Raw genomic sequence first — 281,356 nt, forward strand, 5'->3', positions numbered from 1 at the left:
GTCGTTAAGAAAGATGGAAAGAATGTCACAGTTCCTTATCCAGAGGACACATACAGACTACTCACAAAGTGTGATGCTGGCATTGGCTTTGGACCACTTCTCCTCTTTCTCAAAGCCCATATTCCAATACAACTGCCCAAATCAGAAGGAACAAGCTTGGTCTCTTGAATGCATTCACTAAATCACTGACTCATTCTTTAATTTATCAATTTAATTAATATGTATTGCACATCTTCTCTATGCCAGTCATAAGGAAAACAGTGGTGAACAAAGTAGACACGATCCCTAACTTCACAGAGCATCCAGTCCCAAATTAAATTTTTTTAAAAAGTAAAACAGGGCAATGTATGTCAGATTCCATATAGACAATATGATTCAGTTTTTAAGCGTGAATATCCTTCTCTTGTGGAAATAAAAAATGGATCATTCTCCTCTATGCTGCTGACAGTTTATTTTTATAAAGTAAAGTGGCCTTAAGCAACTCAACCTCCAGCAGACTAACACGGAAACCAAGGTCCAGTGTGTAAAGGCCAATATTAAATAATAGAGACCAATGCGTTTAGCTGCTTGGAATATTGTTAGTTCATCAAACCGGGCTGGCTTAGCAGGATACAGTCATTCCAGGCAACAGACCATGGGATGAACTTGCTAAGGGCAGGAAGGGCTGTGCCTTAGGCCCCTCTACATGCCCAAGTCAACTCAGCGACTGAGTCATGGCAAGTACCTAGTGCAGCAAATACACTTGCCGATCTGAACTCAGAGTTAGACCTTCCTCCACAAGGATGATAGGAACCACACAGAAATTCTTTAAGGTCAGCTGGTAATACCTGACCTTCACATTTTATGGGACAAACATTATTTCTGTGCTATATGCTAAAGTTTCCCAACCAATATGCCAAGGCACACTGACACACTCGCTGTGGGCGTGTGAGAGACGTGTGAGACAGGAAACCCCGTAGCCCTGGGCAGCACGGCCTCTCACCTCAGCGGGCCACACAGGTGCTGCCGTGTCTGCGTGGCAGGCGGTGGGAGAGGTTTGGTGGCTGTGCTCTCTGGCACGGCACTCCAGGGTCTCCATTTAGCCTTCACACAAACCTGAACCAAGATAACTTCCGGGGGCATAAGTGCTCTTTCTGCCCGGCCCTGTGGAGCCTTCTGACGGGGGAATCACACTGAGTCGTGCTCCACGATCCTTTGTGGAACGAGACAGGACGGACATGCACAAGTATCCGGCTTTTACGTTTTCCTAACCACGCGAGCACGGCCGCCAGACCGTCTGGAACATCAAGGCTGTCTTTTCCACCAGCGGCACAGAAGACACGAACTCGAGATGCCCCTCAGAGCCCCTTCCTGAGCCAAGAGCTGTCCGAGTCCTGTTGACGGACGGGTGAGAGGAGTGTGGCATTTGTGGCACTTGAGGAGGACTGACTGGGGGGTGTCAGACACCTTTCATCTCAGCTCCCAAAGTTCTGTTCTTCCTCTGCATTAGACTAGGGAGCAGTGTCCTGGCCTAGCTCCCCACAGGAACACCACACGGAACCACCATCCAAGACCGACTTCTTTTAAGAGTTGATTTTTTTTTTTTAAGGCACGTAAAAAACTATTCCGAATCTTCTGTGGATGCCTGAATTAGACTGGCAGGTACTTGGGAGCAGGGACTGTCTTACGTTTTGCAGCTCTAGCGCCAAACGCAGCGGGTGCTGTGAGCATGAAAAAATTCTATACACATAGATGTTGAATATAAGAAACAAAGTATCCAAGCAAAGTAGAACAATGTGTAGCGAGTTATAAAGATTTTAGGTGAACGGTTTCACCAGGTGTGAATAACTTCAAAACAGACTTCAAATATGTCGTCTGAACAGGCTTTGGCATCAGGTTATTTTAAATCAAGTTTGCATAATTCAAAAACATCTGAAAATTGTTTTAGTGAAGAAATGAATGGCCTTTCGAAAACCAGGTCCGGAAGGCTACTGAAATCAGGATGGGCAAACTCATGTAGATGAGGGTGCTCAAAACGTTCCCTCTGTAAAAGCCACAACGAAAGTTACCGTGCTCAGGACAGCTGAGAATCAAAACCACAGGTCCGAGTGGTGATGGTGTCAACTCTGAGCCTGGAGCTGCCAGGCTGGCGGTCAGGGCAGAGCAGCTCCCGCCACTTCCTGAAAGGGGGTCCAGCTGCCAAACCAGGAGAAGGGGAAGCACAGGAGGCTCTGGGAAAACTGGCACCGCAGCACACACAGTTTCAAGGCACTGAGAGCTGTATTTGAAAAACCATTTTGAGGTGACTGCCAAGATTACAGTGGATTTGAATCAGCGTAAGAAATGATTAAGGACATTTTAAAATCCTGGATGCAAAACAATTCTAGAGAAACAAACTGTAAAGGACACCAAGTACCTACTTGCTACCCCAAAATCTACCCCACGTGGAACTAGAAAGGACAACAGGGTTTGTCGCTAACTACAGGACGGTCCCATTACAAGGGCTGACTCTGCAGATACAGGGACGTATAAAGGTCACACCCTGGCCCTGCAAGGGTAACACTGTTGCCACATCCAGAAACAGCCTCTGGTACAGGGAGAACTCAGCGGTGGCCATCCAGTCCCGCAGCCCCAGGACCCCTCGCGGGGCGGGACCTTTGGGCACTGAGGCGGGTCAGACCGCAGCGCAGACACCAAGAGGCAGACCTTTCGGGTTCCCTCCAGCTCTCTTCGCCCCATTGCTTTGCAGCAGATTCGCAGGGGCCTCCGCCCGTGGCAGAAACTTGGATTTGGGGAAGGGAGTCCCGGGGGGGGGGGGGGGGAGAAGGGCGAGGGGAACGGTCCGGTCCGGGAGGACACACGCCCCTCCACGGTCCCCTCCGGGGTCGGCTCAGCTGCCCGCGCAGAGCCCCTAGCCCTGACTCGGACCTCGGGCTGCGCAGCGCCCCCGCCGCCCGGTCCCGGGACACGCCTCCGGGCAGGGCAGGTGCCCGCCCCGCGCCCGGAGCCCCGCCCAGGCCCAGCCCGCGCCGCGGTCCCCGGAAGTGGCGGCGGGAGCGCAGCGGCGCGGGGGGCGCGCACGAGCCGGCCATGGCCGCCGCCGCCGCCGGCTTTGTGTGCCGCGCGCGGGCCGCGGTCGCCCGCGCCTCGCCCGGGCTGCGGGGCCGCCGCTGACCCGCCCGGCTCCGAGCGCCGCGCCCGCCCGGCCGGCCCCGCCTCCGCGCCCGCCCCCGCTCGCCGGCCCGCGCCGCGTGCCCTCCGCGCTCCGGGCCAGCCAGGGCCGGCGGGCGCAGCCGCCCCGATGCCCGAGCCAGGCCCCAGGATGAACGGCTTCTCGCTGGGCGAGCTGTGCTGGCTCTTCTGCTGCCCGCCCTGCCCGAGCCGCATCGCCGCCAAGCTGGCCTTCCTGCCGCCCGAGCCCACCTACACCGTGCTGGCGCCCGAGCAGCGCGGCCCCGGCGCGCCCGCCCCGGCCCCGGCCCCGGCCGCCGCCGCCGCCGCCTCCGCGGCCCAGCCGGCGCCGCAGCAGCCCGAGGAGGGCGCGGGCGCGGGCCCCGGCGCGTGCAGCCTGCACCTGAGCGAGCGCGCCGACTGGCAGTACTCGCAGCGCGAGCTGGACGCCGTCGAGGTCTTCTTCTCGCGCACGGCCCGCGACAACCGGCTGGGCTGCATGTTCGTGCGCTGCGCGCCCTCCAGCCGCTACACGCTGCTCTTCTCGCACGGCAACGCCGTGGACCTGGGCCAGATGTGCAGCTTCTACATCGGCCTGGGCTCGCGCATCAACTGCAACATCTTCTCCTACGACTACTCGGGCTACGGCGTCAGCTCGGGCAAGCCCTCCGAGAAGAACCTCTACGCCGACATCGACGCCGCGTGGCAGGCGCTGCGCACCCGGTGAGCGGGCGGGGGTCGCGGGCCTGGCGCGCAGGTGTGGGGTGGCGGAGGGGGCCTCGGGGGCCTCTGGGGCGGCCTGCGGGCATGGGGGCTCCTCCTCCGGGGCTGTGGGCGAGCGGAGAGCTCCCGGGCCTGCTTCCACACTCTCCGAAAACCCGCCCGTCCTCAGGTTGGTTCTTGGAGAGCTCAGACTGGATTGGCACGCCTGGGTGCCACTGGCCCACCGGCTGGGCTTCTGTGGTTACCGCAAGTGGCAGCGTGTGGGTGCCTCAGTACCGGGCAGAGAGCAACAACTTGGTTGTCCTTCGTTTGTGTGAGCTGACCCAGAGACTGCAGGTCCTCAGGCAGTCGTGACCTTGGCGAGGCACAGGAGTCTCGAGACCTCTAGACCCCTGTACGGTCAGTGGGTGTCACAGGGTACCCCTAGCAGACTTTTCGGTTGTAAAGTGCCCACAGGCCACGTCTGGGCCACCTTGGAGGCAGCTGGAGTGGGGGATGGTCCAGGAGTTTGCCTCCTGGGGGGTGTAGAGTAGCTGGCCGGCGGCTGCTGGTCTCAGCGACAGCCCAGGGTAAGTTTGAATCCTACGGGGCTCAGGGGAATCTCTTGACCTTGAATTTGCATTCAGAGGACTGCAGAGTACGTACCGAGGGCCGTTTACATTCCAGGCACAAACTGGGGGCATGGTTTAGGGGTCAGACCTGGGGAAACAAGCCAACGAAAAAACTCGGGTTTCATTCCTGGGTAGACAAAGGTCTGGGAAGTGGGCAAGTCCGGTCACCTGTTCGTGCTCCAGTTTGGGTGTCTGTGACCTTTCCCACCTCCCTCGTAGCAGTGATGGTGGAAACCCCTGGGGTCATGTCTATAACGGGATGTGATTTCTTCAGATGATACAGTCCCCGTAGTAAGTACAACAGGCGTTATTGTCACTGGAGACCCTTATATAGTTTTTACCTATAACCTATTTGGTTTCACGCACAGAGCCAGCATGAATGATTTTTCCATTCATGTTTATATATGTATGCTCAATGTTTATAAATTACTGCTTGCCTGTCTGGGAAAATGGCTCGTGTGACAGGGAAGTACTTAGTGTTTAATATACCTTGCATGTTTATGTTCTCCTACAGTCCGAAGGGGTGCCCTCATGCGGGTTACAGCTTTTCGAAAGTGGCTGAGGCAGATGAGAATGTATCATATGCAGGTGTATTGGGCCAGAATTCCCAAGCAGTTAAAAGCCACCTGTTCCTGTAAAGGGTTTCAGAAGTATGTGTCATACACAATCAATAGATTGCTAGAGTTTGCTCTTGGTAAAGGTATTAAAAATAAGGTTGGCGTTAGAGCTTTTAAAAGGGAAACATGAAAATCCTACCTTGAGTAGATTTTATTTAAAAATTTTTGTAGAATGTTGCTCCTCTGTGTGCATGTCTGCGTTAAAATAAAAGCCCGTCACGGGGTCATTTCTCTGCCCTGAACATGCAGGTGTGGCTGTGTTATGACATAGGAGAGGCGTGGTTACTTCCTGGAGACTTTTTTATCATATTGAGTTGAATTAAAGGGCATTGTTTCGGATAATGTTAAATTTTATATTACCTGATGGTATATCTAAGCCCATGGTTTGTTTAATATTATGTCAGAACTCCTATCGAAATTGATTTATTCACCTGTAAAATAGATTAGAATTTAAAAGCTAAATGAGAATCTTAGAATATGAAGAAACTTAAAAAACCTCTTGTCCTATGCTTTTCAAACTATTTTGACCGTGACCCCACAGTAAGAAATACATTTTAGGCCGGACGCGGTGGCTCACGCCTGTAATCCCAGCACTCTGGGAGGCCGAGGCAGGAGGATCACTTGAGGTAAGGAGTTTGAGACCAGCCTCAGCAACAATGAGACCCCATCTCTACTAAAACTAGAAAAATTAGCTGGGAGTGCTGGCGCCCACCTGTAGTCCCAGCTACTTGGGAGGCTGAGGCAGGAGGATCGCTTGAGCCCAGGAGTTTGAGGTTGCTGTGAGCTAGGCTGATGCCACTGCACTCTAGCCAGGGCAACAGAGGGAGAATCTGTCTCAAAAAAGAAAAAAAAAAAAAAAAAGAAACACATTTTACATCTTGATCAAGCACACACATATACATTTGTATCTATATATTGGAAACAAATGTTTCACAAAACAGTATTTATTCTGTGGGCAATGCACTTAGCAGAACACATTCTGCTTTATTTCACTGTAAAAATTAAAAACTAAAAGGCTGTTGTGAACTGCTAAATCCATACTTGTGGACACTGCTCATGTTCGGCCACCTCGCCTGAGATCTCACGGGGAACCGGCAGTCGGTCTTGTGACTCTAGGTTAGTGCTGTTCCCTGCACCACACAGTCCTTGTTACCAGGTTTCTCAAGAGGCGCATTTGTTATTCTACTGAAGAGGAGTTACCCGACTGCTGATCGCTGCCTTAACCGCCTTCCTTCAGGCTGTCCCCTGGGGCTCTGTGTGGTTCTGCTCTGATCTTGCCAGGAATGGACCTGTGCTCTGCCCAGTTGCAGCTCCTTTCACTGCACGGCAGGAGCGCCTTCTGCCCAGGCCTGCATTCTTCTGTGACTGGGTCGGACCCTCTTCTGTACCCCCAACCCCCACATCTTCTTTGGGGATCTCTCTCTTTTCTGACCTGGTCAGCCACACTGCTCGGGACACTGGTGGGAGAGGCTTGTCCTGAGTCATCCCCGTCCCTGTACTCAGATGATTCCCCCGGGAGGGCTGCGAGGTACCTGTGGCAAGTGCCCTGCGAGGTACGTGTGGCAAGTGCCCTGCAGCCCGAGCACCAGGCCTGGACCGCCCCGCCTCGGACCGCCCCGGACCTTCCCGTCCGGCCTTTTGTGCGTGCCCTTCTGCTGTGTGGAAACACCGGATCCTGCCTGGACCCCAGCTGGATCGGGGACCCTTTGTGTTCCCTGTGCCCTGGTGCCGGCTCCTCTGCCTGCGGTCATCACAGTGTCGCTGTGTGTGCTGTTCAACTGTGTCCCCACTAAATTGCAAGATCCCTGAGGACAAGGACTCTGTGTCTTCTCTGTTGCCACCAGTTGCTGGCAAAATGTCTTAAAATAATAGGCACTCATGACATGTTTGTTTAATGAGTTGCACACGTGGGCACCCCATAAATAAATGGGATAAATTCAATGTTTCCTCAGTTCAGTTCTTACAAAGACTCGGGTCTGATTTTACCTTCAGGGTTCAGTGTCCGTGGGTACAGCCGCAGACACACAGGGGTTCAGATGTGCTGACTTGGGGTCTGATCCACGTTGTGTCCATTATGCTGGTGTTGCTGTGATATTGAAATATCCGTCTCGGACAGAAGAGTAATAATAATCCTTCCTTAGTATTTGCCTTTTCTCCGTTCCCTGGGCCAGCTCCTGTGGTGCCCAGCCCCGCACAGGGCACTGCAGACACGAGTGCCCATTCGTGTGCAGACCCCACGCGTGGAAAGGCCACAAGGCCCCTCAAATGAGTATGAAAGTGGAAAAGTCATCTCGAATAAGGGTTTCAGGAGGAAGCACGTTTAGAGGTGAAAAGCCTAGGATTTCTGCCTGAGTCTGATCAGGGAAAAGAGAAACAGAACATGTGAATAGTTTGACATACGATGAAAGCACAGTGATGTTTCTAGAAAGGCAGTAGAGTGTTGGCTTGCAGCTGAGGGCGGGCACTGTGCGAGCGTCCCGTTAGGAGGAATGGGACTCTTGGGGACAGACTTGTGGAAGCTGAAGGAGGCCGAGTGTCTTTTGGGGTCACTCAGAGCCCTCCTCCTCCGCAGACCTCCTCCCTCCCTCCAAGTGCTCTCCTGCCCTGCGGCCCTGCAGGCTGTGCCCTCCCGTGCCCTCCTGTGCCCTCCTGTGCCCTCCTGTGCCTCAGGCTGCTTTGCTCCCTGGCGGGACCAGAATCTGCCTGTCACCTGCATCCCACCAACACTTACTTCTCTGTGGTTCTTTTCTGCGGGCCTTGCTTTTCTCTGGTAATACAGTTGCAAAAGATCTGACAAACTATTTCATCCTCTGTGTTAATGGGCAGTAACTCTGTAATGTATTCTCTTCTGAGCATGTTTGTTTTATCGAGGGTACTCTAGGAGGCTCAGTCTTAACTGAAGTTCAGCCTTAAAACTCTAGTGGTGCCATGGCGTATTAGTGGAAGAAGCAGTTAAGTGATGTAAGTCACTTAAATCATACTGTCCTGGGGTTACTTAGAGCTTACTTTTAAGGTCACCCCCTACCTTCTATTACTGCTTCTATCCTCACTCTCCCAATTTAGTAACTTCTCCGCTCTATTCAGTATTGATAATCCCACTTAAGACGCAGAGATCTGGCTTTAGGAATTGCAGTGTTCATTTGGTAGCAGCTTTACTCTCTGCTCGGGATTTCGCTTAGGCTTCTGCTGAAACCATAAATCTGCTTCACTTGGAGAAGCCTATGTACTGGAATCCAAAACATAAACACACGTGCACTTAGTAGATCATTATTTGGATAACAGGATCTTTTTTGTAGGATTGTTTTAAATAACAGGCTTCCTAATTTTGTCTGAAAGATGTGATTTACCAAAGTCAGACTAACACAAAACCTTTTAGACTAGGAAAATTAGTTCCAACTCCCGCACTCCCACTGACTCACTATGTCACTATCTTAGTCAGTTTTGTGCTGCTCCAACAAAATAGCTGAGACTGGGATATTTATAAGGAAAAGAGGTTTCTTTCCCACGGTTCTGGAGGCTGGGAAGTCCAAGAGCAGGGTGCTTGGCAGGCTTGGTGTCTGGGGAGGGCCCAGTCTCCACTTCCAGGACGGAGCCTTGAAGCTTCCTCCAGAGAAGAGCAAGATGGTCCCCAAATAGCAGAAAAGCCAGAGGGGCAGAAGGAGAGGGAGGGAAGAGAAGAGAGAAAGGAAGGGAGGGAGGGAAGAGGAGGGGAGAGAGACGTGCAACTTGCCCGGTTATGAAGAGCCCACTCTGAGCTAAGGCATTAGTGCCTGCATGAGAACGGAGCCCTCGTGGCCTAGTCACTTCTTAATATGGTCACATCGGCAGTTACATTTCAACATGAGTTTTGGAGGGGACAGACATTCAAACCATAGCAGTCACCTTGAACAAGGCACTCCACACTGTTGGGCTTCACATTCCGTCGTTTTACAACCTAGAACAATGGAATGTCACCCAACTGCATGGCTTCTGACGTGGTAAGTCTGCGTTTTGTGATTTTTTTCAGGGAAAGTACCTAGTGTTTTTAATTTACTTTTCTTGACTGCACTGGGAAGATCAGTGGCTTCAGTCTGGTACAGTGGATCTCAGCCCTAGCTGTACTTTGGAATTTCCTAGGTTGATATTTTTTAAAAGGTCTGTGATCTATACATATGAGTGTGTGCGTGTATGAGTGTGTGTGTGTGCACAGCCACAGTTGACATACATTAGCCTAGAAACATCTAAAAGCCAGTGTACCAAGATTGGCCTCAATTGTCATTAAGAGTTAAAGAAAACGGAAGGTTAGAGAAGACGCTGTTCCACGCCTCTGTATACAGTGGTCCCCTTTATCCTTGTGGATGTGTTCCAAGCCCCCAGATGCCTGAAGCCACAGATGGTGGCAAACCCTACATACACTATGTATTTTCCCATCCACACCTACCCATGGTGAGGTTTAATTTATAAGTTAGGCACAGTGAGAGACTGACAATAGCTAATAGTGAAACGGAACAGTGGTAACAATTAGTGCAGTACAAGTCACGTGACTGTGGCCTCTCTCTCTCCCAGCATCCAATCGCTCTGCACCTGGGGTAACAAACACAGATGTGTCCACGGGGAGGGGGACTGCTGTAGGTGGTGTTGGTCCCAGACCTTTGGAGCCCAGGAAACCATGAGAATAAGCCACATGAGGGGCAGCAGTTGAAGAGAAATCACCACATTCGTTTTTGCGAGACCCCCGGAGCCTCGCTGAGGCCGCAGCCTGGAACTTGGACGCTGTCGGGACCATTGGCCCTGTCCAGGCTGTCCCAGTGCTCTTTCCACAGACGAGCCTTTTCCCGCATTCGTGGTCCTTGTGCGTCACCGCGCCCCTCATGCCACTTTGCTCTGACTTGGCTGCCCCGAGCGGCCTCCTTGCTCGGGGCCTCCTGCTCGGGCCTCCTTGCTCGGGGGCTGTTCTCGCTTCGCCCGTTTGCTCCGGGGTGAGCGACGCTGGTGCAAAGGCGAGTGGAGAAACCTGGCCGCCACTCTGGGGGCCGCAGGAGGTCCTGGGAGAAGGGGGAGGTGGCCGGGGCGGGCATGTCCAGACAGCTCCAGTGCCAGGGTGACGCCTCTGCGCCAGGCTCTTGCCCCTCACTAGCGGTGGCTGGAGGGTCACGTGGGACGTCTCCACTCTCCACTCGGCCTCCCGTGTGTGACCTAAGTTCACTCTGACGGAGCATCGGCCTTGCGGGACAGACCACAGTTAATGCCATAAGCCAGGTCAGTGGAGCGGGGACGTCATTGCCCTTTGTGACCGAGGCACGGGCGTCCCTTGTGACCTGGAGTGGAAGGCTGTGGAGAAACAGGTCCCTTCCCTTTGCTGCCTCCCCTGTCTCCTGCCCCAGCGGACGTGCGCTGTCACCGTGGGGCCGCGGGGGAAAAGGGGGCTGCGGCGTGGACGTGGTCGGGACAGCCGTGGGCCAGGGAGGGTGGGACGGCGGCAGAGGGAGGACGGCAGGGGGAGGACGGCAGAGGGAGGGAGGACGGCAGAGGGAGGGTGGCCGAGGGAGGACAGCGGCAGAGGGAGGACGGCAGAGGGAGGGAGGACGGCAGAGGGAGGGCGGCGGAAGCTCCCCCACGCCTTGCGGCTCGGGTCAGAGGTCCCTGGCGTGAACTGGTTTAATGACTTATTTCTTCATTTAGGTGATTTACAGCCGGAACTGGTTTCCGGCCCTTATGTCAGAGCAACACAGGCAAGGTTGCCTCAAGGGTAACCTGGGGAGGAATGTTCCCCACAGTTCTGAGCTTCCTGGGATGTTTTTTTGGTTGGTTGGTTGCTTTTTGTGTGTGTGTGTGTGTTTAAGAGCATAAATTTTAAACTCAAACAGACCTGGTTTTAGGTCCTGCCTGTGTTTAGCTACTTGACCTCAGGCAAGTTTTCTAACCTTTCCTAGCTTCAGTTAAAATAATAATAATAACAATAGCCAGAGCCGCCTTGTGCCGGTGCTGACACCGGCCTCCCCGCACAGTGGGAGCGCACAGTGGGAGCGCAGCTGCAGGGGTGGCCTTGCTGTTTCGGATTGTGGATAAAATTGTCGGAGCTGTGATGGCCACATCCTCAGGTCGTGCAGAGAACCAGAGGCTTAGATCAGGAGTGTTGAAGAAATTGCTTCTTTTCTCACTCTCTGTGCACGGGAATGCCCAGGTCGAGCCTGCCCTGGTGGGTGTGGATGTCGGGACAGCAAAGGTTGCAGTTTTGTTTGCAGCTGAGGGGAAGGAGGCTCTGGGGGGGTGTTGCTGGTGGCCTGGAGAGCTCCGGGGAGTGGCGTGTGGGGAGTGGTGTGTGTTAGCATGGGAGATCTGATAGAAGATCTGATGGCGTTTCCTCTACCTAGGCGTTTATATCCCCAAAGGAGAGCTTCAAAGGAGAGGAAACCCTACCTGTCACCCAGCACCTGCGATTCCTGGTTGCCCCTTCCCTGGGCGGTTTCCAGGCTTAGCTCTTGGGAGCCGGGCGGGAACCAGACTCTGAGCACAGAGGCGGCTCCGCTCAGCACGTTCAGCTGCTCTTTCCGCAGAGGTGACCTTCAGCAGGTCGTGTTATCCTCCCCTGCTCCCGAGTCGGCCCAGGGACCCCGTCTCTGGCTTCCTTTTAAAATATGAATGTTCCCGTCATGCCCTGGACCTCAGAGTCCCGCGGCGGTTCCGGGGCTCTGTAATGGAGCTCATTGATAACCTCCTCGTTATCGATCCACTCGAGCGTGTTAAAGGACCATGGCACCGCGGTGAAATTGGAAACCTGCTTCCAGGAAGCCCCGTCACTGAGATTCAGTGCTCAGACTGAGCCACCCGCTGGGTGTCAGTTCCTTGCCAAAGCTCCCAGAAGAGCCCGACCTCGAGGTGGTTTGTCACCAGGGCACTGCTGAGATTTTCAAAGGAAAAGGGGTACAGAGAACCCCAGTTCTGGTTATTATTTTGCTCCTTCACTTTACGTTTTTATAAATGGTTACACTGAAATCTGAGCAATTACTTTGGGGGAAAAATGTACATGTTATGGACCAGAGCAAGAAAGTCAACCAGGAAAGACTGAAATTTAGTGAGTCTTTATTGGCTGGCCAGCGGCACGCTCTCTGGCAGGGAATCCCACCAAGCTTGGAGTGCAGCCCTGAGCACGGCTTTTGTGACAACTTATATACCCTCCACCATTGCACCACGTGGAACATCAAACATACACACCTTTGGGACATCTTAGGCAACAATTCCAGCTTCAAGGTTATGAGATCATCGAAAGACCTTCCGGTCCTATCTGAGTAACTATTTTAAACAGTCGAGTAAAAAGCAAGCAGGTTCGCAGAAGCAGATAGCATCAGTCCGAACAAAGTACAATTTCTGACAACCTGAATAAGCATTGTCAAATTTAACTTCATATAGCTGGGCAGTATTTGCTAAATCGACTCCCCCTTCCCTTGGACCTAGGACCTGCCTTAGGTCACTTTGATTATTCACTCATTGTACTAGCAGATAATCATCAGCACAGTCAATAATCCCGAGACCTTCTTTCTTTTCTCTGCATCTGGGGTGGACTGTGGCCTTCCGCCTAACTGGAGAGACCAGAATTTACGTCTGCTTATCACATAAAGAAGCCCATATTCAGAATATATCCACAAAAAGTGAGTTTGCAGACGTTAAGTATAGCCCTGCCAGCCCCAGCCGCTGTTACTCTGGTAATCAGAGTCTACCTTACCCCAAGCTGTTCTTAGTGATTGTCATGGACGTAAGTAAACCCTGTGCGATGATAATTATATCGACTGCAAAGGTCTGTGAGACCAGAGCAAGATGTTTGCATTCTGGTGTGACGTAGAGGCCCTGGGGCGGGGTGTGGGTGCTGGCCTCAGAGAGCCTCAAGATGCCAGGGTGGCTGGAGGGGCAGAGGGCAGGGGAGCCGTAGGGGACGATGCCCGAGAGAAACTGTGCGGGGCGGGGCGAGGGTCCGTCATCCAGGGCCTTGCAGACTCGCTCAAGAACTTGGGCTTTTAGAGCGTGAAAAAGGGAGTCACTGAGGGCTTTGGGCAGAGAGGTGAGGTGACCTGGCCTAGGTTTCAGAAGGATCACTCTGGATGTCTGGGTGACAAACTGGAGGGGCCGGCGTGTCGGGGGAACAGGAGGGAGACCAGTTAGGGTCCGGCTGTGGGATTTTAGGGGAGAGGGGCTGGTGGCTTAGCGAGAGCGGCAGGGCAGAGGTGCCGAGAAGTGCCCAGACTCAGGGTGTGTAGTAGAGGCAGAACCACCCGGCTTCGCTGATGCGGTGGGGGGAGGGGAGGCAGTGCCCAGGACACCTGGGCTGCCATTCATTGTGGGCGCTGGGAGTGGCCCGGGGGTGGGAGGGGCAGGTGTAGACCCGGTGCGAGGCTTTGGGTTTGCTGAGTGTGACGTGCCCGTCACGCCTCGGGTGGGAGAGCAGAGTAAGTCTGGAGCTCAGGCCTTAGGCCTGGCCTGGCCATAAATTTGGGAATTGTCCCTTCAAAGAAGGAAAGGCAGTCAGGCCAAGACAGACCGGAAGACCTGCAGTCTCGCCCGGACCGGGCTTGCCTCTGCCCCCACCTGCTCCAAAGTCGCCCTGTAAGAGCTCGATCCAGTCGGTTCTCCTGGCTCCGTGGCGTCTTCCATCCGTGTTTGCACCAAGCCTCTCAGGGAACCCGGTGCCGGAGGCTCGGAGGCTCACGTGACTCTCGGGAAGGGCCTGGTCTCCAGGGGTGAGGGCGGTGGTATCCGGTCGTGCGTGTCCTGTCTGTCTGGGCTGTGGCCCTGCGGTCACGCTCTGTGCCTGGACAGCGATCACCGGTTCCCCCTCGATTCCTCTGAGCACCCAGGAGGGCGGCAGGAGAGGGGCGATGTCCCCAGTGGGCGCTGGCAGCTCTGCCGGGGGTCTTTCGTTGCCGCCTGCTTCCTGGCTTCCGCTAGATGATTGAAAAAAACCCTCACACCGACTCAGTGTGGTCTCCTGTTTCTTGATGTGTAAAATGTGAGAGGACCGTAATTACTTTTGTGGGGTTAAGTATGTGGAAGATTACAGTTTTAATTTGCATAACGCCTCCTGCCTGTGTGTTTCTCTGTCTTTGCTCCTCGCACTGAAAATGGGACAAGACTTTCTTGGGGACTTCTGCAGGCATCTGGACCTCCCGAAACCCGTTCTCTTATTGTTTCTGAGTTATCCGCTTATCTTTACATTTGCTGAGGAACTGCAGAGTTAATTAATTACCGCCCCAAACAATTGGAGTCCAAACCTCTTAGGAGTTGTCCCTCCAGTTGCAACTCTTTTCTGAAAACAATAAAAGTTGCTGCCTGTATATTTATGAAAGAAAGAAAATGAGGGGCTTTTCTGTGCTCTGTACTCGAATGCCCTTCTCCAGCCGCACCTCTCCCCCGCACAGCCTGCCGGCCCGGTGGCTCCCTGCCCTGCGCCGTGCTCCATGATGGGGCCTCGGTTAGCTGTGGCCATATCTGCCTCTTCTGTAGGATGTGACCTCCTTGAGGACAGACACCGTCTGACTCTTTTTCAGCTCACCAGAGCCCCGTGCAGTCGTCCTGGCACCGAGGGCCCCGCCGTCCTCCGGCGTAGGTGGCTGAGGGGCAGTGTTTGCATTGAGGGCTTCCCGGGTTCAGACTCGGGTCGTCATCTCTTTTCATTCTGGGAATGGAGACCTGGATCTTCCTGCCGAGGTCCCGCTCCAGGCTCAGGTGTGACTGTGACCCGAGAGGGGAGGCGGACGAGGGGAGGCGGACGGGCGACAAGGACCCAGGAACTAAGATCCCAGCCTCAGCCAGACGTGGCATCCTTCAAGTGCCTGCCCTTCCGTGCAGAAGAGCAGCCTCACTGTGGGGGAGGCCCAGGAAGGGCGGTGGGAGCCCTGAGAAGAGAAGGGGGATGTTGGTCTTTCTTGTCGAGGGTGTGCATGCCTGTGTGTGTGCATGTGTGTATGTGCGTACATGTGTGTATGCATCTATGTGTGCATGCGCGTGTCTGTGTGTATGTGTGCACGTGTGTGGGTGTGCATCTATGTGTGCATGTGCGTGTCTGTGGGCGTGTGTGTAGTGTGTACAAGTCCATCGGCTACCGGTGTGAGACCCACAGTCCTCAGCTCGTGGGTCGAGGGTCATCTCATTCTAACATGTTTTTATAACACTTGGACAAAGTGGCTGTGGTTGTTACTGAGAAACAGGCGGATATTTCAAGAGTCAGTTGACAGGGAAACGAATGCAGAATTCAGACAAGAATTTCCTCTCTGGCTTCACTGTCTGTCGGCCTCATCTCCCCGGACCCAGGAGACCTGTGTGTTCACTGTCTTTCTCATTCCCCCTGGGATGCTGTTTATTAAAAACAAAACACAGCAAAACTTTATTACGGAAAATCTCAAGTTATACACAAATTGAAGAAAATATCAAGATGAACCCCGTGGCTGTCATCCACCTTCAACAGCTGTTAACATCCTGCCGTTCTAGTAGCTTCCACAGCTCCTGTCACGCTCCATCCCCGGTCTATCGTTACTGCTTTGTGTAGGTCTTTTTTTTTGAAGGAAAAATGTACGAGTGTTAAAATGCACAAATCATTCAAAAGCAGGTAGTTCTAAAAAAATGCACAAATCCTAGCTGCTGATTTCCCAGCGGTATCTTGCCGGCTTCCCCCGGCGTGCCGCGGCGACAGTGGCGTGCGGTGACTGGGGTGTGGGTGTGGGTTGCAACGTGAGAACGGAGGTTAAGGGAGTAGTGAATAAATTTAATACCAAATAGTCGCCCAAGGGAAGGCGTTGGGGTCTTGGCCACTTTTTTCAGCATCAGTCTTAGGAAGACAGAAAAGATCAGGGAGCTCAGGGTGCGCCCCATTATCCAGAACTAGGGGAACGCAGTGAGCAGAGCACCTGTCTGGAGCTGGGAGGCCAGCGGCTCCCAGTCGGGCCTTGAGACACACACCGCGTGGCCGGGGAGTCTCGTGATGGCTTGGGGCCCCATCGTCTCCATTACGCAGTAGGAGGTTTGCAGTAGGAGGTTTGCCTTAGATGCCAGTTCTGGTGCAGCCGGAGACCACTGGATGTCTGCTTTGTGCTGAGCACACTTCACACGTTGCACACTTTTAATCATCACCATGTCTATGAGGCGGGGACTGTCCGTTTCACAGAAGCAAACACTGAGCACAAGGCAAGATGAGCGACTTGCCCCCGGTCATACCACGGGGAAAGGTGAGCCCGGATTTAAACCAGGCAGCCTGACCCGGGGCCTGTGTTCTGACGTCAGAACAGACCCGCTGTGTCGGTGGTCTCCCAGCCCGGTGGGCGAGCGTCCGGAAGGAGCTCAGGGCAGTGTGCTGGGCACGGAAAGAAAACACCAGAGTTTACATTTCTCCTCGTTATTTACCATTTTTTATTGTTGATTTTTTTGTTTTCAATACCTGTAGATTTTATGTAGTGTTTCAAAACACATACACACCCTCATTTTTATGAAAAAAGGATGCATGCTTAAAAGTTTAGACACTAGTGCTCTCAATATTGTCACTAAATATATTTTTGGATTTCTTTTCTTAGAGTTATAGTATCTGAGCACGATAATAAAATGTTTAGAAATTTCAATCTTCCACAAATCGATGTATGCCAGGTGCTGTGCTAAATGCTAAGTACGATACTCTACAGCACAAAAAAATTCAATTTGCATTTTAAAAGATGACTTTGAACACCCTTGGAGAGACTTCCCCTCGTGGGATGCTGTGCTGTTATCTAACTGTATTCTGAGGACAGAAAATGTCTCCTGAATCTTTGAAAATCAATTGAAAGGAAGAAAAGAATTGAAATGGCCGCTTGGACGGGTGATTCTAACTGCTTTGCTGCGGTATCATGAGCTCTGATGGGATGAAGTTGGTCGGCTGAGGATTAGTGAACAGACACCTTGGTAACTTGCGAGCCTCATGTTGCAGAGGTTGGTAGTTAGAACAGCAAAGCCAGACCACTCGGGTTTGAATCCTGCTTGTTTAATCTGTGCCTCAGTTTGCTCTTCTGTGAAGTGGGGAAATGAGAGTCGTGTGTGTGTGTGTGTGTGTGTGTGTGTGTATAGTGGGGTTGTTATTCATAGTAAATGAGTGTTTGCAAAGCGCATACATGTAAGTTGGAGAAAATAAATTTCTAAAATTGCTACATAATATTTTATGTATTTATGGGATACATGTAGTATTTTGTTATATGCATATAATGTGTAATGATATATTCAGGGTGCTAGGTAGCCATCACCTGGAGTATTTATCATTTCTATGTGTTAGAAACATTTCAAGTGTTTTTTTCTAGCTACTTTGAAGTATACAGTACATTGTTGCTAACCACAGTCACCCTACTCTGCTATCGGACATTAGAACTTACACCTTTGCCTAAGTGCACGTTTGTGCCCACCGACCAGCCTCTACCCCCACACCCTTCCCAGCCCCCGGTGTCTGTCAGTCTCTTCTCTACCTGCAGGAGATCAAAGTTTTTAGCTCCCACATATATAAGACTCTTCCTTCAAGTTCCTCCCCACCAGCAAACTATTGCTAAATTAGGCCTCTAAACCAACAGAAACAATTATGATAAAAAGCAAATGCCACCCTCTGCCGCTTTACTCCTGGTACCCGGAGCCGCGTGGGGACAGTGACGTGTGGACTTTCTGCAGAAACACGAGGGCTTTCTGGTTGTCCAGTGTGCTGACTTCCCCTTGCTGCTTTCAGCGTTCGATAGTTATGTCTGGTTCTGTGTTGCCAATGCTTTTTATTTTGCTTTATTTCTTGTTCCATCCCCTTTCGTGAGCGTCTGACTCTGTCCACCTCCCCCGTCCCCAACTCCCCAACTCCCGGCGCCGGCGCCGTGGCTTAGCCTTCACTGCTTCCGTGTCCCGGTGGCGAACATCGCACTCTCTGGTAATCACAGCGACTTTTCTGCGGAGTTTCTATCATTTCAATGTGTACGTTTTAAACATCAGTAAATACCCTTGCTGTTGGAGCTCGTCATGTGCTAGAGCAGCACTTTCATGTCCAAAGAGACAATTCCAGACCACTCAGAGATCACGATTTCTAGGTCTTTCTGGATCAGTGCAACTGTGTGCTCCAACAGTGGCTTAAAAACTATATATTAAAAAGTTATATATTTAGCTTCGCCTTTGAATCATGATTTCGTTGTACTGCATTTTGCTTTTCCTGGATTTTGTGATCGCTTTTCTCTTTCTTGTTTAGAAAAGGATTAGGGCTTTCACCATACATCTTTGTGAAGCCTCTTTTGCATAACGCGCTCTTTCTTTCTCTTCTGGAGCTGCTCACTCCGTTGCGGATACCTGCTTCCCTGCCGTGACTCGCCCGGGACTCGCGCTCACCTGGGGCCTTTCCCTCATTGCCCTTCTTGGACGGACCCACCATTTTCTGGATTCGACGTGTTCTTCCTTAGTTTTCTTTCTAGTTTTGCTGGAGTTAAGTTCTTCATATCTTCAAAGGAATGGAGTGTAGGAGATAGACGTTCTAGAATCCACTGTGTGTGTTCATTTCTGGGTTGCAGATCAGCCGGCCTGAGGGTGTAGACGGCTTGTCCTGTACATTTGGGGCTCCCAGCACCTCAAATGCAGAGCCTGGTGCCGGACTGATTCTGGTTTCTTTGCGGTTGTCTTTTTTTCTTCTAAGGAAGCATTTAGGACTTTTTCTTTATTCTTGGTGTTCTGAAGTGTTACAAAAATATTCCAAGGGAGAGTCTTTTTAAAATTATTATGAATTTGTTGTGTTGAACACTTGGTAGGGGCCCTTACCAACTGAAGAGTTGGATCTTTTGGTCTGAGAGATGTTCTTTAATATTTCTTTCAAGATTTCTTTGCCTCCATTTCATGATTCTCTTTCTTATTATGACTTCTATTATGCTGACCTAGACTTTTCTTGTCTCTCATATTCTCCCTCTAGTCTAGTTTGTTTCGTATCCTGGGAGGTCTCTTCAACTTTATTTTCTGGCTTCTTGTGTTAAATTTTGTATTTTAGCCATCATTTTTCATCTCTTTTTTTTTACTCTTCAACTTCCCTCTTTCATAGCATCATGTTCTTGTTTTACAAATATATTTCAAATATATTTGAGTATACTCAAATCCATGAGTATACTTCTTTTTTTAAAGTCCTAAATGCTGGTCCCTTACTTGTCTGGGTCCTCTGTGGAGGGTCTTTGGGTCTTCCCTGCTGACAGCTTTCCTTATATGTTGGTCCTTCAGCTTGGTCATCAAGAGTTCAGTCACTGGCTCAGATTCAGGCTGAATCTTGGCTTTGCTGTTTGCTAACTGTAAAACAGTTTAATAATAACGGTATTTACCTGCCAGGGGTGTTGCGGATTGGATGGTTTAGTACATGTAAAGGTTTTAGAATTCTGCCAGGCAAATAGCAAATGCGTAGTAGGCGCTGACTGTCATCATCATCATCATCATCATCATTATCGTCATCATCGTCGTCATCATTTTCGGTTGTCAGGTCACACTGAAGAAGGAAAGATTGGGTGACAGGTTTGGCTTTCTCTGGGTGGTGTCAGCAAGTGTTCCTTGCCAGGCCTGTGCTGTGAGGGGAGAGTCAGACAGGGGCTCCCACACGTGGGCAGGCGTGTCGCCTGGCGGGCTTTGCCCCTGGGGGCAGGAGGCCCCAACGCCAGAATGAGGTGACTTTCCTTGGGAGCCCCAGTGAGAGTCTCGGCTCCCCAGAGGGCTTTGCGTTCCGTGTTGGGAGCGGGGTCAGACATGCATGATTTCCTGTCCAGACTTCCCATGACCTGTCTGTCCTTAGTGTGGTGCCAGTGTTGAGCCAGAGGCTCTCTGGGATCAGGTGGCTCCCACCTCCCCTGCAGCCTCTGGTGGCCCCTCTGGACAACTGTCCCCACCCTGTCTATCCATTAGTACATTCCGTGTACCTTCTGTCGCCGAGAAATGTGTTGAAATTTCTTCTGATTTTGCCCAATCTTCCTCTTCTCTCTGCTGCTGTCAGTTTCTTTTTGGACATTTATGCTTCTTTTTCAGTGGGGTTTGGGTTGGTTGGTAAGTGAACAGATGGGCTTGGGTCATCATTTTGAACTAGAACCCAAGGGAATCTTTTTTTACAAAGTGTTTTCCTGAGATGTGATTGACAGACAGAAAGCTGTAGATACTTGATGTATACAGCTCGATGCGTTTGAAGTTTACACCTGTGAAGGCTTCAAGCTGTCATCACCGTGAATGCCACAGACTTACCCGTCACTCCGAAAGCGTCCTCCCACCCACAGCCCTGGCTTTCCCTTTTGTGATAAGAGCACTTTGTATAAGATCTTCCCTCGCAGGAACTTTTTAAGTATATGATGCAGTATCGTTAATCACGGGCTCTGTGCTGCATGTAGATCTCAAGGTATTATTTACTCTGTGTAACTAAAACTTCGCACCCTTTGATCAGCATCTCCCCATTGCTCCCCCCGACCCCTGGCGAGCACAGAGCTGCTCCCCACGTCCGTGTGTTTGCCCGTGTTACGCTCGACATGTACGAGAGATCATGCCGTATTTTTCTTTCTGTGTCTGGCTTATTTCACTTGGTGTCCTGCCCTCCGGGGCCATCTCTGTCACCAGCGACGGGGTGTCCTTTCCGCAGGCCGAGTGGTACGGTCGGCCCCCTGTGTCCTCAGAGTGAACCAGCCTCACTTCCAAACTATAATATTCCAGGGGTGCAGAACTCATGGATTTGGAGGACCAGCTGTTCATATCCGAGGGGGGTCCTGGGACCCCCGAGAATACCGCGGGACGACTGCATTCCTTTGTGTGTGTGTGCCAGGTATCTTTATCCGTTTGTCCGTGAATGGGCATGGGCATCTTTTAAACTGCTAATCCCATTTCATAAGCCCATGTTTTCATTGTCTGCTGCCAAGGCTGCCACACCTGCTGGCGATCAGGGCTCCCCGTCACCATGACCCCAGGGGTCACGCTGACTCCCCAGCCTGTGTGAAGGGCACCCCCAGAGTGGCCCTGAGCACGGCCCTGAGCAGGCGAACATGAGTCTCTCTGTAATTAACGCTGACGGCCAGCTCTGTGTCACTGGTGTCCACTAGGGAAGGAGCTGACTAGGTCAGGCTGTCGGGCCTGTGCTTGTTCCTTCTTGAGTGACGCCACAGTCCAACGGGGAGCATGAGCGATTCCAAAACTCCATCTCCGTCTTGCAGAGTTGATCAGGCTCAGCTAGCACGTGCTAGATGACTCTTTAGAGATGTTTTATTAATTTACAATGAGAAATATTAGGTAAAGCAGATGTTTGAATTGTTATAAACACATTGTCTCTGTACAGACAAAATCCACAGAAAGCCAAATTACCAAAGGCTTGTTGGGCAGGTGGCGTCAGCGCAGGCGGAGTGGCCGCCGCTTGTCCCGGTCCCCGCCCCGGGGGGCGTCGTCCTCCCCCGCGAGGTGGACAGGAGTTTGCGTTCCCCTGTCCGTGTGGCCTGTCCCCGTGACGGTGTTAGGGCCTTTGAGCAAAATGAATTTAAAGCGAGGCTCAAAATAAAATGCTAGAAAATATTCTGTGCATTATGCTCTAAATGTGTGCACATGACAAAAGGCAACGGCTTGGAATGGCTGGTCCCTGTAACTGAGCAACTGAGCATGCGCAGAGGGAGCGTGGGGGCGTGGGGACGCGGGGTGGGCGGGGCGTGTGTGGGGGACTCACCTGAGCTCGGGCTCCGGGAGGCAGCGACTTCCCTTCCGTTGGGGCCTCAGACCCTCGGCTCTCCGAGGCTGGGGTCGGAGCTCCGTCGCGGGAGGAGAAGAGGCCGGGGCGTCCCCACTGTCGTGCGCGGCGCACGTGCCCACGTCGGGCTGCACCTCGGCCTTCCTGGCTCCCGAGGCTTTGCCACGACAGCCACTGCTGTCGCCAGGACGTGCCTTTGCAGGAGGCGGGTGCAGGAGCCAGCGGTGGGCTCCACTGTGGGGACCCTTGGACACCGCCGTGGGCTGCGTCCCTTCTGCGGGGACAGCGCCGTGCGTGAGCCTCCCGTGCTCCGCTGGACTCTGGGGACAGGCGCTTGGTCCTGGCCGACGAGGAGGGGACGCCGGCAGCTGACGGGAAAGGTGGCCCAGACCACGTGGACTCAGATGGGGGTTGGAAGGCAGAGAGGGACAGTGACCCTTCACCCCAGCCAGCGTCCCCCGCCAGCTGTTGCCCAGCAGGTGCGGAATGGAGCTTCCCAGCCAGACAGACGTTTTGGGTAAGTTTGACTGTTGCCCTAGCTGCGTCATGCTATTTACATGGGGTTACAGTTTCCATGTTCTGGGACTCCGGGGCTTCCACTCACTCGGGAGGCATGTGAGGCGCCCACCTGGGGCCTGGCGCTGGGAGGGGAGGGACCCGCCACGGCCAAGTCCCGTGGGCTGCTGGATGGCGGAGTCTCAGAGCAGCCCGGTGTGCGTCCTCCTGGCCCCAGCACTCCAGCAGTTTGTGATGACAGAGGCCTCAGACACCCTGTGGACGTCTTCTCCACCCTAAGCAGAAAATCGGCGGCATAATCATTTATTAACCACTCAGGTCGTCATCATAGAAATTGGGTGTTGCACGGTGCAGTGATTTTTGATTGATGATTGATTTATATCTGGTCTAGAATGGCGTATAAAATATAAAAAGAGATAGATTACAGTAAGGGAAAAACATAAACAGGGTTGGAAACATAAAATGGAGTTACAAATGAGGTTTAAAAACGCCTCCCGTGGTGAGCCTTTGTCTGTACCGGGCGGCCCGCCGTGGGCCTGAGGGTGATGGATGTCCCCACAGGTAGGTGCCCTAGGACAGCGGTCCCCAACCTTTTTGGCACCAGGGACCATTTTCTATGGACTAGGGGTGGAGGGGATAGTTTGGGGATGATTCAGGGACCATTTTCATAGAAGACAATTTTTCTACGGTCTGGGGGTGGGGGGGTGGTTTTGGGATGATGCAAGGGCATTGCATTTCTTGTGCATTTTGTTTCTGTTACTGCTCTGTAATATATAATGAAATAACTATGCCACTCACCATAGGTTGGGGACCCCTGCTCTAGACTGCTTTTTTCTCCACCTCTTCCTCTTTCTCTTTCTCTTCTTCTTTCTCCTATTCCTCCTCCTCCCTGTCCTTGGTTTTGCCAGGGGTGGAGTTTTCTGCTCTGGTTCTTTTGTAGAATCCTTTCATTGGAGGTGGGTTTCAGGGGGGGGAAATAGAGTCACATAATTTTCGTTTGCCAGTTTTATTACTGATGCATCAAAGGTCCTTCCAAACCTACACCAGGTAGTTATCTTAGCTATATAACTACTGTCACTGTGTTTTTATCCTCCGGGTCCCCGCAGAGTGACCTGAGTGAAACGGTCAAAAGATTGCGGGGAGAAGGCGCACGGCGCCGAGGGGGTTGCCTGGCCAACCCCACGCGGCGCGAGGCCTCGTTCACCCAGGGGTGCGGGTGCCGGCCGGGCATCCATGCTTGTCTCAGGGGGGAGGCAGAAACGAATGCAGCCTAACTGGCCATACTCGCCCCGAACACTTAACCCATAAAAGCAGGAAATTTTCTCTGCCATTTCTGAGCTAACAGACCCTTGGAAAAGAGATTATCTAGAGTCTTTTCTTCTCAGACGTTCTCTGAGAACAAGGGGGAGTGTATCTTCTTTTTTTTTTTTGGCCAGTGCTCTTTCCACACTGCTGTGCTTTCTCCATGTGCACTTGGGAGCCACTACAGTGCTTTCTCAGCAGTTCCTTTCATAGGTATTTATTTGTCTGTCTGTCTGTCTGTTTATTCAGATAGACACTCCCTTAGAGCAGCTCAGTAGTTCAGTGCATTTAAATAGAGATTTGGGGTCTTGCTTTGTTGCCCAGGCTGGATTCAAACTCCTGGGCCCAAGTGATCCTTCTGCCTCCGCCTCCTGAGTAGCTGGGACTGTAAGCACAAGCCACTGTGCCTAGCTTGTATGTTTTTCCCCCCATTTTCAAGGATCTTCCCCTCCTCTCCTGGTTAATTATTTTATTATTGTTATTTTATTTTATTTTTTTTTTGAGACAGAGTCTCACTCTGTTGCCCAGGCTAGAGTGCTGTGGCATCAAGCTCACAGCAACCTCAAACTCCTAGGCTCAAGCAATCCTACTGCCTCAGCCTCCCAAGTAGCTGGGACTACAGGCATGCACCACCATGCCCAGCTAATTTTTTTCTGTATATATTTTTAGCTATCCAGATCATTTCTTTCTATTTTTTTAGTAGAGACGGGGTCTCGCTCTTGCTCAGGTTGTGGTTAATTACTTCTTTTTCTGTTGTTTTTGTTATTTGCCTTGTGGTCAGAGAATGTGTCATAGCTTCCATTTACTTTGATTTTAAGATTGGTTCCTTTTTAAACTTCGTAGACCCTTTTCACGTGTCTCGTGATTTCTCCCCGATTGTTCCTTCAACGCGTCTATAATTGCCTGGTTCTGAGAGTGGAAATAAGTTTTGTCAGAGGTCATGTATAGCTCTGTTCAAATCTTGTAGTTTAAGACAGGGGGAGAAAGAAATGTTTAATTTAAAGTGCAAAAACAAAACACGATTAGCTTGTTTGAAAGTGTGCTAGCAAGTGTGATGAATCCTTCTTAGGGAGACCTGGCCTTGCTGGCTTTTCCAGGTCCCCAAACAGCTGAACTGTAAACCCTTTCTTTCCCCTCATGCTGAGCGACCCGAATCCCTTACAGTGGCTCAGCAGTTCAGGGTGTTTCAGTAGAGATTTTGGGCAATCAGCCGGTGGAGAGGGCAGGGTACAGTGTCTGGTTGCTTGAGAAACTTAACGTGAGAAATTCAAACTATTCGGTTGTTTGGCAGGTGGCACCTCATAGCTCTGCTGCGAGTCTGATAAGAATGTTCTCCAGGTCTTGGCCAGCCCTGCTGTCCTAGAAGGTCCGAATAGTCCGGATTCTTTGGAGCCACTCTTGATCCCTCGACTAACAATCAATGTCATAGCAAAGGGTTCTTTTAAAATTAGAGTATAGTCAGTGCCCAAAAATACAGACAGTTTCCCTGAGACAACTGGGAACGTATTGGGTGAGAGAAAGGGGGAGGGAGAGAGTGCACACGAGGGGACGGTCCCAGCGTGGTGTTTGCAGAACCAGGTGCAGGAGGACCCGTGAGTGCCCCCGAGGTCTAGTGTGTGCTGTCCTTTGCCCTGACTGCTGCCTACTGTCCTACACCCCGAGTCCGGGGCTTTCCTAGGAAGGTTCTGGTGCCCCATCATTTAAAAACGTGCGTGTGGCAGAGGGAGAAGGCTGGGGTCACATCCTGAAGCAGCTGGCAGCCCCTCACTCCTGACTTCACCCCCCTACCCACGGCGCGGCGTCGCTGCGGCCATCCTTGGTGGCTCCGTGGGGACGTGGCTCGGAGCAGAGGGACCTAGCTTTGGAGGCAGGCATCTGAGCTGGGCCCACACAGTCAAATTAATTATTTAAAAGCACAGATTTTCCAGTCTGTGTTCGTCTGAAGAGTTAACAAGGCGTGAGCCTCAGCCACGTGGAACAAACTGGCAGGACTTTAACCTCAGGCCCCTACTCAGAGCCCGGCCGGCATCCACGGTCCGGTCATTAGACCGTGAGCCCCGTGAGGACAAACCAAATCTTCCATGTTCATCATCGTACCCTCACTCTGTGGCATCGGGGCACATGCGGGTGCTTGGTAACCATTCGGGAAATAGATTCTTCCTTCCCTCTGTCTGGTTGCCGGGGGGGCCTCCCTGAGACCCCAGCCAGCGTGTAGGCAGGGAACAGTAGCGCGAAAGCTCACTCGAGGTATCTACCAATATTATGTAATATTCGATTCAGCTGTGCATTTGGTGCACACGTGTAACTGCTGTGTGCCAAAGAAGTGTGAATATGAGAACGTAACAAAATCTTAATATTTTCATAACTCTTTTGGCCCTACTGTTTCATGTTTTTTCAGTCCGAGGTACCCTAATATGTTGCAGGAGAGGGTGAAAATATGCTTCTTTTTCACAATAAAAATGCATACAAATAGAGCTATATTGTGGAAAGCAGTTGTTAATACTTCATAGAAAATATTATATCATTCCGATTTCTTTCAAATTTGGGGTTAAAAAAACAATTCTTGACTACGTTTTATTATTATAGTAAAAACTCTCCTTCTCCATATATATTACTTTAGTTGATGAGAACTCAAAAACCAGGGTAAATTATCAACAAGGAGTCAGATATATTAGAAAGAATAATGCAGGAACATTCCAGGGCTGAGGAAAGGAATTTGGACATTTAATGTGTTGAAGTGCCCGGTGACATCCTGGACGGAGTTTTAGAGAGACGGGATTTGTCTGGGGTCCAGTAGGTCTAGAAAGAGGAGAGAACCCAGCTGGGAAAGCGGACGGGCGGTGAAGCCACTGTCGGAATTGTGTTACAAGCTGGGACAAGAGAGGCTTAACGTGGGCACCTAGGAGCAGACGAAAGGAGGTTAGAGATAAGCCTCGCTCAAGGAATGGGACCGATTTCGTATGCTCAGAACAAAGGACCTTGGATCCCACAGCAGATTCCCAGGAGCGCTGCCTGAATCGGGGGTCCCCTGTTACCGAAAACTCTGCACTTGTCCCCGAGGTCGCATCAGAAGAACGAGGACAAGTGTTTGAGGAGAAGGAAGAGAAGTTTATTACTTTGCCGGCAAAGGAGGGAAAATGGTAGACCTTCTCGTGACAAAATCCAAATTTCCTGCACATTATCAGAAATGCAGCACTTTTAAAAAGGGGGCCCTGGTTCTAAGCTATTGTGCCTAACTATTCTATCCTCCCATCTGTGCCAAAGACAAAGCCCGTGACCTCCCCCGGCGGCCCTCCTGGGGCTGGCTCACCTGGGATGGCTGCCTCATCTGTTTAACAAAGGGCTTAACCTGCCTCCCGGATGCAGGCCTGGCTGCAGCTCCCAGAGTGGGGGACGTTTTAAAGAGACAGAAAAGCTTGCGGGTCCTTCCTCCAGAGCCTGCGGCACGACAGGCTGGTGTCGCCCAGGGAAGGGGCCGAACCTGCTGTTCGTGTTGCTGCTTCTCCGATGACCTCGGTTCCCCGAGAAGGCCGGGCCGGGAGGAGGTCGTGGCTGGTTCTGGTCGGCTGAGTGTAGTGTGGCTGGGTGGAGTGTGGCGGCTGGGTGTTCTGAATTATTAATGTCCCAGCACGTGATGTTTTTAGTGGTCACTAAAGGCTTCCTGTTTATGACAAGTAAGGAGGTAGGATTGGCTTTGTTGTGTTTATAGGCTACATAGCATTTTAATTAGAATACAATGTTGAAGTTAGCCCCAGGCCTTACTTCAGACTGGCCGGAAAAAGGAGGTGGCCGGCCCGTGGTGGGCCCGAGCCACGTGGTGCCAGCCTGCATGTGAGGCTGCGGAGGTTGGGTCTGGCGCCATAATCCCCAGCCCCATGTCCTCGACACACGGGTGGGTGAGATCGACTTTAGAACGCCGAGACGAGTGTTCAAATATAGAAACCGGAGTTCTGTTACCGCCTCATGCAAATGAAAGACGCTGCCAAGGAGACATTTCTGTCTGAGCTTCCGCGCGGCGCTGGTTCCTCCTGTGGCCTCCCTGACGGACCCCTCATCCGCAGAGGAGGAGAAGGCGGCAGAGCTGTTGTGCTTGGCCAAGGGCTGCTTGTCCTTCGTTGTGCTCTTCTAAAATCCCAGCGAGGAGGGGAGGTAGGGGAAGGGCTTCGTGACGGGCGGGCCAGCATCACGTGTAAGTAACGCAGAGATCTTGTGAGACCCGGCCGGTCATCACCGCTCGTCCCTGCACCCCCCACCTCCCTCCTGAGGGGACCATGCGTGGAACAGATGAGTGCCAGGACACGGTGTCGGGGGCACGCGTGTGTTTATCAGCTTTTTCGTTTATGTTTTAATGCCCTTGGATTTTAGAGATCTTATAATAAAAGCCAGATGTTACAGTTTATTATTGTTTTATTTGCTGCTTATTGTTTTACTTCGACAGGAAAGTCCCTTAGAGTTCAGGAGAGCTGGAAATTTCCTTTGGATCATTTAATAAGAAAGTGATGAGTATGCGTCAGATTGAAGATGAATGCTCACTTTTTTATTGTGCTAAAATTTACCTTTTTTTTTTTTACTTTTTTTTTTTTTTTGCCAGGATATTATGGGGATACAAATGTTTAGGTTACATATGTTGCCTTTGCCCCACCCGAGTCAGAGCTTCAAGCGTGTCCATCCCCCAGACGGTGCACACCGCACCCATTAGGTGTGAATATTCCCGTCCCCTCCTCCCCTCCACCTGCCCCACACCCTGTGAATGTTACTACTGCATGTGCACGTAAGTGTTGATCAGTTACTTCCAATTTGATGGTGAAACAACTTACCATTTTAACCGTTTGTGAACGCATAGTTCTGCGGCTTGAGCACATTCCCATATTGTGCAACCACGGCCGCCACCCTCTCCAGGGCTTTGTCTTCCCACGCTGAGATTCCGTACCCGCTCTCTGAAAGCGTCGGTTGCACCTGACATGCTCAGGTGGGTGCTCCGGACGTGCTCCTTCCAAGTTGCTTTACCCGTGAGTTAGAGGAGGGCGTGATGCTGACGTTGCTGGGCGGCTATACACCAGCTGTCAGGTGGGAGCCGCCTTTACACACGGGGGAAATAACCCAGGGCAGGCCTGGAAGTCGTGCCCGCGCCTGCCGGCAGCAGAGGCAGGACTCAGACGGGAGCCGTGCTCACCTCCGTCCGCGGTGCTCACGCCGCTGGGCTGTCGTTCACGGGCGTCACGGTCCCTCTCCCAGCGTGGCCCACGGTGCAGACACGGCTCTGACGTGCTCAGAGCAGCTGGACGATTCTGAGTTAAGCCAGTGGCCACTCTCAGAGCGTCACTCTCCTCGTCTGTAGAATAAAGTGGTCCATCTGTGCGATTCTCTAAGGGCCTTTTCGTTTCTGTCCTACATTTGATGTATTTCCATAATCGATGCTGTGAACTTTTTATGCTTTTAAAAAGGATGAGGGCAAATGGAAGGTTCTGGTGTCAGAATGAGAAGTAGGGAACACAAGGAAGAAAGAACACAAGACAGGCACGAAGAGGGGACTAGGCCCCGGGGAGCCCTGAGGATGCCACCGACTCGGGGACAAAGGGTGTCCCCACTGGTCTGCGTGGCGACTTCTGGTCTGGGCGTCTGCATGGCACACGGAAGGGAGTGGACAGGAAGAGCCGGGCTGTGCCCAGCCCAAGCGGATGCCGTTGGTGGGCTGCATTCTGCTTTCACTGTAGGTGTGGCCTTGTGTCCAGGGGCTGCGTGAAGTCCCCGCCGTGCCACGGTCTGTTTATGGAGCAGCCCGGCTGCGGGCAGGGAAGGACTGTGTGCAGGAGAGAGGGTGGCGGCCAGTGCCCTGTGCCCGGCACTGTCACCATCGTCTCACTGAACCCTCACTGCAGTCCCAGAGGCAAGACTTACTCCACCCCTGCCTGGCAGCGATGGTGGGACAGGTGCAGGGCGGAGCCCAGGTGCAGACCTTGAGTTGTCTGAGTCCAGAGCCTGCTCTTCCTTCTACGTACCCTGCAAATCTCCACCGTCCTCCCCTGTCCCCGACCCCAGGTTGCTCACAGAGCCCAGTGTTAGCCCAGTGTCGAGAGAGACAGAGAGAGAGAGAGGGAGAGAGAGCACTTTAAGCTCACGTGACTAGTTGCAGAGCTCAGACCTCCCTCGCTCTCTCAGCTGGTCCTCCTTGGAGTCATGCTCAAGGAGACTCTTTCCGTGTGGTGACAAACTCATGTGGCCTCAGGCTCAGCAGAAGAGGTGCAGACACCCTGGGGAGGACTGGTGTGGACCAGGCGACGTCCTGTGCTTGTCCTGAAGCCGTTGTCCTCGCTGGCCAGGGCTGGACATGTGTGCACACCCAGAGTTCCAGCGCGGGGACAGAGAGGGATGCTCCAAAGGCTAGAGCAGGCCACACGTGTTCTCTGTCCCCAGTAAGTCGCCATCCAGGAGTTTCCCAGTGGACATCTCAGCAGTTTTGGTCAAGGACTAGAGCAGCGTGCAGTGTTGCTGTCTCAGATCCGCAGGGGAAAGCTCACCCACCGTCGGTCTGGCCTGCGGCCGTGTAAGAACTTGCCCTATGGTGTCATAAAGTGATCGGAAATGGGATGCCTGAGCTTCTAGTTCTAAGAAACAACTTTCAGCCTTGGCACTCAAATGGGTAATTAACTTCAATTGTTAAAGTTTTCCCCATTATAGAGATTTAATGAAACCTTTTAACTAGATTTCGTGGAGGTGGGACACGGGATGGTTTTTAAGGCTCTGCTTTGGTCAGGTGTCTGTCTTTATCTGTGTTTGGTGTGGACCGAAGTGATGTTTATTGAACGTCTCCTTGGTCAGATGTTCATGCTAGATGTTTCAGCCGCCTCCTGTAACCCTCTCAGAGCCCCACAGGGCGGTGGGGTTCGAGCCGTTTGACAGGTATCCGTGCAGCTGTCGGGAGCCGGCGTTCTTTGGCTTTTCCGACATGTTAGATAATCACAGATGCCGAAAGAGCAGTTAGAACAATTTCATGCACAGTTATGCTCAGGTAAGTTCAAGCAAATTATTCTATTTTAATTGTAATAGATCCAAAGAGAGTTCATTTTATATTTTTAGGACTGTAACTTTTCCTCTGAAAGATGATTTTGAAAAAATGAAGATGAAGTCATGATGTCAGGTTTTGTTTATTTTTGCTTTGACACAGAGAAAGAGTGTTGTAGGAGTAGAGAGCCGTCTTGCGTGTCATAGAGAATTAAGTTGTTCTGGAGGTAGGTTTAGACCTGACGCAGAGCCCCTCCCTGAACCACCGTTTGGCAGGAATGCCAGGCGTCTGGGGTGGACGAAACATCGCGCGCAAGGGTGGATGCCGTTTTACAGAAAATTCGATAGTGCGAGTCTTGATATGTGTTGAGATGAACCAACAGGCTTGAGAAAGACGGCACGGATGAGCCTGACCTCACCACACCAAGCCTTCGCATGCGCTGTGTCTTCTAGAATGCCCTTGTCATTCTGTGCACACCTTGTTGTCATCTCACGGGCAACCTGGACCTCTCAGTCCCTTCCGGAGCTTCTGCCCTCAGCTGTCCTCCTGCTGCTCCTGGCCAGGACAGATGCTCCCCAGGCGGTTTCTTCCTCCAGCCGCCCGGGCCCCTCCGTGCTCCGCAGGGGACGGAATGAGGACAGCTCAGGGCTGGTCTTTCCAGCATAAACATCAAGACCGTTTCAGGAAGATTTTTCTTGATGATTAACCCTGGGAGGTTGACTTTCAGATGCCCTCCTGGGAAGTTCCGCGGTTCCCTAAAACTCAGTACGTTCCCAGTCTGAGCTGATTTCCTAATGAAACAAACAAAATTCCAACCCCCCCATCTCCTTCCTGGATTCCCCAAGTGTCTCAACCTTCACCTGTAGGATCGTCTCTGAATCTCTCTCCCTTCCCCACCGCTGCCTGCTGCGTAAGCAGCTCTGTCTGCCCCCCACGGAGCACGTCTGAGGCACCCTGGCTGCCGTCCCCTTGCTGGAACTTGTCCCCTTGCCGGAACTCCCAGCCGGTCTGCATATCCTTGGGATCTTGTGTGCACATTCCCAGACCCTCCGTCCTGCACCTCCTGCTGCGCCAGGCCAGGCACGGTGCCGGCTTCGTGGGAGGCCCCCTCCCTGCTGCCGTCCTCTGTCTTGTTCTCAAGTCCCTGCCTTGGACGCTGGCTTCTAGCTCCACCTCTGCACGAAGCTTCTCCTGACTCCCCGTCCCCACTTTGATCACTCTTTGCTGTGCTTTGATGGACTTACAGACCAGAATATTCATCTTGCCGACATTTATTCTTGGTTTTAGTGTTATTTCTTGGTGCAAATCTCATTTCATTCTTTATTCCCCCAGGACGTGTAACCCAAGAGCACACGGTTTGCCCTCCTTGCATTGACGTGACTGAGGCTGTTTTAATATTGTATCTCCTATGTTTTATTTTGTATTCGGTGTCCAGAGGATACCTTGATGGTGCCCAGGTTTTTAAAACTTCCAGGGGTTACACTTACCTTGTTTATAAGAGTCCCTTTTAACCAAAGTAGGTAAAAGCTAGAAAAAAGGAAACAAATAGATGGCAGACGTCACTGGCTTTGAATTTTTGGGTCTTCTCCAACAGCAGATACTTTAAAATGTATTTTCTTTGCTTTCGCCATTGCAATTAACAGCCAATAGAAATCTGTTTGTGTTAATTAGTATAACACTGGAAAATTTTCTAAACCTGCAAAGGTGTATTTTAAGAAAGGAGAAATAAGCATGTTTTAGGTGATTGGTGCTTTTTTATTCTCTTTCTCATGATTGCAATATGGGCACTTGTTTGTTAAGCTCTGGCTACGAAAGTGAACGACTGGCTCACTGCGTATACGCTGAGGGCAACCGTCTTCCACGCGGCCGTCTGCGTTCTTTGCCAGGTGGTACATACCCACTTCCGCACGTACTCAATCCTCTTATTCCGAGACTTTGCTCCAAAGTTAACTATTTTTATTATGTGTATCTGAGGTTTGTGAGGTTACTAGCCTTTCTCACTGTCCTCAGACCTCATCCTTCAAGTACCATTTATGTTACCTTGTATATTTTTCTTAGTCCTATGTCTTAAGATAATTCCACTAGGAATTCTAGCTCTAAAATATTTAGAATGTTGACTTCAAAGGTAACGGAACTGTGCCAAGTGTGGGTCTCTGAAGATAAGTGAGAGCTCTGGACAAAGGACAAAGTCAAGGCCATTAACTTAAACAGGATGCGGGGAGTCTCAGGGGGGCCAGGCTTGCTCATTGTCGCTGAAAGGAAAGTCTTACATTAAAACAAAACAAACAGATTTTAACCTCATGAGTGTTTCCCCTGGGACACCATCTCCTTGGTGGTCTCAGCCCCCATCTCGGGGACTTCTCGCCTCCACTGTCCCTCTTGCTGCTGTGATGCCACCAAGCCCGGCTGCAGGGCGCCCAGGGGCACCTCCTATGTGCTGAGTGGAAATTGAAACCTAAATTTGCAGTGGTCGACCTGTGCTCCACGGAACGTCGCTTGTGACTGCAAAAAAAAAAAATGGTAGACATTTGGAGAGGTGAAGAACACGGCGTATAGGTAACCTCCAGGGCATTACTGAACACCTCACTGCCTGTTACGGAGTAACTATTTAGGGTCAATGCTTTCCCCTGGCAAGAATGGAAAGACTTCAATTCCTTGTGCTGTTTTTTAAGAAAATCTTACCATGCCTAAAAACTTCAGTGCTTATGTGCTTACTAAGGATTATGGTGGTCTTTGTTTTTGCTAGTTTGCCAACCAGAGATTCTGTCCCTGTCTAGACCTCCAAGAAGATGTTAAACTTCAAGTGGATTATATATCCACTGGAATGATGACTATGTCTGACGTTTAGCTTTAATGTGTTCAGAAACAGCCTTTGGCTGGAGTCACGTTCTGTTCAAAGCCGGAGGTGCCTCCAGGCTCACTGATCCCTGAGCCTGGGAGTTTTTGACCAAAAGGAGGTGCAACTTCCCTCCCCTGGGGGTACTCACAACTCCGTGCAGCGTGGGGCAGCGTGGGGCAGTGTGGGCGCTCCTGCCCACGGGGCGGTTGGTCACATGCACCCTCGTGTCACCGGCCATCCGCGGGTGGCTCAGGTTTTCCTAGACAATTCTGTGCCCTGTGTAGCCGGAGCAGGTAGGAAAAGTAACTGAAGGTCAGACTGTAGTGCGCTTGAAGGACCCCAGAGTCTCCTGGGTAATGAAGGAGAGAGAATGTTCCGGCGGAGGGGTGGAGGGGCGGAGGGGCGGAGGGCGTCAGGGCCAGTGAGCAGTCCCACCTGCGGGAGCGGAAGGGCCCCTTGGCGAGAAGAGACAGGGCTGGAGGAGCAGGCGGGGTGGGCTGTGCGGGTGGATCTGAGGACACACTTTCATCCTCAGCATGGCGATTTGCTGAAGGTTTGGTGAGCAAAGTAACGTAACAAAAGTGTTTTTCCCTAAGGACGGTATCTGATGGAACGCCGGGGACGGGCGGGAGGGGAGTGGCCTGAGCATGGCAGTTCACACAGGTGGACCGAAGGACAGCAGGTCTGGGCGAGCAGAGGGCAGGCGTGTGCGCTGACGAGGCTTGGGGGCTCCCGGGTTCTGCCTGGGGGGAAGGATAGGGCCAGGCGGCTGCTGAGCTGTCAGAGACGCTAGCGAGTCCGGGCCGGGCAGTGGACCGAGACAGGTGCGAGGTCAGGAACCAGGACACCTGCCTCCCAGTCGACGTAAAACGATACACAGACTGCGAAGGGGAGGACGGAAGGGACCGGAGTTGGAGCTGTCAGGGCCCTGAGCGGTCGCAGCGTCGTGGAGAGGGATGCAGAGGCAGCGACGGTGGAGGTTCCGGAAAGACTCTGGGCACAGACCCCAGAGCCCCGCGGTGGGTGTTCACCAGTGGGCAGACTGTGCACATTCAGGTACCAAACGCGCGGGCAGGTCCTGATCACTCGGCCACAGATGCTGCCGATGTCACCAACCACAGAGCAACAGGGGTGGTGTCAGAAAGTGAGGGGTCCGGAGAGATCGCAAAGGTGGACATGGTGGGACTCAGCGGCCGAGAGTCTGTGAGGGACCCAGGGAGGGAAGGGTGGAGCGTCCGTGCGCCTTCCCAAGCCCGTTGGGTAGAGGGTGCGGTGACTGGTAGAAATGGGGACATTCGGGAGGTGCTGGGTGCGAGGTGACGCGAGCTAAGGAAGAGATGCAACGTCAACAGAGAGCCACGGGGGCCTGAGTCAAGGCGGGATGCCGGGAGTGAGCAGACACATCTCAGCAAGCCTGGCCGCCGTGCATGCACTCAACAAACAGTGCACAACTGTGCTAAACTCGCCATCGGACAAGGTCTACAGGGAAGTCAAGCTGAAGATAAAAGATGCCAGAGCAGGGTGAGGGGAAGCGTGGAGGGAGCCCAGCTGTCTGCCGCGTGGGGCGTGAAGAGGAGTGAGCAGGGAACAACGGTGCCGAGCGAGAAGGGCGGGTCTTGCTGACGGGGTGCTGGGGGACGAGAACGTTTCCAGGGTGCCCTGGTGGTGTCGACAGCAAACGCTGAGCACCGTCCCCGATGCAGAGAGTGTGGCATTCCTCCCCGCCCCGTCACCTGTGGGCTCCGCCCGTCCCGACGGCAGGTCCCGCAGGCAGCAGCTCCAGCTGGCATGCCCCGGGCACTGCCCTCCGCTCGAGTTTTCCGTTACGTTTCTCTTTTTATCAGAGCCCACCTGTGCCTGCCCCCTTCGCTCTGTGCCAGTCAGGCGTCCTCGGAACTCACGGGCGGCTGCTGTCCGAGTTCTCCTCTAACTCAAGCCTCTTCCCTTTCAGGCACGTTCTTCTTCCTGTGTAAACCGCCGGCGCCGCATACCTGTTTCTCCAGCCGCTTTGTGTGTCCTGATCTTTGGGCAGCGCCAGCTCCCTGTCTGACCCCTACCCTGCTGCCCAGTCGGTACCTGGCATCGTTTTCGCTTGTTTTGTTTTCTCCTCCTGCCCTTCCCACACTCAAGACTTCCTGGTCCCACCACCTGACTGAGCCCCTGGTGCTGTGTTGGCTTCACTGCGCCACCTGCCCCGACCTGCAGCCCGTCCCGACCTCACTGCTTACTCTCTGCCACCTCCCTCTGCCGTCTCCCGACTACATCCTGAGTTCCCTGGAGGGAAGAGACACGTGTCCCGAGACTGGCTGGGTCCTGAGCCTTCGCTGCAGGCTCTGATCAGAGCCGTCCTGGGTTCCGTTTCCTAGGCTGCACCTGTCGCTCTGGCCACGTGGGTGCAGCTGTGGTTTGGTGGTGGGAGAGGAAGACCCCAGCAGTCTGTGGCCAGCCTCCCTGCTTCCCCTCTGCAAATCCTCTTACCTGAGCCCAGACCCAGGGCTGGGGCTGCCCAGAGGTCGGAGGATTCTGGGGGTGGTTACGCTGGGGTTGAAGGTCAGGGACCGAGCTCAGGTACAGGGACATGTGGATCACAGGGCTGGCCTTGGAGAAGTTTGAGGGAAGAGAGGTTGTGACCAAGCTGAGGAAGGGTTAGGGGAAGCGGGGAACAGACTGGAATCGAGGGGAGACGCTCAGAGATGCATCTTGGGTGTGTGGCGATGAGGTTTAGGGTGCGGTGTAGCCAGGCCCCCCACGGTTCTCTCGCAGCCCCAGAGTTCCGCCATCGGCATCGAGACTTGTCATCCCTGTTGCAGTCCCTCTGTCAGATTTCGGTGCCAGAACCTGCCCGGAACCCCAGGGCTGGCTCTCGCAGGCTGGGACCTCCCGGGGCGAGGTGCGATGGCCCCCTAACTCGGGACTCTGGTGTAATGAAATGCTACGTTCGTCTCTTTCCCTGGAGAAGAGTACGCAGAAAAGACCTACTCACACATTTAAGTCGGGGCCACAGACTTCGTGAAGAGGTCCAGGGAGAATCCTATAAAAACGCGTTTTTATCCTCACAGACCTAGGGCTGACCAGGTAAACACGGCCTTTGCCCACATAGCTTCACCCTCCGACCTGAGTCTCTCCCTTCATCTGCCGTGACACTCGCGTCCCAGTCACTCGCCTTACGTTAGGCCTGGCCTCTGCGTCCCTTCCCTGCTTTTGTGTGTGCGTCTTGACCCCCCAGCCGACTGTGAGCTCCTGAAGACCCCCAGACGTATCCCATTCATCCCTGTGTCCTCTAGAGCGGCAGTCCCCACCCCCGGGCCACGGCCCAGTGCCAGTCCGTGGCCTGTTAGGAACCGGCTGCGTGTCACCGCCTGAGCTCCGCACCCCCAACACCCCCCACCCTCAATCCGTGGGAAAACTGTCTTCCGTGAACCCAGTCCCTGGCGCCAAAAAGGTTGGGGACCGCTGCTCGAGAGGTCCCATGCCTGGTTCAGGGAGACGCTCAGCAACTGGGTTTTTTAATGTGTTAGAAAAAGACCAAGAGCCCCGGTGTCTGCAAATAACACTGAACCCTGGGAGCACAACAGAGCCAGCACGAATCTCTTTTCCTTGTTCACGGTTTCACGGACAGAGGGTTCATTTTTGCTGTAGATTCCAACAACCTCAGCAAATGATTTTCTTTTTTTCCTTGTTAAGTCAAGAACTTCCACCTTTTCACTTACAGGAAGCACTTGGGGCTTCTCTGTGCTGATCCAGTTTGCTGGCAGCTGCACTCAGGCACTTTGGGGCCATCGCTAAGTGCACTGAGAGTCCCTTGGGCACGAGCACCGCGGTGCCACCATGGCAGGCACGGCACCGTGACGGTTGGAGCAGGAAGGTGTGGGGTTTCACTGTGCCACGCAGAAGGGCACACAGTTTAAAACTTATCGATTGTTTGTTTCTGGAATTTTTCATTTTACATTTTTGGGCCACAGTTAATGAAACCTGTGAGAAGCAAACGTGCAGCCCGGGGAGACCACTGTGGAGAGACACACGAGTGAGGTTTATTGTGGGACTCAGCCATATGATCACGGGGCTACTGAGCCCACTATCTAACTCTCGCAGGCTGCAGACCAGGAAAGCCAGTGGTACAGTGGAGTCCCAGCCTGCAGGGCTGAGAGCAAGGAGCAGCCAGCGCTGTCACGCTGGGGACCTGGCGGGGGCGGGCGTGGTGCTAAGTCCCGACTCTGAAGAACCTGGAGGAAGAACCGGGAGCTCCAGCGTCCGAGGGTGGGCGGGGTGGGCATCCCAGCTCTGGAAGAGAGAGGCCGTCCTTCCTCCGCCTTTCTGTTGTGTCTGGGCCCTCCCTGGACGGGTCTTTGCCTGCTGGTTCCGATGCTCGTCTCTTCCAGAAACGCCCCCCAGACACACCCAGAAACGATGTTTTACCGGCTGTCTGGGCATCTCTCAGCCCAGTCAGGTTGACACACAAAAGCCGCCGTCACTGCCGGCGCAGAGCTGATGGTTGGAGTCATTGGGTGAAATGAAACCCTCCAGACTGGACGTCTAAGCCTGCGACAGGAAGGTGACATCCCAGAGAAGGGGACTGAGCCTGTCTGCCGCCATGAAGTCCAGGAGGAGAACCCAGGGGTGACTCGGGGTCTCCGAGGCCAAGGGGTGGGGTTTAAGAAGAAGGGCATCATTCTCAGCGTAAACTGCCGAGAAGCTGAATCGGACGAGACGTCAGAGGGAGCTGTTGGGTTTGGTGCCTCGATAGCAGTTTGCAGGAGGCTGCGGGAGCCACAGGTGGATTCCCCGCCTTGGGGTGGAGGATTTGGAAGGGAGGGTGCAGGGGAAGGGGAGGTGAGAGCTGGGGCCACCGCCCAGAGCAGGAAGCGCTGATGAAGACGTGTCCTTTTGCAGATTCAGAGACTTGGGTTCTGTAGCATCCAGAGAATAAAGATTGCAATTTGTGGGGGTGGAGGAGGAGATTCTCAAAGTCCTGGAGTGGGAACTCCGCCCTCCAGGGGAAGGTTAGTCCTGGTATGAGCACACGACACTTCTGCACATGCCAGGGGGCCGGGGACAGTGGGCAGGGGAACAGCCAGGGAGGACGTGAGGGCTGCCCCCAGGGCTTCTGGACCTGCAGCCACCCCCAGTGTGTGCCTTTGTGTCTGGGGAACAGGGACACTTGCAGACTGCTTGGGGACTGAGAACGTGGAAGAAAGGGCCGTGTAGGCCCCCGCGGTTCCTCCACCCCCACATCTCACCCACCAAGGGGCTGCTCGCTGCAAGGAATCCCGTTTAACCTTCTGCCGCTGTGACACCTCCCAAAAGAGCAAACCATAATTTAAAATTTAAAAAATCGTGCGTGAATACTAACTTCTGTTTCACCTATTTTGTTTCTGACTGCTCCGGAATCCTGTCTTGTTCCAGATCGGTAGGGTTTAACATCTGTTTTATTTTAAAATAAAGGTTTTAGACTTTGAGACTGTTGATGTTTTTGAGAAAATACTTTCCACTTGATCCTGCTGTCTTTTTTTCCCAAAAAGCTATGGTCCTAAGCTGGTCTGTGTTTCACACAAACTACTTAAGTGGGTTCCGCTCGCTGTTTTCTTTCCCCCTCCGAGTCTTTTACGTAATTTTATTTGAGAACGAGAGGGGCCTTGGGGTCGGTGCAGCCCTGCCCGGTATCCGTGTAGTCTGGGAATCTGCACACTCACTAGTCAGCTCGTGCAAATGGGCACCAGGAACCTACATTACAATGGGTAAAACACCAACTGCCCGAGAACTCAGATACTTCCGGTTTCAGAACCATCGGGAGGGAGGTCACCAGGCTTCTTCTGAGATGAGGAAAAACCCGAGTGGTGCAAAGCACACGTCACTTACCTGTGCGAAAGGAGGTGTCGGGACAGAGGCCTCTCACGGTCCTACTGCAGGTCTCGGGACCTTCACGGAACTCCGCCTCCCACTCCTCATTTGTCATCAGCGCGGAGAGACAGGAAAGCAGTGGAAAAGTCCTTAACGCGTCACCAACAAACGTGCGCATTTGGCTAGCGCTCTGTAGTTTTCTAAGCCCTTTCGAGAATATCTAAACGCTGGCGGTTAGCGGCAAGCTTACTTCTCCGTGCAGAAAGCCAAGAGGACCAGCAATATTGCCGCTTCTCCCCCTCGCCACAGATCCCTACCTGATAATCAAAGGAAATTAGGAATGAAAATTTGAAAGAAGAAAAACTGCTCAGTCTCACCAGCTGAAGATCACATTATTGCCATTTCATGTATAGCTTTCACGTGTCTTTTCCATGCATGGGTTTTTTGCAAGAACAATAACTGTGACCCTGTTTTCTAGGCTGCTTTTTACTGAACATTTTAACGTGACTTTTCCCCCATTTCAACTGTTTATGAAACATAATTTCTTATGGCTTCATGTTTCCTTATGAGCTTTATTTTTGGGCTTGGAATCTGCCAGGAGTCCCAACAGTGTTGTGATGGCTGTCTTCACGTCTGAAGTATCCGGTGAACTTTTAAAGAATTTGGGGTTTTTTTTTGTGAAATATAACCACCATACAGAAAAGTTCTTAAAACACACGTGTCCAACTTAATGACTTATAAAAGGAACACTTGGGACAAAACGCAGTCTGACGCCAGCATTCCACAGCCCCCCAAAGACACGCTTCTCCCCAGTGACAACCTTTCCCTTCCTGTCTGTAGTCACTGTCCTGACTTCCAGCAATTCACGTCCTTGCTTTTTGTTTATAGGTTTGCTACACAATGAAATATCCCTGATTTTGGTGGGTTAAGCTTTTTGTACGCAGTGTCCTGTAAGGTGTGTTCTGTTGTGTCTGCCTCTGTTCCTTGACAGCGTGTCTTAAGGCTCGTTGGTGCCATTCTGTGGCACGACCAAACCGCAGTTTGTTTACCCATGCTGCTGTTGATACACCTGGGGTCGTCTCTGCCTGTGTAGACGTGCACCCACAAACACTCTCGCATGCATTCCTGGTGCACTGACTTCTGTGGTGTAGACACCTTGGCATTGAATTGCCAGGTCGCTGGGTGTACATTGGTCTGTGTTCAGGTTTACTTAGTTTTGCCAAACTCTTTCCAAAGTGGTTCCATCAACTTGCACCCCCTCAGCAGTGAGTGAGCTTTCTGTCGTTCACATCCGCGATATTGTCGGACTTCTGAATATTTGTCAGTCTCGTGAGTGTGTAGAGTATCACATCATTAATTTGCATTTTCCTTTTTACTAATGAAGTCCAGTAACTCTTTTCTTTGTTCTCCCTCACCCCCTTTTCTTTTCCCATTTGATTTCTTTTATGAAATGCCCATTTGATAAAATTCTTTTTCTTGTTCAGTTGTTGCTCTTATTGATTTGCAGTAGCTCTTTACATATGCTAGATCTGAGCTCCTTGTTGGTTATGTATGTAGCAAAAATCTCTTCCCACTTGGTTGCCCTTTCACTTCCCTAATGGTGTTTTCTGATGACCGGAAGTTTTTGATTTTAATGTAGCACATTTTGCCTATTTTTACCTTCATGGCTAGTGCTTTTTGTGTTTTATCTGGAGAAGTTTTCCAGTGAAAACTTTGAACTGCAAAGAGTTGTTGCCCAGGACGCTGCTGCGTGAGTTACTTCCTCAAACTGCACCACCAAAGCTCCTCTCGATGACTGTTTAAAATAGCCTGTCGCCCGAGTGACAGGCAGACCTGCTTGGGGGACACGTTCACAGGCTTAGTTCTATTAGACGTTGTCAAGTTCCAGGGCCACACGGACACTTCGTGTTAGAAGTAGAGAGAGAGCGTTTTTTACTTTATGGTGATCTTCTGTGTCCTCTTCCCTGCGGGCGTCCTGACAGCCCCTCGCTGGCCCTCTGGCTTCCCGTGCGTGTCCTGCCCTCTCACCTCACTCCGAGGAAAGGTGGATCTTCTCAGAGAGTGGCTTTGCTGTCACTGTGCCCTTGGACACTCCGGTGGCCCTCATCTTCTCCGGGACGGGCTCTAACCTGTGAGCTTCCCACTGAAGTTCCCCCAGCCGGGTCCCTGCCCTGACCCGGGCTCCGCCGCCGCCCCCGACTCTGTCCCGGCCCTGGGCTCTCCGGCTGTGCGCCGAGCTCCTCCCCTAGCGTGGCCTCCTCTCTCCCCGTGTTCAGAGCTGTCTGCCCGTCGTGGCACAGCCCAGGTGTGGCCGCTATAGAGCAGGTCCCAGTGCTTGCCGGCCAGAAGTGGCCACTCCCGCCCCCAGTTCCTCCTTAGGGCCCCATTTTCCTGTGGGGTTTCGTGGGGCTACAGGGAAGGAGGCCGGACTGAAACCCCGCCAGCCCCCCAGCTATGGAGGGACTGTCCCCGTCACCGAGGGCCGCTGGCACAGAGCACTCCATACTGCCCCGTTAGCTGCAGCCGGTATTTATTCCGAACGGTGGAATTGTCGGCTCCCGGCTTCAGCTGTCATTACGGCCAAATTGATTTCCCAGGTGCGTGCACTAATTCACACTCCTACGGCGACGTAACAGCGTCCCACTTTTCCCCGTCCTTGCCGTCCCTTGACATTGTCTGGCTTTTCATCTTTGGCTCTTGGGTATAAAATAACAACCACGGATTTGATTTGCATCTTCACGGGCTTGTGTGTGCTGGGCGTTCGCAAGCCGTCTTCCCTGCCGCGCCTGCGCTCCTGCTGCCTGTTCTTTTCTTCCTCGTGTCCAGCCCAGCCCTTCTGCCTCCCATATCCTTTGTGGGCTGACAGCAGAGCACACGGTCTCCTGGGCTCCTGCTTCTGCCACCGGCTCTGGGGGTGCCTGGCCCGGGGGGCGCCGGGCTGCCTCCCCCAGCAGGACGGGCAGGGACCGGGAGCACAGTGTTCCCGGTGAAGCCCGACCTGACGGGGCTCGTGTCCTCCCTGCTGTGCCCCCGCCGGCACCAGGGGGGCTGGAGAACGGAGCCCGTGTTCTGTGCAGCCGTTGCCCGACTGAAAACCGGGAGGGAGTGATTTGGAGACCACCGGTGGATTGAAAGACGTGGAAAGGTGTAGCCCCGAGAAGAGGCTAAAGAAAATACAATTTCCTCCAAGTTAATTGTCTCCCAGTAAACCTTTTTCTCATAAATGTTAATATCATTCATATCATTAACACTTCACTTGAGACTTCTTAATATTACAATTTGCTAAACCTGCCTTTGTTTTTCCTTCAGAAGTGCGTGTATGATTATCAGAGAAAATAGAGAGTAATGGAAATAGATGCTCCGTAGCTACCGAGATGAAATTTATAATACATGTGTTTAGTTCATCAGCCAGAAGAAAGTCACGTTCATTGTTTTTGCAAATGTTGGGGCAGACAGAATCTCCGCCACTGAGTAGTGACGTAGCCCCTAGCGCTTCTTTTTGTCAAGTGCATCTTCGTGTTAAGCTGCCGCCGCACAAGTTGGACGATGAAGGTTCTGAGCCGGGGGCCGTGGGAGCTGTGTTGGTTTGAGACACGGTGGGCTTCCTCTCCCTGTCGCCACCCGGCAGCTGACGGCATGCACCTCTGGTCCCGCAGGTACGGCGTGAGCCCTGAGAACATTATCCTGTACGGCCAGAGCATCGGGACAGTGCCCACGGTGGACCTGGCCTCGCGGTACGAGTGCGCGGCCGTGATCCTCCACTCCCCGCTGATGTCGGGGCTGCGCGTGGCTTTTCCAGACACCAGGAAGACGTACTGCTTCGACGCTTTCCCGAGGTGAGTGCGCGTCTGCGCAAGTGGGTATGAGCCGGCCGGTGAGCGAGTTCAGACCTGACGCTGCTGTCCCCCTGGGCCACTAGTGATACTTCCCGGGGGCAGCCGCGCGTCAGAGCATGCCGGGCACTGGGGGATGTGGAAGGGCTGTGACACGCACACTGTCCACAGACGTCATCCCACTTGTGACTGTGTGAGGGCCTGGCTGTACGGAGGCCTGGGACTAACTGACTCAGCTGCGCGATGCAGCGTTTAGAAAAAAGAAAAAGCACCTCCGTATCCTAAAGGCAACAGTGCAGAATTAGTTCATGTGTCCAGGGTGACGTACATCGTCACACCACGAAGAGCCCCGTGCACCGTGTGTGGTGAGGTGGGTAGCAGTGGTCCGCACACTCCAGTCGAAACGACAAGCGCAGTTTGAGACTTCTCTCACCTTTCAGCCAGACAGTGCAGGTGAGGGGAAAGGCGCTGCTTGTTTAATCTGGTTGTAAGTAGAACGAGAAAGCTGAAGTGAGTCACCTGGAAGGCCAGGCTCTGATCTTTGTAAGTGGCCACAGGGACAGTATTATCAGGGAACAACCCCCCTGCCACCCGTCCCATCCTGCTCTGCCGCTTTGACCGGAAGCCCTCACCCCTGCAGAGGTGCCCGCACCCCAGGGGAAGCTGGGAAGGGGGAGCCCACTGCGCGCCTGGGGCCTCGCCCGCCGGCCCGTTGGAGGCGGCAGGGCAGCTGCCAGCCTGACCCCTGCGGTGCCCAGCCCCGCGAACAGAGGGAAGAAAATGTACTCTAACTGCAAAAGCAGCAAGCGCACTGGCTCCTTAAATACCTCTGTTTGAACATTTCTACTTTGTTTTTTCAACCTAAGATAAGGGAAGTGTTTGTAATAAAAAGTGTTTGCACCCAAGCTCTCCCGCAGTACGTTGCTGAAGTGGCCTAAGGCGGTTGGTTGTAGCAGGACTGGCCGGCTGGTGTTGCATTTTATGGAAAAAGGCTCAGCAGAAATGTCCAGTTTTAGGGCTTTCATTGACCTGTTAATTGCTATCATTCTGCTACTGCTGGGGGTGGCAGGGAAAGAACATCATTTGGTTACACAGATCCGTTGCCCAGACTGTCCTGTTTCACAGGAAGAAACCTGTTAGCTCCTTGGGTGAACCTCAGCGCTGTGCAGTTTCTACCAGGATTCAGGGAAATTCGGCCTCATGGGAAAGCTGCACTGCAGATGCCCAGTGGAGTGGCTGGGCATGCTAAGCAGGGCCACTGTGCATCTCAAATGTGGCCTGGTTTGTGCTGAATTGGGAATGAGAGGCCAGTCTGTTGAAAGACGGATATTCAGCATGTTTGTGGGAAGCAATGCCAGCAGTTACCCTGGCAACAAGACAAATAGGTTTTTTCCTGGCTCTTAAATTAGCATATACCTTGAAATACAGCCATGACAACTAATTGCAACTTACTAATTAATAGCAGACGAACAGCTAATCCTATGCTGAGTTTATCTGAGAGCCAGGCTGCGCATTTTATGCCCATTTTCCCCCTTAATCTTCTCTCCGGCCTGAAAAACTTGGTCCACTGACTATACTCATTTTACACATTAGGAAACTGAGGCTTAGGGAGATTAACTAATTTGTTTAATTAAGGTCGGTGATCAGAGACAGCAAAAAGAGACCATGCCTCATATTCAATACCATGCGTTATCAATGTGATAGGTTTCAAACCATTAGCGGCTGCACGGACTTTGATCAGTAACTGAGTTAGTGATCGTTTGCTGGCAGCGTCCCTGGCTACCAACGGGCAGAGTCGTCTCTGTGTCCTCCCCGTAAAGGGAGACGCCTTGACGTGCCCTCTTAGTAATAAAGAAAACAGGCCTGATCATGACTCTGTCTGTGGTTTATTTTCTTTTATTTCGGGTCAGATGACGGATCGACCCTCACTGACACACGCCAGGAGCAGATTCTCTCCAGCTGTGTGGCGCGGAGCCGTAGTCCCAGGCCCACTGCAGCCGTTGCGTAAATATCTTTTTAATGGGGTGTAATTGAACCCTCTTAAAGAAAGTCACTTTAAAATTAAATGTTAGGGGACAGTAGGGCTCCAAATAAGGTTCCTCATCTGCATAATTGGATACTGCCCCAACGGCCCTGCTCTTTGCAAATTGCGTGCTGGATGAGGTTCTGCAGCTTCCCGGGGTGGAAGTGGTCTGCAGCCTCGCGAGCTGTGGGTGAGGACTGGACGGCGGTTGTTTGCAGATGTTCGGGGTGTGCGGTCGGCCAGAGCTGCGTCATCCGCACGGCCGCCTGCGTGTTACGTAGCAGCCGCTCTCCGCCGCAGCCCCTCCCTGACAGAGCAGCCGTGCTCCTGCCTCTCCCGTGTTTCACTGGCAACTAAACAAGATTTCGTGTGTGAAGTACAAAGCACCCAGCCGTGTAAATGTTTAATAACTGTTGGCTGCTGTTTTTAACAAACAGATGCCCACAAATAATACCAGTTTGTAGCCTTTTGTCACTTTGACTGGGTTCAAGTATGGACAGAGAAGTCAGCTACAGGAGGCCCTTTGGCAGGACAGAGAGATCCGTTTCTCCGGACTTTTCCGTGGGTCACATGCCTGGTAAATCCCCATCAGAGGAGCCCCCTGCACAGCCGGCCCAGAATGCCCAGCGTCCGGTGACTTGCTCTTGGAATACGCCGTCGGCGCCTGACGCACATTCTTCTGAAGATCCCCAAATGCTCATCCTTTGCGGGTAGATCTGGTTTTTGTAGACAGAAGTCATTTGGAGCCAAACCTAGGCATGACATTAGGTTTTCAAGCTAAATAGTACAGTTTTTATTTTAAAATTTAGGCATTAGCTTTTATAAAATGGAATTTGTATCTTGTTATTCAATTTCCCAAAGAGACATTCATTCAGTTATGTTAAGTACCGGCCTGTTTACTTTAAAGAAAAAAAAAATCCTCTCAAAAATATGAATATATCAAAAATATTAATTACTGTTTTGTTAGTCTGATGCTCTTAAGAGTTCTGTTTTTAATAAAATACTTTTAAGAAAAACAAACAGCCGCATGCAGTGTGGTATCCGAGATTGGATCCTGGAACAGAAAAAGGACGTTAGTGGAAAAATGCGTGAAATCCAAATAAAGTGTGGAGCCGAGTCCGTGGTAAGGTGCCCACACTCTGGCTTCTCAGTCTGACAACGCCCCACGGTGACGCGCGACTCGGCCGCACAGGAGGTGGGTCAGGAGTGTGCAGGAACTGTCTTACCTTTGTACCTTTTCTGCACATCTAAAACTAGTCCAGAATGAAAAGTTCATTTAAGAAAAAAATGAATTAGTAGAAAAAAGTGAGAGAATAAAAGGCACAATGACCATAAGGTGTCAGTGCAGGGTCATGAGCCGTAGCGACCGTCCCACTGCGGTGGGGGTGTCGTGCGTGGGGGGCAGGGGTCCGTGGGAGCTCTCCGTGCTCCTCAGTGTTGCTGTGAACCTGAGGCTGCTCTAAAGAACCAAGTCTTTAATTAAAAAGAAAAAACCCACGGTGTTCACTTCCTCGCCGGTGGATGTTGATTCGCTTGTCGGTAGGTGTGATGTCTTATCCGAGAGCAAAACTAAAGGAGTCTCTTTCTGCCCCCCCTTCCATTTTGCAGCATCGACAAGATATCTAAAGTCACCTCCCCTGTGCTGGTCATTCACGGTACGGAGGACGAGGTCATCGATTTCTCCCACGGCCTCGCGATGTACGAGCGCTGCCCGCGCGCGGTGGAGCCCCTCTGGGTGGAAGGGGCCGGGCACAACGACATAGAGCTTTACGCACAGTACCTAGAGAGACTAAAACAGTTCATATCTCACGAACTTCCTAATTCCTGAAGACGACAACTCGATTTTACCTCATTTACTGTGAACGGAAGAGTCCTCTGGTTTGCACACGCTTTACCTGGGTAGCTGTAAGGGCTCGGTAACCACGAAGACGTTCCTGGCCTTTAGGGTGTTCTAATCAAGAGCTGATGAAATCTCCATCTTTTTTATCTAGAGATTGTTCTACTAACTCACACAACATGATAAACTGGACGGTCGAGACTCCGGCTTCGCTGCCCTGCGGGGTGGGCCGAGAGCGGGAGGTGGGGCGGGTTCCAGTGCTGTCCGGGGTGGACCCCGTCTCTCCGTCCTGCCGCCATTGCTGACTCAGTGGGCGGGACTCGCCCGTCCCCACCAGGGCTCTCGGTGTTTGCAGCTCTTTCGGCCCCTGGATTCGTGGGTTCAGTCCATTTGTGACGCTGTGATAGTGTAACTGGAAAACCATTGTGGTGAGAGTTTTTTAATTAATTTTCATTACCATGCCGATCTTTCCCCAAACACATGAGCCGAAGGGTAATTGACTGGATCTGTCATGAACAGCTTCATCAACTGTAACCACATAAATATAACTGGAATATTCTTAAACAAAAGAAAACTGGGGGCTTTTTTAAGTGTAAATTTATTACTAGCCAACAGAGTTTTAATATTTTGATTGGTTGGTTTACAGAGAGCCCAGCCGACTCACCTTCTCTCACATCTCCTCGTGGGCCTTTTTAAAGAACTGTACATATTTGCAGTCACCTTGTGCATAGGTTCCTGATGGGCAGTTTCCTTTCGTCGGCTACAACAATGAACTGCAGACTCCTTGTTTGTATGTAAATGATCGAATACATTTTGTTAATACGTTTTTATTTCTAGGTTTTGCTATTAAAAATTTTATAACATTTCCAAGACAAAAATTCCAAGTTTATGCTTTGAAGAATTTATGTAATTAAAATTTCACTGAACTAATCTTTTTAGTTTAGGAGTGATTTGGGTTTTGACACTGGAGTTGAGCCGAATGAGCATCGGAAATGTCAGATGCTTAAAAATGCTACACTACTTGTATTGGTTGGGGGTTTGGGTTTGGGGTTTCTTTGGTTTTACTTTAATTTTGTTTTCCAATTTAAAAGCCTTAAATGTACTGTAAGCCTCGATCGCTGTGCAGCTGGATGGCGGCTGGCTGCCGGTTTGTGTACCGCTGCTCGGAGGAGCAGGTGGCTGGTGACGGAATAAAGGATGCATGGATCAGAGCGTGTGGGCGAGTTCTTCCTCTCTCATCCGAGAACACGGGGAACGGGAGAACCAGTTTGGTCTTGCTTTAAGAAGAAACCCTTGGGCTCACAGACGCACTGCCTCTCACGGTGCAGGCTGTCGTTTGTGAAAGACCTCAGACTGCTGTCGGAAGAAGCCAAGGTATAAAACGCGCGGCAGTGAAGTGCAGATGGCATCTAAACAGCGTGCGACCGAGTCACAGAGCAAAGTGAGGCAGGGAGGGAGCCCAGGTCAGGTGTGTTCTGTAGTTCCTCCTGCCTGTGACTGCCTGACCGGAAAAGGGCGAGTGAGGGACGCTGGTTTCAGCTCTGAAAACGCTCTCCTGAGCGCGCAGCGAGGGGAAATGCCGGTAGCGGGGAAGCCGTGAGCAGAGGAGTGTGCACCGGTGAGTGTGTGCACGCCCGTGTACGCAGGCCACTTCCCGACCTCGAATCGGGTGAGCGCGAGGGGCTCACCAAGGCGGGAGAGAAGCACAAGCCCGTCCTGCCTCCAGGGCCAGAGAGCAGGTGTGAGGTTGCCAAAGACCTGGTTCCCATCCTGTCTGCTGCTCGCGCCATCCGTCCGTAACCCCTTCTGTTTTTCCTCCCAACCCGTTCAGTGAATTCCCTTTTGTCTGCCCCCTTCCAGCAGTGCTCACGGGAAACAGTAAGATTGACAACAACAGAAACTAAGGCGGCAAAGCCCTTTCACTGCATTGGTTTTGTAACCAGTGAGGACAGTTTATATCCCCTTGAAGAAGCGCGTGCATTCCCAAAACTGAGGAGGGCGTTGTGTTCCCCTTTTGCCAGAGTTTGGCATGGGGACAGCGTGAGGGTGGCACGTGGAGAACGTGGGCATCCCGGGGCGAGAACCTCAGGGGACTCCTGCGGGTCAGCCGTCCTGCGCTGCCGGCTCTTTGTGGGGCTGCACCCCATTCGGACCCGGGACAGAACCCCGGCGTTCGGGGGCGGGGGGTGGGGCGTCACTTACTGTTCTTTCTCCCTAGTCAAGTGGCTACTCGAAGTCCTCGAAGAGTCTAGAGAAGATACTATGTATTATTTCTAATATGGGAAGTCATGCTTTGCGCTTGTAAAAATCCCTTTATCACTGTGAGAGGCCTAGAGAGAGCATTCAGAGCGAGGTATTGTGCCCGTGTTACCACTGCCTGCTGGGTAGGCTGCTGCGTGACCCCACGGTTGAGCAGAGTGAGACACATTGGGATCAGTCATCACAAGCCCAGGAAAATCTCAGATCCTAATTTAAATCATCGCTGTTGTGTCCTTTGAAAACTGGAGAACAGAATGATTGTTACTGTGTCACAATAGAAAAAGTGTCTTCTGTTGAAAAATAAAACCTGTAAGCACGCCTGCTCAAGACGGAAATGGAAAGGTGAGACTCCGGAGGCTTGAAAGGGCAGATGGACCGTCAGGCGGCTCCTTCTGGGAATATTTCCCTGAATCCGGGTGTGGGGACGAGGAGCAGGGTCCACAGTCTGCAGACCTCTGAGCAGTCGGGAAATGGTCACAATGTGTCAAATCTGACGAGAACAGGGCAGGGTGTGTTGTCTGGATCTGGGGGAGCTTGGGCTCAAGGTGAAAGGCAAATGCCCCTTTCCCAGTGCTGCCTCTTCTGTAGGTCACCTGCCGACCTCTGCTGCTCCTGAGAACCAGGACTCAAAAGTGCAAACGTGCCAGGTATCTTTTCCAGTCCAGCTGAGCCTTTAGGGAGAGGGGCTGGGGCCATATCTGATCTGTGTCTGACCTTGTTCCTCCCTACGTTCTCTGGTCCCCTGGTATGTTTCCCTTATTTCTTCCCTCACTTAGGGAATATAAGTGTTAAATGAGACAAGGGCTGTGCAAATACTGTCCATTTCCTGCTGTAAATTGTGTTGCTGGCACAGAGCTATTATTGACCAAGGTGGAGTTCTCAAAAGACAATAGAGCAGCAACATTTGAAGAACTGGAAATTTTTAAAAAGCCAAATTATCTTCAAAAAGATACACTACACCCAGTTTTTTGACAGGTTTTTTTCAGGAAGGGATGTTGGATTTTACTGAATGCTTTTTCAGCTTCAATTGAAATGATCGTGTGGTTTTTTTGTCCTTCCTCTGTGGATACAATGTATCACATCACTTGATTGGTTTGCATATGTCGAACCATCCTTGCATCCCAGGAATGAATCCCACTTGATCACAATGAATAATCTTTTCAGTGTGTTGTGGAATTTGGTTTCCTGGTATTTTTTTGAGGATTTCTGCATCTGTGTTCATCAGAGAGATTGGTCTGTAGTTTTCTTTTTTTGTTGTTGTGTCTTTGGTTTTGGTATCAGGGTGTTACAGGCCTCTTAGAATGAGTTTGGGAGGATTCCCTCCTCCTTGATTTGTGGAATAGTTTAGGATTGGCATTTGCTGTTCTTTGAATGCTTGGTAGGGTTCAGCAGTGAAGCCATGGGGTCCTGGACTTTTCTTTGATGGGAGACTTTTTATTCCTGCTTCTATCTCGTTACTTGTTATTGGTTTATTCAGGTTTGGGATTTCTTCCTGGTTCAACCTTGGTAGGTTGTTTGCATCTAGGAATTTACCCATTTCTTGTAGGTTCTCCAATTTATTGACATATAGTTGGTCAGAGCAGTCTCTAATGATCCTTCGGATTTCTGCAGTATCAGCTGTAATGTCTCCTTTCTTATCTCTGATTTTATTTATTTGGGTCTTTTCTATTTGCTTTTCTTAGTCTGGCTAAAGGTATGTCAATTTTGTTTATCTTTTCAAAAGACAACTTTTTGTTTTGTTGATCTTTTGTATTTTTTGTTTCATTTTCATTTATTTCTGCTCTGATCTTTATTATTTCTCTTTTACTAATTTTGGGTTTGGTTTGCTCTTGTTTTTCTGGTTCTTTGAGATGCATGATTAGGTTGTTTATTTGAAGCTTTTGTACTTTTTTTTAATGTAGGCACTTATTGCTATAAACTTTCCTCTCAATACTGCTTTTGCGGTATCCCACAGGTTTTGATATGTTGTGTTTTCATTGTCATTTGTTTCAGGTAAGTTTTTAATTTCTTTCTTAATCTCCTCATTGACACACTGGTCATTCAGGAGCATATTGTTTAACTTCTGTGTGTTTGTATATTTTCCAATGTTTCTCTTGTTATTGATTTCTAGTTTTATTCCATGGTGGTCACAGAAAATACTTGGTATGATTTCAATTTTTTTTTTGAATTTTTTAAAACTTGTTTTGTTGCCTAACATATGGTCTGTCCTTGAGAATGATCCATGAGCTGAGGAGAAGAATGTGTATTCTGCAGCTGTCGGGTGAAATGTTCTGTAAATATCTATTAGGTCCATTTGGTCTGTAGTGCAGATTAAGTCCAATGTTTCTTTGTTGATTTTCTGTTTGGAAGATCTGTCCAATGCTGAGAGTGGAGTGTTGAAATCTCCAAGATTATTGTATTGGGGTCTAACTCTCTCTTTGGCCCCGATGATATTTGTTTTATATATCTGGGTGCTCCAGTGCTGGGTGCATAAATATTTAGAATTGTTATATCCTCTTGCTGAATTGACCCTTTATCATTATATAATGACCTTCTTTGTCTCTTACAGTTCTTGTGTTGAAATCGGTTTTATCTGATAGAAGTATAGCTACTCCTGCTCTTTTTTGATTTCCCTTGGCATGGAATATTTTTTTCATCCCTTTATTTTCAGTCTGTGTGTGTCTTCATAGGTGAAGTGTGTTTCTTGCAGACAACATATAGTTGAGTCCTGGTTTTTTATCCACTCAGACACTCTGTCTTTTGATTGGAGAGTTTAGTCCATTCACACTCAGTGTTGTTATCGATAGGTAAGGACTTACTCCTGCCATGTTGTTACTTGATTTCTGGTTGCTTTGTGGTCCTCTCTTTCTTTTTTATTTCCTTCCTGTCTTCTTTTGTTAAAAGTGATTTTCTCTGGTAGTGTGTTTTAATTTCTTGCTTTTTATGTTTTGTGCATCTGTTGTAGGTGTTTTGATTTGAGGTAACCGTGAAGCTTGCAAAAAACATTTTATAACTAATTATTTTAAATATATGACAACTTTGCTGGTAAACAAACATGCAAAGAGAAATCTAACAAATGCTACCCTTTAATTCCATCCCCCCAACTTGTTAACTTTTTATTGTTTCTATCCATATCTCTTTACGCTATCTATCTCTCAAAAAGCTGTTGTAGTTTTTTTTGGTAGGTTTGTCTCTTAGTCTTCCCACTGAAGATATAAGTGGTTTATATACGACAGTGATAGCAATGAGTGTTCTGTATTTGTGTGCTTATTGTTACCAGTGAGTTGTGTACCTTGATTTCTTGTTCATTGCCATCTTTTTCTCTTAGATTGAAGACCTCCCTTTAGCATCTCTTGTAGGACAGGTCTGGTGCTGATGAAATCCCTCAGCTTTTGTTTGGGTATTTCTCTTTCATGTTTGGAGGGTGTTTTTGCAGGATGTAATATTCTAAGGTTAAGGGTTTATTGCTTCAACACTTTGAATGTGTCATTCCACTCTCTCCTGTATGGTTTCCACTGAGAAGTCTGTGGCCACATGTATTGAAGCTCCTTTATATGTTGTTGTTTTCTTTTTCCTTGCTTCTCTTAGGACCTTTTCTTTATCCATGACCTTTGTGATCTTATTATAAATGCTTTGATGTAGTCTTGTTTGGATTAAATCTGCTTGGTATTCTTTGGCCTTCTTGTATCTGAATATCTATATTTTTCACTAGGTTTAGAATGTTTTCTGTTATTATTTCTTGAATAAACTTTCTATTTCAATCTCTCTCTCTGCCTCCTCTTTAAGGCCAATAACTCTTAGATGTGCCCCTTTGCAGCTGTTTTCTAGATCTTGTAGGCATGCTTCATTCTTTTTATTTTTCCCCCTTCTGACTATATTTTCAAATAGCCTGTCTTCAGGCTCACTAATTCTTTCTTCCGCTTGAGCACTTCTGCTTTTGAGAGCATGCATTTCTCGGTTTGTCAATTGAATTCTTCAACTCCAGAATTTCTGCTTGATTTTTAAAAAATTCTTTCAGTCTCTTTGTTAAATTTCTCTGTTAGGCTTCTGAATTCCTTCTCTGTGTTGTCTTGTAGTTCACTGAGCTTCTTCAGGACAGATACTTTGAATTCTTTGTCTGAAGGGTCACATATCTCCATCACTCCAGGTCGTTAGAACCTTATTTAGTTCATTTGGTGAGGTCGTGTTTTTCTGGGATGTTCTTGATGCTTGTGAATATTGGTCCATGTCTGGGCATTAGAGATTTATTTTAATGTTCACAGTCTGGGCTTGTTTGTCCTTCTTGAGGTCTTTCCAGATACTCAGAGGGAATTGAGTGTTGTGGTCTAAGTCTTTGGTCACTGCAGCCATATCAGCACTGGGGGTGCCCCAAGCCCAGTAATGCTATGGCTGTTGCAGACCCCTCGTGGTACCGCCTTGGTGGGCTTGGGTGACATACAGGAGAACTCCCTGGATTACCAGGGAGAGTCTCTCACTCTCTTCCCTCACTCTCTGTGCTGGGCTGCGGGAGTTGGTGGAGGATGATGTGGGCACCCACTCATGGCCACCGGGGCCAGGTTACAGCTGAAGCCAGTCCAGCCTCACCCGAAGCCCAGTGTGACTGCTGCCTGGCTACTGCTGAGGCTTATTCAAAGCCCAAGGGCTCTTTAGTCGGCAGGTGGTATACCACCCGCTGGTGTAAGGGTGTGGATAAAAGGGCGCTCGAAAATTACACCGCTACCTTTACACACACATAGGTACAAACTTTCTATCAAAATCTTAACAATGTTCAGTCATTTAATCTAACCATTTGGCTTCTAGGAAGTTATCCTTAGGAAATAATCAAGAATATAAAATAGACTTACATAGGAGAATCCCTGCTCTACCCTTAGTAACAGTGAAAACTTGCAGACAGTCTGCTTCCAGCCGTAGGGATTCAGTCATCATGCTATAGAGTAACACTGAGTGCCGTGGAAAGATTTTCAAGACGCTGTTTATGACAAAACTGGTCACCACATAGCTCGTGTGTGATTCCCTCCCCACCCCTGCCCCTCCTCCACCACTCAAACTTGGACAAACAGCTGGCTGGGCACCAAAATGTTAACCAGGATACATTTCTGTTGATGCTGTTTAATTGCATTTTTAATTAACCATTACAAAGAAGAAAGCCCAAGCCCATTCTTCAGGATTCATGTGAAGTAGTTATAAAACGGTAGCAGTAAGATCCCTTGTTACTGTAATTTGTTCTGGAACCACACTGGATGGCATCGTCCCACTCCCGCGGAAAATGCTCTTTCACTAGAGAGAACAAATCATTCTGGATAAGTCTAACCCCCTCGTGTGTGAGGGTTGTCAAACGGATAGATGAAGTTGACATAAATACCACATTTCATTCTGTCCAGCTCTGATGCCAACTCCTACCGAGGCTTTGCCCACCAGGATTTCACCAGGAGACGTGGTCATTCCCAAAGGAACTTGCCCAGAGCTTCCCGGCGGGTGGGGGGGGTGGTGTTCCAGAGCAGGGGCCGGCAAGGAGGCCTGGCCTGGTCCTGGCCCTGGTCCTTCTCAGCCAGGGCCCTGGCCGCTGCCTGGGCCGCAGAATCCTCATGTGTGGGGTGAGGGGTCTGTTCCACCTGCAGTTCTTCTGTGGGTGGGTCATTAAATACACATTAAAAATTTACCTTTTAAACCATTTTTAGGTGTACAGTTTAGTGGCATTTAATTACATTCACACTGTTGTGCAACCATCACCATCATCCATCTCTGGAACTATTTCATCTTCCCAAACTGAAACTCTGTACCCATTAAACAAAAACGCCCAGTCCCTCCTCACCCAGCCCCTGGCGACCACCATTCTACTCTCTGTCCCTGCAAATTTGACTACACTCGGGATCGAGTATAATGGACTCACATAGCATTTGTCCTTTTGTGTCTGGCTTATTTCACTTAGAGTAATGTCCTTAAGGTTCATTCATGTGACAGACTGCATTCCTTTTTAAGGCTGAATAATTTTCTTTCTCTCTCTCTCTCTCTTTTTTTTTCTTTTTTTTTTTTTTGGTTTTTCTTTCTTTTTTTTCCAGAATATTATGGGGGTGCAAATGTCTATGTTACATATATTTCCTTTGCCCCACCCGAGTCAGAACTACAAGCCCAAGTCAGAACTAATTCCATCCCATAGATGGTGCGCACCGCACCCATTAGGTGTGAGTGTGAATATGCCCATCCCCTCCTCCCCCTCCCACCTGCCTGACACCCGATGAATTACTACTGTATGTGCACTTAAGTGTTGATCAGTTAGTACCAATTTGATGGTGAGTCCATGTGGTGTTTGTTGTTCCATTCTTGTGATGCTTCACTTAGTAGAATGGGGTCCAGGTCCATCCAGGATGATACAAGAGATGCTAGATCACCACTGTTTTTTGTGGCTGAGTAGAACTCCATGGTATAGATATACCACATTTTATTGTATGTACATGCCATATTTTCTTTACCATTCATATATTTTGGATAAATACCCAGAAGTGGAATTGCTGGATCAGATGGTAATTCTGTGTTTAGTTTTTTGAGAAACCACCATGCTTGATCTGCACTTCTTAACCGAGCCTTGGGACCTGTGACCCTTTGCAATCGCAGGCTGTACTTCAGTACCTACGGGCATTTTTGGGGGGAGAAAGTCCACAGCTTCAACGAAGGGTATCAGTGATTCTGAAAGATTAAGGACAGAGAACTAGACGGTACTTACAGGCTCTTTGAAAACCCATACTTTTGGATTCTGAGCGCTGTGAGTGCAGACTGTGGAGGGTAAGGAGTTAGGGTTTATCCCGCAGTCAAGCCCAGGGGCCGTGAGTCTGTCGCAGCTCTGCGCACGAGGAAGGGGGTCTCTGGATACCCCAGAGCCCAGCGCAGAAGCACCTGCCGGCCCAGCAGATGAGACAGGGAGCAGTCCTGGAAGCAGAGGCAGCAGGTCTGGCTGGAGTGTTCGTGCCATGGTGACTGTGTGACCTTGAGCACATCCCTTAGCTGCGCGAGGCCTGTTCCTTATCCCTAAAACGGTTCCTTATCCCTAAACCCGCCACACAGCCAAGCAAGGATCAGATGAAGTTCTGCAGGTAGAAACATCTTGCAAGAGGAAATGGGGGCTTGGACCCGCTCATTAAATGGATGGGCAAGGTCTGGGTTTAGAACAAAACAGAAAACACTTTGAGAACTGTTGGGCAAGAGCTTGCCCTGTGGCTGCCCTCGCTACGGGGTTACTTGGGGTTACTTAATCCTCACGCTGTTGCTACATGATGAACCTCGGGGCTGGTCCCAGCTTGTTCACGCCTGGCCCTACCTGGCCGCGTCTGGGTGTGGGTGGAGACGGGCCCAGGGCCTCCAGACCCGCACGGGTGCCGTCTCCTGTCTGAATGCCCCAGGCCCGCTCTGCCACGCTGCCGAGAGCCCCAGACGGGCCTGTGAGGCCACGCAGCTCCCAGCCCACCCGGCAAGTCCCAAGGCGGGACGGGACCTGGAGTGGGCAGCGTCTCCGGAACTGCAGCAGGGCTGGAGCAGGGACCACCCAGAGCCGCGGGGACGTCCTCGGAGGTGAAAGTCACACTTAAGAAGGGGGCTCAGGGGAACTTGTGTGTGCCCTTTAAGAAACTTTTTTAAATTTCAAATTTTAATATTTCATCTCCTGAAGGAGTGGATAAAAACCATATTTTCACAGTTCAAGGGTAAAAAAGGCTAAGGGGACAATATGAAAACTTATATTCCCACTGCTGAATCTGAAATAGAATATTGCCAGGACTTTAGGGACCCACTTTCTCCCCCCTCCCCCCAATCACATTCTTTCCCCCTCATATTCCAGGGTAACCACCGTCCCGATTTCCCCTCAGTCATTCCTTTCTTCACAGCAAAACCGTGTGTAAGTGTGTGATATATGTTTGTGTATACATATATGCACGTGTGAATATAAGTTTGCTCTTTATGATTCTGTGTCATGACAACCCTGCCGCTGTAGTCTTCATCCCCTTCTTTCACTCGACGCGACCCCTGTGGACCTGCCCGTGTTGACCGCGAGGCCGCTGTTGGCACCTGTCACCGTGCGGCGTTGCAAGGCCCTCCCGGTTCATGCAGCCGGCTCTCGGTGGCATTTAGATCACATTCCCGGCTTTTGCCACTAAAGGTCGTTTTGCATGAATACGCCCCGTGAAGGAAGAGACTTCTGGTTGGTGGGTTTTTTTTTTTTTTTTTTTTTGTGAGAGTCTCGCTTTGTTTCCCAGGCTAGAGTGAGTGCCGTGGCGTCAGCCTAGCTCACTGCAACCTCAAACTCCTGGGCTCAAGCGATCCTCCTGCCTCAGCCTCCCGAGTAGCTGGGACTACAGGCATGCACCACCATGCTCGGCTAATTTTTTCTATATATATATTTTAGTTGGCCAGATAATTTCTTTCTATTTTTAGTAGAGATGGGGTCTCGCTCTTGCTCAGGCTGGTCTAGAACTCCTGAGCTGAAACAATCCACCTGCCTCGGCCTCCCAGAGTGCCAGGATTACAGGCGTGAGCCACCGCGCCCGGCCTGGTTGGTGGTTCTTGATCTTGGTCACACACCGAGAGGACCCAAGAGGCTCCTACAAATGCCGACGCCTCGGTCCAGCCTCAGAACTGCCATTTCACGAGTCCGAGGCTCAGCCTGGGCGCCTGGACCTTTAAGGACTCCACAGAGGCCACTAGTGGGCATCCCAGGGTGAGAACCTCTGCTCAGAAAGGGCATCCCCACCCCAGTGTGCACACAGTCAGCCAGGGAGACAGATTCAGCAGCTCACGATGGGACCTGAGATTCTGCATTTGTAGGAAGATCCCAGGTGACACTGGTCCCGCCCCACTCTGAGGACCGCTGAGTCACACAGGATCCGCCTGTTCAGCCGGGTGGTGCCCAGTCATTTTCCAAAGTCGGGCCCCTCTTTACCCCCCACCCACGGAGGACGGGTGTTCTGGTCTTCCACCCCTGACATGCCCTGACCTTATGCACGTTTGCCTGAGTAGTGGATGTGCAGTGTTGTGCTCCTGATTACTCATGAGCATAAGCAGCTCTTCAAAAGCATGTGGGTCATCTGTAAGTTCTGTATTGTGACATGTCTGTGCATGACTCTTACCTGTATAGATTTCTGTATCTTTCTTTTTCACAGGCATTATTTATATATTCTGGATGTTAATCTTTCATTTCTTTCTTATGCTGTAAATATATTCTCTCAATTTCTCCCTTGGATTTTATTTATGTCACTGGTGTGCCTGGGCAATGTTTTCCTCTCTGTGCCACGTGCTGTCACCTTAAAGAAGATCTTGGCGTCCTCCCATGCAAGTCTCAGGGGGGCTTTGCCTTAAAAAAAGACCATTTGTTTCGTAATTAATGGCCAATAAAAAATAAATTATAATACACATTCTTTTAATCAGATTCCAATTATCAAGCTAACTGATGCACAGAATTCACTCACTCATGCATTCAACAAATGTTTGGGACTCTGCACACTCGGTTTGGTTCTTTTGGATTCAGCAGTGAACAGAGAAGATCCTGCCCCTTGGGGCTTCTATTCCCGCAGAGGAAACAGACAATAAACAAATGAACAAATAAGAAAATCAAATTGTAATACACACTCGAAGGGAAATAAACACACTGAGAACGTGGTTAAGGGTATCCGAGCTCTAGGCCCTCAAGAGCATCAGGGCACAGTGGCTTGTCCTCCTTCTGTGGACTCCGTTTACCTGAGCTTGAATTTTAGCTCCACCAGCTACCGGCCGTGTGTTGCAGGATGCTGTTCAGCTTCTCTGTGCCTCAGTTTCCCCATCTGTAAAATAAGGATGATCTAGTACTTACCTCGTAATATGAATTTAGAATTAAATGTGCCTAGAACATACTGAGCTATCAATAAATATAAGCTGGTATCATTCAGACAAATAGAATCTTTTATTCTTCACTGGAAGGATTTTTCTACCTAAACACGTTAGTAAAAAGCCTGTTGGACATGTTGGAAAATGGCATCGTTCACTCAGTGCGTGCTGAATGTTCCTCCCAGGCCCCGAGTCCTGCGCACCAGTGGCTTCTGCGCCTAAGAGAATCCCTTGGGTCTTAAATACTTTTAGTAAGAATTTTCTTTGTAAAAATTGCTTATCTTCAGAAACCCAGAACGTGTTTTAATTTCTCTCACACACATTTACAATGCGAGGCCTCACCTCGGAGCGCGGCGGCACAAGCCCGTCAGCGCCGGCTTTTGTCTGTAGACGGCGGCGGCCCTCCGGCAAGTGGTTCCTCTTAGAAAACCCAGAGTGACCTGATGGAGAGCAGTTTTTGCTTTATTATATGGAGTGGAATTTCTTAAGTCAGTCTCTCTGTCTCTCACACACACGCACACCCCATCCAATCATACTGTACGCTCGCCTGCCTCCTGTGTTTGCAGAGGACACCGGCTCCCTGACGTGGCTCCTAACCTGACCCGAAGAGCTCTTGTGCCGAACCACAATCTGCCACAAACAGAGAATCGCAAAACTGGGAGATTCCTTGAAAATTATCTGGTCTGGCCTTCCCCAACATGGGATGGGCCACAAGTTCGGCGGAGCAAGTGGGGAAGGGGGCAGAGGGGAGAAGGGGGCAGGATGACCGCAGTAGGTCCTGAAATTCATGTTTCCCAACCGTCATCTGCAGCTGGAGTAATACCACGATACCACGTCCACCTACACACTCACCGCTATGCTCAAACGTGCAGAGATACGGCTGCGGTTAATAACCGTTCTGCAAATTCGTTTCACAGCATCTTTGGCCTCACTAGTCTCTTACTGTGTTCGATATTTTCTTAACCCACAGATAGCTAAGTACAAACCAGCATGCTGGACTGGCGGTTCTCGGGGTGCGGGCCCCAGCCGGCAGGGGCAGCGTCACCTGCAGACGCGTTGGCTGCGCGGACTCCACGCCCCCACCGCAGACTCTCTGCAGCGGGACCTCCGGGCCTGGGACCAGGCGTCTGTCTTAACAGACCTTCCCAGCAATGCGATCTGATTCATGTTACATTTAAGTAAAAAAGGAATCCTATGGAGAATTAATAGTTCTAGAAATGGTCTCTAGAAATAGTTCCTAGAAAGGAAAAGGCTAACTGTTCTTTGGTTGTAGTAACATGTGAGAACTGGTTTTATTTTTAAATTTTATTTTGTATGCGGGGTAGTTCTTTTATTCTTATTCTTATTATTATTATTTTTTTTTTTTTGAGACAGAGTCTCACTCTGTTGCCCAGGCTAGAGTGAGTGCCGTGGCGTCAGCCTAGCTCGCAGCAACCTCAAACTCCTGAGCTCGAGCGATCCTCCTGTCTCAGCCTCAGTAGCTGGGACTACAGGCATGCACCACCATGCCCGGCTAATTTTTTCTATATATATTTTTAGCTGTCCATATAATTTCTTTCTATTTTTAGTAGAGGTGGGGTCTCGCTCTTGCTCAGGCTGGTCTCGAACTCCTGAGCTCAAACAATCCGCCCACCTCGGCCTCCCAGAGTGCTAGGATTACAGGCGTGAGCCACCGCGCCCGGCCTATTCTTATTATTATTGTGGAAAAGACACATAACATAAAATTTGCCTCTTAAACCATTTTAAGGTTTTCACAGTTTAGCGGCATTAAGTATGTTCACAATGCTTCCACCCGTCCATGTGCACTCTCTAGTTCCAGAACTTTTTCATCACCCCAGTGGAAACTTTGTACCCATTTTGACCCAGCCGCAATTCTGCTCTCTGTCCTTGTGGCTTTACCTATTCCGGACATGCCATATAAATGGGATCCTACCATCGAACAGAAGGAGGCTTTGTGTCTGGCTTCTTTCACGTGGCACAATGTTGCCAAGGTTCGTCCCTGCCGGAGCGTGTGTCAGAATTTCACTTTTTTATGGCTAAGCAATACTCCGCTGTATGGCCACAGCACATTCTGTTTACCCATTCATGTTGGCCGACATGTGGGTGCTTCCACCTCTTGGCTACTGGGAACAATGCTGCTCTGAACCTTCATGTACAGGCTTTGGCTGAACACCTGCTTTCAGTTCTTTTGGGACTATGCCTAGAAGTGGAAGTTCAGGGACACATAGAAATGCCATATTTAACTTATTGAGGAACTGCTAGACCCTGCTTTCACTTTTTTTTTTTTTTTTTTTTTTTGGAGACAGAGTCCCGCTTTGTTGCCCAGGCTAGGGTGAGTGCCGTGGCATCAGCCTAGTTCACAGCAACCTCAAACTCCTGACCTTGAGCGATCCACCCGCCTCAGCCTCCCAAAGTGCTAGGATTACAGGCGTGAGCCACTGCGCCCAGCCCTTGCTTTCACTTTAAAAAAAAAAAAAGTTGTTTAATTTTTAGAGTGGGGTCTCACTATGTTGCTCAGGTTGGTCTCAGACTCCTGGCCTTGAGCAATCCTCCTGCCCTGGCCTCCCAAATCCCTGCTTCCACTTTTTCCGTCTTGTAATCTATTCTCCACATAGCAACCAAAATGATTTTTTAAAAATTCAAAACAGATCATGTTACAAACCCACTTAGAATCCTCCAATGGCTCCCTCCTCCTCTTAAAGTGACATATAATAATTGTACAAATTAATGGGGTGCACGGTGATGCTTTGGTATGTACACAGCATAGTGATCAGGGTAGTTCACACATCCATCATCTCAGACCTTTGCCATTTCTCTGTGCTGAGAACATTCCATATCCTCCTCCTAGCTATCAGAAACTATATAGCACATTAACTGTGGTCACCCTACAATGATATAGAACACTAGGACTGATTCCTTCCACGCAGCTGCAACTTTGTATCTGTAACAATCTCTCCCTGTCCCCACCCCCACCCTTCACGCCTCTAGTATCCCTTGTTCTACTTTTTACTTCTGTGAGACCACACGTGTGTGAGAACATGTGGTGTCTACACTCCCTGTTCCGGCTTGTTTTGGTGAACATCGCCTGCTCTGAGAAGTGGTTAAAGCCGCCCAGTCCCTCAGCGAGGACAGCTGCCTCCCGTCAGGGCACTTGCTTCCTAAAGGCCTCTCAGTCCTGACACCCCCACTGTCAGGAGCCTGCCAGCCCCGAGCCCATACTCCCCCAGCTCTGGCAGGCCAGCGGTGTGCTGTGCTCACGCTCCCTCGCCCAGCTCCAGGCGCGGAGTAGCGGCCTCTCTCTTCAACACCCCACGGAGAATGTGGGGTTCAGCCCGGAGGTCGCCACGCTGACACTCACAGGGGTGGGCGGGCGCCGTAAATGCAGGAGGGGGCCAGGCCTGACGCAGTGCTGAGCGGACAAGGCGGTCACATCGCAGTGACACACACCACGTGGCCGAACCAAGGTGGCAGCGGCCCTGCAATCCACGGGCCATCGGTCTACACCGTCTGAATTAGTTCAACCCCTGCTCCATTTTTCACATTTGATTCATTTTAGGCAATCCACGGCGTATGAGTCAGGGTTCTCCAGAGAGGCAGAACCAATAGACGTGTGTGTGCGTGCGTGTGTGTGTGTGTGTTTGTGTGTGTGTGCGTGTGTTTGTGTGTGTGTGTTTGTGTGTGTGTGTGTGTGCGTGCGTGTGCGCACATAGACATGCAGCTCATAACAACGTCTTAGTCAGCAGTGGACCTCAGTGCTGGTCCCCAGAGATTATAATACTCTATTTTTGCTGTACATTTTCTATGTTTAGATACACTAATATTTAGCATTGTGTTGCCATTGCTTACGGTAGAAAGGACAGTAACATACTGCACAGGTCTGTAGCCTAGGAGCGATAAGGCCTACCATACAGCCCAGGTGTGCAGGCGGCTGTCTGTTTAGGTCTGAGTAAGTCCACCCTGTGATGGCCACACAATGACAATGCCTAGCAATGCATCCTCGGAGCCCAATTCCCTCATTAAGTGATGCATGACTATATCTAGAGGTTTGAGAGGAGAAGTGTTAGGGGAACTGGCTCACACGATTATGGTGGCGGAGAAGTCCCACGACAGGCCGTCTGCAAGCCGGAGACCCTGGGGTGCGGGTGGTTGGCTCAGACCAGGTCCGGAGGCCTCAGAACCAGGGAAGCCACTGGTGTAACTCTTGGGCCGGGGCTGACGGCCTGAGAACTGGGGGCCACTGGTGTAAGTCCTGGAGTCCCCAGCCAGTTGGATGGTGCCTGTCTACACGGAGGGTGGCTCTTCCCCACTCAGTCTACGGACGCACACGCCAATCTCCTCTGGAAACACCCGCACGGACCCACCCAAAGTGACGCTTTGCTGGCTCTCCAGGAGTTGTTTCATCTGGGCAAGGTGGCACCTAAATTAACCATCGCACAGGGGAGAGGAATTGCTTGAGAGCAGAGACGGGTCTAGTGACAGTTTAAACACAGCCCATTCCCATGCTGGTGATTCTGTCTTTTGAAAAGGAGGCAAAGGTTTCATGGCATTGTAAAAAATAACAATTATGCTTATGCTATCCCTGAAACCACGAGGTCCCTGTGTTCTAGCTAAGGGTACTGGCAGACCTGCTTCTCGGTTGTCTGTGAATGGCGTGGAGCAGCGAATCAGCATTTTACTGTACATTTGACCCTTGAACAAGGCAGGTTTGAACCGCATAGGGCCACTTATACACAGTTTTTTTCAGTAAATATATTGAAAATTTTTTTGGAGATTTGTGACAATTTGAAAAAACTTGAAACTTCTTAGCCTAGAAATATCAAAAAAATTAAGAAAAAGGTATGTCACGAATGTATAAAATATATATAGATACTAATCTATTCTATCATTTACTACCATAAAATATACCCAAATGTATTATAAAAAGTTAAAGTTTATCGAAACTTACGCACACACTTACTGACCATACATGGCACCCTTTGAAGTGGAGAGAAATGTAAACAAATGTAAAGATGTGATATTAAAAGTCATAACTGCATAAAATTAACGGCAGAACACACTGAACTCCTGCAGGCACTTCACAGCCCCCTCCTGCCGTGGTTTGGTGAGCTCCGGTGCCGCAAGCATCTGCTTGAAATGCCGTGACGCTCATCGTCTCTGGGGGACGACTTGCCTGTCCAGTAAATTGCATAGCCCAGTGACAGACCTCTCTCAGGTCCTCGTGTGCTTTCCACCGTGTCTAGTGCAACGGCGCGAACCTTGACTCACACCACGGGACCCATACGGAGGGCCCCTGGTGCCGCTGGACGGCTCCCGAGAAGCAGGGAAAAGTCGTGACGTTACAGGAGAAAGCTGAATTGGTGACACGTCCCGTAGACTGTGGTTTGCAGCCGGGGCTGCCACCGTTGCAGACAGAGGCTTCATCTTGTGAGCAGACGACGTACACTTACGGCATGGATACACGCAGCACCGTAAATGTATTTTCTCTTCCTTGTGATTTTCTTAGTAACACTTTCCTTCCTCTAGCTCACCTTACTGTGCGAGTGCAGGATGTAGTACAACATACGGAATACCTGTCGGTCAGCTGTTCATGTTATCACCGAGGCCTCCAGGCAACAGTAGGCCGTTAGTAGTGAAGTTTCGGGGGCGTCAAAAGTTATACCTGGGCTTTTGACTGTGCCGGGGGTCGTCCCCCAACCCTCACATTGTTCAAGGTCAACTGTATTTTATTTTTCATGCCAGGAGTGCCTCCTTGGAAGTATTGTATGAATTATAGTGGAGAAATGTTTGCTTATTTATTTATATGTCTACCGAGCGTCTACCCAGGCCATACTGTGTTAGTCTGGGGACAGAGAGATGGGTAGGACGCACTCCTGTGTTCCAAAGCTTGCAGCTGAAGGTGGGGAGGTGGCGGGAGACACACAAGAGCATGTGCACACGCGCACACACATGCACACACATGCACACACACGTGCACACACGCACACACATGCACACACACCTGCACACACGCACGGCTTAGATTCCATAACAGAATTCCGTACCAGCTTCCATGAGAACACAGTGTCGGGGAGATCAGAAAAGGTTCCCCAGCAACGGTGACATTTGAGTTGAGTCTTAAAGGGTGGCTTCATGCTTGTCATGCTAAAGAGATGAGGAGTTCTCCTTTGAGAATTGCCCACATTTTCCAGAAATGCACACCTGGGAGTGTTCAGAATGCTGAAACCAGTGACAGGGGATCTATTATATAAATTATCTCTATATTAGGAAATGCCGTAACACTTTAAAATAATGCTGAAAGAGATTTAAGACTTGGGGAAATGTTTATGACACATTATTAAGTGGAAAAAACAGGTTTATTTATATGATATAATTTCTGGCATTTAAAATTATTTAATTTTTTTTTTTTTAGAGATAGGGTCTGGCTACGTTGCCCAGGCTGGAGTGCAGTGACTACTCAAGGGGTGATCATAGTTCACTACAGCCCCAAACTTCTGGAGTCAAGAGATCCTCCTGCCTCAGCTTCCCAAGTAGCTGGGACTACAGGTGCATGCCCCAATGCCCACCTTTAAATTTTTGACTAGGAAATAAATTCGGTTGGTTAAAAAAAAAAGTACAAAAAAAGTGCATAAGGAAAATTGACCTCCTACCCCTGTCTTCCACCTGCCTACCCACCCCTCCACCAAAACTATCAGCAGTACCAAGCAAGAAACCATGTTATTAGCATCTTGTGTATCAGTCTAGGTAATTTTTATGCATCCATAAATAAATGTGAGTCTCCTTTTCTAGTATATAGTGTTTTTCCTCCCCCCATTTTCACAAGTGGTAGTATCTTATACATATTGCTCTACCGCCCATTCCTTTTTAACAGCTGCATAGTACTCCATCGCATGCACTCACATAGCTTAACGAGCTCCACCTCTCGGCCCTTAGGCTGTTTCCTGGTTTTTGTGGGCTTTTTTTGCTTTTTGTTTTTTACTATTACAAGTAGGGCTGCAATGTGTGTAACCTGGTGCTGATCATTTCACACATCCTATTTGTAAGATAAATTCCTGGAGTAGAATTGTCAAGTCAAACATTTTGCACATTTTCGTAAATCTTGTCACACCGTCCTCACAGGTTGTACCAATGTAAGCTGTCATCAAGGATCTGTTGTCTGTTTGTTCCCCATCCTCACTGTCCCCAACAAAGGTGTTGATACCCACCAAAGGTGCTAGCAAACTTTTGGATTTTTGCCACTCTGATAGGTATTTTAGTGTATTGTTAATTTGCATCGCTTTACTGATGTGCAAAGTTGAGTATCTTTTCAAATGTTTACAAACCACTTGGGTCTCCTTTTCCATTGCAAATATGTTATTTTTGTACGAAATGCTCATTCAGGTAGGCGCTCACTCATGAAGTAAACACCTGGCACACGCTGACTCTATGTTAGACACTACAGGAGCTGCTATGGGAGGGTGGGCAGACCAGAGACGGTCCCTGCCCTCCCAGAACGCGCAGCCTGGCGGGGAGATCAATTCTGAGTTAACTACTGAACCGTCTGTGGGATACTTACATCACATTCATGTATTTGTGCCTTTGCATATAGAAACATGCTTGGCTATATGCTGGAATTAACAGAAATGAGCTTTGAGAAGAAGTGATTTTTTTTGTGTGCTTTTCTATATTTTTCAAGCATTTTGTAATGTACATACTTTATGTTTAATGTCAGGTGATTTCCTTTCTCCTTTGTTCATTTTCTAAATATTCAAGGTTTTTTTTTTGTTTTTTTTTACAGGGAACATGTATGATTTTTGCAATTAGGAAAAACAAATTAATCATGTGACAACATCAGACACACAGTTTACGTGTATTTGAGGTGTTAAAAAAGGAAGGAAAGAGGAGTTCTTTCTCTACGGTGACAATGAATTTGAAGACGAGGATGTAGAGATCCCCTTTCAGGGCTCTTGGGCTGTGACCAGTGTCCCAGCACTGGCGTCCCCACCTCCAACACACATCTCCAGTCACCAGAAGAAACAGGACTCGCCTGTCCCGGCTGGCGGCCTCTGCTGTAGCCCACAAAACAGGACCCAGCCGCAGTCCGACAGAAATCCCGCCCCAGGGCCCAGGCCTGGGGACGTCCCTGTAGTGACTCCAGCTTCAGGCCCGGCGTCCAAGGGCGACCCCTGTTGGTGGAACTTAGAGATGCTTATTATCCCTGGGCGGCTTCTCACAGGGCCGGGATGCCTGAGGTTTTACTTTTCGCAGGTGTGCTGCAAACCCAGCTGCATCCTGCTTCCCCGCCTTCCTTGCTCCCTCACCTCCCAGCTTTCCTTGCTGTTCTCCCGGGTCCGGGGGCTTGGAGCACGGAGCCACAGACGAGCCCGGCTTTTCAGACTCGCACAGGCAGCTGCTGTAGGGGCAGGGGCCCGGCTTTGCTGGTCAGCAGGTGGAGTGTGGCGACGCTTGCTTTAATCCTTCCTGCAGAGCGAAAATGCCAGGCGTTGGCAGCCGGCGGTGGCAGTGAGCAGGCAGGGCCCAGCTGAGGGGGCTGCATCCCACCAGAGGAGGTGGCCCCGAGGCAGGGCCGGCTTTCCAGGTGGTGGGTCACACCAGACAGGAGCAGCTCCCCTCTCTCCGGAGACTCTGCTGGGGGGTTCTGGCAAGAACCAGAAAACCAACAAGCTTTTCCTGATCAGCTCCCATTTCCAAGACCTTGGATTTGGGGTAGTGTGGGCGGTAAATCCGCCAGGGTGCTGTGGCTAATGTTTATCAAGAGGAATTACCCGGCACACCCGGCACCGCTGGGTGCGCGTGGAAGTGCGGAGCGGGGACGAGGCTGGAGGGCCTGGCTGGGACACGCAGGCCGCCTGTGTTCCATCAGCCTGCCCTTTCCCCTGGGGCGTGCATCTGCGAAGGAGAACACCGGATACCGGAGGAATGTGCCGGCATTTCTGTGTTGGAGAAAACATGACTAAGCATTCTCAGGGCCCACCCCGAGACAATCCCACACCACTTCATCGCTCAGACGCCTGCGGAGCCCGCCTCTCCCCGGGGCTGCGGCTCCCTCACACCCCGCAGGCCTCCAACCTCCTGCCGGTTGATGGAAAATCCTACGTGTTGCTCCAAGAAAGGCTGATTCAGGCTGACCTTTCTCCATCGGAGCCAAATGCTCAGCATTTTCTCCCTCAAGTGTTGTGGCTCTGGTGTCCGGATGCTCCCTAAGAAAGGAAGAGAACCAGGAATCACGGGATAAGAGCCAGAGAGGGGGCACCTGGGCAGGCTCCACGCTAGTTTGCTGGGGAGAGAAGGCTGGGGAGGAGGAGGGGGTCGCCGCTGGACTCAGCTTCTTGCTCCCCAAGACATCAAGGAAGGGCTGACAGTCCTGGTCACCATCTCTGGCAAGGATCAAGTCCAGCTTTCGGGCAAAGGCCTGGAGGTGGAATGCAGGGCCTCCTGGTTTAGCCAGGGGACCAAAGGTTGCTCCAGCCTGGCCGCCGTGGAACAGACTCCACAGCTTAATCTGACCACGGCCTGCCCGGAGCCCAGACCTAGGTTCCTGCAGCAGGTGCGAGCTGCAGCGTGGGGACCTTCCCCGCAGGTTCTCACAGGGCACTGGCCGGAAGGAAGACACGTATACTCTAGATTCCAGAACTAGAAGGACTCACGCTAGCCAGCAAAGAAGGCTATGTCACAAGTTCCCAAAGTGGAAGGGACAGAGAACTGCCCTCACAGGGCAATCCACTGACCTCCCGAAAACACACCCTGAGACTCAGGGGAAGTAGCTGGCTCTGGCTCACACAGCAGCTTAGTGGCAGAGTAGAGAGGACAGGCCATATGCCCGGGGAACCTTTGCTGTGGGCTCTTTCCACTGGTCGGCTGTCCGCGGGCAGGGGCCTATCTAGACAGTCCCACCTTCTTGCTTTGCTCCTTAGACCCTTGGCCCGTGCAGCTGAGGAGGCACAGAGCCCTGCGCCGTGTGGGGAGGTTCCTAACTTACTGAGCACCTACTATGTGCTTGGTTTCTACACTTTCCTGACCGCATTTAAGTTTTCCCACCAGTCCTGTGAGGCGCATCACAGAGTCCATTTTCCCGATGAGGAAACTGAGGCCGAGAGAGGTTAAGATCCTTGTCCACACCCACATCACTGGCAGGTCTGATCCCGGTTTCCAACCAAGGTCTCTGGCTGGAGACCCAGGCATTTTCCTCTCGCATGAACTGCCAGGCCAAAGGGACACCAGAGTCCCTTCCCAAGGCCACTCTTTTTCTGCCGAGTTAAAAAAAAAAAAAATACCCTGAGACTTTGCCCCGGCCCCGACCGGCGGCGACGCTGGGGAGACGCAGGCCTTCCTCCCACGGCTGCCCTGAAGCCGCCCGGGCTGCTGCCGGCGCGGGCCCTGCGAGGCCGGTCGCGCTCCCGCCGGGCGCTCGGAGCCCCGGCCTGCGGCGCCCTCACCTGGCGGCCGGGCCGTCCCCGGCTCGCTCTGCGCCTCCCAGAGCCGCCGCCAGAGCCCGCCCGGGGCCGCGTCGGCTGGCGGGGAGGGAGGCGTCCTCGGGGGGCGAGGCGGGGAGCTTCGGTGCCGCGCGGGCGGCGGGGGCTCCGGGGGAGGAGCCAGCCCGTAAAGTGGCTATAAAGGCGGCAGCTGGCGCTGGCGGCGGGGAGCGAGCGCGCAGGCCGAGCCGAGCCCAGCGCAGCGCAGCGCAGCGCAGCGGTGCAGCCCGGGAGCGCGAGCGGCGCGGGGAGTCCGCGGGCTGAGTGCGGCCGGGGGCTGAACCCGGTTCCCAGACGAGCTGCCGCCCCGCTTGCCCGCGCCCCGCGGTCAGCGACCAGACGCCCGGCACTGCGCTCCCGGCTCGCGAGGCGTGGTGCTGTCTCGGCCACCGACCCCGAGGTAAGAGGGCCAGGCTGGGGGCGTCAGGCTGAGCTGATGGCCTCGGAGGGGAGGGAAGAACCGGGGTCTCGCGCCTCCACCCGGCGTGGGGTAAGTGTTGCCCCAATCGGTTTCTGTTCGCCCGTTCACCCTGTGTTGTGCGGTTCGCCTATGTCTGTCTGTCCGCGCGTGTGATGATGGGCACATTCCCCTGTTACTGTTTTCTGAGGGATTTCTCTGATACCCTTTAACGAGCTGCAGGTGCGCGGGGGTTTTGGCGTCCCCAGAGCGCATCCAGTGGAGGGCAGAGTCCTGTTTCCGTAGATTTTCCCCCTTGTGAATGGCGCGGGGGGCTTGCGCCCTGGACAGGGTCTCGCGGAGGAGGGGTTACCCACGGGCCGGGTGTCGGAGCCAGCTCACGCTGTGCACTAGCCGCCGTGCGCCTAGCAACAGGTTTGCGCCCTGCGCTCCTCCCCGGCACGGTCTTGCTCCTGGTTCCCCGCCCTCCTCCCCGGGGCCTCCCGGCAGTGCTCGGCACCCCGGGGCGCGCTGGCGCAGGGCAGGCGGAGGCAATTGGACGTTAGATGGCCTCGAGGACCCCTGCTGATGTTTAGAGGGGGCTTCCAAACTTGGCATCGCTGGAAGAAGATTTGGGGGTCCCTGGCAAAGGACGTGGGCTTCAAGAAGGGTCGCATTAGGTTGGGAGGAAAGGCAGAGTCCTGACAGAGCGCAGGCCGGAACGGTGGCCAGTTCTCCGGCTCACAGCTCTGGAACCGAGGGCCAGTGACACTCTGGAACGGACCCCGCGGGATGCCTGTGCTCAGGAGAAAGGAGCGCTGTGCGCCCTGGGTCCTCGGCCGCAGACTCGCTCTCAGCGACCGCCGCCGTTTCCCAAGAGTCAGACGCTGCAGCCGTCCAAGGCGCGCCGCCAGCCGCCGGGTTTGAGGTCCTGAGTCTTGCTCCGCGCAGCCAGCGCTGCCCACAGGTGAGAACTCCCTTGTAAAGCCAACCTTTTGATGTGCGAGCCAGCGCCTTGGCTGCAGCCCCGTCCCGGGGATGGTGAGCCCGAGCGCGTCTCTCCATCCCCGCGGTCTGGAGAGGGAGCGCGGCGCGCCCGGGGCGGGGAGCCGGCGGCTCTGCGTGCCCAGGCGCGACGCCACCATGGACAGCTCCCAGCCACTTCCTCCACTCGGGGTCTGTGGCCCTGGGTCGCCGGGGAAGTCAGAGCTTTCTCCCGGACCCAGGGTGGTGGGGCGCGGGGAAGCAGGAGAGGGTCTGATGGTCCGCTGTGGCTGGTGACCCGGCTGGCTGAGCCTGCCGCTGACTTTGCAGAGCGCCTCTGCTGTCCCTCGGGGCTTCCCTGGTTTTCGTGACACCACGGAGACCTCTGGGAGGTGTTGGGGACGTGTGACCCCTGAGAACCCACCAAGGCAGTGAGATAAGCTCAGACACGCCCAGGCATCCCGCCCAGGCTGCTTTTCACGTGGGGCGGGTCATGCGCTCCATTTTATTAAATTACTTAGTAAATGTGGCATGGGGAGAGTATATTAGTTTCACAGTTAGTGACAGAACGGAGAAGAAACCAAATAGAACAAGTTTCTGGAGGATGTGTCTGGAAGCGTTCGGGAAAGCAATGGGGCTGTGCTCTGACCCTGACAGTGTCAGCCAAAGTGCGTGACATTCCTAAAGCCACTTCCACGGGTTTTTCCTTATCCCGGGAGATGGTCTTTCCAGTTGGTTACTCGGAGACAGGACGTGAAGACCCACAGGGGTTAACTGTGCTCCACATCAAACACCTCCCTCCTCTGGTGTGAAATGACACTGGACGGGGTCTTGTCACAGCCACACAGGAGGCTGCACCTGCTTTATTTTTAAATTACAAGAAACCAGGTTGGTTCTTCTGTCCATTTGTGGCTGATGAAGGCCCGTGGACGGTTAGAACCGTCACGCTCCTCTTTTTTTTCTTTTTTCTTTTTTGAGATAGCATCGAGACTTTGGGAAAGTCACTTAAACTGTTTGTGGCTCATCTGTTTCCTCATCTGTCAGCTGGGATGACGCAATCTACCTTTCAGGGCTTGCTATGAAAATTACAGTAATCGGCACAATATTAGGCATTTAATCCAGTGCTGAGCACAGAGAAATCTCTTCAATGGCAGCAATTATGGGTGCATTTTAAGGACAGTGTGCGTTTCTTTTGAATTGTGCTCACCATCCCTCTGCCTTCTCTCCTGACCTAGGACCTCTTTGAGAGGGACTCCATCTCCACTCCACCTTCTCCTTCGGGAACACGTGGATGGAGTTGATGAAACAGCTGAAGTTGATCACAATGCTAAAAAAAAAAAAAAAAACCAACCAAAAAATTCCTACTTAAATGGAAGGACTTTTAGGTGAGACGAATCAGTCAACTGTTCCCACCTGTACCAGCTGGAGGAAAGATAAAAGTAAGTCATTTTCAAAAGAGTCTCACTGCCCTCTGGTTCAGATGGAACTACTCTCCCTGATAGTTCTCCCACCAGAATGCAAGATCGTCTAAGGGCTGGCTCTTGCTGGGAGGGACGTGCTCGTGGGTGTTGATGGGCTACGGCTGGGGATCACTCAGGAGGCGGTGGGGGGTGGGTGGTACTTGGTCTGGAGACCACTGAGTGGTCACTGCCAGGCAGAGGCAACTCCCCGCAGGCTGGAGCCTTGCTTAGGTGTGAGACCCTGGCCAGGACACTCGCTCTGCCCAGAGCGCTGGCTGCTTATTTGGTCCCAGCTGAATTTGATGGTCCCCCATCCAGCTGTGCATCTGCGGCTTCTGTCTGGCAGAAATCACTACTGTGTGATATGCCACAGAAGTTTGCATAACGGAGTTGTAAAGTACCCAGTGTTCCAGTTAGATTTCCCCCTGGAAGTGTGTGTGTGTGTCCCTGTCGGTTCCACATTCGAGAGCTCTTGGGTCCCCCCCCCCAGCAGATCGGAAGGAATCTCACCTCTGCATCTGAAAGGACTGGGCTAAAGCACACAAGCTGCAGCTGCAAGTCTTTCTGTGATTTTCATCTGCTGGTGACATGAACAGCGGGAAGACACGGGCTCCAGCTGACCCCGAAGTCCCAGCTTTCTTCTGCGGTTCCCGTGCGCAGCACACCCAGGGCTTTCTGGTAAGAGAACTGCTGAACTGCAGGACACTGTCGGGGTGTAGGGCCACGAAGGGGGGGGACTGGCACCAGCAGTCGTAGGGAGGAGCGCTCCGTCGCCTGGTGGCATTCTGCGTGTTGAGCAGAGGCTGAGTCCCCAGGACAGAGGGGTCAAATGGCTGGAGTGGCAGTCGGTGGGGACGGCCCGTGGGACGAGCATGGTGAATTCAGTCATTCTCATCAGCTGCTTTGACGCCAGCCACTCAAGTGACCCCTTTCAGTCCCTTCTGAGGTATTGGCAGGGCACAGCCATCGGGTGGATAAATGCATTTTGCATTTGTGGTGAGAGCTAATGGAGAAACGCAAGCATGCAGGCCGGGTTCCTAAAAGGGAACAAAGCGTGTCTGTGGGCTGCGTCCACGAGACCGAGCATCTCTGGAGGGGTTGGGCCTCGCGTCTCTGTCTGCAGGGTGGCAGATACCCAGGTGTGTGATCTTATCAGAGCGAGGCGTCGGCTGTCTCCTCACTGCTCGCTTTTACCGTTGTCTGGAGGCACTTTCGGTTTCCTTTGAAGAGCAACCAGGAAAGGATCATATTCCTGCTCTCCCGTCTGCTTGGGTTGGGAGCAGGCTGGGAGTGGCGCTGGGGGACCTCTTGGTGCCGGGTTCCTTTCTACCGTTTTGCCACATGCTCAGCTGAGCCTGAGCCTCCTTTCCCCAAAGCCTGGCATGCAGGAACTTTACAAATTTGGGTAGGATGGTGGCTGTCACAGTGACTTTATTAATCTCCGCACCTCTTTCCCCAGCCACTCCCTCCCCAGCCCTTCCTTTTTCTTTGTCTGCCCTGATGCCAGGCTGTGTTCAAGCTTGGTTCTTCAGAAGGGAGGCTGCCTGCTGAGAAATGTCATCAAATATACATTTGCTGTCTGCTCGGTTCCCTGGGTGCCAGGAAACACGCATGCCCACCCAGGGGAGAGGCTCTGCCACTCCTCCCTGCCCCTGGTATTTTCCAGGGCCCGTCCCTCGGCACAGCTCGGCTCAGGCATCCAAATCCATCTGCCCTTCCCACCCCTGTGGGAGCCTTGGGGAGCACAGGCCGACGGCCTCCCCCCACACATGCCCTCCCAGAGCCAGGCTTCCTCTCTCCAGCCCCGGACAGCCTGGCTGCACGCTGGGAAATTGCTGAGACATTATCTCTGAGTCTTCTGCACGGGCAGCCGTATCGTAGGTTTAGATACAACTTGAGTTAAAGTGCGTCGACCAGACTTTGAAAACCTTTGAAGACCAGGTCTGTGTTTCTTTCTCTGAGCTGTCGGTGGCATTTCCTGTTGCAGGGCAGGCATGTGTCCATGCCAGTTGCTGTCTGCCTGTTTCTAGACATCACATGGGGGCAGGGGGGCCACAGCCTTCCCGGGAGCTCGTCACACTCTTAGGTCCTCTCTGCAGTAAGGTTCATGCTGCTGACCTGTCTGTGTGGCTGTGAGGCGTGGACCCAGCCGGTGGGGTTTCTGTGGCTCTGCCAGTCAGGAGAGGCAGGACCACTGGAGTGTCCCTTGGGGACAGGATTGAAGCTGATGGCCATTTTGAGTCCACTCCCTACTTGGACCACCTGCCGGAACTCGGCACGGTCCCTGGCTTCACTCGTCCTCTATTTCTTTCCCTGTAAAAGGAAAAGGTTTGCTTAGCCCAGTGCTTCTTAGACATGAACGGGCAAACAAACCTCACGGTATTCGTCAAGTGCGAGGTCTGATCTGGCCGGTCTGGGCCGGCGTGAGTGTCGCGTTCTAGCAAGCCCCCGGGTGCTGCTGCTGGTCCCTGCGGCTCCGTTTACGTCGTGGCGGCTACATCATTGCTGACCTTCTGCGACTCTGATTCTTACTCTCTTGGTGTAATTTTAGTCCGTTTCTGGTGTCCAAGTAGATGGAGCCCAGCTGGCCTGCGCCCTCCTAATAACCTCGTAATGACTCTTCGGATTCTTGGAGATAATTAGTGTTGCTCCTGAGCCATCGTATCAGCAGACTAAATATCGCCACCCCCTTTAAGTGTCCCCTTCTCCCTGTCATAATAAATTCTTCAAAGCTCTCTGGACCGAGTTACTTCTAAGTGGAAGACGGTTGTACGAATGGCAATTTATCTTTCGGATGTAATTTTGGTGGCATTAAGAGATCACTTGGGGAATTTCATCTAACTCTGGTTCCAGACACCGAGAATGCATGTTTACATTTAAACGACTCTTCTTGACTCTGAAGATCACAACTTTTTTTTTAACCTGCAAATGAAACTTAAAGCTCAGTGTCTCGCTCAGTGTCTCCCTCAGCCCCTCCCTGGGCCCTCCTGTGCGGATGAATTGGTCTCGCAAGCGCACCGTGCGCAGCCCAAACGCGGGTGTGCAGTGGCACCCGGCACCCGGCACCCGCCGCCCCGCTCAGAAGCAGAAAATAAATTGAGAGCAAGGTTTTGATCACCCTGGCTGAGGCAGGCCCCGAGTCAGCCCCCGGGAAGGCCGAGCTGAATGCATAGTGCCTGCCCCCGGGAGCTGCCTGTCTAGGGAAGGGACGGACTCTAAGTTGCCAGGCAGCGTGACGGGGCTGGGACAGGCGGTCAGGGACGTGCTGCGGGAGCACAGGAGGCCGTCAGCTCGGCCAGAGGGGATCCCAGGTAGCGTCACTGAGAGGCAGGTATGAGACGGGTCTGGAAGGATTGAGTGGAGTTTTCCGGTAAGGCAAAAGGGGGTGCAGAGAGTGAATTCCACGCAGAGAGAAGGGCACAGGGACAGAGCCTTAGGCGCAGACAGGCCTACATCCCTCACCTCCCGCAGCCCCTCAGGTGCACGAAGGTTCTTACCTGCCTCAGGTGCATAAGCTCCCCACCGGTGCAGACCTCGGGCTTCCCCAGGTACAAGAGAGTCCTTCTTTGCAGCCATAGGTCTTGTCTGGGTCCTTTAGTCTCCTAGACCAGTGGTTTAAAAATTACTTTAAGCATCAAATTCTTTCTTCCCATAAAATCTTAGTAAATCCAATTTAAAAACTAGATAAAACGTGTCTGTGGTTTGAGGTGGGGGCTGGATTTTTGTTTTGAGGTCCCCAAAGGGTTCCACGGAGCCCCACGGCCTCCAGGAGCACAGCTGGAAACCCCGTCCTGGATAATTTCATCTGCTCTTGGCAGTCACAGCAACCGTGTTATCTTAGCTTCATCGTGGTTTGCGTTGCTATGTCTTTTTAATGTCTTGCTGGGGTTTTTGTGCGTTAACAATTTTCAGTGGAACAAAACCAGAATCACTGTGTGTGTGACGGTCTCACCAGTGTCAGGTGCAGGGACTGCGGGGGTGGGGTGAAGGCTGTGGTGGGTGCTTTCCGGAAAACTCGTGTTGTCACCACGCATGGGAGGAGGCACATAGAGCCGTGAGCCTTTTGCAAAAATGGGTTTTTAAGTTTTCAACCTTGTCAACCTCCCAAGAATCTTCAGGTTCTATAAAAGCAAGTAAGAAAAAAAAAGAGTTTATTTCCAGGGTGTATAACTTGACAAATTCTATCTGCACCGCTTTTCGTGGGTGTGAAATAGCCAAGTGTGAATGCGAGATGTTTTGGAAGTGGAGTTTGAGCAGCCGAGGCCAACCAGATGGGGGGGGCAGCTCTGCTGGGGAGGCCCTGGGTGGGCTCAGTCCCCAGGGGCCGCATCTGTGCGCCTCCCGCAAAGCTCCTGACGGAGGAAATGGACACCCCGAACGGGACAGAACCCAAAGACAGGCCGCCCCCCACCGATGGGTGGTCCCAGTCCTCAGGGATCTGGAGAACGAGCCCCTTCCAGGCCTGGAGCCAGCTCTAAAAACATCATCGTACGAATTAGTTAAGATGAAAGCGAGGCTTGTTCAGTCTGGAGTGTGGAAAACTCTGCACCTCTGGGGGCCCTACGGGGCGTGTGAGGAGCCCAGCGAGGGGAGGCCCTGCCAGACGGTTCCGTCAGGACGGGGCGCTGCAGCTGCCGGCCAGACCTGCAGCCTGGTGCCGGCAGTGTCAGGGAGGCAGGGTGCCGCGGGTGTCAGGGAGGCCAGGTGTCGGGGAGGCCGGGTGTCAGGGAGGCCAGGTGTCAGGGAGGCAGGGTGTTGGGGTGTCGGGGAGGCCAGGTGCCGCGAGGGACCCGCAACGTGGCTCTCTGGGGGGCGTCCGACCCCAGTGCAGAGGCCTCTGTGTCAGCCCTCATGGCCACGGCCACTGGAACATGCTGAGCAGGAACCGGCTCCCAGACCACGGGGTTCAGCCTCTTCCTACTGCCTGGGTTTCCTCTGGGCTGGACACAGGTTGTCTTCTAGGTCACCTTGACCTCTTGGCACCGTGACCACAGACACCGGTTTCCCAAACTCCGTGGAACTGTCTGGGGGGCGGCCAGCGGTGAGCCTGAGCCGTCCACGTGGATTCAGTGGCTGCCGCCCGGGCTCTCACCACGCTGTTGGACCCCCCTTCCCTCCACCATCCCGGCGGGGGGGCAGTGGGGTCTGCAGGTGGCAGATGAGGACACTGATGGCCAAGGTTACAGGGATGGTACAGGCTGGCACCTTGTGCTTCTGTCCTGCTCCGAGTCCAAGGCGCCCCCTCCTGCCTTCCCTGGAGGTCTCTTGTCATGCCGTGTGCTGGGGGCACATTCTCCCAGCTTGGTCTCCCCAGTTCCCCCGGGGGCTCCCCTGGGAGCCCCCCTGAGCCTGGGGTCCCGAGCCACCCAGGCCCTCGTGGGTGTGCATGGCTGTTGTTGCGACCAGTATGAGCCACCAAGAGCAGGCGTAAACCAGCAGGTTTGGGTAAACCATTAAAAAAAATTCTTTTTAAAAGAATCTGACGGTTTATGAGAAGCCTGTTTCAAAGCTGATTGTGTGGCAGGCACTGAGTAATTCACTCACGCTAATTTTCCGAAGCTTTGGGCTCAGGAAAACCTCAAACATAGTGGCTAAGTACTTTTCCTTTCCTTTCCTTTCCTTTAAAAACCGTGTTTATTTGCAGAGGAATTTAATCCATATGTTTCAGATACATTTCCATGTTACTCAGCAAAAGGTTGTTTTCCACCGACATTGCTAAGTCGTGAGCGAGTGCCACTGGTCTCCCTGCAACGGGTCTCGCAGCTGAGCCCTGTCTGTGCTCACGGCCACCCCCCCAGCCTTGTGTCAGACACAAGGAGACGCAGCCCGCGGCAGGCAGGGGAAAAGTCAGTAGCGCTGTCTTTAGGTAGGGTTTTGATATTTGCTTCATCATGGAGTTTTTTGCATAAATTTTGATTTTTAAAATGTTGCATCCCAACATTCTTTATATTGGCGGCTGAGTCTTTTGGAACCTCTTCAATTTTGTCCCCAGAGCTCACCCTCGTCTTGACCTGCTAAACACCCTCCCGGGCTCATTCTGGTTGGCAAGTCAGGGGCCTCACAGTCGGTTCTGCTACGGCCTCCTGCGCAGAGACAGTCCCAGGGACCAGGCAAACAAGCCTTTCCGTGGCTGAAGTTCCTCTGAGCTCTGCGGATTGAGCTCAGGGTGCGGGCGAGCAGAGTGGGGTGTGAGTCCTTGGACTTGTGACCTGAGGCTGCTGTCACCCCTCCCTGCTTCTCGCAGCGGGAAGGAATCACAGAATCCACGGTAGAACGTTTTGCAGATTCTGCTGGGTGGCTGTGTCACTAGTCCGTGACTTCTTGGGCCACTAAGTTCATCCCATTTCTCAATCCAGTTCCTGGTGGTAAAAGAGAAAGCGGCTGCCGGATGTTGGCTGTGGGATTTCCATATGCGAGGCTTTCTGCTTGCTTAGAGGGTCTTGTGAAAGTAAAAAGGCATGGAAATCTCGTGGGGTGTGTCGGGCTCACAGCTTTGAAGCGGCTTGGAGACTCCTCTGACCACAGCCCTGTGGGTTGTGTGTGCGCACAGCGCTTTCCAGGTGACTGAGAAAGAGTTTAAATCTGTTTTAAATTTTAAAATCGTGGGGTGATGTTATGATGAATGGTAACACAGAACTGTACCCTGGCATCTTCTGAGAAGGACCATGTAGTGAGGTTCATTTTCACTTTAAATACCCCCATATACAGTTACTTTAAATAATAAGCTATTTTTGACATATAGAAAAGATGATGCTTCTATTGAATCTTGCTGAATAAGCATGAACTTGAGCTTCTGCTCCGCTGAGGTTGCTTGAGGACATCGCCCCTCTGAGATGCGGGGACAGTGAAGGTCAGGGTCACGACCTGAATGTGTGTGTCCTCCTCCTGCGGGGCCTTTGGTGGCCACTCTGGGAACGTGGTATGGGAGTCGGTGGTTTCCCTGAGCGTGGAGACGGCCTCCGTCCCAGCCGCGTCCCAGCACGGTGGAGAGAGCCCTTCCCTCGTCCAGGACAGAACCCTACTTGGGTCAAAGGCGGAGGCTTTCATGTTCTGTTCCCGGGGGCTGGCACACCGGAGGTCCTCAGATATTCGCTAAATGTACAGATGAATGAGTCCTGCCCCTGTCTGAGCACCAGCCCCCAGGCACATGCATTTCTCAGGGGACTCGGTTTGGTGCTGACTCTTGTACATTCTGCTCCGGGAAGTGAATGAAACTGGCGCCCACTAGTCACCGTCTCAGAGGGCTGGGCCTGCGGCTATTCCCGGCCTCGTTATTGCTACCCCGTGCGTGTTGAGCACTTACGAAGTTCAGACCCACGCACAGAACCTTCCGTGCATCACCTCGTTAAGCCTCCTGACGACTCTGAGCGAGGCAGCGTCCCGTCTGCAGAGGGAGAGGACTCGGTGAGGCCGAGTCACGAACTCGGCTCGAGGTGGACGAGTTGGAGCTCGGACCCAGCTCTGTGTGAGTCCAAAAGCCCGTGCACTTGATAATGGCTGATATTGCTCAGTTCTTGAATTTTGAACCAGCTTGTTTAGGGGACTATTGTAACTCGCAGTAAAGCAGTCTGAGGGCCGCTGCGGCCCAGATGCACTCCTTGCTGACTCCTGCTGACTCACGGCTCCTTTCTGGACACCTGGAGTTCGGAGGTGTCTCCGTTGCATCTCCCCGCAGTGGAGAAGCTCACGGTTAGTTGGGGGGACAGACAGACACTGAGCGACTTACGGTCCGTGCTGTAAGAGGGGTGTGAGCAGAGCACGTGGAAGCACCACCTAGGGGTGCTCAAGCGCCTGTGCCGGGGCAGGGGACAGGTGTCCCGGACGAGGGGGCAGAGGAGGTGGCACTTGCTTGGCCCTCAGGGCGAGTGCAGTTTGCAGGCCAGAGAGGGGAGGTTGGCAAGGAAGGAATTGCCCGAACTGAATGCAGATAATCAGGAGGTGGGTATTTAGAGAAGGTCTAGGGCTTTCCTGTGGCTGGAAGTGAGATCACAGAGGCGGAGCAGGTGCTGAGGGCTCCAATGGGGGGTGGGGGGGGCAGGAGTTGGGCTTTAACCCGAGTGACAAGCGGTAGGTGGGCGTAGCTGCTGTTCCCGGGGGCAGGTGGCCCAGGCTGGGCTTGTGTTCCTCCCTCCACGGGCGGGCGGTGAAGTCCTGTCCAGCCCCCCCTTCCCTCTGTGGCTCGTGGGGACGCAGCGGCCCAGGCTCAGCGAAGACCATCGGCAGCATGGATTGTGCACGGCGCGGGGTGAACTCCTGGTCTCGGGGTGGTGGGGTACAGAAGGCCGCAGAGAGGACACTGAGTCAGAAACATTTCGGGGATCTTAAGGCCTGAGTCACGGCCAACACACGGTCTTGTCCCTCTGCAAGTAGAGCTCAAGCCATTGAGGAAACTTTCCCGGGTTTATGACCCCAAGCCCTTGCCCCACGGTGCCCTGTCGGACTGACGCACCCCAGTTTCTGCATCCCATCCCGGGCTGCGGTGAGGAGGACTTAGCCTCTGGTTTCTGCGCGGAGTTTTTACAAACTGTGCAGAGGTTTTTACTTTTTCATAATTCTTCATGAATTCCTTCATGAATTTCTGACTGCCCTGTCTGATCTATAATATAGCAGAGGTGGTGGAAGGACAGTGGGAACAGGCACAGAATTGTCCTGTGACTGTCACCGCTGGGAAGGACGGAGTAGCCACCACGGAGGGTGCTGGCAGCTCGGATGTGGCAAAGCCCGCCTGGGTGACACGGGTCCCCTGGCTGCTGTGGGTCTGCAGGTGCCGGGGTGAGGTGATGTCCCACAGCCTCACCTCTTCTCCGCACCGTGGCTGTAACCGCACATTCGGACGATTCGGGAAACTGAAGCCACCTACAAACATGCCCTTAGTGGCCCCCCTCCACCGTGCCCAGAGCTGCTTTGTTCTAAAGGAATCCAAGTGTGCCCATCGAGTGGCCAGGGGACAGGGAAGTCACCAAGGCCCAGGCTCAGCCACTCAACAGAAACACGTTCTTTTGAGTTCAGATCACCAATATCCCCAAGATATTTCTAACCTGACAAATAGAAAAAGATAGGACGTGTTTCAGAGGGGCTCCCTTAGGTTTTGTTGGCTGCAAAACGCACTTGCCTCCGTGTTCCGTCCCCGGCAGTTTGCCGGCTCTTTGCTCACGTTGTCCCGGCCTGTGGGACGTCAAAGCTGGTGTGACGGACGGGGAGGGGCGTGAGCTTCAGAGCCCAGCAGACCTAGCTGTAAGTCTGTCTTCTGCACTGATCCACTGTGTGGCTTTGGACAAGTTGCTTCACCTCTCTGTGCCGTAGTTGCTCGTCCATCCCCTAAATTGGGGTGATTCTATGATATTCCGGGTACCACGTGAACCAATACTTGGCAAACCGCTCAGCGTTGTGGCCTGGTGCATACTAGGTGCGCAAAATGTCTCTTCCATTTGTCAACACGCCCAACTGAATTAGCAGACAGTGTGTGGAGGTGGCCACGCTGGGCCTTTGGGGGAGTTTACAAACTTAAATCTTTGCAAACTCTGGGCAGCAGCTGGTCCTGAAGCCACTAACCGGACGGCCCAGACACGTGCCCCAGAGGTCCTTGCAGAGGGAAAGACAGTGTCCCCTCAGCGTGGCGTCGGCCAGGCCCAGCACTCACGAGGCAGGAACCGGCCCAGGGCACTGCTCCGGCACCAGGGCGATGCCCAGCACACGCTCGGGGACCAGGCCCGGCCTGAAGGAGGAGCTGCTCCCCGCCATTCCCTGGCATCTCCCGTTTGCGTCCACAAGTGCTTCACGTATCCTGGCAGGAAGTAGGGAAAGGCATTCAGATCTTTCTGACTTCTGGTGGAAATGCAGTCGCGAAGTGTAGCCAGCAGCTCTGCTGGCCTGTCGGTGCTCAGAGTGTCCCCGTGGGAGGGCGAGGGTCGGAGCCGCAGGGCTGGAGAGCGGCCTGGGTGTCAGCAGGCTGGGGCCACGGAGAAGTCTGAGGGCATGAACTCCTGGCTGAGCTCGGCTGTCAGCTGGCAAGTCGGTCCACTCTCATTCAGGGCCCTTCCCCGCTCTGCTCTTGAAACAGGGGGACGTTAAGAGGCACGTGATTGGTTGGGGTGTGTACAGCTGACACCCTCGGAGTTCCGTGTCTGCGTGTCACCGTGGACAACTGCATGTGTTGTCAGCGGCCGAAAGGCTTCCGTGGTCGGTGCTCCGCTCGTGGCCAGGGTGCAGGGCAGCTGTCGTCACCGCGAGGCGTCCCACAGGCGGGATTACTCACAGGACTGGGGCAATTTATCTCTGATTATGGTTTTGAAAACTAAGCTGGATAAGCACGTGCTAAAATGCGTTTCTCAGGAGCGCCACTTTCTCAAGCTGGTACTGGGCAATCTGAGGTCAAACCCGCTGGGGCAAACTGGGCTAAACAAAGTCAACCTGATTATTACCCCAGGTCGTCTCAGCGCCCTTAGAAACCTGCGTGCACCGCGACTGTCCCGGAGGCGCGCGGCGTGCGGCTCCTCGCAGACGTGTTTGTCTAGGAGACTCCCTGCTCTCTGTCCCCGTGTGCTCTGGGCTCAATGTCGAATAGGCTGAAAAAGCACCGAGAGTAACTGGGCATCTCTGCCGAAATTCTTACCAGGTGCTCATCATGGCCCTGTGAACACGCGTGTTGTCTTTGAGCTGGAGTGGCCGGCTTCTGTCAAGGCACCTTGTGATATCACTTTGTCATCTTATTGGTGGGTCAAGTGTTGCCACCTGCAGTTTTGGGGACTTGAAGAGTGGGACAGCCTGGGGCCAGAGACCCCGCAGCGGTTCACCTTTGCTTTTCTGCTGTTTGTGACTTTTCTCTGTTTCGGCCACAAATGGCCTGGTAGCCCTTCTAGAAAAGGCCGTAGCTTGTTGAAAACATTCCCGAATCAGGAGTTTCTCCCTCACACACAGTAGGAGTGAGCTGACGGCGTGTGGCGTCCGCGTCATGTGACTGCTTTCCCTTTGCCCGCCTGACTCACCCCTCCTCATTCCTCTCACGACTTACCGAAGTCGCTCGTGACCCTGCAGAGCTGCTCTGGGGGACGCGGCGTGGCCAGCAGGGTCTGGGCCTGGGCGGTGCTGTCCACGGGCGCAAACGGGACCCCCCGTGGAGCTCTGGGTTTTCTCGCAGCCCTGTGAAAGCGAAGGAAAAGGCAGGTTAAATTAATCTTAATAATATGCTTTATGTCAACCTAATGCATCTAAGATATCGTCACTTCGACAGGCAGTCAGCATAAAGAGTATGAGATAGTTTTCATCCTAACGCCGAATCTTCCAAGTCGGGGTCTGTTTTCTGCTCACAGCAGCACCTCAGCTCGGACCGGCCGTACCTCCAGTGCTCATTAGCTGCAGGCGCTGGTGGGGCGGCCCAGGTCCAGCAGGAGCAGCCGGTGTAGACAAATAGCAACGCACGTGCATGGGTGATCTCAAACCGTGGCCGGGGTGTGAAGCAAAGTCTGCAGGTCCCAGGAGAGGAAATAGCCAAGGGACGTGGAGCAGGCGGCTGGCGGGGAAGAGGTGGGAGTCGGGGATGGAAGGTCTGGGGGGAAGCATTTCGGCAGCGCCTGGGAGGATGCTAGGTAGCAGTCAGGGAGCCCGAGAGTGAGGGCGAGAACGTCCTAGGCAGTGGGGATGTGGAGAGGCCCCGAGAGAGAAGGCCAGGTGGGCTGGGGCAGGGGCGGCAGGTGAGGAGCAGGGCGGGATGCAACGCAAGGCAGGGGTGAGGCGCAGCGGAGGGACCAGGCAGCGTCTTTCAAACCCCGCTCACCACTGCGAACGTCACCCTGGAAGCAGTGGGAAGTCATTAAGTGGCTGTAAGCGGGAGAGTTACATGGCATGAGTTTTGCTTTCAAAAGGCTCCCCTGGCTACTCTCTGTCCAGGGGCGACAGGCAGGGGTCGGCCACGCACACTCGGGAGGGCAGAGGCTGCTGCGGTGCCGGCCAGGGTGGAGGCAGGAGACAAACGGACAGAACAGGGTGGACGGCTGGACGCAGGGTGAGGAGAGGCCGCTGTCCAGGGGAACTCCCAGGTTGGGGCTTGAGCACCCAGGTGGGTGCTGGGCAGGGAGCGGGTCCCTGCTGGAGGTCACATACCAGGACACCGGTCACAGCCAAGCGAGAAAGCTTGCATCCTTTCAATAGGCGCTGTCCGTTGCTTTTTAAAAATTAATTATTTTTACATGCTGTAGAGTTTTTCGTTGCTTTCTCTAACTGAGGAAAGGGCACAAAACGGCCTCTAACTCTTTGCAATTTGCTGTTGTGGCTACACACAGTTTGTACCAAGAAACTTTTTCCATTTCCCAAAACAAACTTTAAAACCGAAATTTAAACAGAATTTAGTGAGGATCTTAAACAGAGATTTAGATTCACTTCTCTTTGTCCCTCACGCTCAGAGGTGCAGGGTGGTTCGTAATGGAGCGGCTGCCGTGAACTCCAGCGCTGCCAACGCGCCCTCCGTGGCCGGTTTCCATGACGAGAGCCTGGAACCCGGGATGCGCGCACGGGAGACCGCCAGGCAACGGACGCCAGACTGGGGTGTTCCGGTCGAAAGGCTCTCGTCACAGGACGCTTGGCGCGTGCTCTGCGTCCCACTGTGTGATGGGCCATCAGGGCCTCCATCGGCCTGACCTGTTTACTGAAAACGATCTCAGCGCTTGGCAGCTCTGAGTCGCTACCAGGTGGATCAATAAAGCCATGAATATTGCAGTGGCTTAGACCGTGTATTCGGCAAACATTTAGTAATCAGCCACTCCAGACCAGACGCGGAGGGTACAAAAGCAGTGATTTATGCCCCCATCTTACGTAGCGGGGTGGGCAGGTACGACCTGTGAACAAATGAGAGTGACAGAGTCTATGTCCACTGAGACACAGGGGCAGACAAGTGGGGGAACCCCCTTATTCCCGGGGGAGCCTTACAAAGTGCAGTGGAGTCTGTCTGTTGATCAGAGAAGGGCCGTCTGGGCCAGGGGCCATCAGAGGCTGGTCGTTGGAGGAGCTGCGGGCGGCTCGGCGTGGCCGGAGCACACGAGTGAAGCCGACTGTGGCGAGAGGTAGAGCTTTGCAGCGAGAGCAGCCCAGAGAGGTCGTATGAGGCCAGGCTTGAAAGGGCTCTGTGGCTCCTGGTGGCCCCAGCCCGAGGCGGCCGGCCAGAGAATTCCTGTGGGCAGCAGCCCGTGGTCCTCAGGAGTTGTGAAGTGGAGAGGATTGCAGATTGTTCCAGACTGTTCCAGACAGGGCACAACGAGCATTTGAATATAACCCGAGATCTCTGTGTCCCGGCTGCTGCGGACACAGCCTCCTCGCACTCAGGGCGTCCGGCGCTCCGGTGGGCAGTGCCAGTGTCAGGCGTGGGCAGCGTCCGGCGCTCCGGTGGGCAGTGCCAGTGTCAGGCGTGGGCAGCGCCGGTGCCAGGCGTGGGCAGCGCTGGTGCCAGGCGTGGGCAGCGCCGGTGCCAGGCGTGGGCAGCGTCCGGCGCTCCGGTGGGCAGTGCCAGTGCCAGGCGTGGGCAGCGTCCAGCGCTCCGGTGGGCAGTGCCAGTGTCAGGCGTGGGCAGCGCTGGTGCCAGGCGTGGGCAGCGCTGGTGTGCACACGTAGGGGGAGCCCAGGACGGGCAAAGACGCACCAGGCCCGGCTGCCCGCCAGGTGCCCACAGGCTGATGGGCTGGAGAGGTGTGACGCGTGAGACGCTAAGTGACAGTCACCGCTGTCCACCAACACCCAGGCCCTCTTTGGGCACGAGGGAGGACACGCATTCCACACTGTGGCAGTTAGTCGTGGTCAAGGGTCTGGCTCTGGTCAATGAAACGTGAGCGGAGCGTGTGTGGCAGCCCTAGAGGGAGCACATGCACGTGACCGCCTGCTTCCTTCTGTCCTCTCTCCTCGGCGGTGACTGGCCGTGGTCTCGGCGGAGGGTCAGCCCGAGGCCCTAAGTGCACACGGCAGCGCAGGGTCCTCCACCCCCACGAGGAACGGTGGACAAGGCGAGCAAGAGCCCTGCAGCGTGGGGTTCTTTGCCGCTGCAGCAGAGCTGGCCTGCAGTGGGGACGGGGCACAGCCAGGCGGTCCCCGAGTGCCGGGCCCTCCGCAGCGCGGCAGCCCTTTCATTCCTTCACTCCTTCACCCCACAGACGCCTGGGGCTGCCCTCCGGGTACCCGACTGCACCGGCTCTGAGGCTTCTGGGGGAAGAAGCGGCAGCTGGGGTCGGAGTGGCCAAGGGAGGCATTTTATTATAATAGTTTTTTTAAAAAGAAGAATATACATGGTCCTTGTGTACGTGCATGTAACATAGTTTTCCATTATGCTATAATCAATAGTTAAAGGTCATGCTGCTTACATAATGCGTAAGTAATAGAACCATATAATTATATTTCTTTATCACTTGGAAATTATAGAAAAGAAAAAGGGGAAAAGTGCCATAATCCTACCACTTAAGATAGCCACCATGAGAATTTTGGTGAATACTTTTATGGTGCTATTACTGTATTATTTTTGTATAATGTTGATAGAATTTTACCTTACAAGGATTTTTAAGTTTTTCATAAGCATTTTTAATTTTTAAAATCATCATTTTAGTTGCTATAGAAGGACATCAAATTCCTTTCTAAATTTTTACTATTAAAAATTAAAAGTGACCATTTTATATATATATATTTTTCCCAACTTTGGCTGATTTCCACAGGAAGGATTTCTGGAAGTGGAATTAAGTGGATAAAGGTTTATGGACGTTTTAATGATTTTTAAAAATCCATATGGCCTCCAGAGATTTCTTCAAATTAGCACCAACTGTGTACAACGGTGCTATTTATGTCAACATTTAATATTATTGAAATAAATCATTTTAATAAGTGAAAAATCATAGCTAATATTAAAGTTTCTATTGCTGGGAATACTGGTGAGATTGAAGACTATCCATGTATTTGTTTACTAGTTATTTTTATTTTTTTTGAAATTGTTTATTCATAACATGTACCTATTTATAAGGTAGTCGGGTTTTTCTTATCCATCTACCTGATCTCTTTACATATTTGTACGGTTCTCTCTTCCAATTCTTCCCTTTGCTTGTTTTGTAAAATACGTGAGGTGTTTCCGTGCGGTCCACTCTGTTGGTCACGTACCCCTGGGATTTCTTTTGCAGTGTGCGATCCCAGGGTCTCTGGTGGTCCTGCGGACTGGTTTAAGCTCTTTGCCCTGTTGAGTGTATTTCAGTTCACCGTGCAGGGAGAGACCCTATCTCAGCTTTCCCTTCAGCTGACTAACCTGTCACCCGGCGTGGTTTTATTGCACCGTCTCTGCTTCGTCCGCGGTTGGCGCCAGCCAAGGCGCATCTCCCGCTGCCGGCGTGGAGGACACAGGCTCGCGGTGAGGCGGGCGCGGCAGGGATTCGGCCCACCGTCTGCGCAAACTTCAGAGACCGTCCCAGCAGGCCAGGCCTGGGTGTCCCGAGGCCCCGCAGAGTCACGGCCAGGTCAGGGCTGAGGACTTAGCCCAGTGGGGGTCAGCGGTGGCACCCTGGGCCACCAGGAGCCTGGGGACACTGATCCAGGCAGCCCTGCGTGCGCTGGCCAGGGAGGAAACAGCTCTGCCCTGGGAGCCTCGTCTGCGTCTCAGCGAGTCAAGGGCTGAGAGAGACCCCGGGTCGGGCACCACGTGCGCCCAGACGGGGGGCTGGTTGGGATTCAAGTCACAATTTGGAGCATCTCACGCAGTGTCTCTTGTGAAATTGAGTTTACTCCAGGTTTATTGACAAAAAGCGTGAAGAAATTTGTTAATAACCCACATCCAAGGGGGAGCTGCAGTGGCCTCCCCATCACCTGGGCTTCCAGAGCACCTCGGTCCCTGCAGGCCACACGCAATGTTTGGGGGGCTGGTTGTGCGGCCATTCTCCCCCACCTGGGACAGCCCAGAAAGCCGGCTCACGTCCTGCTCGTCCTCAGAGCCTCTGGCCTGTTGCAGGGTCCCACGGGGTCGGGCTTGCTCCTTCCTGGAATGAATGGTCAGTGGCTGAACGCGCCTGGCTTTTCCTCCTCTTCCCCCGGCTGAGTCACTTGGTACTGCTTGAGGCGGCTCCTTTCAAACTGCTGATGTTTCCCTTTAATGAAATCCCGGAAATCCTTGACTTTCACATCATCTCATTTGGGGACTGTGACAAGTCCCCAAATTTGATGAAAAATAAACCCCAAATCCAGGCTGCTTTTTTTTTTTTTTGAGACGGAGTCTCACTCTGTTGCCCGGGCTGGAGTGCCATGGCGTCAGCCTAGCTCACAGCAACCTCAAACTCCTGGGCTCAAGCGATCCTCCTGCCTCAGCCTCCTGAGTAGCTGGGACTACAGGCATCCGCCACAATGCCCAGCTAATTTCTTATATATATATTTTTAGCTGTCCATATAATTTCTTTCTATTTTTAGTAGAGATGGGGTCTCGCTCTTGTTCAGGCTGGTCTCGAACTCCTGAGCTCAAACGATCCTCCCGCCTCGGCCTCCCAGAGTGCTGGGGTTACAGGCGTGAGCCACCGCGCCGGGCCCAGGCTTCATTTTTCATAGTCAGGCTCCTGAGGGGTCTTTCAAAAACCTTTCTTTATGTCAAAATTGGGAAAGAATTTACACTCTCGCTAGATTTGCAGGTAATTGACATTTCCACCTGGTCATATCTGAAACATCCAGTGCTTGGTGTAGAGCTTGCTCCTTCTGGTGACTTCCTGGAAACCTGTCGTCAAGTGCAGCTGTTGGCCCAGAGACTTGGGACCGCCAGGGACACAGCTGAGCCCGGTGCACAGGCCCCCGTGGCTGGGCTGTCCCTTCCTCTCCAGCTCCTTATCCTGCTGTTTCCCCCTTGCATTCTGGGCCCGGCAGCGTCCCAGGGTCGTCACGGCCCTGCTGGCCCCGTGCCGCTTTGTGCCACCGTGCTGCTGCAGATGCTGTTCCTCTGCCCAGTCGCCCGGCAAACTCTCACTCCCTCTTCCTGACCCTGCGTGGGCTTCTCCGTCTCTGTGACGGGTCTGTGCTCTCCTTCTCCAGTGTATCAGCAAGCCAGTGCTGTGTAACAAGTCACCCCCACGCCTGTGGCTAGAAATGGCCACCATGTATTATTGTCCTGTGGGTCAGCCGGCTGGTTCCACTGATCTAGGCAGGCTTGGCTGAGCCCAGCTCACTCCTGTGTCTACACCCTAGTGGCAGGACAGCTGGAGGCTGGCTAGCCTAGGCTGGCCTCACCTATGTGTCTGGAGGTGGCTGTCTGGGGGCCAGGGTGACTGGACCCCGTGTCTCTCATCAGCTCTCAGAGTGGCCCAGGGCTGCTGCTGTTCTGCGAGAGGCAGGGAAGGCACACGTGGCCTCTTGAGGCCTGGATTTGAAAGCCCGGTGGCACGCCAGTCCGTGTGCTGGAAGCTATGCCAGGAGCCAGTCCAGTTCATACCGAGGACAGGAGACTTAGACTCGGTTGATGGGAGATGTTGCAGAGTCACCATGCAAAGGACCTGGCTCTAGAGAGAGGAGAGGAGAGGAGGGGAACGGTTGACGGATACGTGTGGTCAATCCACCACACCCCCTCTGATAGAGTCGCTTACGCTGCGGTGCGGGCAGCCCTTCCGTGGCTGCGGGTTCCACGTCTGCGGATGTGACCAACAGTGAATTGAAAACACTAAAAAGAACTGTGTCTGCACTGAGCATGCACAGACGTTATCTCCTTGTCTTTATTCCCTAAACAGCACAGTCTAACGACCGTGTACACAGCATTTCTGTTGCATCGGGCTTTATTGGTCATCTAGAGAAGATCGAGAGCGATGGGAAGAGGTGCACAGGTTATGCGCAAACACTACGCTATTCTCTGTCAGGGACTTGCGCATCCCAGAGTCTGGTATCTCACGGAGGTCCCAGGAACGGTCCCCCGCGGACACGGGGAGATGATGGTATTGCCGTATGTGACATGCTCAAACGTGTCACACTGCATTGTTTTCCTGAGTCCTAATTCTGCCTCTGTGGCCTGGTACCTGCATTCGTCTCAGCTGGCATCGGAGTTGTCTGTTTCCTTGGGACGTGTCCGCTATCCGTCCTCAGAGTGCAGTGACCAGCACAGGGCTGGCACCTGGCAGTGGGAGTGCCCAGGGGACAGGGACCCTGAGGCAGGAAGGGGACACACAGAGTTTTGGCTGCATGTCCAGATGGGTGGCTTAAGCCATCAACGGCTGCAGGGCGGGGCCAGAGCCCAGAGGAAGCCCCGTCACCCCTTTGGCAGCTCCCGGTCCTCTGCCCCCAGCTGGGCGTGGGTGGCCCCGCTGGGACTCCAGCCCTCGCCCAGTGTCAGCCCTGCAGCCCCAGAGGGTCTGCTCCAGGCCCTGCCCACGCGCCCGGATGTTGACAGGGGCACAGCGCCAGCGCCAGCTCTAATGGACGGTCTCGGTGCTTTTAAAATAATGACTGTGGGGTGTGGGCTGTGGGCTGAGAGCAGTGACTTCACTTTCCTGCAATTCTGGGTCAGTTCCTGCTGCTGCTCCCTACATCTCTGCATGACTGAAATAAATCTGCTGCTTGGGTACGTGTCCTGGAAGGTTCTGACATGGTCACATACCCATGCTGGGATGTGGTCAGGAAAGCATTGGCTCTGCAGTGAGGCCGAGGTCCTGGGTTCGAGGTTCTGCCACTGGCGTGCCATGTGAATTCGGACTCACGGCTTGATTTCTCCAGACCTGCATTTTCTCGTTTGTACAGTGGTGGGAGCGACCCTTGGCTTTGTAAGAAACGGTCAGGGCAGACGGGGATCTCCTATCAGAGCCACCATCCTGGTCACCCTGGGCTGCGGTCACACAGTAGACGGGGTGGCTTACGAACAGCAGGAATCTTCCCTCGCAGCTCCAGAGGCTGCCGAGTCTGAGGTCCGGCTCCAGCGCGGTTGGGCTGTGGGGAGGGCTCTGTCCTGGGCTGCAGACAGCCACCTCCTGGTTGTCCCCTCACAGGCTGGAGAGCAGAGAGCCTGGGGTCTCCGGCAAGGGCACTGGTCCCATTGACGGCGGCTCTGACCTCCTGACCCAGCTGCCTGCCGAAGGCCCCGCCTCCTAGTCCCCTCACCTTGGTGTCAGGGGTCGAGGTTTTTGCAATGACACTGCCGGCGTGCCATGCCGTGTGCTCTCAGGCTGCCCAAGTCCCTAGAGGAGCCTTTTCTGGGTGCTCACAAGGTGCCCGTGAGGCCTCCGGTCCCAGCGGTTCCCCGTCCAGCGTGTTCCCACAGGGGCCCAGGCTCGCTGCCGTCGGGTGAAGGTTTCTCTCTGTAGAACAATTTTGGCTTTGAGTGTCACTATTTTAACAAACCTTGGAGTCCCAAATACGTAAATGGTAAGAGAGGATCATCCCTGCGTCACAGATTGGGATTATGGAGACTCCAGTTGGGCGTTTCCTTCCCGCCCACCGTGATTTTTCCTGGAGGGGACCTCACGGGTGACCAGTAGTACCTTCTCCGTGAGCAAAGGTGGCCGAGACTCTCCACCCTTCCGTGGACAGCCAGCATTCCGTGTGGTTCCGGCAGGAGGGGACGTGGGGCCAGCAGGCGGCATCCCTAGAGCAGCCCAGCTGGTCCCTGCCTTGACGCAGACCCCAGAGATGCTGAGAACACGGCCACACCGTGTGGTCTGTCCTCGTCCTCGCGGGCAGCGGGGTGGGGCGGCAAGCGGGCCGCGGCGGGGCGGGGAGCCGGCAGAGAGGGAGGCGGCTGAGCCTCTGGACTCTGGAGTCGGACCCAGGTTCACATCCTGGCCGGCCACCAACGGGGTTGTGTGGTTGTTCACAAGTGTCTTAACCTCTTGGAGCCTCAGTTTTGTGACTGTAAAGTGGGGGACAGTCACGGCCACTACCTCTTGGGTTACTGTGAGGGCAAAATGAGATGAAGCACACGCTTAGCCCTGTGGCCGGCACGAAATTAGAACTCGAGTAACGGTAGCTCTTGCTACTGTTGCAGAGAAGAAGGGGAGACCCGAGTGTGGTGCCGGCTCCACTGTGGGGGCCGTGGCCTCACCGGGCCTGGCCGGGGTGAGGGGACTAGCGGAGTCCCCTACGCAGAGGCTCTTGAAGCAAGGGGACGTGTCGAGTGTCGGCAGCTCTTTTATGGAATGAAGCCCTTTGCAAGGGCACTGGGCACAGACCTCATGCGAACGGCTCCCGAGCTCATTGTCCCCAGAGCCCCAGGGAAGAGGGTGACCTGCTCCTGTCCCCAGGGCCCCTCCTGCATCTCCTCAGGTCGGGAGGCTGGAGCTGCCGCCTGCCTCCCTGCCCAGTGCGAGGTTGGGTGGTCCGCAAAGACGGGGGTGGAACCCGGCTGTACCGACAGGTGCCCTTCTGAGCCTCCCCTGGGCCACGGCGCGGCTGCTCCTGTCCACCACACACAAGGAGGTCGCTGGGACGGCGTTCTTCCGTGGGATGAGTGTGGGTACTGCAGAAGGCCGTGGATGACACACGTGGCCGCCCAGTGACCAGGCAGGGGTGCTGCTCTCCTGCTAGAGTGTGGGAAGTATCCCGTTCAACTTTGACTCAAAGTTTTAGGCATTAGATTAGGAAATGCCAAATCAAGAAGGTTTAATTTTAGAATTTATTACAAAAAAAAACAGAGAAGAATCTTATAAGAAGCAAAATATTGTCACGGAAGGTGCCCTGGGCTGGAGATGAGGTGGTGAAGGTACAGGTGAAGGTGCAGGTGATGGTGAAGGTGATGGTGATGATGAAGGTGATGGTGAAGGTGATGATGAAGGTGATGGTGAAGGTGATGGTGAAGGTGCAGGTGAAGGTGATGGTGAAGGTGATGGTGAAGGTGATGGTGAAGGTGATGGTGAAGGTACAGGTGAAGGTGATGGTGATGGTGATGGTGAAGGAGATGGTGAAGGTGATGGTGAAGGTACAGGTGAAGGTGATGGTGAAGGTGATGGTGAAGGAGATAGTGAAGGTGATGGTGAAGGAGATGGTGAAGGAGATGGTGAAGGAGATGGTGAAGGAGATGGTGAAGGTACAGGTGAAGGTGATGGTGAAGGTGATGGTGAAGGTGATGGTGAAGGTGATGGTGAAGGAGATGGTGAAGGTGATGGTGAAGGAGATGGTGAAGGAGATGGTGAAGGTGATGGTGAAGGTACAGGTGAAGGTGATGGTGAAGGTGATGGTGAAGGAGATGGTGAAGGTGATGGTGAAGGAGATGGTGAAGGTGATGGTGAAGGTGATGGTGAAGGTGATGGTGAAGGTGATGGTGAAGGAGATGGTGAAGGTGATGGTGAAGGTGATGGTGAAGGAGATGGTGAAGGTGATGGTGAAGGAGATGGTGAAGGTGATGGTGAAGGTGATGGTGAAGGTGCAGGTGAATGTGATGATGAAGGTGATGGTGAAGGTGATGGTGAAGGTGATGGTGAAGGAGATGGTGAAGGAGATGGTGAAGGTGATGGTGAAGGAGATGGTGAAGGTGATGGTGAAGGTACAGGTGAAAGTGATGGTGAAGGTGAAGGTGATGGTGAAGGTGATGGTGAAGGTGATGGGGAAGGTGATGATGATGGTGATGATGAAGGTGCAGGTGAATGTGATGATGAAGGTGATGGTGAAGGTGATGGTGAAGGTGATGGTGAAGGTGATGGTGAAGGTGATGATGAAGGTGATGGTGAAGGTGATGGTGAAGGTGATGGTGAAGGCCATGCCGGCCAGGTGCTGTGAGGAGCGCTTGTGTTCGTTGTCCCCTTCAGGCCTCCCGCAGCTCCGTGGGGTCGGCTCTAGACCGTCTGGACGATCTGGGTGAGGAAAGGGTCCGAGAGAGGGTCAGCGACGGTCCCACAGACGCAGCTACTCCGTGGGGTGGCTGTTCGAGCTCAGGTCTCTCCTGGGCTCCAGACCCACAGTCCCCGCTCTGCCTCTGACCCGGTGCTGCCGTTGCTGGCGCTGTCTGTGAGCGGCAGTTACCCCACGTGGAGTGTAAATCAGCTGGACCCCAGATCTCTCGGCAGCTCTGAAATACTCTGACCCTTGTGACTTGCGTCTTGCTGAGGACAACGGTGCCTCTTCGGGCCCTGGTTTGCAGACGATGTTGCCGCACAGTCTGAGAGTTTGTGAGACAGCGTCTGTTTTGTTGAGGACAAAGTTGTGGTTTGGTGGGAAAAGTTCTAGACTAAGGGACAGGAGCCCTAAGTTTTGCTTTTAGCTTCGATACCAAGTGGCCGTAGGACTGGAGGCAGACCGACCCTTCTGGGCCTCAGCCTCCCCACCTGAGCAGCACTGTTTGGAGGCCCCTGGCCTGGGGCTTTGGGCGTCCAAGGGCAGGTTCCCACGCAGGACTGGACTTGCGGGAAGCACGTGTCCGTCCTGACGGACGGCTGGGATTCCTCTGCGTCAGGTGAAAATGTCAAAGCCTCTGGGAAAGGCTGCAATGTCAGAGCAGACGTATCTTCCTTTTATAATAAAACGAAGATCTTCCCGCCGTCGGTAACCAGCTGGGACAGAGCTCTTGTCATAGTACCTGAGCCAGGTGGCAAGTAGCAGGGCCACGTGGGGAAGGTTTTTGGTTGTTGCTTTCGCTGTCGTTGGAGCAAAGGCTGTGACTCATCCCCGAGGCAGGAGGCTGCCGAGCCTGAACTTCCAGAAGCGGCCAGGCTGGGAGCGGTCACGTGGCTGCACGGAGCCACCACGGCTGCCTGGACTCACGCGCTTTCCCCTGTCCGCCCGTGCAGCTCGCACGGGGACCCCGTGCCGGGCCAGCCCCTCCCCTCCCCCACTCCCACAGCTGCATGAAAGCAGCAGGGGCAGATTTATTTCTTAACAGCCCAAGGAACAAGCTCTGTGCGCTGATAAAATCAGCAGCAGCTTGGAGATCCCATCAACCCCGGAGAAACTGCCTCATTATCTGAGGAGGCAGCTGAAGGCTGTTTGCGTTTCTGTGAGCCGGGTCCAAAGCAACAGGAATACACAGAAGAGGATGATTATGGCTGTTTTTAAAACCTGCCCCTTCCTGCCCGGCCGGGACAATATTTACAAAGCAGAATCCAAACAAGCAGAGCTTCTTTTCAGGTTTAAGTCTCCTGCTGAGCCAGGCCCTTCCCGCGGCAGCCCTTGCCCGGCACCAAGGTAGGTGTTTAAAAAATGCGTTTGGCGGCGGCCGCCTTCCTTTGGTGGTTACCGTGGTTGTGAGCTTGGGCAGTGCCGCTCTTGCCCGAGCAAGACGCAGATTCTCTTTAAGGGAAAACGTTCCCAAGATGTCCCGTGTTGACCTAGATTACCATTGTTATTATGTTACCTAAGTATGTACAAACATAAAACTAGGTGTAGACGCCTTCAGCTTACCGTTCCTACACGACTACAAATGTAGAACAAATTTACGAATGAGGTGCAAACAAAACTCTCGCATGAGTAACATTCAAATTGTCAACATAAACTCGATATGCCACATCGAAATCCCTGATGTTGGGCTTAATAGGAAGAAGTTTTCTCTCTCTGGTTTATATTTCGCTTGTTAGTATCTTGATTTATTTGATTTTGTGTGTAAAGGACTATTGTTTGAGTCATCATGTGTCTTTTTAGCAATGAACTCATTTTGGGCCACTAATTCATTCTTCTAGTAAGCGGTTGTTGTAAAAGGAAATGCCCGATATCTGACACCGAAACAAATTTCACATGCAGGCTGATGGACACTCCTCATTGTGTGTTTACGTACTGCGGCTGAACAACTGAATATCAGTGGGGGTGAAGACGAGGTTTGTAAAATGCATCTGTTAGCAGCCAGAATGCTCCACGAAACACTTTATACCGGGGAGACTGGCAGGCCTCACCAACACGTGCCGGTGCCGTGTGATGACTTGGTTCTTCTACCACTTATTCTAACTCCTGTGAAAACTTTCTAGAGGGCCTCTAGACGTTATTTGACCTTGACTTTGTCCAAGGTACTCACTAATGCAAATGTGTGAAATTGTGTGCGGCGTTTCATTCATTGTCAGGTGCTCATCCAGTATCAGAGAGCCCCTAAGACTATGTCCACAGGGGTCTCTGGACCCCAGTTTTGAAAAATATTCTTTTGGAGGGAAACCCGTGCTGAGTGGACACAGAGGGAGAAGTTCTCCCTGCACGTGGGCGGGGCCGAAAGAACAACTTTCTTCCAGGAACCAGGAAAGAGGAAATGGGGAGGAGTTTGTCCATTTGATCACTTATTTTCTAAATATTTATGGAATTCCATCTTTTTCATATACCTAGCAGAGGGGATGGGGAAAGGGGAGCAGTAACGTTGAGTATAACTGCCCCTTGGACAGCTGCTTGGACAGTTTGAAAGAGTCTTGGGAATTGCTGTCTGAACCAGATTATAAGCCCCAGAAGAAAATTAATCTCTTACCTTTGGAGTTACACCTCATCTCTGGCAAAGTGTTATGCTGTTTGGTCACCTGCTTAGTTTCTGGTTTTCTTTTCAAGTGACCTCTGGCCATTTCCGGGAATTAAATCCTAAGAAGGATAAAAATTTGCCACTTTTAAGAATAGTCTTGGCTGGGCGAGGTGGCTCATGCCTGTAATCCTAGTGCTCTGGGAGGCCGAGGCGGGAGGATCGTTTGAGCTCAGGAGTTCAAGACCAGCCTGAGCAAGAGTGAGATCCCATCTCTACTAAAAATAGAAAGAAATTATATGGACAGCTAAAAATATATACAGAAAAAAAAAATTAGCTGGGCATGGTGGCGCATGCCTGTAGTCCCAGCTACTCGGGAGGCTGAGGCAGGAGGATCGCTTGAGCACAGGAGTCTGAGGTTGCTGTGAGCTAGGCTGACACCACGGCACTCTAGCCTGGGCAACAGAGTGAGACTCTGTCTCAAAAAATAAAAAAAAAAGAGTAGTCTTGAGGATGAGCTGCAGGCTTTGAAGGCCACTCCCTCCAGAACGTCATTAGAATAAGTCCCCCGTCCTCCGGAGGGTGTGTTGGGTGTGATAACCCTCTCAGGTCTAAGTTCTGGTGTGTCTGTTTAAAACAGAAGAGACTCAGTTTGCGACACAAGGCAACACAAAAATAGCACATGGGAGTCATTGGTGATCAATGCTCAACGAGCATCACAAACAGAAAGGCTGAGTTTTGATGAGAGACAAATTGTGGGCTGGACTTCCTCAGGGCAGGTTTAAAGAAGAGGTGGGACTGGGCGCAGGATGGGTGAGAAGCCGACTGCAGCCGTGGCATTGAAGGAGTAGAGAAAGAACAATACAGAAAATTGCTACAGGAAACAGAAGTAAAATTGTTGGTAGCATCTGCTTTGAACTCCCTGCAATAAAAGAAAATCAGTTCTGTGAAATAAGAGATCACAGCTTGCAATGAAATAACATATGAGAAAGCTAAAAAAATACCTGTAACAAAGTCAACAATGGACTAGGATGATTTAAAGCAGAATTAGAAGAATATTAGAGAGAACTGACTTTGCTGAAAATTGTCAGTGATTTAATTGATCAATAACATATGCCACCATCCCAAGATGCAGAGAGATACTAAGAAATGCCAGTAATCAGGGGCGAGATGATACATATGAATGCTAGAGAATGAAGATGCAAGAATAAGTTATTGGTGTTTCTTAAATTACCTACTTGTGGCCGGGTGAGGACTTTACAGTCTTGTATAATGGTAGAAGTATGAATTGTATTGAAAGCTTTAAAAATAGGCACCTATTTAAGCCAGCAATTTCACTTCTGGGACCTGATGTTAAAGACTTTATCAGAGAAGAGCACAAGAATGCATCTATAAGAATTTTTTGTAACAATGATGTTTCCAATAATGAAAAATTGGAAACCTTCCAAATGCCCCACAGTAGGGGAAAGAGTCTATCAATTATTGTGTCTGCATATAATGCCATAGTATGTAGCTATTTAAAATCTTGCAAAAGAACATTTCTTTATATGGGAAAATGTTTGTATTGTGAAGTCAGCGTTTGAATCGATCTGAGAAAGAATGTTGCTGTTAAATAGTTCCTTAATCGATTAGGAGAAAAGGCAACAATTCAATTTATATCAAGAATGAATTTCCTTTGTGGAGTTATTCTGCAGGACATTGATATATTAATTTAACTTTACTGCATAAAAAAATTGCCACAACATTAGCAGCTTAAAACAACACCCATTTATTATTGTTGCTTATTAGCTTACAGTCCTGTGGGTCAGAAGCCTGACGCAGCTGACAGGTCTGTGCTCAGGGGGTCGTGAGGCTGAGATCACGGTGTTGATCAGGCTCTGTTCTTGTCCAGAGGCTCTGAGGAAAACTCTGCTTCCAAGCCCTTCCTGTGGTTGGCTGAATGCACTTCCTTAAGGCCGTGTGACTGGAGTCCTCATTTCCTTGCATGTTGTCAGCTTGGGGCTGCTTTCAGCACCTAGAGGCCACCTGTACTTCTTGCCCTGTGGTCTCTTCCATCTTGAAGCCAACAATAGCGTACCAAATATTGATTAGTGTACCAAAGATTGATTGTGCCTTGAATATCTAAGTTCTCTTTCTGCAACCAACTGGAGAATGCTCTCTGCTTTTAAAGGGCTCATGTGATTAAGTCAGACCCACCCAAACAGTCCAGCTATCTTAAAGTCAACTGATTTGGGCCTTAATTACATCTGCAGAATCTCTATACTGCAGAACCTACATTGGTATTTGAGTAATAGGGGTAGGTATGCGTGTGCCAGGTGCTGTCTTGGTGGAGTGATAGTAGCACTCTACCTACCACACAGTTGATAAATTGATTTTTTTCTTAATGATAATAAGGTTGTACAACAATGTGACATTATTGAGATCAGTCCTACTGTCTTGTAAATCAAAAGAAGTCTTATAAACATAGCCTGAAACTATATTTCCTTTTTGATTTAAGTAAGATTAGCTTTGGAATCTCCTGAAGAACAACTTTCCATTTTCATTTTTGAGTCATCTTTGCTCTTTAAACTTGTACTTAAAATGGCTCAGTGACTTGGCTTCTTGAGAACATGTCTGCTCCTTGTCTGTCCATCTGTCCACCCACTGGTCTGTCCCTCTACCAAATCACCTATGTTATGTCCATCCATTTCATCCATCCACACATCCACTCATCCACCCATCCATCCATCCACCCATCCACACATCCATTCAACCATCTAGGCTCACATCCACCCATCTATCCCCCCACCCACCCATCCATCCACCCACCTACCCACCCATCCATCCACCCATCCACTCACCCAACCATCCATTCATCCATCCATCCACCTACCCACCCATCCATCCATCCATCCATTCAACCATCTAGGCTCACATCCACTCATCTATCCACTCACCCACCCATCCACCCACCCATCCATCCACCCATCCACCCATCCATTCAACCATCTAGGCTCACATCCACCCATCTATCCACCCACCCATCCATCCATCCATCCATCCATCCATTCATCCATCCATCCACCTACCACCCATCCTTCCATTCATCCATCCATCCATTCAACCATCTAGGCTCATATCCACTCATCTATCCACTCACCCACCCACCCACACATCCATCCACCTACCCATCCATCCACCTACCCACCCATCCATCCACCCACCCATCCATCTATTCATCCATCCATCCATTCAACCATCTAGGATCACATCCACTCATCTATCCACTCACCCACCCATCCACCCATCCACCCACCCATCCATCCACCTATCTACCCATCCACCCATCCATCCATCCACCCATCCACACATCCATTCAACCATCTAGGCTCACATCCACCCATCTATCCCCCCACCCACCCATCCATCCACCCACCTACCCACCCATCCATCCACCCATCCACTCATCCATTCAACCATCTAGGCTCACATCCACCCATCTATCCCCCCACCCACCCATCCATCCACCCACCTACCCACCCATCCATCCACCCATCCACACATCCATTCAACCATCTAGGCTCACATCCACCCATCTATCCCCCCACCCACCCATCCATCCACCCACCTACCCATCCATCCATCCACCCATCCACCCATCCATTCAACCATCTAGGCTCACATCCACCCATCTATCCACCCACCCATCCATCCATCCATCCATTCATCCATCCATCCACCTACCCACCCATCCTTCCATTCATCCATCCATCCATTCAACCATCTAGGCTCACATCCACTCATCTATCCACTCACCCACCCACCCACACATCCATCCACCCATCCATCCATCCACTCACCCATCCATCCATCCATTCAACCATCTAGGCTCACATCCACCCATCTATCCACTCACCCATCCACCTACCCATCCATCCACCTACCCATCCACCCACCCATCCATCCATCTATTCATCTATCCATCCACCCACCCATCTAGCTCTTCATCAAATAAGACATTCAGTTACATTCCCCATCCATTTGCCTACTCAACCTTCCATCCATTCATTCACCTATCTGTTCATCAGCCCAACCATCATCCAGACGTCATCTTTCTCATTGATTTGATAAACCTATTTGAACACTAACTACCTGCTAGGCCTTGTAGTGGGCACCAGGATAGTGGGATAAAGCCTCTTCCTTCAACCTGCTTATAGTCTAGTGGAGAAGTGGAGCAGAAAAGTAAACAAGTACAATTCAGCATGAGCTACTATTATAGAAGAATATATCAGGTGGTTTAGGAGCCCAAAGGGAGTAGGAAATGTCTTGGGAAATCAGGAAAGACGATGCATAAACTGCTCTTGGAGGATGAGCAGTTGTCAGTCCCTGAATGGGAACCTGCTGCGTCCGTCACAGAGACTGGAGGCTGTGAGTGTTCCCAGTCTCTGTGAGGGTGACACTTGCCCCATGTGGCTGACACACTGCAGGAACCACAGGGCACAGTCCTAGAGCACTCGATCAATGCCGTTGAGTTCACTCTGTCCTGGACACGGCCAAACGATAATGACATAGAAAACCAAGACACGCCAGAGGCCATCTTGCCAAACTGATGATGATGAGCATCTCATTTTAAATCACACTTTCTGTGAACCTGATTTAAACACGGTCCACGAACACCTGGCTTTCTCTGGCATAATCTGACCAGCAGCTTTGAGTGCCAAGAATTTACGTCATTGTACCTGGGAGTTCATAATGAGCACGCTTTTCACTTTAACTCCAGCTCCTGCTTTTGTTGTTTTGTTTTGTTTTAGAGGTGGGGTCTCGCTACATCGCCCAGGCTGCAATGCAGAAGCTAATCACAGGTGCAATCGTAGCGCACTGCAGCCTCCAACTCCTGGGCTCAAGCGAGAATCCTGCCTCAGCCTCCCGGGTAGCGGGGACTGGAGGTGCCACCACGCCCAGCTTCGTGTCCTATTTTAATCCAAGTTATTTGTAGCCACCTTTGGTGAAGCCCTCGTCAGCGTATTGTTCCACCATACCGAGATCACCTGTGGCCAGTGTCCAGGGGCCACTGAAATGCCTCTGTCTTTGTGTCCATCTGAAGCAAATTCCAATTGGAGGTTTCGATGTCATTTCCATAGACTTCTTTTACCTTCTTTTATGTGTATTACAAGCTGACATAGAAGAGTGTGGAGTTTGGAGACGGAGACTTGTATTCAAATCCGAGTTCGGCCATGAAGTGACCGCACGGCGTTGCCCGAGCCACTTACCCTCCCTGAGCCCCAGGCTTCTCGCCTGTGTGGTGCACCTAGTAATTCCTGCTCGTAGGCGTGCTGGGAGGACTATTTTGGCATTTTCTTTGCAACGCTGTTTTGCAGATACACATGCGTGTGGAGTGCCAGCACAAAGCATGATAACACGCCAAGGAAACGGGACCTGCTTTTGTCCTCGCTGTTATGATAGGTTTCCCAGGGACACTGTATGTTTTTTAAGTTGTATTGGAAGATTTGTCATATTTTTTCACAGGCAGAATTGGCTCGCTGATCAGACTAACCAGATTTATGGTTAAACATGTTTATAAAAACATGTAGTCATGCCTTTTTAATGCAACAGGAAAGCACATCATTAGGTCTAATTTATGAGGCTGAGAGAATACCGGAACGAGCATGCTGTTAGCGATCGCTAGCGCAGGCCGGCCGTACCCACAGCGCAGGTGCGGCAGCTGGAAAGGGTGGCACACCCTGGCGGAAGGGGGGGTCGGGGCCAGTGGCGGCCTCAGCTGGGCGTCGAGATCCCTGCCTGGGAGCCTGGCTGGACTGGAGGAGGGGGGACTTCCAGAGAAACCCACGTCGCACGTCACTGCCGTGTTTTCCCTTTACACACATGATTGATTTTAATTTCACTGATGCGTTTGTCTCTTGGAAATAAAAGGAGATCATGCAGGATAAAAGTGAGAGCTAATAATAGCTGTCCTCACTTGACCTTGAGCAAGGCACTCGGCGCTTGGCGAGGACTGAGCTGATGCCGACGTGCTCAGCCCGGCGGCTGCCGCGGCGGCTGTTCCTGCCTGTTCACTGCCACTGTTTGCTGTCGGGGCGGCAGGAACCTGACGCGCCATCAAGGTGAAATCATGTCCTCAGGGGCACACGGCAAACCCAACAGCCCAAATCTGAACTCATGCAGATGATTTTGGAGCCAACACTCTGAATTATGCTTTTCAAAATAATTTTGATGGTTGTACAAGTAAGAATTAAGATTTGTATCAGGCCGGGCTCACGCCTGTAATCCTGGCACTCTGGGTGGCCGAGGCAGGAGGATTGCTTGAGCCCAGGAGTTTGAGAACAGCCTGGGCAATAGCAAGGCCCTGTCCCTACCAAAAAATAAAAAAATTAGCCAGGCGTGGTGGCACGTGCATGTAGTCCCAGCTACTTGGGAGGCTGAGGCAGGAGGATGGCTGGAGCCCATCAGTTGGAGGCTGCAGTGAGCTGTGATCACACCTCTGCTCTCCAGCCTGGGGAAAGGAGCAAGACTCTGTCTCACATTAAAAAAAAAAAAAAAAAAAAAAAAAAAGATTTATATAAATTACCAAATATCTTTCTGAAAGGTCAATTTTGCTGTTTTTTCCCACAGTTAAAACCCACTAGCTTCTGGGCTTCTCAAGGGGGGAGAGCATGTTTCATTCACTGGAGTGTCCCGGTGCCTGGCAGCAGCAAGGGTTTCTAGGTCAGAGCTGAGGTCCCTCTCCCACCCCCAGCAGGGTGAACTCTCTGGCGTGACACTCAGAGCAGCCCAAGGCCCGGCCCCTCCTCTCTGTGCTCCAGCGAGGACAGCACACTGGCCATTTACTCCTTGGCTTGACTCCGGTCAAGCTCTGTGTGTCCCTGAGAATCTCCTATTCATCCTTCGGGTTCCAGCTCAATGTCCCCACCTCTTAGCGTCCTTCCGCATCTTCTCCAGTCCCCAAAGCCCAGGGCAGAACGTGTGGGTGCCTTAGAAGACGTCATCGCCCACCGAGAGTCTTTGGCTGGTCCCTGCAGGACGGGTCGGCCTCGGGCCTGAGACGGCGGGGAGGGCCCCGCGTGGCCGCACACAGACCTGGAAACGCTCGGTGCTGAGGACTCGCCACTCCGTCCACACCACTGGCTTCTCCGGTGTCAGTTGTGCTGTTCCCTCCTCCCGGGGCAGACTTAAGTGACACCGTTGCGCCCTGTTTCCTCATAACCTCCCGGGTTTCAGCGTCGACCTCGCCTGTGCCGTTGCCGTGCGGTCTCAGCGTCCGTGTCTGGGTGCGTGGAGCCCGCGCCCCGCACGCGGGCTGAGACTGTGCCTTGGGCGCCTGTTCAGCTTATTCTTGTTCCCGGCCCCTGGCGGGATCTTCATCCTCTATGTCAGCGGAGCCTTTCACTGGCTCCTTTAAATTTGGTTTGTTTTACTTTCTGTTCATTTTTAAATGATGGGAAGTTTATCAAGGCCTGGACACAGTGAGCTGTAGCCCCCTGCGGCTCTCGCCGAGCGTGGGGGGTGTCCAGTGGCTCAGCAGGTGGCACCCGGGGCGGCCTCCGCCAGGGGGACTGTCTCTCTGCCTGGCCCACTGTGATGGCCAGAGTTTGTGTGTCCTGCCCTGGGCTTTGCCCGGCCTCCTTGTTAGGTGCACCTCCGACGGCCGCCCCTTCCTTGCGGGTGCTCACGGCCTCGTGTCCATTTCCACCTGCCGTGTGGCTCCGGCGCCCGCAGTCCTTAGATTCTGAGGGGCAAATGGGGTGCGTGGCCCGTCCCTCAGTCGTGTCTCAGCCTCCTTGGCCTCCCCCGAGAGCACATGGTGGGGGTGCCTGGGACAGCCTCGTCTTCCTCCCCAGTGAGGCTGTCCTCGCTCAGGAGGGAGAATTTCCAGTCCCCCAAGTCCCCTAGCTAGCGTGTGACATCAGGAAAGTCACTTCACCACTGTACCTCAAATTCTTTGATCATGAAAGTGAGGCCGAGGATGCTTACCAGATGGCGGTGAGGATTGCATGAGGCAACACGTAGGAAATACGCAGCGTCGTGCCTGGTGCGCGGCAGGGATTCAGTGAACCTTCCTCCCTCCTTTGTTTCTTAGTTATAAAAACGACAGGTTAGAATAAATATCCTCTCATTAAAGAGTCTGAGTCTGTGCCTTTTAAAAAAAAAATAGACGATCATGTTTTATTAGTGCGATATTATTTGGAAACCTAAAGAAATAGGATTTTTTTCCAAGTGGGAGGGAAAATATCCAGCTCTTTTCCTGCTCTGGGAGCTCTGGGAGCTCAAGGCAAAATGGCAAACGTGTCAGAATGGCTTCTTTATTTCTATTTATAGTCTGCGCCATACGGCTCGGTGGACGGTGAGGTGCTTTTTCCAGCACAGGAGCTTTCCTTGGCCGAGGAGAGGCGAGGATGAATACTGCTCCTGGGATGAGTCCACGACCGGCGCCCTCTGTCCAATATTCCTCCAGACTGAAACCTAGGCTTAAAAATCCAAGCGAGTTAAGACTGTGACTTTGCAAAGCAAACCCTTGGCGAGGCTACTGCATGTGGGTTCAGTGCGAGGGTGTGTGGAGACCCTGGGAGTCACGTCTGGCCGCGACAACAGGAGGGGAAGTAGGAGCCTCTCTCGCACTCTCCCGTCTCCGTGGGAGCCCTAAGTCCGACGCTCCCCTTCTCCACGTGGCCACATGGTGGTGGTTGGGGCGAGCGGGGCTGGATGCCGCCGGCGGTGCCCAGGGAGGGGAGCCCTGAAATCCAAGCCAGAGGGCTCGAGGGGGCAGGAAGCTGCCGGTCTGGGCACTTCCTCTGACCCGTCCCCGTCCGCTCCCTGCTCTGGGGCCGCTGCAGGCAGGTGTCTACTCCACCATCAGGTCTCATCGCCTCTGTCCTCCTCACCTTGCCCCTGTCCTCCTCACCTTGCCCCTGCCCTCTTCACCTTGCCCCTGCCCTCCTCACCTTGCCCCTGCCCTCTTCACCTTGCCCCTGCCCTCCTCACCTTGCCCCTGCTGCACCTGGGCCAGTCCTCCCGCCGTCCCACAGCTGGGCCTCTGACTGCTGGTCCCGGTCAAGCTGCATCTCCTCTGAGAAGCCTTCCCTGATCACTCCGATCTCAGAATTTCCTTTCCTGGAATGCTCCAAAGCCGCCTCCGAAACTCACCCTCACCCCGCCAGCTGGATTAGAGCTCTGCTCATGCACGTCTGTGTGGGGAGGGCTGGCAGGGGCCTCGGGGCAGGACGCTGGGAGAGGAGACAGCGGTCAGATGGGTGGGGGGACGTCACGTCCTTGTGTCTGCGCAGCCCCGAGCCCAGCAACGGCACCAACTGGGTGACCGACTAACACCTGTGATCAGGAGCCTGCTGTGGGCCCTCCCCCAGGACAGTGACCACAGACGAGGCGGAACATGGTCCCCTCTGCCCGCGACTTCTTCTCAGGGATGTTATTCACACGCCTCGAGAGAGTGAAGAGAAATCTATTGTGATATTTTTATGTCTGCAATGCACACTCTGCCTGCTGCTGGAAAGAGTGGGGTTGGCTGACGTTAAGGAATTTACAATCAGGCCATTTATGTAAAAATAGAAATTGAAAGCCATGTTGGAGGAAGAAGGAGCTAAAATGATGACTCATTGGCTAATGTAATTATTGTGATTATCTATAGCCTGGAGCTGGGGACATGGGGCCGCGGGGCAGGGGCCTGGAGCACGGCGTGTCTGACATGTGAAGGAGCAGGAGCGGGGGAGCGTGGTTGCTGACAGGAGCGTAGGATCTGCACAGATAACCTGTGTGGAGAAGCGGAGGAGACCACGTTCCCATCTGGGGTGGGCTGCGGCTGGATGGGAGGGTTCCAGCCACCGTCCCAAAGACAAGCGAAACCCTGAGTGTGGGAGGCTGTGTGGCAGATGGTGGCTTTAATCTCAGATGATTGTGTTTGGTCACCTTGGAAATAATTTTTGTGCTTCTGGGTCAATTTTCAGATAATATTTGATTTTTCAGTGAGATCTATGACTTGCTTCTGCACACCACCTCTTGTAAAAATTGCATGATTAGAGCATATGAATTTCCCTTTTTGGTGAAGGTAGCCAGTCAGTTGATGCAAAAGGTTTTGCTATTCCTTAAATGTTAATCTCAACAGGCTTTAGTTGTCTTATCTGTATGCAGTGTGGATATAACATTTCTTCTCTTCCACGAGGTTGTGGAGAGGGCCCACAGAATGGTTGGCCGGAAGTGGTTTTGTGAGTCAAGACGCGCAAAGCCTCACTGCAGAAACAAACACCCCAAATACCAGCAGCTGAGTAGCAAAAAGGTTCACTTCTTACGCGTGCCCAGGTCCGACGTGGGTCAGCGAGGGCTGCTCCCTCACGGTGGCTCAGGGTGGAGGGAAAGGGACACGGCCACACCCTGGCTCCAGGCCTGCGTGTGTGGCGTGTGCACTTGTACCCACACGGCGTTGGCCAAACCCGGCCACACGGCCGTGCAGACTCACGGCTGAAAAGGGGAGAGAACCAGAGTATTTGTGGACGGCTTTGGCTTTGGCACAGTGAGGTGCTGTAGATTGGAAAGTCCTCGTTATTTGCTCCGAAAATACATGAGTGTTTTCACTTTCCGACCAGCTGTGTTTGTGTCAACGGTGCCCTGAACTCGAGGCTGCAGGGAGCGTGTCTCAGCGTCAGGGGTCTCGTTACGCCCATCCCAGGACGTAGCAAGGGTCCACACCACGTCTGCGGCCACTTGCAGGCCACTGCGGAGAGGGTGGAGTCTCGTGGCATGCCGACCCCCACTGGTGGCTGGTGGCGTCCCAAAGGCTTGTGTCAAGGATGGTCTGGGCTCGTAGGGAAAGAGAGTTGCGATTGATTGATAACATCTAATGTGGGAACAAGGAGTGGGGCGTGGCCGCGCTCACAGGGCTTGGGTAGCTGGTGGAGGGCTGTGCCCCGGAGATCCATCCCGGGGACTGGCGTCCAAACTGCTGTCCCCCCACTGTGCGCCCGAGCCCGTCCTCGGCTCCCGCAGGGTCAGACTGTGTCTGCCCCGTCCCTGGTCCCAGAGCCCGTCTCTGTCGGTGCCGCCCAGCCCGGGTCTCCTCTCCTCTCGGCTGTACCAGGGACGCATCTTCCCAGAGACGGATTTGAGGCCTTTCCCTGAGTCCCCGCAGGCCGGCCAGCAGGGCTGGTAAACGACTCACCCAGCCAGTTCTTTCCAAAAATACCCACTCCTATTTTAAAAATGGAGGATTATATAATTTTTAAACCGGCCTCTCCCATTTCCCTTCTTGCTGAGATGCCATGGCTGTCACCGTGCGGTTGGCGTCTCAGGAAGCCGCGGACGGGCACAGGGTTTGCAGCCGGCAGCCTCGGGAGACAGGAAGCAGATCCCACTCATGGGCAGGGCTGGGTCCTGTCTGGAGGGATGGTCACTTTTGGGGATGGTCCCAGATGTCTTGCTGGGTTGGCTCGTTTGTGTTTGCTGTCATTAGGAGGCCGGTGGCTGCGGTTCAGAAGTGGCTTTTCATCTGGCATCTGTGTCATGCCCATTCGTGTCTTGGTCGTGACAGGCTGTGACCCGGAGTGGGGACATTGGTACAGCTCCTCAGATGCGGCCACCAAGGCCACCGACAGCATGGCTTGTACATCCCTCTTTACTGTCTATGTCATTTGTCAGCAGAAACTAGGGACTCGCTCCTCTGAACCGATGGCTGGAGCGTTTCCCGCCTATTTTGCTGTTGCGAGGGGAGGGGCAGGACCTTCTCTCTCGGGGGGGGGGGGGGGGGGTCGGAGGAACATTTACTGGGTGCGACCGTGGATTGGGCCAGTGCCAAGTCCTTCTTGTGCGTCACCTCGTTGGTCCTCACGGCCATCCGCGAACGTAGGCCTGGATGGCCCGATGTTGTGGCTGGGGCAGCCCAGTGAAAGTGAACGACTTGGTCACTCGCCCACGTTAGCAGAGTCGGGATCCCAAAGCGACCCTGCCCGGAGGCCCCGCAGGCAGCCCGAGAGCTGAGCTGGAGACGCCTCGAACTGCCCCCCCCGCCCCCCGCGAGGGGGGAGTGACGCCCCCAGCCTGTCCCCGGCCGGCGTTGATCCTTCCTTCTGTGGTCACGGCGCCTGTGCTGGGCCTTCCTGGAGTTCTGCGGGGCTGCACAAGACACGCCACGTTTTTCTGTGTGTTTGTGTGTGCGCCTGTGTGTTTCCCTTCCCTGATTGCTTTTCCTCTGTTTAATCTGGAATTCTCCAGGCAGTGTGTTCCATGGAAGTGCTGCTACCCAGACAGTCAGAGGAAAGTGGGCAGCGTGTTCCTTATAAATACCATGAGTCACATGTCCTCCCAACTGCCAGCAACACTCAGGCAGAGCCCAGCGTCCTTTGGCTGCACGGACTTCCCGAGGACGGGTGCACAGTGCCAGCTTTATGCTCGGACGCCATGCTTTCCTGGGGGCTTCTTGTCTCGGGAACCTGGCTTTCACGGGCCAAGGTTCTTTCCTGAGCCCACCTGAACCACAGTGAGGATCTCCAGGTGCAGGGAGCAGCGGGGTCTCCAGAGCGGGACGTGGGGCCAGAAGGGCTGGCGTGGCCACTTGCTAGCCGGGCAGCCCTGAGCAACCCCCTAAACTTTCTGAGCCTCAGTTTCTTCATCTGTAAAATGGGGTCATTATAGTTGTTAAGGACACAGGTTGTAGAAGCTGATGAGTCTGGATTTAATTCTTAAAGATTTGGGGAACTAGGTAACTTTAGTTAAGTCCCTCATCCTTTTCAAATGTCAGTTTCCTCAGCTGTAGAAGGGACATTACAAGAGTACTTAACTCATCGGGATGTTGTTCACAGTAAGTGAATACAAACATGGGGACACTTAGGACAATTCCTGGCATATAATAAATGCTAAATAAATTTTGGGTATTACTATTTTATTGCCGTTGTTATTGTCTAGATTTCAAGGTTGTGGTGAGAGTCAAAAAGGCGGAGAAAGTGACAGTGTCTGATACGGAGTTTGGGACCCAGTAGGTGCTTCAGAACAGTAGAATTTGGACTTTGTCGCAAAGGTGTGAAGCCTTTGACAGGAACTGCTCAGATGCCAGGCGCCGTGCTGGGTGCTCAGAGCGTAGAGGTGAAATTCGCCGTCCCCTGGGAGCATGTTGTGTCACGGGAGCGGCCGCAGGCAGGGCCATGGGAGGCGTCCGGAGCCGTGAGGGGCGCGGGGCGTGGACGACCCTGTCCCTCGGGGTGACTGTGTTCAGAGACTTCAGTTTCTGTTTTGTCCCACTGGTGTCATCCACCAGCGCTGTCAGCGCCCAGACAGATGAGCAGAGGTCAGGTCAGGAAGGGCCATGCTAGGAGTTACGACCCCGTACAACCGAGGACAGCGGACGGAGCTTGAGCAGCGGGGGGGGGGGGGGGGGGGGGGGGTGTAAACCTCCCCCCGGGACGACGACTCGGCCAACCCCTCGGATGGGGCGGAGGGAGGTAGACGGGGCAGGGAGACCAGCGTGGAAGCTTTTTCCGTCAACCAGGTGAAAATGACAGGGGCCTAAAGCAGGGGGCAGACTGGCGAGGTGTGTAGGTGAGCAGACAGGGGTCCCCAGGAAGACAGGCTGGAGGCTGCCCTCAGCCAGGGCGTGAGGCTGAGGTCTTTGGGGGACGAGCGGGTCTTACGTGCCTTCGGTCTCCTTCCTGCCCGTGGAGTTTGCTCTGCTGGGCTACTTGGATGTGCCACAGGCCAGCGACAGACCGGGCTGGGAGGAGGGGGAGGGGCTGCACGAAGGCACAGCTCTGCTTGGCAGGCCCGGAAAGGGACTCTCAGGAAGGTCCCCAGGTGGCCTTCCTGCCTCCCCTTGGGATTAGACAACGATGCACGTCTAGAGCTCTTGTAAGCTCTCGAGCTTTCCAGAAAGTTGGGAGACTGCCGTTCGCCGTGGGGCACCTGAGCAGTGACGCAGCCGGCTCCCTGTTCCGCCTGGTTGCTGCACCTGGAGGCTCCGGTCCAACGACTGGGGGGTTTGAGCCCCGCGTGGAGAGTGAGTGGAGGTTGTGCCGACTGTCCCATCTTGCCTGGGACCTGACAGTGCTGGGAGCCACTGTGCGCCCAGGTGGCTCCGACAGGTGCTCCCGGTCGGGGCTGAAACCTTGGTGCCCCTGAGCAGAGCTCCGTGAACACGTTTCCTGTCAGCACCAGGGCCGCGCCCAGAGCCCACAGCTGCTGGCTGGAGGCGGGGGCTCCCCCCTGCCTGCCCCGGGGGCCACCACCTCAGAGACCTGCAGGAGGTGAGGGTGACTGACGTTTGCGATGACCTCAGGGTGTCTGGATGGTCTTCTCACGTGTGCAGTCCCTGCTCCGTCCTTCCCAAGCCAAACCCGGCCTGTGCCAGGCTCCCGTCTCTGAACTGGGGACCCGGCCGCCCTTGCTGGGAGCGCCCGCCGTCCGGCTCCGGGGCAGGCTCTGTTTTCACAAGCCCGGTCTGTCTCCTCCACTTTCCACGGGAGGACAGAAGAAATGGTGACCCAGTGCAGAGCAGAGAGCGCTGGCCCGGCTCGAGTGGCGTCTGTGCCACGTTGGAGGCGGCTGCCCGGCCAGGGGTGACGAGCCCTATCGGGGCTCGGCTTGCGGAACCGAGCAGCTGCTTGGCCCGCGGTTTGCTTTTATTTCCTTCCTTTCAGTTGTTTGTGGCCTCAAACGAGGATATTTCCACTTGGAGAGTTCTCCTCCCCAGCGTGGTGCCATTTGGTTCCCGCGCCTTGATCCACCTCCATCTGCTGCCGCCCAGGACACCTCACTGCTGCTGCTCAGACAGATGGCCGGGGAGGACAGCCAGCTCGGGGACAGGCCGCGAGGACACGGGGCTGGAGTCGGGGGTCAGAGTCCAGGCTGGGGTGGGCTGCCGGCTGCCTGGGTGGTCCTGAAAACGTGCTTAAGCTTTCTGGACCTCAGCTGTCTTGCGCGTTAAAACGACACAACAAACCACCCGTATGTGGAGACTGGAACGGGAGGGAGCAGGTTCCAGGGGAGAACTGGGGACGGGTTTGCTTGAATGGCCTGCTGCAGGGAGAGCTCGCCCCTGCTCACCACGCTGGGGAGCGTCGGCCTGTGCGGCTTCTACAGACGCCCCTACGGGTTAATTCCCCTCCGGCCAAGTGCAAGTTATTCCACCGTTGCCCCCGGCTTCAGACACGCCGGGACTCCCCAGAGGGCTGGCCGGAGCAAAGCGTCGAACCGGCCTTTGGAGATGTCGCCCTCGGTGATGGGGTCTGCCTGCCGTGGGGGTGGGGATGAGGGTCCTTCTGGGACTTCTCAGCCCCAGGCCCTGGAGTTGGGGCCCTTTTCTCTTCTGTGATCCTCCTGCCACGCTCGCCGCCGCTTGAGGTCACCTATCCTGAGACCAGGTGTGACGAGGCCCGTTTTCCTGTCTCAAGGCTGCTGGCGGTTCCAGCCAAGCCAGGTGTGGGTGAATCTTAACAGGTTTACTAATGTCTAGGACACAGGGGGAGGTGGTAAGGGTGTTCTGTGAGCTGTGTCATTGGGCTGAGGCCAAGACGAAGGCACCCCCAGAGGGCGGAATCGTGGGTGTAAGAAAGGCGGTGAGCCCTCCTTGATCATCTACGTGTGCGTGACCGGGAGGCCAAGTGCGGCACTCCTCACATACACCTGCGGGGTTCCCCCTCGCACAGATGGGAAACTGAGGCACAGCTGCTAAGTGGCCCCCAGTGTGCAGGTTCCAAGACTCCAGCACAGCGTAACAAAGGGGCCGGACTTGTGCGTCCCAAGCACTGGGCTGTCCCTCCTGCTGGGGCTGCAGGTCTTTCCTCCAGCCTGCAACGGCGATTAGGTTTTGTCTCACTCATCAATTCAGGCAAGAAGGACGTGAAGGCACAGTTGGGGTCCCCAGGGAAAGGAGCTGTGCCTCATTGGTGACATCTGCCAGGAGTTTGCAAAGCGGAAGTGAGGGATGTCCTCCTTCTGTCTTGCTGCTCTGCCTGAGGGGTTCGGGGCCGCCCTTTCCTCCGGAGCTTTCTCCGTTAGTGCCGCCCGCCCGCTCTTGGCCTCTGGAGGCACGTGGTCTTTTCCTGTTTGTGCCTCAGAGCCTCGTCTTTGGGGTTTCGGGGTGAAACTCCGTCAGAGTCTCGGCTGGCATCCTGGTGTCTGCCCTCAGGAATTCGCTATTGCTCCATCTGGCCTCCCAAGACCCAAGTGGGCCGTCCCCAGCGTCCTCTGCTCCAGACCGGCAGCCTCCTGCCCGCAGCGCTCTGTGTCCCCAGCTGCTGCACTGTGACTCACATCTGGAAATTCTGGCCTCTCTGTCTGAGGGCAGGAGGTCGGCACCCGACCCTGGCGGCAGTAGCTGGCCAGCAGGGAGCAGGCCCTTCGACCTCGCCTTGTTTCACTAGTTTGCATTTCAGTAGTGGTTTGAAGGATCCTTGCTAAATAGGAAGGACTCATTGCCTTTCACCTTTGACTCTTGACCTCTGTGAGCTGGGTGGGGTGGGCGCCTGTGTTTCCAGTTCCCCTGTGGCAAGAGCCCCGCTGGGCAGACTCAGGGAGCCGCCTTCCTCCAGATCAAAAGGTAGCCTCCCTGGACCTAGGGAAGAAGCAGGTTGGTCCTACCTGGAGGCTCGGCTTTTATCAATTTGGGTTGGAACATAGGACATTCTGGAACATTCTCCAACTAGCTGTTATGTGTGAGCCTGAGTGGAGTGCATCCTTTGATCACCATTGGGGTTTGCATGTATTCCCCATCAGCCAAGGAAAAAGGAGTACTTGGTCCCCCTCAAACTGCTCACGTGGCTATGGGCTGTCACAGCACACCGGTGACGTAGGTCTGAGAGGTCCTGGGATCCCCACTGCTAGGTGAAGACCGTTACTGAGCGCCCACCGTGCACCGTGTGGCTCTGTGTCACCATGGGGTGTGTGTGACTCCGTCCACTAACTCTCACCGCAAACCGATGGTGGCATTACCGTCACTTTACAAATGAGGAAACTGAGCCCCGGAGAGGTTCAATGACATATCAAAGTGCACACCGCTGGGAAACAGCTGAACCAGGGTCAGCATGTAAAATTCTTCACTCCAAGCCCAAGCCCTGTCCACCACCCTCCGTGAAGCAGGCTTTATTTTCTCCTCTTATTCTTGTAAATGTTCATAAGAGTTTCCAGGACGGGGCTGGGCTGGGCAGGCCTCTGTCTGACCTGCTCTTCAACCGCTCCAGCTGCTCAGCGCCCGCCAAGCCACAGCGTACGTGGCCATGGTTCAAACGAGTGAGCAAGGCCATCGCGCCTTCTCATTAGCGTCTGGGAGGAGAACAGGCTGAGGGAACTGAAGTCTCCACCAGCCCCTGGCTTCGCGGCTGGCCAGACCTCGAAGGTGTCATTCCGGTCACAGGAGGAGTGGCAGGACGCAGGGAGACCCCTCAGGCTTTAACAATGCTCCCCTCTCCCCAGCTCAGATCTGCAGGTGGTCCTCCCAGGAAGCCTGGCCATTGCAGGCTGCCTGAGGCCACGTTCGTGACTGTTGTTGTGCAGACAACTGAAATGTTTGCGATAAAAGAAGAGACCTTGGCAACCTGGCCTTCCTCCCTGTTATGTGAGGTACAGACTCACCCCCGGCACCTGCACAAGCCGTCACTAGGAGACGTCACTGTCCCCACGTCCTTCCTTCTGCCCAGCAATGCCTTCCAATCACGTTCACACCCTTGGTGCTGAGCACCTTCTGCATGCTTACGCTGCCTTGTGCACAGTAGGGGAACTAAAAAGACATGTGATCCCTCCTTCCAAGGCCTTATATTTTACATAATACTGATTTTCCCCAGATGCTGCAGATATTGCGTTATTTACAGAATTCATTTGCTATCGAGTTACCAGCTGGGCATTTCTGCTGTCTCCTTGGGGCTGTTGCCACACACAGCTCTTTGCTCCGGTTTCCCTGGCAGTCCCCCTGGCCCACGGCAATCTTCGTGGCCCTGGATTCTGGGACGCTTCCAGGACTTGCCTTAGGATGAGCAGAGGGCTGTTTCAGGCAGCTGGCTGAGCATCGAGAATGTCACTTAGCACCTCCTGCTGCCGTCCCCGGGGCGGATAGTAAGGATTTTCCCGGGTTCTCAGTGTGCAAAGAGTCGGAGCTTTTGCAGCAGCTTGTTGGTTGTTCAAGGTGGGGCTGACAGAGAACTCAGACCTGAACTTGAACTGTGGTCTTTGGCTTCTAAGTTATGCAGGCCTCAAATCACAGAGCCTCTGCCCTTGGCTGTCACACTTAGGGTGCAGCATGTGCCAGACTGCGGGGCAGAGGTCACAGCCGTGGGCAAGATTCGGCCCACAGAGGTGATGCATCTGGCCTTTGCTCTTGTCATTCGGACGCCTCTGAGGGTGGCCTTCAGCCTGCAGGGCCTGTGCTGGCTGCAGCCCCTCCTGCTCCCTCTTGCCTCCCACCCACCCCTCCCTCCATCCTCCCTGGCAGGTCTGGTTTCCACCTCCTGCTTGACGTGACATTCTCATTTCATCTCATTTAATGACATGATGAAGAGCATTTTATACGTGAGGAAACCGAGGCCTCCTTGGAGGTTACGTAACTTGTCCCGAACCCACAGTGAGAGGCCGGACGGAGGATGGGCTGCGTCTCTCTGACGTCACAGTCCCTGCCCTTCCACTCCACGTGCTGCTCTGCCCTGTCCCTCCGTCCATTGGCCAAAGCCCAGTCACGCGCCGTGGCGGGCCGGGTCCGGCCTGGAAATAGAATGTGGGAAGGCGCGGCCGGGTGATGACTTTGTTCCATCACCCAAATGACATGGCTGACTCAGTGAGGAGGGAGGGAGAGAGACAGCTCTGCTCTAAGGTGGTCCCCGTGGGCGCGCGTGGCAGGAAGGGAGAAGCCAGGTGGTCCCCGTGGGCGCGCGTGGTGGGAAGGGAGAAGCGGCCTGGGAGCAGACACCACGGCACAGCCGAGATATGCCATGGTTCCAGTCCGAAGCTGGTGATCTGAACAGAACATCAAACCTCCCCCCAGGAAAATCCCATGGAAACAGCCAAAGAGATTATAAAACGCGTCACTTTGCTACTGAGAACTGGGGAGAGACTTCAAGGGATTTTGGCAGGATGCCGTGCAGGGGGCTAGAGAGCAAACCCCCTCCAGGCCCTCCAAACCGCAGTCTCTAGGTTGGCAAAATTCGTGCACTGTCCGCTTGCCAGCCTGGCCTCCCTACAGTCAGCCCAGACTGCCCCCGGCGCCCCTGCCCTGCCCGCGAGGTCTGAGCAGTCTCTCGCCGCCTCTGCCGGCTCCCAGACGGGGGGCTCCGGCTGAAAGTTCTGCGTGTGAGGCGTGAGGGGAAAAGGTCTTCATCAAAGGCTTGATAGAAAAAGGATTCCTTGCAAAACAAAACGTGCCCTGTTTGCCCCAAGGCTTCCTACGGGCACCGAGTGCCCGGACAGCAGTTCCAGGGTCTCGAGGTGAGAAGTCTGGTCCGAATTTCGCATCGTCCACAGTAATAAGGCTGGAGCCACTCGAATCCTGTGCCGCTGAGCCTGACTGCAAAGACACGTTTTGAACACGGGACCCGACTCGTTACGAGCGTCCTGTGGTGAATCATTTGTAATGTGAATGTTCCTTTATACAGTGAACGTTCCTGGAGATATAAATGTCTCCTCTCCAGCTTATTTATGAAATTCACAAACGAGGTTTTCTAAAAGCAGGGCGCGGCGGAATTGAATCTTCTATGAACATAACAGTAGCTTGGAGACGAGGGGGATCGTTCTCTTCCTCTGTCCCCGTGTGTGTTGCAGCCTCCATGATTTAACACCAGCCTCGGAGCAGGTCAGACGAGCGCGGGGGTCTACACAGGGGTGGCCTGTAGGGGACTGAAACATGCCCCGGCCTCACGGTGGCTGTGGGGGGAGCAGGAGCTGGGAGGAAATCAGTGATGGGGTCTCTGCCTGGGCTCCGGACGGCTCATCTGCAACAGCCCCACACCCCCACCCCCTCCACAGACAGCGGTTTATGAAACTGGAGACCAGCCGCTGGGGGCGCACGCCGGGGGCCCCGTGGAGGCCATGTTCCGAGATTCCAGAGGGATCCTCAGGCACCTCAGGGCCGCCCCCACCCTCTGCTCACCTGGTGCCCTGCCCTGGGGAGGCCTTCAGCCCCCACCTTGAGACACACCTGTCATTGCCACACCCCTGGCCCCTCGCTCTCGCTCTCGGGTTGCAGGGCTCGGCCTCCCACCTGAGCCCTCCCCTCCACCTCCTCCCTGGGTCCCTGACACCTGAGCACCCCCGTGTGGCTCCTGATCCGCGTCCAGCTGCTGCCGTTGCTCAGCAGACACGCTTGGCAGTGAGACACCTGCACCGGCCACCTCACCTCCCTGCCACCCGGCCCTCGTCAGCTCCTGCCGTCCCACTTCTACCTTCCCTGCTCCACGGACGCTCTGCCTCCAAAAGTCACCGTGGTTTTCATCCTGCTGGCCACCCTGCCACGGAGGCACACGTTAGAGCAGTTCTCACACTGTGTTCCGTGGAACCCCAGGCTTCACAGTGTTCTCAGGTGTTTTGAGGAGAGGAGGTCGCAAGCCGGCCTCCACCCCACTGCGCCCAGAGCAGCTCTGCTCCCGGGGGTGTAGCGCTGGGGCCTGTGAAGACGGCGTTAGAGTCGGAGCTTGCGGCTCATGCTCTGGTCCCCAGGTGGAAGGACCTAGAAGGCCTGCCCTGGGATAGTGCACAGCAGAGGTGGGAATTTCCACAGGTTAACGAAACATCTCCAAGAAGTATTGGGTTTTGTAGGGGTTTGGGAAGGCTGTAAACCAGCACTTCATTCGTGCAGTTTTCCCAGACCCTATCGTGCATGAGTGTCTCTTCTCATAAGTCTCCACGGTCATCTTCTGTTAGAAGCCTCTTGGGAATTGACACACCTTGACCAGCACGGCAGAAGGGAGGGGTGTGTGTGTGTTTGTGTGCGACGCGTGCACGGCACACGTTCTTCCCGTGGGCCCAGGCCACTGCTGCAGAGGTTCTGGCCACTTCTAACCCAGTGCTCATGCTCTAAAGGGAGCTGGGGCAGCTCGACACAAAAGGCTCCTTGTCTCCGAATCTTCCTGGGCCAGGCTTCCCGGTCTGGGCTGAGGGCTGGTCACTTTCGCATCCGCCCATAAACTTTTTTTGTTCAACCCTATTAGTCATTTGCTCAAGGTTTTGTAATTTAGTTTTTATTTCATATTTATCTGTTGGCAACAAGACACAATTCAACTTTGCGCGGTACTTACTGTAATCAGCGTAGAGCACCGGCGTGTCTGCGAGCCGGGTCCTGTGCCGCCTGTACCCACAGTTCTCTGTCCCTCACCGCCTCGCCGACTCCAGCAGGGAGTCAGAGCCAGGCCCGGGTCACCCCTGAGGTGTCCTCCTTGTTCTAGAAGGGTGATTTCTCTGACCTGTCTGTTCTGCCCGGGGCTAAGGCCAGCCCTGGGGTCCTGGGGCCTCAGGGTCCGGCCTGCCTGCCCCTCCCTCCTGCCCCAGGGCAGCGTGGGCAGGAAAGGGTCCCATGGGGTTGCCTTGCAGACGATCTGATCGGGAGGTTCCCTACACTTAACTCTGCCAGCTTGTGAGTTCTTTGGAAGTCTTTGTGTTAACTGGAAACAAAATCATCTTTATTTTTAAGCTGTTTTTTAGCTTGTCCGATCAGGACCCTATGGGCTGAGTGATGTTGCTAGGCAACAAGATGCGGAGGCCGCAGGTGACCTGGTTGAGGCTGCGGTTCCGCCACCTGCTAGTTGTATGACTTCCCTGAGCCTCAGTTTCCTCATCTGCACAACGGGGGCGGCAGCGTCTGCCTTGTATTCACAAAGTCATTCAGCATTTCTGTGCGTACTAACCGTGTGCCCGGCCCGCACCGACCCCTCGTGGGGTGCCCGTGTCGGGAAGTGAAGCGAGCGGCAGTTGGCAGGCGGGGGGACTGTGCACCGTGAGCCTGAGCAGCCTGGGTCTCAGCGTCGGGCCCAGAGATCCGCACGCTGGGGATACTGGCAGGACGCTGGGGGACTCTGTGTGCTGGGGAGGGGCTGGTCTGGGGTCCAGCCGGGAGGCGGAGGGCACTTCCCGTGAAGGTGCTGAGGGTCAGCAAGGCTGTGAGTTGTAGGACAGGAGCTTGGGAAGGTTCTGGGAGAGGCTCAGAAAAGGCGTGGGGCAGCCTTCGGGGACGTCTTTCTGGCAACGTCCAAGGTGGCCTGCATGGTGGCTCCACAGGCTGCAACATTTCCCAAACTATCGACTCCTCGTGGGCAGAGGAGGCCAGTCAGGGCTCAGCTGCGGCAGCGTGTGGGGGTGTCGACTCAGGATCTCTAGGGGGAGGCAGCTGGGGCCTGGGCTCATTCTGGGACTTCCAGGGTCAACAGCCTGTCCGCAGTGGGGTCCCTGGGGAGATGGGCGCAGGGCACTGTGTGCTCCAGACAGTCCGAGCGCAGCTGCAGCCTCCGGGCTCCTGCTCTCTCTCCTTGCAGAGACCTGCACCCAGAGGTTTCGTGCTGGACAAAAACAGCCGTGGGGTCCTCCAGCCAACCAGGGTCATAGCTTGTGTCCCTCCTCTCAGAGGGCCTCTGGGTGCAGCTGCCGGAAGTGCCAAATTTCTTCTCCCCGGCCTTCCTCAGGCTGCTCCGGGTACAAATGGAGTTCCAGGGAAAGGTGGATTTAGAAAAGGAGCCTGGGGGAGGGAGAGACAGAGATAGAAAGAACCTGTTGCCCATTTCCCGGCTATTGTCATTCAGATGATCCTGTTTTAAGTATCACCTGTTCTGGCCGCAGAAGACAGGAATGTGTTCACAGAAGATTCTGAGATGCCTGGCATACACCGTGCAGGAAGCACCCTTCCAAGTCCGCCTGTTTTTGTTTTGCAAAATCAGGTTAGACAATGTTGCACTTTCCACATTTAGCAACATTCAGTGGGTGTGAACTTATATTGTTACAGTCATGGCCGCAAGTAATTCACTCTTTGATCTATGTTGCCTGCCAGTTACTGTATGAGACACCACTTCAGGTTTCTGAAGCTTTGGTTTAAAATAAACGGGGCGTGTGTGTGTGTGTGTGTGTGTGTGTGTAAGAGAGACGGACAGACAGACCCAAGGTATTGCTAGTTCCAGCTGGTGGAATTTGCTCGTGATTTGTTTGGTCCAAGAGTTGGTCAAAACTGCAGACTTCCGGATGAGCAGGGTTCCGTCACGGCTGCCACTCTGATGTTCAGATGCTCGCGTGTTCTGCGTCAGAGTCGGGGCGGAGTGAGTCTGGGGGTCCGGCCGGGGCACTCACACCTGCCGGGACTTGGCGCCTTCCAGGCTGGCGGCAGGTGCTCTCTGTCCATTCCCCAGCCCACGGGGCAGACCCGTCTGCAGTTGTTTTGTTCAGACCAAGCAGTATTTTAAAAACCTGGAAAATTCAAATTAAAATCTAGAGATTCCAGGTATCTGTTACTGCTTAACTAGCTTTTCAGAAACTTAGTGATTTTAAAGAACAGCCTTAGCAATATGTATTTTTCTCAGGAATCTGCAATGTGGGCAGGGCCGGGCGGGGTCAGCTGATCTATTCTGCACCAGCTCAGAGGCTGGCGCTGGACCGCGGAGGCCACTCACGCACAGTTTGGCAGCCGATGCTGCCCCTGCTGTGACCTCTCGGGGATATGGGGCCTTTCCAGTCGGTGCGTGGCTTCCTCGCAGCAGGGGGCCACGTTCCAAGGGCGAGAGCCCCCCACCCCCACCCCATCCCCCGACGTGGGAGGTCATCCCCTTGCTGACCGCCTCCTGGCAGTTCCGCAGCTGCTCTCTTGCTCCATTCTGGTTATGAGAATTGCGTCCCTGAAGCCGGTCCCTGCGCGTGGAGGACTCTCAAAGAACTCAGACGTGTTTTAAAGCCAACACAGCAATTTCTCACTTTTCTTGGGAATCAGATGACCTGGCGAGGCTGGGCCTGAGCAGTGGCTGCCTCTGCGGACGGCGCATAATCCCTCCAGGTGCTGGTCCCGCCACTCCCTGAGGCGTCACACCGGCCCCTCCAGGCCTCTCAGCTTGGATCCCCCTCTCCCGGCTCCCAGTGTCACAGCGTTGCAGACTCACCTTGCAGTTCCTGCATTGTGCAAGGACGTCTCATTCCGAATGTAAGAACAGATCGCAGGGCCAGGCGCGGTGGCTCACGCCTTAACCCCAGCACTCTGGGAGGCCGAGGCGGGAGGATCACTTGACCTTAGGAGTTCGAGACCAGCCTGAGCAAGAGCGAGACCCCGTCTCTACTACAGAAATAGAAAGAAATTAGCTGGACAACTAAAAATATATAGAAAAAAATTAGCCGGGCTTGGTGGCACATGCCTGTCGTCCCATCTACTTGGGAGGCTGAGGCAGGAGGATTGCTTGAGCCCAGGAGTTTGAGGTTGCTGTGAGCTAGGCTGACGCCATGGCATTCTAGCCTGGGCAACAGAGTGAGACTCTGTCTCAAAAAACAACAACAACAACAACATCAACAACAACAGATATCAGAATGTAGTAAATTATTTTTTTTCTCCAAGGAAGTCAGATTATATCCAAACACATAATTTTTCTAAGAAATAAGCAACTCCTTACTCATCCTTCCCCTGGGTGTCGGAGATGCAATTTGGAGGGCTGTGTGGGCCGTGGGCAGGGGCAGCTGAGATGGATCCCTGGTATTCGTGGTAGACACAAGTTCCTTTCTAAAGGATGGAAGGAAGGAGACTATGTATCCAAGAAAAAAAAAATCCACCTTTATGGAATGCCTTGTGTTCAGTAACTGAGATCACTGAGGAGTGAGCCTTTTAAATTCTATTTAAAAAACCTTATTAGGCAGATATAACATACATTGGAGTGCACAAATCACAAAGCACAGCCCAAAACACCATCAGGAAATGGACATCGCCAGCTCCCGGCACCCTCTCGCGGGCCTCCCAGTCACCATCCCCTTCCTGCTCTTAGATGGCACCCTGACCTTCGATGCCGTACTTGAGTTTTGCCTGTTTCTAAGCAAACTGTACTTAAATGGAGAGCTGCAGTACGACCCTGTGGGGTTGGCTTCTCTTGCTCAGTGTTATGTGCTGCGTGTTCGTACCAGATTACGCCCCCACTGGCAGCGTATGGAAATTTTAATTGTTTTGCACCTTTGTCAACACTTGTCATTGTTAGCTTTGGATTTTAACCATGCATGGGGTGTTATAGTAGGTCATGGGGTTTAATTTGTATTTTCCTATTAATTACTGATGCTCTTGACAGGACATTGAGATTTCTCTTGTGTAAATTCCCTATTCATGTCTTCTGACCATTTTTCTATCAGATTGTATGTTTTTTCCTGATTAATTTAAAGCAAGGTTTTTCAGCCTTGGCGCTGTTGATATTTTGGGCCAGATAATGTGTATGTGTATGTGTGCATGTGTGTAGGGCTGTGCGTGTGTGTATGTAGGACCCTGTGTGTGTGTGTGTGTGTGTGTGTATGTAGGGCCCTGTGTGTGTGTCTGTGTGTGTGTGGCTGTGCGTGTGTCTGTGTGTGTGTGTCTGTGTGTATAGGGCTGTGTGTCTGTGTGTGTGTGTATGTAGGGCCCTGTGTGTGTGTAGGGCTGTGTGTGTCTGTGTGTGTGTGTGTGTGTGTGTGTCTGTAGGGCTGCGTGTATGTGTGTATGTGTGTGTATGTAGGGCTGTGTGTGTGTCTGTGTGTGTCTGTGTGTGTAGGGCTGCGTGTATGTGTGTGTGTGTGTGTGTGTATGTAGGGCCCTGTGTGTGTAGGGCTGTGTGTGTGTCTGTGTGTGTGTGTCTGTGTGTGTAGGGCTGTGTGTGTGTGTGTGTGTGTGTGTAGGGCCGCATGTGTGTCTGTGTATGTAGGGCTGTGTGTCTCTGTGTGTGTATGTGTGTGTATAGGGCTGTGTGTCTCTGTGTCTGTGTGTGTGTGTCTGTGTATGTAGGGCTGTGTGTCTCTGTCTGTGTGTGTGTGTGTGTGTGTGTGTGTATAGGGCTGTGTGTCTCTGTGTGTGTGTGTATAGGGCTGTGTGTCTGTGTGTGTGTGTGTGTGTGTGTATAGGGCTGTGTGTCTCTGTGTGTGTGTATAGGGCTGTGTGTCCCTGTGTGTGTGTGTGTGTGTGTGTATAGGGCTGTGTGTGTGTGTGTGTGTGTGTATAGGGCTGTGTGTGTGTGTGTGTGTGTGTATAGGGCTGTGTGTCTCTGTGTGTGTGTATAGGGCTGTGTGTGTGTGTGTGTGTGTGTATAGGGCTGTGTGTGTGTGTGTGTGTGTGTGTGGCTGTGCGGCTGTGCGTGCCTTGCATGGTGTTTAGCGGCACTCCAATGTCCACCCACCAGACGGCAGCAATGCCCACCCACATCAGTTGTCCCCCAAAATATCTCCAGGCCTGGCCAAATGTCCCCAGGGGGAGGACAAACAGGAAAGTCGCCCCCAGTGGAGAACACTCATTCAAAGAGCTCTTCGCGTCCCGGGCAGGAGCCTTTGCAGCTACGTGTGTTGCAGGTTCCTCTCCCACCCGTGTCGTGCCTTTTCATCCGTGTTTTTGATGAACAGAAGTTCTTAATGTAGTCCAGCCTTTTTCTTTCTAGTTAGTCCTTTTTTATTCTTGTTTTAGACATTTGTGCCATCCTACGTTTTCTCCTGGAAACTTTATTGGGTTTTTTTTTTTTCACATTTAGATTTACAATCTACATTGAGATTGACTTTTTGTATGGTAAAAAGTAGAGTCAGGCTTCGTTTTAAAAATACAGCTTCGCAATTGGCTTCGCAGCCTTTATTGCAAAGGCCACTCTGCTCGCTGCCCCGGGTGCCGCCGTTGTGGGGAATCGGTGTCTGCGTGCTCAGCGGGTTTCTGTTCTCCACTCGTCTGTTTCTCTGTCCCTGCAGCAAAACACATCGTCTCAACGGCTGCACCTTACAGCATGTCCCAACACCCAGCAGATTAGGGCCTCCACTCTGTCCTTCAGAATTGTCTTTCCCGCCTTGGCCTTAGCATTTCATGCTTTTAAACCTCCTTGTCAGTTTCCATTAAGAAAAACATTATGGGGTTTTGATTGGGATTCTCTCTGTCAATTTGGAAAAAACAAATACATACAGTATTGAGTCTTCCAATTCATGAAGACAGCGTATCTCTCCATTATTTAGGTTTTTAAAATTTTTCCTCTCTCTCAAAAAAGAAAAAAAAAAAAGGTTTAAGTGGAAAGAGCATGTGTTGGCTTAAATTAATCAGGTGTTGTTATTTTTCAAAATAGGGATCTGTTTGCATTTTTAGATTATATTTCTTGGACTAAAAAATATTCTAAGTCCTCACTGCAGAGAAAGAGGGAAAGCGAGCGTACAGCAGGCTTCTCAGCCTGGCCCTGGGTGTGCCTGGCAGTCGGCCCGGCCTGCTCCCGCCTCCCCCTCCCGTCTCACCTGCCCTTTCTCCTGGCCCGGGGGGCTACTCCAGGTCCCCCGACTCACCACGCCTTTGCTCCGACTGCTTCCTCTGCCTGGAACACCCTTTGCCCCCGTGAGTCCCCGGTAAAATCCCACTTGGATTTCAAGGCTCTGATTAAGCGATTCTCGTGCGCCCCAGGCCCAGGCTGGATGAGCTGCTTCTTCCTCCGTGTCCCCTGGCCGCCTCGTCACACCCTACACCCACGTAGTTATCCCTCTGTCCAGGGGCTGGCTCTGTCCTGGGCTGGCTCCTGCAGTAGAGGGTGGGACGGCACCGCGATGACAAACATGTCGTATCCTGAGGTCCCACCAGCCACCAGTCCCTCTGCTGGGCTCCTGGTTACAGAGAAGATGAAATCATGCACCCGCCCGTGAGGGGGCTCACGACACACAGACAATCCCAGCACGTGTGGGACCCCGTGATACAGGCAGGCGTAGATGGGGGGTGTTAACACTGGGCCCAGAGCTAGGGGCTGGGGCAGATGTCACGGAGGGCTTCACGGAGAACGTGGCCCCAGCGCTGAGTCCTGAAGAACAAGTGGGGACAGAGAAGAGGGACACCCACCCCTACCAGCACCCAACCCAGGCATGAGACGGAGCAGGAACTCAATCGGTATTTGCTCACCTGTGACATTTGTCATGTCTCGAGCCTGGGTGACAGGCTGGGGGCCTGCATGGGGCAGGGGCATCCAGTCTGTGGTTTTCTGGCTCATAGGAGGGACTGGTTTGTCTTAAGCATGCGGACTCGACCGGCCTGTCTTTCGGTGGTCTGAATCCTCAGGGTGTCCCTAAAGTCTGGAAACAGACGACATTATTTCACTCTTTACGTATTGGAGATGTCTGTGGAGACACTGTGTGTTCACCTGCGTTTCCAGGATTCGTGGGCACAGGGATTTCCTGGGGGCATCCCTTCCCCAGGGACCCTGAGGGTGCTGCTGTGACCACACGCGCTTCCCCCCCACGAGCCGCTCCTCCTACCCCGAGGTTGCCGCAGGTCGTCTGGGCAGAGCAGGGCCTCGCCCCTGCTTGGACCGTGGGGTTATGAACAAACAAAACAAAACAATAAAATTTAGGTGAAAATGGAAATATCTCCATGTTTATTTTTAAGTGTCCTTTTAAAATGTGAAGTCCTGTTGTTGGTTGGGAAATATCAAAATGGGCCGTGTGTGACTGGGCTTGCTCGTAAAAAGTGGCTCATACTTGGTATGTTTAGAGAGGAGAGGGAAGTGATTTTTCGTATGAAGCTTTTCTCTATTTTTCTTTTTAAACCAAAAAGGGCTTGGAAAATTCCTCCACCCTCTCCACTGCTGGTGGATTTTCCTGGCCTCGCAATTCTGGTTCAGGCTCTGTCTCCCAAACTGCAGAGTTAAAGGCCCGAGTTTGCTACGCCGCGAGCTCTGCTTCTCCCGTGAAGAGAGAAAAGGCGTCTTTTCTGGACGGGACGGGTGCTGCTAATTGGCCGGGGAGGGCGGAGTTCTGGGGGGCAGGAAAATGCCTTCCTCTGAGAGAAATCAAGGCAGTGATTTAAAACACACTGTTTTTGCCAGCGTCTCTGGCTGTTCCTGTGGGTTTGTCTGGTTTTCGTCCACTTGCCCCAGCGCGGCCGGGACCGGCAGGCGTTTGGCCGGAGGCTGCGTGGGGAGGAGGGTCTGAGACACACGTTCCGCGCGGGCCGTGCCCTCACTGCCCTTCTCCGTGCCCTCCGACCGTCCCACGTGTTCTCCGAGCCACGGCACCTCCGGATCTCCGTGCTGCTGCTCCCTGCCTGTCACCTGTGCATGTCCCGACCCTGACCTTAGCTCCGCCCAGGTGCGCTGCCGCCGCCCCGCACTGCCCAGTGCGCTCGGTTGGACTGAAACCCCAGGCCTGCTATCTGGACCCTCCCAGGAGCCTCTTTCCTCCAGTTCCCACTGGTCCCCACCCGCCAGGACGTCCTCGCAGGCAGGAGCCCTGTGTGGTTGGTTTATCTTCGTGTTCCTGAGACCTGCCCAGGGCCCTGTGTTCCATGGTAACCCACATTCACACGGCCCCTTAAACTCCACTGAGTACGTCCACGCCGTCTCCGTGGGTGTCTGCGGGAGGCGTTGCCCCTTCGCAGAGGAGCGCGCTGAGTCCGGGCAGGGTGGGCACCTTGCTCCGGTGACTCAGCTAGGAAGGGGCAGGCGAGCGTTTGCCCGGGGCCTGTCGGCTCCAAAGTGCGCGCTCCCCACCCCCGCCCACTCCCCGGGACGGCAGCCTGCTCCGCCCACGTTTGGTGCCGCTGTATCGGGGTTCAGGCACAGGGGCTGAGGCCACTCTGAGGCGTCTTGGTTTGCAGTGAGCCCTCTGAGGGGGCAGGAAAGGGACGCAGCAGGACCCCAGCACTGGGGTTAAGGTGTCGGGGAGGAAGAGAGGAAGAGAAGCTGCTGGCGGGTGACAGCCACACTCGGTGAGGTGACGGAGCCCAAAGGCCCTTTCTCCTGTGCCAGCAGGAACCCCTGTTCAGAGCAGACCAGAGGGAGTGTCCAGGCCATATGTGTGTGCGTGTGTTCATGCATGCGTATGTGTGTACGTATGTGCATTGTATGCGCATGGGTGTGTGCACATGTGTGCGTGTGGGTGCATGTGTGTGATCATGACTATGTGTGTTTGATGTGTGGCTTCAACGGAGGCCAGACTTCAGAATGAGCTAAGGAGACAAACAAGGGCAACTTGTCCCAGGTTGCGGAGGGTCAGGTGTGAAGCTGGGAACGGAGCATCCCAGGAAGTCGGGTGCGAAGGCTTGTGCATCCCCGCCCCCCCCGTGCCCCCTGCGGGCTGCGGGCCGTGTGGGGCGACCCCCACCCGGGCGGCTGTCCCTTCTGGCTCTCTGGGTGTCCTGTGTTCCTGCAGCCTCGGTTATGCCCCAGGCACACACATGTCCCTCCTCTCTCCTACCCCCCCTCCTCCTCCTCACAGTGACTGCCCGGCAGGCACCCTTCACCCGTCCTACAGATAAGGACACTGGAATGTAAAAGGTGGAGAAGCGACAGGTCCAAGGTCACCTGCCTGGAAAAGGCGGGGTGGGGTCTTGCCGCTGGGTCTTTTTGAACCCCCTTCTAAGAGGTCCGGGGTCAGCAGGGAAGGGAACGTCATAAGCACCCGGTTCTGTAAGGGTAGAAAGCAGAGAGGGATGTCCAGAGGGACTTCTAAGGGCTCCCAGGGCGGCTCTCGGAAAACCTCAGGACAGCATTCAAGGGGCCTCGCAGGGCAGGTGGGATCTGGGGACCAGGCGGAGGGAGGGTTCCAGGCAGAGCGGAGGCGTGGCCGGCCGTGCACTGCGGGCCACGTGGTCAGCGCGGGCGGAGGGAACCACGTGCAGGTCGGACTCCGCAGCCGGGTGGCTGGAGCAGCCGGGTCTCACGGGCCAGCCCGCCTGTTGGACCCTCCTCCCAACCGGGACCCTGCTGGCCTGTTGGCTGCGCCCTTCTCCTTGGCACTGTCTCTAGCACCGTGGCCAGGCAGCCGTTCTCAAATGTTTGTTTGGGTTTTTCGGAAGCTCCTTGAAGTTGGAATGAAAAACTCTGCCCGGTGGTTCTGAGACGGGCTGCTGCGGTCAGAGGGCCTGTCTCCCACTGCACCATGGAGGAAGTAAACAGGCCCGAGCCCCCGGGCCACGCCGCCGCGATTGCCGGGCGCCGCCAGCCCAGGGTGGGAGGCCCAACAGGCCCCGGTGTTTGCCCAGGTGCCCTGAACAGGCTGGCCTGGGGCAGGGGGGCCACAGCGCCTGAGAGACAGTCCCGGGGGCCCAGCCGGGAAGCCAGAGGAGTCTCATGTTGCATCGGAAACACCAGCTTCCTGGAGTGGACGGGGCCTGGCGGTGGAGAAGCAGGCGGCTCGGCGCTGCCCGGCCCCCAGCGTGTGGCTGCCACGCTGCGACTCCGGCGGCCGACAAAGCAGTTCTCTGTCCTCTCCAGCCACAGTGGAGAAGGACACAGCTTCTGGAAACATCCAGGCTGCTCTCCCAGAACCTGTGGCCGTGGCCAGGGACAGCTTGAGCATCCCCTCCCCTCTCCTCTCGCCCTGCGGGGGAGGCTGGGCCCCAGCCCACCGGGCGGCTGCAACTTGCGCCGCTGGTCACTGCCAGGTGGTGGTTTGGACCCAGGTTGCCGGATCTCCAGATCTTCCCGCAAGGCCGGAAATCCAGATATTTGTGTGAAATTGCCCAATTAAAAGAAATTAAAAACACGATCAGGCTGAACTACACACATCTGCAGGCCAGTACGTGGCCCCTGCGCTCGGGCAGGCAGAGTCCCCAGCCACCTAGCAAAGGGCCCCGGTGGCAGTGGCGGGGGAGGGGCAGGATGTGGGAGCAGGAGCCCCAGATCCACCGGCGAGAAGCCACGGCGTGACCCTGCCCCGTGCGCCCCAAAGGGCAGGGCTGTGCTGGGCTGTGCTGGGCTCTCGTCCCCCCATGTTGGCGCAGAGGTGGGGGTGGGGAGGGGGTGTGACTTCCGGAATCTGGACCCTGATTCTCTCTCAGGCGTTTCTGGTTGCTCTGGGCCTTGTCTCTTGCGGGTTCCGCCCACCAGGTGTGTCCGCGAAGGGGCTCTTTCTGTTTCCTTCCCGTCTTTGCCCCTGGCTTCCCCCTCCCAGGTCCTTGGTGGCCACCAGAGCCCTCGTCCAGATCCAGGAGGCGTTGGCCAGTGATGGGCCGGGGAGGCTGGGGCTGGCCCTCGAGCAGCTGGCTGTCCTGCCGGGAACTGACGGGGCAGTGGGAGCTCTGGGGTCGGACAGACTCGGTCCAGCTCCCAGCCCCGCCCCTCTCTGGCCATGGGCCCTGGAGACGGCTGCCCAACCCCCTGCACCTCTGTTCCCTCAGCTGTAAATCGGGGGTGCTCGTTCCTTCCGGGCAGGGACGACGTGCAAAGACGCGCAGAAAGTGCCTTGCACGGTGCCTGGAGTGCTCTACGATAGGAGGAAACCGATCGATAGCCGTTCATCCGAGACGCCTCCTGGGTTGGGTTTCTGCGGGAAGGTGCAGTGCCAGATCCCAGCAAGCAACTTCTGAACACACTCTCGGCGAAGGGACAGGTGGGGACCCTCTGCACACGTTTTACACGTGTATTTCCTTGTCGTCTTTCACCTTATTATCTTTTAAACACAGTCGTGGTAGATTAATGAATTGCGCACAGAGCAGCTTCTTAGCCGCGTAGCCCTTCCTCCCCCTGCTGCTCCGCTCCACTCCCCCCGCGGGGCCTTCACCCCGGTCTGCCGTGTTCGTGGATGTTTATTGAGCATGAGGACTCGCTCTCTGTCCCCGAGGGGCCGATAGCCAGCGAGGGGACGAAGGGAGGACCAGGGCGAGGGCAGAGCCTGGGGCGGGAAGACATCGCTGGGCCCATCCTGAGGGGGGACAGGGTCAGGGCCGCGGGAACGCGGACGGGACAGAGTCACAGGACCTGCAGAGGGAGGCAGGAAGGACGTCGTGAGCCAGGGGGGGCCCCTCCGTGTAGAGGACTGGGTGGGCGGATGCCACCCACCGGGAGTGGGAGCAGCAGAGAAGGGACGTTGCCGGTGAGAGGTGACCTGTGGCAGGACGCCCAGGGGGAACGGCCCTGCCAGGGACAGCAGGGAACCTACTGTGCGCCAGACACATCGGAAGTGTCTTCAGGGCCACAGCTCGTCATCTTCACGGTGGCCTTCTGGGGGCAGGCGCCACAGCTGCCCAGCGTCCAGGTGACTGTTTGAGGGTTGGTGATGTTAGGTGACCAGCTGGTCAAGGCCACAAAGCTCGTGCGTAGGTAGAGCTAGTCTGACCGCAGAGCCCGCTCTCTTACCCTGCGTGCGCGTATTCGTCCGGCTGACGTTTGCCAGGCGCCTGCCGGAGGCTGGGGCTGCTGCTCCGAGTGTCGGCCAGGGAGACCTGTCCTCGGGGGCTCCCACTCTGGCGCACACGCTGCCGCTGCCCGGAGACAGCGAAGCTATGGCGTGACAGCTCCGGCTGCGGGGGCGGGGAGTGCTGCAGCACACAGGTGTGCCGGTCACAGAGGGGCTCTTCCCCTGGGTACACCCTGCCCCAGCGGCCCAGCCTGGGGGCAGGAGAGAGCCTGCCCCTCACTCTGGAGAAAAGCCGGGCTCATGGTGGCATGGCACCAGGGGAAGTATGAGATCTCCCCTTATTTTACAGAAGGGGAAACTGAGGCGGGGGGAACCGGACTTTGCCCAAAGCCTCCTGGTGAACTAGTGACAGAGCCAGGGGAGCATGTGCCTTGCTTGGTGGCTTCGACCCAGTCCCAGATCCTTAACTCTCCACGGGGCCTGCTGTCGGGGAAGCCGGCCTCAGATGCTCACCTCCCCGGAAGGCCTGGCGCCGAGGCTGCCACTCCGGGGGCCCACCCAGCCCTGGAGCCAGCCACCCTGGCACCCACCACTGCCCCAGAGCAGCTGGTCAGGGGGCGAGAAGTTCCTGCTCATGTGACCCCAGCCCTGCCACACCCTCCCCTGCCTGGGAGGAGCTGCAGCTGCCTCGGGGCCTCTCAGCCGCCTGCGCCCCTGCCTTGGTGGCGGGTGGGGAGGGGGAGCTGGCAGTGCTCAGGCTGGGAGCCAAGGCCATTAAAAAATGCCAGGATGAAGGGGCAGGAGGGGGTGGGAACAGCTGCAGGCCCCTCTTCCAAATTTAGCCAGGTGACTGCTTTACCCGGCTCCTTCCTCCCCGGAGTTTTGGGTGGCCACTGCCTCCGTGGAGGAGTGTGTCCCTGAAAGCCACCCAGCATGACTCATGCCGTGGCGGCCCCGGGAGGAATGTGCGCTCATCGCACTGAGGCGCTTTAACCAGTCGGACCCGACCAGCTGCTCCCGCGTCCACGTGGGGTGGACCCCCGCTTCCTGTGTCCCCCACCCCTGTGCCCGGTGACGGAGGATGGCGTGGAATGACGCAGCCGTGCCCAGACAGGGAGCGAGGGCAGGGCAGGGAGCACGAGCGCAGCCGGGCGGGCGGCCCAGGGCGAGGAGAGCAGGGCCGGGCCACCCGGGTGCGGGTCAGGCCCAGAACGCAGCACGCCACACACCCAGGGAGCATTTATCCCTTAAGTGTCAGAAGGACCTCCAGGTCAGCTGGCCCACAGTGTCCTAAACATGACTTATGAAATGATTCTAAACTCATATATGGATAAACCTAACATTTTTTTATGTGTAGCCAGTGCTTTGACAATTATTTCTTGGGGATAAAGCTAGAATTTGAAGAGGAATACGTTGGAGAAATGTACTGGGCAAATACTGGCTCACACAGTACGGATGCTGAGGGTGTTGTATGACCGTGGCACTAAGACACTGTCCGTGGTACCCAGTTCAGTGCGTGGGGGAGATGCTGGTGGTCCCCTCCCTTCGTTCTGTCCCCTTCCCCTTGGCCGTCGCCCGGGGAGGACAGGTGTTTGAGTGTGACAGTTCCAGGAACTGGTTTTGGTGTGGTGGTGTCCAGGGCAGCCCGCATTCCAGCCGGTAATGTTTCCATGGTGACTCTGGCCGCGGCCTGGGACGGGGCGGGCAGACAGGCCACGCCGAGGTGGAAAGTCCTGTTGGTGAGCTGGGCCGAGTCGCCAGGCGGGGCTGGATTAGCCGGGAGAGGATGGGGGCGGGCTGAGCCCCAGAGTCCCGTGCAGCGACACACCTGACCCCTTGCGAAGCCAGCCGACATTCCAGGCCTGCCCCTCCTGTCTTCTCCATCCCGGTCTGGGAGGGTCCTGCGACACACCCCATTCCACCTGCCCTGCTACGCCCCGCGTGACCCTGTCCCGGGCGGGCACACCCTCTGCTGCACCCACCCCGACCCTGAAACCAGGGCGAGGGACCGGTTCCTCCCTGACCCGGCCACACCAGTGTGAATCCCATACGGACCGCGTTGCTCTGGGCCAGGCCGGGGGCAGAGGGAGGCAGAGACAGCCAGGAAGGGCGGCACAGAGCGGGGTCTGCCTGACCCTTGCCCAGAGGCTTCCGGAGCCGGGCTGCGTGCCTCCCCACCCCAGCAAGCTCACGCACACAGGCCGGAAGAGGACGTGCCTTGGTTTCTTCACCTACAGTCACTCAACCAACCAGGGCAGTCTTCCCCTCTGTCCCCCTGGGCCAGTCACACCTATCTTACAGGTCTCCAAATGCCTGAGACAGGCTGCCCCCGCCTACCCCTTCCCGGCGGAAATCTACTTCTCTTGCTATGCTCTCTCATGGCGTCCTGCAATGCCCTTGGTGTGACGTATGACATCGCTTGCAATTGTGCATTGTCTGGAGGACCACTCGGAGAACGTTGGCGGCCCCGTAGACTGCAAACGCCGAGAAGCAGGCAGGGACGTGGCTGTTGTGTGGGACACTGAGCCCCAGCGCCCGGCCGAGGGCGGCGTGTGGTAGGCGGCCCGTTAGCACTTGCTGAAGGCATGAATGAGTGAATGATAGACTTTGGAGGGAGACAGATCACGATTTGGGCCTCGATTCAGCTGCTCAGGAGTAGGACTGTGACACCTCTCTGAGTGTCAGTCTCCCCTGCAAACAAGCGACGTCACTCGCCAGCTGTGCAGACGGGGCCTGGCTCCTCGTGGCGATGGTGACTGACAGCGCCCGTGGTTGCCAGGGAGTCTCGTGCGCTGGTTCCGCCCTCACGCCCACCCCACGCCCACCCCACGCCCACCCCACGCCCACCCCGCGCCCACCTCACACCCACCCCGTGCCCACCCCGTGCCCACCTCACACCCACCCCGCGCCCACCCCGCGCCCACCCCGTGCCCACCTCACACCCACCCACGTGCCCACCCGCACGCCCACCCCGTGCCCACCCCGTGCCCACCCCGTGCCCACCCCGTGCCCACCCCGTGCCCACCCCGCTCCCACCCCGCGCCCACCCCGCACCCACCCCGCGCCCACCCCACGCCCACCCCACGCCCACCCCGTGCCCACCTCACACCCACCCCACGCCCACCCCACTCCCACCCCGTGCCCACCCCACGCCCACCCCGCGCCCACCCCGTGCCCACCCCACGCCCACCCCACGCCCACCCCGTGCCCACCCCACGCCCACCCCGTGCCCACCTCACACCCACCCCACGCCCACCCCACGCCCACCCCGCGCCCACCCCGCGCCCACCCCACACCCACCCCGCGCCCACCCCACGCCCACCCCGTGCCCACCTCACACCCACCCCACGCCCACCCCACTCCCACCCCGTGCCCACCCCACGCCCACCCCGCGCCCACCCCGTGCCCACCCCACGCCCACCCCGTGCCCACCCCACGCCCACCCCGTGCCCCCTCGCCGAGGAGCCCGCTGAGGCTCACAGGGGCTCAGCGCCTGGTTCAAGGGCACACGGAAAACAAGTGACAGCGCCTGGGTTTCCTTCTCTGACACCTTCGTTGATACATAATTGACATAAAATTCATTCCTTTAAAACATGTGATTAAGGAGTTTCAGTATATTCACAGAGTTGCGCAGCCATTGTTTCCACCACTATTTTTGTATTTTTATTTTTTTAGGTGTACCATTTTTTGTCTTTTTTTTAATTTTAAAATATTAAGGGGGTTTTTGTTACATGGATACCTTGTGTAATGCTTAAGTCAGGGCTTTGGGTGTGTGTGTCACCAGAATAGTGTTCGCTGTACCCAATAGGTAAGTTTTTACCCCTTGCCCCCTCCCCGGTTTCCACGTCTTTGTATGGCTTCGTGCCCGTGTGCACCCACCGTTTAGCTCCCACTTACTAGTGAGAACATACGACGTTTGGTTTTCCATTCCTGAGATACTTCACTTAGGGTAATGGTCTCCAGTTCCACCCAAGTTGCTACAAATGACATTATTTTATTCCTTTTTATGGCTGAGTGATAGTCCCTGGTGTATATAATCTGCATTTTCTTGATCCACTCATGAATTGTGGGCCCTTAGGTGGATCCCAGGTCTTTGCAATTGTGAACTGTGCTGTGATAAGCATTTCAGTGCAGGTGTCTTTTGGATGAAACGACTTCATTACCTTAGGGTGGATCCCAGCAGTGGGATTGCTGGATCAAAGGGTAGGTCACGTCTGTTTCTTTGAGGACTCTCCATGCTGCCTTCCACGGAGGCTGTGCAAACTTGCAGTCCCTCCCACAGCCTGTACGTGTCCTTCCTCTCTGCATCCACGCCAGCACCTGCTGTTTGGCGTGCTGGTATCTCTCTGCAGTGTGATTTGCATTTCCCTGAGGGTCAGCGATGTTGAGCATTGTTCCACGTTTGTGAGACCACTGTCTGTTTTTGAAGCATCAGTAGGCTCCCTACCCATTAGCAACCACTCTCCGTTCTCTCCGCCCCCAGCCCCTAACGACCGTCAGAGACACTCTGTCTCCGCGGATCTGCCTGTTCTGGAGACGTCAGGTCCGCGAATCGCGCAGTAGGCGGCCTTCTGCGTCGGGCTTTCTCTCAGCCTGATCGGTACCGTGGCCGCCCCCCATCTGCAGCTTCACCTTTCTGCAATTCCAGTTACCATCCATCAGCAACCATGATACAAAACTATTACATGGAAAATTCCAGAAATAAACAACTCATAAGTTTTAAACTGCGCACTGCTCTGACTAGCATGGTGAAATCTCGGGCCGTCCGCTCCGTCTGCCCGACCGTGAATCCCCCTTTGTCCAGCATGTCCACGCTGCGTCCGCACCCCCCCCGCCCCCGGCCACTCAGGAGCTGTGGGTGATGGGAAGGACTGTCGGGGCACCGCAGTGCTTGTGTTCAAGTCACCCCAGTGATGCTGGCGTACTGTTATAATTGCTCTGTTTTATTTTTGGTTATTGTTGTTTATCTATTGTTTTTACCTTTACTGCGCTTAATTTATAAATCAAACATTATCAGAGGTGTGTAGGGAAAATCATAGCATAACCTTGAACTACACGGCTGGGTCTCAACTGTGTGGGTCCACTTTGTGCTGGTGTTTTCAGTACGAGCTGCAGGGATCTGGCTGCCTCTCCTGCCCCTCCCCCCCCATCTGCCACTGCCCCACCCCCGGGCAGCAACTGGGGACAAGGAGGTGAAGGTGTTTATGATGATCCACTTCCCCTTAGTGAACAGTGAACGTGTCTTCTCTTCCTTGTGGTTTTCTTACTAACATTTTCTTTTCTCTGGTTTATTTCATTGTAAGAACACAGTGTGCAGAACATACAGAATATGAGTTCTCGACTGTTGATGCTGTGGGTAAGGCTCTGGTTAGCGGCAGGCTATTCGTAGTTAAGCGTGGGGGACTCAGAAGCTGTAGGTGGGTTTTCAACTGAGTGGGAGTCAGGGACTGGCACCCTCCCCCCCCCGCCCGTGTTGTCCAGGGGTCAACTGTAAGGGGGTCAGCACTACCTGAGGTTTCTGGCGTCCTCCGGGAGTCTTGGAACATACCCGCTGTGGGCAGAGTGGGCCTCTGCCGCCTTCCGCTCTGTGCTGGGTGTTCTGCCGCGGGGATGGAGGTTCGGTGCCTGTTTACCTCTCGGTCAGGTGAAGGACATTTGTGTTGTGTCCACTCCCTGCCTGTGATGAACAGTGTCGCCATGAACTTTCACACGCAAGTTTCCGCGCAGACACATGTTCTCACTTCCTTGGGCGCCTACCTGAGCGTGGACCCGCTGGGTCCCGTGGTGACTCTGATCCGCAGTGAGGAGCCACACGTTTTACACCCTGCAGCAGAGGCTGAGGGCTCGGATTCGCAGCCCGCCTGTGCTCGCCTCTGAGCAGAGCTGGGGGTTCTGGGCAGAGGCCTCGGGCCGCTGTCCCTGTGCTTGGCCGTCTGGGCGACGGAGCTGCCATTCAGACGGGACGTGTGCAAGCTTGTCCCTCTGGGGTGGCACCGCACTGCCCGGGCTGGGCTCTGGCAGGGCACCGGGGCAACGTTGCTGCTTGGTGACTGTGGCAGCTTGGAGAGCGGCTCGTCCCTCTTCTCAGACGTGCATGGCAGTGAGGAAGGCCACCCGCCCAAGGTCCCGATGTCACTTGGGGGGAAGAGTTTGGGTGACGAGCTGGAGATCTGACAGATCTCAGGCAGCTGAAACGAGCATCCGTGTACAGCCCCGATCCTGGGTCAGCAGCGCCGCAGCCGATGTCAGGCCTAACGGTCACTCCCGTGCCAGCAGGAGGCCTCGGGGGTCACAGCTGGTGTCCCACTGTGCACCAGCAGCCCCCAAACATTTTAAAATGGCCGTGTCCTGGCCCCATCCCAGAATGTCCAGAATCTAGATCTCTGGGAAAAGGCTTAGGGGCTTGTGTATTTTAGGGTCCCCAGGTGGTTCTCATACAGCTTTTGGGAACTAGCAAGGCGTGACCCTCAGGCCCAGGAGAATGAAAACACCACCAGGACAGCAGCGTGAGCTGGGGGCTGCCGGGGGTGGTCCCGAGAGAGCCGAGGCCCCAGCCCACCCCTGACAGCCCACTCGGCACCTTGCAACACGTGCACAGGCCTGTGGGGACGAGCGGGTGGGGAGGGCAGAGCCTCAGACGGCCACGGCCCGGCTCACAGGGCCTTTCCTCCTCGGCGTGGGGTCACGCCATGGCTGGCCCTTCCGGGAGAGGGAGGGAGTTCAGTTCACATCATTTCTTTACCGGAAGTCTCTTTGGAGGTTGTTCTTCCAACAGGTGTCCGTAGGGAAGGAAGGCGGCCACCTCTTGGTGTTCCTAGGGAGGAAGACTCCTCGGAGAGCGCAAGCGGCTGGGCCCATGGGGGTGGGGCTGTGTGGGCAGCTGCTGGTGACAGGACGGTGAGCACCTGACCCAGCAGGTGTCGGGCCTGGCTGGCGGCTGGGTTCTGGGGCTGGGCTGCCACCCGCCATGCGCCAGGCAGACGCTTCAGCTGCAAATGCTCCCACAGCTCTGCTGGCTCCAGGGCTGCAGCCTGCCCAGAGGGGCGGGGGCTCCCAGGTGGGCGGAGAGACGCAGGAAGCTGCACCCCAGAGGCAGGTTCCCGGCTTCTGAAAGCAGCGCCAGCTCCGCGGTGCAGGGTGCAGCGCCCTAAGAGGGGCCGAGTCGATTTGCAGGGTCCCCCCAGCTGAATCCTTTCTGTGCCCCCAGACTGCAGCCTCCTCACGGTCAGTGTCCCCTGATGGGTTCACACAGGTGCACACACCATGGCCTCAGAGACCTCTGTAAACTATGCCCACAGCCCACACCTCTCCTGATCTCGGGACCCTCCTCTGTGCCTGGCTGTCCGATGGCATCGCACTCTCGGCGGGAATTCTGCCTGCCGCTGTCTTGGTGAGGCACCCACCTGCCACCCCCGCCACAAATCCCCGAGTCACCCCGGCCGCCGCCCCTCGCTCACCCTTCACGAGTGGCAGGATCAGTCACCATCTCTGCCGGTGACCTGAGAACTCTTGCGTCATTGACCTCTCTGGGCCCCGCTCCAGTCACTCGTGCACTGGATGTGTGCGGCAGACGGGGGCTCAGGAGGGACGGGGTGGGGGGCAGGGAGCTGCTCTCAATGTGAAGGTCACGTGTGCTTGAGTGGAGCGAGCGCCAGAGCGAGCGCACGTGCACCAGGGCGAGCCAGAGTCGAGCCGCCGCGTGAATCGGTGCTAGCAGGGAGCCCTCAGAAGCGAGGCAGATTGAAACACGCCAGAGAGAGCAAAACGCCTGAATGAGGGGAGGGGACTCCAGGCCGGGCGCTGAGCAAGCAAAGGCAGAGAGGCAGAAATGCTCGCGGACGCCCTGAGCGGTGGGCGTGGCCCACTGTGTCGGGCACATGCTGGGGGTCAGCTGGCACAGCTGGGACGCTTTAGGCAAGGGCCACCTCTGCGGGGCCGTCGAGAGTGTAGGCGGCACCAGGGCTGCTGAGCAAGACCAGAGCGTGGCGGATGCATCTCGGGGAGGTGCAGTCTGCCAGACGGGCTGGGGAGGGGGGGCTGTCATGCTGTCCAGGCGGGAGGGCAGCGAGGGGACCACGTCAGGGGCCAGGGCAGCAGGGTCCTTGGCGGGAGCTGATTCCCGGGGGGTTGGGGCGTGTGCTGAGGACAGAGTGTGACAACGCCTTTGTGGTGTCTTTTCACTTCCCCGGGGAGACGGGTCCTGAGGGTCGTGAGCAGGAGCCGTGTTGTCGGGGGCTTTGCTGACCACTGACGTTGAGGTGGGGAGGCCCCTTGTCACCACGGCTGCCCCCACTGGCCGGGCTGAGCCGTGACGGAAACCCAACTCAAAAGCCACGTGAGCCAAGGGAGAAGACGAGGCTCAGGGAAACCAGGTGGGGTCGCAAGGCCGGACCGCGCAAAGGGCAGTGAGCCACAGCGCGTGGGGCCCCAGGGGACGGGAGAGCTGACAGGGCTGGGCCTCGTGTAGAGCAGCTTCCGCCCGGCAGGGAGGCTGACTCCAACCCCCACTACAGCCGCCAGCCCAGGATCCCCGGCGCTGACTCAGGGGTGTGGCACGAGTCGGGGGCTCACCTGCAGCCCGTCAGCGGGGCAGTGCCAGGCGGTGCTGACTCCCTGGAAGCCCCGCCTGTGGCCCTGTGAGGGGAGGGACGGGTCCTGCTGGAGGGGAGGTGGGCAGACAGCCCCCGGGTGCGCAGTCCCCGCATAGCAGGGCCGGGGAGCAGACGGGGGGCAGGAGATGGCGGCGTGACCAGGGATTGGCTGACGAGCTGCACCCTCTCTAGGTGAGGTTCTTTTCAGAGTTCACATGAGTCACTGCCCATCGATCTGTTGAGCACTGATTTTGTGATTCAGACAAACAAGCAAGTACTGAGTCCCTGTTCTGTGCCAGGCCCTGGACCCGAGACGGAGAGGGGAGGAGATGAGGTTCCTTGCCCCCCGGCGGTGCGTGTTGGAGCACGGGAGATCCGTGCGGTGAGACTGTGTGATAACAGTCCCAGCAGACACGTGTTAGGCGGAGACGGGAGACTTACACCCTGCCAGGTCCACTGCCCGCTGCTCGAGAGGAAGCCCGGACGCTGAGGCAGCAGAGAGAGCTGAGATGCTCTGAGGGGAGACAGGAAGAAGTTCTCCCATCTGTCTCCCCAAGAATTTGGGAGAAAGGGTTTTTAAAGGGTTTGGTGGGCAGAGGGCCAGGCAGTTGGGTCTGCTGATTGGCGAGTTCGGGTGGAACCACAGGGGTGCGGAAATCGTCTTTGCTGAGTCATTTGTTGGGTAGGGGGGTCACAAGACCAGCTGAGTCGGTTCCTCGCTATGGGCCGCGGGTCTGGGCGGGTCTGGGCGGGTTGGCCGTCACACCGGGATGCAGGGCCCAGAAGGTACCTCAGAAACCGGCCTCAGGCCTCAGGTTTCAGGAGGGTGACGTTACCACGGCAGCAGAGAGGACGCTGAGAACCCTTACACCCATCAGCTGTGCGACTCCCGAGTGTGAGCAGGCGCAGGAGAGCACCTAGGGAACGGTGGCCGTGATAAACGTGTTTCCCGCACCGCAGTTCCCGCCTGTGGCCCCTTATTCATTTATAAAGGGCAGTTTCAGAATGAGGATGACAGCGGTGGTCTCCTGGGACCCCATCGGAGGCCTGGTGGGCAGCGGGGCTCCTGCAGGCGGCGCTGCCCGAGAAGAGCCCGCCAGGCAGAGACGGCAACTTGCGCAAAGGTGCCGACCGTGAGCCACGCGGCGCGTTGGGTGGGCCGGCGTCTTCTGTGGTAGAGGGTGGCCAGACTGTAGCGAGAGGAGCGGTGGGGACGGAGGGTGGCAAGAGGTGGGGCCAGGCAGGCGTCCAGGGGCCAGTCCTGAGGGACCTCACGGGGCGTCACAGGTCTTACACGGCTGCAAAACGCCAGCTCTGCCCTTGGGAAAGGCTGTTCTGGCACCAGCGTAGGTGACAGGTTGGGAGGAAGGAGGACATTGGAGGCCACCGTGAGCGTCAGGTGCAGAGGAGCCGTGACCGGGAGGGAGACCGTGGGTGGAACGTCACAGGGGCGGGCTGAGTCCACGAGCCCTGGTGGGAGGGGACACTTGTCAGGGGCTCTGCTGTCCCTGATGGAACGTTCATTCCTTGACCAGCAGAGTGGCCAGAGGAAGCGCAGTGGCTTGAAAGTCCAGTGGTTTGGCCCCTAGAACTGATGTGTCACTTGCTGATTCTGTGAGTGGGTACAAATCGCTTAACCTCCGGGACGTGGCCGGAGTCAGACCAGGCAGCAAGTAAATGGCCCAGTGCCTGGCACACGGAAGGCCGTCGAAGTGTGTGTTTGAAACCAGGATCTGGACCTTTTGGGAATCCGTGGCTACTTCCAATTTTTTTTTCCTAATTGGAGAGGTGCGGTGAATAACTAGTAGCAGCAACATCAGTTTCGCAGTGAAGACAGCAACATTGTTTCTATGGCACGAGGAGCGTCTGACTTGGTTGCTGACCTTTCTCCTGGCATGGACTTTTATGCCGAAACGTGTTTTTTTAATATGTTTTGTCCCCATCCAAGGAAGGGTTTGCACCCTGCTCTCACGTCTCGGCACACTTGGGGGGTGGTCTCCCCCTCCCTTCCCCCCGTTCGTGCCAGGACCCCGGAGAGCAGCCGGCAGGGTGGGGCTGTCTCACCTGCAAGCCTGAGGGAGGGGAGACGAGGTGTGCGGTGCCAAGTGTCCGGAAGGGGTTTATTTGATGTTCAGCTTGTCTCTGTTCCAACATGGACTGAGTTGAGAGCAGCCCCTCATAGGTGCCTGAATAGCTGAGGGGCAAAATGCCTCTGTGGCCCGTGTCCTTAAGTGTCATTGTCACGAGTCCTTCACAGTCCTGGGACGCAGAGGGGCAGGGGAATCGCTCCTTCTGCTCTGACAAAGTCCTGGCCGCCAGAGAAGGGACTGTCCCCACACAGCAGCATCGAGAGCAGGGCAGAAATCCACGCGGAAAAATGTGCTCGTTCTGTCTGAAAGTTCCGATGCCCATTTAAGACTCTGGGAGAGAAACGTCCGATCATTCCTGTGTGGGCTGAAGAACTAGCACTTTGCTACAAGGAACAGAAACCAAGCTGAGCTACGTTTAGCCAAAGGACGATAAAAAGCAAGCGGGTTGGATTTATTATAGGGACACGGGGGGTGTCTCTTAGCATCAAAGGCAGGAATGAAGCCAGGCCACAAGAAGGGACTGGAACCAGGAGAAAGATGGTCAGCCCAGTTCCGGTCACTTGTGCCCCCGGCCCAGGCCCAGTGCGTTTGGCCCTGGAGTCCGGAATCCTGTGGAACAAAAGGACCCCAGGAGGCCCGTTCTGCGAAAGGGCAGATCACAGCGGGTCCGAACAGGGCGGAGAACGTGGCTCAAGGCAGAGGTGTGGGAAGTCTCAGAATGCGGAGTCCTCACGTCCTCGGAGCCCTGAGAAGGGGATTGACCCAATGAGAGTGGAGGAGCTGCCAGTGAGCGGCAGGACCACTCGGGAGAGACGTCGGAACAGAGAGGGGAGTGGGCTCCGGGAATCGGGTCTGAGGACAGACGCTGCTTCCTCACCGCTGGGCCCCTCCGCCCCACTCCCGGACTCCAGGACAATGGTGTGTACATTAGAAGGGCTGAATAAACACATAGGTTGAATCATATGGAACTGGCATTTTTGTAGATCAAACGGTTGAATGTGAGCAATTTTGAATTGTTCCATGTAATGCGTGACGCGCGTGTGTTGAGCTGAGTTGGGATCTGGCTGGATCTTTGCTGGGGGACCTCGGGCAAGTCATGGGATCGATGTTTTAAGGTTCCTCTTGCACCGAGATGCTGGAGGCACAACTGCTGGATTTAATTCCCAGAAGCAAAACGACGGTCAGGGGCAGGGACGGGTGGAGTCGGAGAGATCTGGGTCCGGGTCCCAGCCAGGCACCTCCCCCGGGCGTCCGCAGGCCCTCGGTGAGCCAGCGAGACCTGCCCTGGGCTGACGGCGCTGCCTCCTCTCAGCCGGGCCCACTCTCTCCCATTTTATGGTGAAAAGTGAGGAATAACTTTTTCCAGCTGAAGATCTGAGGCGACGCAGCCAGCGTGGGCTGGGCCCAGGCCAGCATCCCAGCCACCGCTCAGCTCAGCCAACGGCCGGAGCCCGGGCGGGGGCTCTGCTCACTGCTGGGGCTCCTGGCTGTGAACCCAGCGTGGGCCGCGGCCCCCGGGGACCAGGCTGAGGGCCCGGGAGACGCTCCGGGCGCTTTGCAGCTGCTTCCCTGGAATTCCGCTTTCATGGCATCTGCAGGGCAGGGAGCCCGGCTGCTCCCTCGGCTCCCACGTCTGTTTTCAGCAAAGATGAGTCGTGTCTGCTCTGCATCTCTCGGAGCCCAGCTGGCCGTGGAAGGGGACCAGGGCACGCACTGCCTGCCAGGTGCCGTCCCCAACACTGCGCGCACGTCACCTCCGAATTCTCTCAAACCCTCGTGGGGAGGAAGATAGGAGCAGCCCTATGTGCTCCAGTTCAAGGGGGTGGTGGGGAGAGAAAGGGAAAACAGGAAGAGGAAACAAACCCACAAGATAATGTCATAAAATGTTATGAAGCCACTCCCGTTTCACAAAGAACCCACAGGAATTTCCCAGACTCGCAGAGCCAGCGTGGCCAGTGCAGGGGCAAACTCACGTCTTAAAAGCCGAAGGTCCCCCGGCCAACGTGCAGTGACATTTACGGAGCACCTGCTGCGTGCCGGCCACCTGCTGACCGCTACCTGTGCTTTGCCCCGCTGTTCCCGGGGAGGTCCTGTTGGCATCGGCGCCCGCACCTGGGCCGGGGGCTTGGACCAAGCATCTGCCTCCGAAGCATCTCGCTGGGCTTGGGAGGGACAGGGGCAAACACGGCTTTGTGTGGCTGTGTTTTGGTAACTCGGCTTTTTTACTCCCGAGCCCTACTTTGTTCAGGGTTCCCCAGAGCGGTCGTGTTAAGGCAGTTCGTGGTGGAGCGTATTCATAAGTTGGAGACTCCTTGGCAACGATCGGTGCGCACGGCACGGGGGACCTTAGAGACAGGCTGAGGGGAGGAGGCCACGCACCAGAGACCACGCACCGGGTCATCCAGAGCACAGGCACAGCTCGTCTGCGGGACGTTTCCGATATTTCTCAGTCGAAGCGTGGTTGTCCCCTGGGGGGACTTTCCTGGGAAGGGGCACCAGGGAACTTTCTGGGGTGATGATAATGTTGGACACCTTCCTGGGGGCGTGGGCTACACAGACACAGGCATCTGTCAAAGCTCAGCAAGCGTGCACTTAAGGTTCGCACGTCACACTGCATGCAAATTTTGCCTCAGTAGATAAAATCGAATGCATGTTGAGCTCTCGTGAACAGCATGCAAGCTGAGTGTTTGAGGGAAAATGTCCTGGTGTCGTCATTTCACTTTGGAACGTACCTGAACACGAGGACTGATTTCCGGGTGGGCAGAGAAACGGACGGATACTTCTGTGACGGAGCATTTGTAGAAAAATGGCACCGGTGGCATCTGGGTGGTGGGCCATGAGCGTTTGCTGTGAAATTCTTTCAGCTTGGCTGTCTGTCCGGAACTTTCTGTAGCAGTGTGGGGTGGCAAGGGCAGCGATTGTGTGGAGCCCTGGGGTCCCCTAGTGGTGAGTCAGGGGTCCCAGGGCTCAGGGCCGGGAGGTGAGCGTGCGCAAGGGGCGTCATCGTCCGCCCTTCGCTCTGTCACAGCCCTTGTGCCCTGAGGAAGCGCGAACACGCTCCTTTCCCCAGGTCTCAGTTTACGGAGGGAAACCGAGGCCTCCCAGGACTAGACTCAGGACTCCCTGTTTCCGGCCGCTCCTCCCCCTTCGCTCTGTCCGAGCCCGTGTTCCTCCAAAGAGCCTGGGCTTCTGTTCCCGAGCTCAGCGCCCTGAAGCGCACCTGCGTGCGGGGGTCCAGGTGACTGGTCCCAGCACGGGCGCCAGCGGCAGCCGGGGCAGTGAAACGGGCCCGTGCGTTAGAACCCACCTGCCAGCGGCTTCCTGTGGGCGTATTTGAAGCAGCAGGAAACCGGAGTGGCTTCTACAAATAAATAACGCAGGAAAAGACAGGCCTCTCGGATCAAAGGAGGACTCCGGCCCAAACTTGAACCACAGTCAGGCGTGGCCGGGCAGGGGTGGGCGGAGGAGTCTGTCCGCTGTGCAAACTCTGCCCGCGCTGCCCCTCCTGGGCTTGTGTGGGCCCGAGAGCAGGAGCCGGGGGTGCCGCGCGCTCTGAGCTGCTGCCAGCCCGGCCCCGTGACGGTCCAGCCCAGCGCCAGGCGCAGCAAGTGCCAGCACAGTGGCCTCTCGCTGTGCCCGAGCCCGGGGCTCCCTCACGGGCCACACGCCGTCTCGGGCTCCCACGTAAGCCCCTGTCCCCCCCCAGCCACAGTCTGGGGGACTGTGCACGGCCTCCTCTGTCACGTGCTTGGCACCTCCTGGTTGACGTTAACACTGCGGGGAGAGGGAGGGAGGACGGCTCTGGCTCCCCTCCCGGCGAGGGGAGGGCAGGTCAGGTGTCCCCCAGCAGAGCGGGGTCCCTTAGAAGTGAAGGTTCGCCAACTGCTGCGCACGCCAGTCACTGGGGATGGCCGGTCCTCGGCCCGGTCACGACCCCGGGTCTGACCAGCTCGCAGGTGCTGCCGGTGCTGCTGGTCCCTGGACCACACTCTGGGCAGCGTTACCGACGGCCGCATCCCCTCGTGGGGCTTGGGGACGGCGAGCAAACGCATGTGGTCGCAAACGGGTGGAGTGAAGACAGAGGCGTCGCCGAGAGGACCCTCGTCAGAAGGGAAACGCCTCTCTGAGGACAAGACTTTGGCCCGAGACCTGGGGGTGCACCCTCACCCCCACCCCTCCTCTCGTGCTTTCCCTCTGTGTGTCCCTCGCCCCATCACCCTCCTTCAGGCCTCTGCTCAAACGTCCCCACGCAGAGAAGGTCCTCTCGGCGGCTCCGTGTCTCTCCGTAGCTCTCGGTGCGCCCAGGCGTGCAGAGGGGCATTTTCTTGCTTATTTGCCCTGTTCCTCCTCCTCAACCCCCTCCCCACCTGGACTGTGGGCTCCAGCCTGGTCCAGCGCAGGGCTGTTCCTGGTCCCCCGCTGTGTCCCAGGGCCTGGGACACCCTGTGGGGGGCACCGATGGCCACCACGGGCTGAATTAATGAAACTCCTGTGGGGACCCCCCCCCATCCTCTCCCTCCCGCCCTGCTCCCTGCCCCTGGGGGGTCATGATGAAGCTCCTGGCCCCTCCTGTCTGCCGGCGCCCCTGCAGGCTTTCGGGGTGCAGTCCAGACCCCTTACCTTTGCGCTGCTGAGTTCAGGAACTCACCTGTACTCGCGCCTCTGCCGTCCTGCGCCCTGTGCACCCTCGCCCGCTCAGCACCGGTCGCAGCCTTCCCGAAATGCAGCTCTTTCTGGGACTGTGCACCCCTCCCCGCACTGGGCAGGACCCTCAGCGGGGAGAATGGCTTGGAGGGGCCCTTGAGGGGCACCTGGTGAGCAGTGACCTGGGTCTCGACCCTGGTGGGTGGTGGTGGGGAGAGGGCGGGGGCGTTTGGCAGCAGAAATGCTTCCTCAGACGCAGGAACAAGTGGGCACGCATGGAGCAACTTCAGGCCAGAGGAAATGCCAGCCAGCTGCTGATGCCGGTGTTTTCAGTTACAAACACAATTGATGAAGTGTTTATTGCCACCATCGCTGCGGTGCCAGCAAAGTGCACACAACCAGCGGGGAGATGGGCAGCCCAGCGGAGAATCTCAGGAGAGGCTCTGCTTGCCTTTGAGGTCCCCGAACCCTGTGATCTGGCTGCTCTCGGCATCGTGTGCCCCCGCAGTGGCGGGTCCCGGGGAGCCGCCTCCTGGGCACCCCCAGCCCCCCTGGCCTTCCCTGCCCCACGGAGCTCCCGCCAGCAGGGCTGCTCGGCCTTCTGCGGACGATGCCCGGGACCCTTGTCAACTTGTCCTGGAAGTCAGGTGGCCGCTCTTGTCCCAAAACACCTACTTGTGGCCAATGATTTATTAAGCTGAAGAGCCAGGGTTGAGCCGGTAGGAAAACTGTGTTTCCAGAGGAGGCTCACTTATTTATAGACCATGTCGTGGACTGGAAGGCCGGACAGAGGCCAGATCCAGGGCAGGACACGAGCCTCCGGGGAGAGGAACCCGTGGCGGAAGGAGCCGCCGCGCGCCAGGCAGGCTCAGGCTGGGGCAGGAGAGAGCGGGCGAGGTTTAGGGTGGAGGGTGGCCCAGTGCCCTCGAGGTGCGCGTTGCTCGGACCCTCGTGCTCTGGGTGAAGCTCTGTTGGCCTCCCTGGTGCCACGGGAGCCAGGCCACCTGGCTGGGGACGGGTGACTGAGCGCAGACTCACCCTGTCCCTGGAGGTGAGGCTAGTGCCGTCACAGAGGGTCAGGGGAGGCGCCGCTGGGGGCCAGAAGTTGAATCTTAAATGGTAAATTTCAAAAGGCTGAGAGTGGCAGCCGGGACAGTGCAGGGAAAGAACATTTAGGTTGAGGAAGGAAACGGCGGGACGTGAGCAGGTCCTTTGGGGGCCGGGGGAAGTTCGTGCAGCAGTCCGGGACCAAGGGTGGCTCCGCTCCCCGGGGGCTGTTTCCTGTCCCCCTTCTCGCCACCTGCCTAACAGCCCCCCTTGCTGGCAGGTGTTGTGTCTCCATCCACGGAATCCGCCAGAAGGGCGGGAATTTGACACTGCGGCGGGTCAGTGAGGTCGTCCCTCTCTCTCTCTCTCCTCTCCCGTTTTGGGGGCTGTGTTTTGCCTGAGCGCGAGACAAGCAACGCCGTGAGCCCCGCTGCCGGGCAGAGGAGACCCCCTCCGGCCCCTGCCCCCGAGGTGGAAGGAACCTCCCCGCTCCCCACTGCGTTCCCTGCGAGAAGGAGGCTCCCCGCTCCGGCCGGGGCTCTGGCCTGGCGCTCGGCTGGCTCCACGTAACCAGGCAGGGCCTTTGCCCAGAGCCCAGCGAGGGGCCCCCGCCGGGTCGCGTTTGTGTGTCGCCCCGTCCATGAATAAATTGCCCCCCAGGGTGAGCTTCCTGCATAGAGTCCTCTGGGGCTTTCAAGGCATCATCTCGCTTGGAGGCACCTCTCGACTGCCCACGCAGTGGTGTCACCGTGTTAGTGACAGAGGCTCCCTGAGGCCCCACCCAGTGAGTCAGGCTGGCGGTCGCCGCTCCAGTCCCTGCACGGGCCGCAGACCTGGATGGAGGGTGACTCTGGGCCAGTCCCTGTGCAACACGTCACCTGTGTCATCTCACCCCGTCCCACAGACCTACTGTTCCCCCTTTTACCGGGCAGGAGACTGAGGCTTAGGTCGTCAAGTGAGTGGCCAAGTTCACATGCGGCTCTCAAGCGGCAACTCTGCATCTTAGATGTGGATCTATCTCACGACAAAGCCTGACCGCTCAGCACTTAGCCAGCGAACTGCCGGATGTTTCCGAGGCTGACGCTTAGCTGATGGTTGACAAGTGACTCTTTTGAATTTGATTAACACTCTGAACTCCTGGTTCTCAGACTGAAGCGCACAGCAGCGTCGCCTGGAGGCCTCGTTAAAACACATCCGGCCCCACCCCAAGTTCTCCGATCCGCAGGTCTAGGTCTGGGGCTGCGGCCTGGGACGCCCCCTGAGAACCGCCGCTCTGTGCGGATTTGTGGCTCAGTTTGGATCTTCCAGACCACTCCTTAAGCACTGGGGCTCTCAGCCACAGAAGTGCGGAAGCTTCTGCAGTGATGAGAATGTTCCAGATCTGTGATGTCCACCAGCCACACACAGCTATGGAGCATTCAAAATGTCCCTGGTGTGACTGAGGAACTGAATTTCTAATTTTACCTAGTTTTAACTAAATTTGACTTTGCATCACCGCATGTGGCTACTGTCCTGGACAGCATAGCTCTGAGCAAAAAGGAAAGCTAGATTCATTTTTGTGGATAAATTATTTACTCCTGTGTTTAATCTCAAGTGAGAAATTGAGTTGAGTCTTCATTAGGAGCCCCCCGGTTTGCTGGGCGGGGGAGTCACACTCGCCACTTAGGTTTCGGGGCCTGTCGTGGAGGGCGGTGGGACTGGGGAGCCCTGAGGTCAGGGGTCCCACCTTCCTTTCCCCCGGCACCAACGCAGGGCCCCCCGCGGGCCGCCAGGACCGTGTGGGTCGGGTGAGTTGTCGGGAGGACGGGGTCACAGCTGCCTTCTCCCAGCTGCCACCGGCAAAGGCTTCGCAGCCACCGGCCTGATCTGGGGTGTGGCGAGGGGTTTGGACTTGGCGGATCCGACAGGGCCCCCTCTGACGTGCCGGGCACGGGGCAGGCCACCGCGTGGATTCTGTCACCACGCGGGACCTCCCTCCTCCTTGGCGGAGCAGGTGGCTCCTGGATATGGGAATTTCCCGCATCAAAGGAGGTGTTTGGAGGGAGAGAATGTAGGACTCTGCACATGCAAAGTCCTGAGGCAGGTGCTGACGCCCACACCGTGGCTGGCAGCTGCCTCGATTGAGACAGGCGGGAGGGAGGGCCCAGTCCCATCCGCTCCCACCCTTCTCCCAGGCAAGCAGGGTGCCGGAGAGGGTGCGCGGCCTATACTGGGGCTCACACAGCAGTCCCCCCCTCACGCGCTGGTTCACTTGCTCCTGACCGACCTGGGAAGCTCTCTTCGATTCCGTGGGCCTCAGCGTGCGTATCTGTGAAGCGGGAGGGTGGGGTGGGACTAGATCCTGCAGCTCAAGGTGTGATCTGCCCACGGGCAGCATCGGCCTCGGCTGGGAGCGAACGCAGAGCCGGGCCCTGCCAGCCCTGCCCGGTCGGAGTCTGCGTTTTCACAAGTCCCCCAGCGCTGGTAGCAGGTCAGGGTGGAGTCGGCGTCTCATTCTTCTCCTGCGTGCTGGGAGCTTGAGATTAGGTCACAAGTTGTTTCATCTTTAGGAATTAGAAGCACAGTTTCTGGAAAAGAGAACAGGTTTTGGAGTGTCTCTGGGTTTGGGGGGCTTTGCCGCAGTGACAGGGGTCGGGGCAGGTGTGTCTTCAAAAGGCAAAGGAGCTCGTGCTGGAGAAGCCTGTTTCTGCGCCCTGGGACGCTCCTGCTGCAGAAGCAAAGGGTCTTCCAGGTGCTTCCCTCTGAGGAGGGCACCGGGGCGCCTGGCCCGGGGGTCCCTGAAGCAGCCCACATGTTCCGCCCAGGGAGACTGTGTGGTGGCAGCCCCCCACCCCCCGAGACAGGGCTGGCGGGAGGGCCCTGGGCTTGGGGCTCCTCCTATGGTTCCCAGGGTCCAGAAGGTGCTTGGGCTGCCCTGTCTCCGCCTCCACCTCTCAGCAGGAGAAAAAGTGACTGATATACACATGCGTCATCCTTAGGGAAGTGTCGAGATTTATTAGGCTCAAATCCAGTATTTCCCCTGAACTCCGCTAAGTGAGGCAAAGTGACTGTCTAAACATCTGGTTGACAATGCCGTCTCTCACCTTCCGCTGCCTAAGGACAGTCCCCTGCCGTGTGGGCGTGTAGCTCCCTGTGCACTAGTCTCTCCCGGCTCCCAGGAAGACACTCTTGGGCAGGGTCACACCTGAGTCCCCTGTGCCCCAAGGACCCGGTACAGAGACCGGGGTGAACAGCACGCGCCGGCGTGTTCCGAGCCAGCACGTCCCAGCTGCCCTCACAGCAGTGACTCCTGGTTGTGACTAGTGCTACTGTTCCCACTCAACAGTGAGACGACTAAGGCCCAGAGAGGTTGCATGACCTGCCTGAGGTCACACAGCCGAGAGTCAGAGCTGGAACCCAAACCCAGGTCTTCAGATCCCAGCTGCCCGCTCTCCTCCCCGACCCCGAGTGTCCGAGACCAGCACCCCGGCAGAGCACTGGCCACTGGCCAGACAGTGTCTGTCTCGATGCTCACGATGACCCTGGAGTGTAGGGTGCGTCATCCCGGTTCAGAGTAAAGAGAGCGGAGTCCGGGCGGCTGGCGGTTTTCCCTGTGAGCCGTGCGGCTGAGGTTGGAGACTCCATGGCCCATGCCCTGGGCCACCGCGGTCCTGCCCGTGGCCGAGCTGACGCGCCACTGTGCAGGCTGGACAGGAAGGGCCGTGGCTGTCGCTCCACATCTCGTCCCTCCCCCGCCGCACAGCTCTCCCTGCCTCCCTCTCCGCTGTTCAGGGGATCCCTGACGACAGCCCTGGGCTCCGCAGCAGGGTCCCCGCCCCCCTGGGCGCCCGAGTGCTCGATCCCAGGAGGCCGGGCTGCCTCGGGGTGTGCTCTTGCAAGTGCCGTTGCTCCGGGGCCTCTCTGGAAGCTTCCCTAACACTGTGCTCCTCTCCCCGTCTCCTCTCGCTCTGCAGGTGACAGGCCCGACTGCGGTGTGGCTGGGCTGGGGCGCCCGGCAGCGATGGCAGCGAGGAGAAGCAGAGACGCCAGCAAGCGACACCTCGGCTGCTCCGGTGTGTCCTCGGCCCGCGAGGCCCGGCAACCACAAGCACCAAGCGGCAGCCGGACTTGGGGACCGCTGGGCTGCTGGAAGACCGTGGCTTGTCACTGTGAGCACGTGCGGAGTGTCCCGCAGTGCTGGCCTGCGGAGAGGGGTGTCAGCGTTGTCTTTCACATACAGGCTCTGCTGAAGGCGGTCACCACGCCCTCTAAGGGACAGGCCAGCTCAGGCCATCGTGACCCGATCTGCAAGCAGCCCTGTAACCCGGCGAGGGCAGTGGGCAGCCAGTCTCCAGCCACAGCTTCCTGCGAGGCTTCTAGAATCATCCGCCAGCATGTGCTCCTCTGAGGCCCCCAGCAACTGGGAACGGCTTTGAGACTGTCTTGCCAGCGGAGAAACCAGATCCCAATGCCTGTTGCCAGAAGGTGTTTCGAGGCCAGTGGAGAAAGCCGTCCTGCCCTGGTGGAGAATTCCCAAGCGAACTTTGGAAACCCTCAGGGTTCGCCGCGGTAGAATGTTTCCTGGGGCGAATTCAGGCCTGTTCAGGGCCTGGAAGCCGCTCCGGGCAGGGGAGCACTTGTGGCCCCCGCGTGGCAGTGTGGGGCTGGCGTCTGCGGGCAGCGCGGACCCTCTGTCCCCTGGCTCCGCCGGCTGGCTCTGAGACACCATGGAAGTCTCGCTGATGCTTGGAAGAAGGGATGTGAGCAGTGGGTCCTCCAGCCATCGTCATTTTTACATCCATCCAGAAACGACGTTTTTTTGTCTTTGGAATGACCTATGTGATAATCGGAAGATGTCGGAGCTTTGGTGTCATGTCACCTTCCCGCTCTGTCCCTGGGCAGTCAGAGGCCTGCCCACGGCTTGACGGGGCCACCTGGCATCTCAGGGCAGCAGGGGAGCCCCCCCCGGAGCCCACCCCCCGCGCCTGCCCCCCCAGCCTTGCTGTCTGTCACACTCCTCCACCGAGCGAAGGTGCCGCTGTGGCCCGAGAGTCCAGGTTTCCTTCCGAGGAGCCCCACGGCGATTTGGGGCTCTTTGGCAGAGACAGCAAGCTACCTTTGGTTTCCTAAACTCATTGAGGTTGAGAGCAGGCTCTGGTTTTCCCCTGAGGACCCCAAAACTCTCCCGTCCCTGGGGTCCCCTCCTTTCTATTGCAGAGAGCATGAGATCGGGCCCTGCTCCCTCGGGGCCCGTGGGAGAGGCTCTGTTCCCAGGTGCTGCTACGAGTGACCTCACAGTCTGGCTGCAGCCACTAGAAAGGGCCCCCTTGTTCCCCGCCGATCGGGCTGGGTCAGGCAGGGTTCCTGTGAAGAGGACACCGCTGGCCTTGATTCTGAGGGTGTCGTGTTCTCCCTCCCCCGGCCTCCCCAGCACACCTGTGTGGGAGGGGCCAGGCAGAGCGCCTGGTGTCCCTGTCAGCCCCTCGTGCCTGCCCCAGCTCACTGAGCTCACACAAAGAGCTTCACTCTGGACTGGAAGGTCGGGGGTGATCGGGTTGGTCACGGAGCTGGGCTGAAGGGAGGAGCCTGTGTCGGGTGAGATGGATTTTGGCCCCTTTCTGCATGTGGGAGAATGTCCGTTTGTCTCTGGGCACAGCTACAGTCGTGTTCAGGGAGGAACTGGGGAAACGGTGGAGCGGCTGGAGCCGGCCCCGCCCAGAGCCCGTCTCGCTCCGGGTGCCACAGGGGACTTGGGCACAAAGACACCTCTCTAGTGGCATTACATTCAGAAAGGGAAATCTCACATCTTTTTAAAAACGTTCCTACCTTGAGGTTTATCTAGATAGATTCCCATACTCACTTTCTATATGAATAAAAGGGAAAAACAATAGTGGCTTTAACAGAATAGAAGTTTAATAAAATAGAGGTTTAATTCTCTCCCATATAAAAATAAGTCCACCATCTAGAGCGATTTTGGTTCCACACAGGGTCAGGGCCTGGGTTCTTCTACTTGCTTTGCCATCCTCGATGCGTGGCTCCCACTAATGGCCCGAGACAGCTGCTGAGGATCCGGCCATCACATCTGCATTCTGCCAGCAGGAGGAAGGAAGGAGGAAGAAAATCTGCCCTTCCCTTAAGGACATTCTCTGAAATGTACACTCTATTTCTGCTGCATTGGCCAGAACTTAATTCCAAGGCCACAACTAACACAAGGCAGACCAAGGAACTAGTCTTCATTCTAGGTGGCTGTGTGCCCAGATAGAAATCAGGGGTTCTGTTACGAGGAATAAGGAGAAAGTGGACATTAGGGATAATTAGCTATCTTTGCCCCACCTTCCTCTTGGACAGGTAATATGAAAAGGGCTATAACATGCAGGCGTCTGTATTTAGGTTTCCAATGTTATTACCGGAAACTGGTTCAAGAAGCATAGACTGAAAATGTATAGGTTAGAAATCAGCCAATCCACACCCTCATTTCATTTAACGAAGATTCGAAAACTGAGATCCAGAGGGGTTAAGCAAGTCGGCGGAGATCACACAGCCAGTCGGGGCATCTCGTTCCCAGCTCAAGTTCAGTGGGGATTTTAGTTCTTCTCTGTTTCTTAAGAAAAAAGCTTCATTCTGGAGGTGGGGGGAGCTCGAGCTCCAAGGGTGCAATCCCAGCCTTCGCTGGGTCCCTGGGCTGCAGGACAGGCGGGACGATGGCGAGGTTTGCGCCCCGATCTGCCCAGCCCTGAGCAGTGGCAGCTGAGGAAGCCGCCAGTGAGGCCTGTGTGTGTGCCCGTCCCTGCCTCCGCGCGCCCGTCCCTGCCTCCGCGCGCCCGACCCTGCCTTCCTGTGCCCGTCCCTGCCTCCGTGTGCTCATGGTGCTGTCTCTGCGCCCGTCCCTGCCTCCGCGCGCCCGTCCCTGCCTCCGTGTGCTCATGGTGCTGTCTCAGCGCCCGCCCTGCCTGCTCGTCGCGGCCGCCAAGGCTGCGTGTCTGATCGCTGTGCCTCTGTTTCAGGGGTGCCCTGCCAGCATGGGAGCCACCGAGAGGCCGCGCTTCTCCTTCACGGCCGTGCTGACCCTCAGCTGGCTCGCCCTGGCCCGCCTCCCGGGAGCCGCACCCACAGGTGAGCACCGCACGGCCCTCAGGGGAGCCAGGTCGCTGGCGGGAGCGGCCAGGAGGGGCCGTGGAGTGGGCTCGGGGGCCTGGGGGGCCCTGGCCAGTCCTCTCGAAATTCACTGATCCCAGGCAAGTCCCATCCTGGCTCAGTCCCGGCGCCCACACAGCGAAGGGGCTGGACTAGAATCAGGGGTGCAGACTCAGCGTCTGTGGGAGCCAGGCAGGGCCCCTGTTCATCCGGGAAGCTGAGCCCCTCTGAGGGACACCCACTTCTCGGTTCCAGCCGCCTGCTGCCTGTGGGAAGGTGGGTCCCCTGTCGCGGGATCTCCTGAGTTCTTAAGAGAAGCCAGAGTCTATATTTTTATGTAAAAGCTTCCTGGTCTTTATTTTTTTTCCCTCCCTCCCCGGCCCTCCCTGGTCTTTACATATTAGTAACTAATTCAAATTCTAAAAGCCCCCCCACCTGAGAGTCAGCTGGTCCACCTCCTCCTGGGCCACCTGATGTCACCACCCCGTTCTGCTTTGGTGTCGTGAGATCCGGGCATAAAGCGCTTTCCAGCCGTGACGCTCCCAGTGAGGTTTAGGTCTGTTTTTCTGTCTCGATGTGGTCGACGTTTTCCCCATGTGATCCTGAATTAACGTCGGAAGCGTAAAGCGGTTTTCCAGGAAATAAACCAGACTGTGGTGGAAGGTGGTGAGAGCCGGGGACAGTCTGGAAACTGACGAGGGGTTGTGCTGTGACGTCACCACCACCGGCTGTTGCTCAAAGACACTGTTCAATATTCTCATAGCCATCGAGTTTGATGCTTTTCTGCAATAAGGATAAAGAACCCGACATTGTGTTACACTTTGTGTTTTCAACCCACTGACGGAGGAAGGTAATCTGTAATCGTAACTAGCGAAATTCTTTTACTGCGATTTCCTATAGAATCTGTCCTGCCCTCAGAGGACACAGCGAGCCAGGCAGTGACCGGCAGTATTGCCTGAATTCATCCATCTTTCTGCCATTTGTCAGTTAGCGCACACAGGGGGCAGGGCTGTGTGCCAGGAGCTGGGCCTAGGCTTATCTTCCAGGGTGACCCTCCTGGGGGAGGTGTGCTCAGGTGCTCCCCTTGACCATCTCCTCCCACGGCCTGTCCCTCTCCGCGGGTGGCATGTCAACCGTGCGGAAAGGGGCTGGTGTGTGGTCTCTGACCTCAGAGGGATGCGGTGGCCAGCCCTGCGTCCAGGCTCCAAGTAGGTCGCCTGTGTTCCCTCCCGGTCCTGCTGGGCGTGGCCCCTCCCGGGAAAGTCAGGGTGGTTGCTATGGTGACGCCTCGGGGAAAGCTCAGGCCCTTGTCAGCCACCCACTGGTTCCTGCGAATGAAGATCCACGGACGCCGGCCTTCGCCGAGAGCAGAATGTCTGGCTCCGACCAGGGAGCGTCCACGCAAGGCTGGTCTTGCGACTGATGGGTGTCAGAGCTTCTGGAGAGCTGGGACTCGTGTTCCCGACGGCAGGAGAGTCTGCAGGGTCAGACTGACCACGCCAAGTCCAGGTGCCAAGCCTGGTGCGAATGTGTGCACTGGAGTGTGGAGGGGCCGTCGGGGCGGTCCTGGCAGGACGTGGCCGTGAGACCCGAGGCTCTGCACGGCGGAGCTGGGACGGCGCCTTCCCAGCATGCTCATGGCTCCTTGCCTGGGCCACCGGGCTCCCAGCTGACACGTGTGTTCTCCACATGGCCCAGGAGTCCCCTCCTTGGAGACTGACACTCTCATACGGGGCTGGGCGGAGGGCAGCCCAGGGCCTCTGCTGGAAGCCAGCCAAGCGCTTGAGCCGCCTGGGGACAGACCCAGGGGTGGCTCGGGGCCCTCACGGCCACCCTGACTGCTCAGCACCAAAGCAGAGCCCCCCGTCCCCGCCGCACCCCTGCCCTTTGCTGGCAGCTCTGCTCTTGCATTGAGGCGGGAAGCCCACTCACATGCAAGCCACACGTGTTGTCATCACGCCGCCACCGTGGGAGCTCCGGGCACTCACAGTGGCTGGAGAGCTGCTTTGCTGAGACCCCAAAACCGTGAAGTTCTTTCCTTGATGGACGAGATCTGAAGCTGAGCCGGGGTCGGCGGCCAGGCCCATGGAGCACGAAGCAGGGCAGTTGCGGGGCTGGGCAGGGAGGATGCGGACGAGACTCAGCAAACATACATTGAGCACCACTGCATACGCTCTCCGCTTTGCAGAGGAGAGAAGGGCCAGTCGCTGCCTTCAGATGGGCAGAGAGGACAACTCAACGCGGGCTTGGGGGTCGTATCTAGCGCTCCTAAGAGCAAAGGGTCAAGTTCCTTCCAGTTCTTGAGGTGCATAAACACGGACAGACGCTCTTACTCCAGAGATAACCGAATACAAATCAAGCAACTTGCAGAACTGACACGCGGTAATTATAGGTAATTACATTGAGCCCAGAGCCCTCCCGGGGCGTCCCGTGCTGTGGCCGTGGCTTGCCCCACCCCCTTCCTGGAGACACGACCTCTCCCGGGCCAAGCTGGGGACCTGCCTCCGCTTCCTCCCGCTCCTACGCCGGCGTCTTCACCACCTGAGCCTGGCCCCGCCGTGGGCTTGCCCGAATGTCACCTGCTCACGTTGCCTCGCCCTGCCCGGGGCTTTCTGAACTCTGCTGTTTCCTCCTAGTCACAGAGGAGCTGGGGCCCGGCCAGGCGTCCACTCCCACCTTGTTTGTCCAGCGCCTCCTCACCCCTCTCCCTCTGGATGTTTTCTTGCTCTCCGTGGAGCTGCTCTGTGACAGTGGCAGCCCTCCCCCTCCCCCGCCGCGGCACCTGCTGGGTAGACCCCGTTAGGGCGCGAAAGTGGAGATTCCTCTGCCGCACCCACCGTGGGGCTTTTAGGTTCAGCCAAACGTTCAGACTCCCTGGGTGACAAAGGCCCACTGGCCATCAGGGTCACTCAGGAAATACGGGGCGGGATACCCAGGTGCCATCAGAGCAGCATCAGGCTTTTCCGATCCATGGCGCGGTCCTGGTGGCCTTGCGCACGGCCACCCGGCAGCTGTTGACCTTGGTCCCCAGGTGGCAGCTCGGTGGGAGGACACGAGGCAGCCGCTGGGCCAGCGTGGGGGCTGCTCTGTCCTGGGATCTCTGACAGCAGCTGCGGGGACTCGGCTTTCAGGGTCCCGGAAACGTCCCACTGCGGGAGTCGCCGCACTTGGGCAGCCCACGGGGCGTCTCCCTACGTGTCCGTGTGTCCTGCTCAGCTCAGGTGCCACTTTCCAACCAGGGTCACTTCCGTTACAGGCGGTGTTGCTAGGAAACATAGTTTATATAAATGCCATCCTTCTCCGGTTTCCAGGGGAACTGGGCTAGAAAATTAACCAAAAGTCTAATTCTCATGCAGACGTGGGTAGAGTTTTGTTAATTCCTCAAAGGCTGCTTTCTAGCGGGCAGGGTATTTCGGAATCCCCGTCGTCTGGGTGAGTCGTAGCTTCAGATCTTAGCGTGTCCCGAGGAGCCGTCTAGTCCGCCCTTTGTGTTATAAATGGGAACACTGAACCCAGACAAGGGGAGTGACGTGTTGGCAGACACAGGATGAGCTAGTGAGAGATGAGGGCCCGGCCCAGGTCCTGCCTCCGGCCTCAGGGGTCTCCGGCTCTCTGAAGTCTTAGTTCTAACCGGGGAGGCACGTGGGGGCCCCGTGTGCTCTGTAGCAACTCTTCCTCGGGGAGGCTGGCGGGTGGGAGCAGTGACATCTCTTTGTCCTTGGCAGTGGCCACCGGGTGCCCCGACCAGAGCCCTGAGCTGCAGCCCTGGACCCCCGGCCACGACCGGGACCACCACGTGCGCATTGGCCGGGGCAGGACACTGCTGCTCACGTCCTCGGCCACGGTCCACTCCATCCACGTCACCGAGGGAGGTGAGTCGGCCTCCCCGCTGCGCCCTCTTCCCGCCACGGCCCCAGAGCGAGCTCGCGGGTGCAGGGGCCGCGACTTCCGTGGACAGAGCAAGTGCCGCGTGCTTTGGATCGTGTCAGGGTACCTGGTTGTCTGAGACGACCGTCAGCCCTGAGGCCTCAGCGGTGGCTTCTCGGGGTCCAGTCTCAGTGAAGGCAGCATTTAGAGAGGACACCCCCCCCCTCCCCCCGGTGCCGCGAGGTGAGCAGCCGTGCTGAGCTCACCTTTGGGGCCTCGGCCCTCAGGTACGGCACACACAGTGGCGGCCGCCGACCAGGTGGCGTTATTCACCACGCAGAGCAGAGCAGGGAGAGGAGGAATCGCCAGCCCCCGTATCCGTGGGGTCTTCATCTGTGGATTCAACCAACCGCGGATGGAAAATATTTGGAAAAAGATTGCCATCTGTACTGAACACATACAGACTTTTTCTTGTCATCATTTCCTAAAAAACACAGCGTAACAGCTATTTACGTGGCAGTTACGTTGCGTTAGGTGTTATAAATAATCTAGAGATGAATCTAGAGATGAGGGCGTGCGTAGGTCACGTGCAAACACGCAGACACGACACCGCGTCCTCGAATTCCGGTGTCCGAGGGAGGCGCCAAAGCCAGTCCCCATGGTTACTAGGGGACCCGGGTACTCGTGGGCACAGCAAGCACACGCGTGTTTGGAAGGCGTGCATTTTGCCTGCTGGGGGAGATGGGGGCGGGGGGAGTCTGCCCCAGGCTCTGCGACAGCCGCGCGGTGACACTTGTGTTCCCAACCGCACCCCTTCCTCCCCAGGCAAGCTCGTCGTCAAGGACCACGCTGAGCCGATCGTTTTGCGAACGCGGCACATCCTGATCGACGAGGGCGGAGAGCTGCACGCGGGCAGTGCTCTCTGCCCATTCCAGGGCAGTTTCAGCATCGTTTTGTACGGCAGGTGGGTGGGCCCCTCCCGGGGGCCGGCGCGCTCGCACCTGTCAGGAGGGGGACACGTCCAAAGCAGAGGAGGAGGCAAGAGGCCCGGCTTTAGTGTAAGGTGGGAGCCATCGTTCTGTCCTGCCAGGGGGACCAGAATGCGACAGGTGGTGATTTGGGGGGTGCCGGAGATGCCCATGAGGCTTTTATTCATTGCGGCCTGGGTGCCGTCCTGTGGCACAGAAGTCCCTGTCAGCCTTTCAGCCACTTTGCGATCATGTCCTGTTCAGGGAGGGTCTGCGAGTGTCTGTCTCACGGGATGGGTGGACGGGACGCAGGAAACCCCATGGCAGTCCCCTCTGGCTCTGCGCCCCCTTAAGCAGTCGACAGCTCCAAGCGGTGGTAGCCAAGATCACAGGGTCGGGGGGGCTGCGGTGCCTGCCCAGGGGCCCCCACACCTGATGTGGACCAAAATGTAAACACCTAGAACTAAAAAGAAGAGATGCCAACATGTAAACGAATGGGAACATCCACTTGCCCCTCCGGGCCTCATTTTGGTCTGGCGTGGAGATCGGGTTGCTCGTGCCATTTTTACTGACCGTGGGCGACCACCAAGGTGTGACTGGCTCAGTGGCGGCCGCGGTGGGACTCAGGGCGCAGTGAGTGACTCCTAGGGCCCCTCTGGCTCAGCATCCAGCGAGGAGGCGTGCCGGCCGACGCTGGGCGCTGTTGTCTCCCGCAGGGCGGACGAGGGTGTTCAGCCGGATCCCTACTTTGGCCTGAAGTACATCGGCGTTGGCCGGGGAGGCACCCTGGAGCTGCACGGGCAGAAAAAGCTGTCCTGGACATTTCTGAACAAGACCCTGCACCCGGGCGGCATGCAGGAAGGAGGCTATTTCTTCGAGAGGAGCTGGGGCCACCGTGGAGTCATCGTTCACGTCATCGACCCCAAGTCAGGGACAGTCATCCATTCTGACCGGTAAGGCTCGCGTCCGCCTGAGCACATGCTCGTCCACTCGGCGCACGCTGACCGCGCGTGCCCGGCCGGGTGCCGCTGCAGGTGCGGGGAGAACGGCCGCGGCTCGGAACCCCCGCCCTCGAGGGGTCCTGTCCTTCCCGGGCGTTCGCCTAGCGACGTTGAATGCACAGGAGCAGACGGGCACACGCACACGCACACGCACACGCACACGCACACGCAGCACGGTTTCAGAACGTGACCTTAACGTGACCTTGGTAACAGCTGGAAAAGAGACAGGGATGGCGACCGGGGAAGACCCCCGTGCGCGGGGTGGTCGGGGAGGCCGGCGTCGGGAAGCAGCGTTTGCGCTGAGCGCTGCCAGGGAGGACGAGTCAGGGAGTGTTCAAGACAGACAGCAGCGGGTGCAAAGGGCAGAGGGTGAAAGGGCATGGTGTTCTCAAAGGATGGAAAAGCCACCAGCGGGGCAGGGTCCCGAGAGCTTTGGGGGGCTGCAGGCAGGGACGTGGGCACCACGGGCAGGGCCAGGGCCTCAAGGGCCATGCCGAGGAGGCGGGTTCTGTCCCAAGCGAGACGCACGGCCGCTGAAGAGCTTTAGGAAGGGCACGATCTGATCATACACGCCGACGGCCGCGTGAGCTGTACTGTTGAGCCCCGGGCCTCGTGAAGCCAAACCCTGCAGTGGTTCGTGAAAATCTTACCTGATGGTCCTGTTGTTATAACTAATATTGACAATCTAATTCTAAAAACGTGATTGCGTTGCATATAAGTCATGCACAGAAAACAATAAAAAATAACACATTAGAAAGGATCGTTTTGTTTTAATAAAACACCGTGGCCCCGGGGAAATTTTTTTTTCTTATGTGGCAGTCAGTGTGTTGAAAGAACCTTCTGGCTGCTGTGTAGAGAAGGGGTTGATTGTGGAAGGCCAAAGTGAAGACAGCAGAGGTGGTTGGGAAGCTGCTGTGGTCTAGGCAAGAAACGGCCCAGACTGGTTCCACCCCCGTGATGAGGACTCGGGTAGACGCAACGGTGGTAGGAACACGTGAACTTGGGAGCCGTCTGGGGGGCAGGGGAGGCAGGGCTCCCGCTCGCTCCCTGTCACCCTCGTCCCTGCTCCGGGTTCTGCAGAGGCGGGACCTGCCCCTCCAGGCCCCGGGGGCTCTCCTGGCCCTTCGGGTGGTCCCAGGGTGCTCAGAGGGAAGGACGCCGCTGGGCAGACAGACACGCAGCTGTCCTGGGGCTGCTGGGGGAGGGGCCGCGGGACTCCCCAGGAACAGGCCACAAGCCGTGAGTGTCGCCGTAAAGGCAGCAGGGACCAGCTGAGTCCGGGCCGGGGCAGGGCGGGAGATGGCGTCCCTGCCGCTCTCGTGGACAGCCACACCTGACCCTCAGGGACTACTAGCAGCAGTGACACAAGCGCCGGACCCGGTGGGAAATGCTGTTGGTCACTTTCCCTGCCACACGTGTCATACTTGAATCTCCGTAAAAGTTCCGAGAGGCAGGTCCTGCTGCTGTCGGATTGCACTGAGGCTCAGTGGGGCTAAACTGGTCGGGGTCACAGTGCTGGTGTCAGAGACGGGATCGAGACCCACATGTGCCCGGACACTTCAGGCTGTGTCGCCTCCACCAGGTGGGTGGGTCATCCAGGTGGGCATCCAGGTGGGTGGATCGTCCAGGTGGGCATCCAGGTGGTGGTCGTCCAGGTGGGCGTCCGGGTGGGCGCGTTGTCCTCGCTGGGTAGCGCCAGGCTGGCAGCCACGGTGCCTGGGCCGGGCGGTGGAGGACGCAGGGTTGGGGGGGCTGCTCCAGGTTGTGCAAACAGCTGAAAGCAAGTTGAGGGCTCAGGGCACCTCTCGGCCACCTCTCAGCCACCGCTGTTGTTCTTTCCAAAACCTGTTGGCTGTTCACACTGGCTGGTTTCTCTGGATCCATTGTAGAACTATTTTGCTTAAGTTCCAAGACACATTCTTTTGCAATTCCCACCGTAATTGCACAAAATCTTTGTACTTAGCGGAGAGTTGGGATGTTTTTCCTTTGTAAATTCTTCTCACCATTGGTATAGACTTTTTTTTTTGAAATTTGTATTTTGTGTGTGTGAAGGTGAGCTGTCGCTGTCGGCTTTGAGGCTGTCGGTTCTTGTGGTGAGAAGAGATCTGCTATGTAACGTTGTACAACAACACTACGTTGTGCACTTGAATACCTGTGAAGAGGGTGCATCCGCTACAGTAAATGTTCTCATACAGTAAAGTAAAATACTTTTTAAAAAAGTAAACAGGAAAAAAAGTAGGAATGCAACACTTACTGTAGGCAGCGGTTATGTCCCCGCCACTGTGTAAATCAGACGTTTTAACGATTCTAGGAGGCATTATTATAAGTAGGTGGTTCTGGGGATAGGAGAAGTGATTTGGGATAATCTCCATGTCCTTTTGAAATATTTTGGAATTAATGTTTTAGTCTAGATGAGAGAGGGAAATTCCTGATGCCCTAGATCCTGGAACTGCCTCCTAGAGTCAAACTCTTGCGAGAGGCATGAGCCGCGCTCCAGGACGAAGGGGGATCAGAAGTCCCAGACCCCAAGTGTGTGACCCACTCAACATGCGGGAGCGTGAGGTCTCCGCTTCTGCAGTGATTTCTTTGGCATTTTATCCAGTGAATGATCGCTCTGGTTCAGTCAAATCCCTTCTTGAATATCACTGTAAGGGGCTTTGCAAAGTAATTAAAGGTATTTGCTCTTTTTAACGAAGGCTTATTTCTTTAGAAGTCACAGCCCTTGGGATCTTTGGATGGTGTGTCAGTCGTCATAACACGGACACATACTTAGATGTCTCCTTTTTTTTGCTGCTGTTAAAACTATTCAAATCCCTTCTCTGCCCGTTTTAGGTTCGACACCTACCGGTCCAAGAAAGAGAGCGAACGTCTGGTCCAGTATTTGAACGCCGTGCCGGACGGCAGGATCCTTTCTGTTGCAGTGAACGACGAAGGTTCTCGAAACCTGGATGACACGGCCCGGAAGGCGATGACCAAACTGGGCAGCAAACATTTTCTCCACCTTGGATTCAGGTACGGCCCATCACCTCCACCTCCCCCTGCAGCGCTGAAGCAGCCCTGTCGCTGCTCCTTCCCTCCCCGCAGCCAGGCCGACCTAAGTGACAACCTAGAGGGACACAAGCTCTCTGTCCCTCTGCACTGGACGTGTTTGAGGATTGTTCGTAAAGGAAGCCTGGTTTTTCTTACAAGTACAGTCCATTCTCAGAACATAACAGCTCTCTGTTTATGTGAACTCGTTCATTCAGTAGCCGCTCACAGAGTGTTAAGTGAGCATCTACTGTGCGAGAGCCATGGCCCAGACGTGCCGCCCACGTTCCTCTTCCCTGTCCTTGGCAAAGGGGTCGTGTCTTGCCTTGGAGACTGGCAGACAGTCATTTTAGAGATTATGCAAAGTGTCTCTGCCCAGGCAAACTCCCAAGAAAACGGGGCCCTTTGATATGTTCTGATGTGTGTTTTGTTGCCTTGGATTGTAGCGTCACGCCTGGCATTGGCATGCACACACCTTGGCACCAAGAGGAAGCTGTTCGCCCATGGCAACCGTGGCTCTTACTGTGCTGAATCAAACCTCAGCTCAGTGGAGAGTCAGGGCTGGCTGTCCCATGGCTGCTTGGGGGTCGTGGCACCCCTCCTTTCAGCTCTCCAGATCGGGGACAAGGTCGGGGGCAGGTTGAGGCCTTTAGCCAAGCAGTTCTGCTGGCTGGGCAGGGATTCCCTTGGCCTGGGAGGGGAGCTCCACGTTCCAGGACCTGTTCTCCGACAGCCCGGGGCTGCTCCTTCTGGAAGGGAAACTCAGGCAGGAAGCTGAAGCAGCCAAAGATGACAATACCTTGGCATCGAAGGCTCCTTTGTTAGTAAATGCTAAGTGCACTTCCATTTCATTGTTCTACAAACCAAGAGGCTAGTTTATTAGTTTAGCATGAGAGAGAGGACCTCAAGGGGACTGGCTACTTGTGGCCTCGTCCAAAGAAGGTGACGGCTCAAGGCCACGATCTGTGTCCGGTGGCCTGAGTCTGGGTCTGGGCCACCTCTCCTCACGGTGTGACTGCAAGCAGGTGGCTCGTCCTGTCTGCTCGGCTCCTGAGTCTGCAAAACGGGATGTCCAGGAGCCGCCTCACGGGACCGCTGGGCAATTAAACTCACTCGTGTGAGCAAAGTGTTTGCCATCCTGCCTAGCGCAGAGTAAGCGCCCGACACGTGTGAGCGACTATTTCGTCCTTATAAACAAGAGCCGCTGGAAGGTGGCCCTTTGGTCAGGGCCGTTCACGTGGGCAGAGGAGACACGTGGCAGGAGCCACACCGCCCCCCTCACCTGCGTAGAGACACACTTCGAGTGATGAACTCAAAACACCTAAAACCAGTGGAAGAGCCGGGACGCGGCCTCTAGCTCGGTCATCTGTTTGGGACACGGTTACCGGCGTTGGCGGAGGCGCCGGGCTAGGCCGGGTCCCGGCTGCCCTGGGGAGGCGGCACCGGCTGGCACTGCTGACGGCACGAGGGTGCAGAGCGTGGGGGTCACTGCACTTACCGGGGAGGACGTGGCAGCGCAGCTTCCCCACGGAGACCAGCAGGTGCGGGGGCTCAGGACAAAAGCCTCCCTGAAGAAGGGGGAGCCCAGGTGTGAGCGGGCGAGGGGCCAGGCCAGGCTGGGGAGGGCGCGGGAAGGCCTGGCTCTGCGCCGAGGGGCCGGTTTTGAGCCAAGAGCAGCACGGCCGCGTCCCCGTCCCCAGCTAAAGCCCGCTCAGCGAGGACTCACTCCCCAAGGCAGGAGATCAAACAAAGTGGTACGAGCTGCTCCGCACCGACATCTAGGACGTCCCCCAGTGAGAGAGGCTGCTGCAGGGGAGGGAGAAGTGTCACCTCCCACCCTCCTTCGCTGGGACCCCTGTCACACACGGCTGATTAGCAAGAGGAAGCGCAGGACAGCGTTCACTGCCGTAGGTTTGATGGGACGCGGCCTCACAAGGAAACGAGGACCCAAAGGAGCAGTTGACCTGAGTGTTTGCTCCAGGTCTGGTGAGGGGTGGGGAGCCCTGGGCCCGTGTGACGGGGACGGGACGCACGACCTAAGTGTGTCAACTGGAGGACACTCGGCGAGGCCTGTTCCGCTAGATTCCTCTCGGGTCCCTTTGTCTGCGGAGACGAGGGTGCTGTTGCCCTGGGAACACGGCGGCACCTCTCCCGCGAGGGTCTAGCCACCTGCTCCAGGGGAGGTCGGAGAATCCATCCTGAGGTTTCTCAAATTCCTTCAGCCTAAAATATGCCAGGGTGCCAAGTTCTGGGGCCGCGTGTCCTGAACCTCAGCACCGCCTTAGGCATCACGGGCAAACACGGGTAAGACCGTCCCGGCTCCGCGACGGTGCACACGTCAACGCAGAATCTCAGAATCTTTTTTTTTTTTTTTTTTTTTTTTGAGACAGAGTCTCTCTCTGTTGCCCAGGCTAGAGTGAGTGCCGTGGCGTCAGCCTAGCTCACAGCAACCTCAAACTCCTGAGCTCAAGCGATCCTCCTGTCTCAGCCTCCCGAGTAGCTGGGACTACAGGCATGCGCCACCATGCCCTGCTAATTTTTTCTATGTATATATTTTAGCTGTCCATATAATTTCTTTCTATTTTTAGTAGAGATGGGGTCTCGCTCTTGCTCAGGCTGGTCTCAAACTCCTGAGCTCAAACGATCCGCCCACCTCGGCCTCCCAGAGTGCTAGGATTACAGGCGTGAACCACCGCGCCCGGCCCAGAATCTCAGAATCTTAAACCTTCTTGTTCCCTCCCCACTAAGGGGAAGAGGGATTTCTCCCCTTCCCACGGCCCAAGGCAGACGGCAAGGGGAGGCGGTTCCGTTAGCCTCTGGTGATTTCCCCGAGCTCGACCCTAGGGGAGCCGGGCAGTGAGGGGAGTGGCCTTTCTCTCTTGGAACACAGGTCCCTTGTTTTCCTAAGGGCACCCGAGCACTTGCTTTGGGTCATAACTGAGCTTGGCTGGTGGCACGGGAGGCCGCTGGGCTTGTTTGCGTCTCTGCGATTCTCACCCGGCTCCTGCCAGGGAGCAGTCGCGGAGCGCGGCGGGTGACGCCGGGCCGGCAGAGCTTGCGCAGGCGGCTCTTCTCCCGGGGCGGGGACGCCTGGCAGGTGAACAGATGTCCCCCAGACGCGGGGACGGCTGCTTGTCCACGTGACGTGTTTCAGCTCTGCCCCAGCACAGGCTCAGACCTGCGGAGAACTTGACTTTTGTGTCTTTTTCAGGCACCCTTGGAGTTTTCTGACTGTGAAAGGGAATCCCTCTTCCTCGGTTGAAGACCACATTGAATACCACGGTAATGAACAGCTGGCAAGGGGCCTGCTTCCCTCTGGCCCAGAGGCGCGGGGCCCCCGGGTGGCCCCTCCCCTCGGAGCGCAGCCCCCGGCCCCCAGCGCGAGCGGCCTGGCCGTGCCATGTGGCAGTGGCAAAGGTCTATGCTGGTCGAAGGCCAATCACTCGCGACAATGTTTACATTTTCAAAGAAGTCTTCATTGACTTAATCTAAAACACAGAAGTGGCATAGAAAAGATAAGAACATGGCCGGGCGCGGTGGCTCACGCCTGTAACCCCAGCACTCTGGGAGGCCGAGGTGGGCGGATCGTTTGAGCTCAGGAGTTGGAGACCAGCCTGAGCAAGAGCGAGACCCCATCTCTACTAAAAATATAAAAATTAGCCGGGCATGGTGGTGCACGCCTGTAGTCCCAGCTACTCGGGAGGCTGAGGCAGGAGGATCACTTGAGCTCAGGATTTTAAGGCTGCAGTGAGCTAGGCTGACGAGGCATTGTAGCCCAGGCAACAGAGCAAGACTCTGTCTCAAAAAATGAAAGAAAGAGGGAGGAAGGAAGGAAGATAAGAACGGGGGCAGAGTCGGCAGGGGCAGTATTTCGAGCTAGTGCCACTGTAGCTGGGCCTTCACCACGCAGGCGGCCTCCCCAGCCCAGCGAGGGCTGCGGGAGGCGCTGCTGGTTCCAGTCCCAGGGAGGAATTCGGATTGTGGGCAATGACAGGGCTCCAAAACCGCTTTGTTGCAATGCCCCAACTAAACTTTCTAAACAGAAATTTAAAAAATGGACAATAATCTGCTGCTTCCAAAGTGAAAAGAATGGCCTGATATTTTTTCAACTTAAATTGGGTGTTTAAAAAGAAACGGCTCAAGGTCCACGAGTGCAGGGCTTTGCCCTGCCTTGGCATCGCGGCCTCTGCGTCTGTGGGTCTGCCCGGCTGCTGCAGCATCTGGTCTCTCCCACAGGCCACCGAGGCTCTGCCGCTGCCCGCGTGTCCAAACTGTTCCGGACGGAGCACGGCGAACATTTCAACGTCTCTTCGTCCAGCGAGTGGGTTCAAGGTGAGGACGTGGGACAACTTAGTGACACCCAGCAGTGGGACAAAAGGCCAGGAATCAGTCCTTGCAGAACGAGGATTTTCCTCTTGCACCAATGGAACCACGTAACTGCTGCAGAATCAGCTAAAACTTTGCAGCTGCAAGCTGTCTAATTAGTCAAGCCGCGTTAACCAGCAGCCCCGGCTGAGGCTGGAATTCCACCTCACTGGGAGTCGTGCCGTTCGATTTGGTTCTCGGAGTATCTTCCCGTGCCAGGCAAGGGCACCGAGCGGGAAACGCAGGCAGGGACAGGGTCCGACCTCCCGACAGCCCCACCCGCGGGGCTGCAGAGAGCGGCGGTGCTAGAGACAGTCCTCGGATAACGGGTTCACGGAGGGGTTTTATTTCTCTGCTTTTCGTTTCTTAGTTTTTGCAATAACAAAGAATACGTACTGCTTGTGTAAAACAAGAAACTCAGTAAGAGGTGTCTTTAATTAAAAGATGGGAGGTAGGAGAACAGGCAGACTGTTTAGGGCTACCCATGCCTCAGCCGGGGGCAGGCACAGGTGGGTGACACTCAGTTCCTGTTGTGCCTGGGGACCATCCGGCTGCGACCTGCCGTCATGGACGACCTCCCGTCTGACCCTGCTCTTTGCTTCTCGCTAGACGTGGAGTGGACGGAGTGGTTCGACCACGACAAAGTGCCCCAGACTAAAGGCGGGGAGAAAATCTCAGACCTCTGGGCCGCTCACCCCGGGAAGATCTGCAATCGTCCCATTGACATACAGGTACGGAACTCAACACTCGGACAGACGGGGCTGTTCCCTGAGGAAGACTCGATCGCAGTGGTCTTGTCACGTGGGTGGCGCGATTCCCGCGGCCCTCCTACGAGATAGGCGAGGCCGAGTGTCATTGTCACGATAGAGACTGAGGCAGGGGCTTATTTTCTGCCCAAAGCGGGGACTCAAACTGTCTCCTGGGTCCAGCTCCCCAGTCCCTTCTCTGCCTGCCGCCCCGTGTCTCCAGCCAGGGCAGAGCGCACCTCAGGGCTGGCGGGGCCTGCACAGCTGGCTTCCTCAGGGCCCAGCGTGCATGGGACGCAGCCGGGGTCCGGGGCGCAGGCCAGGCCAGCCCCGACGCGGAGCCCGCCCACGGCCCTGTGCCCCGCGAGGCCAGCATTCCCAGGCTGGACAGGGTGCGCTTGAGCTTCCCTCGCAGCTGATTCTAGTGGAGACAGCTCGACTTTCTTGTTGGCTTCACCAGCGAAGTGCTGGCTCAGGACACAGGCCGCACCGCTCCCCAGCTCGGCTGGTGGGGTGCCGGGCTCCGCGGGCAGCAGGAGGGAGGGGACCCGGGCACGGTAACAGGGCTCATTTCCGCACACCCAGCCCTGTTCTTAAACAAGGCTTGAGACGCTTAAATGCTTGATACAGAATTTGAAGTCGTTCGAGAAAGGCCATCCCTGCCTGTTTTGTTCTCTTTTGGCCAATACAAACAGTGGCCGGATTTGTACGGCACTTTATTCCCGGTGGAGCTGCGGGTCCCAGGTCATGTGACTGGGCCTCCTCCCCACGGGCCTCCCTTGGGCACCACCCTCCACAGTGCACCGCGGGAGGCGCCGCTGTCCAAAGGCGAGCTCTGTCCGGCACGTGGCGAAGGTCAAGGAAAACGTTCCCATCCTCGGGCCCCGCCGCTCCCCTTCAGGGCTCCAGCGTTACTGAGAGGGATTTTCCCAGGTTAGGTGGCGAGTTGCAGACTTCCCTGGGGTCCAACAGACTCAAAAAGCGCGGACCCCCGCCAAGGCACATCCTTCCCAGATTTAATTTTAATTTTCTCCTGCGACCCTGAGCGTTCCAGCTTTAATTCTGAAATAGCCATGCTCTCATCCCTCTAGTTCACTTGACCACAGGAAGTGTAGTTCTTTACCAACCTCCCCTCTCCAAATGCCTCTGGAATTCTCGAGAAATGCTTCCACGGTTTGCAAATCCCGCTGCTGTCTGCGCTGCCAGCGTCTGGCTGCAGACCACTGCTGATCGGAAGACCACCTCCCTATGCCGGGACATCAGCTGGCCTCAGGCGTCCCCGCTCTTGCACTTACTGTATTTGCTCCCAGCACAGACAGGCCCTGGCGTGACTGTCCCAAAGCACAGTTAAGCCCAGACCGAGGACTCCGTGAGCCAAGACCCAGCCCCAAACTCTGCAACCGCCAGCCTGCTGCCATATCGCAGGGCCCAGTTTCCTTCCAACAAAAGAAGTAGCCTTGGTAATGAATCCCCTGAGTTCTGATTCTCAGAACTATGTGAGGTCCAGAGTAAAAGGCCCAAGGACAGCGTGACGTCCTTATCCTGACGCTTACGCCAGACCCCCCACGAGGAACGTGTCCTCTGACAATGTCTTGCTGAGCACCGAAGCGCCTCGTGAGTTCCAAACTCCTGATGCCAGAACAGGACCTTGGCTTTTCCTTGGCAAAACCAAGGCCCACCGGGCGAAGCGAGGGAGTCCTCTAGGAGGGGAGGGTCATGTGCCCCGCGGTGAATCCAGCCCTCGTCTCCAGAGAAAGGAGCAGGCGCTGCCACCTGAGACGCCAGCCTGGCCCCTACGCCCCGCCCCCGGGCTCCAGTCCACGGCCCCGACCCAGCTGGAGCGTCCCTTTGTGCTCAGGAAGGTGACAGTGCTAATGCCAACACGCTCCTGGTTGTTCCCACGGCCAGAGCTGCGAAGCGGCCTCGTCTGTGCTCATGAGGGGCGAGAGAAGCCGGATCCCAGCCTTTCCGGAAGGCGCCCAGCACACGGGCCAGGAGCTAAGCCCTGGTTAGCCCCGGAGAGAAGGAAGGGAAGCAGGACTCCCACGAGCCCACGGTGCCACTGTGGGCAGTCACAGTTTGCTGTGGCACCTGGTGCCGCCTTCTCCCGTGTGCTCCTCTGTGTGGCTGCACCAGCCCGGGCCTGGCCCCCTGTCCTGCACAGGGGGGTCCCAGGACCCCTGCCCTGCGCTGCCGGAGGGGCGTCAAGGACGTTTGTGACAGGGCAGGATTGCAAGGGGCCGGTTGGGAAGGAACAGGAAATAGCAAGATTGGCACAGTTGACCTCCAGGAAACTTTTTCCAAGATCTAATGTTTTGTGATTCTGCAAAAAACAAGAAGAAGGAAACAAAAAGCCAGAAAGCTCTGAGTCTGCCTGAGAGATCAGAGCTGCCCTGGGGCGCCCTGGCGGGCAGCGGGCGAGGGGCCCGGGCAGCAGGGAGGCGGCGCCCGGCCAGGTGCGCACCCTGCAGGGCCCTAGGAGAGAGTGCCCCAGCCTCACCCGCGGTCCTGGTCGTCACCTGTCAGGTCATTTAACTTAGTGCCTCAGTTTCCTCACCTGCACAAATGGGGAAAATAATTGCTCCCTCGTGGGATGGTTTTATGGATTTAATACAACAATACACGAAGTCCCCAAACCAAAGTGAGTGCCCATAAACCTTATTATTTAGCATTATTTTATCATTAGTTATAGTATGTTCATTATTTTACTATCCTTATTGTGAATAACGATAAAGTCGTGAACTTAGAGAGACTGTTTCACTGGATGGTGGTGGACCCTTTGTGCTCTTCTTATCCGGACCTGAGGTCGTTGTTGAGGTCAGAAAAAGCAAAAAGCAGAGCTGAGTGGATGTTCCCTCCACGCACTGCTGGACGTTGTACCCGGCAAAGTGTCCGGCCGCGTCCGACGGCGTTTCCATGCTCCGTTCCCAGCACGCGGAACCTCCCGCTGAAGACCATTCTGTCGGCAATGGGGAAACATCAGGAGGTCCAGGCGCTGGGCTCGACATTTGACATTCGACATTCGGGTGACCTTGAGCTTGCACCTGAGCCTCTCTGGGCATCAGCGTCGGCCGTGTCTGCACCGTCTCTCTGGCTGCCGCGGGGACGGCCGGACGGTGGGCGAGTGCGTGGCTCGCAGGAAAGGGCTGGACTCCACCGCGGCTGAGCTCACATCTGCACGGCCCTCCTTTCGAGCCAAAGACAACGGTCTGCTGGGTTCAAAACAGTGTTTCCTAAAAAGGCTCCTCTTTTTTTTTTTTTTGATTGGCTATACTCTCCTTCCTCATTACCCCATCCTGGTCCCTTTGGTCTCCGTGCCAAAGATGACAGCGGCTGCAGCCCTCGGTCTGAATCTCATGTCTCTGGACAACAGGCACCATCTGAATGCAGACACGCCCGGCTCTGGGACGAGCCCCAGCTGGCAGGGACCCTGCCCTGCTGGGATCCTGCTCCCTAAGTTCTCCACTGGCCTCGCAGCTGCCTCCAGTCAGCCCTCACCCACTGACCCCCGCCCCGGTGCCAGGCTCTGGGCTGGAAGCTGGGGACGGGGGCAAAACCCTGCTCCTTGCCCTCCCGGATCTGAGCAGAGGACGTTAGGCTCTGAGCACCTGGCGGGGGGGGGACAAGTCTGGGTGCCAGGGTTGGCTCTGCCACTTACTGGCTTCGTGACCCTGGGCAAGTGACTCGACCTTGCGGAGGGCCTCTTTCCTTATCTGTAAAACTAACAACGGACCCCTAGATTTGCTGTGCAGACGGAATGGGACAGTGTGCATAAACAGCTCCATAACTCCAAAAACGGTGCTCAAACTGTATTGTCCATTAGAGTCACCTGGGCAGCTTATAAAAGTCCAGAAGCCCAGGCTGCAGCCCAGACACAGTCAAATCTGAGACTCCAAGGATGGAGCCTGGGCGTGAGTATTGTTTAAAAACTCCAGCCTGGCACGGTGGCTCACACCTGTCATCCTGGCACTCTTGTTGGCAGAGGCAGGAGGATCGCTTGAGGTCAAGAGTTTGAGACCAGCCTGAGCAAGAGCAAGACCCCGTCTCTACTAAAAATAGAAAGATTAGGCGGGCGTGGTGCTGTGCGCCTGTAGTCCCAGCTACTCGGGAGGCTGAGGCAGGAGGATCACTTGAGCCCCGGAGTGTGAGTTTGCTGTGAGCTGGGCTGACGCCACTGCACTCTAGCCTGGGCAACAGAGTGAGACTCTGTCTCAAAAATAAATAAAAAGTAACTAAATAAATGCAAACTCCCCACATGATGTGCAGCCGTGTCTGGGCGCCAGGGGACTGACGCGGTGAGCCCTCATGAACGGCAGCCGCTGTGAGAAGCAGCCGCTCAGATCCCGGAGAGCTCGTGCTGAGCTTGCTGTGGACGCCCGCAGAGCATGCACCAGCGATGAGCGATAAATCGCTAGCTTGAAGCTGAGTGCCGGGGGCCCAGGCAAGGCATTTATCCATTCCGAGACTTCACGCCGTCTTTCTTATAACAGAACTGGCGGGGCAATCGTTGGGATGACAATCTGAGGCCATTGCCGACAGTTTTGCAGCAGGGACAGTTTTAGACTTGTGACTGTGTGTTTAGAACAGTAATCACCACCTTCTTTCTTTGTAAAAAAAAAAAAAAAAAAAAGACTCTGCTCTGTCATTTCCGTGTCGTTCCCAGGCCACGACAGTGGATGGAATTAACCTCAGCGCTGAGGTCGTCTACAAGAAAGGCCAGGATTACAGGTTCGCTTGCTACGACCGCGGCCAGGCCTGCCAGAGCTACCGAGTGCGGTTCCTCTGCGGGAAGCCTGGTGAGCACCCCTTGCTGGGGACAGAAACGCAGCCCCGGCTCTGCTCCCGGCATCTCGGGGACACGGTGCTCCTCGCGGAGGGCGCTTGTGACCCAGGAGCAGCGGGAGGGTCCGCGGAGTTGGCAGGAGACAGCGGGGCCCCACCCTGCCCGTGGGCGTCTCAGGAGGGGGCAGGGGCGGGGTGCAGAGGGACAGAGAGAGCCCAGCCCTGCAGGGATGCGCAGCTCCTTGCCCCGCTGGCTGCGGTTATTCTGAGCCTGGTTGCCGAGGTCGTCATTAGAAGGGACTGGAAATGGTGGGTGTGGCCACCTGCAGAAGGCCGTCATTAGGATGGGGATGCTTGGGGGGAGAGGTTTACGGCCACTGTAAATAATAGTTGAGAAAATCGGTATTTGTTTTATATCTTAGCGAAGTGGGTGTGGTGAGACAGCCGCATTTAACCACAGCTAAGGAGTGAGTGGAAAATTCCTCTGCCCAGAGCTAATGAATGGCTCTTTTCTGGTAGGGTTTTTGTTGACTTCAAAAACCTGAACCAAGGCCGGGAGGGAATGAGCCAGTGATTTGGGTTCTGGATAGGCAAACCTGCACTTCCTTATTTCTGGAGGGGAAGGGAGGGACCGGACAGCCGACAGTTTGCCAAGGGCAGAGGCTGCATCTCGGCCTTCCTGTTTTGTCGCAGTGAGGCCCAAGCTCACGGTCACCATCGACACCAACGTGAACAGCACCATCCTGACTCTGGAGGACAATGTGCAGTCATGGAAGCCCGGAGACACTCTGGTCATGGCCAGCACTGATTTCTCCATGTACCAGGCGGAAGAGTTCCAGGTGCTTCCCTGCAAAACCTGTGCCTCCAACCAGGTCAAAGTTGCAGGTAGGACTTCCACGAACCCCTCCCTAGGCTGGCTGAATCTGAAAATTGTTAGGCTTAAAGTAAGCTAAAATCACAGCAAAGCTGTATCTGTCAGCTATGGCAGTACTAATGCTGCGTAACAAAAGAACCATAAAATTTCATGGCAAGAGTTTATTGGTTTCTCGTGCATCTGCAGGTGTCCAGGGTTCAGTTTCTCTAGCATGATCCCGGCTCCAGAGTGGGAGTTGGTTCAGGTCAGCTCCATAAGCCTCCTCCTTCCCAGGACGTGTTCTTCTCGTGGGGAAGGTTGAAAGCTCCTAGAAGGGCGAGTGGGACCAGGACTCTCAAGGCCTAGGCTGAGAACTGGCAGGCACTCGCACCCACTTTCCACTGGCGAAAGCAGATCACGCGGTGAAGCTCACACAGACGGGATGGCAAAGCTCGTTTCTCCCTCCAGGATTGGCGGGGGGCAGTGAATGTTTGTTAGGCAATAGTTCAGTCTGCTGCAAAACTTTGTCTCCTTATAGCTTTTGGGTTTTCCTTTCTTCTCCTAAATCTTGACTTAGAAGCCTTGTAATTTATATTATGTGGGGTTACTGGAATCATAGATTGTTAGAGGTAAAAAGAGACCTCAAATATAACTCTGGTCAATTATTCTTAGCAGGGGGACTTATGTATCAATTGGGGTTCTTTGGTTGTAAGCAACAGAACTCAACTATCTTAAGCAAAAAAGGAATTTACTGGGAGGCTATTCAGCTTCAAGAGCGAAAGTTGAAGCTAAGCAAACAGGCTGCAAAGGACAAGAACAGGGCAGCTTTGGGGATCCCAGGAGCTAACGGGCAGCATCCTTAGGGTGTCACTGTCTTTAAGCACCATGCTCAGGCCCTGGGACACGGTGCTCAAAAGTCGCCTCCCAGGGAGAGAGCGTGATGGGGGGCGGCCCGTGTGCTCACCCTTCGGCTAGGAAAGGCAAGGACCTGCACTCACGGTTCTCCTAAGACCGCAGGAAGTGGAGAAAGGGTCATTCCCCAAAGAAAAACTGGGGTGTATGAGCGGGAAAAGGGGGAATCGATCGTCTCAGGACACTCAGAGGACACTGCTCGGCACCGTGACGGGCAGCCCTGAACGCAGTCCATGCAAAGAGGCTCTGGGCGAGGCTGTCTGCAGTCGGACACCTAACGTGATCGGGACGTGCCGACATGGGTCACGTTCCATGACGACATTTAGAAGAAGCATTTTGGGTTTCTTGGTAGAGGCAGAAAAGTGTGAAGGGCACAGGCTCTGGGACCAGGGATGTGGGGTTCAAATGACAAGAATGGCAGCTGTCGGCTGCATGACCTTAGACACTTACTTAACCTCTTTCTGCCTCAGTTTCCTCATCTGTGAAATGGTGATAATGATCATAACTACTTCGTGGGGTTGTTGTGAAGATTAAAGGAATTTGTAGGTGTGAGGTACTGAAAATAGTGCCTGGCACATAGTAAGTGCTCAACAAATGTCAGCTGCGGTTATTGTTCGTATTGGGTGCAATGATTCAGCAACTGAACTTCAAGATGGGAAGGGGAGAGAGGGCGCGGCCGCGGGCCAGTGGTCGCGCTCTGTGTGTCTTGTGGGTGCTTGGCCCTGCCCTTCCGGGACGTGCAGGAGAGGGTGTCGCAAGGGCGGGAAGCAGACCATTCCTACTGTGATGAACCGGTGCCCGGGTCTGCCGTGGCCGGCAGCCATCTCTCTGCACGACTCGGCGCCGCGGGCGTGGATGCCAGTTCCGTGAGTGTGCGCCGCACCCTCCCTGCACCCTGGGCAGAGCAGGCGTCCTCGCCCCGCCCTTCCTCCACGAGGCACAAATGAGGACATGGCAGGACCATGTCATTGTCTGTTCAACAAGCTGGCGGAGTGCGCGTGTGTGGGCCCGGCTGCCCGGCTGCCTGTCACCGGGTGAGCGGGACAGAGAGGCTCCCTGCCCTCTGGGCGCCCTCCATGCCGCAACGGGAACAGACGTCCACCACAGGGTCACTGCAGTCGGGATTCGCCCGAGACACCTGCTGTGACAGTGGAACGTGGGAGACGTTGGGGGCATAGAAAGGGGGACTTGGCAGAGTTAGAGCGGGCGTGGGGCCTTCCCGGGGGACCGAGCGAGTGAGTCGGGGCGGCTAGGAGGGAGCAGTACGGCAGAGAGGGAAGTCAAGCTAGCGAGGAGGGAGAAGACTGCAGAGAGGGATGTCAAGCTAGCGAGGAGGGAGCAGTACTGCAGAGAGGGATGTCAAGCTAGCGAGGAGGGAGCAGTACTGCAGAGAGGGATGTCAAGCTAGCGAGGAGGGAGCAGTACTGCAGAGAGGACCGCCGTGCGTGGAGCAGGGAGCCTCCCAGCCGCAGGGGATCAGAGCGGAGGTCGTGAGAGCCGCCTGGGGCTGGCGAGCGGCGGAGGCTGGTGCGGTCTGGGGCTTTGCTCTGAGTGTGCAGGGCAGCTGCTGAAGGGCAGAAGCCTGTTGCGTGTCCCTGGCGAGGGAGGACGTCCCGTCCCCATGTTTGTGGGAAGCAGCCAGAGAAGCAAGTGCCCGATGACTTCAGACCCCTGGGTCTGTGCTGGGTGACTCTGTGTCTCCCGGGACAGCACATTGTGGACAAGCCCCTGGGATGTCAGCGGTCCCCTGGACTCGTGGCGGGAGTGGCACTCAGCTGATGAGCTGCATCAATGTCCCCTGTGACGATCCGCAGGCCTGGGGCGGCGTGTGGGGCTGTCTCGGAGGTGAGAAGCCTGACCCTGAGCCCGACCTGTGCGGAGGTGGAAGAGGGTACCCCTGGAGAGGCTCTGGGTCTGTTCAGACCAGCGCCCGTCCGCACCCCTCGAGGGCTGGGCCCCCCGAGGCCTGGAGGGAGCCCTCACTTTGAGCAGGTCCCGGCAGGGCAGCTGCGGGGCCAGGGGTGGCCGTGGGTGTGTCGGAGCTCGCCCGGCTCTTGGGCCGCGGGTTTGGGTGCTGAGCGGGCAGCGTTTGGCCGGCGGGGCCGGCTGCTCTGTGAGGCCTCCGGGTGCACAGAGATGAGAGGACAGGGCTGCCCCGGCCCTGAGCACCTCGGGAGGGAGGGTGAGCGGAGAAGATGCCGGAGTCCCCTCGAGACCCAGACTCCCTTGGTTTAGCTCTGCCTGTGCCCTCACTCACCACCCTCACCCCGGCCGACCTCCACTCCTCAAAGTTCGCAGGCTCAGAGTGGCCGTCAGTGTGGCCGTCAGTGTGGCCATCAGAGTGGCCATCGGCTCAGCTCCGCTCAGCACTCCAGGCCATGAAAGCAGCCCCCTCCCCCACCCCAGTGAGCTGCGTCAGAAAAGCCCCAGGTAGGGGTGCACGCATGTGCGTGTGTGTGTACACGCGTGTGCGTGTTTGTCCTGGAGGGGCTCGCATTTCCCCCGTCCATGCAGAGCCCACCCCCTGGCTGTCCACCCCTGACGGGGCGCGAGGACTCCGCCTGCTTCCGTCTCCCCTGTGGCCCCCCGGCTGGCGGCGGGGACGGTCACAGCCCTCCCAGAGCCTCCCTCCTCACGGCCCCGAATTCCAGCAAACAGGACTGTTTGCATTTCAAGGGCTTTCTGACAGGAGACAGAGTAGTGAAAATGCATGAATCATCTAAAAAATATATCTCAAAATTTTGCCAGCCACGGTGTGATTCCCGACACCCCGCAGTGTGGCGATAGAAGCCCTCCGTGACCTCCCGCCCGTGTGCGGTGCCAGTTCCCACTCCGCAGACACCCCCTTCTGCGCAGACAGCCCCCTTCTGCGCAGACACCCCCCTTCTGCGCAGACACCCCCCTTCTGTGCAGACACCCCCTTCTGCGCAGACACCCCCCTTCTGCTCAGACACCCCCCTTCTGCGCAGACACCCCCTTCTGCGCAGACACCCCCTTCTGCTCAGACACCCCCTTCTGCGCAGACACCCCCCTTCTGCTCAGACACCCCCTTCTGCGCAGACATCCCCCTTCTGCTCAGACACCCCCCTTCTGCGCAGACACCCCCTTCTGCTCAGACACCCCCCTTCTGCGCAGACATCCCCCTTCTGCTCAGACACCCCCCTTCTGCGCAGACACCCCCCTTCTGCGCAGACACCCCCTTCTGCGCAGACACCCCCTTCTGCTCAGACACCCCCCTTCTGCGCAGACACCCCCTTCTGCGCAGACATCCCCCTTCTGCGCAGACACCCCCCTTCTGCTCAGACACCCCCTTCTGCTCAGACACCCCCTTCTGCTCAGACATCCCCCTTCTGCTCAGACACCCCCTTCTGCGCAGACATCCCCCTTCTGCGCAGACACCCCCCTTCTGCTCAGACACCCCCTTCTGCGCAGACATCCCCCTTCTGCTCAGACACCCCCCTTCTGCGCACACCACTGCTCATTCGGACCCGCACGGACCGGGCCCCGTGCGCTGCGGGTCCCCGACATAGACCACCTCACTCACTCTTCACGGCACCCCGGCACGGCGGGGCCGCTGTCTGCATCACGGCACAGAGGAGGGAACCGAGGAAATGACACGTCTGGACTCGGGCTGTCCAGCAGGGCGGCCGCCAGCCACACGTGGCTATTCAAATTTAATTAAAATTAAATACAATTAGTAATGTCACCCCTCAGTGACAGCAGCCAGGTTCCAGGAGTTCGGTGGCTGCCACCCTGGGCCGCACAGAGCAGCGCGGCCGGCGGTGCCGTGTGGACCGGGCTAGTCCGCGTCTGGGGAGTCAGGCTCAGGGCCACCCGGCCCCACGGCCACACGTGCCGCTGCGTCCTTCCCCAGTGCAGGGCCCTACTCCTGGTGTCTCCACCTGAGGGTGACTGCAGGGGGGCCTGGGGGGCTCTGTGGTTTAGACGTGTCCCCCGGACGCATGGGCCGGCTCTTCCCATGTGACGGTCCCTGACCCTGGGCGCCTAGAGCCGGCCCACCCTGGAGAGAGGTCGCCGGCCTGCAGGGGAGCTAGGGGAGGTCAGTGTTCGGGGCCCTGTGGGGGCAGAGCCCCTCGGATTCCCGGCTCTCCTCCCCCCTCACCCGGCTGCTCCCGGCGCTTCTGGATTATTCGGGACAAATCTGGCCTGGCCACACCTGCCTCTCCCTGGCTGGGCCTTGCGCAGGAAGGGAGGGTGGAGGCCGGGTGGGAGCGTCCGCAGGCAGGGTGGGGCGCAGGGGAGTCGGGCCCAGCTTCCCTCGATAACGCGGGGAGTGGCCGGACAGATAAGCCGGCCTGGTTTCCGGGCCCTGCTCGGTCCGCGCTGCGTGGGAATGAGCCGAGCCGAGCGCTGCCGGAACGCTGGGAAGGGGGGGCCAGCGCTCAGCGCGGTGGGGGGGTCTCACCCGGGAGACGCTGCAGCTGGGTCCGGAAGGACAAAGCGATTTGCTCCTTGGTCGAGGGGGGGAAAGGTGGACCCAGGCAGGGGGAGCTGCGCAGAGGAAAGCTCTGCGAGGTGACGAGGCAAAGCGTAGGCGGCAGTGTGGCTGGGGGGGCCGCAGGGCTGTGACAGTGCCAGGAGATGAGCCCACCAGGGGCGGGGTTTTACTCCATCGACCCGTCAGACTGGGGGGCGGGGAGCGGGGGTCCTCAAAGGGAAAGTCCTTTGCTGGCCGGCCAGCGGGACTGGGCCTGTTGCCCTCTGGGGGTCGTCCCTGGGAAGTTTGCTGTGCTGTGCCCCCCGGCGCCCCTCCCCGGCAGCTCTGAGCCGCGCTGGGGCACTGGCAGTTGGTTCTTCCTCTGCTCTCCGAGAACTGCCCGAGGGAGCCTTGCTTGGCTGAGAAAGCCTTCAGGTTGCTGGGCGCGGCCAGGACAGCTTTCCACTGGGGTGTCCACTGGGAAAGAAAAGACGTCCCAGATCCCGCATGTCTAGAGACAGGGGGCCTGGGAGAGCAGGATCCTGAAAGTCCTCAGGTTTACTGACCCTTGACCTGCAGGGAGTACCCTGGACTGGGGTGGTCTGGGAGACTGGGAGAGGCAGTGCGGCAGAGGGTGCTGAAAGTTCTTTGGTTTTTATATTGATCCCCAATATCTTTCCCTGACGAGGGATGGACAGGAGGGAAGATGTGTCCACACAGAATTGCACGTATAGGAGGCGGAGTGTGTGTGTGCCATGCAGGAGGTAGGACGCGTGTGCACCATGTAGGAGATGGGATGAGTGTGCACTACATAGGAGGTGGAATTCTTGTGTGCACCACGCAGGAGGTGGGACATGTATGCACCACGCAGGAGGTGGCATTTGTGTGCACACGCAGGAGGTGGGACATGTGTGCACCACGCAGGAGGTGGCATTTGTGTGCACCACGCAGGAGGTGGGACATGTGTGCACCACACAGGAGGTGGCATTTGTGTGCACACGCAGGAGGTAGGACGCGCGTGCACCAGGCAGGAGGTGGGATGCGCGTGCACCAGGCAGGAGGTAGGATGCGCGTGCACCAGGCAGGAGGTGGGATTGTGCGTGCACCAGGCAGGAGGTGGGACACGCGTGCACCAGGCAGGAGGTGGGATGCGCGTGCACCAGGCAGGAGGTGGGACGCGCGTGTGCACCAGGCAGGAGGTGGGACGCGCGTGCACCAGGCAGGAGGTAGGATGCGCGTGCACCAGGCAGGAGGTAGGATGCGCGTGCACCAGGCAGGAGGTGGGATTGTGCGTGCACCAGGCAGGAGGTGGGACACGCGTGCACCAGGCAGGAGGTGGGATGCGCGTGCACCAGGCAGGAGGTGGGACGCGCGTGTGCACCAGGCAGGAGGTGGGACGCGCGTGCACCAGGCAGGAGGTAGGATGCGCGTGCACCAGGCAGGAGGTAGGACGCACGTGCACCAGGCAGGAGGTGGGACGCGCGTGCACCAGGCAGGAGGTGGGACGCGCGTGCACCAGGCAGGCGGGGCAGCCTGCAGACCGGGATGCAGGACTGGCCCTCGGGGGGGAGAGGGAAGGAAGGATGCTTGGGTGGCAAGAGCCTCAGACACTGGGGTGGCTCCGAGAGAGTGCGGGTGGCCACCGGGGAGCGCGGGAGCAGAGCCTGCCCATTAGGGGAGTCTCACGGGGCAGACGTGACTCTAGGCCCTGGTTGCTGGGAGGAGCTCGAGGACAGCACGGCCCTGGGACAGCACAGCTGGACCCCACGGTGCGGCCGCTGGAAGCCGCCTGCTCACAGCAGCCTCTGCAGCCGTCTTGAAGAGACAGAGCAGTGTGACCTTGTGGCTGTTGAGAGGACCCTGTGCAGACTTGGAGATAAGATGACAAGCTCAGCCCTCGGAGTCAGGGTCGAGGGTGCCAGGAGAGTGGAGGGGCTCGGGGAGGCGGGTCCCACGCCTTCACAGGGCATGGCCCCGAGTGACGCAATGGGAGCATTCTGCTAAAGTGGATTTCGTGGGAAAGCTCAGACTCACAGTGCTCACTCGGTCACAGGGCCGGAGTCGGGGGTGAAAAGAAGCAGCCTGGCTGCCCCGTGTCACCGGTGGGCCCCCCGCTCTCCTCCCACCTGGCCGCAGACCACTGGCAAACCCCGAGCACCCTCTGACCTTCCCTGCCCTCAGAAGGGGCAGTTAAGGAGCTGGCTTAAGTGACGGCGCTTAATTAGATGGGACTACTGTCAATTGTCAACATGTCCTTCAACAAACCCTCCTCTGGACTCCTCAGCCCTCAGAGCGCGGGGGCTCTGCCAGCTGCCACGCAGAAGCCAGTGCAGAGCCCTGGTGGGGGGAGGTCTGCCCCGCACACCTGGGTGGGCCACATACCTGGCGTGCGTGGGAAGGCCACAGAGCCCGTGGGGGGAGACAAGGCTTCCCCATGGGTGGCCAGAGGGAACCCCGCTTCTGACTGTCCAGCTGTAAAGACACGGCCCTGTGACCCCCAGCAGGAGCCACGGGGGCTGCTCTCGAGGAAGAGGCTCCAGCATTCTGCAGCGCTAACCTGTCCCAGCCTCTCCTCTGGCCGATGTCAGAGCCCCAGTGACACCCAGGGCCTGGCTGTGCTCACTCCTGGCCCATGTGGCCGGGCACAGACCTTTGGCATCAGATGCGTTTGGCAAGAGTAGTGTATCTCACTAAATTCTTAGTGAAATTACTTGCTAGAGCCTGAGCCTTGCTGAAGAAGGACTCCGTGGCAGGCTGAGTCGTGGCCCACAGCTGTGTCCACATCCTGATCCTCAGTACCCGCAGATGGTGCCTTACCCGGCCAGAGGGACGTCGTAGAGGGGATAAATCAAGGCTGTGGAGGTGGGAGTTACCCTGATTTATCTAGGTGGGCCGAGTATGATCGTGGGGTCCTTTCAAGAGAGAAGGAGGACGGTGAGGGTCAGAGGAGAAGCGGTGTGATGGCAGGAGCAGGGGCTGCAGTGCTGTGCCTTACAGAGGGAGGAAGGGGTCGTGGGCCCGGGCACAGGGGCGGCCGCTGGGTCCGAAAGAGCGAGGAGCAGGATCTCCTCTGGGGCCTCCACGAGGAACCAGCCCTGCCCACACCTTGAGTCTAGCCCTGAAAGGCTCATTTCAGACTTCTGACCTCTGGGACCGTGAGAGAATAAGTCTGTGGTGCTTTAAAGCCACTAAGTTTGTGGCTGCAGCGCCAGCAGGGCGATACCAAGTCCAGAGGAGGCACCGTCTCAGATTTGCCACCCACCCATTTCACGTCAGAATAAGATGCTTCAAAGAAGCCACGGCCTCCCTGAGTCTGCGGAATCCCAGCAGCAAGCACCCTGGACGCACCGCGGGCTTGCTGGGCGTGCCGGCGGAGGGGCAGGCGGGGTCAGCTCTTCCTGCGGTTCAGAGAGCGGGGCAGGGTCACTGGGGTGGGTGGTTGCTCGGGGCCTTCACATGTGGACACCGACGGTATCTGGGGGATGACCAAGGGCCTGGTCGCCGAAGTCGAGGTCACGGTGAAAGCCGAGTGGCGTGGGTGGTGTGGTTCAGGCCGCGGGTCCACGTGGGAGATTCTTGCGCCCTGTAATTGCGTCCTCAAATGGCAGAGAGAGCGCCTGTGGGCCAGGCAGCAGTCTCTGCAACGAGCCAAATTTAGAGCCCGGCTAAGATCTCTTTATTCTGGAAAAGAATTTGGGATTGTTGTGGATGGAGGCAGAATTCGGGGCTGTAAATCAAAGACAGTTCTGAAGTTTGAACTCCTGTCACCGTGCACCTTTCTTAAGATGCGTTTTCTGCACAGATGGAGGGGGAGGGGACTATGTTTGGCAGGAGACGTGGGGAGGGAGGTGGTGAGGGAGGGGGTGGGAGAGCATGGAGGGGCAGGAGGGAGGGGTAGGAGGAGGGGTAGGAGGAAGGGTCAGTGCCACCGCAGTTCAGGGAGGGGCTCTGGCCACAGCGGGGAAGAGACTGGCAAGAGCTAGGAGGGGGAGCACAGTCAGGAAAAGGTCTTTGTGTGTTAGTTTTTTAAGAATAGGGAGGCCTAGAGGAGTCTGAAAACAGAGTTAGGAGCCAAGTGCACCAAGAAATGAAGCCGCGGGGGGAGGTGAGCTACTGGGGTCCAGGACCTTGGAACATGGCGGGGCTCTGGGAAGCCGGAGCAGAGCAGGGAGAGCATTCTCGCCCCCAAGGCCAGAGGGAGGGGCGAGGTGGCAAGGAGGTCCCCAGAGAGTAGGCGGCCTCTTATCCACGGTTCCACACGGTACCACTGAGGCAGCAGAGCCGGCCACAGTGGGGGACGCGGAAGCTCCGATCTGGCTCTTTCTGCAGCACCAGGAGGCAGGTCCGGGCTCTCCACGAGGCTCAGGAGAGCAGGTGGGACCTGCCTGGGGCGACAGGGGGTGAGACAGGGAGCCTGTTTTATCCTCGTAAGAATCCCAGTGGTCGGCACTCCAGGGCGTCATCCAGACCGGGTCTCTCGCTCCCCCTGCGTCTCAAGGGCGGGTCCTCGTCTGCGTGGGCAAGGCTGGCCTCCCGGCCGCCCCGGAGAGGAAGAGGAGAAGCAGCCTGGAGGTTGCACCCAGCGCTTCCCTTCACCCCCTGTGCCACGCCCGACGGCCAGCGGGCTGGGAAGTGCCGCCCTGCAGCGCGGGGGGAGTCTTGGGGGGTCTCATACTGAAAGCAGAGCAGGGAACACGTGCCAGGGGCAGTCGGCCGTTTCTGCCAAGACTCGCGCACGCGGGCTGTGAATCCCACCCCTACCCCCACCCCCACCTCCACCTCCACCTCCACCTCCAGGCACACGCCGTGCCCTTACTGGGCGGCATTCTTCTCTACAGCCAGACAGGGGTCGCGGGGACCGCCAGGCGGGCAGGGCTTGGCGATGAGTGAGCGGCCGCGTGGGAGCGCCCGGCAGGGCAGAGCACGGGGGGCACACGGTGCCTGCTCACTCCCACGCCCCCTTTCTGCCCAGGGAAGCCGCTGTACCTGCACGTGGGGGAGGAGGTGGACGGCGTGGACATGCGGGCCGAGGTCGGGCTCCTGAGCCGGAACATCGTGGTCATGGGCGAGATGGAGGACAGGTGCTACCCCTACAGCAAGCACCTCTGCAGCTTCTTTGACTTCGATACCTTTGGAGGCCACATCAAGGTAGGGGCCTGCCCGGTGGGGGTTCTCAGCCCCCCAGGAGGTTCCGTGGGGCCACCCTGTGGGTGGGGTTCCCCTGGTCAGGCGGTTCCCTGGGGCCTGACAGGAGTGGCTGTGAAGGGAGCGTGTGGCCTCCGCACTCTCGCACCACCAGAGCACGGGCTCTGGAAGGTTCCAGAGTCAGCGTCCTCTTTCCCTCCACCAGGAGAAGGCCTCAGATGGGGGGGTGGCACAGGCTCTGGGTGCCCCCGGCCCACCGCAATCGGGAGTCCCCAGTGCTCCCAGGGCCTGGGTTTTGCCAGTACCCCTCCCCCAGGTTGTCCCCAAGTGCTCCCTTCTCATGTCACTCCATGGCGGGGGAGGCAGGAAAGGGTGGAAGTGAGCCCCAGCCATCGCAGCCCCCGAGCATCTCTGTGCCAAGGAGCCCGTTGCCTGGCAACGTCCTCTGCTGTTAGTAGCACCTTGCCTGTCTCCCCCACGCGGGCAGGGCCAAGCCCCCAGCCCATAGGCAGAGAATGTCTTTCATTACGGAGTCCCTGGGTGGGGACTCACGGGACACTTTGAGGACCACGCCCTGCGTTCTCGGGCGGTGGCACCAGCCGGGGGGATCGGGAAGCGTCTCACGGGCTCCCCCTGATGCTCACCCCCCCCAGTTTGCCCTGGGGTTCAGGGCGGCGCACCTGGAGGGCGTGGAGCTGAAGCACATGGGGCAGCAGCTGCTGGGGCAGTACCCGATTCACTTCCACCTGGCCGGCGACCTGGACGGCAGGGGAGGCTACGACCCGCCCACCTACGTCCGGGACCTCGCCATCCACCACACGTACTCGCGCTGCGTCACCGTCCACGGCTCCAACGGCCTGTTGGTGAGCACCCCTCCCCCGCGGGTCTGGGGCCGGGCTGGGGGGGTTGGCATGGGAGGGGGGTTCGGACCTCGGCGCTTAGTCTAGGACCACCGGGGTCGACCCATCCTTAGCTCAGACTTTAGAAAGACAGAGACCGAGAGAAGGTCACCACCACACGGGAAGAGGAGAGCGGGGGTGTCCTTGCCAAAGGCCCCACGCTGCAGAAGGGGGACACCGATTGGTTTGGGCTTTGCCGTGGCTGCTGGGAGCCCGGTTCCTGCTGAGCCCCCCTGGGGTGACGTGGGGTCTGGGGGCCATTCTGTGGCCGCACAGGGTGACAGCACTGCCAGCTGCAGCCGGGGGTCCTGCGAGGACCCTGGGCTGTGGCAGCCGCCCAGCAGACGGGAGGCAGAGGCTGCACCGGGCCGAGGCTGCTCCAGAGCAGGCGCTGGGGGAGCAGTGCCAGCCTCGGCAAGCTGGTGCGCGCCGGAGTCTGTCCCGACGTCCACAGATGATTTTTACGCTGAATTCTCCTCCAAAGAACTGACCTTCCATCCTCTACAAACTGCACAGCAGGACGTCCCAGACTGGCACCCTGCAGGCCGAGTCCAGCAACCAGATGTGTTGTGTTTGGCTTGCACAGTGTTTAGAGAAACTCTGATGATTTTTATGCTAAATTGATAATTTTGCACTAGACTGAACTTTCTTTAAATGAACTACACTTATAGCCTCCATAAACTTTAAAACCGGATGTCGCAAAATGCCACCCTGCGAGCTGAGTCCAGCAACCAAATGTGTTGTGTTTGGCTCAAATGGTGTTTATAGAAACGTTTGAATTAGTTTCCATCATTTAAAAATTAACAGATTCCACATAGAAGTCTGGATCCCTGGCCTCTCTTGGACGGCGGGGTGCGTGGGCAGCCCCGGCCCCGCCTGCCCGCACGGTGGCAGGGGCTCGGAACCGTCGCGGCTGCCCACGCGGGGCCGGTGTGTCATCCCCAGCATGCACTGGGCCACCACGCCCACCATGTCACCGTAAATCCCCTGGCCGGTGCCACGCCTGTCACTGCCGGCTGGCCCCAGGGGCACTGGGGTTTGTGGCCTCTGCTGTAAACCAGGCAGGATGCGCCGCGCCCGGCCGTGTGTGGGGACGGGAGGAGGCAGAGGCTGTCGGCGTGCCACGGCGAAGCCACTCTTGAGTCCGTGCCATGTGCTCTTCTGCTGGGAGGGAGCGCCTGCTGTCTCTCGTCTGACTTGCTCGGATGTAAAGCCCCCCACTGAGCATGAGGGCAGAGCACGGGCTTTGCAGCCCAGTCTAGGGGGGCTCAAGGGCGTGACCCCCAGGTTGTGGGCTGTGGGATCCTGGGCAAGTTGCTCAACCTCTCTGAACCTCGGTTTCCTCCTCAGTCAAGTGGGAACATAACAGCGCACAGGGCTGTCGTGAAGATCAGAGAGATGCAAGTTCCCCGGGAGGCCACGGCCCCGGCCTGCGGGCTCGTGTGGGAGTTGTGGCCGCACACCGGGCCGGGCGGGCTCTTCCCCGCAGGGGGCAGGAGGGCCCTCTGCAGCAGCTGCGGGAAGGCGTAGGTGTTCCTGCGGCTCCAGGGGGAGCAAAGGAAAGTGTTTTCTGGCTGCAGCAGGGAGACCGCGGGCTGGACGGTGTGCGCAGACTCAGGGGCACGGCATGACACCGAGCCTGCGCTCTGCAGCCAGGTGCCCGGGGTCGCGGTCTGAGTTCTGCCACTCACTAGCCGTGTGCTCTCGGCCGGTCCTTTTCCCTCTCCTTGCTTCTGTGACATGGGGAGGGTGGCACCACCCACCCCACGCGGCTGTCTGCAGGTGTGCGCGGGCAGGGGACGGGGCACGTGGGGAGCCGGCGCCTGGGCCGCAGCCGCCCTGGGAGCAGGCGGGGGGTCGCCCCGTTACTGTGCAGTTTGCAGAACAGACGCAGCGAATGTGGTCACAACATTGTCACTCCGATTAGGGTCAGCACTCGTGGGGAGAAGTATGAGGTGGGGCTGGGCAGGAGACAGAGGCCTGCCTGAGTCTCGGGAGCTTTGCGTGCTCTGAACATTGATGCTAAGTGGGGTCCCCAAATTTAGCTTAAACTCACCTGTGTTTGGTTTTATAAAGATGAGGTTAGGTTACTGGAGCCTGTGATTGCTGATCTGGGTTGGTCAGAGTGGACGCTGTTGTGAATCTCGGGGCAATCTCACACACACACACACACACACACCCCCATACACACACCCCTGCAGTGTGGACACACACACACCCATACACACACCCCTGCAGTGTGGACATACACACACACCCCTGTAGTGTGGACACAAACACACACCCATACACACACCCCTGCAGTGTAGACACACACACACACACCCACACACATCCCTGCAGTGTGGACACACACACACCCCTGCAGTGTGGACACACACACACCCCCCTGCAGTGTGGACACACACCCATACACGCCCCTGCAGTGTGGACACACACCCATATACACACCCCTGCAGTGTGGGCACGCACACACACATGCACACACCCCCCCTGCAGTGTGGACACACACACACCCCTGCAGTGTAGACACACACACACACACCCCTGCAGTGTGGACACACACACACCCCTGCAGTGTAGACACACACACACACACACCCCTGCAGTGTGGACACACACACACCCCTGCAGTGTAGACACACACACACACACACCCCTGCAGTGTGGACACACACACACCCCTGTAGTGTGGACAGGCACACACATACCCCCCTGCAGTGCAGACACACACACACACACACCCTGCAGTGTAGACACACACACACGCACACACACCCCCTGCAGTGTAGACACACACACACCCCTGCAGTGTAGACACACACACACACACACCCCTGCAGTGTGGACACACACACACGCACACACACCCCCTGCAGTGTGGACACACACACACCCCTGCAGTGTAGACACACACACACACACACACCCCTGCAGTGTGGACACACACACACGCACACACACCCCCTGCAGTGTAGACACACACACACACACACCCTGCAGTGTAGACATACACACACGCACACACACCCCCTGCAGTGTGGACACACACACACGCACACACACCCCCTGCAGTGTGGACACACACACACACACACCCTGCAGTGTAGACATACACACACGCACACACACCCCCTGCAGTGTGGACACACACACACGCACACACACCCCCTGCAGTGTAGACACACACACACACACACCCTGCAGTGTAGACATACACACACGCACACACACCCCCTGCAGTGTAGACACACACACACACACCCTGCAGTGTAGACACACACACACGCACACACACCCCCTGCAGTGTGGACACACACACCCTGCAATGTGGACACACACATACCCCTCAGTGTGGACACGCACACACCCCCCACCCCCGCAGTGTAGACACACACACACACCCCTGCAGTGTGGACCTGTGGCTGGGTGGCCCGGGGCACGCCGTGTGACCAGTGAGGCCTTCAGTCCCCCGTGTGCCGTGGAGACTGTGATAATTACCTCTCCAGACGTGCGTGAGGTGCAATGTTTTTGCTGTCTTCGCAATCGCAAACCTTCCCAGAGCAGGGAGCCCAGGTCTCGGCCGCAGGCAGGGCTGGTGCAGGGAGAGGCGGGCATGGCCTGCTGGGGCAGGGGCGGAGGCTTCGGGCCCTCAGGGCCCCCAGCAGGGCAGTCCTGAGAGTAGAGTCTGGCAGGGCTGCAGGCTGGCGCGAGGCTGGGAAGCCAGCAGGGGCCCTCAGCCAGGAGCCTGAGTCGGGGAGCTGGGCAGGAGCCCCAAGATGCTTGGGCAGGAGGGAAGGCAGCAGGTGGGGAGGGGCACCCGGGCTGCAGTGGCACCCACAGTGGGGGAGACTCTTGGAGCCAGAGCCCTGGGAGGCTGCGTGGAAGCAGAAGTCCTCGCGCCCTACGTGCCGAGGCTGCCCTCCCTGCTGGCTCCCAGGGATGTGGGCGGCCAGACCCCAGGCGGCCAGGGAGCCGCTGCAGCCTCGTCCTGGGGGCCACACAGGGCTCTGACCTCATTCCACTCAGGGCCGAGCCCGATGGCCAAGCTGGTGGGTTGGGATTTGGAGTCTGCAGCCCTGAGTGGCCTTTCCAAGGCAAAACCAAATAGCCACGGTTCAGGACCTAGACGAAGCGCAGGCCCCTGACCCTCCAGCCACGCAGACAGCAGGGAGATGGGAGCATCCGGCGCCCTTCCCTGAAATCCGTACCGCTGGGCGGGCTCCGGGTTCACGGACTGGCAGGTCACCCTGGAAGCTCCAGCACTGGGGCAGCGAGCGCCACGTTCAGAGGTGGCCTCGGGAGCTGGATTCTCCACTGGTATTTGCTCCCTTTGCTTGGCTTGAAGGATCCGCCGTGGCCAGCTGGGTTTGGAAAGCTGCTTTTAGCCGATGAGACGAAAGGGAGCCAGAGACAGACAAAGCCTCGGTTCCGAGATTCTGACTGGAACGCAGAGGCCACGCAGTAGCGTCGCGGAAGCCTGTTCCCTGGCTCCAGCCCTGACCTGGAGGTGGCCGGGCCCCGACAGGCAGACGCTGGCTCTGCAGAAACCGGGCTGCTGCTTGTGCAGAGCTGAGAGGCGCCGTAAGGCCTGACCCCAGCCGACCCCGCAGTGTCCAGCAGCCCCTCGCTCAGGGGTCCTCCCTGCCTGCAGCCGCAGCGGCTCTGAGTGCTCCGGGCCAGAGCACGGCTCCCTTCAGCCCCACCTGCCACCTCCGCTCCTTCCCTTCCTTCACCGACTTCTGGGAAGAGTGGCCTGAAATTGTCATTTCCGCCAATTCCCGATCCTCCCTCCTCCCGGCCTGACAAAGACGTGGGCTTCTCAGCCTTTGTTCTCTCTGAGCCTGGGTGATGGCTCTCCACAACGTCACTCCCAAATGTCACCTCCGAGCTCAACAGACCCACTGCCCCCCTCCCACCTCGTGCAACTCCTTGCTCTTTCCAACGTGACAAGCACTGCAGGCTTCAGGAGGACATTGCGGTTGGAGAGCAGAGTCACAGGGACTCTGCTCTAATCTGCCAGCGTGACCTCGGGGGGCTGACGGAAATCGTCTGGCCTCGGTTTCCTCCCGTGTAAAGTGAGGATGGTGATAGAACCAGCTTCAAAGGGATTTGGGGAAGATTGAGCCAGATAGGGCGTGTGACGTGGTTGGCAGTGACAGTAAACAGTGTTATCAGCGCGTGTGTCTGCATCCGTGTTCTGTGTAAACAGCACTGGTTCCGTGACACAGAAGCAGGTGTCCTCACGGCACAGGAGTGGGCTCTGTGGTTGGATGACCTTGGCAGACACCGCACACAGGCCCCCCCCCCTCCTTTTTGGAAATCCACCGTGCACGCTGGCCCGGTGACAGCTTCCGGTAGCAACACAGGCTTAGCTTTGATTCTCCCGAACGCTTAGGTCATTTGGCCACAGTCTTAGTTCCACACACGTGCTGCAGCTCCCGGAGCTGGCCTGCTACAGAACAGAGTCTGGGACATGCTTCTCGTGAGGTCGACATTGCCGGTGTTGTCCTTCCTGTGACGCCGTGGCTGGCACGGAGGTGGCCGGCTGCTGGCAGGTGTGGGCACAGCTGCCTTCAAAGACGCCTCCAGGGCACGTCACGTGCAGACTGGACGGGGGCACTCGGGGTGTGAGATGGGATCCCGCCGGGTCTGAATGCGGCTCCTGAACCCCAAGGCGGGACACGGGGGAATCACCCTCCTGTTCCTCTATTCTGGTGTTTTTGCGGAAGGTGGAAAAAGTCCAGTACAGTTCTGTGTGTTTCGTCCTCCCTCCTCCTTTAAGGCAGAGGAAGACGTGTGTGGCAGGGGGGACAAGCACGTCCTGTCCTTCTTTCCCACCTTGTGTGCTGCTGGAAATGTGTCATCTTTGACCTAAATGCCTCCCGTAGCAACCAGAGGCTTGACACCAGGATGTCCCCAACAGGCTGCCACGTGTGGCCTCAAAGGTGTGCCCAGCGCTGCTGCAGGGGGTGCCATCCGCGTGACCACAGCCCGCGGCCACGCGGCAGCCTTAGGCACAGCCGCCCCGCGGCGCTCTGCTACACACACAGCCCGTGTGCGCACGGCGGAGATCCGGCGCCCTCGCTGCCGGCCGCAGGAATTCCCAGCCTCACTCAGGTCTCAACTCGCGGGCTGCCGCCGTCTCTCCTTGGCGCCCGAGCACAGAGGTGGAACCCCAAAGCCGCCCGGGCTCAGAACTTTCACTGGCAGAGTGGGGGAGGGATGGGGGGGGGGAGAACATCACAGCCCAGTGCGGAAGCCAGCAGTAAGAGTGAAGTCGTGAGGTCACAGGGCCCCCCGCCCCACTACAGTCCAAACGCTCTCCCTGGGCCCAGCCCCCAACCTGGGAGTTGAGTTCCTGCCTCCTCCTCCTCCTCCTCCTCGTCCCCCTCCTCCTCCCCCTCCTTCCCCTCCTCCTCCTCCTCCTCCTCGTCCTTCTCCTCCTCCTCCTCCTCCTCTCCCACCCGCTCCCCACCTCCCTGGCTCCTTAGACTCTCATTCCTTCCCTTATTAGGCAGAGTCCCTGGGCTGTCCCGTCCCTTCCCCAGCCTCTATTTGCATATTCAAACCTCATTAAGACACTGTAAAGCAAGCTGCCCACTGCCCCTCTCCCAGGCAGCCTCCTCTCCCGCAGTTCAAAAACGTTTTTAAAATAATGGCGGAAGCTCGGAAATGACAGTCTTCTTTCTAACATGACTGTATTTGCTGTTGAGTTTCTCGCTGGTGCGAGTGGTGTCACACCCACCTTGGATGGCAGGAACAAGTGACGTTCGTGTCCGTCCGTGTGTGCATGGTAAGCAGCGGCTTCGCTTACTTGCTGTGCGCTGGTGGGAGGGACACGCAGCCGTGGCCTGATCTGTGCAGAGCGGTTCCGTGTCAGAGCGATTGTCCCAGCTGTGAACTACCAGCAGCAGCCCCTTCACTCTCAGAACGTCCCGGCGCAGACCGTGGGCTACACGAGTGGTCGCTCTAATTGAAGCAGTCCCTGACCATTGTCTCTGGGTCACCGGGGAGCCCAGGGATTTTCTCCTTCACAATCTCACACCTGACAACAGCGGAAGACCTAAAACGGCTCTCAGGACTGGGTGTCACCTGTAACACGCGTGTGCTACTCTCTATCTGTGTCCACCTGCCTGACATCTGTCATCTCAGGCGAGGTCCCAGTGTAAATATTTAATTCCGGGAAATCCCGAGTGGGAGCAATCCCAGGACGTCAGAGCTGGAAGGAACCTTAGACGCCACCCTGTGGCTCGGGGACACGCAGCAAGTCACCCGGCGAGTCTGTGGCGGAGCGAAGACTGGAACTGCGTGTTCTGTTCACTCTGCTGCACCCCCCCACCCCCCGACCCCGGTGAGAGGGAAGAAACGCGCCCACGGGGAGGGTTTTCCTTCCGCGCTGCTGCGTGTGGCTCGGCACACAGGCGTGGGGTCAGGCAGGTGGGATCGGTCCCAGAGCTGCCCTTGCAGGAGACGTGACAGGTGGCTGTGTGGGTCGCAGTGTGTTTATGGAACAATACCTGTGACAGGGTTCAAATGAGCTACAGCGTGAAACGTTCAACACCCAGTGGATAGTAGCTGTCTTCCCTCCGTCCAGTGAGGCTTTTCTCTCCGCACACGCCTGGGGGCCTCGCAGGGCTTGCTTTTCCCAGGCGTCTGTCCAAGTGCAAACGTACCTGCCTCATTGTCCACTCTCGTCCAGAGACAGCTCCCCGGAGGTGACCAGGCCGAGGGCAGGTGGGCGCCTGGGATGCACAAGGGCTGCGGGCAGAAGGCCTGGGTCTGGGCAGGGCTCCCCCGCGAGGTCGCCGGGTGTCCTGGGACACCCACGCCCGCCTCTGTAGAGGAAGGCGTTGGACTCGAGCTCAGCGTCCCTGCCAGCCGGAGCGGCCCGTTTCCTGCCTCCTCGCCCGTGCCCGTCTGTCCGGACTATTTATAGCAGACTTCGTGGCTCACAGGGAGACAGGGCAGCAGCCCCACTGGTGACCTTGGGTTGACCGAAGGGCTTGTTGAAGGGGTGAGTGAGAGTCAAGGTCACGCCCTGGCCTGTTGCCGCGGACGGAGGCGGGGACGGCTGGTGCCGAGGACAGAGAGCGGGCCTGTGTGCGGCTCCTCCCTTAGGAAGTGAGCGGATGGCGAGAAGACCAAGTTCCAGCCGTGGCTTTGCACACGAGGCTTGTGTGACTCGGGCAAATCGCTCAGCTTCTCTGAGTCTCATTTTTCTCCTCTCTAACTAAAAATGCACTAGAAGATTATGTAAGATTTAAGAGGCCAGGCGGGTGCTGGGACATGAAGGGCCGGGTCTGGGGACACTTCCGAAGGGTGGCTGCCTGGGAGGTGGGGAGTAGGCCACTGTGACGTGAGGGCGTCTGGGGAATTGGGGTGCGCACCCCACGTCTGTGCTTCTCGGCCAGAGCTGGTTGTGTCTACCTCCCCCACCCCCAATGGAACAGTTGTCGGTGTGAACGTCGGGAGACGTTTTTGTTGTCACGACTGAGGGGGGCTACGGGCACCTGGTGGGGCCGGGGACGCTGCTGCGCAGGGCCGCGCCGCGGAGGAGCTGGTGCTGGGTGGTGAGCGGTTCCCGTGCGGGCGTGGCGGCGGGTACTCCGTGGGGGTGGGATTGACGCCGTGGGGAGCGGGGGCTCCCTGGCTGGGTGACGCCATCGTCAGTCAGCGCCAGGGGCCAGAGGGTGGAGGGTGGGGGTGTTTCTCACCACTGCCCGCTGGGGCGGGGCCTCGGCAGCCGGTGGGCGCCTGCTCCCCGGGGGTCTGAGCAGAAGCGGGGCCTGGCAGGGCCGCTGCGAACCGCGTCTGGCGCCAGACAGCGAGGACGGGCTCAGGCCAGGGGCCCTTTAGGCCCTTTGAACTCTGAGATTGGTGGGTTCAGGGAGCCGGACCGGAGGGGCTCTTGGGGGTCGTGGAGTTCAAGTCCTTCGTTCTGTGGTGGGAAAGTGATTGCAGAAAGGAGACTCGTCCGGGTCCTGGTGGGAGGTGGGAGGGGGGAGGTGAGTGGGGGTGGGGGGCGGTAGGAGGTGGGAGGGCCACTGAGACCGCAGCCCTGGTCTCCCAACACCTATTCGAACGTGCTTTCCGCTCCCCCCACTGGCTCTGTGAGTCCGAGAAGGAAACTGAGGAGCTGGAGTCTGCAGCCCCCTGTGGCCTCACCCCAGGGGCTGCACGAGGGCAGGGTGTGCGTGAGAGGGGACGGCTGTGTCAGTGCCATCTCCAAACCCCAGCGCTCCTCCCGGGAGCGTGTGCAGCTCGCACTGTTTGGTGTTTGTTGAATGAATGCATGAACAGGCGCATAGTTGGATGCGTGGTGAAACGTCCTGTCTTGCCGTGTAGATCAAGGACGTCGTGGGCTACAACTCTCTGGGCCACTGCTTCTTCACGGAGGACGGGCCGGAGGAGCGCAACACCTTTGACCACTGTCTGGGCCTCCTTGTCAAGTCCGGAACCCTCCTGCCCTCCGACCGCGACAGCAAGATGTGCAAGATAATCACGGAGGACTCCTACCCGGGCTACATCCCCAAGCCCAGGCAGGACTGCAAGTAAGTGCCCCTCCCCTCCGTGCCCCTGTGCCACCCGGGGCCTGGGCCGGGAGGACACGCGTGAGCACACGCTCACTCGGCCTCTAGGCCCAGCGCCTGACCTCGCACCCAAGGCTCTGGGCAGCTTGGGCCCTCCAGCCCTGGACCTCCTGCAGCCACGGCTTCCTGAGGAGGAGGCAGGAGTGTGTCTTTGCCCTTCTCCTTCCTCAGTTTCCCTCCTGGCACCATTCTTGCCCAAAGAAGACCACTGCTCTCACCCCCGGGGCTTTCCTGATGCCACACGGTGTGTTGATGAGAGGAAGCGGCTGCCACCTCGGCGCCCGCAGTGTGTACACGGAGGCCCCACCCACACCAGCCCTGTTCTAGACACGAGAGAGACAGAGACAGAGAGACAGAGAAACAGACGGGGAGACAGGGAGACAGAGACAGGGAGACAGACAGGGGGACAGGGGGACAGGGAGACAGAGACAGAGAGACAGAGACAGGGAGACAGACAGGGAGACAGAGAGACAGACAGGGGGACAGGGAGACAGACAGGGAGACAGGGAGACAGGGAGACATGGGGACAGGGAGACGGGGGACAGAGAGACAGACAGGGGGACAGAGAGACAGAGACAGGGAGACAGACAGGGGGACAGGGAGACAGGGAGACAGAGACAGGGAGACAGACAGGGGGACAGGGGGACAGGGAGACAGACAGGGGGACAGGGGGACAGGGAGAGAGCTCCCTGTGCAGCCAACCTCAGACTCCAAGGCCCCTCCCGGGGCTTCCATTTATTTTAGAGCCAATCTCAGACCTCACCCACACGCCACCCCCACCTTAAAGACCCGCACCCCCTCAATTCCTCAACGTTTTAAGTGCTTAAGCGATCACCACACTCTAATGACAAGTGGGGTTCCAGACGGACAAGCCAGTGACCTCTCCCGTCTCTGCCCCCCGCAGCGCCGTGTCCACCTTCTGGATGGCCAATCCCAACAACAACCTCATCAACTGCGCGGCGGCAGGGTCCGAGGTGAGCAGGAGGCCCTGCTCCGGCGGGGAGCGGCGGTGGGCGCTGGGGCGGGGAGACAACTGAGGCTGACCTGGAAACACGCGTGTTCTGAGCCCACGTCCAGACGTCCACGCAGCCGGCCTGAGCTGCAGTGAACAGGAGGACAACAGGCTGGGGGGCCTGGCTTTAATGACAGTTCTGTCACTGCATAGTGCGGTGGCCATAGCTATGAGTGCCGAGCACTCGATGTACGATAACTCAGCCTTGGGATGAAATTACTCCAGCTGGGTTTGGTGCCTGGCACGTCCGTGCGGTGAGCGGACACAATTTGATCCTCGCATCAACTCCATGGCATGGGCACTGCGATTGCCCTCATCTGGTGGGGGAGGAAACTGAGGCAGGGACGGCTCACGTGCCCAGGGGCACATACAGCTGGGGGGTGGGGGCAGGACAGGAGCCCAGCACCCTGTCTACACAGCCTGGCTCCCCGCCCCATGCTCCGGCCCCCACGGGACCCCACCTGGACAGGTGCCGTCTCTGGTCTCAGCTTCTGCATCTGCGGGATGAAGGGGAACGCGGGGAACATCCGTGGCGTCCTCGTATCGTGCGCCCGGGGGAAGAGTCTAACCCCGCAGGGGCTCTGCACCCGCAGTTAGGGGCCCCGGTCTGGTAGGGCAGGACCCTATGTAGGGCTTTAACTAGCGGGGTGGACCCCACAGACGACATTGGTCTCAGACTTTTCACTGCTCCCCTTTGGGAACTGGGCCCCCGGAGCTGTGTTTGGAGGGGCCGGGTGGCGGGGGCCCCTCTGGGGACAGATGCAGACCAGCCCCGGTGCGGGAGCGTGGCCGCCTGACCGGGAGCTCGCTGGGCTGAGTTCCGCGGCCTCCCCTCCTGCTCCCCCCGCAGGAAACCGGATTTTGGTTCATTTTTCACCACGTGCCGACGGGCCCGTCCGCGGGGATGTACTCCCCGGGCTACTCGGAGCACAGCCCGCTGGGCAAGTTCCACAACAACCGAGCACATTCCAACTACCGGGTAAGTCCTTCCGGGCTGGTGTCCCTGTGGCCTCTCGGTCCCCTTCCCAGGCCTGCGGGTGGTGCGAGCGGGACAGCTGCTGGCCGCAGTGGGACGGCTGACTTCCTACCGCGGGTCTGGAGGAAGACAGAGCCACTGCGGCCTCCCGGGCCACCGGCCCCTCTTGGCAGGGACGTCCCATGGGGCGTCCCCTCTGCGTCTGGCCGGGACAAAGCAGCGAGAGCTGCCTTCACTCAGGCTGCCGGCAGGGGCTGCTCTGGGTGGTCCTGCGCTGAGCACCTGAGCCCCATGTGCGGCTCGCTTGGTGGGGCCGGGCGTCGTGTCCCCTGTGAGAAGCGAGGCCGGACCCCTGGGCTGGAGGAAAGCAGGCTGTGGCCCTGAAGGCAGGTGGGGGGCTCTGGCGGCCGCTCCCTGCTGCTCCGCGGACGCAGAGCTGAGCGCGGAGGTGGGAGACAGGAGATTCCCGACTCCCCGTCACCACTCGCCAGCATTCCCCAGGCATCTGCCCTGTGCCCAGCGCCGAGCCCAGTGCTGGGAAAATGGGGGGGACCAAGACCACTGATCCCAAGCCTGTCAAGGACCCCCGGCAAGGACAGCAGCCAGGACTGGGGACAGAGCTTAGAGTGAGGCTGAGGCCAGAGACGCTGCTCCGGGGGCCGCGGGGTCCGACCATGTCGGGGCCATGTACAGACGGACCCCCGAATGCCGAGCAGGTGGTCTGGCCCTGTTTCGAACGGTCCGAACGGGGAAACTGAGGCTTGTACAGGGGAATGGCTACATCCTGGGCCCAAAAAAGATCGGGAAAAGCTCAGCTGGGGAGGAGACCAGGAGGCAGAGACGCCGCCTGGGAACAGACCTGTGCTCGCACAGGAGAGGGGTGGGGACGGGGCCCGGGAGGAGGGACGAGCGGAGAGGAGAGACCTGGGCAGCGTCCCGTCCCAGAGACCAGGGAGAGGACAGTTTCCTGGGCGGAGGCCAGACGTGTGAGAGCAGCCTTGGCAGAGGAGGGTTGGGACAGCGCCTCTGAGGGCGTTTCTGAGGCGGAAGGACCTCGGGGAGCTGTCCCCGTGCGGAGCTGCAGAGGCCGCGTTGGCACCGAGGGCAGGGACGGGGCGGAGCGTGTGTCGGCTCTGGCGGAGACACCCGCTGCCCTCGAGAGGCCTTCCGTGAGCAGGGGCCACGCGGTGCCGGGGAGGCCTGGGGAGGCTGGACAGGGAAGGAATGCGAGGGAGGGTCCACCAAGGAGCGGCGAGGGGAAGGCGGGAGGGAAGGGACAGAGAGGAACCGCAGCCTGGCTGGGTCCCCCACACAGGGCAGGCCCGTCCTTGGTGGTCACGCCCAGGATGAACTTAACTCCCAGGGCAGCATGAGGCCCCTGCCCCAGCGGTCGTCACCCGGGGGGTCTTCCTCAGTCCCCACAGCTGCCCTGCGAAACAGCTGCTGTCAGACCAGATGACACGTCTGAGGCCAGAGAGGTGAAGGGACTGGCCCAGAGTCACAGCTCGTGAGAGCAGAGCCGGGAGTCCGCCCGCCCTCTGACCCCTCTCCGCCCACCCTCTGACCCCAGGAGGGGAGGAAGCCTGGACTCCCCGGCCGTGGTGCGCAGAGTGGGCGCCTAGAGCCTGGCAGGAAAGCCAGTTCCCTCCTCGAGCCGGGCAGGCGCCGAGTGAGGCCACGACCCTCCCGAGGCAAAGATGAGACTTGGGTTCAGCGTTGCTTTTCAGTCGTTACAGACAGACTTCCCAAGAACGTTCTTGATTGGGAGCCCGGGCTAGTAACCGCCTAAAGCAGCGTCGCTTCTGGTGTGGACTTTGCCGTGTGGCCTTGAACAATGTCCTTCGCCTCTCTAGACCTCAGTTTCCTCATCTGCACCTCAAAGAGGTCAAATATTCCCGATTTGGTCTGAGCAAGGCGGGATAAGGCAGGTTTCTCACCTCCCTCACTATAAACCCTCTACCTTTGTTAACGCAGCCCGAGCGCAGAGCTGGTCTCCCGGGCATTCAGGAGCACGCAGTGCGGCTGGGTGTGAAGAGACACCCGTGGCCCACGGAGGAGCTAATGTGTCCCTGCTGGTCTCCCCCCAGGCTGGCATGATCATAGACAACGGGGTCAAAACCACCGCGGCCTCCGCCAAGGACAAGCGGCCCTTCCTCTCTGTCATCTCCGCCAGGTACCCAGCTCTCGGGGACACAGGCCACAGCGCCTCGCGGTCCAGCTCCTCTCTCCCTCTCACCCAGCCATTCGTTCATTCACTGAGCATCTGTTGAGCACTGTCTGTGTGCCGGGCCTTGAGCTGGGTGCCGGGGTCCTGTGGGAGAGTCTGGGTTGGGGTTCAGGCCCCAGCAGCCAAAGGGAGACGGCAGCTCCTGGAGGAAGTTTTGCCGACGTCCCCCAGCAAAGCCGACTCCCGGCGAGGGGTCGGGTGGCGAGGGCCACGGCAGGCTGGACCCGGGTGAAAAGGTAAAGAGGAAAGGAGAGAAACTTCCCCACCAGTTTAATGGGAAAGAACGGCAGGTTGTGCTTATAGACACGTCCGGAGCTCGGCAGGGCTGGGGCTGCTTCTCAAAGGTACCTGGCGAGACCAGGACCCTGCGAAGGGCCCGGGGGCCTGGTCTCCGCAGCAGCGGGTAGACTAGAACACGACGGTGTCCACGGAACCGCCTTGCCGGACCCGATGTCAGTGAGCGTCCTCTCCCAGCCCCGTCCTGCACCGGGACGTGCCTAGAACAGGCACGGGCTCCAGGTGACTGCTGGGGACCCTGCAGCCCCTCCGTCCCGGCCCCCTGGACGCCCTGCCTGCTGGTTTGGGACCGGCTGTCTGAACTTGCCTCTGGGCCTTGACCCCACGCCGGGGAGGCTCTTCCGTGGTGCGATGAGCGATAGAGGTGGCGTGTCTGCAGCCCGCAGGGACTGGGCCTGGAGGGAGCCGTCTTGCTTCCGAGATGAGCCCAGGACGTGCCTCCCAGAGCCCAGGCGCTGGGGATCGGTTCGCGTAGTCAGTGCCTTCTGGGGACCTTCCAGGAGTAGACAGAGGCTCAGAGAGCCCACGAGGGAGTGGGCACAGCCAGTGCCCCACCCCCACCCGCGCCCTCCCCCTGCCGTGCCGCAGATACAGCCCCCACCGGGACGCCGACCCGCTGAAGCCCCGCGAGCCGGCCATCATCAGGCACTTCACGGCCTACAAGAACCAGGACCACGGCGCCTGGCTGCGCGGCGGGGACGTGTGGCTGGACAGCTGCCGGTGAGTGGGGGGGTGGCCTTGGCACACAGGGACAGGACACTCTCCCCACCCCCGCAGACAGAGGAAAGGAGACATGCTGATGTGTGGCCTTCTTGTCCCCCAGCCAGGCAGGGGCGCAGGACGGCAGCAGGTGGAGGCCAAAAAACAAATCGAAAAACAAAACCTAAAACAGCGAGTTGGCTTCCGCCCACAATGCCAGGTGCTGTGGGTCATGACTGGGCTCGGCTCTGGCAAGGTCACACGGACTGTCAGCTGAGGGAGGGAAGAAACAGGAAGCCGGAATATTCTGGGTACCCACTGTGTGGCGATGCCTTGGTTGCATCTCTTTCTTTGCATGTTTCTCCAAGATGTGAATTATTGTCTCCACCTTAGAGATGTGAACCGCGGTTCAGCGTAGTGAATTTCCCCAGCTGAGTGTTTGCGCTGGGACTTGAAGCCCCGGTTCGCTGGACTCCAAGGCCCCCGTGGAAAAGGCAGGCACATGGAGGTTTGGTCTAAGGTCCCCGGTGGAGCCACCAGCTGGCCACCTTCTGGACAAAGGCCAGCAGGGACAGGCGGCTGAGCTGGAATTTGTTTTTAAGGGAATATTGTGAAATGTTCTGCTGTCTGCCTTTTGTATTAAAAATGGGGGATTAGAAATTCCATGCAGGAAGTAAATGTATTTATTTCCTCCATTTTATTGTGACTAATGAAAGGAGAAATAAAGGGGAAAGGGGAGTGAAAAGTGTGTGAGGGGGACCAGAGGCCCGGCAGCGACGGGGAGAGGACAGCAGAGATCTGGGGGGACTGGCTCAGGGGGACAGGGGTGCGGGGACCCTCGCTGCGGAGGGGGATCTCCCCTGTGCCCAGAACAGGTGGTTTCGTGCCTGGAGAAGCAGGCGGGAAGGAGGGAGCGATTCTGGATTTCTGAGGGGCAGGGAGGGGACGAGGCTGTCCCAGTTGGCTCTGGAGGACAGAAGTCGCAGGCCGGGGGCAGATGCGGCTGCGGGGAGGGAAGGGCTCCCACGATAGGAGACGCCCGTCGGTGCAATAAGACGCCAGGCTGCTCATCTGGGGACGCTCAGGGGACATGGCGCAGGGGGTGGCTGGAAGCCCTGGGTGGCAGAGACGAGATGGCGTCTACGCTGAACTTCTCTGCAGTTGCTCCAAGTCCAGCGAGTTTCTTGGTTCTGGTTTGTTAAACATTTTGGAGTTGAGGTTTCTGCAGAGATGGTAAAGGCCAGATTTGGGGCAGCAAGAAACACTGTGAAGACCCCCCCGCCCCCCCCGCGTGGCTTTTAATCTCTGCCAGACTCACCTGAGATGGCCCAGAACCGGCTGGCACCACGGCCGCGCCACGAGTGGACGGGAGTGGTGCGGACAGCGGCCTTTGGAGCGTTCTGGCCTTTGCCCGCGAGGCTGCTTCAGAAAGGCCACTCCGGTGACCCCGGCTGCAGGCGGGCCAGCGGCAAAGCCAGCTCAGATCCCGCCGCTGCGGCCCGGAGGGGAGGGAATTCCGGGTCGTGGGAGCTCGGCTGAAACAGCCTTGGGGATAGCGAGCAGGTGTGGAGGGAAGGTGGTCGCGAGGGTGGTCGTGTCTCTGACGTGGCAGGTTGGGGTGCGTGTGCGGCAGGGAGTGGAAATGCCCGGATTGTGCACAGGCAGGTGGGAAAAGTGACTGATCTTAGAGCCACCTGTGGATCGGCGGTGGGAGCTGAGTCCCCGTGAGGTTCCCAGGGACACGGAGGAGGATGGGGCCCGCGGTCAGGGCGCTGGGGGACAGCAGTGACATGAAAGGCCACGAAGGGGTTCTGGGAAAAAACTGGAGAGTGTGAGGCCCCGCGTGAGGGCCCGGAACGGTTGCTCCGAGCTGGACGGGCTTCCGGAAAGGGGAAAGCACACGTGTCCTGACAGAGAGCGGGCGGGGGCAGACAAGGATGCTGGGACCGAGAGAGCACGCGGGACACGGGGACCAGCCTGGCGCAGCTCACAGGAGGGAAACGCGGAAGCTGGGGGTGACGTGGCGCCACGGAAGGTGCCGGAAGCAGAGAGGTTGGTCGAGAGAGGAGCCGCGGGGTGTGCAGGGGACAGTGGCCAGCCGAGGAGCCCGGTTAGTTCTACCTGTCCCCGTGGCGAGGGAGATGAAGGCGGCCACCCCGTCTGGCCGTAGGGTCTGCGGTGGCTCAGACTGTGCGCTCCCGTCACTCACAGCCAGGTGGTCCCCGGAGCACTTCCACCCTGACCCTTAAAAAGGGCAGAGGCCAAAGAGAGCTGGCGAGATGGCCCCGGGGCCACTGCCAATGACTCCTGCTGTCCTCAGGGCCGGCATCTGCCTGACTCCCAGGAAACTGGGCCTCGGCTGTTTGGGCCTCTTGCTCGGCTGGAACGGCAGCGGGGACGGAAAGGAAAGGTGGAGCTGCGTCCGCCCACCCCGCCTGCCCAGCGCTGCCCCAGAGTGGGGGCGCGCCAGCCTCTCCGACCCAGCCCCCACCTAGCCCTGGCCTCGCAGAGGAGGGGTCTGGGGCGGGACGCACGTGGCGCAGTCTGAGTGCTGCCAATGCAAAGTGCCACAAACGCTGAGAGCCACGGCGTCACCATGTTCTCTCTGGGGTCAGAGGCCACGTGGGAGGGACCCAGAACATCCCCTCACTGTGCACAATGCAGGAGTCACCAGTCCCGGGACAAAGCCTCCGCCCATGAAAAGACCGCTGTCCCCACAGCGTCCACAGCTCGGCCCCGGGGCAAGGAAGGGTCGTCCCCCCACGACCCCACCGGATGTGGAGGCCGGGCTCGCGCTGACTGTCTGCTTTTGTCCCCAGGTTTGCTGACAATGGCATCGGCCTGACCCTGGCCAGGTAAGAGCGACCGTTGTGCCTGGGCCCGGGGGGGAGCTGGTCTCTGGGCACCTCACCTCAACCCTGGTCTCTCGGCAGTGGTGGGACCTTCCCGTATGACGACGGCTCCAAGCAGGAGATAAAGAACAGCTTGTTTGTGGGCGAGAGTGGCAACGTGGGGACGGAAATGATGGACAACAGGATCTGGGGCCCGGGCGGCCTGGACCACAGCGGACGGACCCTCCCGATAGGCCAGTAGGTTTGCGGCCACGGTGGCCCCTTGTCCTGCGCGGCTTAGCCCAGGTGGCAGCGATGGGGGGAGAAGCTAGTGGGCGGTTCCTACCTGCCAACGACGAGTTACTCGTCCCCCACCAGCCACCGAGACTAACAACGGAGGAGTGAGATCTGGAATGGGGACGGACGTCCAAAGATAATGTTGCATCGAGCCCACGGGTGGCATGGCTGTCGCATGCACCCTGTGGGCGTGGGCTGAGTTAGCGGTCGTCTGGTGTCCAGGGTCGGGGACCGTGGCCCCACTGTCCCAGGGCGGCACACTCCCGGGGGCTTCACCCGCCTCTGCGGTGGGAGGGAGCCTCAGGCGGAGCACACTCAGCAGAATAATGGGAGGGACAGAATCCGAAGCCACGTCACATGTGGACTGGGACCTTCAACCGGGAGAGGGGTCACTGCTGAGGGGACAGCACGGGGAAGGGGTCACTCACGCTCAGGGCTGCCATGTGCAGGAGACTCGAGACTCGCCCCACGTGCGCCCTGCGGGTTGGGATTGGCTCGGTGCGGGAGGGTCTTTCCAACGGTCAGACGTGCTCAGCTGCAGGTCAGCAGGGCTGCCGCGAGGAGTCCCGGCCCCGCTGCCGCAGCGGCTCTGACACAGCCTGATGACCCCGGGCGCTGCAGAGGGCAGCGGGTGACTCGGAGAGCTGGCGAACTTACAGGGCAAATGGGCTCAGTGATGCCTCCGACAGCCACGGCCCAGGGCAGGGCTGCGCAAGGCTCCCCCTTCTGCGGGAGTTTCTGCTCGGGTGGGAACTCAGTGGAGCAAGGCCTGAGCCCGCGGGTAGCACAGCCGTCCCTGTGCCCCGAGTGATACGATCGGTCCTTCTTGCCCCCCGAGCTGTCCTCTCGTTCTCTGGGAAAATGTAATTCCTGCCACTAGAGTCAGGACACAAAATACACGCACACCTGAAACTGCCGCCCGAGCGGGTGTGCTCTGAGAAGGTTTGCAAAGGCACGAGCCGTCAGGAGCCCTTGCTTCTAACGTAGGTGGTGGAGCCGTCCCCCTGTCCTTTGTGGGAGTGACTCTGGCTCTGCATATTCAGGGTTTCTTTGCAGACGGTCACAGCGTCCCCGGGCCAGAATGTTCTGCGGCTTCCAGAGGTGACCTGGTTCGTGGAAGCTCTGCCAAACCCAGGCCCCTCAAACTGCCTTTGCAGGCAGGAAGGCAGGACTGCGCGGTCCCAACCGTTGACACAACTGGGGTCTGCAGGTGGAGTGAGGCTGCGGCTTCACACAGAGCTAGTGAGAACGGGCTTCCCTAAATGCCCTCAGCGGAAAACACACGGGACTCCAGGAGAATCAGGTTTCCGGGCCATGATGCTAATCAGTTATAAATACAAAAATATGGAAATGCAAGGTGTCTTTGGTGGCCACTGAAGACATGTCGCCAAGACCAGTGTGACTGGGGGCTTCCTCGGGGAACCACACTGGACCGGAGAGGAGCCCAGGGTGTAGGGTCAGGGACAGCTGGAGTGTGGCCTCCCCCCGAGGACAGATCCCTTTTCTGGTTTCTTTTTCCTCGCTCTTCCCTTGCTTCTTTTTTTTTTTTTTTTTTTATTTTATTTAAAAAAAAAAAAAAAAAATTGAGACAGAGTCTCGCTCTGTTGCCCAGGCTAGAGTGAGTGCCGTGGCATCAGCCTAGCTCACAGAAACCTCAAACTCCTGAGCTCAAGGGATCCTTCTGTCTCAGCCTCCCGAGTAGCTGGGACTACAGGCATGCACCACCATGCCCGGCTAATTTTTTCTATATATATTTTTAGCTGTCCATATAATTTCTTTCTATTTTTTTAGTAGAGATGGGGTCTCGCTCTTGCTCAGGCTGGTCTCGAACTCCTGAGCTCAAACGATCCGCCCACCTCGGCCTCCCAGAGTGCTAGGATTACAGGCGTGAGCCACCGTGCCCGGCCTGCCCTTGCTTCTTTGTGTTTGCTGTGGAAAGGAGCGGGCCTGACCCAGGGCCAGAGACGCCAGTGTGAGCTTAGTGCTGGGCCTGGGGAACGAGCAGGCCTGGATGTGGGGCCAGGCCAGGAAGGGCCGCCGGAGGCCCTGGCCTCCCACGGCCTGCCCAGGGGTCCCACGGCCTGCCCAGCAGTCCCGGGCCAACGGGGGAAGCCTCTCTGAGCAGCCGACTCCCCGCTAGGCCAAGGAATTTCCAACTCGCCAGTTCTCGTCCCATCTCTCAACCTCCGTCTCCAGGCCCGTGGCCCCCTCCCACCCCTTGCTCCTGCCCTCTGGGTGTCAGGGCCTTCCTGGGGCTCCCTGCCCGTGCACGGCCTTGCCTGCCCGGCGGGCCTGCCCTCTCTCCTGGGGATGCTACACAAGCTGCACTGTGATTATTTTTACCACATTTTCATCATCTTCCATCCTGTGTCCTTTCCCTCCTGCTTACGACGCCCAGCACCCTGCCGGTCTTACTCACAGAGGAGAGACCGTCTGGGTCTTCATCTGATTAAATTGCCATAGCAACTAGACTAGGGCGATGGTGACTAACAGCTCTACCTCCCGAGGGACACGATATTGCCAACTGCCAATATTGCAGTAGGACTCACAGAATTTACCCAGTGACTCTTCATGTGATGGGGAAATTGGGGGAAATGTTGGAACAGAAGACCATCCCCCAAACGCCAAGCCAGCCGCTAGATAGACATCTATCTGTCCGCCCGTCCGTGTAGTCATTCGCCGCCACTCACTGTGCCCACACCTGCCTTCCCAGGGAACTAACTAATGAACCAATAATGACCCGGGTCGGGGGAGTTGCTCGAGGCGGGGACCAGGAACGGCTGGACCCAGGGAGTCTCTGACACCGCCCACCTCAGAAGGGGCAAGCAACACGGTTCAGACTGACACCTCACCTCCTTCCTCCGCAGGAATTTTCCGATCAGAGGAATCCAGTTCTATGACGGCCCGGTCAATGTCCAGAACTGCACTTTCCGGAAGTTCGCCGCCCTGGAGGGCCGGCACACCAGCGCCCTGGCCTTCCGCCTGAACAACGCCTGGCAGAGCTGCCCCCACAACAACGTGACCGGCATCACCTTTGAGGACGTCCCGGTGAGTGCGGCGCCAGGGCAGGCTCCCGGCAGACCCAGACTCGGGGGTGATTCACTGGTCCCCGGGCCGACTCCCAGCTGGAAAAGTCCAAGTGCAGGTTGCCCGCGGGTCAGGGCCGGGCAAACGCCCGCTCGCCCTCACCCAGCCCGAAGCCAGGTCTCAGCGCTGACACGCAGAGTCCCGTGACCAGGCCACCGGAGTTGGCACAAACCAACCCAGCCGTTTCCAAGGGAAGTCTGTGCCGAAGATGCCCTGTCCCACCTCTCCCCGAGAGTGGAGCATACACACGTGGGCAGAGCGGGCACAGGAGCAGCCGGGGTGAGGGCAGCGGGACCCCCCGGCCTTGTCTCTGGGCTGCGGCTTCCCAGACCCTCCCCCTCCTGGTTCCTGGCAGACTGAGGGGAAGACGTGAAACTCTAATTACGTCATTTCCTTACTCCGGCCACCGAGGGTCTGAAAGAGGTCGGTCACGGAGATCTCCAGGGGCCCCCGCTGCAGACTGGCTTCCTGAAACACACACACGCGCTTGCGTTTTCTCTCCCTGCATCTGCCCCACACGTGTGTGTGTGTGTGTGTGTGTGTGCACTTTCTCACGCACACATGCACTCACACCCACGCTCCTGACCCCCCCACTCTCGCCCGGGAAGCCCCGTTTCCCTGCAGTCCCCTCTCCCCGCAGCAGCCGCCCCCAGGGGGCAGGGGCCGGGGCCGGGGCTGTGCGCGGGTCTGGGAGTCGGGCCTGCTGAGCCTCTGCCCGGGGCACGGCCGGCCTGCGCGGTCAGCGTGCGGTCTCCACCGCGCCCGGGCACCTTTGCTTTGGCTGGTTAGTAATGTCAGTGGAAATCGGAAACCTCGCCCCGGCCTGGCGACAGCTGCACTTTCCCTTCACCTGGGGCCCAGCCTGACTCTCCCGGGCTCTGTCCAGATTACTTCCAGAGTGTTCTTTGGAGAGCCTGGGCCCTGGTTCAACCAGCTGGACATGGATGGGGACAAGACGTCCGTGTTCCACGACGTCGATGGCTCCGTGTCCGAGTACCCCGGCTCCTACCTCACCAAGGACGACAACTGGCTGGTCCGGCACCCGGACTGCATCAGCGTCCCGGACTGGAGGGGCGCCATCTGCAGCGGACGCTACGCACAGGTGGGGACCCCTTCTGGGGGCCGGTCGCTCGCTCACTCACATAGCAAGCATTTATTGAGCACCTACTGTATGTTAGGTCTGTGCCAGGCCAGAAAGAGACACACAATTCTTTTTTCTTCTTCTTTATTTTTCCCCTTTATCCAACAGGACTTTTACAAAGTCAAAGTCAGAGCACTTGGAAAGCAGAATGCTCAGGAAAGAAACCCCCTGGGTCACATGCTCGGATTCAGGTCGGGCTCCAGCAGTTACCGTGTGACCTCGGGCAAACTACTCACACACTCGCAGCCTCAGTTTTCTCACCCGTAAAATAGGGGTAATAGTGGAATCTTCTTAGAGACATTTTGGGGACGGCTTCGGATAGTATGTAAAATCCTTCACTGGCCCTATCCCGCAGAAGGTGGAATACAAGCCACACAGTCCTCTTAAATTTTCTGTTTTCCAGTAGAAAAATTTTAAATTTTTCTAGTAAAAAGAAACTGGAGAAATTTTTATTAATATTTTATTTAACAAAGTATACTCAAAATACTATTATGTCACCATTGTAATCAATATAAAAATCAATGAAACAGTTCATATGTTTTTCAGTTCTAAGTCTTTAAAATTCACCATATATTTTATACTTATAGCCCACTCCCTTTTAAACAAAGTGAAATGTAGTCCTACCAAAGCAATACAGTTGTGTTTAATGGGAAAAATTATTTTTATGTTTTTATTGCTCTGTCATAGTTGTGTATGCTGTGGGGGTACATGTGGTACTTTGCTACACGCACACAATGTGTAACGTTCAGATCAGGGTAATTGAGACAGGAAGAAATGTTTTACACTGCTTTGGTTTTGAAATTTAAATTTAGTGAGAATGAAAGTTAAAGTTCAGATCCTGAGCTCCAAGTCCAGAGCTCGGTGGCTGCCGTGAGGGACAGCGCAGGTCCAGACCGCCCCCGGCCTGGAGCAGAACCGAAAACGTTGCCACTGTTACGTTGTTGTCACTGCTAGCATTCGTTACATTGTTGTCACTGCCGGTATTCGTTACATTGTTGTCACTGCCGACATTCGTTACATTGTTGTCACTGCTGGCGTTCCTTACATTGTTGTCACTGCTGGCATTCGTTACATTGTTGTTCACTGCTGGCATTCGTTACACTGTTGTCACTGCTGGCATTCGTTACATTGTTGTCACTGCTGGTGTTCCTTACATTGTTGTCACTGCCGTACTCGATGGGTGACTGATGAATACGTGAGTAGGGGGAGGAGGCTCGGGAAAGGAAGACTTGCTGGATTCGGAGGGCAGCAGGGGGCCAGGCTGTCCCAGGTGGGGAAGGACGCAGGTGTGAATGAAGAAGTTGCTTCATGGCTGTCCTGCAAGGCAGGCACTGTCATCATCACGGTGGACGTCAGGAATCAGGGTGTTGGGAAATAGCCAAATGGTGGCTTTGGCGTGGAGGAGAGGGGGCAGAGGGAGCTAGGATCAGACTGGGGAGGAAAGGCCACAGGGACACAGGGTGCTGGAGTGGGGGCAGGAGCTGGCATTCAGGAAGGAGGACACTGGTCAGGGAGGGCAGGGCAGGGGCAGGAAGCCGAGGGCAGCTCTCCCTGCGGTAGGAGGTGAGGTCATGTGCGGAGAATGCGGGGAGTGGGCTGGAGCTGGTAGCCTGCAGATGGTGACAAAGTCTCGGAGAGCTGTCATAGAGTGGAGAGTGCTGACAAGCGGCTTGTGGAGGGAGCGCGGACAGTGCTGCACGCCCAGTAGATACACTTCTGAGGAGGCGCCTGTCCCAGACGGTGGGACTTTCTCAGCCTTGCTCGCTCAAGAGCCCCGGGACAGGAGGGGCCTGTGGGATGACAGGGGCTCCTGCCGTGAGTGGACAGGCGAGGGCTGAGATGAGACTGGGGGCAGGTGGGGGCCTGGGGGGCTGGGCAAGACAAGGAGGGACGTGGAATCAGAAGGGAGCTGGCAGCCGGGGACTTGTCCTCCATAACTGGAGGACGCCCAGACCCTCAGCCCCGCGGCCACGCGCTCAGCATCCCACGAGCAGCCTTCATGTCCCTTCCGCCCTCTCTCTCTGACACAGTGCTTGTCCTCTGTAGAAAATGCTGACGGTTGGAGCCAGACTATGGTCACTGCAACTGGTTAATATTTTCAGTAATCTCCTTCCTTCACTCTGCAGCTTACAGATGCTTGCACACACCTGTTACCTTTCACACTCACGGCAGCTCCATCCGATGGGCAGAGGTGAAGGTTTTCCTAACGTCTCCGAGGTGGTAACGCTAGACAGGATGGCAAGGTCCCCCTTCCAAAGCACAGTGTCACTGCACACGGCGGTGGCCTATCCTGGCCACGGCAACAGGACGTGGCCCCGTGAACGCAGGGTGTGCCACACACGGGCCACGGCATTTCAAACGGAGGCTGGGCTGGTGCGTCCAGGCTCTGTGGTCCCCAGAACTCAATGCTGACAGTTTTGCTCTCAGTGTTTCGTGTGAAATGAGACACGATTTATTCATCTAGTGTCACTGACACCACACGGACTGGCCTCGGGGACCATGCTGAGAACTAGGGGGACAGGTGGGCAGCACGCCCAGGCGCTCTCTCCGATGCGCGCAGAGCCGCCGCCGGTCAGGGCGAGTCACCTTCGCGGTGGAATCGTGAACGTCCCCCCTCCCCCCTCCCTCCTCCCCCCTCCTTCCACAGCTCTCTCCTTCACCCGAATCTGCCGTCTTGCTACGAAGCAAACTCCCCCCAATTTTCCACCGGTAGCCCCTCCACAGCGCACTGGTGGGCTGCAGAGGCGGCTCGGGCTGCGTCCCCAGCAGGAGACGTCCCCTCGTGTGGCCTTTCCTTCACACAAGCCTCCTGACGGGCTGCCAGGAGGAGGCGCCTTCGCGAGTGCGACTGTGCTCAGACGTTAACCAGACGCGCTTAGAATAATCCCCTGTAGTAGCCTCACTGTGCGTTTCCTTTTTTGGGTTTTCAAAGATGTACATCCAAGCCTACAAGACCAGTAACCTGCGAATGAAGATCATCAAGAACGACTCCCCCGGCCACCCCCTGTACCTGGAGGGGGCCCTGACCCGGAGCACCCACTACCAGCAGTACCAGCCCGTCGTCACGCTGCAGAAGGGCTACACCATCCACTGGGACCACACGGCACCCGCGGAACTCGCCATCTGGCTCATCAACTTCAACAAGTGAGTGGGGCCCGGCCAGGCCCGGCGGGACCGGGGACGGCTGTTCTGGCTGAGCTCAAAGTCCCGGACTTGCCGCACACAGAACCTCTGGCCAGCCAGGTGACCCCGCAGGAGGTACCTGGAGAGTTGACAGCACCCAGGCGTCAAGAATCAGGCTGAGGCCGGGCGCAGTGGCTCACGCCTGTAATCCTAGCACTCTGGGAGGCCGAGGTGGGAGGATCACTCAAGGTCAGGAGTTTGAGACCAGCCTGAGCAAGAGCGAGACCCCGTCTCTACTAAACAAAATAGAAATAAATTAGTTGGGCACCTAAAAATATATAGAAAAATTAGCCGGGCATGGTGGTGCATGCCTGTAGTCCCAGCTACTCGGGAGGCTGAGGCAGTAGGATCGTTTAAGCCCAGGAGTTTGAGGTTGCTGTGAGCTAGGCTGATGCCACGGCACTCACTCTAGCCTGGGCAACAGAGAGAGACTCTGTCTCAAAAAAAAAAAACAAAAAACAAAAAACAAAACCCAAAAATCAGGCTGAGCCCCCACTGTGGGCCTGGGTGGCCTTGGGCGGGGGCAGCTGACCTCCGGGGGCCTCCCTTGCTCCGTCTTTGGGACGGGGAGGTGCTGCCTGCAGGTGCGCAGTGAGGATGACGTGGGCTGACGTGCGGCAGGCGTTCCACCCCGACCTGGCGTTGCCAGGTGCTCACCAGATGGCAAAACCCCCGGGTGTTACTGTCACCATTTTACAGAGCGAGGAGGCTCTGCGAGGTGCAGGGACTGGGCCGAGGGCACCCAGACAGGGCTTCGCATGTTGGTGTGCGAGTGTTTTCTGTGCATGTTGCTCACCTGCCACGGTACCCCTGTGAGAAAGACGTTTATCAGACACGGAAAGCGAGACCCAAAGAGATGAAACGGGCCCTCCGATCGCACTGGACCCCGAGGGGCCGCACCGAGGTCCTGCAGACCCTGCGCCCTTTACAGCCCAGCGAAAGGATGTCCTTTCCCTGCCAGTGTGGGCGCTGGGACCCGTCTGGGTGCTCCTGTCACTGGGAGCCACCTTCTGTCCCTCTCCTCGCCCTTTGCACTCAGGCAGTACCACAGCAGGGTCCTTCCCACACTCCCCATGCGCAAGTGGGGTGCTGTCTGGTGGGGACCCTTCTGTCTCTCTCTGGGCGCGGAAGGCCCCGTGGCCCGGACGTCCTCGCCTCTGACCCGACTCCGCTCCGCTCCCAGGGGCGACTGGATCCGAGTGGGGCTGTGCTACCCGCGAGGCACCACCTTCTCCATCCTCGCGGACGTGCACAATCGCCTGCTGAAGCAGACGTCCAAGACGGGCACCTTTGCGAGGACCCTGCAGATGGAGAAACTGGAGCACGGCCACCCCGGCAGGAGCCACTACTACTGGGACGAGGACTCGGGGTGAGTGGGCGCGCCGGCGCTGCAGGGCGGCGGCTTGGCCTCAGGGACCCCGAGGACAGCCACGTAGCCGGTGCCGGTTAACGCGGCACTTTCCTAGGCACCTCCTGGGCCGTGTGCTCCAATAACATCTCAACACCGTTAAGCTTTGGGACTAAAACAGCCTGTTACATACACGTGGGCTTTAGGGACTCTGCCTATTTCAGGAAAAAGGTGAAGGCAGTGATCTTGGAATCCAGAAAGCATAGTGCGTCATCCCAAATCCTCAGGACACCCACCTGGGGCAGAGGCTTCTATCTCTGCCTTAGGGGAGATGAGAGCGGCTCGCTGGTGACCACAGCTCACAGCCGGCCCTGCTGGGTTTGGGCCTGTTGTCGATGGGGCCGTGGGAGAACGCAGCTTCCCAACACGGCCCAGGGTGACCTCCCTGGCCCCCGAGACTCGGCACGGCTGGCCAGCCAGGGCGCCCTCTCGGTGGCTGAGCCACGCGCCCAGCCCGCCCGTCAGAGCTGCCCTCGCTGCCCCGGGACAAGGAGGACGAGGGGCCGGGCCGGGGCCAAATGTGAGGAAGGCGAGTCCCTGAGACGCCGTCCATGCAGATTTTCTCTCGTTTTAGGATCATGGGAAATAGCGTGTTCAAAAGATGGGAATTTTTCAAGTGGAAACTGCCACTAAACGAGTTGAACCACTTTGATCAAAAGGTTTAAAATCCAAGATTTGTCCCCTTATCACCTTAAGCAGGTTTTGCTGCGTCATTTAGCCTTTCTGTCGGTGCTCAGCAGTCCCGGGCCCCTCGGTTGGGGGTCGCGCTCCCGTGCGGTGCCGCCTGCTGACGGCCGGGCTGCGGGCGCTGTTTCCTGCGGAGGAGGCTCCACACCCAGGCTCGTTGAACCTCAGGGTGTTTTTAGTCTTTCTGCCTTAACAATTTGTCATTCTTTCTCGAACGGAGACCACCTGCCACAGTGGCTACTGTCCTATCTACTACTGGCTGGGACTCTTGACAACCAGCTTGTCATTAGGGTAACATAAAAATAAGTAGCTAGGGTGAAATACACAGGCTCTGAACCATCTCTCAGTGTTTCTGGGTTAGTAACCCCGGCTAGCTGAGCTTACCGGCCGCCCCTAAGCAGGGATTATTCGGTTACGAATCCGTGTGGCATGGGGGTGCACAGCCCCGACTCAGGACCCGGTGGCAGCCAGGGTCTGAGAGAGGCTGGCAGGCGGCCATGCTGCTCTCGTCCCTCCCGGGACCGCACAGCTCAGCCGACGGCGGCACGTCCCAGTCCTAGGTCGGAGCTGGGGAGGGCAGCTGCGACCTGTAGAACAAGGAGTGCGGGCGAGCTGGTCTTTTAGGTCCCCCCCGGTTCAGGTAACCGGCTGCATGTGGCAACAAGGAAGCCCCAATACTGCTAAGTCTTGTGCGGAAACCCCAGACCAGTCCCACCTCTGCACGTCGGTGCCAGGGTGGTTTGACCCTGTTGGAGCCTCCAGGGCAGGCATGGCCATGGGCCCCACCAGCTGCCGGCCCCCCGCTGCTCTGCGGGGCGCAGGGAACGCAGGGGGGGTGCACTCCACTCTCAGCCCTGGGCGTGGGACCCTCTAGCAGCTTCTGCTTCGTGCAAGGATCACGTGATGCAAGAAACACAAAGTTCTTGATGCGGGTGGCTTGAAACAGAAAGCCCCTGGAGGGAGCTCAAAGTGGCCGTGCTACTGAGGGGACGCCAAGGCGCCTTCAGGACGCACAACCCCAGCCGGGCCCCTGGGCTCTGGCGCTGAGCACAGCCAAGGCCCCGGGTGGAGGTGGCCCACCTGTCCCTTCCCTCTTTCTCACGGTCCCACGTGTGCACACGCATGCTCGGCCTCACGTGTCAGCTCCTTGCTGCGCTGCCACCTGCTCCCAGTCCCTCAGCAGGCACGTGGCACGGAATGGCTGAGCCGGCCCACTCCACGTGGCCTTCCACCACATACCAGCCGGGAGTGGACAGGACCCCCTGGGCCTGGCGAGAGGGAGAATCGTCTCGGTTACTGGGTAGCCAATCAGTGGCCCCTCTGTGGTCCCAAGTGTGCCCGGCTGTGTGGTGGGCGCTGGGGGTCACGGCAGTGCCGTGGTCCGATGGGGCTTGGGGCGCGTCGTGGAGAGGGTCTGTGCTAGTTAGGCCATGTGGCGTCATCCCAGGCTGCAGAGGTGGGACCCAGCCTGACAGCACTTTCCTGAGCCAGAGGAACAGGGACGACGAGTCCCAAGTCACTGCCTTGGTTTCCTCATAATCTGACTCCCTGGACCAGAGAGTCAGCTTTTGTCACAATAATTACTTCTAATAAGGTATAAAATAATGTTTGGGATAAATTAGGGTTTGGAGAAAACCGGAGTTAGGAAGGCGGAGAGCGTGTCCTCGCCAGGCACAGTGATGGGGGCCCAGCTCTGTCACTTCCCGGCTGCGTGGCCCTGGGCACGTCACTGCATGTCTCTGAGCCACGGGTTCCTCACCGGGAAGTCAGGATGACAGTAGTGTGGCCTGGATAGGACCGTTCGAAGGTTCAGAGAGATAAAAAGTTGATTCACGGTGTGTGCCTGGCATGGCGTGTAGCACGTGCTCAGAACACAATTGCTGTCGTCGTTAAAGCATTTTTCCCAATGCGCTTTTTAAAATTTCTCCAAGCACACATAGCCCTCTGGTGGACACGGCTGTGTCCTCAAGGCCTGCGGGTCTGACCGCGCAGCAGAGACGGCGCACGGCGCGTGAGGGTGGCGGGAGGAGGGGTTGGATGCGAGGCTGAGGCCCCCACGCCCCCACGTGCAGGCTGCTGTTCCTGAAGCTGAAGGCTCAGAACGAGAGGGAGAAGTTTGCCTTCTGCTCCGTGAAGGGCTGCGAGAGGCTAAAGATCAAGGCGCTCATCCCCAAGAACGCGGGCGTCAGCGACTGCACCGCCGCGGCCTACCCCAGGTTCACCGAGAGGGCCGTGGTGGACGTGCCCATGCCCCGGAAGCTCTCTGGTGCTCAGCTGGTGAGTGGCAGCCGCCGTCGGGCCCAGACCCCACGAGGCTGCTCCGCTCCGCGAGCCCCTCCTGACGCGGGCTGGGGGGCGGGCGCCGGGGGAACGGCCAGGCCTGACCCCTGCCCGGGGTTCGTTCCCTCCCAGAAGACCAAGGACCGCTTCCTGGAGGTGAAGCTGGAGAGCTCCCGGCAGCACTTCTTCCACCTGCGGAGCGACGCGGCCCACATCGAGGTGGGTGTCCCTGCCCGCGGGGTCCCACTGCTCATGGGGAGGCGGCGGCAACACGTCTTGACACGCTGGGCGGCTCTGGTTAAAACAAGGAGGGTTTTTCTCTCCCAGTTCAGGGGCCTGAAGTCCAGGCGCTGGCGGGCCAGCTCCTGCTGGACCCTCCGAGGGAGACTGTCCCCCATCTCCCTCTGTGCTGTCTCCGGGTCCAGGGCCTACCCCAAATCCCAGATGATTTCATCTTGAAATCCTTAATTATGTCCACCAAGACCCTGTTTCCAAACAGGGTCCAGGTGGGTGTGGCTCTTGGGGACCACGATTCCAGCCACTACTGGGGGCTCCGAGGAACGCAGGGGTTGATGCTTCGAGCAGCCGCGCAGGCAGCCTCTGTCTGTGTCCGCACGGGAGCCGCCCAGGCGGAGACCCTCGGCCCCCCCCCCGCCGCCTCACCGGGTTGCCTTGGCTCCGCAGGTGGACGGGCGCAAGTACCCTGGCGCGGAAGACGGCATCCAGGTCGTGGTGATCGACGGGCGCCACGGACACGTGCTGAGCCACACCAGCTTCCGGAACTCCATTCTGCAGGGCATTCCGTGGCAGCTCTTCAACTATGTGGCAGCCATACCTGACAAGTGAGTCTGTGCCTCTGTCCCTAGAACTGGCCGGTGGCACAACAGACCCCTGGGCTCGGCCCTCCCTGTCCCTGAGGCCGTCACCACAGACGGTCTGAGAACGCTCAGAGGGTCCGCAGGTGCCTGCAGGGTTTTGCTGAACCGCGGCCGCTCCTCCGGGCCGGCCGGATGCTTCTGTGGGATGATGCTTTCCTGCGCAGATTCATACAGAAGGACGAGATTTACTAATTTGGGAAAAATAGGTTTATCATCTAGTGATCAGTAGTTGTCACGCCTTTTTTGGCCGGGGACTTTTTCTGGAAATGAAACAGGATGCAGAAGCTTGAAATAAGAGCCTAGAACTGGGCTGCCCTGTTCGGAACAGCCTGGGAGGCCCCTTTCAGCCGATGCCCTCCCCGAGGAGCCCTCACGGGGAGTGTGGGCTGCACTGGGTCCCAGCCAGGAACCGGCACCACCAGCCCCCTCTCTGGAAAGCAGAGGGAGTGGGCAAGGCAGGTCCTGCCCGCCCTTCCCACCCCCCACAGGCCACCCCTGGCCCCAGGGAAAGGAGAGGGCAGCTGCTCACACCAAACACCTCGAGGATGGCTTCCTGGGGCTGCCTCTCCCTGCCCCCTATGGGAGACCCCATGCCGGCTGGCGCAGGGGCCTGGAGGCCACGAGGATCGCACACCAGGGCAAGAGGGGCGCCTGGCGGGGCAGGCCGGCTTCTGGGCAGCGTCAGCAGGCTGTGGTGGCACAAGGAGCCCGTCTCCCTGCGCCGCTGCCGTGAGCTCGCCCAGATCCCAACTAACGGGCGTGACCCGTGCCTGAGTCCACCCGGCAGGAAGGCTGAGCTCCACCCAGGGCCGTCAGCTTCCTTCTGAAACGGAACGAGGGGGAAACATCCCCGGGAACAGAGGCTGAAGCCGAGGATGGGTCTGCAATGAGCCCTCTCGCCTCGGCGGGTCTCACCGCACTGTCCCTCGGGCCTCCCAGCACAGCCTCTGCCCTTTTAGAGCTTTTCTGCAGCTCCCAGGGGGACACAGACAGAGGTGGCGACGGGCCCCCGAGCCCCATACAGGTTTTCCCTGTCTGGACTGTGGTCTGTGGTTACGGAGCTCCTCAGAGACGCGAGCGGAGGCCCCGCCGAGCCCCTGCCCCGTTTCCGTTCCCGAGTGGGTGCTCACTCCCTGCCGTCTGGCCAGCCCGCTGCGCCTGCCGCCGCGAGGCTGTGTTCCCAGACACGAGACTGAACACACGCGTCACCCAAGGTGGGGACCAGACGCTCCTTGTTCCCAAGCTGGACTTTCGCAGGTTGGTCCTTCGGGCTGACACACTGCTCACACCTCCGCCCTCCAGGCACAGTCCCCTTGGCAGGTCCCCCTAGGCCACTTGCCTCGGTCTCCCCGTTTGCAAAATGGAGGCCGTAACCGTGCCCTGCCTGACCTGGGGGCAAGGTGACGTGAGTGCAAGAGGTCGGCCTAAGCCTGTGGTAGCCACACGGTGCTCTCCCCAGAAAGATCTCAAACCGGCCGTCCCGCCACTCAGGGAGGCTGGCTCGGGCTCCAGGAGAAACCTGGCACGGGGCTGCGGGCCCTTAGCCTGCACACAGCCCCCTGGAGATCGCGTCCAATGCAGGTTCCGATGTGGAAACTGCCGCAGGTCGGGTCTGTGGTTCACAGGAGATCCCAGGTGACGAGGGCTGCTGGTCCCCAGGCGCTAGTGCCATCGCGGCTCCTGGGCGGCTTTGTGGTTTCACAGATGCTCCCGTCCTCTTTCCCTCGCTGCCCTCCTCCTGGGAGTGGGCTTCCCTGTCACCATGTTCCTGTCCTGCCTGGGGACAGACGTGTACAAGCAGCCAGGCTTGGGGAAGGCCACAGGCACGGCTCTGGCCAGATGCGTGGGAGGGTGCTCAGGATGCGCATCACCGCATGGAAAGAGCCCGTCAGCTCGGCCCCGGGACAGGCTGCCCTTTCCCGGATCCCTGGCCAGGCCCCTGGCGCCCGTCTGCTCGCTCACTCCGGCCGTCTAATCGGTCCCTTCTCGCTCAGCTCCATAGTCCTCGTGGTGTCAAAGGGACGATACATCTCCAGAGGCCCCTGGACCAGAGTGCTGGAAAAGCTCGGAGCAGACAAGGGTGTCAAGTTGAAAGGTAAGAGCACGGACTGTGTTGAAACTGCCCCCAAGCAGAGGAAGGCACAGGCCGGGCGCGGAGGCTGCTGTCCCTCGCTCGGTCCCTGCACCGCGTCCCACCAGGCTGGGTCCGGTCCCCTGCTCGGTCCCTGCACCGCGTCCCACCAGGCTGGGTCCGGTCCCCTGCTCGGTCCCTGCACCGCGTCCCACCAGGCTGGGTCCGGTCTCAGAACCCTCAGCACGGCCGAGGTCTATGGGAACAGGTGGGCCAGATGCCACCTATTTCCTGCCCGCACTGCAGTGACTTCACTTTAACTCGCGACCAGGCACTGAAGAAAATTGCTAGAGTTGTTCAGTTGTCTGCTGAGCAAGTGGGCTCTTTACCCAACCAGGCGTCATCAGAGGAGGGGCTCTGTCTACCCCTGCCCAGGTCTTGCCACCCCCACTGCGGGGGGCCCCCCATCCTCCTCAGCACCCCGGCTGGCGTCCACCCTCTGCGCAGCCCCTGCAGCTCGCAGAGCTCCGCCTGGCCCCCCTGAGCTGGCAGGGGGGAGAGAGCGAAAGCCCCGACAGCCCCCTAGCTTGTCCAAGGTCACGTAGCGCGTCTGAGGTCAAGCCCCCACAGACCTGCTGGCTGTGCTGGAGGAACCCGCTGGGACAGAAACGTCAGCGGGACACGTGCTGTGCTCACAGGCTAGATGCGGAGAGTCCTGGGGGAGGTGGCGAGGGCGGGAGAGCAGCTCTGCAGATGGTAGGGGTCACCCTGGCTGCTGTCGTGTCCTCTGGCTGACACTGTGTGACTGTCCCACCATTCACTAAGCACCGGTGCGGCAGGCGCCGTTACGTCCCTGTCGGATGAGGACGCTGAGAATTAGATAGTTAAGCCACTTGCTTAAGGTCAGGATTGGAGCCTAATCTTCCCAATGCAGAGCCAGGCTTCTTAGTTACTCCCCGTCCTGGCTACGGGAAACTATGGGATGTCTGTCCCAGGTAGCAACTGAAGCAAAGTCACAAACGGCGACAGCCCTTCAGACCTGCCCAAGGAGAACACCAGGGAAAGAGAAGCATCTTTTCCAGCCCTGGAATTAGGCTGGGGCCTCTGTCTTTTAAATTAAGACCCTGTTGCCAAAAGCTGATGTATGTAAGGTGACCTAAGTCAAGTGGCACTTGCCCGGTGGTGACAAATGTGTGCTGCCTGCCAGGCCGGGCTGCTCCTGAATCTAGACACGGATTCCCACGCCCCTGGGATGCTCGAGCTCTGCAAGGCGGAGAGCGCCGCGTGGGGTTCCGGGTCCAGAGTTCTAATCTGGGCGGCACCGGTTGCCCCGGGGCCTTGGGCAAATTCCTTCACTTCTCAGAACCCCCTGCCAGAGCCACAGAGTGACAGAGCTGGGGGAGGGACCGTGCAGAGCAGTGCCGTCGTTTGGCAGATGGGAACACCGGGCTTCAGAGAGGGGCAGGGACTCGCTAGTGACAGTAGGGTCCGCTCAAAGGCAAGCGGGTTGCTGGGGGGGGTCCTGCCTCCCGTCCCGCCCCATCTCCTGCTGTGGGTGGCTGTCCTGTGCAGAGTGGAGCCACACCCTGCCACGGGGCTCAGGCGTGACCCTGCACGCTCCATACGCACAAATGTCAGGGATCATCAGCCAGGCACCGCGCCCTGCCCAGAGGGGTGCAGTGCAGTGTGGCTACGGGGTGCCGGGTGGGGGTGGGGGTACAGCGGCCATTCTTGGAGGGGTTTTGCTCACCTGACCCATTGTTGCTTTCTAGAGAAAATGGCTTTCGTGGGCTACAAAGGCAGCTTCCGGCCCATCTGGGTTACTCTGGACACCGGGGACCACAAGGCCAAAATCTTTCAGGTCGTGCCCATCCCTGTGGTGAGGAAGAAGAAACTGTGAGGACGGCTGCCACCCGGTGCCCCCGTGGTGGACTGTGACGGTGACTTTGGCAGCAGCCTGGGGCAGGATGGCTGGTTCCCCCGGCCCCGCCCTGCAGCTGCCTGGGGAGGCCGCGTGTCGGCCCTGATGGGCAAGGGACGGACGCCAGAGCCCCTGGTGCTGCCGCCTGCCCCCACTCGAGCGTCTACCTGCAGCCCCTGGGGCGGCGTCGGCCCCTGCAGGGAACCTTCTCTCTCCTGCAGCCTCTTGGGTGCTTCTCCCACCTGTGCCTCTTCCGCAGGGGCTGTGGGGGCCACGTGTCCTGCTGGCTACAAAGGGCCCCGGCCTGCAAGGACGTGGCCTGGAGGGCTGGCCACTCACAGGTCCCCGTGGTCCCCGCAGACTCGTGAGGGCGGTAGATGCAGGAAAAGGAGCCCTGGCTTTAGGGCGACCTTTATTCCTGTAAGGAAGAGCCAACCCGCACGGGACAGCTCGCCAAACGGAACCACTGCCCATGGGAAGGAGGCACGCCCTGCCTCTGGCTGCGCCCACCTCTGAGACCAGGCGGGAGGCTGGCACTGGGACTAGGGGACTGTCAAAGGCCCTGGCGGTTCTGAGATAGCAGAAGTCTGTGGCATTTCCCACTGTACCTGGACCCAGCAGTAGGTGAGAACGTTCTCTGCTGCCGACATCCACCAGGGCACGCGGGGTGGAGCCGTGAGGACAGCCCGGGTTAGGGCTTGCGGTCCGCCGGGCGGGCAGTCAGGGCTCTGCCAGGCACAGAGCCCCAGGGAGGCACAGGACAGACCAGTGCCCGTCCAGAGGGAGGAGTGCAGGGCTCAGGGGCCAGGAAGGCTTCTCGCAGGAGGAGGCAGCGGTGAGGGAATGAAGGGTGGGGCGCATTGACGGGGACAGACGAGGCAGCCTCTGGAGTGGCTCAGGATTGAGCCCTCCCCGCCGCCGCCTGCCGAAGCTGCCGACCACAGGGCCACCCTCTGCCCAGGCTCGCTGCCCTCCATGGCAGGGGGGAGGCACGGGCGGGGCCGGTCATGCCCACGGCCCTGAGGGACTCGGTCCCCAGCCAGGCCCGCCTGTGACTCTGGGAGGGTGGAGCCAAGTCCCCAGGGGTGAGCTCCCGCCCTGGGGCCTCATCCGCACTCCGTGCAGGGAACAGAGGGTGGCTCTGTGGTTGGCAGCCTCCGGGGACGTGCTCCACTCACCGAGCTCGCGATGTCAGAGCTGGACAGGGCCCTGGAAAAGATCTAGTGCAAAGCCTTCTCTGTACACATGGGGGCAGGGGACCCGAGATGGGGAGAACCACACGGCCAGGGCCCTGGGAGCCCCAGCGCAGCACGTGCTGCCAAACCACACTGCCCGGCAGCCGGCCCAGAGCACCCGGCACTCCTGCGGTGGCTTCCGGAAATGGGGACGAGTCCTTGAGGGGAAGAAAATGATCAGAACAGAACGATAACCGCCGCTGCTGTCTGTTCCTGCTCCTCCGCGCACACCGACCTGCCTTCCCTGGGTCCCAGGTGCCAGGCCTTGCCCTGTCCACACTGCCTGCCGGCCTGCGCTCAGCGCCTGCAGCCGCCGTCATCCCGCCGGTGCTCCCTGGCCCTGCAGCTCTGCGGGCTGGCAGATGGGGTCAGGCACGCCGAAATGTTTCTGGAGAGCCTGGCTGATGTCGGGGTCTAGACCGTTGTTGGGCCCAGCCCTGCTCCTGTCAGCTGCCGGCTCACACCCTGCTATCTCCTGGGCTGCTCCAGAGAGAGCCGGCAGGCACCTGGGGAAAACCTGCCTGTGGCTCCTACATTTGTCCCCTGTCCTGCCTGGCTGCAACTGAGGCTCAAGTCCCCGGGTAGAACCAACTGCCAGAGAGCTCTTTCCCACCAAACCGGTCCTCCAGCCACTGGGAGGTGACAATGGGGCTCCAACTTTTAAGGTATGGCTGCTCCAAAGGCTACGATCACAGGAAGGACCTCGTCCAGGGAGATTAGCATGATGGCGACGGGAGGAGTTAAAATGACCTCATGTCCTTCTTGTCTAAAGTTTTGTTGAGTTTTCAAACTCTTTCAGTGCAAGGGTCTCACACTGTGAACCACTTAGGATGTGATCACTTCCAGGTGGCCAGGAATGTTGAACGTCTTCGGCTCAGTTTATTTCAAAAAAAAAAAAAATATATATATATATAGAGAGAGAGAGAGAGAGAGATATTTAAAGGTTCTCAGAGTTGTGCGTGTTTTAGCAGGATCTGCACATGAAACTTTCTTTCCTAAACTACTCACCAAGAGCCAGCGTCCAGGCATTTTTCTTGGTAGCACAAATTTTCTTAAAATGGTTCTTGTTGTTCTTTGTAAGCGTTAACGTGAGTTAGGCCTTTAAGGAAAACAACATTCCTCCGAAATGCTAGTCTTTTTACTGTTGCCGAAATAGCTGGTCCTTTTTCGGGAATTCGATGTATCGTGTATTTTGTATGTCAACATTCTCGTAGGCGTCACCATGAACAAAGATATATTTTCTATTTATTTATTATATATGCACTTCAAGAAGTCACTGTCAGAGAAATGAAGACTTATCTTCAACGTCGCGTTTGGGGGTGTCCTTTGTACTTCTCGGAAGGAGTGTGCCTGGAGCTGAGCACACCAGCTCCGGTTTGGAAAATCTCACTGCACCACAGTAAACAGACAAAGGATGTCATTGTCTCGTCTGTTTTGTTTCCTGTTAAAGTGGGCTTCATTTCAGATCAGTTACCGAAGGAAAATCAGGTTGCTGAAATCACGCTGCGAGTCTGCCTCCCTTACGCCCACGGCCTGTCCCCAAGAACCATTCCCTTGTCCAAGGCCCTCCTGGCCCTCGCCCCAAGGGCACCCATGCCAATAGGTGACAGCGTTCACAGAAAGAGCATATGACATTCACGTAACAATCCAGAACATGCTACATTCTGCACGTCCCTAAGCGTCTGTGGGAACTGACACCCCAATGGGAAGCCAGGCAGAGGCAGGACGGCCTCTCCCTCAAGGGCACTGTTTGGCCAGAGAACACTTCTTTGAGGAGAGCCCAAAAGCCTGAGATGGAAACATAGGTCTCCACAATGCTGGCCGGAAGCAGGGGCAGACACAAGCAGAGGCGACCACGGGGCAGCAAAGGGAGAGGCTCAGGGTCTGGAGAAACACGGAGGGGCACAGGTTGGAGCAGGTGACCCGGGAGGGGTCTGGAGAGGAGAGACTGAGGGGCTCAGGTTGGAGCAGGAGCAGGAGACCTGGGAGGGGTCTGGAGAGGAGAGCCCAAGGGGCACAAGTTGGAGCAGGTCACCAGGAAGGTTCTGGAAAAGGACACACCGAGAGGCACAGTTTGGAGCCAGTGACCTGGGACAGGTATAGAAAGGACAGACGGAGAGGCACGTGTTGGAGCCAGTGCTATGGGAGTGGTCTGGATAGGAGAGACTGAGGGGCTCAGGGTAAAGCCAGTGAACTGGGACGGATGAGCGTTGGAGAGACAGAGCGGCTCAGGTTGGAGCATGTGACCTGGCAGGGGTCTGGAGAGGAGCGACGAAAGGGCACAGCTTGGAGCAGGGGACCTGGGACGGGTCTGGAGAGGAGAGACCGAGGGGCTCTGGATGGAGCAGGGGACCTCGGAGGCATCTGGAGAAGAGAGACCCAGTAGTACAGGGTACAGCAGGTGACCTGTGAGAGGTCTGCAGCGGAGAGACTGAGGGGGACAGGTTGGAACGGAGGACCTGGGTGGGGTCTAGAGAGGACAGACCGAGGGGCACATGTTGGAGCCGGTGACCTGGGAGGGGACTGGAGCGGAGAGACCGAGGGACACAGGTTGGAACAGGTCACCTGGGAGGGGTCTGGAGAGGAGAGACCGAGGGGCTCATGTTGGAGCTGGTGACCTCGGATGGGTCTGGGGAGGACAGACTGCGGGGCTCAGATTGGAGCAGGTGACCTGGGAGGAAACTAGAGAGGTGAGACCGAGGGGCTGAGGTTGTGGAAGGCAACCTGGGAGGGGTCTGGAGAGGAGAGACTGAGGTGCACAGGTTGGAATAGGAGACCTGGGAGGGGTCTGGAGAAGAGAGAATGAGGGGTACAGGTTGGAGCAGGTGACCTGGGAGGGGTTTGGAGAGGAGGCACCAAAGGACTCAGGTTGGAGCAGGGGACCTGGGAAAGGTGTGGACAGGAGAGACCGAGGGGCTAAGGTGGGAGCAGGTGACCTGGGAGGGGTCTGGAGAGGAGAGACAGAGGGGCTCAGGTTGGAGCAGGGGACCTGGGAGGGGTGTGGAGGGGAGAGATCAAGGGTCTGAGATTGGAGCAGGTGACCTGTGAGAGGCCTGGAGAGGAGAGAACGAGGGGCACAGTTTTGAGCAGATAACCTGGGAGGGGTCCGCAGAGGACAGAACCAGTGACACAGGTTGGAGAAAGTGACCTGGGAGGGGTCTAGAAAGGACAGACCGAGGGGCACATGTTGGAGCCAGTGACCTGTGAGAGGTCTGCACAGGAGAGACCGAGGGGCTCACGTTGGAGAAGGTGACCTGGGCGTGGTCTGTAGAGGAGAGACCCAGGGGCTCAGATTGGAGCAGGTGACATGTGATGGGATGGGATAGGAGAGACTGACAGGCTGAGGTTGGAGCAGGGGACAACGGAGGGGTCTGGAGGGGAGAAACCTAGTGGCACAGGGTATAGCTGGTGACCTGGGAAGGGACAGCATTGGAGAGACCGAGGGGCTCCTATTGCAGCAGGTGATTTCAGAGAGGTCTGGAGAGAAGAGACCAGGGGGCTCTAGATGGAGCAGGTCACCCTGGGAGGGGTTTGGAGAGGAGGCACCAAAGGACTCAGGTTGGAGCAGGGGACCTAGGAAAGGTGTGGACAGGAGAGACCCAGGGACACAGCTTGGAGCAGGTTACCTGGGAGGGGTATGGACAGGAGAGACCGAGGGGCTCAGGTTGGAGAAGGTGACCTGGGAGTGGTCTGTAGAGGAGAGACCCAGGGGCTCAGATTGGAGCAGGTGACATGGGACGGCACGAGATAGGAGAGACCGACAGGCTGAGGTTGGAGCAGGGGACCAGGGAGGGGTCTGGAGGGGAGAAACCAAGCGGCACAGGGTATAGCTGGTGACCTGGGAAGGGACAGCATTGGAGAGACCGAGGGGCTCAGGTTGGTGGAGGTGATTTCAGAGAAGTCTGGAGAGGAGACACCAGGGGGCTCTGGATGGAGCAGGGGACCAGGGAGGGGCCTGGAGAAGAGAGACCCAGTAGTACAGGGTACAGCAGGTGACCTGTGAGAAATCTGCAGAGGAGAGACTGAGGGGGACAATTTGGAACTGGGGACCTGGATGGGGTCTAGAGAGGACAGACTGAGGGGCACATGTTGGAGCCAGTCACCTGGGAGAGGTCTGGAGAGGAGAGACCGAGGGGCTCATGTTGGAGCTGGTGACCTCGGATGGGTCTGGAGAGGACAGACTGAGGGGCTCAGATTGGAGCATGTGACCTGGGAGGAAACTAGAGAGGTGAGACAGAGGGGCTGAGGTTGGAGAAGCAACCTGGGAGGGGTCTGGAGAGGAGAGAACGAGGGGCACAGGTTGGAGCAGATAACCTGGGAGGGGTCTGCAGAGGACAGAACCAGTGACACAGGTAGGAGAAAGTGATCTGGGAGGAGTCTGGAAAGGACAGACCGAGGGGCACATGTTGGAGCCAGTGACCTGGGAGGGGTCTGCACAGGAGAGACCAAGGGGCTCATGTTGGAGAAGGTGACCTGGGAGTGGTCTGCAGAGGAGAGACCCAGGGGCTCAGATTGGAGCAGGTGACATGTGACAGGACGGGATAGGAGAGACCGACGGGCTCGGGTTGGAGCAGGGGACAAGGGAGGGGTCTGGAGAGGAGAAACCAAGCGGCACAGGGTATAGCTGGTGACCTGGGAAGGGTCAGCATTGGAGAGACCGAGGGGCTCATGTTAGAGCAGGTGATTTCAGAGAGGTCTGGAGAGGAGAGACCAGGGGGCTCTGGATGGAGCAGGTCACCTGGGAGGGGTTTGGAGAGGAGGCACCAAAGGACTCAGGTTGGAGCAGGGGACCTGGGGAAAGTGTGGACAGGAGAGACCGAGGGGCTAAGGTTGGAGCAGGTCACCTGGGAGGGGTCTGGTTGGAGCAGGTGACCTAGCTGAGCTCTGGAGAGGAGAGACCAAGGGGCTCAGGTTGGAGCAGGGGAGATGAGAGGGGTCTGCATAGGAGAGATCAAGGGGCTGAGGTTAGAGCAGGTCACCTGGGAGGGGTCTGGAGAAGAGAGACTGAGGGGCTCATGTTGGAGCAGGTGACCTGTGAAGTGTGTGGAAAGGAGAGACCGAGAGGCTCAGATTGGAGAAGGTGACCTTGGAGGGGACTGGAGAGGAGAGACTGAGGGGCTCAGGTTGCAGCAGGTCACCTGGGAGGGGTCTCCAGAGGACAGAACAAGGAGCACAGGTTGGAGAAAGTGACCAGGATTGGTGTGCAGAGGAGAGACCGAAGGGCTCAGGTTAGAGCAGGTCACCTGGGAGGGGTCTCCACAGGAGAGACTGAGGGGCTCACGTTGGAGAAGTTGACCTCGGAGGGGTCTGTAGAAGAGAGACCCACGGGCTCAGATTGGAGGAGGTGACCTGTGAGAGGCCTGGAGAGGAGAGAACGAGTGGCACACGTTGGAGAAAGTGACCTGGGAGGGGTCTGGAAAGGCCATACCAAGGGGCAGATGCTGGAGCCAGTGACCTGGGAGGGGTCTGCACAGGAGAGACCGAGGGGCTCATGTCGGAGAAGGTGACCTGGGAGTGGTCTGTAGAGGAGAGACCCAGGGGCTCAGATTGGAGCAGGTGACATGGGACGGCACGAGATAGGAGAGACCGACAGGCTGAGGTTGGAGCAGGGGACCAGGGAGGGGTCTGGAGGGGAGAAACCAAGCGGCACAGGGTATAGCTGGTGACCTGGGAAGGGACAGCATTGGAGAGACCGAGGGGCTCAGGTTGGAGGAGGTGATTTCAGAGAAGTCTGGAGAGGAGACACCAGGGGGCTCTGGATGGAGCAGGGGATCAGGGAGGGGCCTGGAGAAGAGAGACCCAGTAGTACAGGGTACAGCAGGTGACCTGTGAGAGGTCTGCAGAGGAGAGACTGAGGGGGACAGGTTGGAACGGAGGACCTGGGTGGGGTCTAGAGAGGACAGACCGAGGGGCACATGTTGGAGAAAGTGACCTGGGAGGGGACTGGAGCGGAGAGACCAAGGGACACAGGTTGGAACAGGTCACCTGGGAGGGGTGTGGAGAGGAGAGACCGAGGGGCTCAGGTTGGAGCAGGTCACCTAGGAGGGGTCTGAAGAGCAAAGCCCAAGGGGCTCAGGGTGGAGCAGGGGAGATGTGAGGGGTTTGCAGAGGAGAGATCGAGGGGCTCAGGTTAGAGTAGGTCACCCTGGAGGGGTCTGGAGAAAAGAGACTGTGGGGCACAGGTTGGAGCTGGTGACCTCGGATGGGTGTGAAGAGGACAGATCCAGGGGCTCAGATTGGAGTAGGTGACCTGGGAGGGGACTGGAGAGGACAGATCCAGGGGCTCAGGTTGGAGAAAGTGACCTGGGAGGGGTCTGGAAAGGACAGACCGAGGGTCACAGGTTGGAACAGGTCACCTGGGACGGGTCTGGAGAGGAGAGACTGAGAGGCTCTGGATGGAGCAGGGGACCTCGGAGGCATCTGGAGAAGAGAGACCCAGTAGTACAGGGTACAGCAGGTGACCTGTGAGAGGTCTGCAGCGGAGAGACTGAGGGGGACAGGTTGGAACGGAGGACCTGGGTGGGGTCTAGAGAGGACAGACCGAGGGGCACATGTTGGAGCCGGTGACCTGGGAGGGGACTGGAGCGGAGAGACCGAGGGACACATGTTGGAACAGGTCACCTGGGAGGGGTCTGGAGAGGAGAGACCGAGGGGCTCATGTTGGAGCTGGTGACCTCGGATGGGTCTGGGGAGGACAGACTGCGGGGCTCAGATTGGAGCAGGTGACCTGGGAGGAAACTAGAGAGGTGAGACCGAGGGGCTGAGGTTGTGGAAGGCAACCTGGGAGGGGTCTGGAGAGGAGAGACTGAGGTGCACAGGTTGGAATAGGAGACCTGGGAGGGGTCTGGAGAAGAGAGAATGAGGGGTACAGGTTGGAGCAGGTGACCTGGGAGGGGTTTGGAGAGGAGGCACCAAAGGACTCAGGTTGGAGCAGGGGACCTGGGAAAGGTGTGGACAGGAGAGACCGAGGGGCTAAGGTGGGAGCAGGTGACCTGGGAGGGGTCTGGAGAGGAGAGACAGAGGGGCTCAGGTTGGAGCAGGGGACCTGGGAGGGGTGTGGAGGGGAGAGATCAAGGGTCTGAGATTGGAGCAGGTGACCTGTGAGAGGCCTGGAGAGGAGAGAACGAGGGGCACAGTTTTGAGCAGATAACCTGGGAGGGGTCCGCAGAGGACAGAACCAGTGACACAGGTTGGAGAAAGTGACCTGGGAGGGGTCTAGAAAGGACAGACCGAGGGGCACATGTTGGAGCCAGTGACCTGTGAGAGGTCTGCACAGGAGAGACCGAGGGGCTCACGTTGGAGAAGGTGACCTGGGCGTGGTCTGTAGAGGAGAGACCCAGGGGCTCAGATTGGAGCAGGTGACATGTGATGGGATGGGATAGGAGAGACTGACAGGCTGAGGTTGGAGCAGGGGACAACGGAGGGGTCTGGAGGGGAGAAACCTAGTGGCACAGGATATAGCTGGTGACCTGGGAAGGGACAGCATTGGAGAGACCGAGGGGCTCAGGTTGGAGGAGGTGATTTCAGAGAAGTCTGGAGAGAAGAAACCAGGGGGCTCTGGATGGAGCAGGTCACCTGGGAGGGGTTTGGAGAGGAGGCACCAAAGGACTCAGGTTGGAGCAGGGGACCTAGGAAAGGTGTGGACAGGAGAGACCCAGGGACACAGCTTGGAGCAGGTTATCTGGGAGGGGTATGGACAGGAGAGACCGAGGGGCTCAGGTTGGAGCAGGGGACCTGGGAGGGGTGTGGAGGGAAGAGACCGAAGGTCTCAGATTGGAGCAGTTGACCTGTGAGAGGCCTGGAGAGAACGAATGGCACACATTGGAGAAAGTGACCTGGGAGGGGTCTGGAAAGGACATATTGAGGGGCAGATGCTGGAGCCAGTGACCTGGGAGGGGTCTGCACAGGAGAGACCGAGGGGCTCATGTCGGAGAAGGTGACCTGGCAGTGGTCTGTAGAGGAGGAGACCCAGGGGCTCAGATTGGAGCAGGTTACATGTGACAGGACGGGATAGGAGAGACCGACGGGCTCAGGTTGGAGCAGGGGACCAGGGAGGGGTCTGGAGGGGAGAAACCAAGCGGCACAGGGTATAGCTGGTGACCCGGGAAGGGACAGCATTGGAGAGACCGAGGGGCTCAGGTTGGAGGAGGTGATTTCAGAGAGGTCTGGAGAGGAGAGACCAGGGGGCTCTGGATGGAGCAGGTCACCTGGGAGGGGTCTGGAGAGGAGGCACCAAAGGACTCAGGTTGGAGCAGGGGACCTGGGGAAAGTGTGGACAGGAGAGACCGAGGGGCTAAGGTTGGAGCAGGTCACCTGGGAGGGGTCTGGAGAACAGAGACCGAGGGGTCTGGTTGGAGCAGGTGACCTGGCTGAGCTCTGGAGAGGAGAGACCAAGGGGCTCAGGTTGGAGCAGGGGAGATGAGAGGGGTCTGCATAGGAGAGATCAAGGGGCTGAGGTTAGAGCAGGTCACCTGGGAGGGGTCTGGAGAAGAGAGACTGAGGGGCTCATGTTGGAGCAGGTGACCTGTGAAGCGTGTGGAAAGGAGAGACCGAGAGGCTCAGATTGGAGAAGGTGACCTTGGAGGGGACTGGAGAGGAGAGACTGAGGGACTCAGGTTACAGCAGGTCACCTGGGAGGGGTCTCCAGAGGACAGAACAAGGGGCACAGGTTGGAGAAAGTGACCAGGATTGGTGTGCAGAGGAGAGACCGAAGGGCTCAGGTTAGAGCAGGTCACCTGGGAGGGGTCTCCACAGGAGAGACTGAGGGGCTCACGTTGGAGAAGTTGACCTCGGAGGGGTCTGTAGAAGAGAGACCCACGGGCTCAGATTGGAGGAGGTGACCTGTGAGAGGCCTGGAGAGGAGAGAACGAGTGGCACACGTTGGAGAAAGTGACCTGGGAGGGGTCTGGAAAGGCCATACCAAGGGGCAGATGCTGGAGCCAATGACCTGGGAGGGGTCTGCACAGGAGAGACCGAGGGGCTCATGTCGGAGAAGGTGACCTCGGAGTGGTCTGTAGAGGAGAGACCCAGGGGCTCAGATTAAAGCAGGTGACATGGGACGGCACGAGATAGGAGAGACCGACGGGCTCAGGTTGGAGCAGGGGACCAGGGAGGAGTCTGGAGAGGAGAAACCAAGCGGCACAGGGTATAGCTGGTGACCTGGGAAGGGTCAGCATTGGAGAGACCGAGGGGCTCAGGTTGGAGCTGGGGACCTGGGAGGTGTCTGGAGCTGTGCTTTCCAGGAAGGCCACCTCTGGCCACACGTGGCTACCTACGTTTAAATTAATTTAAATTAAATAGAATTAAGAATTCAGTGTCTCAATTGCACTGGCTAGATTTGAAGCGTTCAAAGGGTACCGCCTTGGACAGGGCAGAGAGAACACATTTTCGTCGCCACGGGAAGTTCTGCTCTTGAGGGTGTCTGGAAGGCTACGAGGGCTCACACGCTGCCAGTGAACACACACATCTGGGGAACCAGGCCTGGACATCAGGCCAGCCGTGCGGTGGGGCGTGCCGGCCCCCCCTCATGGAACCGCCAGGAGGAGGAGACGGCGCTGGCAGCGTCCCTGCTCTGTGCCAGGCCCCGAGCCCAAAGAGGAAGGCAGAGTGAGCCCCTGGGGAGCAGGCAGAACCTGCCCGGGAGTGGGGTGCAGAGGTCCGAGCGCGGGAGGAGGTGTTGTCACCCGAGTGAGGCGTCAGGCAGGTCAGTGAGCAGAGAGGGGACCAGTGTCAGAGACGACGAGGGAGGGACCTTTTCCTAAGAGGCACAGGCTGGGCCGAGGGGGGTGACGGGCCGTGGGCCCGAGGACGGCAGGGCGTAAACCGGGCAGCGATCCTGAGAGAGAGGTGGGACGGGGGTCGGGCTGGACGAAGCGCAGGTTTTAGGGACCACTGGACTCCACCATGGGGGGCACTGGTGACTTCTCAGCCGGCAGTGTCACTGCTTGAACAGGCGCACAGTCCCCTGGCTCAGTGGGTGTGGCAGGAGGGGCGGCTGGGGACTGGAACGGAGAGCTGGCCGGGCAAGGGGACCCCGCAGCCAGCGGGACTCGGAGCAGAGGCCGCAGCGGAGGGTGAGGGTGGGGAGAGCCAGGCTCCTCGGGGTTCCGCGGCTGTCGCCAGGTCCCACAGGTCCTCACCGCGCAAAGCACTAGGTGACCAGGTGAGCACGCCCGTCCCCGTCTGCAGACAGGACGGACGCTCCGCCTGCCCGGCCCGGGAGGGGCAGAGGCCAGAAAGGGAGGCCGAAGGTTTCACAGAGCCAGTCAGAAGGAGCTAAGCGAAGAAGGCGGAAGAGTGTTCCTGGCAGAGGGGCAAGAGCTGCCGGAGCCTGGGGGCAGAGGCAGAGCCGACGCCGTAGGGAGGGCTGGGGGGAAGGAGACACGGGTGTCCGTTCAGAGAGATCTTGGGGCACCCTGGAGAGGTCAGTCAAGTCAGAGCTAAGAACATCTGCCTGAAATGCAACGGCATGAAGCTGCAAGCAGGAATTTGGGGGAATTTTGTCCCCATACCCACGGGACAGTGTTGGCTGGGCACAGAGGCAGTTCCTGAGGTGTCACACACCTGCATCTCCAGCCTTGTCGTGCACCCCTCCTGCCATCCCCAGGCACACAGAACCCTTACCCATCCCCCAGTTCAAGGACCTCAGTGTCCCCATAGCTTGGCATGTGACCTCCTCTCTCCCCCTGGCATCCCCTCCCCTGTTCCTCCCCGGCTCACGCCTACTCCCCCTCCACGCAGCTCGATACAGACCGCCTCTGCCCGGGCCTGGCCCCAGGGCTCCTTCCTCCCCCCTCCCCCGCCCGGCCCCAGTGCCTTAATATCTGCACCTGTTGCCAGTCATTCGCCCCTGGCGCCAGACGTAGCCTCCTGCAGAGGCCATCTGACCTCCCCAGAGGTGACAGAACGCAGGATCTGCTGCCCTCCGACCCCATCCAGCTGCCCGACCCTGGGGGCTGGGCGAGGGGGAGGTTTCCTCCCCAGTGGCAGGGAAAGGAGCGGGTGGGGGAGGGGGAGCAAGTCCACAGGCACCTGGCAGGGACCCCCTGTCCAGGGGCGGAGAGGGAAGGGGAGAGGACAGGGGTGGGGAGGCAGGAGCTCCCTGCTCCAGGCCCTGCCCTCCCTCACGGAAAACAAGCAGAGCACCAGACGTGTCACCAGCATTCGCGTGCGGGCGGCTCTGCTGCTCCCAGCACGGTCCCTGGACCCACAGCAGCAGCGTCAACATCAGCGTCGCCTGGCAGCCCCCCAGGTCTGCTGAGCCAGACCCCCCAGTTGTAAGAAGAGCGCCGGGGCAGCTGTCTGCACAGCAGAGTCTGAGAAGTGAGGCTTTACGAGTCCAGTAAGAGCCTGGGAAGCACGTTCAGGGTGAATTGGATACACGGGCTGCCCAGGCGAGATGACGCCAACAGACACAGAGCTCTGGACCAAGAACCGAAGGTGTCCAGCAGCTCCCTCCCGGCCCCGGCCCCAGCCCTGGCCCCGGCCCCGTCCCCGTCCCTGTCCCTGTCCCCGTCCCGTCCCCACTCACGGAACTCCTGCAGACAAGGAACACGTCTTCAGCAGCGAGGTTGAGGCTTAGGTGTTGCTCAGCTGAGAGAGCAAAAGACACGAACTCTCTGATATACAAGTGCTTAGAAAGAGCACACCTGGGTGCCCTTCCTGAAGGCAATTACTGCAAGGTATTTATTGCCTAACTCACACGGCAGAAACACAATTAAGAATTCAAGACTAGAAAAGGCAAAACAAACAAACAAACAAACAAACAGAAACCTGGCAGAGCTGGCAGCGAACCCTGACATCCCAAAGACATTGAAATAGGTCTTATAACTGTAAACACAGAATTGGGTGAAAGCCGAAACAGCTGATGCTACCCACGCAGGAAAGCAGGGTTTGCAGCCCGGGATGGGCCGCACGTGAGCACAGGCACGTGAGCGCGGGCACGAGGGCGCACGGAGGCCGCGTCAGAGGCCTCACCTTCCTGTGGGAGGAAAACGTCTCGTGTTGCTCTAGACGTTGGCAGACTTATAATTATGGGTTTAAGAATGAAAACAAAAACTAACGATGATAGTTAATAGCATTTAAACTGAGACGTCTCCTTTCCAAACCACTGCAGAAGATGAAAACAAACAAAGCACCGTCCTAAGGAGAGAACAGGAAGGTTACGAAAATGACCACGGGGCACGTGGCTAGAGGGGAGTGGAGACGTTACCGTAGTAACAGCATGTAACCAACGAACGTTTCCTTGCCAGAAATCAAAGACCCTCAGATTCAATTAAGAAAACACAATTAGGTCCAGGTGAGGTGGCTCACACCTGTAATCCTCCCACTCTGGGAGGCCGAAGCAGGACGATCACTTGAGCTCAGGAGTTCAAGACCAGCCTGAGCAAGAAAGAGACTCCGTCTCCACAAAAAATAGCAAAATTAGCTGGGCATCTTGGCGCACACTGCAGTCCCAGCTACTCGGGAGGGTGAGGCAGAGGATGGCTTGAGCCCAGGAGTGTGAGGCTGCAGTGAGCTACGATGACACCACTGCTCCCCAGCCTGGGTGGCAGAGCGAGACCCTGTCTCAGAAAAGAAAAAATTAACTAAATCCTTTGCAGCCTGGGCACCGCTGCAAACACTGGCTTGCGTGCTGCCGGCTTTGGGAGACCACCTTCCTCTCTCAGTGTTTCCCTGAACCTGCTGACGATCCATGATTAGGGGACACCCAGCAAGCCCCGCTCACTGCCAACACGCACACGCATGCACACACAAGCCCATGCCTTGTGTTTCCCCCACGTGCTGCCTGCTGCCAGCGCGTGACCCCTTCATCCACCGAGAGAGCTGTTCTCTTTTCCTCCACCCACGGTGACCCCCTGTGAACCGTGACTGCTCGGCGTTCTCCAGGGAAGCAGAACCCACAGGACACACACACACACACACACACACAATGTATTATGAGGAGTCGGCTCACGCAGTCATGGGGACCGACGAGTCCCAGGATCTGCAGTTGTGGAGCTGGAGACCCAGGAAGAGCCGATGTTTCGGTCCAAAGACGGGGAAAAAACCAAAACCCCAAGAAGCCCGATGTCGCAGCTCAAAGGTTGCGAGGTGGAAGCGATTCTCTCTTATTTCGCCCTTTTGTGCTGCTCAAGCCTTCAGCTGACGGGACGAGGCCCACCGCGCTGCGGGGGGTGGCCTGCTCGCTCAGCCTGCTGCCCCCAAGGTTGATCTCAGCAGAAACTCCCTCGAGGTCGCACCCAGGAGGAAGGACGTGTGACCCAATGTCTGGGCACCTGGTGGCCGAGTCCGGCTGACACATAAAAGTGGCCATTGCAGATCTTTCCTTCTTGATTTCCCCAAATTACACAAACACAGGGAAGTTATTTGTAGCAGAATTTTGCTGAAGCTTTGGGAACATTACATAACAACATAAAATAGAACGTTAGTCATCATTCTATTAGTCATCATTGCCCGAAATTCCCTCTGCCCTCCGGTACCCGACACACACCCCTTACGCAGGTTCCTAAGGTCCTGGAACCCCGAGCTCCCCTCCCCTCATCGCCTTACGCCCCTTAACCGTGCGTAGCCTCGCTGCTCTCTCCCGCTAATTAACAACAGAAACGGCCCCAGGCATTTCTTGCCCTGTCCAAAAACTCCTCCGGGTGCTCTGCTAGGCAAAGAGCTGTCCTCCCTGGGTGGCTGCGTTGGCAGAAGGAAGCGCCCACAGGGGTCTTGCGACTGCAGTCTCTCCTTCCGTCCTAAGCAGGATTGTGTTTTCCAAGGACCTCAGTGTGTCAGTATAAGGAACAGGATTTGTCGAGGACAATGGATGACAATGACCCCCCCCATCCTGGGGAGGAGCTGCTGGACCGAAGGGCTTGGTCAGAGGTGACTGTCCTTATACTGGGCCCATCACCCACCTCCAGACCACGGACTCACTGAAGGGGCGACGCCCTAGCGCAGATTCAGAAGCGGAGACTGCGCGGTGGGCTTCGCTCTCTCAAGGGGAGCCTCCCCCAGGCCAAGTGAGAGGCCTTGCGAGAACCCCGCGGGGAGCCCGGCGTACCTGCAGAAAGGAGAGCCTGATGCTTTGCTTCTCCGGGGCGCGCTCGCTGCGCTGTCCAGCTGCGGCTGGCGCTGGGGCTGAGGGTGTCTGAGAGCCTGTCTTCCACGCCGGCCGGGGGAGGTGGAGGCAGAGGTGCCTCTAGCCCGGGGGCGACTCAAGGTGCCGGCGGGGGCTGCCGCGGTGCCTGGAGGATGGGGCGGCCCCTGGGTGGACGCGCTTCCTCCTTCCGGCTGGGCAAGGGTGTGCCCGGCTTCCCGCGGGCCGAGCGCACGTTGTGGAGGTTGGCGCAGCCCCAGTGCCAGCTGGTCTGAAGGGGCCCGGCGCAAAGGCCTGCCCGCCCAGGGACTGCGGCCGGAGGAGGCCAGAGGGCGCCCGCAAAGGCAGGGGCGAAGGAGGAAGGGCTTCCCCGGTTTCAGCTAAACCCGTGTTGCTCAGATCAAAGCAGGTGAGGCGGAGTCTTGAATAATCCCACGACACATCCCATGCCACAGAGCCAGCATCCGCACGCCCGCCGCAGCAGGCGGTGCGCACAGACCCTCTGTTGACAATGACACAGATGACTGACGACCTTTTAACCCCTTTTCCTGCAATCCTTCCCTCTGTGCCCCGTGGGAGCCACACGCAGGAGCGGGGCCACCGCCGTGGGGCGGGGAGGCCAGGCGGGAGGAGGGACAGAACAGCCAGGCCCCGCTCTCTCCTGCAGGTGCTCACGGAGACCACGGAGACGGGGTGTGCCGGTCGGCTGGCGGGATGGCGGGCGGGGAGCCCCAGTGTGATGTGTACGCCCTTCCCGCCCACGGTGCAAACTCCAGCCCACGCCCGCGTGGAGCTGCAGTGGTTTGACAGCCGGCTGCAAACTTCTGTCTACTTGACAGTCGGTTTTCACAGGCTGGTCCCAGCCAGCGCGCCGGGCACAAGGCACAGGCACAGGCGGGGGCAGCCAGGGCCGCAGGCAGCGCTGACGAAACACAACTCCCCCCGGTTTGTGCCCCGCACGTGGGCGCCCAACCCACCGACCAACCGCGCAGAGCAGGGCGAGGAGGGCAAGGACGCACACAACCTTGGGAAGAATCAAGCCACTAAAATGAACTTCTGCTTATTTGTGTCTTTTCAATGGATTAGCACATTGTAGACGGAAAACACTCAATATTTGTTTGAATAACGACACAATGTTGGGATGGAGAATGCGTTCCTAAACAAAGCACCAAAAATAAACATCATCAAAATTGGTTGATATGACGACATAAAAGTATTAAAATTCTAAATAATATTGAAAGCAAATAAACTGAGGAAATGAGTTTAAAATATATATCCCAGATTTTAAAAATCGGTGCTTTGCATGTCTGGTCATCTTCTGTTGGCCCCCAGATTGCTCCTGCACCTTCCCCACCCTGCTCGGTGGCCCCGGAGGCGATGTGAGTCCAGTCGCAGGCCCCTGGCCCTCTGCTCCCTGTTGGGCTTGGCCGATCGGGAGCACCTTCGAGAGATGGAGGAGGAAGGAGAGTTCTGGGCTGGGGAGTTAGTGTCACCACCTCCGGTCGTGCTGTCGCCCTGGGTTGGCTCTGTCTCTCCAAGGAAGACAGAGCTTTGGTCAAAGTCTTCTGCTTTTTTTATTTTCTTTTAGACAGGGTCTTGCTCTGTCACCCAGGCTAGAGTGCAGTGGCAGAATCATAGCTCACTGCACCCTCCAAACCTCCAACTTCTGGGCTCAAGGGATCCTCCTGCCTCAGCCTCCCAAGTAGCTGGGACTACAGGCACGTGCCACCACACCCAGTTAATTTCTTTTTTAAAATTTTTTTGTAGAGACAGGGTCTCACAATGTTGCCCAGGCTGGTCTTGAACGTCTGGACTCGAGCAGTCCTCTCACCTCAGCCTCCCAAAGTGCTGGGATTACAGCCGTGAGCCGCCGTGCCCAGCCAAGGGCCCTCCCTGTAACTCTCTCTCCCCGGTCGGTGTTGCCAGGCCTGCGGGTGATAACTGCTCCCCACTTTTGCAAGCCCGGCGCCATAGCACTACTCCTCGTTGGGTCCCTAAACTCTATGCACACAATTTGCAAATGGTCCCAACACTAATGCTCCTTAAATGCCATTTCTGTCCAGCTGCGACTCTACTGATGTTTTACATATGAGAAGATCTTACAAAGCAGTAAGGAACAAAAAAAAAAAAAAAAGAAAGAAAAAAAGAAAAAAGAAAACACCAAAAAGAAAATAAAAAGTGTCCAATTTACATAAGAAAAAATATAAATGGCAAAAGGTATATTTAAAAATCCAACCTTGTTGGCAATTAGAAGATGCAAATTGAAACAATAGCGAGATGACATTATTCACCTGTTAAACTGGAAGATATTAATAAGGACGGTGAAGGACAAGAAGAAATGGACACTCTCAGACAATGATGCTAGAAGAATAATCTGGTACAATGTTTCTATAAGGCATTTAGTATTATGTAAAAATGATTGCAAAATGTATTCAGACTTTGGCTCCAAAATTCTAAGAATTTATCCTAAAGAAAGAGCTAAAGAACTGCATAAGGATATTCCCTGTGGCATTTTATGATAATGAAAACTGTGCTTTAACAACACAGGCAACAATCAGAAATTGGTTAAATAGGCCGGGCGCGGTGGCTCACGCCTGTAATCCTAGCACTCTGGGAGGCCGAGGCGGGTGGATCGCTCGAGGTCAGGAGTTCGAGACCAGCCTGAGCAAGAGCGAGACCCCGTCTCTACTAAAAATAGAAAGACATTATATGGACAACTAAAAATCTATATAGAAAAAATTAGCCGGGCATAGTGGCGCATGCCTGTAGTCCCAGCTACTCGGGAGGCTGAGGCAGTAGGATCGCTTAAGCCGAGGAGTCTGAGGTTGCTGTGAGCTAGGCTGACGCCACGGCACTCACTCTAGCCCGGGCAACAAAGTGAGACTCTGTCTCAACAAAAAAAAAAAAAAAAAAAGAAATTGGTTAAATAAACTGAGGTATGTCCCCCTTCCCAAAATAAAGATGAAAAATGATCATTGAAATGTTGATGATTATTAAGGCTGGGCGATAAGGAATGGGAGTCCTTTCTACCACTCACTGTATTCTTTCTGTGTACACTTAGAATATTTCCATGATAAAATGTTTTGGAAAATTAGAAATAGCCATTTTAGAAAATATTTAGCATTACAAATCAAGGGCCTTAAAAATAGTCATTTTCTTTGACCTACTAGTTACATATCTGGGAATTTAGCCTAATGACATCAAGCTTAGGTATAAAGATGCTCATTGTGGCACAATTTACAATCATTCGACAGGCTCAAAAACCCCACACGTCACCCCCACGGGAATGACTAAATAAATTATGGTCCCATGTGACGAACTGTAATACCTCATCAAAATAATATTTGTAAAGGGTCTGTAATCATAAACTACTCATCTGCAGAGTCAGTTACAGAGGCTCTGTGGGTTTCTGAAGTCGCAGAATGTCACAGAGGGAAAGACCTGGGAGCTCCACTGGCCCAGCATTCCCCACGCTAGGGGCATTGACCCATGTGCACACACAGGCCCACACACGCGTGCACACACAGGCACACACACGCGTGCACACACAGGCACACACACGTGTGCACACACAGGCACACACACACGCATGCACACACAGGCACACACACAGGCACACACAGGCCCACACACGCGTGCACACACAGGCACACACACGCGTGCACACACAGGCACACACAGGCACACACACGCACACGCCAAGCTCCCACCGCTCTTGCTGCCCGCTGCCGCAGCCTCCAGGCCAGCCTCCCTCTGCGCCCGTCCGTGCTGCTCCAATCCCGGCTTAGTGGCCACTTGCTCCAGGAAGCTTCCTTGGCCTCCCTGGGAACATCCCTGTCACAGGCTTCTTAGCTCTGCACGCTGTGGCCATTACACGTTGGGTCCCGTTTCTATGTGACTCACTCCCTCTTCCCTTTGCCCAGAGCCCGTGCCCCTCCCTCCTGGTTCTACATCTCCAAAGCCCAAAGAAACCGGCTTCAAGTGGCAGACTCCGTGGTTAAACTCCTTTGGGACATGCCGGCCTGTTCCACGCGAGGCCCACAGAGGAAATACAGTCAGGACATACATTCATTAGAAATTAGAAGTAGGAACCCCCGAGGAGTTCTAACAGAGAGGCAAAGATCCCAGGGAATTTGTAAGGAAGTTACTATCCTAGGGGAGACAGGGACCTCCTTTGTGTTGGAATAAGGGTCCCTCTTGTCCTGTTCCTTCCAGACCCTGGCATGTAAATGCCAGGCCTGGCAGGCCTTGTCACCCCTGTTTACAGAAGAGGTGAGGCCCAGAGGCATTAAGTACGGCACTCAAAGTCATGCAGCTGGGGGCTGAGGCGGGAGGCCTGGATCAAAGAGGCCCCAGTGTTTCCAGACCCTGGCTGAAGCCCTCGCTCCCGGGAAGAATGCAGGCTGGCCTGGGCCAGAGATGCAAAGCAGACCAGATGTCCCCGGGCATGCCTGACATTCCACCAACGCAGCCCTCCTTGCTTGAGAGCTGCCCAACTCTAGGCCCCCAATTCACTGGGTCTGAAACTTCCCCGTGGAAACTTCAGCAGACTTCTCTGGAGAAAAAAAAATATTGCTCTAGGTTTGCCAGGGAACTGTGCTCTAATATTTAAAACTCCTGCAAGTTGGGCTGCTCAGATCCAGTGTGACAGAAAGTCCAGGTTTGAGTGGATTCAATAAGAACTACGGAGAAGTTACTAAGTGGCCCCAGCTACAAGCTCAGATTTTCCAACATGCTGGACCAAGTGGAAAGGACTCTTTCTGGCTTGTGACACTTGGGTGGGACCTCCTGAAATCTGCCCACCAGAAATTCCCTTGTCCCGGGAAACCACACAGCCAGCCTGCAATCCCATCCTGGACTCTGGCAGCCCTGCCCTGGTCGGCCCCTTTCAGGGTGAGCCACCTCGCCTACGAGTGGGGTCCCCGGCCACGCGGGCATCTGCGAGTAGAGCGCGAGGTGCTGGGAATCGCACACGTTCCTGCCCACAGGGAAGCCAACCTGCTGCACTCTGGCACTCGCCGGGGTGGTGCCGCAGCCAAAGGGACACTTGCCCAGAGGGAGACAGCCGGGCCGGGATGCCATTCTGTCTCCTCCTCGCTGTGACCCAGGGCAGGGAGCCAACCCCCTGTGAGCCTCTGTTTGCTCATCTGAAGCACACAAACACAAAAACGGTGACAGTCAACACACACTGAATGCCGTGTTAAGTGCTTCTCATGGTCTAGCTCCTCTAATCCTCACACTTCTTTTATTAGCACCTGTAGGCTTAGGACACGTCCTTAAACCAATTGCCCAAATGATACAGTTACTAAAATGCAGAGCTGGGCAGGCCAACCCCAGGACTGTGCTAGAACGAGCCTCACGTTAGATACCCACTAGTACCAACCTTGTGGAGTTACAGAGTAAATGAAATAAAGCATGTAAGGACCTGCACAGGGCAGGTGACGTGTGCACAGTCAGGTGAGCATGTAGGGACCTGCGCAGGGCAGGTGACGTGTGCACAGTCAGGTGAGCATGTAGGGACCTGCACACGGCAGGTGACGTGTGCACAGTCAGGTGAGCATGTAGGGACCTGCACAGGGCAGGTGACGTGTGCACAGTCAGGTGAGCATGTAGGGACCTGCGCAGGGCAGGTGACGTGTGCACAGTCAGGTGAGCAAGTAAGGACCTGCACAGGGCAGGTGACGTGTGCACAGTCAGGTGAGCATGTAGGGACCTGCGCAGGACAGGTGACGTGTGCACAGTCAGGTGAGCATGTAGGGACCTGCGCAGGGCAGGTGACGTGTGCACAGTCAGGTGGGCATGTAAGGACCTGCACAGGGCAGGTGACGTGTGCACAGTCAGGTGGGCATGTAAAGACCTGCACAGGGCAGGTGACGTGTGCACAGTCAGGTGGGCATGTAAAGACCTGCACAGGGCAGGTGACGTGTGCACAGTCAGGTGGGCATGTAAGGACCTGCACAGGGCAGGTGACGTGTGCACAGTCAGGTGGGCATGTAAGGACCTGCACAGGGCAGGTGACGTGTGCACAGTCAGGTGGGCATGTAAGGACCTGCACAGGGCAGGTGACGTGTGCACAGTCAGGTGGGCATGTAAAGACCTGCACAGGGCAGGTGACGTGTGCACAGTCAGGTGGGCATGTAAAGACCTGCACAGGGCTGGTGACGTGTGCACAGTCAGGTGGGCATGTAAAGACCTGCACAGGGCAGGTGACGTGTGCACAGTCAGGTGAGCATGTAAGGACCTGCACAGGGCAGGTGACGTGTGCACAGTCAGGTGAGCATGTAAGGACCTGCACAGGGCAGGTGACGTGTGCACAGTCAGGTGAGCATGTAAGGACCTGCACAGGGCAGGTGACGTGTGCACAGTCAGGTGAGCACGTAGGGACCTGCGCAGGGCAGGTGACGTGTGCACAGTCAGGTGAGCACGTAGGGACCTGCGCAGGGCAGGTGACGTGTGCACAGTCAGGTGAGCATGTAAGGACCTGCGCAGGGCAGGTGACGTGTGCACAGTCAGGTGGGCATGTAAAGACCTGCACAGGGCAGGTGACGTGTGCACAGTCAGGTGGGCACGTAAGGACCTGCACAGGGCAGGTGACGTGTGCACAGTCAGGTGGGCACGTAAGGACCTGCACAGGGCAGGTGACGTGTGCACAGTCAGGTGGGCACGTAAGGACCTGCACAGGGCAGGTGACGTGTGCACAGTCAGGTGAGCACGTAAGGACCTGCACAGGGCAGGTGACGTGTGCACAGTCAGGTGGGCACGTAAGGACCTGCGCAGGGCAGGTGACGTGTGCACAGTCAGGTGAGCACGTAGGGACCTGCACAGGGCAGGTGACGTGTGCACAGTCAGGTGAGCACGTAAGGACCTGCACAGGGCAGGTGACGTGTGCACAGTCAGGTGGGCACGTAAGGACCTGCACAGGGCAGGTGACGTGTGCACAGTCAGGTGAGCACGTAAGGACCTGCACAGGGCAGGTGACGTGTGCACAGTCAGGTGGGCACGTAAGGACCTGCACAGGGCAGGTGACGTGTGCACAGTCAGGTGGGCACGTAAGGACCTGCACAGGGCAGGTGACGTGTGCACAGTCAGGTGAGCACGTAAGGACCTGCACAGGGCAGGTGACGTGTGCACAGTCAGGTGGGCACGTAAGGACCTGCACAGGGCAGGTGACGTGTGCACAGTCAGGTGGGCACGTAAGGACCTGCACAGGGCAGGTGACGTGTGCACAGTCAGGTGGGCACGTAAGGACCTGCGCAGGGCAGGTGACGTGTGCACAGTCAGGTGAGCACGTAGGGACCTGCACAGGGCAGGTGACGTGTGCACAGTCAGGTGGGCACGTAAGGACCTGCACAGGGCAGGTGACGTGTGCACAGTCAGGTGGGCACGTAAGGACCTGCACAGGGCAGGTGACGTGTGCACAGTCAGGTGAGCACGTAAGGACCTGCACAGGGCAGGTGACGTGTGCACAGTCAGGTGGGCACGTAAGGACCTGCACAGGGCAGGTGACGTGTGCACAGTCAGGTGAGCACGTAGGGACCTGCACAGGGCAGGTGACGTGTGCACAGTCAGGTGGGCACGTAAGGACCTGCACAGGGCAGGTGATGTGTGCACAGTCAGGTGGGCACGTAGGGACCTGCGCAGGGCAGGTGACGTGTGCACAGTCAGGTGAGCACGTAAGGACCTGCGCAGGGCAGGTGACGTGTGCACAGTCAGGTGGGCACGTAGGGACCTGCGCAGGGCAGGTGACGTGTGCACAGTCAGGTGAGCACGTAGGGACCTGCGCAGGGCAGGTGACGTGTGCAGTCAGGTGAGCACGTAGGGACCTGCGCAGGGCAGGTGACGTGTGCACAGTCAGGTGAGCACGTAAGGACCTGCGCAGGGCAGGTGACGTGTGCACAGTCAGGTGGGCACGTAAGGACCTGCACAGGGCAGGTGACGTGTGCACAGTCAGGTGGGCACGTAAGGACCTGCACAGGGCAGGTGACGTGTGCAGTCAGGTGAGCATGTAGGGACCTGCGCAGGGCAGGTGACGTGTGCACAGTCAGGTGAGCATGTAAGGACCTGCGCAGGGCAGGTGACGTGTGCAGTCAGGTGAGCATGTAAAGACCTGCACAGGGCAGGTGACGTGTGCACAGTCAGGTGGGCACGTAAGGACCTGCACAGGGCAGGTGACGTGTGCACAGTCAGGTGAGCACGTAGGGACCTGCACAGGGCAGGTGACGTGTGCACAGTCAGGTGAGCACGTAAGGACCTGCACAGGGCAGGTGACGTGTGCACAGTCAGGTGAGCACGTAGGGACCTGCGCAGGGCAGGTGACGTGTGCACAGTCAGGTGGGCACGTAGGGACCTGCGCAGGGCAGGTGACGTGTGCACAGTCAGGTGGGCACGTAGGGACCTGCGCAGGGCAGGTGACGTGTGCACAGTCAGGTGAGCACGTAGGGACCTGCGCAGGGCAGGTGACGTGTGCAGTCAGGTGAGCACGTAGGGACCTGCGCAGGGCAGGTGACGTGTGCACAGTCAGGTGAGCACGTAAGGACCTGCACAGGGCAGGTGACGTGTGCACAGTCAGGTGGGCACGTAAGGACCTGCACAGGGCAGGTGACGTGTGCACAGTCAGGTGGGCACGTAGGGACCTGCACAGGGCAGGTGATGTGTGCACAGTCAGGTGAGCATGTAAGGACCTGCACAGGGCAGGTGAGCATGTACAATATTGTGTACCTTTCAGTACTGGCTCTCTCCATACCAAGAGGGCCGGGCCCTTGCCCGCCCTGTTCACCTGTGTCCCATGGCCGGCACGATTCCCGAGCCTGCTGGGTCAGGAGGTGGCCAGGGAGTGCTCCCAGTGCTCCCACCGGCAGAGAGGTGGGGGAGCTGCAGCCTCCTCCCAGCAGATCACGGACCCCAGTGCAGGGGCTGGAGCCCGACCACCTGAGGTCAAGTCCTGGCTTTGTCTCCTCCTGGTGACCTTGGGAAACACACTGAACTTCCCTGTGCCTCAGTTTCCTTGTGTAAACTGGGGGTGATAACATCGCATCTATCGTGTAGGGTTGCCATGAGGATGAGGAAAAGGATATTTGTTAGAACAGTGCACACAGTGAGATAATCGCTTAGGTTTCAAAGAGAAATTGAGAGCGGTGCACACAGATTTTCACAGGCTTTTGCAAGCACAGGTTGAGCAATCTGCTAAGTAAAGTGATAGCTGGAGTCTCACCTGAGGACGGGTGAGGCACCGCGGTCTCTGCTGCCCCCTAGTGGGTTCACCCTTCACTTTTAAATTAACTCCTTTAGGAGAAGATAATCTTTTATTTTACTTTTTATTTTTTAAAATAAATAGAGATGGGGTCTCGCTCTTGCTCAGGCTGGTCTTGAACTCCTGCTTTCAAGCAATCCTCCCACCTTAGCCACCCAGAGTGCTGGGACTACAGGCGCCAACTATAATAATCCCTTTAGGGCCGCAGTCCTCACTGCTTGGGCCGGTACCGGTCCGTGGCCTGTTCGGAACTGGCCGCAGAGCAGGTGAGCGGCAGGGGAGCAGCGAAGCTTCATGTGTGTTCACAGCCGCCCCCCATCGCTCACATCACAGCCCGAGCTCCGCCTCCTGTCATGTCAGCGGCAGCACTAGAGTCCCACAGGAGCACGAACCCTGCTGTAAACTGCGCACGGAGGGATCTGGGTTGCGGTTCCCTGTGAGAATCCAATGCCTGATGATCTGGGGTGGAGCTGAGGCCGTGAGGCTGGTGCTGGGGAGCGGCTGCAAATACAGACCGTCATTAGCAGAGAGGTCTGACTGCAGAACGTGTGTCATTGCGTTTGAATCATTCTGAACCCACCCCCACCCCATCCATGGGAAAATTGCCTTCCATGAAACCAGTCCCTGCTGCCAAAAGGCTGGGACCACTGCCCTCGGGCATCCTTTGGAGGATTCTGGCCAAAGCACCTTCCGCAGTCGGGCCACGGTGGCAGTGAGAGGCGGGAGTGGCCGTCCTGTGCTTGGGTCAGGCCGATGGCAGTTTTAGGCAGACAGACTGCAGACACCTCTTCAAACCAGCCCTAGTGAAATGTTTATTATAAGGATCCAGAACTCTCAGAATCCACCGACAACCCGAATAATCAACACCCAGGTCGTCAGAGATTCAGAGCCAGTTAACCTTCACCAGCAGGGCCTGTCTTTCTGTGGAATATTTATCACAGGGCTTCTTTATTCTTTAATTTTTTAAATGTTGCATTAAAATATTACCTATTTTGCCTACTGAGTTTTTGCGATCTCCTTAAATTGTGTGCCTGTGACAAGTGCCTCCCACCTGCACCCAGGCCTGCCCTGGCCCAAGGCCACAGTTCGCACAGCCTTGCCTTCTTCCGCAGCAGTTTTGAGAAAAAATGGTGACTGGAGGGCGACAAGTGGAGCAAAGCACATCCCAGCCACTCCCTCCCGGAGCGGAGCCAAGGATCCAAGGCCCACGGCTAAGACAGGGACTCCCTGACAGTCACTTCCCGGGAAAAACACTTACGGCTCCCTGCCCCACTGGCGGGAGAACTGCTCTAGGACGCTCAGCAAAACCAGGGGAGGGAGAGGAGGGAGAGCCTCCCTGCCCAGCGAGGCCCTATCCTGAGCCCCTCTTCCCTTCCGGCAACAGCCCTGGAACTGCAGCTCCCGGGGAAGCAAACATCGCCGAGATAGGGAGCGAAAGGGGTCAGGGAGAATTCACCTAAAATAACCGTGCAGGCCAGGGTCTGGGCAAAGCTGCGTCTGCTGAGCACCAGGAAGAGAGAAAAGAACAAAGATGTGGCATCTATCCAAACATTTTGAAATTAGGAAGCAGCAACAATGAAATATAGCACACGAAGACAGACATTCAGTCCTGGGTAAAAACATCGAATCCAAGGCGGAGTCTCCATTTGGACTTTTTGAGTTATAGAACTTAATAAAAACTTGAATTTTAATAAAAACAGCTCAAAGATGAGATAAAAAAACTGAATGACATTTTATAAAAAATAAGGCTGGGCACGGTGACTCACGCCTGTAATCCCAGCACTTTTGGGAGGCTGAGGTGGGAGGATTGCTTGAGGCCATGAGTTCAAGACTGGTCAGGGGAAAGGGTGAGAACCCGATCTCTACAAAAAATTTAAAAATCAGCTGGGTGTGGTGCTGTGCACCTGTACTCCCAGCTACTCGGGAGGCTGAGGCAGGAGGATCCCTCGAGGCCAGGAGTTTGAGGTTGCAGTGAGCTATGATGATGCCACTGCACTCCAGCCCGGGTGACAGAGACTGTCTCAAAAAATAAATTAAATTTAAAAATTAAAGTCATTTCAGAGCTAAGAAAAACACTGGTGCCCCAAACACCAACACAAAACTAAAATACGTTAAAAATAGAAGATAAAGTTTTCCAAAACAATGGCGGGGGGGGTGGGGGGAGCTGAATCCGCAATTAGAAATGATACACTGTGTTCTCAGGGGGTAAAAAAAAAAAAAAAAGATTCAGAAAAAAAATCAACACTAGGACGTTTCCTAACAAACTTACTGAGCGTTAAGAGTGAGGAGGAGTCCCTAAGCAATGTGACAGGAGGAGCAGTCACTTCCGAGGGGACGGTGGGGTGCCCTGCGCCCCCTGCAATGGGGCAGGGGACAGGGAGCACTCAGCAAGGCGAGTGGTCACGCCGCAAGAAGGCGTGCCACATCCCAGCGACATTTCTCACTCCACGTCCCACACCCCAATAAACGCAAATTCACACGCACAGCAGCGGTGCGGAGGGAAGAAGCAAGGCCCCGAAAGGTCGCACCCTGCAGGCTGCCATCCAGGCATGAGGGTGCCGTCGTGGTCACAGAGGCAGACGTTGTACATCTCGTCCGTGTACAGATCACACCGTTAAACAAGATCAGGGACACAGGACAAAGTCCGTGAATTCCTCTGCCTTGTCCAGTGGTTAATGCACGCTCAGCTGGTTTAATTAAAAAAGAAAGAGGTTTAACATCATTCAAGGAAACCACCAGAAGTACAAAAACTACAGCCTAACCATCAAAGCCCAGACAGCCTGAGCACGAGGGAAGGCGGAAGGACTGTCTCTAACGCAGTTTTCAGGTCTCATAGCTGAGAGTCAAACATCACCCACATTTATTAGGTCACTAGACATTAAAACAGACATGAAAAAGATGAAGACAAATTCATTAAAAACAACACATTTCTTCTGCTTATGAGTCTGCAGACAGGGCAAGGCTTTGGGGACAGCTGAACCCGGCTCCCCTGGGTGTCAGCTGGGACAGCTGCAAGGCTGAGGCTGGAAACGTTGAAATCCCACTCACTCGCCCGCGTCTGTGCCCGGGCGGGGAGACTCCGCAGCGGGGCTGGGACAGGCTGGGACAGGCAGGGCTCCCTGGGCATCTCTGCATCCATCTATGTGGACTCTGGACGTGGCCTCTCCAGGGTGTGGCTTCAGGGGAGCCGATCAAGACATAGTTTTTATTTTTTCATTATGTTTTTAAGACAGGGTCCCGCTGTGTTGCCTGGGCTAGAGTGCAGTGGTGTCATCACAGCTCACAGCAACCTCAAACTGCTGGGCTCAAGCATCCTCCTGCCTCAGCCTCCTGAGTAGCTGGGACTACAGGTGCACAGCACCATGCCCAGCTAATTTTTTAATTTTTTATAGGGACGGGGTCTTGCTATGTTGCCCAGGGTCTCAAACACCTGAACTCAATCGATCGTCCTGCCTCAGCCTCTCAAAGTGCTACGATTACAGGAATGAGCCACACGCTGGGGAAGATCTGGGTTTTTAGATCTATCAAATCGGCAGGTGTGAGGCCCAGTGCTGGGAAGGACAGGAGATGTACTGCTGGCAAGAGTAAGATGGCAAAACCACGTGGGAAAGCAACCTGGCAACACACACCGATGTTATGTTAAATTCTGTTTGTTCTAACAATTCCACTGCTAGGAATTTACCTTTCAGATATAAACAAAAGCTGACCAAAATATTTAGTACAAAAATGTTCACTGCAGCATTGAATATACTAGCAAAAAAGCTAAAAACCCGCGTGTCCATCCGCAGAGGCTATGCTGGTCAACAGCGGTTCAAACCTCACGGCCACCTGCTAATCGACCGCGCCACCACCGGTTACGGCCTCGGCTACTGGAACTCCGCCGGCTCACGCGCCACACCCACCGGTGCCCCTCCCGGTCACGTCTCCTTGCAGCCCGTGCAAACGGGACTGTCGTCACACCCACCCCACTGCAGCTTGACGTCCACCAGGGTACCCCGGATTTCCGCCACGCCCCACAGAGCCCTCACTTCTCCAGCCCCCCCCCCGCAGCCCCTCCCTCTGCACTTCCAGCCACAGGGCGCAGGCAAGCACTGTTTCCTGGCCTCTATTCCCCTCCCCCAGTCCTCAGGGAAGGCCTCTGGTCACCCCAAGGAGATACGATTCCACCAACCCAGCAGGGCAGGAGGATCACTCGAGGTCAGGAGTTTGAGACCAGCCTGAGCCAGGGCTCCACCAGGTGCGCCCCGCCTCTCGCGGTTGTGCCGGCTCCTCTCAAACGGCAGCTCTCGTCCCAGCTCTCCTCCTCTCCAGGCCGAGCTGCAGCCTCACATTCCCCCACACATGGGAACAAGATACACCCTTCGGCTCCAGCAAACTCACCCTGGGCCCAGGTCTGCTGAGGCCTAGCCACACAGGCTTGGTCCCTGAAGTGGGCGTGGCCTGGGGGCTGGGGACTGAAAGGCAGACGTCCCACCCAGGGCACTGAGAGTGCAGGGGTGCGGTTTGTCGGAGGAAATGTGAGCGGCTACTATAGTGCGGGGAGCAGATGCTACGAAGCCAAAACACACATCACTGTAAACCGGGAAATGTACTTTTTTGGGGGGAGGCGGGCAGGGAGATCAAACTGCTAACGCAGCTTCCAGTGGGACGAGGCACCGCAGCAGGGAGGGCTGCACTCCCTTTGCACCGTTCTTTAACACTGACATGTTCCAACCCTGTGCATGTGCTGTTTGTAATTTCTTAAAATCACAATTGGGTTTTTTCCAAAGAATTTTAGTTCTTAAAAGTGACACCTGTATATAAATGTTCCCTTAGTCACAGTAGGCTCCACAACACGTGAACAGCAAAATCAGACATTAATAGTAGCACATCATGTTAGTACCATACAAAACACCACAAATTTAGGCACTTTATCAAAGAAAAATGCTTAGAAGTAAATGAGGTTATCAAATCTTCTGCCACACCCTGCAGGGACACAGCTGATTCTGGAACCTACGAACCCTCGACACCAGCATTACTCTTTCCCAAATAAGGAAACAAAACAGGTTTTACTGACCACATAAAACCTGACAGGCACACACAAAGTTCTCTTCAACTGACAAGTGCGATTCAGGTCAAAGAAGTTCGAAGTGAACTGCTCAGGATTTCCAAGCGGTACTAGCTTCTGCTCTGCTCTGCCTGCAGAGACTCTGGGCCCACACACCCTGGCTTCCTGGGTTTACACATTTATGTATGTATATGGATGTGTATCTGGGTGCCAGAGCGCGCTGCAGGGCCACCATAGCACGTCCTGCCTCCACAGCAATGAAAATGATGTTTGCGGCACAAGAGTCTCATTCAATGCACAGTTCTAAAAACTTGTCTGATTAGAATCTGCTATCCTTTTAGTTAACAGAAAGTAAAAAGCACGCACACGGCAGGCCCCCCGCTCGGAGCGTGGAGGAAGGGCGTGGACCCTCGGTAGAGTCAGTGACTCGCCAAGTTTCAATGGGAAAAGTCCATGTAAGGTGTTTCCACAGTAAACATGAATGTCAGTGTCCACACCACTAATTAGAAAATCTCTGTCTTCTTCTTTGAAGGCTTCTAAATAGTAATTCTCGTACTGACAACGAGACAGACCACTTCTAGAAGAAATTAGAATGTATCCGGTGTGTGGTTCCTGTGCCCACCCCGCCCGAGCCCGGCAAGGGCTCCGTGTGTCCCTCTGCAGAGTGCCACGCTGCCCCCTCACAGGTCCTCCCTCCTGCGCCCGGCTCGATTGTCTTCCTTGGAAGCCCCGGGTCTCGGATCTCCTTCCTTCTTCTTTTTGTCCTTGTCTTGCTTTGTTTTATTTTTCTCTTTGCTTCCTCCTCCTTTGCCAGGGTACACCTGTCCCTCCAGAGTGACATCGGCACACCTGTCTTGACTGACCAAAAAGTCCTTGATCTCCCAGGCGTAGCTCCCGTCACGCAGCATGAAGATGGCGCGGTCTGATCCCACGATGAACCTGGAGAGAGACGCGGTCACAGTTAGCACACGCTAGGCAGGGGCTCACAGGTCAGAGCCATTCTGTGGCTCACCAGGAAGAACAGTTCATCTCACATGCTACATGAATACAGAACAAAACGCTGCATTCTCCAAGGCCTAGTAGCTACTGATACCAAATGTTTGAAAACAGTAACTCACCGAACTATTAAACACCCAGCTCAGATCAACATGCACAGATGTTGGCTGTTCCTCTGTGGTATAAATGGACGCTCATGTTAAAAGAGAACATTGGGAAAAGCTCTTCAGGAAACTGCAGAGAAAGCACAGGGGCCACTGCCGGGGAGGCGAGGAGGCGGCTTCCATTCGTATCTGTTTTATATTCTAAAGTGTCCAGTTAAAGTTTTATGCAGCAAGACTCATGCTGATAAAGGTGGAAAACCACTGCCTTGGAGTGGGGGGTCATGATAAGAGGCCCTTGAAGAGCTCAAGAAGACACTCGGCTACTGCACAGAAAAATCCTAACCCCAGAGGTTAACAGCAAGCAGGCTCGTCCACACTCGACAGATGCCAAGGAGCAAAGAGGAAGAGACTGGGGTCTGGGTGGACCGCTAGGTGGCCAGTGGGCACGACTCCTCTGTTCCTGAGGGACCACACCACACTGTCACCCTCCCATTTATAACATTCCCACCACTCCACTGAGTGGTATTTCCAAACCACCAAGACCTGTATTTGTTCTTTTTAAGTGCCTATTTAACACAGTGACTGCCACACTAGAAGAAAAAATTTCTCCTTGGGGCCACAGTGTTTTATTATAAAATAGAACAAAAACTTGGAAAACAAAAGGAACTTTTTTATTTTAATGAAAAATTTGTTATTGACTTCTATTCATTTAATCCACGTTTTTAGAATTAAATTATCAATATTAATTGTAACAATAAGAACATTAACAAATGACATTTTCATGAGCCACCTGCAGGGTTTTGCCCAGATTTTGCTTCACAAGGCCCCAGATTCAAAACTGGTGTGAGTTAAATACAACTCACATGGCAGTTACTGTGTTAAGCTAATGAAAGCATTCTGCTGGCCTTAACATGTGTCTCAGGACCATACTGAGCCGTGAAAACTGGGCCCCTGACAGATGGCATTAAACAAGTTATCCGTTGAGAGTATGGTCCAGACTTTACGTGTGAACACAGCTATACACACAAGCATTCTCCACTGAGCAGAAACTTCTAAAGGAAGCAAACTGTCACTAATTTGTCCCTCCAAGGCTATGCTAGACAACCTTTTATTCATGAAATAAAAGCTAAAGATATAAAGATAAATAAAACTTCAGGAGCAAATCAGATAATAAAAACAAACTTACTGGCTTTGACCAATAATGAATGCTCTTCTCTAAAGGGAAAAAGTTAAATAAACCAATTAAAAGCAGCTACGGCAGGGAAGGCCCAGGCCCAGGCAGGCGCTGCCAGGGAGGACGCCTGCCGTGGCCACAGCCGAGTGGCAGCGTTACCTCTGGACGTCGTAGTTGGCGTTGAACAGACTGCCCTGCCAGAGGCTCGTGACCTCCTCCGTCTCCTTCTCGGTGGGGCTTCCCGATACAGTGACAAACATCATGAGCGTCTTCCCCTTTTTGGTCATTTTCAGTATGCTTTCAGGCTTGCCCGGGTCTATCTTTGAGAAGTCGACAGGTGCAGGGGGTCTCTTGTGCTCCGGAAGGTCTCCTTCTTCTATGTCATCGTCTTTCTGTCAGGGTGGGGGGAAAGCATCAAACTTGTCATCAGAAACTTGTTTCTCAACTGCCACAGGCGAAAACGTCTGCATACGGTAGCAGGTGCAGGTACACGACCTAAGTTGTAATGGAAACAGGAAAACTCAGGGTTTTCCTCCTCTACTTGACTTTCAAGCAAAGCCTAAGTTGCAGGCAGCGCTACCACCCCCCACTCCAGGTCCCCAAACACAGGGGACACAGCGGGATGGGTTTCTAGAGCTTTTTCACTCTCAAAGAGTCTGCTCAATATGGCGGATTGTAAAAATGGCCACACTGTGGTAAGGTCACACAATGTAACACTTCACAGCAACGCAGAACAAACACTGATACACGCAACAAGTCTCAAAAATACTGAGTGACAGAAGTCAGCCACGAAATCAGATACACAATTCCATTTACTTAAAGTTAAGAATAGGCAAAACCAGTCTAGGGTGACAGAAGCTGGAACAGTGGCTGCCTATGGGGGACTAGGAGGAGGGGCTGGCTGAGAAAGGACACGAGAACTTTTCTGGGGCGCTAGAAATAGTGCACATTTTGACAGGGACGTGGATTACACAGATGTATCCATTTGTCAAAACTCACTGTGCTGTACACTTAAAGCCTGCTCCCATGATTCACTAGGAGGACCAAAAAAAAGTGCATTTGAGACGTATCCATTCACCTAAATAGCAAGCACTGTACAAAAACATCCCATTCCAGTTAGCAGGTCTGCTTTCTTCAGTGGTATGAGCTAGTGATTCTGACGCTATCTTCTGTGACAGCGAGGCTTGAGCCAAGGAGTAAATATTTTGAGGATGAGAGCCAGGTTCCTCGCTTTTGAGAAGAAAGTTACAAATATGAGAGGGGGAAGAATGTACCCTGTAGTATGAGGCCAAAATTGTAGGCATCAGGACAAAACTCATGGTTTTTAATAGATTAATAGACAGGTAGAGAGATAAAACATTTAAAAGAACCTGGGTTTCTGGGGGAAAAAGGCTAATTAGAGCAAGGACTATAGACAATGAGCCCAGAATATCTTCTTGCATCACAAAGTGAGAAAGTGCTCAAAGAATCGTGGAGCAGGCTGGGTATGGTGGCTCACCCTTGTAATCCCAGCACTTTGGGAGGCAGGAGGATCACTTGAGGCCAGGAGTTCAAGACCAGCCTGGGTAACATAGAGAGACCCAGTTTCCTCAAAAAATTTAAAAACTAAAAAAATTAGCTGGGTGTGGTGGCATGTGCCATAAGTCCCAGCTACTCTGGAGGCTGAGGCAGGAGGATCGCTTAAGCCCAGGGTTCAAGGCTACAATGAGCTATGTTGACACCAGCACTCAGCCTGGGTGACAGAGCAAGATCCTGTCTTTGAAAAGAAAAAGAAAAAAGGAATCATGTAATATGTCAAAATGACAGAGAAGCCAACTTGAAGCAGCTCTCTTGGGCTGAATCTGGAATAATCTGAACATCAAAATAAATAGTAGTAATGACTTATAATCCCCCAAATAAAATAAGAGCCATGGAATCCATACTAATATAAACAAATGAATAAATTACTAACAGCAGAATACCAGCCAATAAAGAGAATACAGATGGACAGATAAAAAATATTTCAAAGAATCACGGAACCAGGTTCCTTGGAGCAAAGCCTAACTTGAGCAACAGAAAGACATGAAGTACTGATGCCACAACACGGAGGAGCCTTGAACACATGCTTGACACCAGACACGAAAGACACACGTTCTACGATTCTCTTTATAGGAAATGTCCGGAATAAACACATCTGTTGAGACAGAAAGTATGTGTTAGTCATTCGGGCTGCCGGGGGTTTGGGAGAAAAAGGGGGAGGGCTGATGGAGGGTTTCTTTTTGGTTTGATAAAAACATGCTAAAATTGATTGCGATGATGGCTGCACAGCTCGCTGAACACACTAAAAACCACTGAAATGTACACTCCGAATGTGTGAACTGCACATGGCATGTGAATTCTACCTCAATAAAGCTGTTAACAAAAAACCCAACCTCAGATGGAACAAAAAGCCCCCACGTCACACTTCCTTGGTCCTCTTGACAAACCTCTGACGGGCCAAGGCTTAGGACACCAGTAACAATGTACAATATGAAAATATTTTTAATAAGAAGCGAGAACAGAGAATTCTACAGCAGCCCTGGAAGAGGAGCCTCACCGATGTGAGCCCGGGGACCGGCGCCAGGCCACACACCAGCTGTGTGACCCTGGAGAAGGCCCACACTCCTGGAGGCCTGTCTGCTCATCCAGAGCGAGGATCTTGGAGGCTCCTGGAGTGCGATCACAGGTCACACAGCAACTTTCTCAACCCTGCCCCCTCTCAACCGACCTGTTTCTCCCTCATTTTGCTTTGAAAGAGCCGCTGGCCGGGACTCGCAGACAGGTAGGCGGCCTGTGCTGTCAGAGGGACTGGGGTTCAGCCCCCGGCTCCGCCACTGTGTGGCCCTGGGTACGTCCCTCAGCACCCCTGAAAACAGCCTTCCTTGCCTACCGTGGGAAGGTGGGGTGATGGTGCCCCTCTCCTGAGACTGGGGACTGAATGACTTAAAGGCCAGCAGGGCTCAGTGCTGGACACGCTGCTGTCACTCTGCTCGCTCATTAGGCCCCTGCAGTCTGGCCTCCGTCACCCCACGGAAATTACACTCTCAGAGCCACCCAGGAGCTCCTAGTTGCCAAATTCACAGGCGGTTTCTGTTTTCATCCCGTCCTGCTTCTCCGTAACATCTGCTATGGTCTCGTCAAAACACTCCAAGACTTCTCTTTGGTTCAATGTCCTTTGTTTTTCAAACTGATTTCACTAATGATCATGAAATTAACTCAGCAGGTCACAGGCAGCATTTCTTTTTTAATGAAAATATAATTAAATGATCATAAGTCTAGTGCATACAGTATGGGTAAAAACTGTTCCAAGAAACTTTAATTTCCATCTTATAGGTCTTCGTGTGTGTTTCAGTTATAGAAAAAAACAATTGGAAAACAGCACCCGAATGAGCCTGCAGCATGTTATGTTAAGTGAAATAGGCCAGGCACAGAAAGACAAATGCCACATATTCTCACCCATATGTGGGACCTAAAAAAGTTGTGCTCACAGAAGTAGAGAATAGAGCTGTGGTTACTGGGGGCTGGGAAGGGGAGGAGAGAGGGACAGGAGAGGACGGTTAACAGACACAAAATTACAGCTAGGTAGGAGGGATAAGTCCTAGTGGTCTGTAGGGTCACTACAGTTAATAATTTATCATATATTTTCAAACAGCTACAACAGAATTTTGAATGTTCTCAACACAAAGAAATGATAAATGTTTGAGGTGACAGATATGCTAATTATTCTAAATTGATCATTATACCTTGTGTATACTTATGTATCAAAATACCACTCTGTACCCCATAAATATATACAATTATTATGTGTTAATTAAAATATGAAAAAAATAGTGCCCTAGATGTAGGTAACTATTGGGTTCTACTCTTGGTGCCATTGCATTGCTGAGTAATCTAATCTGTTCTTATCACTTTCTCTGTGCTGAAAACAATCCAATTCTTACCCCCAGGCAGGGCTGGGACCTGGGCCACCAAGCCAGGCCCTGCCCTGACCCAGCCCCAGCCCCAGCCTTAACTCCGGGCCAGTCTTGCATTTTCAACTGGCTTAACTTCCCCAGAGCTGTCTGCCAAGGTCAACAGCTACAAAGCTGAGCCCCCCTTTCTGCAAATCCTTTTCTTCCTCCTGTGGTCCTTGATGCTAACTACCACCTACTGAGTAGCCACTACCTCAAAGACACTTTTCAGACATTATCTCCATCCTTCAGAACAATCCTACTTGGTCTTCAATTAATATACGAGGAAGATGAGGCTCAGAGAGGGTAAACACGATAATTTACTCAATTTACTCACATGCTAGAAAAGATAACAATGAAGTGCAAACCCACATTGCTGGCTCCAAATTCCCCCACCTGCCCCTTCCCATCACACCTGGTTAGCATAACGTAAAATGAAATAACCACCTCTGGTTGTTTTTCTGCGCCAGCTCGGACTCAGCATTAGTTCTAACACAACGAGAAAGTTCCTAACTTCTTTCCACACATGCGAGGTACAGCCTGCCATGGAAGCTCTGATTCTCAGGCGGGAAGGATTGGGGTATGGATTTAGGGATTGCCCCTGGGGGAGGAAGAAGTGCTCGCTACAAAAAAGCACCCACAGAGATGGAGACGCTCTCCCACAGGAACTCACTGCCACGGGGGAGGGGTGCTCACATGGGTGCACTGTCCACAGGATCAGCTCATTTAGTCTGCACGGCACCCTGCAAGCCGGGATGTGAACGGAGTGTCCAACAACTGGCTGGGTCCAAACTCTGCCCTTCACTACATATGCCGTAACCCTCCTGTTCACACACTCAAACAACTACCAAGTCCTGCTAAGAGCATAAGATCTCTCACATTTCTCCCTTCCACTCCAATCCTGCAGCTTCTAGCTTAAACCAGGTCTTCCTCATCTTTCATTTGTGCTTCTGTTCACCAATGAGCAGGGCACTGCAGTAAAACGATTCAAAGAACTGACTCTAAAGTCAAGTGATGGAATTGTGAAACTCAGCTGGCTTGCTGTGTGGCCTGGAGCAAGTTATTTACCCTCTCTGTGCCTTAATGTCATTTAGAAAACAGGGATAAGTGCCTCCCTCGTAGATGGGGTAAAGGGATTAAATGAGATAACGTATTTTCTAGGCCTTCAGATTCTCTGCCATGAAGGTAATGCAGTAACCCAGGGATGCTTAACAGCTGCCAAATGAAAACAGGAAGAGCAAAAAATCCCTTCTGTGCTACGATTTCAGCCATAAAAAACAGGTCTTCCCGTGGTATGGCACTCAAACAAGTGGGCATGTTTTGAAACAAGGTTATAAACATTCCAGTATGGAATATTTGGGCAACACAATTTTCATACTCATGAGGCCAACATATGTCCTAAATAAAGTATGGACCCCGTAGCATTTAAGGCCTGGTTCCCACCAACCTTTCCACCCTCACTTCTCACTACTTTGCTTCAGACAGTCTGTTCCAGCTGACCCAAATTATTCAGCATAGCTAATGACTACTGAGTTGTACTGACCTAGGTTCTTTCCACGTTCTCAGTTAATCCTTGTAACTACTTTGAGGTGGGTACTACTAACACCTCTGTTTCACAGATGAAGAAACTAAGGCACAGAGTTCTTTGCTAGTCCAAATCCACAAGTTTAAGTGGTTTGAACCCAGGCACTGCAATTCCAGCACCTGGGCTGTTAACCTCCGTGCTCTTCGGCCCCGTTCCCAGGCCTCATCCTCAGCTCACGTGTGAGAGGTGCCTTTCTCCCACATTTTCCTCGGCCTGTCTGAAGTGCCATTTCCCTTCTGAAGCCCTTGAGATTTCCACAGCACTCAGCAATTTCTACTTTGTATTATGGTTTTTGTTTTTGAGACAAAGTCTCAATCCATTGTCCTGGGTAGAGTGCAGTGGTGTCATCACAGCTCACTGCAACCTCGAACTCCTGGGCTCAAGCGATCCCCCTACCTCAGCCTCCCGAGGAGCTGGGACTACAGGTGCGTGCATACCACCACGCCCAGCTACGTATTAGGGTTATTTTAATTATCTACTGTTCCTAATGGAGTTCTTGTTCATCTCTGCAACACCCTCTTCACCTGGCTCAGGGTCTAAGTATTTACAGGGTAGGACTTCTCATAAGATGATGTTCTCACTCTGGCAGACCAAAAACAGACAGGGAGATTGCAAGGGAGATGGAGGACGAATGGGCAAGTTCCCTCTTCACGGCAAATCTTCCCCAATCTTTCCATCAGCTGCTGATAAAACACATGAAAACACAAGCCTGCTTTCTTCTAGTCAAATGCATCAGGGGGTATTTTAAACTCATGCCTTGAGGTCTTTAGCCCCTCCCCACAACACACAGAGAGATAATTACAAAATAACAAAACATCAGTGTTGTAAGAAATCTTAGGTCTCATCCAGTAAAACCTCCTCATTTTGCAGATAAGGAAACAAGCCCAGAAAGGAGAAAGGACCTGCCCAAGGTGACACCACTGTTCAAATCAGCCAGGACAGTATAACCACCTTGGGAAGGGAAAAGGGCAGCAACGTGGTTTTGGTCTTGTGAACTTTCCCTTAAAAGCTGATTACACAGTCCCTGAAATTGCACACACTACAGCATCCAAGTCACAAACCAGAAGTGTAAGTTCTATCTTAGCCACTAGCCTTAGCCACTTATCCTCCCCCCCCCCCAATAAAATAAATCCATCCACAAAACTACAAAATTCCCAGCAGGGATATACACCAAATTGGGAAGTCTGAAATCCTACTGACTTAGAAGACAAGAGAACCAGCAAAGCTGAGATAACCTCTGGGAAGACCCGTCCTGCAACCCGCTCACCCGGCCACCCACCAAGACAAAGGGGAGAGGAGGAAACGCTCCTCAGGGGAGCAGGGAAGGTCTCCTCCGCCCGAGGGCTCAGCGACCCCCGGGTTGACGCAGAGGCCACCTGGGCCCTGGGGGACAGCGGGGCGGAGGTGCTGCCCGTGACAGGAGTGGCCCGCGGGGCGGTGGCAGGTGGAAGAGGACACTGGGACGAGAGGGCTGGGGAGAGGGTCGGCGGGTCGTGAGGGGTCAGAGGGGACTCGGAGGATCGGGGGGGACGTGAGGGGTCAGCGGGGACACGGAGGGTCGGCGGGGCGTGAGGGATTCAGTAAGTAAGGACTTGGCGGAGCAGCGAGGTTAGGGGTCAGAGGGCCTGAGACGGGACGGGCAGGTCAGCGGGAGCAGGGTTGGGGACAGAGCAGAGCTGGGGCGCGCACCGACCTCCCACTGTTCCAGAAGCCGCGCCATGTCCGCGTCATTGTAGTCGCGAATGTCCTTCTTCTTCTTCCGGGGCGGGGGGACAGCCTCGCCAGGCGTCCCGGCCGGGCCCTCGGCCGCGCAGGCCCCGCGCGGCGGCAGCAGCAGCAGGTCGGAGGCGCAGAGCAGCAGCAGGGCCGCGCGCGCCCAGACGGAGGCCGCCATCTTCGCCGGGTCCCCGCCACGCCGGCCCCGCCGCGCACGCGCCCCGGGCCCGCCCCGCGGGCGCTGACTTCCGTGGCCCCGCCCCTCCTCTGGAAGCCCCGCCCCTCCTCTGGAAGCCCCGCCCCGCGGTCCGCCCGGGCTGGGTCCGTCCCAGTTTCCGTCTCCGGAACGTACAGGCCGGGTCCCGAGCACCCCCGGGCCCTGCAGGGACCGCCAGCAGCTCCCGCGAGACCTGCTTCTCGCCTGCGAACTGCCCCGAAGCGGGGAGTGGCGCGGCCTCGGCCCCGCGCCCCGCGGCTGCCTCTGCGGACGGCGGAAGCCCGCGCGTGGCCCGGACGGCGACGTGTCCGAAAGTCCGAGACGGGTCGGGCTCGGGATTCACTTCAACCAACTTTCAGTATCGCCGTCGTCGCCAAAACTCCGAAATTTTTAAGTCACTGTCGTTCATTTTTTAAAAATAGCTTCAGTGTTTGATTCCAACCAACACTGGAGGCTCTAATGATCCTTCACGAGGATGAATCGCGCTGGTTTTAAGATTCCACGAGTTGGGAATGGCTGGGCAGCGATGTCGTCTCGTTGTTAATTACATGAGCAGACATGGTGGCTCCTCAGCCATCTGGTACCCAGCCTCTTTCTTATCCTGCTCCCTTGTACTGGCCTGTGGCTTCCATCCTCAGGGTCACCGTAAGTTCCAGGATGGCTACTGGAGCTCCAGCCATTGAGATGACATTCCACCAGAGGAAAGCAGGCCGGCCAAACAGAGCACACCTTCCAAATGGAGTCAACTTTTAAGCAGCCTACTTGAACATTGCACACACTTCTGTTTACATCTCATTGGCTGAAGCCTGGCCCTCCAAGGGAGGCTGAGAACTTGTCTCCTAGCTGTGTACATTGTCACCTCAAGTAAAATTGGGATTCTGTTATCAAGGGGAAAAAAAAAAGTGGAGGTTGAGTAAGCAACTAGCCAGCAATGTCTGCCTTCCTTCATTCTTAGGAGGAACGCAGTTTAAATTGTCTCCCCCCCCCCCCCCCCCGTAGTAGTTGATAGTCTACACATTAATGCATGCATCTCTATGTAAACACCCTATGCTATGACATTTCCTATTGACATTGAACAGAAACAACTCATAAGGTTTTTTTTTCCCCTGAAATCATAGGGGAAATGTCATAAGCTTTCTCCCCGGAGCACACTGCTCCACCCAGTGGCTTGGAGCCCTATCCTGGTGCAGTCATACTAAAAAACATGCACAGCTGTGGCTGATCATGTGCTCTGTTGGGAGGGGTCACCCCGGTAACTCATTTGCCAGCTTCCAAGTTAAGGGGCAAAAGTGCTGAGATTCTTGGCCACAGTAACTAGTTATAGATTATAAAAGTCATTGAGAGTTTTACAGAAATTGTTGGGATTGTGTAAAAAGTCCCAGGGCTACTGACTTTCATCTAAGCAGGAAATCAATTTAGCATATAATCCACTGATGTGAAAACATCTGGATCGATTGCAGTTTCAACATTTTGATATTTGACACTTATTTTGGTATTTGGGACTTCACTCTAGAGGAATTTATTTACTAAGGACCTGCTGTTTATCAAGAACGAGGTGAGACACTGACGGAAAGATTAATATAACAGAATTCCTGCTTTTGGACTAGCAGAGAAGATAAGTAGCCAGTAAACTTCATGCAGATTATGGGAGACCAGGGCCTGAAGGGACGATCATATCCCTATTTTAAGTAAGAGGAAACCCTCATTTTGGAATTACATAACTGGTCTGAGGCCACATAGCTAGTGCGGCAGCAAGGCACGAATGTGAGCCCAGGTGTACTGGACAACGAGGTCCAGTCTTCCCTAGTGCCTTTCTTCCATCCTGGCACCATCTAGGCTCATCAGTGAGGCACTCTGGATAGTGAGACTGGGAGCCATGTGGAAAATGGATTGAAAAGAGTCTAGAGCCAGGAGCAGTGAGATGGGAAAAGAGTCTGAACCAGGTCTGAAGCAGTGCAGTGTAGGGCTGGGGAAGAGAGGAAAGAAGTGAAAGAGACTGGTCACAGCCTAAATGAAGCCACTAGCCTCTCTTTGCCCTGGGGTTACTACTAACCCCACCGCTAAGTGGTTCAGTGACTGTGTATGGTAACATTGAATCTCAGATCTAATTAGTGCCCTAACCCGAGCTCCTGGCATGCATCATTCCACAACAGAGGACAGTAAAGCAAGACTTTCTGGCACTATTTGGAATCAGGCAGGGGTGATACTCAAGATGTTGAAAAACTGGAATAGCACAATTACCAATTAATCAGAACTGAGGCCTGTGACCTGAAGGGTAGTCCCTGTTACGCCAAACCTGAACCCTTTAATGACAAAACCGTGGGAAGGTATGGGAGGAGGGGTCTGGGAGTGGAGCTGAGGTAGGAATGGGGGAGGCAATGACTATTTACCAATTTTGGACTTTTGCTGCTTTTTAGTCTAATGCAAGAACAGGCACTGCATACTTTCTAGGTTTTATGTGCCCCTAAATTTACAGTCTTTAAAATTTTTAATTACATAGAAAGACATGAATCATTTGCTTTAGTTGTTAACTTTTTGTTGCAACTAACTGGTTGGTTGCCTTTTGATTACAATTTCACATTTTCAGTAGAGAATGTGATTGGCCCAGCCTGGGGCAGGTGTCCGGTCCTGGTCATCACCACCCTTATCTGTGAACAGGAAGGCAGGACTCATAGAGATAAACGTAACAATTAAAACTTGCGTTTGCCAAACACCATGAAAAAAAGCTAAAAGGCAATAAATTGGGAGAAAAACTACAACATGGTTTATACAAAAATAGCTTACAAGTCAGAAAGAAAAAGATGAACACCTCAGTGAAAAATGGGACTGGCTATAAATAAGTACAAATATAGAATGAATATAAATGAATAAATATAAATAGAATAAATATTAAAGGCCAATTCTATGACACACACAAAAAGACCAGAATCTCTCTAGGTATCAAAAAACTGCACATTCAAACAAGGTTCATTGTTTACCTATCAGTTGTTCTTGTATAAAAATAAAGGCAGTACATCCTTGGCAAGGCTGAAGAAATAGGCCTTCTCATTCACTTCCGGGAAGTAGAGTTTTTCTGCATGAAAATTAGGTGAAATATATCAAAACCCCCCAAAATGTGCACAATCTGATTAGCAATTCCACTTCCAAGTACTGACTCTGAGGAAATAGACAATGAAAATAATAGAAATGACAGTAACATTGAGCACTGAGGATGTGGCAGGCGCTCTTCCAAACACTTTAGATGTGTTTCTTCATTTACCCCTTGTAACAATCCTACCTAACACTCTCCATAAGAGGGAAGACAGGAACCACACAAGTGTTTCAAAAATAGCAGACTGTATCCTGTTGTATATTGGTTTTGGAAGGAAAAATAATAAAATAATGTATTAAAAAATAGCGGACTGTAAAACCTATATTTACAGACTGCAAGATATAGTCCACTCACACAATGGAAAACAAAGCAATCATTACATATGATGAGCTATCACAGATGTGTATTTGTTGCTACTAAAGATGTTCACTTTATATTATTAAATGATAAAAATGATATTAAAGTTATATAGATATGTATATTTATGTATAGGAAAATAGCTGCAAATATGTATATAATGGCTATCTCTAAGCAGTGAGATTTCAAATTATTTTAACCTTTTCTCTATATTTTCTATTTTTCTCGACATATATATCAGTTGTGTTTTAAATGGGAAAGACGCACAAACACGCTGATGCTCACAGAATTTGTGTGCACAGAAAAACAAACCAGAGGGACATTGCTCCACAGGGAAGGTACATTAGGGCAAAGAACGCCCCCATCCACCACCGGGTGGCACTGTACATAAAATGCAGCTTGGTGTTGGCCCAGTCTGAGGTGCTGTGTAAAAGTTGGTATCAAAACCCAGAGAGTGCCCTGCTCGGTGGCTCACGCCTGTAATCTCAGCACTCTGGGAGGCCGAGGCGGGAGTATCACTTGAGGTCACAAGTTCAAGACCAGCCTGAGCAAGAGCGAGACCCCCATCTCTTAAAAAAAAAAAATCAGAGTGCTTACAATGGAATATTATTCAGCCTTAAAAGGTAAGGAAATTCTATTGCACTCCAGCCTGGGTGACAGAGTGAGACCCTGTCTAGTTAAAAAAAAAAAAAAAAAAGGAAATTCTGACACACTACAACCATAAAGCCATTATACTCAGTGAAATAAACCAGATACAAACGGACAAATACCGTATGATTCCACTTGCATGAGGTCCCTCCAGCAGTCAGACCCACAGAGGAGAAGGGTGGTTGCCAGGGCTGGGGTACGGGGGTGGATGGGGAGCTGTTGCTAACAGGGACAGAGTTTCGGTTGGGAAGATGACAAATTTCTAGAGCTAGACGGTGGTGATGGTTCCACAACAATATACTTAATACCACTGAGCTGTATACTTAAAAGTGGTTAAGATGGTACATTTCATATTTTACCACAATTTAAAAAACAAAAACAAAGCAGAGTGCCCATACTTTTCTCTGCACCTTCTAAAACAGGCGGAAAAGGGAGAGGATGTTTCCCCAATCCTACCCACCCCAGCTTCGTCAGTTCCACCTTTGCCTGCCCAAGTCCTCACTCAGTTCTGTCTGCATCCTGCTCACTCACTTATCAAATGCCTGCTCTGCACCGGCCTTGGGCCAGCGCCAAAGATGCCCTCTGCAGGGGCCGGGCCACGGTCTGCACAGCCCCAGCCCCCTCCCGTCCACTCCGTTTACCTTCCCCCAGCCCATCCTCAGTCCACACGTTTTCAGCATTCTTCTCTCACGCAACATCCATTTTAATAAAAAATATTGTCTTAGTCCGTTCATGCATTATAACAAAGTACTGTAGACAGGGTAATTTACAAATTAACAGAAATCTATTGCTTACAGTTCTGGAGGCTGGGAAGTCCAAGATCAAGCTGTCAAAGATCTGTGCCTGGTGAGGGTCCATTTCTTGTAGGTGACACCTTGTTGCGGCATCCTCACATGACCCAAGGACCAAAGGAAGAGGTGAACCGTCCCCTCACACCTCTTTCATAAGGTCACTAATCCCATCCATGAAAGCTCCCCTGTCACGATTTAACCACCTCCTAAAGGCCTCACCTCTTAATACCATCACGCTGGCGACTAAGTTTCAACATATGAACTTGGGGGGTTAGACCACAGCAAATACCTTGTGCAAGACTTTGGTTCACATTTATTTTAATTTTAAAAGAGGGTCCGAACAGGTAATAGGTGGAGTTTTCTAAAAAAAAAAAAACCCTTACTCCAGTGACTCTAGGGTCAGACACAAACACGCCCTCCTCTATTAATCAAATTAGACTAAAATATGCTACAGCAGCAAATAACGCTCAAATCTCAATGGTTTGACACAACAAAAGTTTATTCTGTGCTTGTTACCCAATACAGGTCAAGAGAGAGTCACTCCACGGTCACCTCGGCTTACGGGTTCCCCAAACTGCAGTCTCCTGCAGTTACAGCAGGGTAAGAGAAAGGGCAGAGAACTATGGATTGGCTTTTCACAGCTGGCCTGGGAGTAACACACATTTCACAGCTGAGGACAAATCACGGGGCCCTGCCCACCTGCAACTAACATGTTTGGTGGCTGCACTGTCTCCGCTGTGATTTCTTTACCATACCCAAGCTGAAACTGGGACTCCTTGTTTGTGAATCCGCCGCCCTCCCTGGGCTCTCATGTTCAGGAGTGCAGGCCTCAGGGTGCTATGGAACGTTGGCGTCCAGCACACCCAGGTGCACAGCGTTTGTGGAGTGAATGAACAACGGCAGAAAGTCAAGGTGAATCTAAAGGAAGTCGGAGGTACTACCTGGAAGGGTCAGTTTAGGAGGAGCTGCCCTCTGCAAAAAAAGAAGCAGAGAAGGCCAAGAAAACAATCCTACCAATTTTTCTTTTTCTTTTCTTTCTTTCTTTTTTTTTTTTTTTTTGAGTCCACAGCAGTAGTGGCAAATCCTACCAATTTTTAAAGCTAAACCAAACCTCACTGCATAGAATGCGACAGTCTGTGTGTAGCACAGCTCACTGTCGGGGTGGGTTCCAGCAACAGTAACAAAACAAACCGCATGTACAGAAGAAAGGAAAATACGACTCCAGGGGCACCACATGGCTTTGGATAAAAATCCCGATCCCAGAGCAGTTTCCTGAATAAACTGGGCGTAGAGGAAAGGTTTGACTTCTCCCTCAATAGTAAGTTTTTGGAGCTCAGAAAGACCAGGATGCAATTTCTAGGTTACCATGGAAGGAGCCTGATTACCCGACTGTCTTCCCTTGTAGGATAAAGGGGATTAGCCCTACAGAATCACCGCCTGTTTCCAAAGTTGTCAGTTTTATCGACCTCTGCAAAATATTATAAGTGGGTTCATCTAGATTCCAGAAGATATCTAAGGACACTTTCCGCTGTAAGTAGGGTGACATTCCTGGTTAATGTATTAATGGCATGTCTCACAGTTCACTCTTAAAACTGTTTGGGTTTGGACAATAAATTGCAATTCATCCTAGTTATAAGTAACAATTATAACTGGCTGGGAAAAGGTGACCTGGGGTCCTAGGAAGGGACAGAGGAACAAACACGTGGCTGAGCCACCAGCTTGTGTGGGGCTGGGCACCTACCTGGAGGGCCTGTTTGAAGACTAAGAGACCGGGCACTTTGCTGGGAGGAAGCCCAGGTGTTCCAACCAACCACTTCCTGAAGGACAAGCTGGTGGGGGGGCGGGGTGGTCCTCGCCCAGCCACCTGCTGTCTTCCCGCCCAGCAGGTTCCCGATGGAATGATGATATTTGCTCCAAATGCCGTCTCTCTTACTCAACCGTGGTCGCTGTTACTCCGTATGAAAACGAAGAAGTAGAAGTGACTAGGGGGCAAACGGTGCTGGTCAAAGCTCATAGCAATTCTAACAGCAACCCTTTACGAGTGACGCAGCCAGTGCAGTGCCCGATTTCGAGAAGGGAAAGCGGGGTACTCCGGAGAGAGAACTTGGAGGAGGTCACAGCTCCCCACTCGAGGGGGAAGAGTGACCCGGGACCTGGTCAGGCCCGCGATAACCGCATAAGGTGTGCTTCAAGTGAGGGAGCGGCGCGCACCTGGCCCCACCCCGGGACCCCGCATCCAGGACTCCTTTCCTGTCTCCGTGTCGCCGGCCGCCCTCAGCAACCCGCGGTGGAGAGGACCAGGCACAACAAAGGGCAGAGGAAGCGCCTGGAAGACCGGTCCAAGTCCTGCGACCCGAGAACAGGCCCCCATCAAGTCACCGGGGAATGGCACCGAGTGTCCTTCTCCCTTCGGCCCGGAGGGCGGGTCACCTTTCAGATTTGCTCCCTCGCGGGGAGGAGGCGGAGAGTCCCCCGGGCCGGCCGGGAGCTTACGTAAGGCCAACGTGGGCTGCGCCCGGGTCCCCTCGGTGCGCGCGGAGCCCCCAGCCCGGGCGGGCCTGCCCCGGCCCAGTCCCCCGGCTCGGACAGGGGCGGCGGGGAGGCCGGCCCGCGGCCCGCGGCGCGCTGGGCGGCGGCGCCCTCGCAGCCCCGGCTTCCCGGGGGAGGAGCAGCGCATCGCGCAAGCATCCGGGAGCGGCGCAGGGGGCGGGAGGAAGGGCGAGAGGAGGAAGCGGGATTTAAACGAGAGGCGGTGACGCCACACAAAAGGCTTCTATAGGCTCCGGGCGGCGGCGGCGAGCCGGGCGCGGCGCGGACGGGAAGAGGGAAGCGGAGCCGAGCCGCGCGGAGGAAGCGGCGCTTTCCCGGGCCTGCCGCCCCCCGCCCTTCCTCTCGGTTCCTCCCGCGCGCTCGGAAGTTGGTGCTGCTGAAAATGGCAGGGGCCGGGGCCAGAGCCGGCCGCCGCGGCGTCGCGGGGACCTTCTGAGTGCGCCGGAGACGTGCGGGGTCCGATGCGCGGGGCCCGGGGCCCCGGGGGAGCTCAGCCGCTGCGGGCCCGCGACGCGGAGGCGACGGGGATGGACTCGCGCCGACAGCCAGCGGCCGGCCGCCGGGCGCGCGTTCCGGGAGGGCATGCGGCCGCGGGCCCGTGCTGCGCCCTGTGAGCCCGAGAGGCGGGAACGGGCCGCGCGGTGCCGGGCACGCCCGGGCGCGGTGGGCGGGCAACAGCGCTAGCGGGGCGGCCGCTGTGCGCAATCAGTGCAGCCTCCCGCCCGACTCTGACTGCGCGGCCGCGACAGCGCCGGCCACACCCTCGGCCCTGCCGCCGGCGCCGCGTCCCGAGAGCGGGAGGCGGGAGATGCGCCCGGGGCGGCCGCGCGTCCCGAAGAGTCAGCTTGGGCCGCCGTCGCGGGGTCGCGCCGCCTGAAGCCCACGTGCGCGCGGGACGGAGGTGGCCTCGAGCGGCTCCTGCAGGACAGCCGGCCGGGTCGGCCACCGCGCGGCTCCCGAGGAAGGGATTTCGGTTTCAAAGAAAGGAAGGAAGGAAGGACAACTCCCAGCCGCCCGCCCCGCCCTCCGCTCCGGCGGCCGCGCCGGGTCATGCCCAGAAAGGCGGCGGCGGCCCAGCGCAAGGGACTTTCTTGGCAGCGCGGCGACGAGGAGCGAGGACCGTGAGTTCGCCCTGCCCCGGTTCATGGTTCCGGCAAGCCCGCCAGCAGGCCCGACGCCGAAGCCGCTCCCCGCGTCCCAAGGAGCCTCCTTCGCCCCGTGGCTCGCGGGCCGACGCCGCGCCGCAGCCCAGCGCCCTCTGCCCGCGGCGGTGGATGGCATGATGGTGCGGGGAAGGCACCGCGGCCCGGGCCAGCACAGTCGCGACGGCCGCCGGGACGGCGGTGGTGGTAGCGGGCTCCCCAGCGGCATGCCAGTGCCCCCCGGGCGCGATGGCTAGCGGCAGCGCGGGGAAGCCCACTGGCGAGGCGGCTTCTCCGGCTCCTGCAAGCGCCGTCGGCGGGGCCGGCTCGCAGCCGCGGAAGAGGCTGGTGTCCGTGTGCGACCACTGCAAGGGCAAGATGCAGCTGGTGGCCGACCTGCTGCTGCTGTCTAGCGAGGCGCGGCCCGTGCTCTTCGAGGGCGCTGCCGCCGCCGCCGGCGCGGGCGCCGAGTCCTTCGAGCAGTGCCGGGACACCATCATCGCGCGCACAAAGGGGCTCTCCATCCTCACCCACGACGTGCAGAGTCAGCTCAACATGGGCCGCTTCGGGGAGGCGGGGGACAGCCTGGCGGAACTGGGCGACTTGGTGGTGTCGCTGACCGAGTGCTCGGCCCACGCAGCCTACCTGGCGGCCGTGGCCACGCCGGGTGCGCAGCCCGCGCAGCCAGGCCTCGTGGACCGCTACCGCGTGACACGCTGCCGGCACGAGGTGGAACAGGGCTGCGCAGTGCTGCGCGCCACGCCGCTGGCCGACCTGACGCCACAGCTGCTGCTGGAGGTGTCGCAGGGCCTGTCGCGCAACCTCAAGTTCCTGACGGACGCGTGCGCCCTGGCCAGTGACCGGTCGCGGGACCGCTTCTCGCGCGAGCAGTTCAAGCTGGGCGTCAAGTGCATGAGCACGAGCGCGTCGGCGCTGCTGGCCTGCGTGCGCGAGGTGAAGGCGGCGCCCAGCGAGCTGGCGCGGAGCCGCTGCGCGCTCTTCAGCGGGCCGCTGGTGCAGGCGGTGGGCGCGCTGGTGGGCTTCGCCACCGAGCCGCAGTTCCTGGGCCGCGCGGCGGCCGTGAGCGCCGAGGGCAAGGCGGCGCAGACGGCCATCCTGGGCGGCGCCATGAGCGTGGTGTCGGCCTGCGTGCTCCTGACCCAGTGCCTCAGGGACCTGGCGCAGCACCCCGACGGGGGCGCCAGGACGTCGGACCACAGGGAGCGGCTGCGGAGCTCGGCCTGCGCCGTGTCCGAGGGCTGCACCCTGCTATCTCAGGCTTTACGGGAGAGGTCTTCGCCCCGGACTTTACCGCCAGTGAATTCCAATTCTGTGAATTAGCACCCCGTACCCCTCTTCCACCCAGGCTAAGGGAAGTTTCTCTCTGCCCCTCTCCGTTTATACCAAAGAGCTCACAGGTGAAGCCCACGCCTCCGCCCCGGCGTCAGTGCTCGAGAGGAAGCCTGGGGAGGCAGGGCTGTGCGCACAGGTGACACGCCCGAAGGCCCAGGTGGCCGCCAGCCCCGCAGCGGGGACTGGGAGGTGGAAGGTGTATGATCTGCTGGCTGTGGTGTTACTCCCGCCCCTACCCAAGCCCATCTTCCCGAATTTCTCAACTAAATTTTATTACCGATTAGGCAAGAAGGAGGTCATGGGTTCATTTCTTTTTTGGTTTTGTTTCTGTCTTCTTTTAATTAAAAGAAAGGTTACCTCAGTTTTCACTCCTTAGACATGGATGTAGCTACCTTTTTTGTATGTCGTTATTTTTTTAAGCAACTGTGTTGAATTAGGAGTATACTTGGTGTGGAAAGAGTATGAATTTGCCATGTGATTTGCAAATGGGGGGAAAGCTACTGTGAGCGTGTGTTTTATTTTTTAATTTACACTATAGAGTGATTTTTTTTTTCCCCCAACGTCAAGTTTTTACCTTGCATGTACTGGAGTATTTATTTCATCTATTAAAATGTTATGTTTCTCAGATGGCTTTTTGCAATTGTTGTTTTTTCAATAATTGTGATTTTGCATGCTGCATGTACGGAAGGAGTCTATGGAAAGGCCCCTCAGTAGTAGGGAGGTGGGTCCGCAATTCCCAGCCCTTCCTGCTTTTCCCTCAAGAATTACTCCTTTGAGCAGCCTAGTATTGCAAGAAAAGAGGACTGTGTGGAACATTCTGTTTTTAAAGGCAGGTGACACAAATGTCATTGGGTTATGCACAGAGCTTGGGACGAGCTGTAAGCGGGGGTTTTGTCTCACCTCTGATTTCTCCTGGACAGTAATTTAGCTTCCTTTGTCGTGGCTCATCTTTCCTTCCTAGTGCACAGGAGGAGTTCGGGCTGACTCAAGTCAGGTTTGTATACTGCCTGTCATTTTCAGGTTAAAGCACTTCCTGTTGCTGTGTGGAGTGCCAGCCTCCCTAGCTCGGACTGTCTAGGTTCGGAGCTGTAAGAGTACTGTGTATCAAGAGTACTTAGCATCCTTTATGTAGACAGGGCTATTCAGATGAGATCCTCATGGTTTTAGGAAATACAGAGTGTCCTAGACTGTTTAATAGAGAAAAAGGTGTCCTGGAAAGTGTTAAGAACTTTCTAGAGCCACAGCATAATTGCAGGCAAAGCGCCTAGTTTTGTGACCTTGGTCTCAGATATGCTGTGGTTGATTGTATGTTAGAAGAGTGCTTTGTTGATTGATGTTTGGAGTTATATTAAGGTAGTTTGTCATTTCTGGAGACATTTCAAGGAATTTTTTTTTGTCTAGTGGTGGTGGGGGGATGTATAGTTTTGTTGAACCTGGTTAAATTTTGAACCTTTTCCCACTAAAAGCACAACAGATTTATTTACAGTGCTTGAAGCCTGGGAGGGCCACATGGGTAAAAGCTCATACATGCTTTAAATTTGTTCAGTTTACATTTTTCTTGGGATTTGTTGTGCTTAAACCTCTGCAGTTCCCACAAATCTGAAAAGAACGAGTTTTTCACTGTAATACATTAGAGAGAGAAGAAAGTCACACTGACTGTTTTACTTGCTTGAATGGCTGTATTTATTACAGGAACATGAAATTCAATGTGTAAAATGTCTTAAAACCCGTATAGGGTGAGACGAGGACTGTTTCACTGCCCTGAATTTGAAGTTTGAAAAGGTCTTAAAGCGGTAGGTACATATATTTTTTAAAAAGCAGTCAAGGGAGCAGTTGTTTTTCTCTCTTAGGTCCTGGTAAGTTTCAGTTTTTTAAGTCTTTAAAAGAAGAAAATGACCTTGAGAATGTTTATTCCTCCCCCCCTGCCCTTCTGTGAAGCCTGGGTCAGGTTCAGGAGGAACTGGGGGTGACAACTCTGCATGCACGTAGAAATTTTATTTTCATTGGATTTACACAAGCGCTGACAGTTCACGTACATGGTTCATTTAGCCAATGCAGATCACGAAGAGCAAACGAAAAGGAACAAACACAAAGCAAAATAAGGGCGAGAAATCTGTAAATTTGGTATTTGATTAAGAAAAAAAGAATTGCCAGTTTTTCCCTGGACTCATTTCTTGCACAAGCAATTTAAGGGATAAGTCAAGCCAAAAAAAAAAAAAAAAAGAAAAAATCACTTTCCCTATCTACTTAGATGAAGTAAACTAGTCACCAGATTAATTTTGAAACTTGTTAGCCAAATGATAGTTGCTCTCAATGTTTCTGTGTATTAAAGGTTTTGTCATGTAATAAGCAAAATCTCTATCCCCTGAAGTTGATAAAAGTTTCAGACTTTAAGAAAAATGGTATTTTAACCTCTTCTCCCCCGCTCTGTTTATGAGATAAAGGTTCAGGGTTTTTTTTTTCCAGCAGGTGTCTGGAAATGAATTCTGCTTGTACTTTTTCCCCAGGAGGGTTCAGAAAGCCAGAGTGAGGGGCGCAGTGTTAGTGTGTCTGCCCCTCTGGGCTAGGAAGGGATGTGAGCACAGGCCTTTGACATTTTAACTTTATTCCAATGTTCCAGGTTGCTAAACTTGTTTTTTAAATAGACTCTAATTTTAAAAAAGCAGCATCTCAGACCTATTTCATAATAGGGCCTAATAAGGTCAGTAGAGATACTGGTTCCAGGAATAAAATCAGAGTGGCCTGATTTAAAAAAAAAAAATTTTATATTGAACGGCAACAGAGTGAATTCGAGACATCAGTACTTGGGTTCTGCTGGCTTCTGGGGGCAGGTTTCTTACACAGCTTAGCGCACACCATCCTGACCGGGACATGTTGGAAACCTTCTTCCTTTGAAGGGTCATGAGAAGAGGAAATAATTATGGCCAAGTTCTCTGAACAAAAGACATTATTTATGACAGTCAACCCAGAAAATGGGACAAAAACAAGGCTTTCAAACATAAGACTTGACTTAACCAGAAAAAAAAGCACAGCTCTGTCTTTGGCTGTTTTGGCCTTTAATATTCATTCTGGTTGATGTTAAGAAATGTTAGGAAATGCAAAAATTACGTGTGTGTGTGTGTGTGTGTGTGTATTTTCTTTTTGTTCTCCCCCACCCCCATCCTCATCTTTATAATTCTGGAAGCATCAGTTAAATCTATCTGATTGATTATTTTACAAACACTTTTTTTTTTTCCTTAAAGCTGGAATAGGGATCTAAAATATTTGGCAGTTTGAAACAGCTAATTTTAACTGAAACACCTGTTTTTCCGAATGAATGTGACTATGGTAACATGCAGATCAGGCAGAGGATTTGAAAAACGGCTGCCAAAGCCGTTTCTGAGCCTTGCTCAGTGAACGTGAAAGGATTTGGAGAAGAAATCCTTGAAGATTTAGTAGCATTTTCACCTGGGGCTGCTCCCTGGGCTTCCCCCTGGTTTCCAGCAACTGGAAGAGTCTTTAAGGAGAGCACACTGGCGGTCTCCGGGTTTCTGATGTAAACACAGATATTTGTGTTCTCTCCAGGCAAATTCTCATCTTGATTTCATTTTTTTGTGTGTTGTTTTTGGAGTATGTTTGAAATGAATTGATCCATTTTGAGTAAGCAGGATTTTCTCTGGGGTCCCTTGGATAGGTGAGTCTTCTTCCACTTTAGTGGCAGAAGCCTTTGAGATCTACCTGTCCAGATAGCAATAAGGAAAACGTGTGACACTAGTGTCTGCGATTGGGGTCAATTTAATTTTACTGCAAGTCCTTTAAGATTAAGGGGCTCTAGTGGCTGGCACGTGTGTAATTGTTTGTTTTTTGAAATGAATGTGTGTATGGGATACTCGGCAGGACAGAAGCATAATCAAGTAGTAAAATTGTTCTTGGAAATGAAGGTTGTAACGGTCATTCATTTGGCAAATGTGTATTGGGGGCCACCTGTGTGTACCAGACAGTGCGCTAGATGCTGGGGTGCAGCCGCGAGGAGCGAGGCAGGACTGCTCCGCCACAGGTGGCTGTCCAGGCTCTGCTCCTGAAGCCTGGCGCATGCACCATCGTCTGGGGCTACCTTAGGCCGGTTCCATCAGGAACTCTTGGGGCGGGTGACAGTCTGTTTTATCAAGTGATTCTGATGACGTTGGAAAACGCTGCCCTGCGGGGTCTGCCGGTTTTTCTGTTCCCTCCCAGGTCTGCGTCCAGGGTGCTCCTGCGCAGGGAGGCGGCGGCACTTCTGCAAGTTGCTCGTTAGCTCAGGTGTTTTCTTCCAGATGTTGTGAGACTTTTTCTTCCGATGCAGAAGACAAGTTGGTCTCCTGTGAATTTGGAATCTCTGAGAATCCGGGTTTTTCTTTTGGAGGAGCGTGTGTGTGTCTGTGTGTGTTTGCAAGCACAGAGTTCTTTGCCACCTCCCACCACCGTTTGGAGATGCTCTGCGCAAAACAGCTTCCTCTGTTTTTACGCGTTGTTGACTCTTGTCCTGAAAACTGGAAATAGCAGAGAAGCTAATTAACACTCAGTGCTTTAGCTCTTTGGCTGCCAAGAAAGAGCACTTTGCTATTGAGTTTGTAAAGTAGTATTCACAACCAAACGTATACAGACTTACTCCGAAACTCACTAAGGTTAACCAAAGCCCGAGCTGCACTCAGGAAATATACCCCGTAAGACTGGCCGTGCACCAAGAGTTGGGATGATCTTTTAGCATTTAATGCCCCCGAGGGTGGCCCCAGCCTTGCCGTCACCAGGACTTGGTGGACAGAGAGCCTCGGCCCTGGCCCTGGCCCAGACCTACCCAAGGAGAACCTGCTCTTTGAGCAGACCAGGTGGTGTCTGTCACATTGGCTTTTGAGAAGTACTCTTAGGAGATGAATGTGGTGGCCATGACTGAATCATAGCTTTAGTCTTTACTGTGGGAACCTAGGCATTTATTAAGTTTATTTAGATCTTTTTAGTTTATAATGTGCTTTTCGGTGTATTATGTAATTGCGTCCTTAGAGCAATCTCGTGAAGTAGGCAGGTATTACTCACTGTGCCTGTCTTCTAAATATTTGTGCCTCTGTTTTCCTGTTGTAAAAATTAAATCAAATATTTAGAATGAATTCCCATGAGGTGCAAGGCCTTGTGATGAGCTTTATGAGACTAGTTCTATCTACTCCATAACGTCATCAAAAGTATGATCTGAAAAATCTTTATATTAAAGTCATTTTCTCTTAATAATGTTGCCTTTACCCATCCAGCAATCTGACACAGCCAGTGCAGTGTGGCATCCTCGAGGACGTCCCAAATCACGAGCACAGCCCTGTCTTCTCAGTCTTCCTCTAAGAAGTGTTCTGTGTGGTTTCAAACCTATCCAGATGAAAACACAGTGAATGTCTTAAAATTTTAAAACCACATCACTCAGACATGTCAAACTTTGGGTAAGATTTGAATGCTAATTAAGTCTGTTAGCATAATTTAAAAATGACTCTATTTACTGACTTTTTTGTTTGTTTTTTTTAAGAGACAGGGTCTCACTTTGTCACTGAGGCTGGAGTGCAGTGGTGCCATCATAGCTCGCTGGAACCTGGAACCCCTGGGCTCAAGCGATCCTCCCGCCTCAGCCTCCCGTGTAGCGAGGACTACAGGTCCCACCACGCCTGGCTGATATATATATTTAGAGAGATGGGGTCTCCCTATGTTGCCCAGGCTGGTCTCGAACTCCCAGCAAGTGATCCCCCTGCCTTGGCCTTCCAGAGTGCTGGGATTAGCTTGAGCCACTGCCTGGCCATTTGCTGATTTTAAACTTTATAATTCATAGTTTGATTTACAAATCTGTTTAAATGCCTAACATACATGTATACAGATTATGCCAAAGTAGAATAGAGAGAGCATTTTTTTAATCCGGTGTTTCAGGAAAGGAAATACAGTGTGCATTCGAGTTTAGTGAGCATGCTACCCTGGACAGCTGCTGCCGCAGTTGCAGTGTGTCCCCTGAGAGTTACTAGCTTCTGGCTTTGTCTAATTTTCCTGTTTTATATGGCACTCCAGGTGTCCATCAAGCAAAAAGTCATCAGTTACCTTGGCTGTATTACCGGTAACTGTTCAAGAGGCCTAGATTGGGGATGAGTCTCTGGAACCTGGAGACACGTAGAAAACCCAGGGCAGGTAGTGTTCACCGAGGCCCTTTCAGTTTTCTCAGATGACCATCAGCTTCCTGTTCTAAAATTAATTGGCAAGTCATTCTAGCACCTTCCTTCAGATAGAGTTTTGGTTTAAAGATTTTTCTAAAAGTTTCCTTGGCAGCCAGGTTTTACGTAAACAATCTTTCTCATGTAAGTTCCATAATATATTTCTAAAAGCAGGATGATTCTAGTTTAATTACCACTTGGAACTTAATTTTTAAGGTATGTGGGCATTTTGTGTTTGAAATGCAATGGGAAGTTGTCTGTAAACCTGATAAATAGATGACCTGATACTTTAGCTGATGGAATCATCCTACATAGAAATTTCTTCTATGGCATTTCTTTAAACCGAGTTTGCTGTGGTCACTACACAGGTGTGGCTTGTGACTAAAGAGAGTACCATGATGATGGCTTTTTTTTTTAGATAGGGTCTCACTCTGTCACCCAGGCTAGAGTGCAGTGGTGTCATCGTAGCTCACTGCAACCTCAAACTCGTGGGCTCCAGCGATCCTGCTGCCTCAACCTTCCAAGTAGCTGGGGCTACAGGCATTGTGCCACCACGCCTGGCTAATTTTTCTATTTTTTGCAGAGACGGGGTCTTGCCATGTTGCTCAGGATGGTCTCAAACTCCTGGCCTCAGGTGATCCTCTGGCCTCGGCCTCCCAAACCGTTAGGATTACAGGCCTGAGCCACCTCGCCTGGCCAAGTTGGTTTTTTATATTTAATTTGGCTCAGCGATAATGACTCTCATAATTCGAGACAAAACAGGAATTTTCCCACCTGGATTCTCTACATAACTAAGGTGCAGCCATCAGCAGAAGAGTTAGGAAGTGATTTCAAAGATGCATCCTTACCCGTGGCTCAGGTGTTCCCGTTCCCTTCCTCCCTCTCTTCTGGAGCTCGAGCGAAGCATCTTGCCCACTAAGGTTCCAGGAACGCTGGCAATTCCTGACTTCACTAGGACCTTTTGCTCCTTCCTGGCAGCCACAGAACACCTGACAGATCCACGTTAAAAACAGATGAGTGCATTAGCCCATTGTCACCTAGGGTCAAGTTGCTGATAATGACACTATGTCACTAGTTGGGACTAGAACAGTGCCAGGTTTAGCAAGGCTGATGGTAAAAGTTTTGATTTAGCAAACATTTACTAGGTGTCTGGTACGTAACAGGCACGTTCTCTGTGTTACCTTATTTAAGAGGAGTTACTCAAAGTCACAGAATTGCTACTAGAGACAATCATAGAAACCCTGTCCTTTGTCTTCCTCAATAAAATCAATTTCAAGGTCAGGTGTGGTGGCTCAGCCTGTAATCCTAACACTCTGGGAGGCTGAGGTAGGAGGATTGCCTGAGGCCAGGAGTTACAGACCAGCCCAAGCAACATAGCAAGACCCTGTCTCTACAAAAAAAGTAGAAAAATTAGCCAGGTCTGGTGGCATGCACCTGCAGTCCTGGCTTCTCAGGAGGCTGAGGGAGGAGGATTGCTTTGAGCCTGGGAGTTTGAGGCCGCAGTGAGCTGTGATGATGCCACTGCACTCCAGCCCAGGCAACAGAATAAGATCCTGTATCAAGGAAAGAAAAGGAGAAAAAAAGTCAATTTGAGATGCTGTTTGTCTTCCAGTAGAGACATTTTCCAGGTATAACATTTTTTTGTGTTGCATTTATGTAACTCCGGAGAAAACACAGGCTTGGGAGTACGTGAGCGTTCCGAGCGCTCGTCGTTTGGAAGACTCAGGAGTAGCAAGTAGGCATTGCTGTGACAAGCCCGAGCATCTCTGGGTCTGACAAATGGTTTCGGCATCATGGGTGTCGATCCCTTCTTGGACATAAGAAAATTATTCACTTTAAATGCTACAAGGAAAAAGTTTTAAATATTTTTAAAAAAAATGAGCCTATTTGATCTTTTTGCACGAGAGTGTGTCCGTGAGCACTTCCATGGGTTGTCAAGTTTCAGGGCTGAGACACTAGATTTTTCTACCATCTTAAAAATAGCTTAAGAAGTGAATTCTGTAGTGTCTGTTGGGAGTTCACTTAGATTGTTTGAAGGACTTCCTAATAATTGCCTAACCTAAATTGTTCTTCCTACATTATTTTGTGCCTTCTTTTTTTTTTTTTTTTTTTTTTTTTTGTGGCTGGGAAGAGAATGTTCACAAACGCCACACAGAGAACAGGACGTTAGTTGGAGTCTCCTGGGGACGTCAGGACCCCGGGAGCCTCACCCTGGATTTTTCAACAGTGTCCAACAGACATTTCTTAAGACTGACCGTGCAGATGAGGGTGCTGAACCCAACATCGGTGCTGGGCGTGTGGAGATGAGCTTGGCACGTGTCTCACGTGATGGGAGGGCAAAGGGAATTATAAGGGACCAGGATAAGCTCCACAGTTATGTTCCCAAGGATCCTCTAGTCTAGGTCTTTGGCTATTTGAGGCCTTCGTAGTCCCTAGATTTGATCAGGTCAGGTTGGTCTATCCCGGTGACGGGGGAGCGAGGGTGTTGACATCGGAACCCTTCTTTCCTACGCCCAGTGCCAGGTGACCACATATATTAATTTAAGTGGGAAAGTCATTGAATTTATTTTCTGTGCAGCTGGAGGGTAGATTTTAGTTAGAGCTTGCAGGTGCCTTAGGGAGTGGGCTTTATTCCAAGGCCCGGGGGTCCCTTTCTTTTCTGCTCTTTAATTCTGAGGGGTGTCGGTGCAGAGGCTCAGGCTGTTCCTGGGCGGGGCTGCTCTGTAAGCTGCAGAACAGCTTTTGCCCCCTTCGTTTGGGCCGCTGGCCTGGCCTGGCATCCGCAGCGCGGGGTGAGCGGGTGGGACCAGCCTGCTTGCGGGGGTCCTGGGCCTGGCCTCCGGCCCTCGCCGGGGACGACCCAGAACCGACCGAGGTGAGGCGCTATGGAAGCCTCTGGCCGCGAGCGTCTGTCCGGCTGACGGATAGGGGCCGCCACGGCAGTCAGCGGTGCCTTCATCTCTGCCATCCCTGGCAGGTGACCGGGGTGCTCAGTAAGTGTTTGTTTAATGAAAGAAAAATAATAGCTGGCATTTTGGGGGCTCTCACCGATGTCTGCTGGGACCTTTACGTTGTGTCTCTCAATCCGTAAGGCAGACCTTTGCAGTGTGTGAAGTTGTTCTCGTGCAGAGGATGCTGGAGGGAGGGCCCTGGCCCAGGGCCCCGGAGCTGGCAGCGGGGAGATGAAGAGGAGCCACCAGGTCCCGCACAGCCCAGCATTCTCAGCCCCTTGGCTACCGGGAAGGAATCTTCAGGATGGAGCCCCTCTGCTCACTACGGTGAAATGCCCCCAACTCTGCTACTTTTAGCCTCACCAGTGGTGATTCCTGTGGGTTTCCTCCTGAGCCACGTGTGAACCTTTGGTCTGAGCCCCCCTCGCCTTTTGCAGTGGGCCCTGGACGCCCACAGCCCCCTCGTAACCACGTGGACAGGTGGCTTTCCACCCGCTGCGTGGTCCTGGGAGCCCAAAGGGTGCTTGAGGAAGCTCCACCTCTGCTTTGCCAAGTAACTGCCACTTGAATTTCTAAAGCTCGAATGTCTTTATTATCCACCCACTTGCAACGCATCCATGTTCTCTCGTGAACTTCGGGATAAAAGCCAGATCCCTTGTTGAGGCCTTTCTGGCAGGTCTGGTCTCCCACGGCTTCCTTGCAAACGACACTCCACCCAAGCGGCACTTTCGGAATCCTTCCAGTGCCGCGCTCTCTTTCAGCCGCTGAGCTGTTGCACAGGCTGTCTCTCCCCTTCTCGGGTGCTCCCCCCGCATGAGTGCTCCCCGTGCATGAGTGCTCCCCTCAGCATGGGTGCTCCCCCACATGGGTGCTCCCCGTGCATGAGTGCTCCCCCCAACATGGGTGCTCCTTGTGCATGAGTGCTCCCCGTGCATGAGTGCTCCCCCAGCATGAGTGCTCCCCCCAGCATGGGTGCTCCCCCCACATGGGTGCTCCCACCTCTCCTCCTCCTCGCCCTGCCCACTCCTCGGCCCGGGTCCCTGGAGCGCCTGTGCGTTTCTGTGTTAGTGCTCACTTACCAAGTTGTTGTCATTCTCTGTCCCTTTTCCCAACTATGATCATCAGTTGGTGGCAGCGTCACTGTCTCATCTCCAGTGACTGGAGCAGTTGCCTGACACACAGTAGGCCCTGAATAAACATTTCTGCATGAACAAACGTAGTGTATATGAGTCATGTCAAGCTCTTCAAAATGAAGAGCCCCAGGAGTTAATATTTCATTAACTTTTCCCTTTGTCTAGGTTCCCTGTGGTCAGTTACCAAGTTCTTTCAAATGCTCCTTTCTCGTACCTTTGGCGTCTGTTTGTCCCCCACGCTGCGCTGCCAGCATCCTAGCCTAGGCCTCCCTGGCCCTCACCTGGAGGGCCTAATGCGTCCCTAGCGGCAGCCTGGGTCCCCAAGCCAATTTAGGCATGATGCTTTCGTCACCTCTTCCTGTTGGTCGTGCCTTTCGTGTAGCAAATCTAGACCCCAGACTGCAACTTCATGCAAAGTTCCAGCACGTTTATCGAGTACGGACCGCAGGCCACCGGACTGGTCCCACGTGACTGGGACCAGCCCCTGTCAGGCTGGGGCCATCTCCCACCACCCCGGCCCCAGCCTCTGTCCCAGCGTCACGGAGCGCAGCCCTGCCCACACGCTGTTGCTCCTGTCTCAGCTTTTGCGTCTGCTGGCCTCTGTGCATGAAGTGTCTTCCCATCACCCTAAACACGTGGTGACCCCTTGAGCCTAGATTACTCACTCCTAGAGCTGGAAGACTAGCAGCATCGGTCTGTGCTGCAGAACACGGCTGCCTGGACACGTCTGGTCCTTTGGAGACCCTCCTGGGATTTGGTGGACTCCAAGGCCTCGGATGGACCAGACTCCCCCTCAGCTGGTCTAGGTTCCTCAGGGCCGTGGCCAAGTGTGGGCTCTGGCCCTCGAGCTGTAGAACTGGGTGCCACCCTGGTGACGATTCTTGTCCCTCGCCTCAGGGTGGAACTGAGTCCAGGAGGAGTCTGGAAATGATGAGCCGCCCTGAGAAGGGAGTGTTTTCCCACAAACAGACTTAGAACCGTATTCCCCGGGGAGCCCTGGAAGCCAGCGTGAGAGTTGACCACGGGAGGGAGTCCTGGATCTAGTCCCATAATTGTCGCAATACAAAAGTGACTCCGACTCTCCATAACCAGGTTTCGGCTGTAACAGGTGCTTAGGCAGGGCTGTGGGGCCGTGGCCTCTGCAGCCCCGCCCACTGCTTTGCTGCCCAGGCGCCTGGCATGAAGGAGAGAGGTTGGAGCCTCAGGGAGGAAAACGGGGAGCTACGCCAGGGCCACCAGGGGAACTCAGGGACTAAAAGCCTCGGAGGCCTCAAGGTCAACAGCAAACTGGCATTCGGCCTTTGAGTTGAATTTCCAATTGCACCTACCAGGTGAATGGTTTCCTTACATTTTTTTTGGCATTTGATTGTTGATGCTCTCTGAAAATAAAAGATTATGATTATCTTACCAAAATTAAAGAGATTATTTAAAACAAAGTTATTATATGTACTTAATTATTTAACAACTTCTTTCCACAACTGCCCTCGTTCTGGTCCGGTATGTCCAGCCGCCAGCGCTGAAATTCCCGTTTCCGTGCAGTAGCGAGCAGACAGGAAGAGTCCCCGCAATGCGTGACCACTGCTGGTTTCCACAGACAGTGGGATGAGCTGCCGGTGTCCCCTTGCTGGTGGTGCCAGCTTTGACACGAGCTGTAAGCGCACTGCATGGGCTGGGGACGCCGGGCACAGCTGGAAGCTGGCTTTGCCACCAGCGGGGCAGCTGCAGGGTGGGCCCCGGTGCGGTGGTCGCCAGTGACCCGGCTTCTCTCGGACTGTGGTTTCCAGCTCTGAAAGGAATTCTGTGAGGACCAAGTGAAAAGAATCATGACTTTCGTGCTCCGGCTTTAAACACACGCACAAAGTTGGCACGGAGCTCGGAGACACAGTCTGGGGTCCTGTCTCCGAGCACAGGGAGGAATCACAGCTCACAGGACAAAAGGGCAATTCTGAGAGGTGAAGTCTCTGGACCTCCCTGCCCACTCCGCAAACCATCCCCAGATATTCCCTATCCTCGGTGCCCGTGTCCCTATTCCTGGAGATGAGCTCGCAGCAGCTGAGGGCAGGCTCAGCGGCCTTCCCCACACAGCCCTGCCTTTAGTCACTTCCCCCGGGAAAGCCCGTTCTCAGCCTAGTGCCCTCTTTCCCGTCACACGGGGCCAGCTGAATACGCCCGAGTCCCCGTCCGCTGCCAGTCTGGGCACACCTGAGCCGTGTCAGCTGCAGCTCCCAGAAGCCCAGGCTGGGCCAGGCGCCAGCGACACAGGTGTGGCCCTGCGCCCAGAGCTGGAGGAGGACTCAGTGGACCCAGTGCTCACGGAACAGGGGACGCTTTTTGGCCGCTGTCACTGAAACCCTCAACTCCGGCGGGGCCCAGAGGAACGGGCCTGTGGCAGTGTTTTTTTGGGCAGAACATGTTGGGACAGAAATCTGGGCTCTGCACCCTTTGAATCACTCGGCCGCTCCCTGCCCTCCGCGCTCTGATCTCGCCTGTGAGCGGCAACCTCAAGTCTCCCCTCCCCCGCCCGAGAGGGACGATGTCATACTTGGCTCCGGGACAGTCTGCTCAGCTCGGAGCTTGAAACTGACCACAAAAATGATTGGGGTTATGCTTGGTGACTTGTCCCCTGGGAGGGAAGTTCTCTGTCCCTGGGCGTGGCAGTGGGGTCGCCCGTGTGTGTGTGTGTGTGTGTGTGTGTGTGTGGTGGGGGGATGGATCCTACCGGGTGTGACTTCTGTCGCTGTAAACGGGCCTTGCTGTTACCCTGACCTGGAGAAACGTGTGGATTCTTCTGCAGACACGAAGCCTGCAGGCCTCCACGGCACACGGGGTGAAGTGGGATTTGTGAGTTGC

The 281,356-nt window shown here is 55.7% G+C and overlaps 4 protein-coding genes across 4 annotated transcripts; 3 read left to right on the plus strand and 1 right to left on the minus strand.

Annotated features, from left to right (window-relative positions):
- The first annotated feature begins 3,190 nt into the window (after positions 1-3,190).
- Positions 3,191-48,181, plus strand: ABHD17C (abhydrolase domain containing 17C, depalmitoylase). The gene is made up of 3 exons (XM_069465631.1): positions 3,191-3,873; positions 42,934-43,113; positions 46,742-48,181. Exons 1-3 carry the CDS (start codon positions 3,281-3,283, stop codon positions 46,959-46,961), a joined length of 993 nt encoding a protein of 330 aa, XP_069321732.1. The 5' UTR covers positions 3,191-3,280; the 3' UTR covers positions 46,962-48,181.
- A 21,558-nt stretch (positions 48,182-69,739) lies between these two features.
- CEMIP (cell migration inducing hyaluronidase 1) lies at positions 69,740-220,664 on the plus strand. The gene is made up of 29 exons (XM_069466540.1): positions 69,740-69,923; positions 153,204-153,312; positions 157,059-157,205; positions 158,026-158,164; positions 158,885-159,121; positions 162,002-162,181; positions 165,408-165,478; positions 166,433-166,528; positions 167,171-167,292; positions 171,971-172,103; positions 172,783-172,974; positions 183,265-183,440; positions 184,091-184,300; positions 193,685-193,890; positions 194,834-194,903; positions 195,792-195,920; positions 198,005-198,090; positions 199,030-199,161; positions 201,960-201,995; positions 202,074-202,229; positions 205,136-205,316; positions 206,242-206,457; positions 209,429-209,640; positions 210,863-211,048; positions 213,847-214,051; positions 214,187-214,273; positions 214,739-214,896; positions 216,927-217,027; positions 218,776-220,664. The coding sequence occupies exons 2-29, from the start codon at positions 153,219-153,221 to the stop codon at positions 218,901-218,903; spliced, it is 4,086 nt and encodes a 1,361-aa protein (XP_069322641.1). The 5' UTR covers positions 69,740-69,923; positions 153,204-153,218; the 3' UTR covers positions 218,904-220,664.
- Positions 220,665-248,109: 27,445 nt separating this feature from the next.
- MESD (mesoderm development LRP chaperone) lies at positions 248,110-258,273 on the minus strand. Its single transcript, XM_069465633.1, has 3 exons — positions 258,063-258,273; positions 250,976-251,208; positions 248,110-249,481 (listed from the first exon to the last, which is right to left on the minus strand). The coding sequence occupies exons 1-3, from the start codon at positions 258,261-258,263 to the stop codon at positions 249,223-249,225; spliced, it is 693 nt and encodes a 230-aa protein (XP_069321734.1). The 5' UTR covers positions 258,264-258,273; the 3' UTR covers positions 248,110-249,222.
- Positions 258,274-266,122: 7,849 nt separating this feature from the next.
- On the plus strand, positions 266,123-268,786 carry TLNRD1 (talin rod domain containing 1). The gene has a single exon (XM_069465634.1). The coding sequence runs from the start codon at positions 267,131-267,133 to the stop codon at positions 268,220-268,222; it is 1,092 nt and encodes a 363-aa protein (XP_069321735.1). The 5' UTR covers positions 266,123-267,130; the 3' UTR covers positions 268,223-268,786.
- Positions 268,787-281,356: the final 12,570 nt, after the last annotated feature.

The sequence above is a fragment of the Eulemur rufifrons genome, chromosome 3 (assembly GCF_041146395.1).
Source record: "Eulemur rufifrons isolate Redbay chromosome 3, OSU_ERuf_1, whole genome shotgun sequence".
In the NCBI taxonomy this organism is placed as follows: domain Eukaryota; kingdom Metazoa; phylum Chordata; class Mammalia; order Primates; family Lemuridae; genus Eulemur; species Eulemur rufifrons.

What these genes read in the sequence shown, in the direction of transcription:
- MESD (XM_069465633.1), bottom strand. Translation starts at nt 258,263, where the DNA reads ATGGCGGCCTCCGTCTGGGCGCGCGCGGCCCTGCTGCTGCTCTGCGCC. An exon ending in GGCTTCTGGAACAGTGGGAG is followed by an intron (nt 251,209 to 258,062) that starts GTCGGTGCGCGC and finishes CCACCCTGACAG; the next exon opens with AAAGACGATGACATAGAAGA. An exon ending in GCCAACTACGACGTCCAGAG is followed by an intron (nt 249,482 to 250,975) that starts GTAACGCTGCCA and finishes GTCTCTCTCCAG; the next exon opens with GTTCATCGTGGGATCAGACC.
- TLNRD1 (XM_069465634.1), top strand. Translation starts at nt 267,131, where the DNA reads ATGGCTAGCGGCAGCGCGGGGAAGCCCACTGGCGAGGCGGCTTCTCCG.
- CEMIP (XM_069466540.1), top strand. Translation starts at nt 153,219, where the DNA reads ATGGGAGCCACCGAGAGGCCGCGCTTCTCCTTCACGGCCGTGCTGACC. An exon ending in CATCCACGTCACCGAGGGAG is followed by an intron (nt 157,206 to 158,025) that starts GTGAGTCGGCCT and finishes CTTCCTCCCCAG; the next exon opens with GCAAGCTCGTCGTCAAGGAC. An exon ending in ACAGTCATCCATTCTGACCG is followed by an intron (nt 159,122 to 162,001) that starts GTAAGGCTCGCG and finishes TGCCCGTTTTAG; the next exon opens with GTTCGACACCTACCGGTCCA.
- ABHD17C (XM_069465631.1), top strand. Translation starts at nt 3,281, where the DNA reads ATGCCCGAGCCAGGCCCCAGGATGAACGGCTTCTCGCTGGGCGAGCTG. An exon ending in TGGCAGGCGCTGCGCACCCG is followed by an intron (nt 3,874 to 42,933) that starts GTGAGCGGGCGG and finishes CTGGTCCCGCAG; the next exon opens with GTACGGCGTGAGCCCTGAGA. An exon ending in TGCTTCGACGCTTTCCCGAG is followed by an intron (nt 43,114 to 46,741) that starts GTGAGTGCGCGT and finishes TCCATTTTGCAG; the next exon opens with CATCGACAAGATATCTAAAG.